Here is a 281,837-nt window from a genome sequence, read left to right as displayed (position 1 = left end):
AACTAACAAAAGCATCTAATATAGCTTAAGTTCTGGAACAGCTTAAAGGATTGATTGATTTGTACAATATTTTTTTCTTTTGCAACGACGGCCTAGGACTCGAAACTTCATATATAATCATAATTTTAAGACATTATTTTATTTACAAATTATTAAAACAACTTTAACTTCTAAAGATTTATCTTCATATCACCAAATAGTCTTTCGATTAAAATAAGCTAAGAAGATATTTGTATTGTCTTTAGGAATATGGAAAATGGAATCAAAAAGAAACTATTTTCTCTTTTTAATTCTAAAAACTCTTGAATGTGATAATATTACCATTTCTTAAGTATAAGATATTTTCCTTTGTGCACGTTAGACACCATTTTCCGCTTAGAAACTTTTGCCTGCCACATTGCTTGTCAAACTTCCGCATTTCGCTGAAGTCTGCATTCGACATAGTTGCAGAGAATCGCTTGTCAACTTTCGAACAAGCCCGTGCAGCGTTTTATAACGTAACTTTTGGGGCTTTAAGTTTGCCCAGGTTGTCCGGCAATTTGCATTGGAATGAAAGCAGAAAGTTGAGTACGTAAAATTAGTTACAATTTGTGTCGTCGCAGCAGAAATTAGCCGCCGCCCGAGAGACTCGTCAAGTGGCAAGTGGGTGGTGAATTGAAAGCATTTTCGCCGAGTTTCCTGGATTCCTAGCATCCAACCTCAAAGCCAGATTATGTGCACTCAACTGAGCGTAAGCAAAGAAGGAGTGTGTGTGTGTGTGTGTGTGTGTTGGTTTGACTACATACACGTACGTAGTACACACACATGTCACGAGTCAAAGGAGCGTGTTGGTCCTGGCCAACTAAGAGCTTTCCCTTTGTCCAGGAGCATCTTGCTTCCAGTTAACAGCTTGAAGTTCAGGCGGAGCACTTGACCCGTTTTCGCCCAACTTATTTGATTTGTGGCCTGCTGGTGACGCTGCTTATGCAGTTGCCTTCGCATTCAATTAAACCCCAGGGCTTTCGATGTGTGTAAGCCAGTTGGGTGTGGGCGGGCGATTGCCCGGAGAAGTGTGCTTCATAAATTGGTTTTTATGAGGGTCCCATGTGTGCGTTTGCGGCCTACGCTCTCGAAATAGCAGGCAAATTATTTCAAATTTATTGCACATACTCTTGATACAATAAAAATATTGATCAATTTGGTTTTCGATACTCAGGAGCTCAGACGACTGGGCTTAAATTAAAATAAATCAAAGACTTGAGTTGGAAAATATCTATATGCACTTGCCAAACAACTGGGCAATAAGCTTTGGCATATTGATTGGAAATCGGCATACGAAATGCATGCAAATTAAGGCACTATTTGTGCTGAGCAAAATAATTTGAACAGACTTGATTACACTAACCACAACCCATTGAATGTGCCATAATGTCGATGTCTGCCCTGAGGTTGTGTGCCCGCACTCAATGACAATTGACATTGGCAGTGACAGTGGCGAACGGCAGAAATTCAATGAAAATTAATAAGTTGAATTAACAGATTCACGCCGCGGGCAGCCATTGAAATCCAATCCACCGCACTCGCCAAGTGGGAATTTAATGGCTCATTGCCCGGTAAAGTGAGTGACTGGTCATCCTGTTCGTTGTGACAGCGGTTATTAAGGTCCTGATTTGAACTTACAGCTCAGCTTGGATGTCGGCATTAAATTTGCAAATGCAACTGTGTGACTCATAACCCGATGACTAACACCCCCGGCATTCGTTTTAAGAATACAAAAAAAGTAACAAAGTAACCAATACATACATACAAATTTTAAAAACTTATTTTCAAAAAATGACCTATTTAATATTTTTTAAGTAAAAAAATCAATTGGCTATTATTGTAAACCATTAAGATTAATTAACAAACTTAAAAACCTTATATATTGAAGAATATACTTGGTCTTAAATAAAAATTTTTTAGACCATCAAAAACTAATTTCAAATTAGTTGAAACATTTATAAGTAGATATTGGTTATAATATTCATAGATAATAAAGGCAGATATATCTTTTGTTTTATTATTTGTTGTAGATCTAGAGTTGTCTGAAAATGAGTACAAGTACAAATTATGATCCTTTTGTGAGCCTTTTTTATTTTTCAAACATCTGAATATTCTTCAGAAGTATACTATAAAATGTTTCAAAGTTGGTAGCTTTTAAGTCTGAAACAATGCTTTTTTTCTGAGCGCCAACCCATTTGCACTTGCTTTTAGCCCTAATTTCCTGCATGACTCGATGGGTTCGCCTCCTTTTTCAACCAGGAAACTTCGATGGAGCCGTTGGAACGTGTGTGAGCAACGCAAATTACAATTTTTGCAAGGGCCTTTACTCCAGAAAAAGGGGAGCCACATAAACCATCTCCGCCCCTGTTGTTTGCCAACCGCTTTGCCTGCAATCTGCAATCGCATGATCCCCCCACCCCCTCCGCCAGCCACAAACTGACAGCAATCAGCTTTGCTGTGGATAAAGTTTTATGCCGAGAAACTCATTTAGTTTGCAATTAATTAGTGGCAGCCGTCAGAGTAAAGTTGAATTTGTGTTTTTAATTTGACTAAATAGATGCAGCTACCAAACGGCGAGAGTGTGTACGTACAACTATAGCACAACGGACGAGGAGTGTTAGAAGGGGGCGTGGCATAGTTCTGGCCGAGTATTTTCGCTAGGCGCGAAATGTAAATGCTTGACCCAATTGGCAGGGGGGGCGAAGAGGGGGATCAGGAAGAAAAACAGGAAAAATGGAAGAAAACAACCAAAACACCAACAACAAAATCATTTAAAATGTTTTTCTGGGGGTGCCGTAAAACTTTTCCCACGGGGGTTTTGCGAAGACAACTTGAACACAATTTGATAACCTACATTTGGGGGTCTTGGCAACATTAAAAATTTACACATGACGAACTGTGGGGCGATGGGCGTGGTATGGGATGGGATGGGATGGGGTGCGGGTGCGGTCTGGTGCGGTGGCCCCAGTGCAAAAGTGGAACGGAGTGTTTCCTCGGCGTCCTTGAGCTCTTGTTTTTATTTGGTATTAAGAGCATGTCAAGTGAGTCTGGCTAAAAAGAGAGGCTGAGTCAGCCTGCTAAGTGAGTTTTCGTTGTTGTAACTTGGGACAGGAAAAGGATGTGTGTGTGTGTGTTGGAGAAGGGAGAAAAGAAAGGCGGGGGAAGACTAGCAAAAGTCTTTAAGTCTTTTGCCTTAATAGCTTTCAGTTTGCGACTTTCCTGGTCACAAGCCGGCCTTATTTCGATGCGTTACCCCTTCTTTGGGCCCAAACACCCCCTTTCCGCTCTACAACCCCCCTTCCTGTGCGTCGTGAGTTATTGTCGTGCGATTTATTAAGCGTCGCACTGTTTGGCAGCCTTTGGGGGGCCCACATGGCGTATGCGTAACGTATAGTCGTGGTAAAAACTCACGTAATGTGCAGCATTTACCCCACGCTGTTTGTTGCCAGCCCCTTTTGATTTATTCAGCCAGGTGGCATACTTTTGACCCATAAGACTGTGATTCCTTGGAAAACTCGAAACCCAGCCCATGCAATTTAAGAATAATTTCAATACACCGCGCTCAATACTCTCATTCAAATTTATGTGGCTTAAGTACATGTTTTCATATTGTAAAGAGTACTTGGGTTTTGCGAGAAAAATATATTTTTTATTATGTTTTAAATGTTTTACATATACAAAAGATAAGCAAAAATAAGTTTAATTTATTTTATGATTAAATAGACCTTGTTTTCTTGACATAAAAAATAACTTCCTACACCGACCGTCTGTTAATGAAATAAATATTTTACAACTATATTTTACTACTATCAAAATTGTTAATGATACTTTCTGTTTTTCTCTGTGTTGTTAAATGGCTGTCGTGTCGGCTGTTAATTACTGGTGTTGTCATTAGTAAAAACACCACTCGGAAATTAATAAAGATTTGCAAAGGCGCAAATTGGTTTAAAAATATGTGCAAACGCTTTGATTATTCATTCACAAAACCCAAGAGACCCGAAATTCCCAATGAGATAGTGCGTAATTCGTGACTGACATAGATTTTTCCTATACGCTTTTCCGTTGATTTTCCTCTATTTTTTGCGCACACAAACAACAACAACAGCGGTCAGTGCGGCAGCATAGAAATGCCAACAATTTCCCTGTTTCACGCGCATTTGCACAAATATTGACCGAATTTCACTCGCATTGGTTTTCCCCCAGAAAATTCGATTGTTTTTCGCACTGTTGTTGTTTGGTGCGATGCTGTGTCTTCTGTTTGTTTTGGGCAAATGTACCTCGGGTTCTGAGTGGAAAAACCAGCAGGGCAAACCACGTGGCCAAGTTGAAGTCAATGTCGGTTTTTCCAATTTTTTTTTTTTTTTCGGGCTTTCTAATTTGTTGAACACGCTCTGGTTCAAACTTTTTTGGCTATACTCTTGTTGATTTTATTGACACACACACACGCGAATGCTCACGCACACACTCTCTGCAGGGAGAGTAAGAGGTAAAATTTAGAGAAAAAGAGACAAATATATGGCAAATAATTCGGGCGCTTGGAACGTCTCACTAGGCGAAATTCTCGATTGGCACTGAGCTGGAGTCCTTGGCATTTGGCTCGAGTGCCGTTTTGGCGGCGTCCCTGTGACGTCACAAAAAGCTCTTACAAAAAAAAAGGATAAAAGAGTGCGCAGGAGAGACAATGCGGCTGCGCAGTCGAAAAAAGCTCACAAACACTAAGGATTTAACCACCGACACAAACTCTCGAAAACCCGACCTAGCCTTGGACAAGTGTTTGTTTACGTTTTCGGTCCGAGCATCCTGCTAGAATCCTTTTGAATCCTTGTTGCTCCGCTTGCCAAAGCGAAGGTCAAAGTCTGAATTTACAAAATTGCAACGACATCCACCTTAGAACCACCACCGTTTCCCATTAATCAGCAAAGTAAATCGTACTTCGCCCAAGAACCACAAAACATTTTCTCCCCAATTTCACATTGCTAAAACAATTTTCAGACTTTGTAGTTTATGCCACAAAGCCTTAATTTCTAACGAAATAGTTGAAGACCTGGAATTTTAGTGGTTACAAAGGTTTACGCAAAGGCAAGTGCCAATTATTTCCAAATATGAGAGAGCCTCGAATTTCTTGCGGAAAATACACTCATTCACGTTGCGAGCGACGACTGCAGACTGCATGCTTTTCCTTTATATTGTAATTCAATCTGCCGACATTATTATTGTTTGCAGCAAACAGTGACAAAGACTTTACAATAATGTTGAGACAACATACATACAATGCAATGGTTAAATTTTTAATATGATCCTAGCTGAAAGGTTTACTGAATGTTTGTCGACAATAGGGAAATGTTTTCTTCAATACAGTCACTTACAAAATGTCTTATATTTAAAATGACTGTTTTTAAAAATCTAAATGTCTTATGCTACAAAATAATTTCTCTGAATTTCTGTTACATTATTATTTTTATTTTTTTTGAATTCCCACAAAGTAATAACTGAAAATTTAGAATTCGATTTTGGGAGCCTGAAATGTATTTATGCACTTCAATTGCTTTTCGTTTGACTGTGTATTTATTCCTTAGACATTTGATAACCTGGCAGAACAAACGTATTTCCCTGTAATACCACCACCACTCTTCAAATGGGAACTTCAAAGCGATTTCAATTGCCATATCAGCTTGCAGGGCGGAGTAATCCCAACGAGTGCCATTGCAGCGAATTATCCTGTGTGCAGGACTCGAACATAGTAAATCCCCTTACCGCTCAATACTGAATATTACCCAGCAGTGTGGAGTGTCATTCATAAATACGAGTGGCAGACGTGACTAGCCGCAGCCACGTATACAGGGCTTTGCACCTGACAGAATCGCTCCGATATATCCTTCCCGCAAACTAATGGACACGGCCACTGTTTGTATTCATTGTGACTGACAATCATTGTAGTTGCCATCTGTCAGCCTGTGCCTGCGGAGATGTGAAGTGCAGCCATGAGATAACCGCCGACTGATGCTAATAAAATGTTATCAAATGAACGTCAAGCCACTGGGTCGGGCCTATTCTGCTGCCTTTTCTGGCTTATCCTGGCAGACGCCATCGGTGCCGGAATATATGTATCTGATATCCTCGACAATGGAGACAGCACACGCACACATGAGGGCACATCGATTGCGGGGGAGTTCGTTCAACTCGCTCCGTAGGCCTACGACACGACAGCTCCCCCCCCCCCCCATCTTCATCTGTAAAACCAAGACAGAGGGCTTCCCGCCGAGAAAAGACAGCAGGGCAGCACTATCTGCCACAGGTGACGCGTGAAAAATTCCAAAAGCGTTTGGGAGCCGAAGGAAGTGCTTCTGCCATGCAATTCTTCGCTTTGTCGTAACTCAACTGCCATTGACAGTAGCCTCCCCATCTCCCATCTCCCGTCTCGCAATCCTCGTTTTTCCCATTTCCCCCCAGCCCAGTGGAGCGCTTTCCACTTTGCCGCCCTGCCGCCTGCAGAGTCCCGGAAAATCAACGACTACGACCTCAACCCTACGAATTTAACAATTGTAGTGCAGAGTACGAAGAAAAGGATGATTTTATGTGGAGGGAAGATCATATCATTTCAATGAATTTTTTATGAATGTGATGAAAGTTTTAGATTTTTATCAAATTTTAGTGAGCCACCTGGTAGTTTTTAAGAGCCCTGACAACTTTAAATGATGTGGGGATGGTAGTTTAAGGCATTGTATGGACAATGCTATATACCTATCTTCAGTTTGAAGTTTGGCTTTAATATATAATTTTTTCCCACAAATAAATTGTTCCTGTTTGAGCAGTATAACTGTTTTAAATCGCAATCTACTGACTTGATTTAAATGTTCCTCAATACAACAACAATAGTGATAATCTTTTTACAATTCCATCAGCGTTATTATTAGATATTTTACCTTGACCACAATACTTTTATATTGCATAAATATTGCAGAAAAATCCCATATGAACACATACTTTATTTAAAGAAAGATATGTATAACAAGCAATTGCAGTACCTAAAATTCCCCTGAGAACTTCGTTCCACAAAAGTTGAGTTAAATTACAATTGATATTCTCTTACAGTGTATTATATTTCCCGGCCAGTTGTACGTGGGCCAGTCGTTTTGTCAAGACAACCAATTGTGGGCACGGCATAGCTATTGTCGTTGGCTGACATTTACTTCATCCGTACCTCAGAAGCGGAATAAAAAGGGAGGAGGAAATGGAGTTGGAGTGGCGGTACCGCGGAGAATGGGGATGTTTATCAATGCTTTACGCTTATCGCCGACAGCCGCCGCAGTCAGACAAGTGGAAAACTATACACGCCCAGTAAACGAGGAAAAAAAAAAAAAGGAAAAAACCAGCCGGATGCGTTGGCTTGACAACTTATTTCAACATCTTGTTGTAGCTGTTCGTTGTGCGCTTCCTATTTTCATTTATCGTAGTAAACTTTTCCGCAGATGGCACTGCAAAAAAGTTAAGTGAAGGAAATGGGAGGAAGTGGGCGATGTGCCGTCGCCAAAGTTTTGCCAATACTTTCTGATGCCTTTGTTGCTGCTCGCCTATTGTGTGTGCGTATGAGTAAATATCCTTTTGCAAAATATTTGCGTATACTTCTTGTTATTAAACTCGATTGGAGTTCAAGAAATGCCAGCTGCAAAATTGAAAATGTAAAGCAAACTGTGACAGCTGCATTGAAATTTAAGCTGCTTTGGGGCCAAAGAAAGCACTCGAACTAAATCCGCTTACAGATGCATTGATTACCTCAATTAGGATCCCAGCCAGGGGCACGTAATGAATTGAATTAGTATGTAAATTTCCCGAGATAAAGACCAAGGATAGCAATTTCCCGGAGAGTGTGTTTTACACTATTTCCCCCTCTCTCTCCCCCCATGTCCTCCATATCTATCGCTCTCTGGATCCGGATGTTGCTAAACGGTTTATCGCACTTGCCACTGGAATCGGATGGGAAAGAGTCTGGAGCGGAAACGGCGATATATTATTAATGTCTATTATAAGGCAGAGGAAGCCAATGCGGCGTATGCGCATTTTTTATATCTTTTATTTCGTTTTATTCCCCCGTTTTTATTACGGTCCTGCCCCAAGGCAACGACACATTTCTGCCAAATGTTTCTCCATTTATCCTTTGGCCCGCCCATCCTCGTTTCGGCCCCTTTTTGGGTTTCCCCGGTTGTCGTCCGGGCTTTATGGCAAGTTGCGAGTCCTGCGTCCTCAGCATCGCTTAATAAGTTTTTATTGCCCCAACTCACGCCAAGTGGGTGGCAGACGGACGTGTTCGGGCAGCGGTCGACCAGATAATCAACGCCAGTTTCAATTTCAATTTCGAATGGCCACCTGGCCACGCCCACCAATTATCAGAGGCGAATTCCCCAAAATTCTCGCTGGATTTTTGGGTATAATTCCATTGCAGTCGATTTGCGTGCAGCGATGGCGTGCAATTATTCAACGTGAAATCGTTTTATGTTAACTTAGAACTGCGACACGCTTGAAAACGAACAAACATAAGTTGTTAAAACTTTAAAACAATTAGTTCGTGAAAAGCCCTTAACGATCTGATATATATTGAATATATTTATTTAATCATTTAATTATTTTTTTTTAATCAAATAGAATAGATATGATTATTTATTTATTTTTGAGTAATCATTTTTGGCAAGTCGATAACCATTTAAATTTGATATTTTTTGGTTTATTTGTGTGCATTTATATATATTTTTGATAGCAAAATATTATACAAGCAATAGCTAACTTGGCCTCAAATCAAATGGAATATCGTAAGCAAGCCACCTTCTTTTTGCAGTTTCCGTCTTTTTTATTCCTGCCAGAATATTTCGCTCATATTCGTATTTTTATGGCAAAGGGACGTGCTCCCTTGAACAGTTTTTGTATGAGTTGGCACGGCCATCGATAAATCTTCTTAGGAAGTAAAATACATAAAAAAAGAAAAAAACATGTTAAGCTACTTTTGTCATACTAGTCGAGGCAAAATAACTTCAAGGAGGAAAAACGAAGTTGGAAAAACACGGTTCGATGAAGAAAACAAATCGAAGGGAGATCAAGATGGAAAAACTAGTTGAATGATGGAGCAATTCAATGATGTTGGGTATTTACTTCAGCGAAATTTCTATTTTAATTGGAGTACCTTATACAACGAACTTAATTGCGTGGAGAACATTTTCAAAAAGCTGTTGGTTCAACTTCCTATAAGATTGATTGGTAGCTTACCAACTAAACAAGTACTATTTTCCTATTTTCAAAAGAATTTTAATTTTAAAGTTGTGGTTTTCTTTGAATAATTTAACTGTATTTACAGACTTCAAGCTAGAAAAATAAAACAAAAATTATATTGTACATTTTTAAAATTTGTTTGTTTAAAATGTGTTTTTATACCCTTGCAGAGGGTATTATAATTTCAGTCAGAAGTTTGCAACGCAGTGAAGGAGACGTTTCCGACCCTATAAAGTATATATATTCTTGATCAGCATCACTAGTAGAGTCGATCTAGCCATGTCCGTCTGTCCGTCCGTCTGTCCGTCTGTCCGTCCGTCTGTCCGTCCGTCTGTCCGTCTGTCCGTCCGTTTATATGCAAACTAGTCTCTCAGTTTTAAAGCTATCTGCATGAAACTTTCCCAAAAGTTGTCTTTCTATTGCAGGTAGTATATAAGTCGGAACGAGCCGGATCGGACGACTATAGCATATAGCTCCCATAGGAACAATCGGAAAAATAAATGAAAAAAAATTATAACTTTGCTGTTTTTTAATTTTTTGTTTAGTTCTTCGACATATATTAATGGTTAAATATTTCCGATTTACGGTTTAAATTTCATCAAAATCGGTCGACTATAGCATATAGCTCCCATAGGAACAATCGGAAAAATAAATGAAAAAAAATTATAACTTTGCTGTTTTTTAATTTTTTGTTTCGTTCTTCGAGATATAGTAATGGTTAAATATTTCAGAATTATGTTTTAAATTTCATCAAAATCGGACGACTATAGCATATAGCTCCCATAGGAACAATCGGAAAAATAAATGAAAAAAAATTATAACTTTTCTGTTTTTTAATTTGTTGTTTAGTTCTTCGACGTATAGCAATGTTTAATTATTTCAGAATTATGTTTTAAATTTTATCAAAACCGGACGTCTATAGCATATAGCTCCCATAGAAATAATAAAAATATATAAAATAACTATCTAATAATTGAGCTGCAAATCATCATAGTTTCAATGTTTTTCAGCATATACTCAAGTAAATCATAATTTAAATGTTTTCAAAAGTATTTAATTCATGCAATAGCTGCAAGGGTATATGAACTTCGGCTTGCCGAAGTTTGCTTTCTTTCTTGTTGTTTATCAAAGACCATTACCATTTTTTTGTTTTAATTTTTAATGAATTTAAAATTACCCAATTGCTAAGTTGTGGCTATAAAGCAAGCTTCAGTTGAAGAATTATTTTGTATGCGGTTACAATTTAATCAACATCTTACTATCTGCCGTAAAATTTTTATTCCCACTTCTTTCTGAACAATTTAAAACCATTTCACGCGTTCCTTTTGACCAAATAGGACCAACTAATCCAGAGCTTCCTCGGTTCCATCAGATCTTTATGAATACTTCGCTGTGCAGAATGTAACATTGTAAACTCCCCGCTGGCGTAAACTTCAAACAAGGGAGAATGGCACCACACAGCAGGGCAAGATTTCCGATGGCTTTGTCTTTGGCAAATTGCAGCCGTAAAAGCGGGTCCGGTAAGCGGTGGCTTAACATCAGCCGGATCCGGAAAAGCAGCGACCTGCAGCCATGTGCACTTAAGATGTCACACGAAACTGCAACAAAAGCCGCATGTGTGGTGCGTCCATTCCCCTCTATCCGTGTTCGTATCCGTATCAGTGTCCTGCGACATGCCCTTTTTCATTTTTTATATGCGGCCATAACTTTTCCCTGTTGTGGCCTTCTACCCCTTTTACGGTTGACCAGCGATTAGTTCTTTCTTCTAGCACTTTATGACCCAAAGTAAGAGGACGAACTGGGAATTGGGTAGGGCAAATTCGCTGTTATTGATCAAAGTTCAAGTTGGCATTTCCATATAGCCATCCCATCCACTTTCACTAAAAGCTTTCTCCTACAAAAGAAGTGCCAGCATTTACTAAGCACTTGACCAAGTATTTGTCAGCCCGCTTGAGCCAGTAACCCACATGTCGACATCCCCTCCCGAACCCTTTTTAAACGGTTTCCCCACGACTAAACGTGTCCAATAAACTTACCAGGCAGCAATAAGCATTCAATTAGTGACACTCTCTGCAATGAAATAATAAAAACAAACATGAGAAGGGCGTATTTTATGGCTGCAGAGAGAGAAATTGTTAAGAAAATATTGCAATTACTTAGTTCGACATATTGAGTCCAATTTTCTCATGAATGTTAAGTTAAGAGTAGGGTTTGTCCAGTCAATTTTTTTTTTTGAACGACAATACGGTCGTACTATCTTATATCTTATATAGAGCTTCGATTTAAATGAAAAAAGTTGTATAGCTTACGAAAAAGAGAAAATGGTACATAGCTACTATTAAAAAGTGTAAAGTTAATACTACAATGTGTTATATATGACCTAAAACTAAGTTTAAGGCCATAATGGACTTGGGTCTCGTTTTAGTTCATGTTTTCCTACATTTTTTATGAAAAGCACATATTTATGGCAATTATTTCTAAAATTAGGACATGTTTTCCTTCAATCAAAGAATCTATGTAGTTTTCTGAGTGAATAACTGTTCGAAAATGTATAAAACATTTAGTTTGAAAGTACTGCACTACACTTCCACTGATACTTATCTGTTTTTTCTTAGTGTGGTAATTTATTTCTATTTTGCCCATTTCAAAAATAAATTGCATACCCCAAGGAGCCTTCCCCAAACCAAACCAAGCCAAACCGAGCCAAACCAAACTAAATTCAAGTCGAGTTGTCTGAGCACAGCTGCCTGCATCGGGCAAAGAGATTAAACTTGTCGGGCCACAGCCCAGAAATTATTCGAGGCTGCCGACGCCTTTGTTGCGCTCTTGTTCCTGGGGTCTTGTCTGGTGCAGCCTTTTAATTGGGTTTTCTGCCATATTAGATTTCAGAGCCATACTTGCTTCGCCAGCAGATTCGCAGTGAAGTCAAATGCAAATCCTTAAAGAGATTGCTCGACGAGAGGGGGCTAGAAAACCTACAAAAAAGTTGGTCGGTAAAATTCAACCACAGTGCAGAATTGAAGTTAGAGTGGCTGTTCGTTATCAGACACTTTCAAACATGAAAACATTTATGAAATAAATCATTCGTTAAAGCAGACATGGCATAAACTTTCAGTTATTAAATAAGGAACATCATTTGGAAAGGCTTAGTACACATAGTTAAATTTGCTGCCTTTTCGTCCAAACCACTTGTACCTTTAATAGCATTTCCATTTGGAGCTCAATCAGATTTCGAGAAAAAGAAGATTAAACAAACATTCAATGTCTTGAGATTATTTATAGACCGAAATAAAACACAAGTCGGTTGTTCTCAAACTTGATGAGACTACGATGATCTGCCCACACAACTTAAACAACCGGCCAACAAAGAACCTGTTTTCCCCTTTTGTTTAAACAATTCACTTATGGAAGTATCTACATTTTCAAGCATCTAGCACTTAATTGAGGCCCTTGTTTAAATTTCCGTATATTCAAGCATTCCAGTTGAAAGCACTTCAGGCTTGAATAACAAACAAAAATCAGATGAATAAAAGTCTTTAAATTTTTGAACAAACAGCGAGGAAAACAATTCCCTCAATGCGAATTTCATGCAGTGGAAACTCAATCAAAGGCGAGACCATACAGCCATCACACACAGAGGATGTTTTTTCCGGGCTTTCAACGCCGAGATACTTCCCTTCCCAAATACGTATGCGTATTTCGTATGCCTGCTTAACCGCACACAAGATACACACGACGCAAAAATGCAGATACAGAATTATTCGTGTATTGGAATGCATATTTCGAGCACGCTTCCTTGGTTTTCCCCACATTCCATTTGCATTTCCCTCGGTCTGTTTTGGCTGACTCATTTTCCCTATAAGTTCCGTGCAGAAACTTTCAACCGTCTCTACCTGTTGGTATTTCGTATTCGTTGGGAGTGTTTGTGGCATATCTTTAATGAGTAGCATCAACATCATCGCCGTCATTAACTCATCGGGATCAGTTTTCGCCGTGTTCATCTCCGCCGTCTAATGCCACTTTGTAAGTGGTTATTTAGCGTAAGTAATGCAATAAGTCTGCTTCTCTTCTGTCCCCTTTATATATTTCCGGCATTGCCTGCACCTGGCTTTGCCTTTTCTTAGCTCCGTGTAATGCTCCTTCGTATAATCCTCCCCCACCGAAAAACGACTGGGAAAAGCGAAGGAAAACTATTTTCCACGGCTGGTGGAGATGGCATAAGTAACTACAGGAAGAAACTGCAAAGTGAATTAGTGCGACGCGAATGTGAATGCAGCCTGCACTCTAATTCATGCCATAGAATTTTAATTGGCTTCGTGCCGAACGCAAAGTTTAAACCGGAGTTAACTTTTTTCAGGTGTTTTTCAATTGTTGGTAACAAAGAGCAAATGTTTTCGCAGCTTGCGTTTTACCATTTTCCTTGAGCAACTTTTGAGGACACTTTTTTAAAACGAATGACGGAATTAAATGACAAACTTTTTCCCTCATCGCCATTCAAAATGCATGTGCAGCGGTTGTTAAAAGCAGCTGCAAATCGCTGGAACAGGTATAGTTTATTTTAAACCGAGTCTGTTTTTCTCCTCTCCATTTACAATTTAAATGCAGAATTTCTTAAGTGAGGACTTGATGGTCATTAGGCTCCTAATAATACGTTAGCAATTAAATGCAGCTGGGGATTTGTCAAGTTTTCCTTTACTCATACTAAGTATTTGTACTTACAAGAAAAAATGTTGAGGGTTTTATTTGGCTTCTTGCTTAATGCCTCTATCTAATTGGAAGTTAAATTCAAAAAGTATTATGGATTCATAAAAAAGAGCATTATTACGGATTAAGAGATGAAATATTTTTACCATATTTGTATTAAAGCACATAACAAATTTAATATTAATTTTCAAGCTTTTACGTGATGGCCCAAAATCCCGGAAAATACAAGGAGAAATTAATTTAAACAAAACCTTTTAATTTTAAAAAATATAAAAACTATGATAATGTTTATCTAATCATGTGTCCCAAGGGAAGTGTTTTATGTTTGATCACAATTTAATTCAAGTCACAAGAACTTTTCACTTCTTGGCCGCAAAACATTAAAGTGTATGATTATTAATAACTTAATAGACAGGCAAATTGTCACTTGAACCTTGCAAGTAAATATTGGCTTACTTCATATACTGCACTACGGCATTACCTAATTGATATTTAATATGCTTGCTCATTGATGTAATTAAAATGTTCCTTGCTTGCCATCAATTAAGTGACATAATTCTGCACAAAATTCGAATGAATGTAAACTAATTTTGGACAAGAAAACTTAACGTTACAACTGGCAGCAAAAGCGATTTAAATTCAATGGCCACACCCAGCGATAGTTAACAACCTTCGACGTTCGATTCTGGTCGTCGAGACAACTGTAAACGCTCTATATATGGATCCCAGTCCATAGAAATCGCTTGGCTAAAGGGGCGTATGAGCCATAAAGAGACACTGTGTACGTGACAATAAAATGAAATGTGTAATAGCCGCTGACGGCAAAAAGCTAACAAACTAGCGAACAGATGAAGCTCACGCTGCTCTTTTTTCGTGGCTTTCCGGGCTGAGGGAAAACTAGAGAATTGCGAATGCAACTGCAAGTTGACAAATTTATTTTCCATTGCGATGGCAGGCGGCAGAACGCGACTCGAGTGCAAATGAGCAGAAGGAAACACTACAAAACAAACATGGCCAGTGAAAGATGGAGAGGAACTCTGGAATTCACAGCTCGGAATTTGTCGCATTGTGGCAATATATACGACAAAAAAGGCACTGCAGAAAATTCAAGAAAAAGAAATATAATTTACAAATTTAATTTAACTATAATATATATGGAAAATATTCATTCCTATTTAGACAACCCTGAAGAAAAATTAGAAGCATTAATTAAACTATCTAAGTTTTCTAAATATTGTGCAATTCAACAATAATTATGAAGAATCATTTAAATAGTTGTAGAACAGATAAAGGTTTTTATGATAAGCAACTTAGCTGAATATTTAATTATACCCTTGAAGAGGGTATTATAATTTCAGTCAGAAGTTTGCAACGCAGTGAAGGAGACATCTCCGACCCTATAAAGTATATATATTCTTGATCAGCATCACTAGGCGAGTTGATCTAGCCATGTCCGTCCGTCTGTCCGTCCGTTTATACGCAAACTAGTCTCTCAGTTTTAAAGCTATCTGCATGAAACTTTCCCAAAAGTTGTCATTCTATTGCAGGTAGTATATAAGTCGGAACGAGCCGGATCGGACGACTATAGCATATAGCTCCCATAGGAACAATCGGAAAAATAAATGAAAAAAATTATAAGTTTGCTGTTTCTTAATTTTTTGTTTAGTTCTTCGACATATAGCAATGTTTAATTATTTCAGAATTATGGTTTAAATTTTATCAAAATCGGACGTCTATAGCAAATAGCTCCCATAGAAATAATAAATATATATAAAATAACTATCTAATAATTGAGCTGCAAATCATCATAGTTTCAATGCTTTTCAGCATATACTCAAGTAAATCATAATTTAAATGTTTTCAAAAATATTTAATTCATGCAATAGCTGCAAGGGTATATGAACTTCGGCTTGCCGAATTTTGCTTTCTTTCTTGTTTAAAATTGAATTGCTGAAATCTTTAAACAAGTTTTCTTTACTAGAAGTAGTAGTTAAATAATTACGGTAATAAGTAATTACGGTATTACTTGAGACTTATTTTTAGTGTTTTGTAAATAAATAATTTTTTATACAATAAAGAGTCAAACAAAATAGTATATCCCAAGTATTTTATTAAAATTAAAAAGTGAGTATATATATATATATATATGTTTATTAAGAATTTAAGAACATTTGTTTCCAGTCGAAACCAATTAATATTGCATTTGACCAAGACGCAACTAGGGCTATATTTCTTTCGCCTCCTTTCGCCACCACCCATTTCTGTCTGCTTGCCGTGTGTTTTTCCTCGAGACTACATGAAAAATGAATTGTGCCTGCAGCGGGGCGAAGGTTGGAGGGGAAAGCAGCCATCGCAAGCCGGTCCCACTGGCGGGAATAAGCTCCTGGCCGGAAGGACCCTATGACTTGGCCGACCAGACAGGCACGAATTTAATAAAACGAGAAGGGACTGAAGGCAGCAGGGATATGGAATATGGAAAGGTAGCAGGAAAATATGCGAAACATACGAGCGGAAGCCGGGAAAATATGCAACCCACTCGAGGTGTGTCCTCCAGCAGCGCCACCTGTTGCTCGCATGCCGCACTTCAATCCAATCGAAATTGCTTAGCGGAAGCTAGGGATACAGGATATCGGGGAAGCAGGATATAGCGTATAAGTATGAGGTTGCAAGGGGATGAGGGGGATGAGAGGCAGCCAGGAGACAGGAGACAGGAGTCAGGCGACAGGAAGCGTAGTGCCAGTGAAAATTTCATTTAAAATGTGCGCCATAAGTACGCATTACACACACTCAATTTCCTTTTCCATTTTGCGAGGACCAACTCCCCGTCCGCCTTCAAGCGGAAGCTTTTGGTCCACACATGCGGCGCTTTTTCAGCTGCCGTTGCTTATCAAATTCCCCATACCCACATTCCCAAGCCGCCACTCTCCCCTCCCTCCCCTCCCTCCACTCCGTGCTCCCCTTGAAACCCAACGACCAAGCGACTACGGTAATGTCGGCATTTTATGCGTTCCTGGCATTTTGCGGCTACCGCGGCTGCATCTGCATTTGCCACCCACACCCATCCCCACTTTACCGCCCCCCTGATGTGTGCTTAAATTCCTCACCAGGAGCAGTTGTCGCCAAGCTTTCGGAGGTGTACGTTTCACATTATCCTGACATTTTCCTGCTGCACGGAGAAAAAGTAACGTAAAAGTTGGGCTCTAATGCGATTTTATCAGAGTGAAACTTTCTCCAATGTGAGACAATATGGTATTTACTTCAAAAGAATCGTTTGAAATACCTTTTTACCAAGGTAACACATCATTTAATTATATTATATTCAATAAATGCAAAATACTTCATAACTATTATGATACAATTTTGATACGAAAGTTTATATTTAAAATTTTTTGTATTTACTTTGCATGGTTAAAAAACATTTTTTTTTAAAATTTATAACTACTGTACTATTTACAACATGGTAACAAGACACAAAAAGTTTTTTTACGAATTTAATTAATCTTGTCTTAGTTTTAGCATTTTAAAGTCAAAATATTATTTCAAGTCGGACTCGCCACAGAGAACGTCATAAATAATTCATAGAATTACAAAGAATAATAATCATTAAACACATATTTGGCATTTATTTTTTGTTTGAGATTATTTTAATTTCCAAAAGTTCAATTGCAGTACGTTATTATGTTAAACAATCATTTTGTTAATTATTTTGGTATATGGTTTTTGTTCTTTAATAGTTATTTGTGAATTTCTGTTGCTGACACAAGAAAAATGTAAAAGTTTGTTATTAATTGCGGCAAACTCTGCCCTACAGCATATTAATTATAAGATCAAACAATACACTTCCTTTGTTGCGATACAAATGGCGATCATCCCATTTACCCACTCCATCTATTAGACACAATTTCAGGCCTGTCCATTTGGCCACTGCACATTATGGTCCTGCAAATGGGATTGGGAATGAGAAATGGTACCCCTGGGGGCCTGGGAATCGCAGATAATAGGATTTCCTACCACTCCACAATATATTTCAATTAGAGAACACAATTTTGGTGGGTGCAGGTGCTGTGTGGTAGGAAGGATTAGGTGATTAGCCTGGCCAATCGGTTGGACGGCTGGGGTTATCCTCATCTTCAAAAAACTGCAACGAGCTGTGAAATTTTCCAAGCAATTTAAGCACACAAAAGCATACTAGAGACAGCTTTAAATTTTACAGCTCCAGAGACACAAAAAACCCGTCTGAAAGGAAGCTTTATAGTCAAAGCGAAAGAAAGGAGATGAAAAGTTGAATGAGAAAGCAGAAGATGACTTTATGACTTTTCAATCCACTTGTGCTTCCTGCTCCTTGTCTGGAACCCCCCATCAAATGACCCCCCTTTTCGACCGCAGATAACAGGAGCTAAAACCGCATCAAATCATTTCGTGCTAATGGAATTGCTCCAGTGCTGATGGAGTTTTTATGGTCCAACTGGGCTTAAGCCAGAAGGTTTTTCCGCACAACACAAATTTATAGCGGCACACCCCAACAGGAGCCCCAAAAAATATTTTTAAAATTTTTTACAGTTTTTCAGCTGCTTCCGTGTTGTTTATGGTTATTTGTCAATAATTTTAAATGAATGGATGAATGTTTGGGTTTGGGATTCCTTGTCGGGTAAACAATATTCTTTTTTTGATTGAATTCAATGGGCTTTGGATTCAGGCAGAAATAATATTCGCATCAAATGGGAATTGCATAAATCTGCATTTAAAACGTTTGGGCCAGATAAAAAGCCAATAACAATTTACGTTCGATGGCCAGTGTCAAGGTGGTCGAGAGTGTCGGGGTGATATTCGATTGCGATAAGGGTGGAAAACGGGGGAGGTGTCTGGGGTTAATACATCAAAAGAAATTAAAAACACAATCGACCCAGGGGGGAAGAACAAACAGTGGTGGAGCACCAAATAAAACTAGTAAAACGATGTTTTCGTAACACAAATCCAATGGCGAAACAAAGGCTGAAACTCTGTTTTATTTTCAAGGACTACCTTAAAAAAAACATTCCACTTTTTCATTCACATTTTTTCTTTTCAATCTTTTGTTCTAGTTTTCCGTGAAATCACTTTTTCTGTCTTTAATGAAATGGTAAAACTTAGTTAAATTGAAGTTTAAAACTTACCAAGTTTTTATGTTAAAAATGTGTAATTAATTAATGATTTATTTTGTTTTATTTTGGTACCATGAAAATTAATTTAATTCGCATTCAACCAATTCAATTTTACTTAAAATTTGCTTACTATGTATTTGTTTTATAAAATGGAATATTTGCAATTTTTCGCTTTATGCAATAAACAGTTGCAATTTCATGTTGTCTAACCTAGATAAGTTATGTTTGGAATGAATGACGTTTTCGTGACTTTGAACCACAGTGCCCCGAGCTCAAAATAATGAACAAACTCCCGACTGCGGCTAAGCCAAACCGAAAGGGGGGCGTATTTCATGGGTGGGGTGGAAGGGGTGAACACGTCGTCTGCCAACAGCACGTGTCGTCTGCCCTGCGGGAAAAAGGGGGTTACGAAAATGGTGCTAGGAGAGGGTGAAAGAGGGAAGGGGAAGGAAACGGGGAAGGAAGTCCGCCAACGTCAGCCAAAATGTCACTCGGCGATGAGCAAATAAAACTACCGAAAAATGAACATGAAACCAGAGTTGGGGAGCAGGGAACTAGAACATAAACGAAAACCTGACAACCCTGCCAAGTGGGCCATGTTTAGCAGACTGTTGCTTTTTCAATGTGTCCTTCGTTCTCTGTCTCTCAACCTTTTTATCCCCATCTCTGTCTTTATTTTGAAGCCACATTGTTGAAAAAATACTACGTATAATTACAGTCTCATACACAACAAGAAAAATATTCAAAGGGTGATAAAAACAAGAAGTCAAAAGCATTATATTTACTAAACACTTTGTAGGTTTTTGTTTTTTTAAATAATGCTTATTATTTTTATTGTCCTTTGATTATTTTCTGTTCAGGTAATTTTTAGAATGCATATCTATACAATATGGGTTGTATATTGTTTAACTTTATAGATATGCATTCTACTAATTAAGTTACTGATAATTTATGGTGTCAAAGTAAGACAAGAACTGCTGAAAGAAAGTACCTGGAAGTACTTATATACTATCCATCACTGTTTAGCTATTGCTTTTTTGCTGCTCAATTTAGTTCATTGGCTTCAGTTTTTGGGCCTAAGTGCGGACAATCACTCGTGGGTCCTGTTGCAAGGATAACCGGGGTTGAAAGTACATGACCCACAATGTACCTGGCCACCCCCTTCCCGGAATTGCACCACCCACCCATTGGCACTAACATGGATATACAGAGGTGAACCAAAATCGTTTTTGTGGTTAACTGGGTGGTTTATGGTTACACATTCGCCGCTTCTACCTTTTCGCTTTTGTCGGCCTCTCTTTCGCTCCGCAGGCCAACTAATAAATGAGGACGGGCCGTGGGCGTGGCCGCCCATTTGCTGACCGCGTTTAAAAAGCTGTGCCTCCATTTGGCCTCTTTTGTCTCCAATTAAAGCCTGGCAGTTCAAAGGAACTCAAACGAAGCTTACTACACCGAAACAAAATAAAGACGACTTACTTCTAGTTAATTGATTACACTAGTGTAAAGCCAAAAAATTAGCCTTTTAAACTATTTGTTTAAGCTAGTTTGGGCTGTTTTTCTAACACATAATTAGAGTATGAGCCAATTTTCACATTTATGACTTCGGGAGCCTATGACACCTATAACTACGAATTTTTTAAAATGCCAATTAATACTTTTATTACATTATAACAAATCCTAAGCACTAATATTTTAGGTGTTTTTTTATTACTTAAGATATGTGACACTCATTAAACAAAAAACATTTCCCGTGTAGCCTCAATCTGTAAGCTTTAGACATTTTTTTATAGCCAACAACATCCGCGTTGTCATGGGGGCTATGACAATTTCCCCACAGATGTCATCGAGATGGTATTTTAATTCATTTAATTAAAAGTTTAATTACATTTCTGTTTTGCGCCGGATTTGCCAGCCATGAACTCTGGTGACATCTGCCGGGCCCATTAGGGCTGTACGGATTTCATAATGCCATCCTGCGACAAGCGTACATTTTTTGACCACTAATTTCGCTTTGATTCGCATTTGGATTTTGACTTCGATTTGGATGCGCTCATTTTTACGCACAACAAAACAAGCGGTGACGATTTAATTAATTCAAGCTTTGAGTCCATCAAACAAAAGCCGGAATAATAGAAAGGGAATCCGGCGAAGCGCGAGTACAATGAAAATTTATTAGATTCAACTGCCACCACCCACCGTCAGTCACCCACTGGCCACTTGTGGGCCCGCCTGCACCACCCACATGCCCCACTCTATATATATGTATGTGTATGGATGTATGTCCGATGTCTGCTGACCCCGGGTTTATCATTCTGATCACGTAACTTGTGTGTGCCACCAGCACTTTTTCATTTTCATTCACTTAGGCTTGCTCTGCAAAACTTATATAGAGTCGGTTGCCCTATAATGAAATGATTTCTCTTGACGCTTCGTCGATTCGCGTGGGTTGTGATTTCTTGCTCTGGTTCCTCCGACTTCCAGCTGTGGCTGAAGCTGAAGCTGAATCTTAAGCTTTGGCTTCTGCCTTTTGCTTTCGTTTGCCCCGGTCGCGCATCATTAACCCACTGGCGACCAACGAACAACTGACATTGAACTCACGCGTGTGCGCTTGTGTGTTTGGGTGAGTGCCAAGGAATTCGAAAAGTTGTAATTCAATTAAAGTTTAATTGGTCCGCAGGCAAGTGGCGTAACTTAGGCAATGAATATTTTATAGCAGCTTGAGAAGCAAATTTATCGCAGATTTTCTTTGAAAGTACAAATCAGTGCACCGCTGCAAAGGTAAAAACCACAATCTTTGGTTTTTTGGTTTGAAATGTAACTTTGTATTTACAGACTTTAGAGGGAAAAATTGGTAAAATAAAAAGATTTTTGGTTAAATCACTTCCGATTAGAAACCTTCAACATTTTAAGGATGGTAACTAAAATGAATACCTGAATTTAATTTTGATTCTTCCATTTAATTTAAAGTAAATCACTCATAATGAATTTAATTAATGTTATTTAAAGTGAAACAAACCTGATGTTGCATTGTACCCAATTCCTCATGGAATATATATGCACTGGTTAAAAAAAGGTGATAAATAAATTATATTGTGTTCACTTAAAAATGTTCTCCCTTTGATTTTATTCATTGCGAATTTTAGTTATTTTCAACAAATCTATAATAAAATACTTAAAATTTGTTAAATATTTCATTTAATCTGATTTAAATATCTAAAAAATTGAATTTAGAATTAATCCATATTTAACTCAAATAAAATGCATTTAAGTAAATTAGGAACTATTTTAAGTCGAATATTAATATTATTCCACATTAATTTAAGTTTTTAATATTAAATCATGCATTCAGCATAATTATTTCATATTTAATTTTTATATTTAATGTAGATTTTTACTATTCCAATTTTTTTAGCAGTGTGGGTATTTGGCAGAATTTGAGAATTAAAACTTCAGCTCTATCCATGGATGCATTATAAGCTTATTTATGGCTTCAATCGGGGATTAAATAACAATTTATAACTGCAGTTTTATTTATTTTCGTTGTACTTTGAATATATCATAAATATATTTGCTTTTTAATCTGTGGAAAATGAAATAACGATAAAGGCTTCGTTTAAAAATCCATATTTAAAATTTCAATTGAATTCAATAAAGCATTGCGACTTGAGTTATTAACTTTCAAACTATTATTCTTTAAATGCAACTCAACTTGTTTCAAGTATTATTGCTTGTTTTTCGTTCTTATCAAATTAATGAGGCGTTGTGATTTTTCTTTTAGCTTTTCTCCTTTGATTTTTTCGAAACCAAGCGTGTTCAGGATAAAACTGATATATTATTCTTCGGAGTGTTTAACTTTTTCACTACTTTATTCTTCCCATTTTTCTTGATTATGTTGGCTTTGTCGGAACATTATTAATTTACAGCCATGAGATTACCAATCCGTGCATAAGTTTGAGCCAACTTTTAGAGGCGGGACTTGCAGTCTGATGTTAGGGGAATCACGCAACGCGGAAAATGTTTATAAATGGGAGCGGTTTGGTTGCCAAAGCTGTCGACAGAGCAGTTTGCACCTGCCGGCGCTTCGACCTCTGCCGCCTTTGTTACCGGTGCCACATGCTACACGCAATCTAATTTAGCTGGCGAAATACGTGCTAAGCGTGGAAATGTTTAAATGGAAAAGCTGAGAAATGGAAAAATGGGGCCAGGCCACGCCCGTTCGAGTGGTTCGAAGGGGTTATTTCACGCAGTGGTTATAATTCGCCTAATGTACTAAGCTGTCCAATCCGATAAAGGCAGCTTTAAGGTTTACGGCGGATCCGTTAAGTCTTTGCCGGGAAACTCGTGTCACAGTTCGGCGTTGAATTTCCATGCCAAGGGGTGCAGCTCAAAGCAATTATTTCGAGGACCGGAGCTCTTTGCCGGGATTTATGCTCGTTATTCCGTCAGTCGGAGGGAATATGGACATGCCTTCTTTGCAATGGCGCTCTGTGCATCTTCAAGATGCATTCTCCGGCTGAATTATTCATGCCTTTTGTCGCTTGTTGTTGCCGTGCCTTTGCGAGATGCGAATCCTGGCCCAAGGGTTGCAGCATCCTAGAGGGTTGGCCCGGGCAACAGGCACTGCCACCCTCCCGCCCATCTTGCCCATCTTGCCCATCTCGCCCACCCCCTCATCGCCCAAAACGAGGAACGTCTTTGGCTTTGTGCATTTACCAGTTTCGCATGCACTTAGAAAAGTTTTGCGAATTTTAGGAACACAATTTAGTACCCGCTCCAGAGCATTAAAATAAATTTGTGTAACTATTGTGTAATTTAAAAAAAATAATAAAGAATTCATTTATATTAAACCCCATTTTTAATGTGGAATAAGAATATCGAAGTTCATTTAATAATACCATGTATCATTTTCAATCAGATATTATCACTATGTTTTTGGGTTTCAATGGTGACTTAATTTATTTCCATTTTAATTACACTATCTCGCATTTTAAATCAAAAATAAAATAAAAGAAAACTATATTATATCAATTTGTCGCGGTGTGAAATCCGTAATCTGCCTTCCAGGAAGGCCCATTGTGACTGTTGCTAGCTGGCAAATCCGAAAGCAATTTCTGCAGCATTAATCATCCCCCCGAAACCCCTGAAACCAACTGACTTGCTTATCTGTCGTCCGGCCATTTCGGGTTAATGTTGACAAAACGCATTTTAAGCACTTCAGCATTCGCCTCGTAGTATTTTCTTTTGTTTAGCCGACAGCCGACACTTTAGCCCCCTCACATGTGTGGCTGTTTGATACTGATTTGAGTTTTCTACTGGGTAAAATTTGCATTGGAAATTTGTGCAGGGCGGACCTTCCTATCCTGGCATCGTGGCCAACAGGCTGGAAACCTTTTCCCAGCCCGAATGCAAGTGGCCATCAGCAGCTTTTGTCCAGTGGTCACTCCACAAGCATTGTTTATTCACCCCCTCAACCACGCTTTCCACTGACCCCAAGGCATATACATAGATGTAGCTTCTGTTTTCCCTGCGTGTGTGCCTAACCTTTTGAAAAAGGCTTTATGGCCCAGAACGAGCCCATATAATCGAAATCCGGGGGGAGTGGCTGAGTGGAAATTGGAAAGGCAGATTTGACTAGATTTCAAAAATTAAAGGACTGAAAAGGCTCAGAGTAGAACGTGTCGGCTTAAATCTCTTGCTAACAGACATTTCCAATTAAAATTGATCCAATTTGCTAAGACAATAGCCCACAGTTAAGAAAAATGTATAAATTAGCTTTGAAAACACCAATTAAGAGTACTGGGGAAAACTGAATTTTCGCATAAGCAAAAAATATATTATTTACCCTTTTCACAGTTTGTCGTTGAGCTTAACTGAAAAATGTGAAAATTGAGCTTAAAGTGCTGAAGCAAGTTTGTTTACAAAACTTGTTAAGTAATCTGAAAGTATTTATCAAAGGAATACATTTAAGCTGTGCATTCTCAGCTTAATTTATTTGTGCTATAGAATTTTAGTTTGGTACTTCCAGTACTAATTTAAAGTCAAAATTGGTATGTAATTAAAGTAAACTAATTTTCAATATAAAATCTGGGCCACAGCCTATTTTAAATTTTATACAATTTTCAAATTACTCGCCAAAACTCAACTACTAATTGCTGGAATTATTTGGGGTAATTTCCTAATTTGTATTCTCTGCAGACTGAGATATTTGGCAGCCATTCATTTCAGTCAGCAGCCACCGAACCCGGCCAATTAATATTCATTTGAGCAAAACTCACCCGCTCAACACATTCCAGCTGGATGGAAAATCCTTTATTAAGCGGGCAACTTTGAGCGCTTGTTTTTATTTTTCTTTTTCGTTTCGTGCTTTTTTCCGAGTTTAGTTTTTAGTTTTTCGGACGCGGGTTTTGTTATTCCCCAGTTAGCTGTTGACGTTGTTTCTCCAGCTGCAAATGCACGACAAATTAACACAGAAAGAGATAGCGAGGGTCTATCAGGAAGAGAGGGGTAAAACAAAGAGCCAACAGAAACTGAAAACAAAATGCCGTATCCTTCTAACACAAAAAAAAAAAAAGGAGGAGAAGCCACGCCCGCGGCTCGGCCGCAAAAAATATTGAAAAAGTGGGAAAATGCGGAAAACTAAAACTCTATCACTTGCTGCTCTGTGAGATTTGTTTTAACAACAAAAAAAACGCGGTCTTGTGAAGAAAGAGTTTATTCGAGCTGCATAAACCTGAACCACACGCAGCAAAACACGTTGGTTTTTTTTGCTGAAACATAATTAAATACAACCAAGACTATTTTTTAGAAACAATTTCAAAAAATTTAATTTTAAATTTTAATGGGCTGGTGATTAATTATGGCATAAAGACAATATAACTTTGTTGTACTTAAGTAGCTAAGACTCAAAGAACCTTAATTATATAATATAAGCTATTTACATTTACAACAATACCTAATAATAATAATAATGTTCCTTTCCGTAAGTGAATCGGAATTTAAAAGTGTAAGAATAATTTTTGAAATCGTAAAATTGTGAACTTTGAAATTTGATCGGATGCTTGAATAATTTAATAAAAAACATATTTGATATCATTCATATCAATATGACATTTAAGCATTTTTAAATAGTAAGAAAATACATTAATTTTAATATAAATTATTATTAACCAACTTGGCAGGTTTTCACTCTAATGAAGTGGACATTAACATAAAAGTACATTGTATTTTTTCTCTCTGCCTTTTTGAAAGTTTGGACCATTTTTGGTATGAATCTTCAAAATTAAATCGGAGTTTTTAACAGTGGATCCATTCTCTCCTTACCTTTTCTGTTATGTGCGGCTTGACGCTTAGCGGGCCATGTTTTTATTGAATTTTTCCTCTTGCTTTCTTTTTTATATTTTCGTGAGATTTTCGCACCACAGAAAAACTGAACCGACACACTCGGGCTAAATATTTTTTCTTTCTTTGGCTCTTAGCGTTTTGTATTTAATGGGCTTTTGGCTAGCAACCCCCGTCTGCACTTCACTTGAAAACACAACGGTACACTACACTACACTACACTACACTGTGCTATATGGACCGCCGATGGACCGTCTTTCGAGCTACCGTTTACCGTTATCCGCTACCACACTCGCGAGCATCTTTCGTTGAACTGGCGAAAAAAAAACTCCACGCTCACGCACACATCGAGATGAAAATTCACAATTGAACTTTGCTAGTTTTTACAGCAAGGTGAGCTGAGCTTTAATGGCCGCTCTCTCTCTCTCTCGCGGGAGTCGCTCTTTTCTCCCTCTCTCTCTCTTTTACCACTTTTGGCAAAACAGCCGGCGCAACTAAACGCAACGCCAACGCAACAGCGCCGCCGGCCAAGAGCTTCCAACCCAAAACTGGCAAAAACAAGGCAAAAAGTGGGACGGCGGCCATGGCCAACCCCCTTGGGCGTTCTTCGCTCCCTGTCGCTCTCTGGTGCCCGCTCTCTCGCTCCGCTGCGCATGACCCAAAGCTGAGCTTCAAAGCTCCGACCCTTATGGGGGTGGATCGTCGGGGGTTGGGTGGTAAGTGCTGAACTCAGCTACAGGGGTCGCTCTGTAAATACAGAATCTGCAGTTTAAGAAAGTAATGGAGAAAAAATGTTGTAAAGGGCTTTAAGAGCTAGTGGGTCTATAAATTGTTTGTGTACAAAGGCTTTAAGGGCTGAAATGTACAATAATACTCGCAAACGGTATATTTAAAGTTATCTCGATGTTTTAAAAAGGCTTTTCTCTAATATAAATTGCTTTGGATATTTCTGGGAAATTTAGTACGGTATTTGTCCTTGTGTTTTGTTTAATGTTTTTTAAAATCCCGAAAATCTTCTTGCTAAAATACTACATTTAAAAAATGTTAAATAGTAAGATTTTGAAAGAAAGTTAATTTGGTTTGTTATTAAAGCATCAAAATCAATTTAAAAATCTGCAGATATAACTTAATTATGGTTCGAAAATATTTTTATGCAAGAAAAAGTTATTTATAGCATTATTTTATAATTTTAAACTTCAAGCTATATATTGTATACTAATTAAAATTCTTGACATCAAGCATCTACTGTAAAAGAACATGGTTTTTTGGGGTGGGCGCTGGCTTGAGTGGGTTGTTTTTATGAGCTGACGCATTGCTGCTTTTTTTAGTTGTAATTGTTGTTGTTGCTGTTGAATGTGCACTTTGTTGAATGTGCAATGGTTTTCCTCATGCCGCTGTTATTGTTGCTACAACTGCTGCTGCTGTTGCTACTGCAAATTGCCTCGCAGCATTTAAGGCGAATTATGAAAGTCTGTATGTGGGTGCGTTTTTCACCCTCCGCCTCAAAAAAAAAATACCCTCCCCCACTCACCCCTTTCCACATTCATTCCCCCTGGCAGCCAGAACTCAGGGAAAACGCGCTCGAGGCACCCGGAATTCGCCTGCATTTTAATTAATATTGATTGTAAATTATTTTCTGTGGGGGCTGCAGGTGTTGCTTTAATTTAGTTTACTAAATAGTGTTTTTGCGTGGGCGCAAAACAAGCACATTCGCGGGTGAAAGCCTCATAACCCACTTACCAGTGTGCAGATATATGTACATATGTTTGTTTATTACAGGGTACACAAAGTCATCATGCCCGCGCCACATAGCGATATCATGCAAATTGAAGGGGGATGCCAAAATTTGCATTTCAATTCAACAGTCGCCATTCCGTTCCTTTGCACCCCCACCCTTCTGTTTACCTTGCTCGAACAGCTTCGCTTTATTTTTTCAACTCTGCTTTAAGTGTGATTCAGTGTTGCGCTCGACAGCGCGGCAAAATGTGCACGTGCTGCACCAGCCGCAAGGCATTTCCCATTTACCCCGGCGTGAATCCGGGAAAGTTGAAGGGAGAACGGAGGTCCTGTCCGAGCAGAAAAATTCCCGAAAGATGTTGGGCTCGAAATCGAATTGAACGGTTATTGACATGATATTGGGGAGGAGATTCAAAGAGTCTACCGGTCACAATTTTAAACTAAAGTAACATAAATAAATTCCTAATTTTTGTTAATGAAATGCATTACTTTTTTAACAATATTTATATTAAAAAAAGCGAAAGGCACTTACCTTTATAATGTCACTATCCGTTTTCGTATAAGTACCATTGTAATTTATAATAATTTAAAACACCAAAAAAATGCTTTTAAATCATAGTAGGACAAAATCTCCACAATATCATTTTCAAATTTCCTACCCCCAAAACATTCAGAAAATTAAAGGAAAACACATAAACATTTTGATTTTTTATCTATGGAAATAGTTAAAATCAGGCCACTTCTCATTCGTTGATTAATATGCGATTCGAGGCACTATTGTGTTTCAGACGTATTTTTTTTTTTCATATTTCGAGTCTATTATTTATATTTTGCTGTAGAAAATATGTAATGTAGGTATATGCTGAATTTTTGAAAACCATTTAATTGTTAAGCTACCGTTAACCAAAACTACTTCTTTTTTGATGCCAAGAAAAAGAAAAGCATTTAAATCAATTAAAATAATTTAAATTAAAATTAATATTGCAACTTAGTTATTATCATTGCTATTAAACTGTAAGCAAACACAAATATAATGGACCAGACAAAAGATCACTTAGATTCCTATGGGACAACAGGCTTGCAAAAGGTGGCTTGTCTATTTTGCTTTTATTTTTTGTTTCATTTCTTTATGACAAATTGTTCATTAAAACCGTTATCAAATCTGTATAGATTGTTAAAATAAAACTAATAAACAAGTGAATTTTGTTTTCTAAATGAAGATAAAGTGGAGTTTTAAGTTAATTCGTACCAAACGACTATATATTATAGCTTCCATTGAAATATGGTATAATTCATAATATTTAATCATTATTTTATTTCACGATTAAGTTTGCGAGAGTTTGCGTGGAAACGGACAGACAAATTAATAAATATTTAGTATTCGGGGTTTCACGTTACCTTTAAATTCAAACTGTTCCCACAAAAAGTGTTCCATGAAAATACCGTTGCCCAAATACTTGTGGCAGGTTTTCTCAATCAGCTGTTTTTCTTGTCTGTGCGCTCGATAGCTGCGTAGCCCTGTTCGATGCTAACTGCCATCCCTGGCACATCGATGGTTTGCTGCAAGAAAAGGCAAAACATCGATATATCGACTGCCAACTATCGCACTCATCTGCCATACCTAACGGCACGCACTACATTTTTTCGTACTTGTTTGGTTAAATTTTATTACCTACAGAAGGCCAGCAAATTGAACAGCAATGGGTAAACGGCGGACGCAATCCCTGATCGACTCCAATTCCAGTGATAGCGACAGCGAGTCGGAGACCAATCTGGAATCGGTGAGTGGAGAAAAATTAGGGTGAAACCTGGTCCGCGCCCCATTCTCCATATTGCGATGTAACGAAAATCAATGCGGATATGTGTCTAACATATATTATATATAATCCACAGGACCTGATGTCGTTGGCCAAGAAACGCAAGAAGCCCCAAACGGCGGCTAAATCAAGTTCACGCTCCGACTCCGATTCCGACTGGGCCAACAACAAAGCCGGAGCCCCCGCCTCCAAGAAGAAGAAGCGTCAGAAGGCGAGCAGGGACTCCAGCTCGTCGGAGTCAAATTGGGATGACGACAGCCAAGATGAGGAGCCGCAGGCGAGGCAAAGTCCTGCCCAGGCGCAAGCGGAGCAAAAGCCGCCTGCGGAGGCTGCCAAGCCCGCCCAACTCAGCGAGCATGAGGAGGGCGAGGTGTCCGACAGCGATTCCGACAAGTCCAAATCGAACTCCTCCTCTTCAGGGTCTGATTCCTCTAGCTCCTCGTCCTCCAGCTCCGATTCGGAGTTCGATGACGGCTTCGACGACGACCTAATGGGCGACGAAGAGGATCGAAGGCGACTCAATGGTCTGTCCGAAAAGGAGCGTGAAACGGAGATCTACAAGCGCATTGAGCAGCGCGAGATCATGCGCACGCGCTGGGAAATCGAGAGAAAACTAAAGTTGGCCAGGCGTGGCGAGAAGAACCAGGAGAAGTCCAAGAACAAGGGAGAACGGGCCAAGAAAAAGAAGGAGAAGCGCGAGAAAAGGGCAAAGAAGGCCAGGGAATCCCAAGCGCCTGCGCCACTACCAGCTTCGATATCCACGCTATCGGATGCGGAGACCAAACCCAGCATTGATGTGCGGTCCGCGAGTCCCTTGTCCTCGCCCGCTCTCAACAGAGATGTGGCTTCCACTTCGGCGGCGGTGGCCAGTATTCTGCCCGATGATCAGGCAGCTGCCGCTGGCGTATCCGATTACTTCGATCACAAGGAGCGATCCAAGGAGCGAAAGAAGAACGTGGAGGCCAACAAGACGGACGACAAGCGGAGCAATGCCATGGCCTTGTTAAAAGCCAAGCGTGAGGGCAAGGCCAAAAGGGGTGAGTAAATAATAAGGTTATACCATAGGATGCTAACATTTTTACTTTCCCAACTACCTTGCAGAGGAGGAAGAAGCCAAGCGCCTGGCTGAACGAGATCGTGATGACGATAAGGAAGAACTGGAGAGCGTCTCCGGCTGCAAATCGGCCGTGAAACTGAAAGCCTCTGAGATTTACTCGGACGACTCGGGCAGCAGCGATTGGGATGAAGATGAGAAGCCCACGGGAAAGCGGTCGCGTTCCAACAGCAGCAAGGCTTCCAGCGAGTCCGAGGACGACGAGAAGGTTCCCCAGAGACCTGTATTCATAACCACACGCGAGGATCTGAACAAGCTGCGACTGTCGCGCTACAAAATGGAGCGTTTTGTTAACTTGCCAATCTTTGAGAGCACCGTACTCAACTGCTTTGTGCGAATTAGCATTGGGAACAATGGACAGAAGCCCGTGTATAGGGTGGCAGAGATTGTGGGCGTGGTGGAGACGGGCAAGATCTACAGCCTGGGCACCACGCGTACCAACCGCGGACTGAGACTCAAGCACGGAACACAGGAGCGGGTGTTCCGGTTAGAGTTCATTTCGAACCAGGAGTTCACCGAGAACGAGTTCAACAAGTGGAACGAAGTGTGCCAGCAGTCGCAGGTTCAGATGCCCACAATCGACCTGATCGCCATTAAGCAAAGCGACATCAAGAAGGCGCTAAACTACGAGTTCAAGGACGAGGACGTGGACAAGATTGTGGAGGAGAAGAACCGCTTCCGCAACCGACCCACCAACTATGCGATGAAGAAGACCTGTCTGATGAAGGAGCGCGATGCGGCCATGCTGAGGGGTGACTACGACATTGCCCAGGATCTGGGCCAGCAGATCGACGAGCTGGAGAACCGTGCCTCTGAGCTGGACAAGAGGAGATCGCATACCCTCAATCTTATCTCCTACATAAACGATCGCAATCGGAAGAAAAACGTGGAGGATGCCGAGAAGGCGATTCTAGAGGAGGCTCGGGCAAACAAGGGCCTCAAGATCTCCGATCCCTTCACGCGTCGGATCACTCAGCCGCGCATGGGTTTCAAGGGTGCCAAGAAGGACGACGATGACATGCAGCTGGCACCACTGCCACCGCCGCCCCCAGGAAAAAAGAGGCCCAACGAAGCGGGTACTTCGAATGCCAGCGCTAAGCCCACGGACTCCAAGGATTACAGTCTGTACTCACTGCATGACTTTGACATCGACTTGGATGTGCCGCTACCGGGTAAGATTTCCGTCATTTCCACAGCCAAATTTATGGTGATTGTGAATTTTTATTTTCCCTTGCAGTTAGTACGAATTCTGTGCCCAAACCGGCAAACAAACCAGCTGAAACAGTCTCCAAGCGTTCGTTGAATTTGGAGGATTACAAGAAGAAGCGCGGCCTAATCTAGGAAATGTATTGACAAAGCCTCACATGTTAACGTCCTAGTTTAGTGTAGTGTCCAAATGACTACAGCAAACATTTGTTAATGCCACGACGACTCGCCCAACAAAAGGAGCATAAAGATGAATGGTTTACAGTTACAGTTCATAATTGTATTTTTAGGTTGACAAAGAATGTTTTGAATTAGATCAGGCATAGCGAAGGATTGTCTATATTTTATCAAAATTAAACTCTTCGAGTATACTTCCTTGTTTGTGTTTGTTCGGTAACACTTTTATGATTAAATTTTTAGTGAAATTATACAAGCAGCACAAACAACCGCGGCAGCAATATCGAACATTTATAATTCTTATGCAAATAAGGGACTCATTAAGTAATATTTATAGATTGATAAAGCTCTATTATAATATTAATAGAATTTAAGTTGAAAATTGTATTACGAAAATAGATTTCCAGCCCAACCCATCCCAATTATTCTCGACGAGATGTTTAATAAATTAACAACTAACATAATTTATACAGAATTAGTTTACAGCAAAAACTCAATTGTTTACTCAGGCAAATGGCAAGTGTGAAGGAGGAGATTCCAGGGAGAATTCCAGGCTGATTAAATGAAATATGAGCATAGAATGAGCGTGTATTCGTTGGTTGTAACCGTTCAATGCTGTATTAGCTTTAGGCGAAATTCATCAATTGTGGCAACAGCATTCATATACTTAATTATACACAAATAATAATTATTTATAATAAAGAAAACAACTATAAAGTGCATTTGTATTGTTAACTAAAATGGATTGGGCATAAAGGGAAGGCAAACGTGAATATGAAGATTACTTTGATAAGTATCTGTTTAGTAATAAATTCAAATTGAAAAAGAAAAATACAATTTTCAAACAAAATCATGCTAAATAAAATTTCTCAGTTAAGTTTAAACATTCAGTTTTGCAGACTGCCTTAAATTATCAGAATTCATTCTCTTGCTCTTAACGAACAAACATTGCTGGCTTGGCGCCTTTTCCAACTTAAACTTAAATTAAAAAGTAAACTTTTGGACTCCACTCTCGACCCAGTCGTTCTCTTGGGTTATGTTAAGTCCGCGGCATTTCGTTCGTTTTAATTGGTTTGCTGGCTGTTTGTGCAGCTGGCAGACTCCTTTCATGTTCTCACCAAATTAATTCAATTAATTCGATGAAATTGTCTTTTAATTGAAAGTGATCGCGTTTCGCGTTGTTTCGTCAGACAGAAAACGTTGTTAAGAGATCTGCAAATATTAAGAAATGTTTCCGTTCCAAAGAAATCTACATCTTACTCTGCTACAATACAGAATACATGGGATGTTAATTTGAAATAAACTTGAATTGATTGTTCTATAATGCACTTCCGCTTGGATATTTTCAAAGTTTGTTCCTTCTTTCTTTTTGGAAACCTGGCAGCCCCGAACATATTGTTCCCAAATGGTGAATACGACTGATCCGATCACAATGATGACGCTGGATTGAAGGGGAGCCATTGTGGTACAATGACATTTTATCTCGAAATATGCAACAGCAGCACGTTCTCTGAAGCGGAGAGTGTAATAGATCAGCGGCGGAATCTCGATTCTGAATCCGAAAACTACCGATGCGTGGCCCATGCAAATGTTCTTGCAACGGCATCGGTGTGGGTGCATCCCACAGATACTTATGTATCTAAGCTGCACCGGAAAAAAACTAAAGATTGATATATGTACATTTTATATTAGCAAGCCAAATGAAATGAAAAATTCTTGCAACGAATTAATGTCTTTTGTCCTTTAAGAAAGTTGTCAGTAACAAGAGCCCGAGTTTAAATGCTACACCAGGAAAATTATTAAATATTTGTATATAATTAAAACTACATAAATTAATAATAAGAAAGTCTGAAAATATAATTTTAGTAAATTTAATATTTAATGAAGAATATAGTTCAGAGGTTTCTATATCAAATGGAAATACTGAAATCATCGTCTCATGAACATTTTTCTCTCTGTGTGCCCATGTGGGAGAATCCCCTTGGCGGCGACTAATCAACCGGCATCGGCTTGCCTTATACACAAGTGCTGGGTGCTGGGTGCTGTCCGGCAGCGGCTTCTTCATCGTCGCCCCGGACTCGGGCATCTTCCATTGTCCGCCCCTCGGGGCTCCACTGTACGCATGTGTGTTCTGTGTATGTAGAATGTGCAGTATGTGCGGCTTAGGGTCGCTGGCAACGGCTTCGCGGACAGCTCAAGCGATCAGTTCAAAGTTGACTTCGTCGCGGACCAGAGCGGACCGTTCTAATTCGGACACGCGACCGTGAATTATAGAATTACCAAATCAGTGTTTAATTTAATTTAAAAGAATATAGCCAATAAAAAAGTGCAAGTAAAATGTTGCCACATAAGTGCTCGATTTTGAGGTGTTTGTTTGTGGGCTTGATCTTGATCCTTGGCAAAGTGCAAGCTGAACTGGATTTTAACAACGATCTTGAGAACAGCCAAAAGTTTAAGAGCATACCCACCACAGTGAAAACCTACGAGAACGACACAGTCCAGCTGCCTTGCACCTTAAATAGTAAGTGATTACTAAATGGAAGTTTATATTAGAGTAAGCTACAATTCTTAGTGCATATCGTGAGGATTATTGACGATTAGCCCCGCTTTGGAGCCTTGAAACGTCCACCAGTAGCAATTGACCATAACAATGGGACTTAATTCGATTGAAGAAATGAACACACAATGGCACAAATGGAGGTATTATCCGACAATAACACAGAGCCCTGGGGAAAAAGTCCAGAAACGGATTCTGTTAATTGAACGCCTAACACACTTAGCGGCGGATACAAGTCGCTGTGGAAGAACCCTCCCGAGACATATTGTTAATTGCCCAATTAAAGGATTATTGACAGATGCAATGAAGTTTTGAAAGGGTTACAAGATTACACATAAGTTATACAATTGGTTCCCAATGCAAAGACGTCGTCACCAGCATTTCATTAACTCAAATTACATACCAAAATTGAATGCAACTTTGACTTCAGACTATTAGATGGTTATTCACATAAATCAAATCAATTGAATATAATAATATATATTTGAAGGTCATATTTCATGATCTATATCTTTGTTTAAGTCGAAGTAACGGGTATACAAATAAAAATAAGTTTGGTTTTGTGCCTGATTAGTTTCTCATCACATTTTTTAATCTTTACTATTATTATAATTTAGAGTTTGCTTTGTTGTGCGACCTGTTTTCTGGATAGTGAAATATGTAACCTTAATAATCTTGAGTTAGAATCAATATTAGCTCATAAGCTAAAATCTAAAAATCAAAAAATGTCAGCATGGTTAAATTTAAATTTGAAAAATGAATAGCTCATTTGGCGCATTTTGATATAATAAACTTTTTTGTTGGAGACGGGATTTGTTTAGTATTAAAATCAGATCAAAAAGCAATTTTTGTCTGTCTATGTTCTTTTGGTTGAGTATTTTTGTTTATCTTGTTTATTTCGGTCCAAATGCGTTTGGAATACTTTGTGCCGTTCACACATGTTTTTACAGACATGATGTCATTATATGTATATTAAATAAATGCCCATTGCGAATTAATCTTTTTAAAAATCCATTTTGTCCATAAATGCTTTAGAAATGTATACCCTTGAAAGCATAACGAAAGTTGATGACTGCACTGCGCGAACATACATATGACAACCAAATGCAGTACATATTTATATGTTGGGCAAGATTTTTTAGCTTGATCAGTGTAAACATTCCTCAATTATTGCTGGTGGTGCTCACTTGATTGCGAACTTTATAAAATATTTTCGGAAAAATCTATTCTAATTTAAAAATTGTCGGACTAAAAGTTCCTTAGGTTTTTTCAATAGATAGCCAACAACAAGTTCGTCTTGGATGTATCAAAGTATCACCCATTATTGAATATTGCCCTATAATTTATATATTAACTAAGCTATAGGGACTTGTCAATCTTTTGGCATATTATACTTTTTTATATTTGTATACCAAATATTATATTTGGTGCCCTTTTTATTGACATTTGTAAAAATTTGTAAACTTTATATCCTTAGCTCCCTTTCGCTATGTCCGTTGGCATCGGGACGATGTGGCCCTGGTGGATTCCAGGCACCCGGAGATCCCAAAGTTGGATCGGATAACGCTCTGGCCCAATGGCAGCCTGCAGGTGGCCAACGTGCAGTCCAGTGACACCGGCGACTACTACTGCGAAATGAACTCGGACTCGGGTCATGTGGTGCAGCAGCACGCTATTGAAGTGCAAGTGGCTCCCCAAGTGTTCATTGAGCCCTCGGATCTCACGGAGCAGCGGATAGGAGCCACCGTTGAGGTGGTGTGCGAGGCCCAAGGAGTTCCCCAGCCGGTGATCACCTGGCGGTTGAACGGAAAGGTCCTGCAGCCGCATAGCAGTACGGGAAATCGGCAAAGTTTGGTCCTGGACATCAAGTCGAGGAACCAGGCGGGCCTCATTGAATGCGTGGCCAGCAATGGAGTGGGTGAGACTGCGGTGGCCAGTGTCTATCTACATGTGTTGTGTAAGTTATCTTCAAAATAATTATCTAGATTTAGGCTTAAGATATGCAAAGTAACCATATTTGATTTTTTTAAATATTACAAAACAATAATAATGCTTAAGCTACTATTATTTTTATGAGCTTTGCTGCTGTAATCAAATTTTATTCTCGGCGTGGTTGAGGGTGGGTGTAAAATTTGTATTTCTTCCGGCAAGGATGAGCGTGATAACCTCATTCAAGTAAATATGTTTAGCAAGATCGCGCAAAAAAATATGATCATCAAAGAAAACGTAATAAACGGTACTAATAAAAAAATGAAATATTAAATTTAAATATGTGAGTATTAAATATAACCATATTAAACTTAAATATATATTTAAAAAAAAAATATTTACCACTTGATATCTAATGTATTTAATATTATGATTTAATATTTCATTTAAATACTTTTATATTAAACACGTCAATTTAATATTCACATATTTACTTTTTATTGAATTTAAATACTTTTATAATAGACACGTCAATTTAATATTCACATATTTATTTAAAATATAACATTCTTTTATCATTGTATTTGTTTTTTATTCTATTCTCAATACAGCCACATATGCATGCATGTGCAGAATGCGTTAACCGCTTATTTTTTTTCAAAACTTAAAAAATTATTTAGTTTTCGTACTATAATTAAATATGACACATTCTTAATTTAACTATGTTTTTTTTTTATCTGAAAATTTTCAATTCTAATATGATAAAATTATAAACAAATTGCCCAATATTTAAACTCAATATTTACAACATTGATTTAAATATTTTAATATTAAATTAAGGAATTTAATATGTTTTGTATTTAATTTAAATGTTTTTATAGTTACTTTAAATAAGAAATATGCTTTTTATAATTCAATATGCATATATTTATTTTTACTATTCCATTTTTTTACCAGTGTTGAAATGCATACCAAAATCTCGTGTCACAGAATTGCTTATTTAGTTTCAATTTCAAAAAAAACAATAAACAATTTAAATCAATTATTTGACCTCTTTGCACTACATAGTTTCGCCCGAGGTAAGCATGACGCAACCGGTGGTGTACACCAAATTGGGTGCCCGTGCCCATCTGGAGTGCATTGTGGAGGCGGCACCTTCCGCCACGGTGAAGTGGTTCCACCATGGATTGCCGGTGGCCCTGGGAGCCCACTCCAGCAGTCACGAGTCGGAGCTGCAGGCGAACCGCTCGCTGGATCACTATGTGAACGCCGTGCGCCACACGCTGGTGGTGAAGAGCGTCCGGAATGCCGACATGGGGCAGTACGAGTGTCGGGCCAGCAACGCCATAGGGATCAAAAGCGGAAACGTCGAGCTGACCGGCCGCCCGATGCCCTGCCTCTTCAAGATCAACCCGGGCACCCAGAGCTCCACGTCGCATGTCCTCGTGTGGCAGACGGAGAGCCAGCTGCCCATCATGGAGTTCAAGCTCAAGTTCCGGCAGATTCCGTCGAACAATGTCACCCGCCAGATCAGAACCAACTGGACGGATCTCACGATTCCTGCACAGTCCACGAATGGTAAGGGTTTTGTTTATTTTAATTTAATTCTATGGTTGGTTTTAAAAAAAATGAACTTACTGGTAACACACCATTTTGGCGTTTATAATAATACTTTCGATCAAATCGTTAAAAACTGTTGAATTTATTACTTACATTTTTATTGTATTTGCTTCTATATTTTTTTTTATCTTTACCAATAATATTTAAGACAATCAACCTTATTTAACTTTGGTGTTTGCATTGTTTTTCTTTATTATTCAGTACAATTGTCAATTCTCTTAATTCCATTTAAATTCAATTCAACCGAAATTAGCATATCACATTTTCGAATAACTTTTAAGGTATTCCTTGTAAAGAGACCGCATGGTCACAGAATACTTGTTTAAGGCCTACTATTACGCCTTAAATTCCTACATAAATAAAAATTTAATTAGATCGAATACGATCCGGAAGTATATAAGTACAAATGGCGTTTTTTAAATTTTGAAAACAACTTTGACCAAGAGCAAGTTTTAATTTCGACAATTAATATTTAGTATTTATTATTTAATTATAATTGTTATTATTTTTAACCATAGGACTCATCTACATCACCACGTACACTCTACATGGCCTCCAACCAGCAAGCCTGTACGAAGTTTCCGTGCTGGCCAGAAATAGTTTTGGCTGGAGTGACAACAGCAAGATCGTTCGTTTTGCAACTGGTGGAGAAAGTAATGCAAATAAAATGACTTATTTAAACTCCTAGTTAATATAAATTTCTATCTGCAGTTGAACTACCAAATTATTCAACAGAATCGGAACTTCAGGAAGATTTAATCGATGAGGACTTTCACAACGAGATCACGCAAAGATCGGAGGTTCTATCGGCCAGCATGATGTTCAACTCGGGTTCAGTGGACAAAGTCAGTGGCTTAATCTATCCCATTTGTCTAATGAAACTATTACTATTATTTAGTTAGGTTTAACTATGACAAATTATGATTTTTTTTACTGAACTCGCTATCTACGCAACAGCAAATAAAAAAATGGTAATGAATTCGTGTGAAAGATGTCTTTAGTCTCAGGTGACTCATATTAAAATATAATCTATTGAATCATTCGGAAGCAGATAAAATTGTTTGGGCACTATATCATGAAAAACATATGAACAAAGCTTATCTGTGACTTAGGGACTATTTTTAACTCTGCCTGCATTTTATAAAACAAAGAAATTCAAAAAAACAAATGAAGTAAAAAAAATTCAAACAAGTAACTTAAAAAATTGTTGCTTTGAAAATATTTATTTATTTATTATTAATTTATTATTAAGCAACTAAGAATTTTCAACGTTATTCTTTGTTGTTTAAAATAATTTTTTAATAGCTTGACTATTTAACATTTGTAAAACGCTGTCAACATGTTATACAATTAGCAAAAAAAAAAGAATTATAAGCCTTATTCCACCCAATTTTTTCAAAAGAAACTGAAAATGCAATAGTGCATAGATGCTAAACGCATGCTGTGCAATTATTTAATTAATTCAAAGTAAAGCTCAATATGAACCAATAAACAAGTAAAACGGACAAAACCACAACTACTAAAAAATAAAAATTATAATATATGAGAAAATTATGAGTGTTAAAATTAAAATTTGCCAATTTCACATTGTGAACTTTTCAATTGGGCCACCAATTTAACTGTCAAACTAAACTTAAGTAACCTTCAGTGCGTATGAGTGATAATTTTCTCCGAATTCAAGACCCAAGTCTCCTGTCTGGCTAAACCCATAGGCCCCTGCAACTTTTTTCAGGGCATTACTTCGTTATAGGGCTTCCTCTTTGAAGTTCAATTGGTAGTGACATTGCGGGAAGTAAAGCATCGCATTTTTTTGGCCCAAAGACGCGCTCTCTATCTCTCTCTCTCTCTCTGTAACCCTGTGTTTTTCTGCAGGGAGAAATGGACTGTTATCTGCAGGCAGGCCCCAGTGCAATGGGAGCGTAAGACTATGTAAGTATATGTAATATGTGAGAGAGTAAGTTGGGGCCGGTGTTCCCAATTCCATTCGTTTCATCGTGCTTTTGGACTCCGCAGCACATTTTACTCTCAGTCGTCGTTTGAACAGCATCGCATTCGGTTCTCCACGAAGCTCCCGCGCAAAAACGAAAAGGTCTCCATCTAATATCTCCAACTGAACTCACTCCCCCGTAAAACCCTAGGCTTAAGGCACTTACCGACAGCTGTAAACGTTTGCATACGACCTGGCTAAAACGTGTAAAAGTCACCTAAAATGGCGTGCGGGCGAAAGTGTTAAACGTAATTCGTACGAAATCGGGAAAAACAAAAGAAAGAAGAGGAAACCACTTTTGTAACGCTTCAGCCGAAATTCATCTCGCGTCGGTATCTGGGGACCAAAGCAGCTAAGAAACCAGTTTTCTTCCTCTAGGCTCTCTGGGCAAAATAAATACGAAACAAAATAACAATCTTGAACGCTCCATTCGCATCCATTCTGTAACGCGCTGGCCCTGAGATGCCGAACTTAAAGACTTAGTGATTTCGGCTTCGGGCCAAGACGACAGGCGATGATTCATAATAATGGCCAGCCCAGCAGATGTGTTCTATATCTTCGCTTTTATCCTACTCCTTGGAGCCCATTTGGCAGATATTCAAATTCAGTTTCAGCTGCAATTCTTCTCTCTGCCTCCTCCTTCGTTTGGCAGCTTCTTCGCTGCACATTCTATAAATATGTGGAACTATGTAAATTGGCTGTCGTTGTGCCGGCAACAAAAATACACCAAACAACACAAGAAATGGCAAAGAAAAATGGTCAAATGAAAGCGAAAATGCAAGAGGATAGCGGGCAGGGCTGTTCAAAGCCGAGCGGAAAAGCGGAACAATCGGGGGACAGCTGCTCCAAACGGAAAAAAAGGGAAATGCAAACAAAAACGCTGAATGGAAAACAAATTTTCTATACTTGTTTTTATTTACAGTAGGCAAAAAACTGTGAAGAAAATAAGAGAAAAGTTTTCAATTCCATTTGGTATCCCCAAAAAAGCATTATATGGATAGAAGACAGCTGCATCCCACCCCCCGCCACCCACACTTTTACACAAGTGCACTGATTGTGTGTGCCTGTGTGTGTAAACTTGGAGCGCAATGTAAATAAACAAAGCGCCAAAGACAAAAACAACAACAATCAAGGCATTGATTTGAAGAGAACCCAACAGGCAGAAGATACGAGCTAACAAAAAACGAAACAAGAATTCTATCCCTACCAAACCGAAAAATGTATACCCTTAAAGTCATAGAATTCAAGGGTTCTCTAGACAGAATAGAAAAGATATAATCTTACAAAAAACAAAAACCAAAAAGTTAGCTTTAACAAGCCGAGATTTATAATCACTTGGATTTCTAAGACAAGTTTTTTATTCTTATATAAAAGTTACAAAAATTAACAATTTTATTGTTTACACATATACCCTTCGAATTGTGGTACAGATTTATTAGTCAGTTAATAATTATTCGTTGTTTATACTACTTAGTTTTTATCAATTATAATTTAATTTTCTATAAAATTTAATTATGTGTCATTAGTTACTAAGTTTTTATCGATTTCTTTTTTTTGTTCCTAAGCCAATCATTATATTTAATATTCCGTTCTGGGTAATTAATCTGCGAAAGTACAATTAAAACGACTTAAAACTTTTCATGTCGATGGCTTTTAAGATGAAGGGGTAGATCACATTGTCCCTGTCTAAATCAATGGTGTATTAATAACACTCTCTGCAAGAGTATGGAAGAAAAAGAACCCAGTTTGCACCTTCCCCCTTCCTTTGATTTTATAATTGATAAACAGAGGGTCGGAAAATTCAGTTTAGTGATAGTTAAACGTGGCTGGTAGACGTAGGTGTCAACGAGTGTTAGTACACATAGCTGGTCGTACTTCTCAGGTGTTGTCTTTTCAGATGACACCCCGCAATAAAGTGGCTGGGAAAAACGCGGTTACACAAGTGAGTGAGGAAATTGTGGCTCGTTAGGTAGCTTTTGTTCAGGGATGCTAAGTGAGGCAGGGAAAATGAAGGAATTTAAAAAACAAATACAAACAAAAGTATTTGCCAGGAACCTGCCTTTAATTTGCCGACAATAGACGATGCCTTTTTCCTGGATTGAAATACTTATTTTAAATTTATAAATTGTCTTTCTTCAAAGAGTTAGAGACCAGGAAATTGTTTTATCATTTTTTATTGCAGTTCAATAGGGGAGATATTTAACTAGCTCAAGAAAATTAAATAAAATCAAAGTATTTGCATCTTCCATTAATTATAGCTTAAAAAATCAATACTCCAAAGACCAATTTAGAATATTTTAGTTTTAAGCAGTCATATATAGGAATATCTTAAATTTTAAACAATTTTTTTAGTAAAAAATATTTTGGTTTCAAGTCAAAATCTTTCTCCAATGGTAGCCACCATATTTTTATTTATATTTACATTATATTAAATAACTTTAACAAGCCAAGAAATTCGCACTTTCAGAAAAAAATAGACTTCCACTTAATATACTTTTGCTCATCTGGGATTTATTTTAATAGAATCAAAAAATGTGTGAAATTGCTTCAGCAAACATAACAAGTACAGTGCTAAAAAGAGAATCACTCAGTCGACTACTGTTTGTATACCAAATGTTGCGAAATTTTCAAATTTTTTCGCAAATGCATCAGCGATGGATTATGATCATCAGGCATTACAAAATTGTTTGTTTTATGAGTCGAGCATATAAACAAATATGTGCATGTGAATATGCAAATCGTTGCGTATTAGTATGGGAGAGCTATGAACGCCATGTGCAAACGGCTTTTATATCAGCAACCCGAATTTTGTCGATCGGTGTGTTTGCGTACTCTTTTCTGTATCGACTTTTCGTGTTGTACAATTTTTCGCATTTGCACATTAATTTATTTATATGCATTAACATTTGCATGCTATTCGACTTGGCACACCCTGACCCAACAGAACCCCCCAAATCCCCCACTTCGACCCAGTTTACTGGCCGGCTGGCATTGAGTCAGCCCCAAAAGAGAAATATACAGTCAAACGTCCTTTAATTCAACTAGTCTATTAAATATCTTGGAATTGACGAGTTTAATGTTTATTGCAACATTAAAAAAGTCTAGTTTAAATGACGGCACTGACATTAAAATTATTGCTCGGAAATAAAAGTTTTTTTTTTCGTATTTATTTAAGGAACGATAACGTTGCAAAGCTGCCAAACGAGTAACACAAAGCATTCTAAAATGTCCAAAGCTTTTATGTATGAAATTCTAGATTTAATAGTTTTAAAGTTATATTCTTAAAGCTTATTGTCTAAATAAATTTCAAAAATAAAAGTTTCCACTGAAGAATAGGTACTGTACCGATTAAGAGGGCCTCAACTTGAGCTGCAAATTGGCCAGCAACAGCAGCCGTAGCAAAAACTAACAAATGGCGATTTTCGCATAGAGATCATAATATCTTCAAGATACAAAGTTATCGACGGAGAGCAAATTGCGACAAGATACGACACGTCTTGCATAACGCGGCCAAGCGAGTGAGCAATGTTTACAGGTCGGTCGAATATTTTTCCTTACCCAAGCCCCCGCTGCCATATGTATGTTTTTGCAAAAAAATTCGTTTGTAGTGCGCGCTTTTCCCTGCATTTTGTCGAAGCCAATTAGAAGTTTCCGGTCCGCGGCGCGACTGGCATACAAAACCCACAAAATAATTAAGAAATCATAAAACCGAAACATAAATTGTAAACGTTTTTCGGCGGTTTTTTGCGGCTCCCAATTGGGAGAAATACAATGGATCTAGCAAATTAATGAAGTACCAACCAACCATATTAATTGCAGTTAACGACCTACCTCCGACAGCTCCGAACCAAATTAAAGCCGATAAACAAACGCACAAAATCAAAGCAGAACAAAAGCAACAACCATCATGAACAAGGCGAAAAACTCGACTTGGCTGTTGCTCATTTGCCTGTTAATTGGACAACTCTACGGTAAGTCAAGGACTCCACCTAATGGACTATAAAATCAAAGAACCAATTCGAAACAACACGATCTGATTGCCACCGAAGTGGTTTTTGTCGAGAGCTTCGAAAGGGGGAATTCCGGGAAAATCTCGGTTGAAAGTTGGAGAGAGTTGTAATGAATGTGTAATATTTTTATGACTGCTTGTAAAGATAAGGAGATAGAAAGATTGGAAAGTGCAGCAGAAGAAGCAATTCCAGAGTCTTTAGATTCTTCATAAAACTTTGGTCTTTAAAGTAGGCTAAAACTCACTTGGGCATGTGATTATGGCAGAAGCAAACAATCCAATTAAACATTTAAGATAACTTAACAAAAAAAGACCCATTTTACATATAAACAAATTTTTTTTGTGCCTCTTTTTTTCAAAAACACTTAAATTTAAGTGAGCTTTAATTATTTCGTAATTTAATAGCATTTATTAAGAGTTATTTTTGAATAAAGTGCGTATTAATATTAAGCTATAACAGTATTCTGCAGTAATCAATTCTTAAAATTATCTGAATTCAAATAACCCTGTTACACGCTAAAAAAAAAAAAAATAATATATACATAAAAATGTATATATGATGTCAAAGTGACGACTTCTTTACGGCTCAATGAGTTTTACGTAATTTCCTTTTATTATGAATTACCGAATATCGGTCAAAAATAGGAATGAGCTACGGTAGCCCAGATATGAACTCTCACGTCCACATAGGAATACTCGTGCTCACACCGACGAGAAAGCTCCAGATACGCTCGGTTATAGGTAGGGGTTATCTTTTGCGTGAATTGAACTCATACTAGGGCAAAATGTAGGTGGCAGTGGAAAAAACAAGCATATCTTATCGTTGGGAGAGCGGCATACCCTTATCTCCGCTCGGAAAGTTAAGTTTCATTCGCTTTTGGAATTGTGGCGCAAATTGCTGATAACGGTTAACATTCCGATTCAGGTACCTCTGAACGTATGTGGAGTTGTCTCGGAAACCTTCCCACTCCCCAAACTTTTCCCGGGTGCCATGTGTTCTGGAATACGAAAAAAACGAGTTGAATAAATATTTGCCATCACGAACGCTGTGCAAAGAATGGCATTTTGATGTCGAATATTTGCTCGTAAACTTCTTCTATGTGTACGTGAAACGCCCCCAGAGTTTTAAGCTATCAGATGTCCCAGGGTACAGGCGATGTTGTTTATTCCAATATTTACATATATTTATTTGTGGGCTTTTAATTAAAAATGAATTTTATCCAATTTTAGCCATGAGATAAGGCCGCAAATAGCCAAGGGAAAAATTAAAAAAACTAACTAAAACGCAGACACATGTGGGGAATTCGAAGCTTTGCCTTCTCAAGTATCCATAGTCTAGCTGCTTAAAAATATCCAAATATGTTTGGCCTACAAAAGCAACTTGCCCCCAAGTCAATTTGTACAATATTTCATAATACTCTCAGCGAACATGAAAAATATTTGTTTTTCTGCCTCTAATTCTTGTTCACTTTTCAGTTGCAGAACTAAAGTTGATAAAGACTTCTCCCTAATGGAAATTCGGTTTATTTATTTGGAAAACAACGAGTCAAGGTCTTTTCAGGGTCTGATAAAAAGTGTTCCTGGAATTGGTGTTTGAGTGTTTGCTCTGACATACTCGTGCATATACATATGCATAATTGCTTGCCTGAACTTTAGGAGGTTTTATTTGGCATTTTCCGAAAACAGCCAAATGATCAAATTACGCATTCGCAAGTCAAGCGAACGTAATGTTCGATTTCCAAAAATAAAGATCGCATAATAAATCAATGATTGGATCAATCAATATGCTCCAGAGGGTGTGGAGAGATGGCGTGGCCCCACCCATGGGTTTCTAATGGCGGGAAGTCGATTTGCCATTTCAATTGGCTTCAATTTAATTTCCCATTTATTATGTGTTTTTCGGCGGCTGTTTTATTCGTATTCCGTTTATTTTGTGTCTCTATGCAAATTTTTCAAACGAAATTTGGTTTACAGTGAAACTAGAACACATTTGGTCTGCCCAAAAAATGCTTTGTAAATACTGCCTACACATAAATGTTTAATCGTTTTAAAAAATTTTGTATATACAAAAAAATTAAAACCATTGAAAATAATACATTAGTAAATAATAATACAATATAACATTAATCACTTTTTTTTATATATTTGATTTCCATAAATCAATAAGTAAATTTTATTAATGGATGCTAAAAGAAAACTGGTAGAGAAGCAATATTTTTATCAAATTTTTTATAGGGCACTACATTTAATTAAAAATTTGTTGAAATAATAAAACTATCCAGAATTTGAATTTATGTGGTTAATTCAAAAAAGGAAATCATTTTAGTTAGGTTATTTTACAATTTCTCATTAAAATTTTTTGAAATAAATTTAATTAATTTCTCAAAATGGGAAACAAAAAAATCCGATATAAAGAAATTTGCCTGTCAAGATTCCCCTGCCCACTGGAACTGACATTTGGAACTCACCCATTTCTGGGCACTTTTAAGACCTCCGTCACAATCTGACCTCTCCATCGACTTAGACATGACATGTCGATTAAAGAATGTTTCCCCTTTTCTGTCGATTCGGCAAAATCTGGCGGATATTTCGAAAATATTGTGCATTTTGGATTGGCAAGGGGCAAGAAGTTGCCGTCCGTCGTTTATTTATACACATTGCATTGAGTCAGCCGACTTGGCGAGGATTGCGATTTGGGCCACTATAGATTTGTTTACTTACTGACCCCATAACTCATCCGCGTCCGTCTGTATGCGATCTCTCATGCGACTACTGACCATATGGAGGACATGAGAACCAAAGTATCAGTGTGATCATGAAATGGCAATCAGTCTGCTTGCCATCGGAAATCTTGAACTGAATCTTGAATGGGAGTTATCAATGGTCGACCGAGACTACAGACCTGTGCGACCTTCCTGATACGAATGGAGTATGGCATATTCAACTGGCGCCTAACTGAGACTCTCATACTAAAGTTAAGAAAATATTTACTGGGAATCTGGGACAAAGTAATGAGCAAATATAATTGCACATCCAGGGAAATAAAATTCTATGTAAAGCTGGTAAAAACTCATTTAAAGCAGACTGTAAATAAGTAAAATATATTAAGGTACTTAACGGGTATACGCTCCAGTTGTTGTTTGTTTTTTGAATTAATTAATATGTTACACAGTTTAAAAATCCAGTTTTCTAGCTGGCACATTCAAACGCATTAAGCCCAATGCGCAATTATTTACACAGGGAATCCCAAAGGACTAAATGCCGCATTTAAAATAAATGCGATAAATAAATGCGATTAAAAATCACTTGCCCCGAACATTTTTAGAAAAAATTCCGGTCAATATGATTTTTAACGATATTTTGTTCGTGCCTGGATATAAAATATATTTTGTATAAACATGACTGACAACAAGAGCACACGCAGCAAATTGTGCTCACAGTACGACAATGCATTACTGCTGGATCTCTCTGGCTGAAAAATACTATCACATATACGGGGATCCTTGCACTTTTTAGAAACTTTGGTGGTCTCCTTTGCAAACCAGTCAAACAATAACATCAGCTCCCTTTCCTTGTCATCCAAGTGGGCAAATGCCGCGATCGCATTATGGATGTCCTGTTGGGCATTAAAGATATCCGTAAGCTCGCTCATATTCATGATTTTTAATTCACAAGTAAACCCAGATTAGCTGTTCGTGCCACTTACATGTCGGAGTAGCATTAGCTAAATGGAGTCAGGCACATTTAAAAAGTACACTAATGCGCCAATGGAATCATTAGATTAGATGTTAGGTATCAGATATCAGTAATTACTTATTCTTCTTGTAAGTTGTCATATATTTATTCCTTTTTAATTTTCTTTATGAATTGCTTTCAAATTAAAGGCAATACCAGCAACTAAGCAACAATTCAAACTAATAAATATGTTCAAAGACAACCAAACCGACCCCCGACAACTTGCGCTTTTTCCTTGATATTTGTGCATGACTTCATCTGCCAAGGAATGCAAAGTCATCAAAGTTGGCCAAAAGGAATTGAGTGGATTGCGACAAATTCCCGACGACACGACAATGCCAATGCAGGCCACAAATGGCCATTGTGTATAACATTGAACTCGAGTTTTAAAGACAAGGGAGTGGCAGGACGAGAGAGTCTGGAAGCGAAGCTGGCGCCACGACATCCTGACGCCATTGTTCCACTTAGAAATATTGCACTGGGACTGGCAAGGGGAGTGGGATTGGGGTGATGGTCTGACGGTCTGACGGTCTGAGCACATCATCCATACGGATGAACTCAAGCCGAGTGGTTGTTGATGTTGCCGGGGAGCACTGTTTTTTATTTGCAACCCCCGACATCGATCCAAGGACAAAACGCTCCAACCCAAGGGGGCTGGATGACGCACTTGGGCCAGCCCGTTTTTGGCTGGCTTTTGGTGCTGACCTAGTTGCAGACAACAATTGCGTGGAGTCGCCTCGCTCTCTGGACGCCTCGGTTTCCATGGACCATAACCTTGACACGGGCCACGGGCCGAAGATTGCAGTTGTCGGCCATGAAAAGCTTCCACATTTACCAAAACCAGATCGCCGAAGGTCCCCATCTCCAGCTGCTCTTGGCCAGCTTTTATTTTATTGCAAGTCTCGTCCAAGTGGCCAAGACCATAAAAGGGGCTGACTGACTGCGTGGCGGTGCGGATATACGGAGAGGCCATTGGATAAGATAACTGGCTCCGTCTTTGGATCGAGTGTCTGCCTTAAAAAGCTTTTATCGGCCATTGATAACGAGTTTAAGCGACTTGCGGCTTGCGGCTTGCGTAATCCCGACAATATCCATCATAACCTTATGCGACGGATGAAGTTGCTCATGAGTCATTCGGCAATTAGCCGTTAGATGGCAAGTGACTTATAGGCCACATATGGCATGCAAATTGTTATGGCTTATACATAAAAAAAAAAACTGCGGTTGTTAGAATTACTCATACGATTTGCATAAAGTCATACCTTTCGGTGAGAAGGAGTCATAATTCAAATAGAGAGAGTAATGAAGATTTCTATGACTTAACTCTTTGACTGTACCTGCTTTTATGGCCTGCGGTTGTTTACCTAGAGCTTAAGATATATCTTCTCATATCAAGTTTGTTTTGGTTCGAGATTATTTTTTGAGGTGATGGAAATGTTCTATGGAGAAATGGAAATTCTGCGAGGCATAATCTTAGGGGTTTCACGGATGGATTCTAGCAATTACTATAGCAGTAATAGTTGATCAAATTCGAGTATCTGCAAATATGCACTGCGGTATCTCCCCCTAGTTCCTGTTCGAAACTCATTTCCGTTTCAGAACTTTACTCTCATAAACGAGTTCTTTGTGCGACCCCTTGATTGGAAGCAGAAGTCGCTGAGGATGTTGTATGATTTTTATCAGTTCCAATTAAGTCTGGAACCATTCAGACACCATTCTGGTGACTCACTGATGCACCTTACCCATGCCGAATAAAATTACGTAATAATCATATAATTGTTATTGTGTTATTACTAAAAAAAATGGGCGTAAAAACCACATGTCAATCATTTTAATAGCTGAACAGTTACCAATTAAATATAATTATTCAGTTTTTAGTGGTATATGGTTTATGAATATGAAAAAAATCAAACGAACTTTAAGTTAAATAAATAATTAATTATTTTGTAAACTGTTATTGCAGTTTGCTGTAATGGATCGCCCATCGAACCGGGTGATAATGATTATCAGGGCGATGAATATGAATATGAAACTGGTGACGATGTCGATGATGATGCGGATACTGATTTAACAAAAGACTTTGATTCCAAATACGCACCGCCATATTTTGAGACGACCGACCTGAGGATCGATGCCAAGCCGGGTGACGATGTGGTCCTCAACTGCGATGCACGGAACTTCCAGCGTAAGTGATTCCTTGTCCATTGTCCAAAGAAACCGCACTTAACTGTTTAAAATCCATACAGTTAACAATGCGGTGATGTGGTACAAGAAGTCGGTAATCATCGCCAATGGCCAGAACCCCATTAGCCAGCGAGTGGAGGGCATGAAGAACAATTCGCTACTCCTGAGAAACGTGACGCCGGAGGACTCGGATGATTACTATTGCGAGATCCTGCCGCAGAAGGTTCAACAACATACGGCACTGCGGGTTGGCGCCCGGCTGTCGATCCTCTGCGACGGTCGCGAAGCTACGGACCGATCGCAGACGTTCAAGCAGGGCGACTCCCACAAGCTCGAGTGTCGAACCTATCTGCCCGGCAACATCACTATCAAGTGGTCCTTTAATGTATGTCTAATCGCAGATCCCCCATCTTGTCCGCTTACCACTCAGTTCCTATCCCCGGCATCCCCTCGTTTGCCCCCTTCCGAATTTCTTGCAGGACCTTAGCGGCCAGCCGTCCACAGTGGAACATGACAACGGGGTGATCCTTCTGGACGACGTGGACGAGAAGAACGCCGGAGATTACCAGTGCCTGGCCGACGACGGCAGTCGCCATCCACCACATGGCACGGTTCACATCGACGTCCGTTACAGTCCCATCGTCTCCACCCATCGGCACCATGTCAACACGGAAGCGAACGCCACGGCCGAGCTGTACTGCAACTACCGGGCCAAGCCCATCGGCCGGAGCTACTTCACCAAGGATGGCAAGACCCTGCAGATTTCCGAGAAGTACTCCATCAAGGATTCGGTGCACCACGACCACAACCGCACCACCCTCATCGTCAGGGAAGTGACGGACAGCGATCTGGGCGAGTATAAATGTGAAGTGAGGAACGCCATCGGGTCCAACGAAGTGAAGGTGCATGTCAGCTACGACCCGGAGATCCCGCAGTTCGAGGACGAGACCATTGACGGCAACAAGGTCACCCAGCACTGGTTGGTCAGGAGTCGACAGGCCCTCTCCGAGGCCATGTTGGACTATCAACTATTTGGGGTGAGTCTGCTCTAGTTACTGAAAACGTAATAGTTTTATATAACATATGCTGGAGTGTGTAGGCTTGTATGGATCAAAAAAAAAAAGAGTTATTAATCATAGGACGAAACGTAAACTGTAAAAAGAACTCGAAGCATTATTGTCAAGCAAAATGTGTCTAAGCCACGATTTCTGTGTGTTATTTTTTAAGTCGCGAGGATCTGTCACATCGAACTTAGACATGGTAGAGCTCAGTTATTGGGCGCTGTATGTAAAGCTGTTATTAGCATAACTTAAAATTTATAACATTTATTTGTTTGCTTTCTAAGTAGTTGTTCTTGGTTGTTTTGATTTGATTTTAGACACATAGTTTCTTTCGCAATATAAATTAGAAATGTCCTCAAATCACGTTCCGCCCGTACGACTTTTAGACACCCATATACACATATAGTTTGATAAAAAAATTACTTCCCATTTTTTCAAAAACAAAAATGTTTTTTAAAGAATCCAACTTAGTTTTATTCGCGTGTTATTTTGGTTCAGAAATGCTCAAAGAGTAGTCTTTTAAAGGGACTCAAAACGCAGGTAGAAATATTATAAAAGTTAACTTACATTAAAAAAAACAATTTGCGGTCAAATAACAAAATTTAATTGTAAGACCACTATTTGTTACACTGCCTACCAGTTTATGACAAACAAAGTTTCCGTATACAAAACTATGTTTTTTAAACTCGTTAGCACTAACATACGATTTTGTAAAGGTTTTGACAACTTTGTTAAACAATTTCAGAAAAGTATTTCGCTTAGGTAATCTTAAATTGTGTCTTTTTAATATCAACTTGAAATGTAATTTCTAACCATCCTAACGTTCTGAAGAAGCAGAAAGCTCACTTACATATTTTCTTTACCCTCAAAGCTAATCTAATTTTGTAAATTTCAGTCCGAAAGATGGAACACAGTGGCAATGCTGCAGACGCGTCGCCACAATAACACGGGTCACATCTGGAAGATCACGCATCAGATGGAACTCAATGCCGGAACGTGGAATGTTCGTGTGAGGACGAAGAACACCCATGGGTGGTCCCCCTTCTCGACGAAACACATCTTCGAAGTGCGTGATGGGTACACAAAGGATGCTTCATCCGGTAAGAGAGTGTTGGTTAAAGTCATAGTTCCTAAATCTCATACCCATGGCTTCCAACCAACAGAACCGGAACAGCCCAGCGATATGGATCTTCCGCCGGATCAAATCATGCAGGCTGGCATCGGTCCAGTGGGCCGAGGAGCTGCGTCAGCAATCCGGCAGCTGAATTGGATGTGGACCCTGCTGGCAGCGCTCCTCCTCCTGCTGCGAATCCGCCTCTAAGGGGTGCCATTTATATATTTATTCAGACCGAAAAGTGTACATACATACATACGTATTTCCGGATTACTCAGCTATCGATGGCATCGGGCGATAGCGAACCTAAAGTATTCTAACTATACAAATGCTAATGCGCGACCGCTAGCTTGGGTCAATGTTAATGTTAATGCTATAGTACACGCTGGAGCGATCACCACTGAAACATTTGTGCCAAGCAAGGGACTTTACTCCAATGGTTCATTGGAAGAAGGCCGAGGATTAAAGTTAATTTAGTTTAGTAACATGAAAAGAAGCGACACTGGACGAAGCGTTGATTAGGGCAGAGATAGAACGACGATCGGTTTAAAACCGCAAAAAAAAAAAACAGTAACATTTTGATTAACCTTAGCTTTAATATTTATTTGTTTTGTCTGTATGCACGTAAAAGTTGGCACTTTTGAGGAGGAACCCGAACGAAGAAGTCCGTCGCCCAGGGAAGAATGTCACACCGGGTCGATACACATACGCCCCATGGTGCATCAATTCTTCACCGGGCGATGACGTAGTGTAGCAAAAATGGGTAAGGATCTAGTGACTTTTAGGATTTGCAATGTGTACAATATTTTTGTATATCCAAGCGTACTTACGAACATATTTGTAGCCGAATCAGAGGGGCATCGGGTGGGATTAATCAAATGGCACGCTATATATTTTATAAACTAGACCAAAGCTTAGACATACATATGTGTACCTACCACACCATACATATGAAACTTATTTTTACGGATCAACGCCACATCAACTCAATGGAACAGAAGGATTCAAAATACTATACAAATCAAAAGTGAGAAGTGAGGAAGCGTGTGTACCTATGCTTAAGGCATACTGAACAAATCGAAGAGAGCTATATATATATATACATATATTGTGTACTGTTGATAATCGGGTTTGGCTTCAATTAACGTCCTTGATTCTGCTACAATACCTGAGGAATATCGCCATAACATGCTGACCGTGTACACTGTACGTATGTATATTTTATATATATTTTATTTAAGAATCATAATATTAGAGCTGATCAATAAACGTGCCAATCGACGCAATCAAGCAACGCTGATTGCTCACTAAATCAAATCAAAACGACACAAAACAGAAAGTTCCATAAATAAACAAAGTTTTGACGAGGACCTGATTTCAAATGCCGACCTTTAGCATATATGCACAGAATCATATATAAAGAGAAGAGTTCTTTAAAGCCAGTGTCTTAAATGAATATTGTAATTTTTGTTGAGTCCATGATAAGTGAATGAATAAAACTAAACTAAACGAATTGAAGTTGTGAGTCTTCCTCGAGAGATCGAGCAATCGAGCAATCGAGCAATCGCTTGTGGCTTAGTATACTTTGGTTCCTTTTTTATTTAATAAATAAAGTTGATTTTGTGTCTTTACAAATACAAAAATTTACAATCAACAAAGACTTCAAATGCTCATTTCCTGTGAGAAGAGTGGAGAGTGTAGAAGAGATGGCATCGATCTGCCAGCATAATACTAAGCTAAGCTAATGTTTGCCCATCCCCAAAAGCAATAAGACCGATCCGAGGAGCGTGTATCCCAGATAACTGCTCGAAGATCCCGCCGCTGAGGTCGAACTCTCCGGTGCGATGGCATCCAGGGAATGATCGGCAATGATTACTTTCGTGTTGACCACGGAACCGGAGGGCAGAACCTTGCAGATGTAAGTGCCGGCCACCTGGGAACTCGCCTTCAGAATGGTCAGGTCGTAGTTGGCGTCCAGTTTAAAGTTGGGCTGCACCAAGCTCTTGCCATTGGAGATGACATTCTGACCGAAATACCACAGAACCACGACATCTGTGGCTTGCACTGTAAACATATAAAACTTTTTAGGGGACTTATTCGGATAGAATAGCGAATATACTCACGATTGCTGCCCACATCGCACTTGAGCACCACATCCTCGCCTCGGATTCCCATCACCGTCAGGGTTCTGTTGACCTTTTCGCTGTTAACTGGATTGGTGGACTTCGTCTGCGGACTGGGCGCACTCTGGTCAACTCCTTCGTAATCAAACTCTTCATCGTTCTGCATTTGGTCTTCTTCGGCTGTGGATTGCGGGTAGGAGAGCACTGAAATGGAGAAAAATTCAGGTTATTATGGCACTTGGAAGTAAGTAGATTTTAGATAAATAATCTAATATATTTTAGGGAAATTGCATTAAAAACAAAATTCACGGTTTCTGATAATAAGCGAACGGATAAAAAGCTGAAACTTTTTTAACTTTTATTTCTTAACAATTTGACTACTTCAATAAAAGCTATATTTTCAACCTCAGAAGAAAGAAAGTCTAAAAGTTTTGCAATTAACAAAGTCAGAAATATTTAATAGGTACAATTTTTAATCAATTTTAAAGAATATATATATGATATAATATTATTAGACTTGGCGTTCTTTAAATTGGACTATCAAAATGTATGAAAAACAAAAAAAAAGAAAATGTGGCATATTTTGAAATTTGTTTTAAGTTGTCTGCAATATAATGGTCTTTTATACTGTTTTAGACTGTTTTATATGGTGGCTATAGAAGATCGGCTGTAATAATAGACCATTGGATTGTTTATAACGGATGCCCGCGGGAGGTCACATCAGCCACCACATTTAGTCGGTGGGTTAATTAAGGGAAATTAAATGGAAATCGAAACCAACGCATTCTGCTGCTGCTGTTTTTGTTGTTTTAGCAGTGTGCATTAGCCCATCATAACGGCATGTGTTTGTGTTTGTGTTTGTATTTATCATTTTCGCAGCTCAAATTCATCAGGGGGTTCTGAAAAGCGGGGGCTGCTGAGGGGACAGCTGCACCGATGATGGGTTAAATTAAAGGCTGGCAATTCGCATTCACGGTTTTCCTTTCGTTTTGTCGTTCCCCTACATAATTACCAACATACGCACAGTGGCGTGCGAGGGGCGCTTAAGTATTTAAGATACAGACAGATAAGTAATGTATTATTTTTCTATAAATTAAACGCTTTATAAATTAACTTTAGTTTAAGCGTACGTTTCATATATAGTTCAAAATGTGATAAAAAAAAATATATTTGACTTAAAAATTCAATTAAATACAATTAAACATAAAACATTTAATTACTTTAATCAGACCAAGTGCTATAAATATGAGCCCCTGATATCATCATCCCCCCCTGATGAAATCCTGTGTGCGCCACTGCATGTGCATGTGTACAAACACATTTGGTGGAAAACATTTTTGGTAAAATGGGGTCACATGAAAAACGAAAATTAAAATGAGCTAGTGGAAAGAGAAAACAACAGTGCCTAACCCAACACTCCCCCTCGCAATCGCATTGCCCTCTCTTTTCCGCCCCTCCCCCCTTTTTGGGCGATCGACGCACCCACATGTGACGTGCTGACGGAAAGCCAAAAACAACGACAACAACGACAACAACGACAACGGCTAGGAGAACGGCAGCATATCGAGCCACTTTTTGTTTTTCGGTGGTGTCGCCGATGGACACACCGAATTGAAAGCATTTCACAACATTGTCCATTTTCCATAGTGCCAACTGCAACACGCACACACCAACAAATAAAAATGCACTGAGAAAAATTCCTAGGAATGAATTTGTTAACTGACAATTGAATTCCAAAAGTGGCCAACAATATTTAATGGAAAATTGCACAAAACCTCCTTTCAGAATGGATCATGTGTTTTTTAATTTAAATAATGAATTATGCACACAAAACATCATCAAAACACCGTAATTATTTTAATTAGTGAACAGCTTAATGTAAAATCCACACATTATAAAAAATTATGTAACATAATATATAGAAAATTAAATAATAATGAATAAATTGAAATGGAAATTTATGTAACTTGATAAAAAACTTTTCCGGTATTAATTAATTGATGACACAATATTTGATGGAAAATATTTATAAATTTTATCGTTAAGATAAAATAGAGTTATTTTTTTAAATCATCATATCGTACAAATGTTTTACCCTGATGCCTTTTCCTCTTTTGTTTTTGTGTAAATAGTAATTGACACACCCTCGAAAAAAAAAAGGAACAGTCCGCTGGTCCGCTGATTGTGAAAAGTTTAAATTTACATTTTGTCCATTCGCTTTGGTCGCTTGTGTCTATTGGTGTTATGGCCAGTTTTTCATCGTTTGCCCAGCGATGCGTGCTAAAAATTTGGAAAACAAACAAGAATTCTCAATGGGTGTTCAACTAAACTTCGAATGCCTGCCAAAAACCGAATGCAATGAATTCGAGGCGATCTTTTTCCCTCTGTTTCATGAATTCCTCGTAACCTGCTCCTGCTGCCCCACTCCTGTGTTCCACAAAAAATGCACATTCACTCACGCATTCGCTCTGTGTCGTAAACTTAAGCCATAAAAGAAATTTATTCTCGTATTTACATTGAACGAAAAAGACACTGAAGCCATCTGAATTTATGTTGGACGCTTTCCGCCCCAAAAAAAACAGCCATTCAACCGGGAAGATAAGCGTCGAATAACGAACAATTGCAATGAAAGTTTATTTGCAGATTTTTTTCGAAGTTGATCTGAATCGAATTGTTATTTGGCTTCCGATAAACATAAACTGATAAGGAAGTCGTGTTAATGTTTTTTTTTTTTTGGAAATGGAAAGCAAAAGATTGTGTATTCTTTGAGTAACATTTTTTATGCTGAAGAAATTCTTGAAACCCCATGGGAAATAGTCCCAATGGAATCAATAGATAGTATTAATCTGTCTTTAAACAAAAAAGAAAACAAAAATATTTTGGCAGTTATTTGTTCCTTTTGAATTTATCGAAAAATTGTGTTTTCAAGGTTTTAAAATAAGTAACTTAAACCTTTAAGGGCAGCATTATGATTCCATTCCGCCTTCTAACCTTTATTTGGAGTTCCCATCTCCCCGAAATGATCTTAACCCGGGATTATGTTCATTTTCATGTTTTCCTATCTCCAGAGATAAAAGTTTCCCTAACTTTGGTTATCCCTCGCTTCCCGCCCGTTTTAATTGCTACTCAGAATTAGACCGACAACAATTTATCATAACCATGATTCCAAATATAAAAGGCAGGGAAAATGCATTTCAGCTAATAACCCAGAGCCGCGGGCCAAAGTTAAGTCAGCATTAGTGCCAGTCACTCCCCCTCCTTAAAAACTCTCCCCCTCTGGCCGGGAATCATTCAAGTGCAGCACTTTTGCTGTTGGTTTTACTACCTGTGATAAGGCCCCGAGGAAATTAAGAGCCAGTCGCGGAGGGAGCGAGCTCTCTGATCTTTGATCTCCTTTCCCGGTGTTCTCAGGTTTGTCCAGCCGGGTCTGTCCAAGTCCCTCCCCTCAATTCATTGTGCACTCAGCACAATTTGGTATCGGTTTCTTACCTAGAATCTTTTATTAGTAAATTTTAATACGAAGGAATTATCCCTTAGCTATTTTAATTTCTTGCAACTAATTCTGGCGAGTTTTAATGTAGCTTAGTAATATTGTGAATTATTTAAACATTTATATTTTGAAAACTGTGACTGCAGAAGAAGTTCCTAAAATGATGGAAGTAACTCAAAAGATTTATAATTCATTTTATGGCTTATGCTTTTTCAATTCGTTTATTAATAATATATTTTTTGAATTTATGTAATTCAAGTATGTGTCACCCAATAGATTAAAATCCAAGTAGCAATTTTTTAGTTTCTAAGACCATTTTTTTTGGATCAGTCCTTAAAAAATAAGTACGGTAAAATTAATTAAATTTATCAAACAAAATGTTATTTAAACAAAAAATCTATTACCAAGGAATGAAAACTAACTTATTTAAAATATTTTATTTTTAACTCTTTAAAAACGTTTAGACATTTTTCGAAGTGCAGTACGTGACTGACCAGACCCAGAAAGCAATAGGGAAAGACCTGGCCAAGGGACGGAGCTGCGTTATATGAGCCGAAAATGGTTTAGCCCTGTTCCTGGGCATTGTGTGTGTGTGTGTGGCAGAGTGGCAGATAGAGACATGATGCGAGGCGGATAATGATAATGGCAGTCGGGTTCTGTGAAAGCGATCAGGTTACGGCCACGAACCTAAAGGAGAGAGCCTCATAAAGCGACTACCTACGCACCGGGCACTTCGAAATTCCAAATTGGCCAGGAGCCGCATTATTCCCGAGGGGTGGGAGTATGGAAGTATGGGAGTATGGGACTATGGGACACAGATGCAGGAGCAGATGTGTAGAAGTGCAGCATTGACAGATGCCGAAAATAGCAAATTATTCGCAAGCGTGTGCCGGGCCAGAGAAAAGGGATTGTGGCTGGTCTAGTCTAAAATCCATTTGGCAGATTCCAAACTAATCGAGTACTTAAATGTTTTCTTTTCAAATGCTTAAAAAATATGCAAATATATGTACGCATGCTTCAATCATTTCGGCCTCCATTATCCAAATCGATTTATTTCAATTTCCATTTGTTTGATCCCCCAGATGAGCAGCCATAGCAATGGCATCAAGTGGCCGCAATAAATTTCGATTTTCTATGATCCAAACATCTAGATGCTCTGGAGGCACTTTCTTTATATGCATTTCCAAATAGAGAACATTGATTTCACTTAAACGATTTTACACAGCGCCCCCGATCATCGAACCCAAGTTTCTTTTCCCCCCCTCGAAGTACCGAGAAAAGCAATGTTTCCTAGTGGGTGCACGTGTCTGTGGCAAGTGCCTCGGATTTGGGTTCGATTTTTTTTTCGAAATTGTGCGGGCGCACTGCCAACAGAGGTTAGATGGCTATATAGAATATAGTCGAGGCGCGACTTCGGCTACGCCTAGCGCATACTAAATCGCTCTGGGGCAGGGCTCGTGTTTTCCAGTGCCATCCGAGTGGCTTCTAATTAATATGCGGCACTCCTTTCTTGTTCTTCCCTATATTCCCGTATTCCCCTCTATTTGGGTTCATTTCGATTTGGGTTATTTATTGCCATTTGGCTGGAGACAGCCATTTGGGCTTGGAGCCGCATTCAAAGCTTCAATTAAAATTTTAGCACGCGCAGAGTCGATTTTTTAAAATTCGTCACACCATAACTGAAGAATGTCGTTAGGTGCTTCTAACTACTTTTTGGCGGTGAAGAACAAAACCCACAAAAGAATATGTTTAATAAAGTGAAGACAATCTTAACATTTATAATTTGTAAGGCATGAATATTTTTTAAAATGTTGAGAACATTTTTGTACAAAAATTAAAGAGTCTTTTAGGATTCCAGTATGTTAAAGATAGTAAATGCGTGTTAAAGAAACTACTTAACTAAATACTAGATAAAATCGTCAAGTACAGTAAAATATTATACATTTAATAACCATTGGACTTTAAACACAATTCACAGTTATTTTTGCAAATTTGAAGACCCTTTTATAAATATTAAACCAAGAGATTAACTGTCGCCTACTTTGTTTGGGAGCATTTAAGATAAAAATTCAAAAGATTTATTCGGAATCCAGAAATTTCAGAGCTTCTATCCAAAATAGCTTACATAGCTAGTTCGGTTTCCCTCCAAGTACTTATACTCCCTGTATTATTGCCATCCACTTCTTCAGTATGGCTCGTAAATTCTGGAAAAATATTTCTACCAAGCCGCAGCATCTGTGGCTTTTCGGTTTTTCGCTTTTGACTTTGACTTCTGCAGTTGGGTTCTCCATTATCGTGCCGATCATCAGCGCTCTGTGTGTGCATTTGTCGGGGGTTATGCAGTTATGTACAAGTCTATATAATCGTGCCCCACTTGAGTGGTGCTGCATAAGCCCGACCCCACTCCACCTCAATTCCAGCGAGAAACCCGCACTCCGCGGACGACAACTCATTCGGCGTCAGGCAATTCGCCAGCAACGTTAAGTAAATTGATTCTTTAATTGTCGAGAATTGGTTACCAGTTGGTTTAACTCGCTTTTGCTCATGCATGCCGTACACCCCCGTCCACAAAGCCCCCATCTTGTGCAGTAAATGTGGCTATGGATGTGGCTATGGATGTGGCTATGGATGTGGCTATGGATGTGACTATGGATGTGGATGTGGATATCGATGTGAATGCAAGCAAAGGCGCAGAGTCGAGAATCGAGAATGAAAACGAGAATCGGGCATTGAGCATCGAGCATCGAGAATGAATACATGAATACCAGGCCATGGTGAACAGACAGCATCGGGTGAGTCAGCGGATCCAAAATAAATAGCCCCGGGCCTCCGTTGAGCAGGAATTTCTGCACAGACAAGGGCAGGGCCCTCACACCGGGCCACAGCCACGACCACTCCCACTTTCCCAGCCCCCGCGACTCCCTCACATTTCGAGCAAAACAAAATCTTTTTTTATGCTTCGCGCTTCTCGAAGCATTCGCGGTCATTTGATGCCTTCTTTTTTGTTTTTTCCCCGCCCAGGCATTTCAATTCCCACCAAGCAGGCTACACAAAATGCCATGAAATTCAATCCACAAAGCGACGAAAAAATGAAAAAGAACGCAGAGTTCTGCACAAGAAAAAACTTTACCCGAGTTTAGGAACCTCCACGAATTCTTGAGCAAAATAATATTTTGAAAAAGCGCTGAGTAGGCACATTTCTAAGGCAATTATTACAAATTCAGAAAACATGACACTTTCCAGGAGTTGTTTACATGTCTTGTGTAATTATAATTTGAATTGAAAAACTGGAATAACCCAAAAATCCAACAAATATATAATAAACATTCTGTAAAGTGAATAACTGACTTTACTTTAATTTGTCATTTCAAGACTTCTGAGACTTAAAATAGAATTCTAAATTTAAACATTAAATTGCTTACTTTTTGCAATGTTTCTCTTTTATCCCATTGATTGCCTTTTTTCTCTCAGTGATTTCAACGATCATCGGTTAGACTTGTTGTTAACCCATGTCAAGCCCCGTCGGACAACTATGGAATATTAAGTAAATATGGTAAATATGGACTGAGCAAACATAAATTCCTGGCGAAACATGTCAGCAGATCAGTCGGCGATCGCCGGAGAGGAAATGGCTTTCCTTGGCGCATACCTACATACATATGTATGTACATACATGCATACGATTTCGCAATCCAATCAATCTGATCATAATCGCATTGTCTATGGATTGGGGTAAGCAAACAACAGGAAAAAGGGTTCCAGGTGATCCAAACGGGGTGATCTCTGATCACACCACGACCAATAATGTTCTCACGCTTCTTCGACACGCTTCTTTAGGGAAATCGCTCCTACCTAGAATTGCGGTGAGTCGAGGGGCTAATTAATACAGGACCCCGGATCCGAATCCGATACCCCGATCACCCAACCTAACCCTCCTGCTGCTTGGGCCATCCTATTGATCATCGGATTGTTTTTGCTCATTTCCTGGGCCCCGGACAATGGCTGAAGTCTGGAATAATTAACAGCCGTAACCGATTCGGAATCACAAATGGCAAATCGCAAACAGCAAATGGCAATAGCAAATAGCACCGATCCCCTCTTCAGACACTTCCTACCGATCCAGTGAATGAGCGGGGAAAACTCGATTGCATTCAGGCGGCCGCCATTCATCGATCGTGATAAATAACTGAATTAATGTGACTGCCTTTGGACAATAAATTATTAAGCTTACTGTTCAACTCACTGTAAAATGTGCTAAAATTACGCAAGTAATAAAAACATTTGCGATGCACTATCTATAAAGAAAATCATTTGAATAATGCGGAACTCTCGCACATTTGCAAAATGTCAGCAGATGAAAGATCAGCGATGAATCATTGCGATAAGTCTGAATGGTTTAATGTGAATCCTCATCATATTTTTTTTATATCTGACTAGATGATGAACGAAAAAACAAGACATTTTTTCAAAAAAAAGATCACCAAAATTAGTCATTAATTTCAAAATTATTAGGAAAGATAAAACAGTCGAAAATCAACAAATCAAACTTTCCTTGCTCGAAATTTCTACATCTTGCACAAAACTACTAAACTATTTTATTAAATTTTTGTCTCTGTAAGTCAAATTTAACTCACACCATTATTTATGCTTCCGTTAGCCAAATTTTGCCATAAAAAGATTTTTTCGCAGGCCGTTAATAAAGAATTTATAAATTAATTTACGGTTATATGAATCAATAAGTCTTATTGACTTGTCAAGAATTCTTTTGCTAAATTGTACAATCGGTTTGTTAATACCAAAACGAAACGTTTGCAGAATTCATGCTCAGAATAATTATTACAAGTATTTTTTATTGCAAATTGTAATGTCAGTTTTAAATTTTGTCAATTGGATTCTTTAAAACTTAATAGTTAAGAGGCATTTGAAATTGAATTCTTTGCTGAGTTGTACAATATGTTTACTAATATCGAAACGACAAATTCTCAGAATTCCTTGCAATGTAATTTTTTGAAAAATTGTTTGAATTTTCAAATTTTGTAAACGGTTTGTTTTCAACAATTATTGTTGGAGGCATTGGAAACAAAATATTTGCACAATTTTGAAATTATGTACATCGAAATGTAAATACTTTGGAGGCCAAATCGTACGGCTATATTCAAAATTTCGTTCGGTGCATGATGATCGCTGGGACAAATGTAGGTCAGAATGTGACTGAAACATTCCGGCAACGGCATTATCATCTCAACCCGCTCACGCCCAACAATCACATCGATTTATAGTAAATTCCTGCACTTCAAATCCCAGTCCGAATCTGATGGATGCATTGCGATTAGTTGGAAGACGAGGCCTGGATTTTGGGGTCGCCCTTCCGTCTTTCGATTAGATTGTGGGACGGCGGCACCTCCGATTGCATCAGGTTAACCCCAGAGGCACTTACCCGCGGAGCTGCCCACGATCAGTAGGAGTCCGGCAATTAGTAGAGCTCGTCTGGACATCATTTTGATATTTCTTATAGAAGGTACGGCGGAGTGCACTCGCCGCCGATCGGTGCTCAAATAGATTTGTATCCAATGGGTTGCGATTTCGGTTTTTGTTCGATCGGAGATCTGTGTCACTCGGGCCAATTGTTTTGTGGTGATCTTTTTGGTTTTGGTTTTTTTTTTTTTTTTTTTAAATTATTGCCGCGTAATTATGTTGACGTTTAAGCGTTCCAGTTTCCGGCTAGCACAGTCAGCACTTTCCTTTATTTATTTTTTCTTTTGATTCTTCAACTCGCTCACACACAAGACAAATGGTTTTTGGCTCTGATATATTTCAGATTTTTCTTTTTGTACTTTAAATTTTCAAAATTCCGTTAACCGTCCGTTCGGATCAACAGAAAAACGAGAAATGGGCAGCGGTTTTTGGTTGTTTGGCATGTCGGCTTGTCTGGTTGCCTCCACCACCTTCGAAAGAGATAGCCAAAGAGAGTGTGGCTGGCCTGAAGAGAGGGCGTTAAGAGAGCGTAGATTATGTGGCGCGAAATAATTTTATTTAAAAACATGCTTTTCGAAGGGGTTGTATTTATAGAAGAAAGCATTTCCTGGCCATAAATATGAATTAACGGATGTGGACCGTTGAAAGTGTGGATTGTGCATAAAAAGCTAAAAAAAATATATGTATATGTTGAACCCTTTGAACAAGCCCCAATTAAGTTAAAATGAAGTAGCGAAATACAACTTCATTATGCCACATGCTCGGGCTAAATTCCATTAATTGCTGAAACAGCACATGTCTTTCTCTCACCCTTTCTCAAGTTGCAGTCCAAGATTCGCGGAAATTTATTTGCATCCCCCGGAGACAATTCGCTTGATGCAATTGCGGCATTTTCTCAGGCCGCCAATAAAGTCTGAATCGGCCTGGGAAGTCGTGATTTCCTTGATTTCCAAGGCGCACTGGTAATAGTACCATAGTATCCCCATGTTCCCGGAGTTTCTCCATTACTCTTTCTGCTTTTCTGCCTTTTTGCCTGCGTCTGACGTGATGACGCCTACATCGGCTGAGATACAGATACTTGGATACTCGGATACTCGGATACTTGGATACTGGGATACTTGGCGCAACAGATGCAGATACGATTTATGAGTGCGACAGCGACCGCATTAAATGTAGATACATGCAACATTTGCACTGTACAAACAAACAAACAAACAATTAAAATTAATCTACGAGCATAAAACAAAGTGCATTGCATTATGGATCTTGCACAGATAGATCTCTTTGAGTCTGTGTGTGCGATGCACTGGGCGACAACAAGGTAAGGATCTTGATCTATTACAGATAAAGCATAATTTTCATAACTAATTTGGATTGAATTTGAAAGTTAATTTTATACTTTATCAATTGTCCCTTTTATTTTAGAAAACCAATGCTATTTAAATATTGATTGCTTTATTTAATAAGCACGATTTTAATAGGATTTCATTATTGGCTTTTGACATGTCGCATTAGTCAGCACGTTTTGCTAAAAATGAAATTTAGCAGACTTTATAAGCCTCGAAAAAATTAATCCAACCTATTATTGCACTGGTTCAAAATTGCAAGCAAACTGTTTGGGTGATAAAGTCAAGCTCACAAAGTATTTTTTATTACCTGCTTTGATTTTCAACTAATTTCAGTGTCTTATAATTCTAAGAATGTTTTGTGTTCAGTGTGAGCGCTGCAATGTTTGCGTTGTCGTCTTTTTTGGGTGCCAAGCTTGTAAACATCCGCAAATTTAGAACAATTCCTAGGGGCTTCAGATTTGGATTCTGTGCGGTGAAAAAAGGGAATGGGAATAAAAAGGGGATGATTGAATGGGCGTGGATATTAATCAAATATTTATATTTACACACACCAGTGTGTTGGCACTGGAATGCATTCGTAGAATTTCCGAGAATTCGTTTCTTTTGAAAACAAATTAATCAAACAACAAGGGCGACAACAACAAAGTTAAAAGCCAGCAGAAGACTGGAAGAATAGAATGCTGACAGCATGAAAATGTGAGACTTCTAATGCAATCGCTTGGGAAATTGAAATGTTCCAAGAGCCGCGCAGACTCCCTGATCCATAAGCTTAAGAGAAGGTTGTGAGAGTTTCCACTCTCTTAGGCAGTTGGCAACGCGGAAAATCGTTGTGGGTGGGAGTGGGATAGGTAGATTGCACCAACTGCAAGGGAATGCTGGAAAGTGGAATTGACCTAGGCTCTCTCTTTCGCCTTCGGTCCTGTCCTGCCTAGTTGCAAATTGGAATTTCATAGTTCAGCTATTGCGACGCATTTCAGGATTTCCAATTGGGCACTCCTGCGACTGTGCAACATGAGTCATCTGCTCTCCGCCGCGCCTTCGGGCATTTAGTTATTCGGATATTATGCTCACTCTCTTCCTCCTTTTCGTCCATTCTAGAGCACAAGCAAGTACAGCGGAGCTTCCATAACTGGCACATCGGTTTTCGAAAAATTAAACCAAACCAAAAAATATTTGGCGTTCCAAAACCTCTTTTAAGATGTTCAAAATTGGGTCGTTCCATTCTTTATTCCAGGGTGGTGAGTATTAAAAAGCCTAAAGAATTTCCTTTCATTTATTTTATATATCGTTTAAAACTTGAAATTTTTTATAACAAATTTTAACTATCTAATACAAACTAGAGTTATTAAGTAATTAACTTTTAATTAAACTATTCTTTATTTATCATTCTTACAATGTTATTTAACAATATTGGTAAACTTATGGTTTGCTTATTTTATATCTTAAATTACATAAAATTAGTCTTAGATATTCTTTTTGGAAAATTGTTTTTTCAAGTTGTCAATACAATTGTTGGGTTGTTTTTTTTTAATCAACAATCAAGAATATCAAATATCTTTTTCAAACATTTCATATTTTGCTAACTTAAAACCTTTGATGTAGTTTATTTAAATATTTGAATACATAGGTTCAATACATATTTTTTGATTTTGAATAGCACAAAAAATGAAACAACAGTGCCGGAGTCAAACACTTACTGTTTACTTTCAACCCACTTTTATATCATATTAGCTCAGTTTTAAGCATGTGCTGTAAGAGCATAAGGTTTCGTTAAGATGTACCACTGTACCTGGAATCCCTCCGTCGGCATTCGCAATCGCACTACATATTTCCCACTGACAGTCCTCGACGAACAACAGAATCGAAAACGACAGCCCACGCAAAGGGGCAGCAAACACACACAAAAAGCCTTAGCGACAAAAACAAAGTTCAGTGTCTCGGTCGCCGTTTATCCTCGAAGTTGGCAAAAAGCGAACGGGTTCTGCAACCGCTGAAATACAGAAACACCGAAAGGCGAAAAGGATTTCAAGGAGTGGAGATTGGCACACCATACCTTACTCCCCTTTTAATCATAAACAAGCGATCGAAATGAGGCATCTCTGGCTGCTGCTCCTTATCGCCTGTGGATCTGTCCAGTTTCCAGGTAAAAATCGGTTGCATCTCTCACATCTTTTGCCGCATGTTTTGAGATCCATTAAAACAGACAAATTAATTTTCGACTCAATTTGTAATCTTTATGTGCAGTGGATTTTTTTTAGGAAACATATGCGGGTTCCATGTAAGAAATAGAGGCCCCTCAATGGCTTAATTTTCTCAAGGCGCACAAAGAAATACTTATAAATTTCTTGTTTGCTTGCTGTTTCGTTTAACCCACTCATGAACGCTAATTTGCATAATCTAGAGATTATAATCCTGGGGAAAATGTCTGCGGCACTTGTGTTGGTGTATGAGTTGCAGGCGCTCAAATAATCGATGGATTACATTGCACTTACCCCCGTTTTTTTCCGCTGACCCAAAAAGCAGAATCTTCACATAGCGGGGAACGCCAGCTCATTTAAATTATTCACAACTCTCTCCTTAAATAATTGCAAGGAAAAGAATTTCAATGCATCATTGCGGTTAACAATAATATATTCAACTATTAAGTATCCGTTAAAGAATATGATTCAGCGAAAAAAATAGGAATAAATTATTGAATATTAATATTCCCGAAATTCCCAAACATTAAATGATTCATAGATATCGTTTCAATAGGTATATACAAAAAAAGAAAGAATAAAAATTAGTCATATTAATTTATAAAAAACATAAGAAATTTCATACACTCGTAATACACACATATCATTGTATACTAGCTAAATGGTTAGGTATTCAGCAGAGGTTGCATTTTCGCCATCCCCACATGGAACCGGCTCCAAACTCCATAAAACACTTGTCTGCCACCAAAAACTATCAAAGCAAAAGTGCTTCATAGGGTCGCCACGTTTATGGCAAAGTTTTCCTTAAACGCTCACTGGGAGTTATTAAAGGGGGCGGGTATGAAGTGGGCAAATTGGGGAAGGGCCAGGGGGAGGGGCCGGTTGGTGGAAGAACGTGTGTCATTCATTGAATTGACGACAATTTGGGAACCACTTGTAAGCAGGGCATGTCTTGAAGATGAAGATGGTACACAGCGCGAAAACATGGAATCATCAGCTATAATTGCTTTTGTATAAAATATTTTTATCAGGTTTATCGATCATAAAATATCTTATTTATTTTATGATCTTTGATCTTATTAATTTCTCTCAAATTTCGTCAAAATCTGATTTACTTAAAGTGTAAGTAAGCTAATTTGTTAACGATAAAACAACATTTTTCAGACCGGAAATATGTTTCAGGAGTAAGCATCCTTAAAATAACCGTGGTCTGTAAGAAACAACATTATTTAATATTATTGATGAGTAAATAGTAAAATGCATTTTTCTGTGCGTGTACGAGCGTTGTGTAGTGCTTCCAAATAGAGAAATTAGTGGAACAGTAAATGAAAAGGGTGGCTGGGGTATGGGGAGAAATGAGCACATTGTTAAAAATATCAACATGATTAAAGTGGCTCTTGAATAATTAAGCAACTGGGAGTGGGTCTGTGGAGCTGTGGTAGATGAGCTGTCAAAGGGAACAGAATACGCGAGGTAATTGTCGTATCATGCGTGCGTTCCAGGGTTATTTGTGCGGCTTATCGATATTAATTATAATACGGAGAGGACAACAGAAGCGTGGGATTGAATGGGTCTGTCATATGAATGGACAGTTTCCCTTAAACGACTGTGCCTTAACTTTCTACAAACACTTAAGGCGCTTGACCCTGAAAAGTTTATAAAAGTTTCGGGCAGTAAAACATACAAATTTAATTTTAGGTTGGTCTTGACCTTTTATAATAATATATATATTTTTTAAATTTATAATATGGTTTGAAAGTTCGTTTTTTTTTTTATTTTGAAGTAAATATGGTTAATGTAATAAAAAATAGTTTTGACACTTGTTATATTTATCTGAATATTTATATTAAACTATTATAGTTGTTTATTTTCTGGTTAAAGAGTGAGAGCCCAAAAATACATTTAAAGCTTTAGATATGATAAATTCAGGGGGCGTATTCATGATGAGCAATATTTATGAAAACAAAAATAAAAATTTTATTTTGATTAAATTTAAGTTTTCAAATGGGATGCGAAAAGTTTCCAAGTTCTTACTTATCTTTTGGGTACGCCCCTATATCTTGACTTTTCTGCAATTTTAATGACCGCTTTAATATTGGTACACTCTTTTGTGGCATACTTTTGGGCTATGAAACTCCCCTGGGTTCACACTGAGCTACAAGTAATAAATTAAACATGATCCGTATTGTTTTTATGATTCAGAACGATAAAATCATCCCCATTTCCCGATGACCCCATTCGTATTTTCACGAAAAACACAAGGTGGTAACTACGCCAAGGCTAAGAAAGGTGTCCCGACATATCTGCCGATGTCTTTTCATTTTTCCTAACGAGAGTGTAAACAAAACTAATAACTTTGGCACACACACACACACACACACACCTACACCCGCCTCACATAAACCCACGAATATCTGGTAAATTGGCAATTTTCGCAGCCATTAAGCAATGCGCTAAACGTGCAAATGACGCAACCAAAGTGATGTACATATATCCTTGAGCCAAATCCAGATACATATATGTATATATTCGCTGAAATATCGAGTGTGTGCCTTGCATATGCTGAGTACTCCCGAAAAGAATTTCATTCCGTGACCTGACCTCCAGCAGGAGTTGTAACCATCATATCACTCCAGAATGGGCGTTGACACGCTCCCTGGGAAAATATAAAAAAGGGGCTTGGCTTGGCGGCATAATCCGTATTCCGTTAATGGTTTTATGTTGCCTTCCGCCGTCTTTGGGGCTTAGGCTGGCTTCGAAACTATAGCCAAACACGGAAATCTGGCCCAGTACCTTCTCGAGTGCTTTTCAATGCATACACGGCAACAAAATTGATATGATATGCTAATCGTTTTCATGGTTACTCACAAAATTGTCATTTTAAAAAATAATTAAAATCAAACTTTAATTAAACAATTTTAAGATGACAGTTTTTTGGTTTAAAGCAACAGAACAGAACCAATTTAACTCCCTTGGTTTATTTATTTTGTACAAAATACGAAAACAAAGCTTTTGTTGGGGGCATTGAAACATTCTCGTTTTGCTAATTTTTGTTGTCCTACATTTTTACTCACCTTGCAAACAGAAGCTCGATTGATATATCAAAAAAGAATATATCAATTAGATCAAATATTTTAATAGAGCCCCTTACTATACGTAGCACTACCAGTATAAAAAAATAAAAGAAGAACAATTAAAAAGAAATATAAGAAAAATAAAAAACAAAAAAAATTTTTTGTTAAATTTATATTGAGTTTTTTTTTTAGCTGTGCAGCATTAGGTGCGTGTGTGTGGAGCCAAAACTAATTAAAATCTATTCCAGGTGTGCTGACCTTGCCGGAGGCACTCCCAGCCAAATCTTCAACAACCGCTGGAGGCGGCAATGGGGGAGGAGCTGGAGGAGGAGCCACTGCCACATCAGCTGGAGACACCGACTACAGTGAGTACGATGAGGAGGAGCAGCAGCGGGCTCCAGGAAATCTGGCCAAAACCACGGCAGGTCCCAAAATCCCCGATCCCTACTTCGAGCAGACAGACGTTAACTTCTATGTGCCGATAAACACGACCAGTGTGAAGCTGGACTGCCCTGTGAAGAACTACAACGGTAGGTTTGACAAATAACACAATTATTAAAAAAAATGGCTTAAAAACGAAGTCCAAAATTGCCCACAAATCGGATCTTTTTTTTTTTGTTAATTTAATATGTATTGTTCTGAGTAGGTTTTCTAGGTTTTTAAACCAAATTTAACTTATTTGGTAAAAGAGTGTACTTATTAAGTTGTTGTCTGCATTTAGGATTTTTGACTCTATTAACATAAGGTATTTTTTTGGTAAAAGTTAATAATTTATTATACTACAAAAGTTTTCTAAATGATATAAATATGAACATGTCTCAGAACATTTTTTTTTTGCTGAAAATTTGCAAACAAAATATTGATTTTTGTCGTTTATTAAAGCACAACATCACGTGATTCTCTGGTACAAGGAAAAAGTGCTCGTCTCCAGCGGTCGAAACATATTCAACAAGATCTACAGTCTGGACAGCCATTTCGCCCTGACCGTGCCCCTGGCGTCCAATGCCACGGAGGAGCGGTACGAGTGCAGCGTACTCCCCAATGCGCGACGCCAGGTGACCATTCGCTTTGGACCGGAGCCAAGCACCCCGGCTCCGGCTTCAGTTCCGGCCTCGGCGGATACCTCCTCGACCGGCAAGGATGCGGCGCCTCACGGACGGGACATTAGCCTCTGGCTGCTCAGCCTGCTCTTGGCCGCTCTCCAACTGGCAGTGTCCTTCCGTTTCTGAAGCGGGCCAAGTTCAAGAGCGCTCTAAAAATCTGCACCACCGGCATTACGTTTGGAGATGCGCACCGCAACAGATGAGCTTGACATTGGAATGTGTCCCCGGGGTCACAGACGATTGCGATCCGAGGCAATCGATGGCTTGGCAAATTTAGTTAGGTGTTGCTTTGTTACTGTATTATATAGGAAATCGAACTTTTGGGGGAAGCGAACTTCCTCAAGCTATAGATTGTTTGAATTACACTTCCAATTCTGCTTCCCTTACTTCCAATATCGATGTTTTTTGGACTCCTTTGAAATATTATATTATTGTTTGTAAACCAGAAAATTGAATTTAGAAACGCTGTCTATAGTATCGAATTAGCCTAGTGTGATTGCTTTAGTCTTGCGCTTAATGAGTCGAGAGATTAGAACATAGTTGATTTTAACTTAGCGGAACAAAATGCGATACCAAGTGGCTTAACGAATCATTGTGAAGGATACTATATATACATAATATATATAAAAACAGATTATGAAACCATAAGAACGATGTATGCAATTTTGTCGGATGTAAAACTGAAATAAACTAGAGCTGCTATAGACCCAGCTGAATCCATTCAACGAAATCCACCCCTATATGATGGCCGACAGGATTTTTGGTAGTGGGAGGGGGTAAAACACACGCGCGACAAGGACAACAAAGCGCTGAGGTCCTTACAATGCAGCTGCATTTCGGTGGAGGAGGAATTCCGCAATGTGCGCAGGGCCTGGCGGCCATATGGTGGCTCCTAAGGGTGGTGCTAACGGTGGTGGTGGTGGCACAAGCCTCAAGCGAGAACTTTAGTTTCCGGCTCAGTCTTCAACTGCAAAGCGGCCGGGACACACAGCTAGTCAGCGGAATAAATCAGCGCCTTTACGAACAGCAAAGGTAAGTTCCGTCGATTAGTTTTATTGAAGAAAATCACAGTAAGTTCCCCATCCTTCAGATGATACCGCAAAACGAGAATCCCGCTATCATCCTGGATGATACTTACGTTGAGGAACACCAGTTCTCTGATCATTGTGGCCAGAGTCTTTGTGGCCAGGCACAAACTGCTTTTGAGGTCTACCAAAGAATCCTGCATCGATTACAAAATCATCCACACGAGAACCCCACAAAAGCTAGTGAAAGCGATCTGATGAAGCAAATTTGGCTTGCCAGCTTTACGGGAAGGCCAATACAATATAATTGTTAGTTCGAGAAGCCCACCAATTGCAATAACTTTGTTACATATATAAAAATAAATTAAAATCCTAGAAAACCGTATCCAAAATACCCAAAAGTGGATCTTTAATATTTACAATCCCTACAAGTAAATAACAAAAGAAGATTTTCATTTTTAAACCTTTATTTATTTGTCCTTAATTTAAACTCAATATCACTAAAATGTTAAACTACTTACCCATCGGTTGATGTAAATCAAAATTGTGTTAGGAAAAAATGTGAAATATTTTAGTTATGCAGCAACTTTTATTGTTTATTCAATTTTCTTTTTTTTTTGTTTATAAATTCATAATGGTTTATTAACTTATTTTCAAGCGCCTTTTGATATCTTGATACCCAAAATGGATTGTGATCTGCACTTATTTTCTTTTTATAGAACAATGAGATTTTTCATTCCGTTTTTATTAATTCACTAATTTATTTGAATGTACTGCTAGTGACATATGTGTCTAAATACGTATGCATATATTGATTGTAAAGGGGAGGATCGGGTAATTCAATCGGTTCGATTATAGTTGGATCTGTTGGAACAGTATTTATTAAATTTATTGATTGCGTTTTATTTTATTACACATATTGAGAATCAGAAAATTTCGAACTCAGGAAATCATTTATTTAACATAATAGTATATATTGGGCTTATGTGATCTGTTGACATGGTTCAGAAGTCTCGCCTAGGCCTGAAGACTTTGTCCTGCACGCCAACAGTTCGAACATGTAGGTTTATGCGATTTTAAATTAAGATTAATATTATGTTCTTGGGAATTGATAGCGCAAGTGCGCGTTTTTATAAATATTATTTGTTAATAGCATCATTTTAAATGCTGCTTTCTTCTTGTTAGACCAAGAACAATTTCAATTTTAAGTATATTCATTGTGTACCCATTATGGGTTTTATAACATAAACATCGTCCTTAGTTATCATTTATAGCGGTGTGTGGCGCAGCTCGGTACTATTATTTATATTTTTTGAGTATGGTATACGGATTGGGCTTATAGGACTTGATGGGCGGTTCGCGCATACGTTTCATGTCAGTCGGATATGGACGTTTATATGCCGCTGCGTTTGTTGGTATTATTGATGGACGTGCTATAAAATTGGTTCATTATTATTTTTAGTAAGTTACGTTGCGTGTATCAATCATTACTATATAAAAAAGTTGTTTGTTATTTTAAATAAATCATTACAAAGTATTACATACTTTTGCATTAATAAGTTCTTGTTCATTTATTGGTATTGGTAATGATACTCTACAAGCTTGCCCAAGGAATCCCAACCAAAGTGCAACCCACAAGACTTGGGGAGTGCGTGGAAGGTAAGAGTCGATTTTATATAATAGACCCCGGCTCTACGAATCTACGGCTGAAAGAATTAGAAAGGCATGCAAGGGCTCCACTTACGTTTGCTGTACTCATAGCCCGTGGGTGCACGCTTGGGGGGCATACGGTGCTCATACTCGTAGGCCACCTCCTCCGCCTCATCGACTCTATAAGGAATAACAATGTTAGTTGGCATATCAACGCACGTTGGCTAGGGTTCAAGGCACTAATCAGACGCGGGGACGCTTTGGTCCTTTGTTCCTGGTGGGGTCATTAAATGATACAAAATTATACTTTACAAGTAACTTACTCGGGCGGATTTTCCGCAGCGCGCTTGATCAGATTTATGTATTTGGGGGCCCCGTTGCTGCTGCCTCCAAGCTTCTTGTCGAAGACAGATCTGTAATTTACATTTTAACTTAGATACCTGTTCCCTATCTGAAGCCTCTGTATACCATCTACTCTACTTTTAGAAAAGTCTTTGTTTCTAGATTAAATTATTAGCCGAGTATTTAATAAACAGTTTATTTAGTTTTCAACTTTGCCTTTTTTAATAATGTCTATACTCAAATTTGAGTTATATTAATGAATAACAATTCCAGGTGCATTTAGGACCAGGATAAGTAAGGCACTTCGGTATACAGAGGTTAATTAGAATGTCCTCTTACCTGTAGGCCTCCAGGTTGGGCCCATGTATGCTCTTGGCCAACTCGGGATCCATTTTGATCAGCTCGCGCATCTGGTCGTGTGAAACCTCGTCGTTCTTGTCTGGAATTAGATACTTACGGATCTCGGCCAAGGCGTAGGCTATACGGGCGTAGCACTCCGCCGGCGTGGCCACCGTGCTGACCTCCAGGAAGAGGTCCTTCTGCAGATGGGCATACCTCGGATCGCCCGAGCTGCGCAGCTGCTCCTCTTTATTTCGATCCCGGATCGAACTGCGTCCCTTGATGGCTATCTTACATTGGGTCTCCTCTTGAAGACGACGCAGTGAATTGCCCTTGGGTCCCAGAATCTTGCCAGTGAAGTTGAACTGTGAGGAGGTGTTAGGGATTAACACTTGGGACTTGGGAGCACCCATATATTGACCCACCTTCGGATACTGCTTGACGGGCACGAACACCTTTTGGGTTATCTTCATCGGCTTCTGTTTGTACACATCTGCGTAGAACTCCTTGCCGGGAATGCGACCAGTGCAGTAGACTCGGTCCACAGCTGCAAAGTGCGGATTGTTACATTATTGTGCACTTTTATGCTGCCAAATGGATTTTACCCTCGTCGATCAGCAGCGCGCATAGTGGGAACTCTGCGGACAAACGCTGGCGCTCCTCGTCCAAGTCGGCCAGAAACTTTTGGGCCACCTCATTCAGACGCGGCTGATGGTCATGAGTTGCGGGCTTCTCAGTAAATTCGCTTGGAGGTTCCATTTTTATCATTCAAATATTAAAGGAACTTTTCTCAACCGAAACACACACAGTCTGAAAAACTGTATCTATAACAGTGCTCAAAATGGCCGCAGGGCTGTCAAACGTTTCGAATTTCAGGGCTGTCGAGCTTTTCAGACCGATACTTATTTAGTGACAATATGATAAAGCCAAAATATATAAAATATAAATAATATTTAAAGCTTGTAAACCAGCTTATTCAAACAATATAAAAAAAAATGTCAATAAAATTTAATATATATTATTTTTATATTAGCGCAAACTTTAAAATTATTAAGAACTAGCTATTTGGAACATTTTAAGTTTTCGTCTGTTTTTCAATTTATTTGAATAGCCGAACAAAAATAAAGAATCTATAAATGCAATGCTGGAGCGCTGGAGCCCTCGCAGTTTGTTCTTAGGAAAACTGGGAAAACTAGCTATAAAAAAGCTAAGACCGCCAGGATTTCAGAGTTGCCAGCCTTTCACTATCGATATTTTTGGCGGTTAATGTGTTGCTCATCCCTAAAATTGTAGCTCGTATTATTTTTTTGTGATAAACAATGGCCAGCGAAGACTTATTTGCGCACGAATTCTCGGAAGAACACGATCTCGAACTGGAACAGGCCATGGAGACGGAGGCAGACGAACCAGGGGAAACCGAGGAACCCCCCGAAGTTGTAGACGAAACACCAGACAGTCCTCCAGAGGAAACGACCACAGAACCCCATGCAGACAAGCCGGGTAAATAATAAACACCCAAAAAATAGTATAATGCCTCAATAGTTGATCTATCAGTAACAGTAACGAATGGCCACAAACCTTCTGTCGATCACGAGGCCAAGATGACACAACTTCCCTTGGCCAGGATACGGAACATAATGAAACTGGATCCAGATTTGCAAGTGGCCACAAATGAAGCTGTGTTTACGGTGGCCAAAGCCGTGGAATTGTTCATCGCCTCACTGTCCCGCGAATCTTATACGTATACCGCTCAGTCCAAGAAGAAAACCATTCAAAAGAGGGACGTGGAAATGGCCATATCAGCTGTGGACAGCCTGATGTTCCTAGATGGTGCCATGAACTTTTGAACTCTCTGTTGGGAAACGCCAAAGATATAACCCAAGCAATGTCTAACTAATGAAACAGGATTCGTCGATTATTATTTTCTTTATTTTTGGGATATTTTTGCGGCAAACACATTTAGTTCTAATCGGCCTATTGGTTAAATGTTAAAAATAATATTTAAGTTATAAAACAATTGTTGATTCGCAAGAACAAACAAAATAAAGAGAAATCATAATCATAAACGACAACGTTGAACGTTTCACAATACTCGTTTCTCGTGGGAATTTATAACGAAGCCGGCATTAGGTTAATTTTTGTACTGCTGCTATTTGTTGTTAATTCGTCTGACCGCAAAAAATACTTACTTTGTCGTTGGGCATATATCTGGGGTTTATTTGCTGCTTTTATTGCTGGTTTTATCTCCATAATCTTATGAAACAATATTTCCAAAGCTTAGTCTAACATTACGGATTGATTAATTAATTGTTTTGGGGATTTTTGTTTGTGTTTTGTTCTCTTTTTTTTTGTATTCGCTTTAACTAGCTTTCATTGGTTTTAAGTTTTTGTTTTATTTTAACAATGTTTTCGAGGATAAAATTTGTTGCATTGATGATTTCATTTTTAACACAATTCAAATATTGGACAACAATTGCAATAAAAAGTTACGTTTTTCATTTGATTTTTGTTTAGATAGTATATTTAATAGGTGTGCATAGTTGGATTGTTGACTTTAAACATTTTTGATAATTTGTTTGGAATATATTTTATACTTTGCTTAACTTTGTTTAGTTGTGGTTGTAGTTGTTGTTGTTGGGGTTGTTGTTGTTGTTGGTTTCTTGGGATTTTGGTAAATCGATGGGTTAACGTATTTTGGGATATGGAGCCGAGCGATAACGCACGCTTTCACGAGATCGGGATCCAGTTTCGTAGTGAGCAGATGAATGTGATCCCGAGCCCGAGGTTGTTGGTCGATATGACGATGATGAACGACCATTGCTTGGTTTTGCTATTTTGGAAAGAATTTTATTTGTTGTTTAGATTTTAAATTGTTTTTGTCTCTGTGGTGCTGTTTTTTGGTTTTGTTTTTTGTTTGCTTAACATATATACATTGTAAAAAAAGAAAAATAAGTTGTTTAACCGGTTTTGAATGCACTACACCCTACGAAAAGTTCTTCTATTGATTGAAATGCATTTTCCACGTTAAAAAAAAATGTTTTTCACAAACCTTCCAGTTTGGAATTTATTTAAAAACATGTTTTACGAATATTTATTGCGTTTTGTGGCATGAAGTTTTATGAATTTGTTTTCAAAGTGTGAATTTAAGTAATTTGGTTGTTTAGTCGATATTGTTTTATTTGTTGCTCTCGCTTCTTGTGAGTATGTTAGTAGTCGTCCAATTAATGAAGATGATTAAATTGTCGCTGTACGCTTTAGTTGAGCTCGCCTCTGTTCAGGCATAGTGCATTTAAAATCTTGTTAAAATGGGATGGGTTGCCGTTTATCATAATTTTGGTACGCGGTTTGGTGACGATTTCTGTATTTTGCGTTTTCAATTTTCGTCGCTTAGTTTGGATATTTTTTGTTTTGCGTTCGAGTTTTTTCTTTGATTTGCGCGTTTTGAGTTTAAACGATTACATTGCTATTTGTCGCTTTCTTTTTCTTTTTCTTCTTTTTTTTTTCTTTTTTCATTTTGTTTATTTTTACATGCCTGCTGAGGGAAGAGATTAATAGGTCTAGATCGCTAGATATCTTACCTGGATAGGCCGCCGCGTAGGAAGAAGAGGACGAGTGGGGGTGATACTCACGCCGGTAGTCGCGCTCGTAGGAGCTGCTGTCATACTGGGCGTGGTGGGTCGAGTGCTTGGATGTCTGGGGCGGCGGTGTGGCATAGCGATCGTATTCCCCGTGGTGGTCGTAAAGCTCATGGTCCCTGGATCTACTGCAAATAGTACAGCATTAAAAGAAAGGTCCTGAACCTTTACATAGTATTGCAGAGAAATGATAGTCTATTGCCTGGGAACCTATTTTATTACTTAATAAAAATCTGCCTATTTTAGTTCGTCTCTAAAAATCCAGCACTGCCAAATGGTTCTAGTCGATAAGCCATCCGATTATGTATGATTTAAGAAAATAAAATCATTCAATCTTATTTGTACTGAACAAACCAATGAGAGCTAAACGATTTAATAAACTGATATAAAACACACTTTCTATAAATATTTAATGACTTTTGAAGCTGTTTGCTTATAACGTTAAGGTCGGATGATTCCAATGAATTTTGTATGGTAATCCTCTCGATATTATCTCATTAATGGGGCTTGATCAAAATGAGAGGCTAGTTGGATTCAGCTGGTGATCCTGACCATGAATATAAAGTCTAATAGCGTTTGGATCTGCCCCCTCTGTAACGGCCTCTAAATGGATTATTAACTTGATTTAACTTATCCAACCTGTGTGTCTTGACAATGCCATAGTTGGGATCGTCCATCACGTATCGTGCCTTCTCCAGAATCGAGTAAACTTTGGGCTTGGAGGAAGCAGGAGGTGGAGTGCTGTGACGAGACGAAATCCTCAGTATCCGATTTAAAACAAGAACAAAGAGCATAAGAGCTTACCGAGAACTGTAGGCTCCATGATCGCCGTACGACTTGGAATAGTGATGAGATTTCTTGTACATGCGCTCCTTGCCGTCCATCTCGCGCAGTTGCTCCAGCCGAATGTCGTCGTTGGCATCGGGTATCATGAATTTCCGGATCTCGCCCAGCGCGTAGCTGATCCTGTGATAGGCCTCCGCCGGAGGGGCCACCGTGGATATCTCCACGTGCAGATCCCTGCTAAGATGGGCGTACTTTGGGTTACCGGAGCTGCGCAGCTCCTCCTCCTTTCCATGGTCGCGCATCGAGTTACGTCCCATCACAACCATCTTGCACATGGTCTCCTCCTGCAGCTGGCGCAGCGTGTTGCCCTTAGGGCCAAGGATCTTGCCAACAAAATTGAACTTGGGATACTCCTTGATCGGGAATAGCACCTTTTGGGCCACGCGGATCGGCTTTTCGCTGTACACGTTGGCATATATCTCGGGCTTGGGTATGCGGCCGCTGACTAAGATCTTCTCCACCTCTGCGGGGTCGTGAAAAATCGATTAGCTCCGCTTAAGTAGGTCTTACGTGTCCCAGGTTCAAACTTACCGTCGTCGAGCAGCCGCTTGGTGATGATGTGCTTCTTTTCGAGCGTCTTCTTCTCCAGCAAGCACTCCTGCAGGTAGGCGTTCGTCTTCTCGTTCAACTGGGGTGTGTCTCGGAGCGCGGCGTGGCTGGTGGTGTGTCCGCCGCCGTCCGCCTCCGGAGTCTCCGGAGCACCGGTCGCCGCTGGCTCCTCGTCGCGTCGCTTCCGCTTATAGTCGGCGGCGTCCTCGTTGTAGTCCCTGTCGTAGTCGCGCGGCATTCCGGCTTAGGCAATTTCTGGCCTGGTGGAAGTGTAAGTTCAATGAATACCACTAGGTGGAAAAAATTCTACTCCTGCAGAATTTGTTGGCTGAAAAAATATGTATGTGGTAGCACGGTTTCGATAGCACCGCGGTTTGGTAGTGATGGGAGACGGGCTATCGATTACATTCGATAGACAAATACTTAATCGAGCTGCGGTTGTAGCTAAAAATGTATGTATTATAGCCTGATTCCATTGCCGCATTAGTGGACTTTTTAAATGTGCCTGATTCCATTGCCGCATTAGCATTTATTTAATGCTACTCCGACATGTGAGTGGCACGAACAGCTGATCTGGGCTTGTTTACTTTTGAATTTTGCCAAATCCAAAAGAAATTATTTAAAATTAATGAACTTGAGTGAATTTACTAAACTCTGTAATGCTCAGCAGGACATCCATATTGCGACCGAGCCATTTGCCAACTTGGACGACAATGAAGAGAAGCTGATTGCGTTGTTATGACGGGTTTGCAATGGAGACCACCACAGTTTCTAAAAGGGCAAGGATCCCTGTATATGTGGGAGTTATTCTATGCCAGAGATTCAGCAGTAATTCATTGTGGTACTGCGAGCAGAATTTGCAGCGTGCGCTCTAGGTTTCAGTCATTTTTATACAAAATAGATTTTATATTCAAAAGACATCAAAAATTGCGCCAACCTTGCTTATAGAAAACAGCTGTTTTAGTGGTGGCACGAACAAAATATCGTTAAACATCGGTATTTTCCGGTATTTATTCTAAAAACGTTCGGGGCGAATGGTTTTTAATCGCATTTAAAAATCGCATTTAATTTAAATGCGGCATTTAGCCTTATGGGATTCCCTGTGTAAATAAATGCGCATTTGGCTAAATGCGTTTTAATGCGGCAATGGAATCAGGCTATTAGATATTTAAAAAAAAATTAAATTTTTCAACAAATAACTAGTCTTAAAATTTAAATATAATTATTTTGATATTGTTATACGTACCAGAAAGGAAGTAAACTTCGCAAGCCGATGTTTATATACCCTTGCTGTTTTTGCATAAATTTAATATTTTTTAAATCATATAAATCTAATAGCCTGATTCCATTGCCGCATTAAAACGCATTTAGCCAAATGCGCATTTATTTACACAGGGAATCCCATAAGGCTAAATGCCGCATTTAAAATAAATGCGATTTTTAAATGCGATTAAAAACCATTCGCCCCGAAAGTTTTTAGAAAAATACTGGAAAATACCGATGTTTAACGATATTTTGTTCGTGCCACCACTACAACAGCTGTTTTTATAAGCAAGGTTGGCGCAATTTTTGATTTTTTTTTAATATAAAATCTATTCCGTATAAAAATGACTGAAACCTAGAGCGCACGCTGCAAATTCTGCTCGCAGTACCACAATGCATTACTGCTGGATCTCTGGAATAAAATTACTCCCACATATACGGGGATCCTTGCCTTTTTAGAAACTGTGGTGGCCTTCATTGCAAACCCGTCATAACAACGCAATCAGCTTCTCTTCTTTGTCGTTCAAGTTGGCAAATGTCTCGGTCGCAATATGGATGTCCTGCTGAGCATTACAGAGTTTAGTAAACTCACTCATGTTCATTAATTTTAATTAATTTCTTTTGGATTTGCCAAAATTCAAAAGTAAACAAGCCCAGATCAGCTGTTCGTGCCACTCACATGTCGGAGTAGCATTAACTAAATGCTAATGCGCCAATGGAATCAGGCACATTTAAAAAGTCCACTAATGCGGCAATGGAATCAGGCTATAACACATTTAAAACATCAAAGCTATGATGATTTTCACCTTAATTATTCGATCGTTCGTATGGTAGCTATATGATATCGTTTTCCGAGCTAAATAAAATTAAATGTGTAAATCGAAACTATTATAACATTACTATGTCCAACAAAATTTAGAACAAAATTTTAAGTTACAATTTTATTTTTCATTTTTATTTTAAACTTGAATTGTTTTTATATAATAAAGTTGTCAAATGTTGATCAAATTTTAAATGTAAGTTCGATATAATAAAATATGACTAAATATCAGAGAATTTTAAAACATTAAAAATAATTAAAGTTATAATTTTTTTAATTTTATTTCCCAATGTCTCCTTCACTGCGTTGCAAACTTCTAACTGAAATTATAATACCCTCTGCAAAGGTATAAAAACCATTTTCTAATTTGCAGTATCAGTTAATAATGTATTTTTGCTTTTTCTGTTGTACAAATACAAATTTACTTATGGCATGGAAACCTTCCCAATCCGAATGACTTGTAGTTTATATTTTCGAAGGAAAAGTCTACTTGGTATAGTTTCTTACAATTTTTGATTCAATCGGATTTGTATCCAGACAAACAATAGTTAGAGACTTCTTATAAATTTAAGTATTTAAACGCAGGAAGTAAGTTATATTTTTTCATCAGAAATAAAATATTATTTGTCAAACTGAAATTAAAAGTCACACCCTTTTTGTCTATATAGCTGAAAATAAAATTTTTTTAGAAGTAAATTAAAAGCATATAAAATAATTGTTAAAATTTCATAAAGAAATAAAAAATCCATAAATAATCGCTTTAAAATAGTTTTTAATATTAATGCTGGCAATAATAACACGTTTTAAACCATTTTTTGTGGGATACAAGCAACAACCTTCAAATAAATTTCAAAGACTACCTCTCATACACAAATGAAAAATTTTATATTTTATTTTTATAATTATTTTATAGTTATATTCGCAATTTAAAACCTTGGCAAAGCCATTCTAGTTGGTTGCTTAGCCTGATATTTTTTCAAGGCATTTGCGATCAACTCAGTTTGTCTCATAACATTTGTAAGAATGTGGCACCCATTATATGAATAGCTTACCAAACCAAATAAAACGAACCGTTCTTTTTCCGAAATCATAACCCTTTGTCCCAATATGTCGCCAGGCTTTAAAAATGTATGGCTCATTCCAGAAGGAGTTTTCGCACAAATTTCATTCGTATTGATTGTCCTCAATGGACACTCAAGGGGATTAACAAATTCAACGTTAACAGCGGAAATTCGCACGTTGTCTAATACAAAAAGGGCCGAATTAGGTTCGCCATTACGTTGGAGTTGTATGTTTGAAAGCATACAGATTGGTTTTATTCCATCTGCGAAAGACAAAGTTTTGAAATCGGTTGGAGAAACCATAACAAAAAGGTTACCTGGTGGCGTCACAGGTCGATTAAGTTTTAGCAAAGCTATATCGTCTATGCTGTGCTTAAGGACTGAGTCAACTCTGTATTCACCATAGGACCGTCCTTTTCCGACTACATCAACTTCTCTGTGGAATAATTTTAAAAAACATTTCAAATTTCTTAAATGAATATATATCCTAAATCGATATCAACTTATCAAGCTATTGAAATCACTTACAGCGCAGCAGCGTTTTCCTGTAAGTCTCTGACAACTGTTATGACAAAACCTAAAAATGAACAGAGACTATTTAACCAAAAGCTTAAAAATTAAAAAAAAAATAATAATAAAATGTACTTCTACGGTCTGAATTTGTATACCCTTGCATCGGACGATTATATCATATAGCTCCCATACCAACAAAAAAAAATTGTTAAATGTAACTTTTCTATTTTCTATTTATTTTTTTTAATTCTTTTTGACTTGTTTATAATTTGACCGTTCAAATTTACACTTTTAATTTGATTAAAATCGGATAACTATATCATATAGCTGCCATAGGAACTATCGAATAATTAGCTTCATGTTTTTTTCACACATACGCAAGTAAATCATAATTTTAATGTTTTCAAGAATATATAGATTTTTGCTACAGCTGCAAGGGTAATGAACTTCGGCTTGCCGAAGTTTGCTTCCTATATTGTTAGTCTTACTTTAAACTTAAGACTTCGATATTAAATTAAAAATTGTTTAGATTAGTTTTTAATGTATAGATACGTACGGTCTGTGATCAGCACTCCCTGGGCCCTAAAAGTAAGTCCAAAAATTTCGGCCCGTAAAATTGATGCCATGGTTTCGCCCCCGCAGTCCCCATGCAACCACATGTCTTGAATTATTGCAGGCGGAAATTGATGTGGGTTTGTGAGCTGTGGCTTATTAGAATCATCATGGGCGTTTATGTTTTCCTGTATCCAGTCCACATAACTAGCCACATTGGTATACACTCCCGGTCCATTGCAAGTGTTTAGGCCAAAGCTTACGATACCGACCTGAGTTTCGCGGCCTATGCCATCAACGACCAGAGTGGTACTTAATGGACCTCCGGAATCGCCTTTGCAGGTGTCGCTGTTATAGGTAGCTGCACATATCTGGTCCGAACTGAGAGTCACACCCAAGCGACTTTTGCACTTGGTTTCATTTAAATGGTTAAGTGTGATTGTTTGAAGTATATCCGAATCCATGCCGTCACTTGTTACTCCCCAGCCAAAGGTTTTAAACCTTGCCGGAAGAGAACTCCTATTCTTATCCACAATTATACAGATCGGAAGAACACTGGCTGCAGAGAAATGCATTTTATAATGATAATGTTAATTAATAATAATATGTCAAAGATTTCACTTACCTTTGTACTCGACACTTTCTGATAATTTCAGCAAGCATATATCATGCTGATACTTGTGTATGGACCACAAACGGTGTACTATTGCAGCAGTGACTTCGTACTTAAGGAGAGGATCACTTTTGTTGTATGCTCCCAAACTTACAAATCTGTTTTCAATTCAAGTAATATTTTTATTTGATGGCTTTAAATATTTGCACTTACTAGTATGCGTACAAAGAGAAGTCAAATGTTAAACCGAAAAGAGCACGTACACAGAATTCAGAATTATTTCTACTCTCGACTGTTTAAATTTTAAAATCTTTAAATTACTTACAAATTTTCTTGTTTGTGCGTGCAATGGGCGGCAGTTAAAACAAAACCTAAAAAAAAACAGTGGCTTTTATAAATTATATCTGATGTTTTTGTATAAATATACGAACGATTGTGAATCAGCGTGCCTCCGCAAAGAAATTCGGTCTCATTTCTTATAGCTGTCATCCAAGCAGCGTATTCTTGATTTGCATTCTGTCCATTGACAACTTTGCCTACATTTAAATACCCACAATGATTATCCAAAAACAGTGAAGTTCCCAGATAGCAAGGAAAGCAAGTGAACAAAAATATGCAAGCTAAATAAGTCTGCATTTTAGAAGATTCAGGAAGGAAATGACTAAGAATTAGTGACTAGCTTTCAGCTTCGCACTCTCTTATCAGCTATTATTTTAATCTAATTTCACATTCCACAAATTTATATTTTTTTGTTGTAGCTATGTTGTGGTGTATGAAATTTTTTTAAATAAATGATTTATTTTCTATGTATGTAAGTTTATGACCATTTTAGTTTGTTCTAGTCGGAATATCCAATCGGCTTTAAAAGCGTTGTAACATATTTTATATTTTTGAGCGGTGTTTTCCAAAATTGATGTTTAAGAAATTTTAATTAAATTTTTTTTAAATTGATGCAAGATTATATGCAAAATACATACATATGTCGACAATATGCCAAGCTTGCTGTAAATAGATATATATTAATTTATGTATTTTATTTATCATAGTCGATATCAAGTGAGTTTAGGCTGTCTAATTGAAGCTTTTCCAAAAGTCTTCTTTCTGTTGCAGTTATTAAATAAGCCGGATCCGACGAATATATCATATATGAACGTATGCCGGATCAGATGAAAATATCTTTGTGGAACATAAAGTACTATTCTTTACTTTTCTTTATAAAAAGAGAAGAGTTAAAATAAATAGTTTTTGAGGAGTTGTAAAAATTCCATGACTTCAGATTATAAAGAAAATAACTCAAACCACAAAAAAAAAATTTAAGTCAGAATTCGTCAATCGGTCCGTTTAAAATCGTCAAAAATTTTAAAATCGGATGTAACAAGTTTAGGCTGATGTACTCGGCTGTAGGAACGATCGACTCATTATTAAGAATAATCTGTCCGAAAGAGCATTGCTTGATTGTTTTTGAATATAAATCGATTTATTCAATAAAATCTTTACAAAATTGAGCAATTTATACCAATATGTGTAATTTATACTAATCTTAAAAACAAAAATATTAGTGGATTGCGTCGAACAGTGGCTTAAAAATAGCTGTGCCCGCGCCACTCCGGCATCACTAGAAAAACCTATCGACTTGCAGGCCATTCGCTTACAGTTTCGATAACAACGATTCGCGTCTAACAGCACCACCGATTGGCGGCCAACAGCACGCTGCAGAAGCACGAGAGTCAGCCCAAGAGACCGGAGTTGCCGGACCGCGCCGCTAACATAGTAAATGTCCGAATAAAATACACACTTGGAAAAAGAGAGAAAAATTAGGGCCACTGGGAAGGCTGAAGTGTGCACACTTGGCAAGCAAATCGAAACGACAGCAAAAGCGACCGCCCACAATCCGCGCACGGAAAACCCGAGACTCGGCGACTTTGCAGGACGACAGAGGCAGAGACGATCCCGAAGGCAGGACAAATGGCGGAGAACGGACTGCGTGTGCCAGGGCCATCCGCGGTGGCTTCCTCGGTGGCTTCCACGGCGGCCGGTTCGGGGGCGGTTCGGCATCCGGATCCGCGGCCGGCGCCGGAGTGGTGGCCACCGGCAGCAGCGGCGGAACGAGCAACGGGGAGCACGAGAACGAACATAACGCCAATGCGGACAGCGAGAAGGCCCAGCCGGCGCCGGCGGTCCAGAAGTACATGCAGGAGCTCATGACGGAGCGGTCGCGCATGGAGAATCACTTCCCCCTGGCGGTGAAGCTGATCGACGAAGGTAATTGATTTGTCCGGGTCACTTCATGGCAATTATCACTACCACATTTCCCCCCTTTTGCGGCCTGCAGCTCTGGAGCGTGTGCAGCTGAACGGACGCATCCCAACGAGAGACCAGTACGCCGATGTCTACCAGCAGCGCACCATCAAGTTGTCCCAAAAGGTGCACGTGCCCATCAAGGACAAGAAGTTCAACTATGTGGGCAAGCTGCTCGGCCCTAAGGGCAACTCGCTGCGCCGCCTGCAGGAGGAGACGCAGTGCAAGATCGTCATACTTGGCCGCTTTTCGATGAAGGACCGCGCCCGCGAGGAGGAGCTGCGCAACTCTGCGGACGCCAAGTACGCCCACCTGAATCTTCCGCTGCATGTCGAGGTGTCCACCATAGCTCCGCCCGCCGAGGCGTACGCCCGTGTGGCCTACGCCCTGGCCGAGATTCGGCGATACCTCACGCCGGACAAGCACGACGACATACGCCAGGAGCAGTACCGCGAGCTCATGGAGGACCCTGAAGCGGCCAAAAAGCTGACGCTTCGCCAGCTGCAGCAGCAATCTAATGCAGCGGCCAGTGGTGGTGGCGGCGGAGGAGGAGGAGGCGGTGGTGGCGGCGGTGGAGGCGGTGTTGGTGGTGGTGGTGGAGGAAACGGAAATGGCGGAGCAGCTGGATCCGGCAGCAATAATGGCAATGGTAACCAGCGCTCTGGCGGCAATTACAGGTGGGTTGTGCAGTTGGACGTCCTCTATATGTCAAGCTAAATACCCCTTCCTTCGACAGACAAAAGTTTCAGCAACAATCACACTATCGCCACAACGAGGAGACTGTCTACTTTCGCTCACACAACAATGCGTACCACCAGCCAAAACCCTATGTGCCAGGTGAGTCCGGATGCACTGGGCCTATTATACCGAGCTTCGATACCATTCCCGTTCTTACAGCAGCCCAGCGGGGCAATGCCATGCACACCACCTTGCCACCACAGGCGATTGTGCGAGCCTCGCCACCCGGAATGGTCGTCAGTGCGGCCAGCTTCAATGGGCGGAATGCCGGGCTGGGCAATGCCGGCGGTGGCGGGATCATGGCCAATAGCATCGTGGCCACCACTGGCGGTGGTATCGGCGGCGCTGTGCCGCCCAATATGCGCTACCGTCCCGCTGCCCCCTATCAGTTTGTCAAGAAATAATACAGATGGGAGGATGCACCACCCGCTGCCGTTCGCTGTTTGTTCAACTATTCCTCACCATCATTAGCGCCTCATCAGGAAGTATTCACGCCCATCCGTCATGCCCATCCAAACACCCACAACCACAATCACATTAACATCCACATCCACACACTGCTCCAAAGGTAGATGTAGTAACTATGAGAACATTGGATACTTGTCATGCATTGATTTCACCAAGATTTCGGCAGGGTGGAAACCCAAACCAAAACGAAACGAATGAGTAAATGTATGTTTAAGAAAACTAGCATAAGTAGACGAATGCTCCGAGGATCAGACGAACACCCCCCCAACATGAACAACACCACCCAAGCAAACCAAACCAATCAACCGACCAGACAAACACCCACCACCCCACCACACACACACGCACGCAAGCACTCCTCGAGGATTGGGTTTTATAGGATCACGAGTGTCTGCGATCTGGGACTTCGGAATCCGTGTGTTGGGCCCCTGCGAGCATTTGGAACAGAGAGATCGAGAATAAAGAGAGAGAGAGAGAGAGGGAGACATGGAGAGAGGAGGAAAAGAACGCCTCGATGTTGGATCGGGCCGAATCGAATGGATTCATTCAGGGATGATCCCAGTCGAGCCAGATGTCCTTGTTTTGTTTTTTTCGTATATTATCATCAAGTTTATTTTACCACTGACGCATGCAAAGATTTCATCAATTTCTAATTTATATCAATGAATATATATATCTCCTTTATGTTTACACTTATACGTATTCGCCCCGCCGTCGCTTAATCCATTTGCTTTACCAACTCTGCGCTTAAGTTTATCCTATATATTGTTTTAATGCATTTTGTATTATGTTAACGTTTAGAAGAGGAGGCTTTTTATTTTTATTTGTTACGTCGCCAGGACAGAAAAACCAACTGCAAGAGATCATGAATAATATATAACAAGTACATATATACAAGCGATATGATTTATAACACATAGTGCATACGCAACAAACACACGATCACACGCGCGTACGTATATTCAAAGCATCAGCATATTCACGTAAAACTTTAAGGTTTAAACCAAATGAAGATTAGAAACGCAAACGAGAATCTACATACAACATAGATCGGCGCAGAAGCCCGATTTCGCCTACGATAATGCAACGGACATAGCAACCACATCCGATCAGAGAAGAATAAGCAAACACATGCAAACATAAACATACATAATTGTTATTGTTGTTAAAAGCAACTAAAATTGTAATAGAAATTATGCAAATATACATACGAATATGACGACAAATGTTAATTGCAGCCTAGTTATTATTTGTTTATCCACCCCACACCGGAACGAAACCTAAGATATATATATATATCGTATATTTAAAGAGTGCTGCCTGCATATCCGCATGCCCCACTGAGTTAGCCTTTGTTGACGATGCTTCTGAAGCCACAAAACACCCGATTTTGTATTGATTTCGAACATTGAAAACTGCATGTAAACCCCATTAACATATACATATGTGAAAGTACGAAACTATATATTTTACAGTGCATTATTATGTATTGCTGATTATCGTTAAATAAATTTCCAATTTGAATTAGCCATGTTTTCAAGTGCGCAAAGGAATAGAAAATCAACTGGGTAAATTTTAAATGAGATTTGTGGTAATTTCCTTACAAAGCTTAACAATCTTTTAATCAGTTAGAATCATCAGCTACTTATCATTTTGCGTTTGCAAGAATTTCAACCGTTTTGTGTTTAACAAATGAATTAACTTTATTGTCTAACGAATACAGGATATTCCACGCCCTACAAGGCCCTCACCAGTTGCATTAACGAGTAGGGATTCTTGTTGCTCATGAACTTCAGCTGCTCCTCAAATCCCTGCGGCGTCTTATTGATCCAGTGGCGGTCGAGATAGTAGTTGATGTAGCTGTGGAACTCCTTGTCCGTGTAGTTCTCCACGTGGACGGGCACGAAGGGATCCAGGTGCTCGAAGCCCGCCTGGCCGAGCAGATAGCGCGGCATATAGGAGTCCATGTGGCCCTCGGTCATGGCGATCTTGTCCACGGACAGGATGCACACTCCGTTCGTCCAGTCGTAGTTGGTGATGTCGAGGAAGGGCTGGGTGAGCGTGATCCGATCCGGAGTCACGCGCTGCTTGTTGTCGGAGAAAATGCGGGTCACCGGGTGGAAGAAGGCATTGAAGCCATCGATGGCCACCATCACCTTGCACTGGCCAGCGGTGGAGAGCTGTTTGAGTTCCGCAATGAGCGCCGCCGTGGTCTCTGAGGCGTACTTAATGCGTGCTATCCCGTGCTCCACCAGCTCGATGAGCGTGGAGCCGGCCGGTGTGCTCTCGCGTTTGCTCCACACGTACTCCTTGCTGGTCTTCAGCTGCAGTCGCTGGAGCAACTGGCCGTTCTGGGCCTTGAAGTGCACCAACCAGGCGGCGGCGTCGAAGGGCAGGTCAATCATACCCTCCTGGCCGGCCGCGTTAGAAGACTCCTTGGGTCGCTTCATCCAGTTCGGGGCCCAGGGCACATGGACCAGCAGGAAGTCGTTGAGGGCTCCGTAGTGCAGCACATGGGCCATTGTAAGGGTTTTGCCAGTGCCATTTTCTCCGTACAGCACATACCGCACCACTGGCTTGCTCAGGTCGCTGGCCTTAATGTACTGCAGCAGCTCCAGGGCAGGATTCCGGACCATCAGACAGGCCTCCGTGAAGGTCTTGATCTGCTGCTCGTACTGCTTGGGCAGGCCGCCGCCGGCAAAGATCTGCTTCTTCTGCTCTGCAGGAATGGTGTAGAATTTGGCCACCTGCAGTGCTGAGTGCTCGCCGGGATCGGTGACTGCTGTCCGGAACTCATTGATGACTGCTCCCTCCTCCGGAGCAGCGGCGGCATTCGTGGACATCATCTGGACATGACGCTGCAACTGGGCGGAGACGCGCGACAAGTTGCCAAAGCGATTTCGGATCATTTTCATTGAGAAATCCTCGAATACTTGTTAAATAAGACCTGCAGCTGAGAGCTGAGAACATATGGCGGGTATCGACACTCGGTGGATATCGATAATGAACCAGGGGTGGCAAAGCCAAAAAATAATCGATAAGCTCGCCACTGAAAATGGTCAATTAAATTAACAGTTGCTTAATTCAAAGTTTAAAACATTGCTTCTGCTATTGAATAAAAATCAGAACAAATAACCAGAAATAAAAAGAGAATTAAAACGTCTTGGGTGTCGTTATCGAAAAAAAATTGAAAAATGATTTTAATATATTGATAAAGAAGATTGAAATCAAATATAATTAATACCATCTTTATGTAGGCTTCTTTTTAATTTTATTATTAAACAAATTATTATTATTATTAGGAAACAATTCAAAACAGTAGCTAAAAACTTTATGTTTATACCCTCGCAGAGGGTATTAGTACATATTTCAGTCAAAAGTTTGCAACGCAGTGAAGGAGACATTTCCGAACCTATTGAGTAAATAAATTCTTGATCAGCATCACTAGGAGACGGTACGAAAACTAAGACATTTTAATCAAATTATAAATATTTATTAGTGACTCTCTTTTTCCTGTTATTTTTTTTAACTGTCATAATGAACTAGAAATTAGTTTATTCTGATGGTCTGATCTTTTGGCCAGAGTTATCGCTGCTGAGACTATCGGCATCCAGCTCGGCGGGTACTTCCTGCCTATAACTCTGTCGGATTAACCTGTTCAGCTCGTCCCTCTTGGTGCGCTTAAAGAATCCAAGCTAAAGGTTACATGGTATTAATAAAATTAGAAATCCTTCTCTGATGTTCCTTATACGAACCTTGTAAAGAGCATAGGTTATAACCGATAGGAGCAGCAGACCACCAATTAGGGATAAACTTATATTCCAGACAGGCAGCTCCGGCTCCAGATGCTTGAAAATCTCATTTGGTTTGAACTTCCGGTTAATCACAAACGTACTGGATGCGGGATCGCCCTTTTTAAGCAGCTGCAGATCGGTTAGGATGACAAAGTACTCCTCGGCTCTTTTAACTTCACTAAGGTCCACGTCGAAGCTTATGTTCAGGGAAATAGGTTTATCCGGCCTAAATTGGACGCTCAAATCGGCTCGAAGGCAGATCGTCATATTAGTATCCTGGCAGTTGAATACAATGGTGCGATTCACCGGCAGATCGATTTGTTCTTGGTCGGAGGTCAATCCATTGAGATCTCTACGATGTCGGATCGTGACAGGGTCATAGTCCTGTTCACTCTGGGTGGAGTTTTCCATGGAGAACCCTTTGTGGTCGAAAAGTTTGATGGGCCACAGTCGGGAATCGTAGGTGGCCTGAATGTTCAGGCTGCTCTTGTTAATGATGGGTACAACTGCTGTGGAGTCAACCGCCTTATAGGCTACAGGAATATAAAAGGACAGCGTCAATTGTTCAATAACACTCGGACCGCGACTTTTGATCTCGTAATGGTTGATGATTTCCGCCGAGTAAGGGAAATGCTTGAGAACAACTTGATCGTTAATCTGACCTCTGGGAAATAGCAAGGATTTAAGTCGGATTTGCCGGTTGCTACTACAGTTACTTTTATTGAATCTTACCCGCTGGCATCGATCTCGGTGAACTCCTTAAGTCCGATCACGTTGGTCTGTTTGTTGTCCGTGAGATTACGCTCGTTTCCGGCACTGAACACTTCTGCATCGATGGTCAGCGACTCTCCACTGAGTTGGCTCACATCGAAGCTGATGGTGACGGAGTCGCTGTCACCTTTGGCCAGCGGTCCTCCTCGATTCAGATCGCACACCATAACTGCATTAGAAACCCTGCAGTTTCCAGGAACCTGAGCGAAGGGCAATTGGGGTGTGCTGGACACGTTGAATTGGGGCAGGTAGGCGGTCTCTCCGTTGTTGGTAATCTCGTAGTCCAGATGAAGGCTAGCGTCACTGCCCAAAACATAAGTGGGCCTGGGGAAATCGAAACAAGAATCAGTTATAGCTCTCATAAAAATCAAATGATAAAAATAAATGCTAACAGTGATTGAAAGGAGCTGAAGCTCGTAGGATATACCAGATATGTGGTTTAATATTTTGGGGTTTTTTTTACATATGTAAATAAATATATATATATTATTCTTTTGATTTTATTTGACTTATGTAAGAAATCAGGAATAATTTAAATATAATTTTCCGTGGGAACAAATGAAAAGTGGATAGGTTTGAGGATGATTTGAAGGATGCTGTGCTGTGTGAGGTAAGGGCACAACAAGAGCTAATGATGTGTTGGCCAACTTGGTTTGACCAAGTCCTTATCTATTTATTAATACCTGAATTCATATATTTATGTTGGGTTTTGGTAGAAGTGGTAAGGGATCTTATTAGGGGGATGATTATTCAAGAAGGTATTTGAGTTGATTTCTTAAATACTGTTTAGATTCGTGGGTGATATCTTTGAAGATGTTGTTAGGGTTGTAAATAAAGGGTGATTTAAGTGATAGTTTGGAAAATGAGTCAGCAGTTTCGTTTCCTTTGATAGTAATTCAGAATAATTTAATGGGAAGTGTTTGGCTAAAAGGTTTATGAAAGGTTTATATAATATGAGTTTTTATTGTAGTTGGTATGGAAGCCAAGGGAGGAGAGGGAGTTGGAGCTGATCACGTGTTTATCGCTTGTTTGTAATACATATTAGTCATATATGTACTGATATATTACTGTGACATACTTCACATTCTTGCTCCTTATCTGGAGATCAGCGACACAAACATCGGAGGCACAGTCCGTGCTAATGGTTATCCTCTCCGTGGAAACCTTTGAGTCCGCCGGATCAACCACAGCACAGGTTTTACAGAACTCTGTTGAACGAGCTGTTTAATAATTTATGTATTAAAAACTTAAATTTCCATCTCACCCCCAGAAACGGGAACCTTCTTGGCCAGTTCGTAGTGCATCTGCAGATCAATGGACGTATACATTTCACCGCCGTAGCGCACATTAATGTCGAAATGCTGGCAGCTCTCTTCGAGACCTGCATTCACCTTCAAGATCATCCTATTGCTCTGCGTTCGGGCAAACTTAACCCACTTCAGTTGCGTTTCGATCGATATCCGGATGTCCAGTTGCTGCTGCTCCACATCCTTTGCCTCTGCCGAAGTGCTCAGTCTGTAGCAGGCGGTTATCTTGACCTCTTCCTGCTCCGATTTTATCTCTCGAGATTCCGACTTTATTGTCGCATGTACTTTCACGACGGGATAGGCGCGATAAAGATATAATGCCTCGGCATTGGGAGCTCCTATGGCGAAGTCGTTGAATCCATTGCCATCTATGTCCGATCCGCGGGAGAGGCCGTGACCGAACATGTGTGCTCCGTACTGGGAAGGTTGTTCGTTAGGAGCATCCAGTCGTTGGCTCGGCTTATCCCTTAATCCATGGGCGCTGCCCAAGTATATGAACACCGATCCATTCCCGGCAAAGGGAGCTCCAACGGCCACGTCTAAAAAAATGAGGACAGTATTAATGGTCTCTCATGAAAATATTTAAAAAGCAACTCAAGAAGTCAAAGTATGGGTTATCAAGTTCCGTTTTTGTTTGCAAATTTCAAAATGTGTTATCAACCCCCAGTCATAAAATAACCCACCATTATATCCATCCTTATTGATATCGCCCAAACGCGAAAGAGTAGTTCCGAACCGGGCCTTGCTGCCCAGTGGTGGCCGCACAATCGTAGGCTCTGAGTTGAACTTCAATGCAATGATAAGGAGAAATTTAAAATATATTTAGTTCTGCTTGGGAACTCCATTACTCACTAAGCCGTTGTTGATAAACATATAGATGGCACCAGTGTCGTAGGAATGTTCAAAGGCGTGCAGCGGCGCTGAGACTATCAAGTCCGTTTTTCCATCTCCATTGAGATCTTCCGCCAGAAGGGAGTAGCCGAAGTACTCGCCAAACTGCTTACCCCGCAACCTTCGCAACGTGCGGATGATCCTTCCTCGAAAATCGAAGATATATGCCTCGCCGGATAGATGGTTGGCCCTGGGAGCCGAGGCCACGTAGAGCAGGGTGGATGGGTTAGCGCTGTCAAAATATCCGGAGGCAACGGCATAGCCAAAGTACGTGTTATCCCTTTGACGCCAGGGCTCGAAGATCTGGGCGTCTTGCTGGTAGAAGATGACCGATCCCTTCCAATTACGAACACCTGGGGCTCCGATTAGGAACTTGGAGCTATTATTATCATCCGCCACATGAGCACTGTGCCCCAACTCGCCCGCATAGTATCGCTGCGCATTGGTATCGCTGTTCACCTGCTTAGATTTTAGGCGGAATGGAGAAATGCGGGTCACGTTCTCGGGGGATTCGGCCACAGTGTTCGGTACCCATAAACAGACTCCGTGCAGGAGGTAATTGTTGGGAGTGGGAGTGTAGAATCGGGGGGCACACACGAGGAGCTTGTCCGTATCCCGGGTGCCACCGTCCATCGATCCACCTAGCCACTGGAAATCCTTACGGTCCGAGTCCCATGTGATTCCTTGGTCAGATGCATTGAAATTTCCTCGAGGATCCAGGACATAAGGAGTGCAGGAACCGCTTGACAGGGAGCATCTGTATATCGCCCCCGTCTCGTTGATCGTCTTCTGCGACTCCAAGACGGATTGAGCCCGGGGAGCTCCGACTATGATGCTGCGATGAGGAAAAATATATAGATAAGAACTTGTAAATTACGTATCACTTACTGCTACCCATAGTAACCTACACTACGACTTTTTCATACCCTCTTCAAAATTATGCCTGAGGACAGCAAATGAATGGCAGTGACTAAGAAAGTCAAAGTTATTGCATTGGCTGATCAAAACGTTTCTTTGCGTAAACTATATTTAATGATATCCATGAGCTATGATTAACTAGTTTTACAAATATAGCAGCTAGAATTTGTTCTGGTTAATTTAAAAAAAGCACAAAAATAAAATCCAATGAAAGGATTTTATATGCAGATAATCCGAAATCCAAAAATGTTCCATCACATCCCAGTTTTTAGGAAATCGTAAAGTATAAAAATTTGTCTTCCAGAACCTTTTTAAGGCTTAATTACCCAGGCCCAGAGCTGTAGTTTAGTTTAAACCATACTTTTTTGTCACTGTGTGGCTAAAGGCGATAAAAAGTTCATGTTTTTTCGACCTGTGTTGTTAAACTTACCTGGTGGGACGGATGACGAGCGAGTATCCAAAGTAGGAGCTTCGCGTTTGGTTTAAGTGGGTTTTCAAATGTTTTGGAAAATTTATCACCAGGTTCGGATAAGGCGAAAAATTAAAAGCTTCACTTTGGTATTTCAATGCAAGAAAAACGACCAAAAATATGCGACTCATTTTTTAATTAACTTTAAATATGAAAAGATTAAAGGTCCGCGCCGGACTGAGGTTCTCACAACAACTCGAATGGAAATAAAATGAAATTCGATGTTGGAGAGCTCTTCGCATGTCTGGACTTTGTGATGCATTTATTCCAGATTAAATGTGTTGTATATATTTTTCTTTTATGTACATCCGACATGCCAAATAATTTCGACAACCATTGAGAAAGAATTTTAAATTTGATAAATTTACCAAAAAACCATGAAGATAACATTATTGTATTATTGTTTTCATGTGAAAATATGGAGCAATGTACATTTTATATTGTATATTAAAGATAATTCATCGCTAAAAAGCAAAAGATTAAAGTACAGGAAATTAAAAACGAAATGAAACATCCGAAACGCCTATTATGAGCTGAAATTCATTCAGGAGTTTGGCCAACGTTGTCCGGCATTGGAACATTATCCAGTCCCATGTTTAGAAGATGAAGATCAACCGGCTGATACCGCAGAAATGACATTGACCAGGTTAAAGTAGAAGAACCAAGTACCAGTCCAACTTTGTGTTTATTATTATGATGCACTCCTGGTACTTTAATGCCTGGTAATTGGCCAAAATTACCAGCTGCAAAAAGAACTTCCGCAACGATAGTTTCAAATCGGTTATACAGAAAGTAGTCGGTGCATCAAAGGTTTTAAAACATTAATAATACGAATCAATTTTGTTATCGATCTATGTATGTAGTCATCAAATCAATTAGAGAAATAGGCATTTGGCCGCACAGGTGTCGTTTCATACAATGATTGGTTTAGTCTTCAGAAACGTGCAATATGTGTAGATCGTGGCTGCTGCCAATTTTCCTGTCTGTCCAAGTTATATGCTATTCCATTCAATTTGGCATAATGCACTCTCTATCAGTTCCTATTTATGAAATTGAAATACCCTCGAATAAGTGTGGTGACTATGTAGATGTGGAGTACAAACAAAAGGTATTTTTAAAATAAATGATATAATTTTTATATTCTAAGGTATTTACAAGTATGCAGGCTAACCTGGTATTCCATATAAACCTAATTTTGGTCATCGATGAAAGTCAAATTGAGTGGAAGGGCCAGGCATACATTCTTAGTGGCGGCATCGGCTACAACTTCACCACCTTAAGATTAAAATATATCCAGCCAGAGGTAGCGAAAGTCAATGTGCTCATCTACGGGATACCCAGGTTGGAGCTTTAGTCACTAATATACCTATATATTCTAAACACTAATCAGTCTTTGTCTTTGCTGTTCTTAGTGGCACTCCAGTGGTATCCGTCATCCGGCAGATCGCTGCGAATCAGTGGAGATAGCCAGGCTATATGCATGCGGTCTCCAAAGACACTTCTCAGATTTTGGTAGACTCCTCTGTTGTACTTTTGCTTGCGTTCTGGTGTGCGATCGGCGGAAACCCCGCCTCTCAAGACGATGGGCACGTGGTAGCCCAGGAGGAGGACCCCATAAGCCAGGGCTAAGACATTCAAGCTGTAGAAGAGCAAGTACATGTTGCTCCAGAAACTGCCCGTCACCAGGAGCAGCATGGGGCAGGTCAGCTTGAGCAGCGTTAGCCAGTTGCAGTAGATGTGGCCCTGGATGATCCACATGTAAATGGAATTGTAGACCAGGGCGTAAACCGCTCCCACAAATAGGTAGAATATGAAGCCCATGAAGAAGCGATGGTTCCTCAGTCCAATGCAGCAGCCCGTGTAGAGGCAGTGGTGATCCCGCTTCAGAACGCAAACCTTGCAGATCTTACAGTGCCATGATCTGGGTGGAGCCAGCCGCTGGCACTCGCTGCACTCCCGCCAATCCAGATGATCCGGCGGTGGTTCCACCTTTTTCACTACAGCGGGGTAATGCACTTTATTGGATTTATCTTTACATCATTTACTCACCCTCAACACTGGTATCGATCATCATGCAGGCAATCATGTTTCCCTTGATATTGAACACCAGGAACATGGCCATCAGGAACGTGAAAGTGTGGAAGAAGCCGCCGGGCTCATGGAAAGCGGGCAGCACCACCACAATCTCGAAGAGGAACACCACCGGCAGAAAGACTGCAATAATCAGAAAGCACAAGACATCCACCAGCCGGCGGGGCAGTGGGTTGCTGCGGATTCTCATGATCCCCGATCTGTGTGTCTAAGGTAAACAAATGCCGTCCGATCGCCGAGATGCGAGAAAGAGAAATAAAGTAGCACATACTAAGTAACCGGTTCGCTGTGACATCACGTGCGGTTGAGCTTTCGTTTCGCAAGCTTTTGGGGGGGAAAAGCTAACAAAGCCACGGCGAAAAGCTTACGAATTCGATTGTTGCGGCGAAAAGTTTAAACTGCACTCGATTAAGTGGTTTTTTTATAGCCCTCCTCTCCCCTACCTTCAGTTCAATATAATTTGATAAATTCTGAAGCCAAGCGAGTTCAATATAATTTGATAAACTCTAAAGCTAACCGAGTTAAAGTTTGATATCAGACGCTTGGTGGCGTAAAACGGTGCCAACACACTTATCTTATCAACCCCGGGCCACATGTCGTATGCTTGATGGCATGTAACATACATATGTTGTATTGTACATATAGGAGTATAAATGCCAACGGCAGGGGCCACATTGAGAATTTAATTAACTTGAAAGGATTGCCTCCGTCACAAATCACAGTAATCAAGGTAAAGCCTTAATTACATGGGTCTTTAATACGTGCGCTGACATCTGATTGATTGCATTATCAAGTATTTATGGTGGTGTCAAGGGTCATTAAGTAAACAGTTGAAAATGGAACTCGCGGTGCCAGGCAGACCGGACAGGCAGGGATCCTCGGTATTTCTTTTCAAGAGCTTTGTCAGGAGTCTGCGGCAGTTCCTCAACGAGACGGGTCTGCATGGTCTTAAATTTGTGGGGGACAGCAATCTCAGCAGTTGGGAGAGGTAACAATCTCTGGAGAAAGTAATAAGACCAGCACAGATATTAAATATCAAATAGTTAAAAAAAAACAACTAACATTTTAGAACCGAAAACTTATTCTTTCCGAATTAACTTCCACGTTTCAGATCGTTTTTCTTTGGCTCCTTTGTAACTGCTCTCATAATCACAGTTCACCTTATATCGAACATCTATGTCAAGTGGAATAGCACTCCGGTGATAATTGGCATCAGCCCACAAGCCACCTCCATTTTAAAGGTACCCTTTCCGGCTATAACCATATGCAATATGAACCAAGTGCTAAGGAGTCGAGTGGCCAATTACAGAGAGTGAGTCCTTTTTTTTCTATTCATAAAAGTATCAATCAATCCATCATATTGAAATGAAATTAATTTTCCAGAGGGTCCAATGAGAGCGCCCTTTTAAAGTTCTTGTGTGACTCCGAAGGCTGGCAGTCCCAAGAGCTTGATGTAGAGCCTTCCGCTTCAAATTTCGCCAGGAACGACTTGAAAATGTCCGACTTTGTCTTAAATCATTCGCAGTCCTGCGAGAGAATGTTGCTCTTTTGCAAATTCAGTGCCATACAGCGAAATTGTTCGCATCTGTTTCAGCCGATCCTGACGGATGAGGGCCTGTGCTGCGTCTTTAACTTTCAGCCGCTTGAAAATCTCGTCAAGCCTTAGTAAATACAAAATTTGGCTTTAACAACAAAAACATTTTAAGCTATCCACTTGTTTTGTTTAAACAGTACCAATCGCCGTAGAAATTTGACGACAGAAGATGGTTTTGAAAGTGTCAAGTGGGATCCAGAAGCAGGCTATCCCGAAACATTACCCCACAAATTTTATCCATCCACATCAAGTGGTAGGCAAACGAATGATCTGTTTGTGGATGGGAAGCAAGAGAAACTTGTTTATAATATATTGCAGGAACTGGTATTAGTTTGGGATTTACTGCTGTACTAGATGCTGAAATGAACGAATACTACTGCTCATCAACTAATGGACCGGGTTTCAAGGCAAGTGTGCTATCGCGATTTATATAAAATTGTGATAATCATTGGCGCCACGGAAATTGCTAATTTTGACTTTGACTTGGAAAAAAGTGTCTTAGAGTATGCATCAATATATTTTGTGTTCAAAAGTCAATGCGATTAAATTCAAAAGACGTAGTTCTTTTTTCATTGCATACTTTTAGACCCCATTTTAAATCACTTTGAAACCCGAGTAAAACCTTAACTATGTCTGTAGTTCTGATAAGTTTTTTGAAACAATTAAAATTACCTCCAACTTGTTATGAAATCGATATGTTTTCGTTTTCAGGTTTACTTTCACAATCCCGTTGAGGTGCCCATGGTGAAGGAGGCGGGACTGATCACAGCCATTGGCTACGAGACCAATTACCGCATTGAGATGGTTCGAGCCGAGGCAGTGCCTGCCATTCGTTCGATTTCCCGCGATGGCCGGCAGTGTCTGTTCAAGAACGAAAAGGAGCTGATCTACTACAGAATCTACACGCGGCTCAACTGTGAGAACGAGTGCGTGGCCGCCTATCTGTACGAGACCTGTTCCTGCATCCCGTTCGAGTATCCGCAGATCTACAGCAATGCCACCACCTGCAGCATGCGGGACACCATCTGCGTGCGGCGGGCTCAAAGGGCGGAAAACCGGCCAAGTTGGGTCAAGTGCCGCCAACAGTGCCTGCCCAGTTGTTTCGACCTAAACTATCTGGCCAGTGGCTTCTCCTTCCCGCTGGCCTCCAACAACTTCCAGCTGGCCAACGCGCTGGTCGAGGGCATCAACAAGTCCTATCTGAGCGAGAATATAGCCGTGATTAATGTCTATTATCGGGAGTCCGTCTACCACGGAAACACCAAGAATGCCTATGTGGGATTGACCGAGTTTCTATGTGAGTAAATCAGCTCTACTTCTCAGGGAAACTAATGTTTAACATTTGTATTTTTCTATTCCAGCCAATGTGGGTGGTGTAATGGGCCTGTTTATGGGTTTCAGCGTCATCTCTTTGGCAGAAATCTTCTATTTTTTGATCTTAAAACCGCTGGCAGAGCTGTTCGTTTGGAAAAGGTCTTCCGATGTAGACTCGGAAAACAGCCTTAAACATAATGCATTTGGCATAGACAAACCTAAGACTTCAGATCATCAAATAGTATGGCACACAAGAGAACTGTATCCCAAGGGAGTAACATTGAAGGCAACCGAAAGGGTTAGAAAAACGAGAAGCAGTAAAATTATAAGCAATTCCCTTAAACATTAAATGGCACAGACAAGAAATTATTTATATGGAATCACAAAGTATGAACACACATGTAATCCGCCATGTCATGCAAATCATTGGCTGACCAGTAATAAAATAAAAGGGGAAAACATTATGAGTGGAAACCCACTTTGTGGGTTTGCCTTTCAGTTTATCAGGCCATGCAAAGAAAAACAGCAGAATAATTGATTTAAAGCATGAACTGAACTGAAGCAATGCATATTTAAATAATACATTTTAAATAAAAATGGTTTCTATGGTAGCTGGTTTTAAATGTAATACAATTTAAATCACGCTTTGCTTTTGTTTAACAATATTAAAATCCGTTTGCTTTATTATTCAATTGGTTCATGTAAAGCAATAAATAAATAATTATGCTTATGACTTGTTTAATATTCAATTACAAATATAATACTAAAACAAATAATTTTTAATTACAAATATATCCCAATAGCATTTATTGTTCGAAAATTGAAATAACTTTAACTGCCAAAGAAGAGGCTTCAAATATGAAAGTGAGTTATCGTGCCGTGTTAATAGCCCCATTAAATTTGAAGAGAAAGGTAAACTTCTTGACTCTGTTAAACGGTCTTCAACTGCAAAGTTGGATATATACACATCCATACGCACTCCTTCACTGCCCCATCAGCTTTTCCCCTGTGAATTTGCCAGAGGAACTCTCGCATCTGGAACAGATGTGCCCGAATGAAGGTCGGTAATAGAACACTCCAGCGCCTAATGCAATTAACGAAGTTTTCCGGTTAAAGGGGCTGCCCTTACGTTAGTTTTGTGTTGGCGGACCTATTTCTGTGATATATTTTATGTCAATAAGAGCATTTTGGCCAAAATTACTTTTGGCCAAGCCATGAAGGACCGTGCTTAACTGCGAGTATTTATGTACGCACTACATTGTATGTGTACTCCGGGCAGGCAGTAAAACAAGAACAGCTTTTGGCTCACCCCCAGCCTCACCCTCAGCCTGGCTTTTGAAGATGGCACATTTCTGAGTCGCCTTGCACTTCTGACGGAAATTCCTTTGCCCGGTACATGCTCCGGTTTCTGGGCGTTAATTGCTGACCTCAACCTGCACATAAAGCGACTAATTTTCGCACAGCCCTGCTACTGCTCGTCCTGCATAGCTGCATGAATTCTGCGGCACAGTTTCTGCTCCTTGGCAGCATCCACATCTCCACATCTGGGTAGGATTTCTTAAACAGGCCAACAAAAGGACGAAGGAGGTAAGATGCTGCCTAAGCAGCAGGAGCGGCAGCAACGGAATGAAATGCATTCGCACAGTTGAAGACAATTTGCGAAATTGCATCGCTCTTGATGTTTTCACGTGCATTCCATCTGGGGTTTTTACGACAAGTCAACAATGCGCTGCTGGTCCGGCACAGTGCGTGCCATGGCCATAAGTCGACCGACCGACCGACTTGTTGATGCCTGGAATAAAAATAAGGTTTAATAAATTCCAAAATCCGTTACTCACTGGCATCCAATTGAATTCAAACAGAATCAAACAGAAGCTGTTTGCCTTCTGAATTGTTGTTTATCTACGTCAGCTTATGAGATTATATTTTCCCCCACATTTATTTGCTCACAAAGGTCGCACAATTTCGAAATGCACTGTAGGGTAATGGCAGGGAGTGTAAGGGGTGTGTGGATTGGGGTTGCCATCTAAAACTGAGTACAAAAAGCTTTGCGCTCGACCATCTTTCAAGCGATAAGACAACTGGTGCAAATGATTACGACGTGTTTCCCTGGCACACTGTATATCCCTATATCTGTATATCCCTATATCTGAGTAGGAGATCCCAAAGGCTGGGGAGGGTCTTGTCGGAGATGTAACACAGGACAGACCCAGCCAGGAGCTTCGTAAATGTCAAGAGCAGAACTAGATTCAATTCTTTATGGCCGTGTTAACGAGCCAATTCTCCCCCGGATGCTGGGGAACTTTGGCACTGAATGAAAAATTATGCCATTAAAATGGTGAAATCCGAAGCACAAATAATCCTTAAAGTCATCGCTGGTTAGTTAGTTGGTATTTGGGGCGAAAGTTGCCCGAAATTGAGGGTTGAGCACTCTGCACACGAGTAATTAACAGCAAATTTTCTGCCAAAGTTAGCAAGTTGACAATAAAGTTCTCCCACTAACTCTATCTTTCCTCGAGGCGCAGCCACCTGATTAAGGTATAAATATTTGATTCTAGTGTGGGCAAAAGGGTTCCCAGTAAGTGCGACAGCTCCCAAGCATTGTCAACTTTATGGGCTTCCGTTTCCCGTCGCACCCAACTCAGTTATGCATGAAGTGTATTCATCAAAATGAAGTCTCGAAAACGTCTGCGTAAATGCTGCACGTGCGTCAAGTTGCCAAGTTGCCACGGGATGGCCATACTATACTATATACCACACTATATTGTTGGCTGCAGGCTGGGGTTTGGAGATGGGGGGGAAACAATTCGATCGAATGCCGAGGAAGCTCTGCAAAATTACACACACGCACACCAACACACACACACACACACCCCAGAGAGAAGTTGCATGCGGAAAAGCAATTAAAACTTCTTGTCAGTGTCTCGGAAGTGTTTGTTCATATTTTATGATGTTTTCGTGTAGAAAGCTGGATTATGAATGTGTCACCAAGAAGTGTTGTCGCCGCTGATTCGGCTTGCAGCTTTCTTCCTTTTCCCGTTATCCTTTTCAGTGCATGCAACAAGCCGTCATTGAGGTTGAAAGAGTTATGTATAAAATATCACACATCCGCCCCATTGGACGGGCAACACTCACAGGGAGAGTGAAAGAGAATACTGAAGGCCAAACTATGGCTAGTTCATTGTAAAACGGAAATTGTAACCAAATCTTTAGGTCCGGAGACTGACCTTTACATGTTCGGCAGTATTTGATTGCATAATTTATGGCATGTTAAATTGGGTCTGGGAATGGAATACGGCATCTTGCTTAAGTGCATCGATATGTTCAGCCTTTTGACGTCTGGCACTTTGGCAGCCACAACGGCAGCTCTGCTATAATATTTCGGCTAATGCTACCCGCCAGCGATGGCTGCTGCTGCTGCTGCTGCCATAATGGCAATCACCCACCCAAGTGCATCCCATATCACACTGCTCATATTTGACGGTCTGCCGGCGGCAGACCTAAAAACTCGTTGCAAATATGCAAATTTCCACCTTGCTCCTGCACCACCTACACCATCTGCACCACCTGCACCAATTGCATCACCTACACCACCTGCCTAATGCACCGAAATGCATTTGGAATTGGGTAATTTTACACATGCAGCGCCACAGGCGACACTCTGGGCTTAAAAATGCATTTTGGCTTTTGGATTGGTCAGATAGAATTCATGGCAACAAACAGTTTTGCTGGCTGCGTGGTTCTGGTGCCGAATGTTTGAATGTTTGAATGTCTGAATGCCTGAATGTTTGAATGTTTGAGTGGGTCGAGAAGGGATAAGCCCGACAGGCTGAATAATCAGGACCATCAATCAGGACTCCGAGCCCTGCACACCTCATTAGGCTAATCGTACAATTGCGCACGGCCGGACACACACAAAAACATGTTCCAAGGCGGCGGGGGCGTGGCTCGGGAGTTGGGGGCCGGGGGGCGTTGCTGGTGTGGGTTTTAACCGCACCGCAATTTGCCCTCGTGCGCTAAGCAATATTTCATTTTAAAGAGTTGACTTTTCACGCTTGCCGACAGGAGGCTTAACATTTTAAATCCATTGTGGCGTCGCCGCAAGGACTTTTCGACTTTGTCTGCTCTTTGGTATATTTGTGCAAATAGGGCTTTTTGAATATTTAATGGGCGGCATGAGCATCCGTACTTTTTGATTTGATTTTATCCAAAAATATGGAATGTGAGTTTTCGGAAAGAACTGAAGTCGCTTCCCGAAAACAGCCAGCAAAGCATTTGTTATTCAAGTGTTTTGTTTTGAGTCCGAAGTGTTCCCAGTATTTGTGGAGCAGCCAGTGCGCAGAATCCCCGGAAAGGGGGACAGCATCCACATTTAAGCCAACATCAACATTAGTCCTCCACAGATGGTCGGCAATAACAGATGAGCTGCGGCCCCTTTTTTGTGGGCGCCAGTCCTAATAGCCGAAACAAAAATAACGAAAATATGAAAATTTCAAATTAGTCCTAATGCCAGCACACAAAGAGCTATTGCAACAACATCTTTCAATTATTTATTTCAAATGCTCTCCACACATGTCGCCCATACGCCCTGCAGTATGAATGGCGAATAAAAGGTTTTAAATTACTGCCACAATTGGACTTAATTGATCTATGAGTTTCCATTTAAAAAACATTTTATTTAAAATGTCTAACATGAAACACTCAGAAAAATCTCACAAACTCAGCTTATAATTTTGTATTTTCACAGATACTCAAAATGTTTATGCTTATTTAAATTTAAATAACTATAATTTAAATGCAATATTTATATTTATTTATTAACATACTTCCAAGCATAAATATGGTATAAAAACATATAAAAATATCCAATAAACTTTTAATTTGCTAAGGAATCCGTTCCAATATGATTGGATTAAGATTAAAACGATAAAAAAGAATTGACATGCATAAATTGCAAATGACAATAAAAGGTTTTTATTCGCTCAGTGCAGCTGTTATCAAACAAAAACGAAAACTCTCGGTGGAGTTGCAATAAAACTCGTTCGCCTGTCGAATGTTCGTGACAGTGCGCAAATTGATAAATTTTCATTTTATTTTATTTAATAACTGAATTGATGAGCTAGGCCCACACCAAAGTGCGGACATGTGGACCTTCTAATATGCATTTAATTTTTGCATTAATGTCGAATTTGATCCAACTAAGAGCTAATTAAACGTCAGCGTAAAACACATAAAACTGAGCTGCAAATAAATCGTTGGCCATTCATTTTGCCTTTTTTGTCCTGTTCTGATTTTGGTTCTGTTCTGTTCTGTTCTGCAGAAGTCAATGCGATCGTCGGGGAGTGAGAATCGCAGCTTTTCGTAATCCCTCGGCCTTATCCTGCGTAATAATAACTACTTTCAGGGGCTTTTCTTTAAGGACTCGTCCTGCTATCTCCGCTCGCTTGCTTTGTTCTACCCTCTTTTAGTGTTTTCTGCTTTTTTTCTCTGTTTCCTTTGCGTGACAGCTCATGTCTTGTTTATCTAAATCATCCGACTGTGTAAATGCCAGGCCTGTCTTCCTGCCGGATCCGGATCCGGCCCATGCCCATTCCCATCGCCATCCCATCGCCATCCCATCGTGGCACTCGAGGAGTGAGCGAGGATGTCGTGTCATCACATGGCAATGAGTGAATGACTTTGTCGACTAAACTGTTTTCCACAGCCCCGGTCTGCTATGCAAAAATCCACATTCACCCACTTCCAGTCGGGCAACAATGGCATGTGCGAGTGCTTCAGTTAGTTGGGTAATTACGGCATCGTTGCACATTTGAGACCCCGATTTCCGTCCCACCGGAATTGTCACAGCTCCTGCTCCCTTATTTCTCTATTTCTCTAGTTTTGTATTTCAGTATTTTAGTGATTCTGCTGGGTTTTCACATTCGACTTGACTGGTAATCCGAAATTGATCGCCGGCGTTTGACTCCCTTTCTCTGTAGTAAATGCTGGCTGGCATTGTGGGAAAAATGGTTACATCATGCGATTGCACTTTTTGTGTGTGGTCCGCATCTGTCGGAAATTGGCCAAGACATCGACGCCAGGGCATCATACTATATATAACATATAGCAGATTCTGCTCTGCCCTCTGGCCACTTAGTACATTACTTATATCCGCTGTATGTGCATGTTTGCCAACTTTTCCATTTTTCCTCCTCTTTTTGTTTTTTTTTTTTGCCTATTTGTTTTTGGTTTGAGCGATTGCACGTGTTCATGTCAGGTTTTTTTTTTTTTTGTTACCCCACCAGACGCCACCAACTTTACGCATCGAATAAAAAAGGCGATGGCAACTGGGAAATGGCGCTAATGTTGACAGCTGTCTGCGGATGATAGCCGTGTCGGTATCCGTAATAGGATATTGGAAATTGCTAAATTATTTTTTAAGTGCTGCTATCGAGTTATCTGCAGAGGATGCTCTTGGCTTTCGCCGTGCATCTGGGAAATTGCAATGCTTTAAATTCACTGGCATGTGCAGAACAACCGACAATATTTTGCGAATGAAAAATTGCTTTTTTTCCGATTCTGAATTGTGTCTGCGAACTATATTTGAGCTTTCTTTGCTTCAGCAATTTATTTTTGATTTATAATCACGCTTTCCCCTTAGTATTTATACATGGTACTCGTATTTGTATAAAAGATAATATTTCAAAAGTATAAGGTACTTATAATTAAGTACAATCGAAATCCTGGCAAAACGACCACACTATTAAACATTTCTGTTTTGTTTGTTACCTAACCACAGGACCAGTTATTGTTGTGGTCGCAATAGGATAAACAATTTGTCTTTCGAATGTTTTCTCTACACAGAACTAACTTTTGTTTAATCCCTCCGGTTGAATTTTCGAAATTATGCATGTCTAAGAGCTTGACCCCATCTAATTTATATTGATATTTTAGAACTGCTCTGCTTAAAGACTTTAAAACTAGTCTTTGGTTAAATTAATGTATTTTGCGTTTTCCGCCTTTTAAGGAAACTTGTGCTTTGGTTAAGTTATGTCTTTAAGCCTTCCCTGCCTGCGGTAAACAATTTGATTTTCTCGAGCCTCCAAGGTCTGCTGCAGAGCCATTTCCCCGCGATTCTTTTGGCCCTGCTTTGTTTTTTTGGTAATACCTCCCTTGTGCCTTTTTGGATGTTTCGGTTCGCTTGTTGTTTCTGCCACAGTTGCTGTTTCTCCAGCCACCAAAGCAAATAACGGGTACCGTTTAACCCTGCGGCACAGCATCCTGGGAAAGTGGGTTGCCTCTTTTTTTTGGTGTTTTTTTTTTGTACCTGGCTGGCGGCAGCTCAGGTGTGAAGTGCTGTGAAGAGGCCACGGAGACGGAGGGCCATAAAATAGGTATAAAAAAAAAACCTAGACATGCCTTCAGTTATGATTTGTTACTTGATTACGATTTGCATTTCAATCGCCTTTCAACAAATTGGTTTGTTGAGCTGTCGGAAGCGGTTAAATAATTGCGATTTGGCAGGGAAAAGTCCAAAAGCATGTGAACACTAGTGCAAGCGAATAGTTCTCTTTGCTTTCGGGATTGCCTGATTAGCATAGCACACAACCGAGCATTCAGCTCATCTGTATGCCCCCCAGAAAGTCCTTTCAGTCTTTTATGCGCTCTGGTGTCAGGGGAGCGATAAAAAACAAAGAACTGTGTGAAATGTGTGCATATTAAAATGCTTGGCTTGGCTACCATGGGGCCCCTTGAGTCCCTCCACCGCACCAAGCATTTCTATCATCACTCACGTCGCAGCTTTCATCGCTTAAATGCCACATATCAAGTATACGGCATTTAAAGCGGGCCAGGTGAATAAGCCACGCACGATAAACAATCAAAATGGAAGTCGAACAAAAAAGCAAAATATATTTTCGAGTAAATAAACAAGGCTCAGAGGCCAGCGTCAGTTGTCTTTCGTTGTGTCCGGCCAAATGATAGATGACATCTGTAGGCAACACAAAAAATTGCCTCAGACAGCCGACAGATGTGGATAAGAAATTGATTGATATACGGACATCGACGAATACTGCTCCCCAATCCATCCCAAGCATTCAGTTTAAAGAGACAGAGCCCGTCATTATTGTACAAAATTTGTTTGAAATTTTTCCATTTTCTATTTGGAGTGCTGAAACGTTTCATATGTTTCAATTTAAGGCCCCAACAAGGCGCCCGCCTGCCAGCCACTTTTCCCAACGGCTTCATTCTGTCGTCAAATAATGGCAATCAGCATGTTAGAGTCCGCATTCAAATGCCGAGCCAAAATTTAATAACAAAAATAAATCATTTCGCTGACAGCTCGAGCACGACCGCCAGCAGCTTTGTGTCCGCAGCCCCGCACCATCCCCCCCCGAATCCGGATCCGTTTGTGTCCCACACCGGGGATGGTCGGTCCTCCATTCACACCTCAAGTGATACTGCGGTGGCAAAGTGAAAGTGGACCAGGATGGGCAAGGGACGGGAGGGAAGGGTAGGGGAGGGGAACTTCCTGAGTGGCGGAAGTGGAGACGCACTAATGGCAGAGTCGCCGAATAGAAGGACCATTGCTCATCCTCCCACTCTTTTGTGGGTCCTGCTATACGTCCTTGGGCCCACCACCATTTCCACTGTCTGTCGTGTTAATTTTTTATCACTTTGAAATTAAAGAACAACACTTGGGCGTGGTCCCCGTTGTCCAACCGATTTTTGCCCCTCCGTCCGGGCAACGAGGTCCCGGCCGGCTCGTGTCTGGCCGGGCATAAATAATTAACTTAATGCCATGTTGCCCATAAATTAGGCATGCTCTTCTCCTGTCCTCCAACATTTGTTAAGTGCCTTTCACTTACCTCGGGTGCTGGGCCGGGACTTCAGCCACTCTTTGATTAACAAGGATGCCGCCGAGGGTCCTTCGTACACCACCACCACCTCCTCCTCCTCCTGCTCCTCCTCCTGCTCCTCCTCCTGCTCCTCCTCCTCGTCCTCGGGGAACCAAAGCGACCTATTTGCCAATGCAATGCCAAATGCAATTCCGAGCAAATCAATTGAAAACACAATTGCCTTTCACCGAGAAGTGCTCTCGTGCCGCTTTTCCGATTTTCCTACTTCCCCCCGAACCCAAAAACCAACCAGTACCCCCACCCCCCTCCATTTTCCACCACCTCGCCTTCACAACATGTTTGCCCAGCCAAGCAATGGAGTTGAGATTTGTTTTGCATTGACCGCAAATTTCAATACAGTTTTGCGGTCGTCGCCCAATTGCTATACACCTCTCATTCGCTCCTTTTCAATTGCTCTTCTGAGCACAGTGGCGCCAAAATATGGAAAATTATAAAACAAATTATAAGGTCCAACAAATATTTAATCAGCTTCAATTTATATATTACTAATTTAACACTCACTTTGTTGGACAATGGATAGCCAGAATCGTAATTAAAATCTGATTCGCACATGGCAGTTCTTAAATGAACTTTTATTATTACATAATTAGGTTTTTAGCTGCGTGAAAGGCTGCACAGTGGGTCACGTTCGGCAAGCCGAACGTAGTAGTAATAGCAAAATTAAATATTCTTTAAAACATATAAATTTGAAGTTATATTAGTTTACGTTTAAAAACATTGAAGCTATGATGATTTTCAACTCAATTATATTCAAGTTCCTATCGGTTTTCATTTTGTATAAAATTAAAAGCGGAATGCTAATACCAAACAAAATTTTAAAAAAAAATTGAATTTTGAGAAATTACAGTTTTTTTCACTTATTTTATATCAAATAATAATGTTTATTGTTTGAAATAATTATAAACAATAAAAAAAGATCTTAAGCTGCTTAAATATTACATTTCACTGCTCATTGAAAGTAAAATATTAGGCTTTGTTAAAAATAAAATGTATAAATTATAGATTTATAAACTAACGAATATACAAAATGCTTTTTATCAGTTCAAAATAATATACAAAAAATTTCAAGAAAATTAATGAAATACTTAGAGATATTTTGGAGTTCATTTATTTTATAAAAGTATAGATTTAGTTTTATGAATTGGAGTTATTTCAATTTTTATTTATTATCGAACTTTACTAAACTTTCTTTCAGTGCCCAATTACTGAAATTGTATTTGGTAATTGGTTCTGTTAGTTAAATTGTTAGATCGTTTCCCAGCCACTGTGCCACTGCCATCTGCGGTGGAATCGGCATTAAAGATTTGTGTTGCGGCTTTCTGCTCTTGTGGTTCGCAGTTCGTGTTCCTGGCGTTCGTTGTTTTGCCCGGTGTTGCAGCTGCAGTGGGTGACTGGATGGGTGTTTGCTCAGCTGAACGTCAATTAACTGCAGTCGGCGACCTAAATGCGTTGACGCCATTTGTTTAATCAAAATTTAGCGACCCCGTTCCGGGGCCACTAATTGAAAACACAAATTCGGCTTATTGCACTTCATTAAGTCACCTAATGAGCATGAAATGTTCATAGCCAGCTAAGTGAAGATGAGCTGATTCTATCCGCAAGCCAGTGCCCCAACCTCGAGATGATCCCTCGGTGGTGGAGGTGTGACATCGAGGTGACAGCTTGGTTGACGATGACTTGGCCCTGACCCACTTTACCATTTCGGGGATTGCGGGATGGGGGATAGGGGATGGGGGACGGGGGATTGCTGAGAAATTATATTTTAATGAGATGCAGTTGGTAATTTTGGAGGAGCCCTGGCTAACCCAAGATCTAGCCAGCTCCAAGTATGTCGTTGCAGTTGCTGTTCCAGTGCCCCACCGGCATTGCCTGCGGTTTTTGCTCTAATTTGATTACTCTGGCTGACTGGGCGGATGAATATTTATGCTCGCATAAATACATTACAGTATCTGGCATGCAAATTACGTGCCAACTCCGGCTCCATCATCACAGCATCCCAGCATCCCAGTATCTCCCGCCCATCTCGCACTTCACATCCCAGTGACCTCGTAATAAACCCTTGACATGCCTGCCGAGAACGTAAAGTTCTTCAGCTGCCTTCTGTCGCCCGGGTGACTTTGCATATGATTACATGAAATTTGCATCGCATTATTTTGCGTCTGGTCCATCCTGGTCCTGCTCCTGGTCCTGGTACTGGTCCTGGTCCTGGTCCATCCAGTCACGTTGCCCGGCATTCAAATTGCACCTGCAATATTTATCGCGCAACTTCATCAACCCGAGGCGCAAAAGTATTTTCCAGCATATATATTTGCCAACTATCTGCAGCGATCCACTCGCCAAATTGATGAACTCCACGTACTCGCAGTATTTTTATACTACCCATGAAGTCTATGCAAATGAGCAGCCGCTTTTCTATCTTTGTTCCTGAATCAACAAAATTATTACCTTTCCCCATCTCAAGTCGTAGAATGTAGGCAGTGTAAATTGACTTTGCTGTGGGAAGAGTGTAAACAGCGCTCTTTTCCGAATCGATGAATACTAAATCGGTTGATCAATAAGGACCAAATGGCTCGTTGAAATAGTGCTTTCGAAGTACAGTGGGTAACGCTCTAGGTGACTTTTCAATTTTCTGTTTAAATTTTATCATTCGAATGAAAACTATGCCTGATACATATTTGCTTTTCATCACACCAAACTCTAGTTCAGCGCGTAAGCAAATGCAATTTAAATTTAAAGTAAATTCTTTTATACATTTTATTCATTTATTTTAATTGATACTATTTTCTGGGATAGTGAGCTATCTAATTAGTTTGTACAGTTGCAAAAAATAGTTTTTTCCTGGGGGAGACTGCCAAATGCTGTTGTCAATATTTATTTAAATAACTTCCAAAAATTCAAGAAATTAAATGCATTTATATCTCTATGGATACAGGAAAATCTTGTGTTGAAAAAGTGTAGCACACTTTTTTGGCCGTTGATATATTAGTTTCAATACAACAGATGTCGGTATAAAGTGAGGCGAAAAACGTTGTTGATTTATTTGCACCGACCATAGTTTGTGTGGCACATCTAGCCAGAAGTTGTGTGTGAGTCCCCAGCAACTGAGGGTAGAAAAGCCGGCCCAAAACCTCTGGGGCACGTGGCAAAGTTAACACCGCTGCAGGCCAATAAACACGCTGCGGGGGGTCGGTGAAATGGGCGTACTGCAGTCCGTTTACTTTGTGTTGCCATCGATTTTTGGGCAATTCTCGGGGCCAAATGGACGATGGACCCCTTTAATGTTGCACCATCTGCAGCTGGAGTTTTCGAGGGGCTGCAGAATGCAGAATGCAAAATGCAAAATGCAAAATATGGAATACACTCGCAGCACTCCCCTCTTAATTCATGCAGGCTCTTCGCCGCTCCACTTGCACCCGGTGCTGCTACTACTCCAGTCAAGGATACTTCACACCCGGCTCCTCCTTTCTGGGCCACTTGTGTGGATGGATTTATTGCCGTTTTCGGCTTCAGCTTTGAAATTGAAAAGCAAACAAGCCGCTAACAAGGTGAAGCTCTTGCCTCTCTCCTTGCGCCATTCTCCATTCGCCAGTCGCCATTTTTTCTAAGCCCCAGTCCCCCACATTTTCCTGCCTTGGTGCACACACTTCAATCTAAATTTGAAGTTGCTCGATTCGTTTCCTTTCCTTTTCTTTCCTTTCGATTCGGTGCGATTCGATTTTTCGTACGTGCTCGATAATCCCGCCATCCTGTTGCCAGTAGCAATTCCATATCCAGGTTGAGTTCCCTTGTAAATGCTCAACATTTTTGATTTCTCACGTATATACAGCCGTGCCTTTTGTGTGCGCTCCTCGAATTTGTGTGTTGTGTTTGAATTGAGCACCATTAAATGGCCAAGTGGCATGCAACATTTCTTCCCACTGTGGTCGTGTCCTGATGGATATGCACAGCCATACGCACAGTCGCTTGGTTATTCAATTTCTTATTTCTTATTTTGGCTAAACACATCTTATTTGGTGATGAGGCAAGCGGTTTCGCTTGGCAATGGCAAACTGTCAGGAAATGCGAGATTGTTGAAGGAATAACTTTGCTGACGAAGGTCTGGATGCGACTCTTGATTATTATAATTAATTCAGCAAGCAGATCTAAATGAAATAAATAGGTTTGCCTAATACAGTCAAATTCTCGTATTCATAAAGATTTTGGTATAAAGATATTTTGTTTGTGACTTTAACAAATTTGCTTTAAATAAAAACATTAGTGAAATATTTACCGTATGATTTAAAAAACGTATTAATTTTCATTAATAAAAAAAATTTGATACATTTTTGCGTAACCCTTTAAAAAAGTGGAAGTCAAGAAATGAATGAGATGGCAGCGAAATAAGAATAAATGACTTCAAATACCGTTTTGATTATTCAAATGAATTCAGTTAGCAGCTGTATTCTATGCATATTTTGTAAGATAAAGGCGTTCATTTTGGCCAATACAAATCTAAAATTCATGGCCTCAAACAGTTTTGCTTAAGCTTTGTAAACTGTTTTGTACATTAAAGCATACTATTTTTTTTTAATTTTGGGTTGAAAACTAAATTATCGCTGATTAGGTTTAGTAAAGTTTATTTTTCAATCAATAAATTATGACATGATTTAATCAATGAAAATTAATGGTTTAAAATAATTTGTGAATTTATTGTTTTTACAATTGAATTTGTTTATTTAAAATTTAATTACAAAACTAACGATTTTTTGTTATGTATTTTTACTCTTTCAGTTTGCGGAAAACATATTTTTCCGAAAGTAAAATGTTTTCGTTGTTCAATTAGACACTGGAATTAATTAAGTCTTGAAGTTTAAGCTGCAAGATTTATTCATGTTTTTTTTTTCACTTAAAGCGTGCATTTTAAGAGTGCATTAGTTTGGCACTCTTAGTGACACTTTGCAAGGTCGCTGAAAAGAAAGTTTAAGTAGAGCATCACTGACACATTTCCCTATCTCCCTGGGCGAAATGCACCGAAGTTTTCCTTTTCGTTTTTCAAAATCTCTGTTATTTATGGAGTTGTTTTCGGAGGCAAACATGAAATCCAATGAAAACAAGTTACGTAATTGGGCACTTTCCGGCCAGATAAATCGCAGAAGCTTCTGCACATATGCCTGCTGAAAAGAGTGCATTAGGTGGAATCGAACAATGAATAATGTGCGGCCATTTGATGGACGTTAACAGGGCTCCGTCCTGCCAAAATTAGGAGCAATAAAATTGATATTTATGAGAGCAGAAAGCCGAGCCTAGCCTCGTATAGACGAAATAAAAGGCTTATCCCCACAAATCTCACATGCTATATAGGTGGGGAGGGGGGAGGGGCGGAAAAAGGAACACAATAAATTGGCAGTGCCACCATCAAGTTTGCCTCTATTAAAACACACAAAACAAATGCAAAAGTTACACACAAAGGGAAACTTTTCTGGGTGCTTTTTACCAAGGGGTTGTTGTCGAGGTTCCGTTGTTCTCTGCTGACTGTGTTATTTTAGAAAAACTTGCGCCCACGTCTTGGTTCTGGTTATGGCTCCGGCTCCGGCTCTGGCTATGGCTCGGGCCCCGCCCCCATTTTCCGCCCACGTCCTGCCAGCCAGTCAAGCGGAAACTCCATAAGTTGAAATTATTTGGGAAAAGGTTCAAAGCCAAATTCAGCTAGCAATTCATTATAATGACATCAACGTTTGCCCCTTTTCAGGTCGGCCTAATTGAGATTTAATGGATGCCTAGCTCTTCATTTTCCACCCATCTGCGGGTCCATTGGCGTACATCTATCGCCGAACGGTGGCGAGCTGCAAATTTAGTTGAATCCAATTATTTTTTATGCTGTCCTTGCATGCATGGTGGGCAACGAAGAAAAGCGCTGGCGGAAAATTGAAAATTGTGCAAAAACGGGTGGAGGGGCAGTGAATGGAAGTGGTGGTCTCAACATGCCGGCACATTGTGGAATAGTTAAGTTAATTGTCCCATCCAGAAGGCGATGCAATCTCGGGCAAAGAGTACCGCAGCTGGACAATTCGCTGGAAGCCAAATTTGCAGGTGACAGGAGGAGCTCTTTGAGGATCGCCAGAGCGTGACAAATGGACAAACGAACGCTTTGTTAATTGTCCTTGGATAATCCAGCCGGAGGGGCTTCCCAATAGCTAAGTGCCACTTTGGTGGGCAAATAGTGTTCCAGTGAAGACTGTGGCCGAAGTTTGGTGTGAAAATACAAAGGATAACGACTTAATAAGATATTTTCCATATTACCTACAATTATTTACAATTCTTCGAATTACATAGAAAAACATTTTAAAAATAAGTCATCTGATTTGTAATTACTTCCTTAAATAGAAACACTGCCAATTCAGCACGCCTTAAAAAAACAATTTCTGGTCTTTAATGAAAAGGCGGTGACTGACAGATTTCATATACAACATAAGCATCGTTACGTGTGCTGCTAATTAATTTTTTGTCCCCTTCTCTTCTTTTCTGAACTGAAATTCACTTCTGATATCTATGAACTTATTAACAATTTTAAAAAAATCTATTTTATTTTCTAACAAAGCTTAGACTTTCAAAAATGTGATCTTAAAAGAATTTTTCAAAATTCGTATTCTATACCAGAAATTAATTCAAGAGATAAAGGACTCGATGTAAAATTGAATTTCAATAACTTTAAGCCATCCTCAGATTTCTCTTTGATAAGGTAATTTAATTTGTGCTTTTTTAATCAATTAATCAATTTTTTTAGCCACGCAAAGGGAATGTTGACTCTGTCTAGATTTAAACCATGGCCCGTAAATAGACTGTGTAGGTGAATAAATATTTTCATGTAATTATTATGCACATGCTGGCATAATCCTTGGCTCGAGAGTCGCGTTATTGCGTACACAATAAGCCCCGGTTTCGGCCTGGCCCACAACATCCCCCTTTGGGGGTGGGGCCATCCACCATCCAGCATCCAGAATCCAACAGGGCGGGCAAATAAAAACATTTAATTAAACTTTACCAACACATACATGAATAATTAAAATTTAATTTCGGCAATATATATTACACAGACAGGATGAGGGATGGGAGTTAGGAGATGGGGCGTGGCAGGTGGCTACTGGGCTACTAAGCAACAGCTCGGAGACAGGCAACTTGTCACCTGGAAAGCGGCGAAAAATGCGAGAGAAAAACGGAGCAGAAGCAATTTGGCTGACGAAGCCCACAAAAGCCTTCGCCGAAAGGTGAGGCCAAACAAAGGAAATACATAAAATATTGCCGACAGGTGGGCAACCTGTCCATCCATCCATTCCCTGTGTGCAGTCGTGTGTCAGCTTTGTGTACCTTTGTATTGTTATAATTGCTGTTTTAGCTTCATTAAAAAATAAGTCGCAAAATCGCTTACAGGAATTCCTCGTAAAATTTCCATCGTTTCCTGCTCTCACTTGTTGAAAGGGCAAACATAACTCATAAAAAATGCACCACAATGGACCGAGATAATGGCGGTCGTCCGGGGAGAAAGTGCGGGAAAGTGAGTTTTCTCTCAGGAACGACTTCGAATTCATACAACTGAGTGGTGGCCAGGGGAAAACGATGAAAGAAAACCCATTCCGCAAATTGCATTCACAAGGAAATTGATTCGAAAGTTAATCAAAAGCGAAACAGAGGAATCCATTGTGAGGGAACTACTACAATTTCTGATAAATGTAGAGCACTGGATTGAGTATGGATTAAAGCATTTCTTAAATATGAATTAAATGTTCGCTTACTACAAAATAAGGGGATGAGAATAATGCAAATTTATTATATAAATACTGGTAAAATATGGGACTCTAAGAAAATATTATGACCAAATGTGTGTAATAAAAATATTAATTTTGCAGATATTAAATCCAGATGATGGCAATTTAGATGCATGAAAAATGTTCTGGGACACTCTCGATAAAAGTATCGACCATTATTGTTTAATATCGACACAATCAATTCATTTTGACACCGCTTGCGCCGAGGTCAGGCAAATAAAAAACTTTAAAGCCAATAACGACAATTTCCGTACACTAAATTTCCTACCCTGAAATATGTACTGCGCAACATTTTAATAAATATGCAAATGAGCAGACGAATAAAAAGGCAAAAATAAATAATTTAATTGTTTTCATTAAACGAAGCGGATGGCATCTGCCAGTAGGTGGCATCATCATGCTCATCATCGTATCGATTGCCGAAAGTCTGAGGGCCCCTCCTCCGGTTCATAATTTCGAGTTTGCTTTGGAAATTGTCGCCAAGTGCTGCCGCAGCACCTTGAAGGCGGCGGAAGCTGCAGATTTTGTCAGCATTTTGCCATCCCTCGCCCCCCTTCCCCCCATAAATGTCCCCAAAGGACTCCGCTTCGGTGACAGCTGGCAGCGACGGTAGCTAACGAGATAAATTTCAGTTTGATGGCAGGCGTTGGGCGAATGCAAATAATTCGAAATGAAGCATCAGGTAATATGGCAAATGGCAATTTCGAAAATTCCCATCCTGATGACCTGCCGTCCATCCGTCTGTCCGTCTGTCCGCCCGTCCGTCCGTCCGAATCAGAAAGCCATAACATCGTTTGGGGGGATTTATTCGCTGTATTTCTGTAATTAGAATTGCCGAACAAAGTCCATAAGCTTGCGTCGGTCGGCTGGTAATTTAAATTACAAATTGCAGATCGCGGGGATTTGTCTTGGGGTCTTATATTTTTATTTTACCCCGTCAGACTCAGCGATTTTTTTGCCCTGTGCAACGATGCGTATACGTTACGTTCGCGTTCCCTTTCGCTTTCGCTTTCACTTTGGTTTTGCTTTGCTCGCTGACTTGAAAGGCTCACATACGCCAAAGTATATGTTTAAATGTATACGCCAGCTTGTCATGTGTCGACATCATATGTCATTTCAGGATTCAGGATCCCCAGCTCCCCCTTCCTAAACAAATGCTTAAATGCTTTTTGTAGAGCGAAATTTATGCAAATGCCAGTTGCAGAGGTGGTTGGATTTGGTAATGCTTGCTTTTTAGAAGAAAGGGAGAAGGGGAGAAGGGGAGCTGGGGAGTTTTGACTTCATCCACGGATGCATATTACCCCCAATACGCCGCAGCCACCCGTTGACCCCATTCGACCTCGGTCGTTTCTTGCCATTCTAAGCGCACCCCACCCACACAAATGCCAGCATATTTCCTCCAACTTCCCATCAATTGTCTGAGGTGTCGTAAAAAGTGCAAATAACATTTTGCAACTCAAACATACAATTAAACAACGGATGTTTAACAATTAAAACCTTAAAACGAATGCCCAATACTGTTGAAGTATTTCTTAAAGAGGTAGTATTTCATAAGTCTTTAAAAGTAAATATATTAGTTACTTAAAAAAATATAAATAAAAATATACAAAATAGGATCTTGTCCTTCGATTTCGGGTTAGGCTTTAATATATTTTGAATAGTAATCACAAGAAGATAAACGTTAAACGTTACCCTTCGCTTGCAGGTTAATTTAATAAATTGTAAGCATTAAAAGTTCCTACTCAGTCTTTAGTAATCTTAATTTACTTAGAATAGTAATCCGATGATAAATTAATCTTCTTCTCAAGTGGCATTTGAATAAATGATAAAATATTTTGTTAATTTAATACGGGTATTTAACAAAGTTTCCCAAACAGTGAGGGTATTTGGAAACAATGAAATCCTAAATGCTCGTTGCCATAGATTGCAAATCCACCACGGATACGCCCATCATCCGGTTGATCACCCTTTCCCCCAAAAACGAGTTGCGTGTCGAGTAACGAGGTCAAATGGAAATCGCCGCGTTGGCATTAACTTTTGACACCGCCATCAGAAGAGGGTTGGGGCGGGAATTCGGGAGTGGGATATGGTATATGGTATATGGAATATGGGATAGGGCATTGGGAATGGGGAATGGGGGAATGGGGGAACTATGGGTAACTCCCGACAGTTCGTGCTGCTGCCACACGATTAAACAGTCAACCTATTGAAAGTCTCACGCAACCGAGCGAACAAAGACTTTTCCGGCAATGGAAAAGCCAGCGAGACTGAGTGGGAGGCACTTCCTCCCACGCCCCCTTTTTCGCAGCTGAATTTTCCTTGTTAAATGCAGCAACATTGAGCATTCGTGTTTCCCTTCATCCTATTCATTCGATTCCTCATTCATTCGATTGTCGTTGGCTTCAATCGCCTTTCATCAGGCAGCTGCCGGGGGAGTAGTTCGGTTTCCACTTTCCCACAATCAATTCAATTGCATTAAAAAGTCACTTCACAATGGCAGCCATCAATGGCGCACTTTTTCTCCACCGTTCACCTGCAACCTTCCACTTCCACCACGATGTCAGTAATCGTTAAGTGTTAAGCCATGATTTAGTTGGCAAAGAGAACAAACTTTGTAAAAAAACCAGAAAAGTTGCTCAGTTTGTTTGGAGCCCCTCAATTGGCTTGGCTAATTGATGCAAGCAATTCGGTTTATTTTCTAAATTTTGGCAAGCCAATTTCTGCGGTAATCCAGGATAAAGTTCTCCGTTTGGCAGGAGCGCCAACGAGCTATTTCAATAATTTAATTTCGCATTTTCCAAAGCGAAACGTGCAAACATAAATTCAAATAAAGCTGTACAAACTGAAACGTTATTGAAGCCGTCTCTTGGATGCCATTTGTTGCTGAAACTTAAGTTGTTATTAAGCGCAAAATATAAATGTTCTTATATAACTAACATTTTATTTTTCTGTAATCTGGCAGAGCATAGATTAAAGTAAATGCTATCAATTTACGTATGCTTCATCTCAGTTTTATTAAATCACTGAAATTTTTTTGCAAGCTGCTTATGTAAAATGTAAATATAATAATTCAAACTATTTATTTATGCAAAATGGGCTTAATTACTTTTCAGTTTATAGTTTATATGAAATTTTTAAAAGTTTGTTTTACTAGCTTTAAACAGATGATTTTCTGGTGCAACGAGACAAAAGCCAACCTTAAATTCTTCGCTTTAAAGTTATCTCCTTTCTGGCTAGAATTGTGGATTTCATTTTGTAAGCTAGTATAATTTAATTTTTTAACTAAGCATAAAGCTCATTAAACTAACCTACTTTTATTGGCAACTTTATTCAAAGAAGTACTTATGTTGATTTATTATGTTATCCTTTCAAATAAGTTTTTTTTTTCCAGCAAACGGATTTTAATGATGCCAAAGTTTTTGGTACTCATCAAACTTTATGCATCAAAACATGTTTTCCCCCAATTTTTAAATTTATTTTTTTTAGTTATATCCTACGTTTTAGTTGATAGTGTTTCAAACAAACTTTCCATTCATGTTCTATTTTAATTACCGAATCAAACACAAATATAAATTATATTAAGCCAATAAAATGTTTTATCAATATGTTTTCTAACGAGCGTTTTATTATTATTCATTTGCATTTTTTCTGCCACTTAAATCACCGACATGTTTTCAGAGCAAATGTTTACTTTATTCGCTGCTCTATAGACCTAATTAATCGTCAGGCAAATATAAATGTTATACAGCTGCATAATGAGCCGCCAGTCAATATTTAACTCGTATTAATGACTTTTTTCGATGACCCATCGCCAAATCGAACACCTCAAACCGCAATCATCGTCGGACATGTCAGATGCACTCTGACCCCTTTGACCCCGCATGGTGACCACAAACCGCCGCTTCGAGTGTGAAAATGCTTGAATTATTGATGAATGGCAAACAGAATGAGTGCGAGCGGGAGGAAAGGGGAGCGGAAAAGAGATAGCGAGACCTCCTGCCAGGCCGCAATTACATATGCACATTCATGCGAATGCCACTTGATGTTGCTGCTGCTTCTGCTTCTGCCGTTGGATGTTGTTGCTGTTGTTGCAACATCTGCCGCCTGCTGCTGCTGCTGCTGCTGCTGCTGCTGTACACGCCCCTTTTTCGGGGCGTCGACAAAACACTGGAGCGTGGTTTGAGTGACACTTGAGTTTGCCACAATTTTAATTGACATCCGCAGCGCGAATGGCGCTGTGGGAGTTCCAGCTGAGGGAATTTGTAATGTTAACTTCAGCACAATATTGATGAATGGCTGCTGTGGAAATTAATGAGCCAAGGCAATCGATGCGGTGAGCCCAAAAGGGACTAGCAGTCTGGTAATTGATTAGATTGCATTCGACATTAGTGTCCCAGACATCACATGAAGCTTTTAAGCTCTAGCTTCTCAATTTACACTGGCCATCGGTCAACGTTGCGTATGCGCAATATCTTATTATGCATTATTAATTCAGGCTGTAGTGCATCGATGGCTACTCCCAGTGGACACAATGTCTCTGCCAATTTAATTAGTTTAATTACTGTTCTGCTTCGCTTAGGGAAAAGCGAATGCTACATTTGTTCTATTTAATTTGCAAATACATTTTATGTCCATTGCAGTTCAATGGGTTTGCCACTCGGAAACGGAAAAAAAGTCAATCCATTTGACAGGACTAAACCTGCTTATTCAGGCCTTTCGCCTGTCAAGTGCTTTATTATTTCCGATTTAAAGTCAGCCATTGAATAAATGCCGGACAATGCGCAAAAAAATTGGCCACTGCTCTTTTGTGCTTCGTTTCCCTATTTATCTCACTTTCTTTTGTTTGATATTTTAAATTTCCCTTGAATGAAAGCCTCAGAGGTTCGCTTATGTATATAAAGACCAGCGTTGTATAGTTATCTGAATAAAAACAGAGCGAAAGGGACAGAAAGTATGAATATTTCGCTGAAAATATACGTTAACATAGCGAAAGCAAATACCAGGGGAAAACAAGAGGAAAACACATAATCGATGCAAACACAAGCAAATACTCTGCAAAAAAAACTGAAAAATCGTTGAAAGCAACAAGTTGGGTTTATTTACACAGGGAAATAATATTTAATTCATACAAACTTAATATTATCATTTGATAATACAGTAAAATATTAATTTTTAAAGAAAACATAACATTAAATTTTGTAATGTGTAGTAGACTGCTCACTTTTAAACTCAGGGGAAAAGCCTATATATCTACCCGGAAATGGGGTTAGCCACCGAAAATATTGAAATACCCAAACTGAAGCTAGGGCAGTTCGCCTGGCAAAACAATCATAAAAGCGGAACAATCATAATAAATGTGGGAAATCCTTTGGCTGTAGCGCCAGAGTTGAATTGAAAATTGAGGCTTTGCGGTAACAATTGTTAGGGAAAGCCGAAATGGGGGAAAAAGGGTTTCCACACGGATATTTAAGGGCAATTCCGGCCCATTAGCTAATGAACAGCACTGATCCGATCTTTTTTTATGACTGAGCACAACTTTGATAAACAAACCCTCACAAAGAACGTTGCCACCTTTTGTGGCATTTAATTAATAAAAAATAACGGAGAAAGAAAGGAAGTCAAGGAAAACCACTTTCGCCCGGTCCATTGAGCACAGAACCCAGCCAAAGTACAGCTCCTGATTCTGTGGGATCTGCTCCTGGCCAGCTGGGAATGCATTCCAATTTAACATTCCCCATAAATTTCCTGCCACCACGGCGCACTGAGTTAATCAAGGCTTCGGTAATTTGGAGAAGAGTGTGAAGTGTTTTTGGCCCGGACTCAATGGAGTGTATTATTCGCGCTGGCCACCGCCACCACTGCCACCACCGCCAGAGCACTTCATCAATGGCCACCCACTAAGCCACCCAACCACCCAACCGCCCACATCCCACATCCCACCCACCCTTATCACTGCACTCCTGCCTTCGTTCCGTTAAGTGTTTTACAGCGCTCTCCACAAAGCGCACATCATTCATGTCCGAGGCAGGATGTAATATTTGCCCAAGGCCGAAACGGCACGGCCCAAGGCCCATCCTTTATTTTTTGCTGCCAGCCTTTCATCCAGCCACGTACACACATCAATGGGTGAATACCAGCCAATGCACTCAGAGAAATCATGTCGGCAAAGAGATATGTTCAGTGTGATATATTTACACCTAATGGTTTTAAGCTTTTAAAATAATTCCCAAATATACTTAGTAAGTATAATTGAATGTTAGGTTGTTTATAAATTAAAACATATTTCACTAGAATCATAAAATTGATTGTGCAAATCTATATAGTCTGAAAATTAAATATAATGATGAACTTTAAATAAATATAAGAGGCATTTTAGTAGTTTTTGGCTCTAAACAAATTATTTTCTTGTACTGATTTGAAATACTTAAAAAAATTATCTAAAAATAAGAATTTTATTTCAGAAAATCGTTTCCTTACGTTTAACTTATACACTAAGCAACCAAGAGTTAGTTTTACAAGAGAGACATTTTTTCCTTTTATCAAAAAGCGTAAAGCAAATGAAATTTAGTCAAGATTGGATGTATTACAAGTTTTTTGTGGTTAAGATAATGTGTTCGGTCATTTTAATAGCATTATTTTATGTTTATATTTTAAGTAACATGTTTTTGTAAAAAATTATGACAACCATTGTTTTTAACTTAACTTTAACTTTTTTTTAACTTTTTCAGTTTTATCTTGAAATTATTGTATAATAAAATGGCTATTATTGTGGACTACTAATCGTCGTAAAAGTTCAAAACACTTTCAAAAAACTTTTAAAATTAACGTGTACTAATACCCGAAAACTTCTAAGTAAATATTTACAATTATTCCAAACTTACTTATTTATGGTTAAAGTCTATATTTGTCTTAAATTGTTTTCTTGAAGTGTGCGTGTGCGGTAGGGCGGGAATGTGTGTAAAACTGTGTGTGAATGTGAATGTGAAGGTCTGTCGGACAGTTGGCAGTGGCAGGCTTTCAATGCATATGAATCAAGTAAAGGTAATTGAAAATCAAAGCCACTGAGTTTTGAAGGCGGGCTGGAACTCCGGAGTGTTGGGAGTGTCCGGAGTGTTGGGAGTACTCTCCTGGCCTGGCTTAGTGGCCATTGTCGGGGCCTCCGTTCAAAGGCTCCGATTTGTAGCTCGGCTGGCCGAGAAATGCGGTCTTTGAGTTGGCAACTTTGGACTCTGGAGTGGTCAATCGAGTGGCCTGGCCTGGTCAGTCCTGGCCTGGTCTGGTCTGTTTTCGATAAGTTTGATTAGTCAAAAGTGCTGTTCGAAGAAGGGCGTTTGGTGAAGAGTCCTGGTCTGCTACCATGTCGAATTAGCCCTCAGAGAATGGGTGCTGGCATGTGGCATGTGGCACGTGTCAGGAGCTGGAACTTCCAACTGGTTGACTAGTTGACTGGGTGACTACCTGTCCGCACACTTTTCGTGTGCACTGTGACACTTAGCAGACAATTAAGCTGCTGACCCCCAAAAACAATGGGCTGCATGTTTTCCCCCTGTTTGCCCCACTTTTTGGTCCTGCGGGGGTGGGAATTTTCATAATTAATCCAACAACTGCCGCCAGCATTTCCCAGCGCTTATGGCACCCGGCTTGTGGTGTGCGGCCGACTGGCGGAAAAGCATTTTCACCATTTTCCAAGACAATTTGCGAAATTGCAGCACTGCCTGCCTGCCAGGCACTTTCAGCTTTTCGTTTCTGTTTCAGCTTTCTGTTTTCTGTTTTTGCTTTCTGTTTTTTTCCCGCAATCCCGAATTGAAAATTCGCTGCTTTTGTTGTTTTCTCCTGCCTTGCCATTCTCATTTTCATCCTCGTTCGCCGTGCAAAACGTGGGAAAATGGGAAAATGGACGCTGCAGCAATTGCTCCAAAATCTCCAGCGCTTTGGCAAAAGGGAAATGCAGTTTGGACGCACCGATGAAAAAACAGTCGCCCGACCACCTTCCGGTTTTCAATTTCACGTGGGAAAACTCTGGGGACAAACTTTGAACATTGTTTTGCCTTCGGGTGGTCAGGTGAGTTAGAATTTCCTGGGTATCTACCTGGATAATTCAATTTAATTCACTGACTTTGTACATTTTATGTGATACAAACTCCTGCTCGGGTTTCCTTTTTTGTGGCTATCGTGTTTTGACAATAAAAAAGGGTTAAGCCTAGGTCACAAAATCAAAAGGGTAATGGAAAACCATTTATATAATGAGTTGGGCTTACATAAAGATTATTTGTAACCTTTTGAAGCAACACAGAAACATCATATTCTTTACAATTCTTAAAATACCTATATATGTAAAAATTACAGCAATATACATTTTTCGTTGTTTTCATTCTTGTATTTTCTATGCCATTTTGATCAAGAAAGAGACTATGAACCTGTAAGGTTTAATCCAATCCACTTTAAATATAAGCTGTGGTAGTATCTAAGATCCCATATAACGATCCAAATCAAATGCACTTAATTAGAGTTAAACTAGTTAATAAAAGGACACCATCGACTGGATCCAAGGAGCTGCTGCTGCTGCCGATGACAGTTTTGCCGCCAATCTAAGTTCTCTTCCCCAAAGTGAAGCAAATTTCCGAACGAAAGCGAACTCGGGAAGTGTCCCGCTCTGCGGAGTTTGTCTCGGGGCCACTTGCCTAATCCGCTTTGCCATGTCTGGGGCGCGGATGTCAAATTTGCAGGCAACTCCTTGCCCTTTGCTTCCTTGCTTCCCTGCTTCATGCTCCCTGCTCCTTGGTGCTTGGTGCTTGGTTCCTTGATCCTTTCGGGCATAAAAAAAGTTTACCGAAGCGCGGCATGTTCTGTGGCAAGTAGCGCCATTGTAGGAAACTTTAATCCCGCTTAAATTATAAATGGCACATTTGGCTTTCCCAGCAGTTGCAACCGGATGCCGATGACGGCGCCGATGCCATCTTGGTGTGCCTACTCTATGCCTACTTCGTCAGCTATTCGCTTTCTCCGGTTCCTGCCCCTGCTCCTGCTCCTGCTCCTTCGCCCATGTCCCATATCCTTTAGTCCCATATTCCATTTGGGGGAGCAACTCGAGTTGCTTGCCAAAAGTTTATGTGTGATGTCACAATCTTCCTGGCGAACGCCACCAAAGTGTGGCTGGGGCAAACTGCGATGGCAAACACAAAACACTTTGTAGCCTTTTATTTGGCAAGTGGAATGCACTGCACTAAAGCCAAAGTTTACGGCTGGCATTTAGTTGGTCCGCCAGCCCCAAAAGCGGAAACTTCTAAGCCCAAAACATGGACTAAAGTGAACCGAACCGACTTTGCAGTTGCAGTCCCCCAGCTCGGGCATAAAATTGTTGCCGACATGTTTGCTCCGCTCCCATTCGCCTGTTGAATTATGATTTTATGCCTGGCCTGGCAAAGTGTCTCCATCTCGGTGTCCCGGAATCGGTTTCTCCAGGCCAGGAAATCAATTAAAACTTTGCATCTAGTCTGGGGACCTCAAGCAACTCTGACTCTGACTTCAATCCCTGGGCATGTTTTCATGTGTGTTCCCGGCACATCAAACAAATGTCATCACATGTTCAACATCCGACAGTTAACTGCAATTAAACGTCATGGAATGCACAATTAATGCGCAACGACGGTCGAGTAATGGATTTAAATTATGCACTTCAATGGGCTTGATCTTCGGATGGTACTAGTGATGAGAACAAATAGCATGGGTTGCGAATTTCACCCATATTGTTTAATGTTATAATACCCAATGTTAGAAAACAAGTTGAGATGGTCTTTGTCCAGTTTTAAATTTAATATAACCATTTATTTGCTAAAGCTGAAGTTAAAATTAATTTTTTAATACATTTTAAATATGTTTTGGATTTGAAACATTTTTTTTTATATTTATAAAGCGCTCAAAATCTTTTATCTACAAAGTTTTAAAAATTTTAGGTTTCAGTGTGAACGACTTTTAATGCATCTTGCTGAATTTACAAGCTCTGTTCTAGTTTTGATCAAGAACATGTAAACCTCAAAAGCGAAATTGCTTAATGCACATACACAAAAGCTGGTATAGTTACAGGGAAGTATTGTAAGAAGATGTTTTGTATGCTATACCAGAATCTGATTATGAAAATTAATTAATTAAAAAAAAAAAACAAATTTCTTTATCGAACAAAGGGCGCACCTCTAATTTAAACCATCCATCTCTTTTGCCATCCCAACGAATTTCCAGCTCATTCAGGCATTACGAGTACAAATCGCTTGGGGCATGAGTTTATTAAATTTTCTCGAGCCCTCGGACATTGTTTAGTTTCCGTTCGTGTTTAGCATTTTTTCAGCACATTTTTTTTTCGAAACTCGGCTTATTTTTTGTGTTTCTGTTCGGCTGTAACCTCGTAAAACAGTTAGCAAGCATTGCAGTTGGGCCGGCGGCACAAATTTTAATTAGAGTGCGCCACGCAAACATATCCTCCCATGTAGCCTATACAGTCGCCACCAAGGATGCGATACTTTGTTCATGTTTGTTTGTCATACATGGGAAAAGTCCCTGGTGCATTGAACGGTATCCAAATAGGACCCTAAAGCGTTTTGTATTCGGTTAAATTGGAGGCGGGCAAGGGGGATGGAGGTGGGGGTGGAGGTGCAGGACACTCTGGCCACGATAAACAAGGGAAATGCCGTTGTGGCCACGGTTCCTTCAATATACTATATGCTATGCTGAACATATATAGCATGTAGTTCCAGTAGTAGTTCTTCTTTCTCTCTGCCATTCGTTTTTGCTTTCTGTTTTTTCCTGTGGTTGGAAAACGCTGCCGAAAACTTGAATGTAAATTTGCTTTGGCTTCGGTCTAAGGCCGCCACCGAGCACAATGTAAACCGCCCATTTCCCGCTAGCAGATCGATCGATTCGGTCGGAATGAGATTCTTGCATGAGGTCGGAACGTTTCTTTTTCGGGGGTTATGCAACTCGTTTGCCGAAGCATTTGTTACCATAAAAATTCATCGCGTTTCTGTAGCAGAGGATGCTTTGCAATTCATGCTGTGGGTTCATTGAGTTCTTTGCTGGCACCAAAGAATATAGGAATACATTTTGTGTTTTACATTAAACTAAAAATAATTAAAATATATTTAAAAATAAATTTAACAAAACTTAAAGATTTTTATTTTGTTTTTTATAATAAATGGTACGAAAGTGAATGTAAACATTTTTAGCAAAAGAAAATAGAAAATAGAAATTCAAAATATTTATTAAATTCGAAAGGATCTGGTCCTGATTCTTAAAGTAAGATTCGATCATTTTCAAGCGGTAATTTCCAAAAGCCAACAAAAAAATATTTTAAAATGATGTGCTCCTAAAATTTTGAGGATTCTTTAATCCCAAAGTACAAGCAGCTTCACGAGAACCTTTACCTCAACGGAGTGAATTAAAATTTAAGACCTCCGTCACTCCAGCCGGAATAATCAGGAAATGCATCCAAGATTCCAAAAACGAGGGAAGCCAATCCGGAGCAGGGCAGCTATCCACTTGGCTAATCGCAGGGCCAAGCCGAAAGTAATTATGGCCGTGTGCATTTTAAAGTATAACGGAAATGCCGACGCACAGGACATCTGGCCTGCATTATCGTGCCACTGTTCCCAGTATGGGATGGATTTGGTTGGATGTAGATGCCATCGGGGGATGGGGACTGCGCAGAATCAGCATCCACAGTTGTCAGTTTCGGGGTCTCCAGCAAGCTGGCCACATTCAGCTCCCATCAGTTGCGCGTCGGGCTCTTAACGGAACGGTTCACCAACTCCGGAATGCGGTTCCCTCCGAGATCGTAGTGCTAGAGTGATAGAGTGCTAGAGGACCCACACCAATCCTACCTGCAGGTGTTTGGCGCCAAGTTGCCCAAGAGAGACAAATTGTTTATCTTGTGTCAAGTGCTGCATGGCCACCCACTTTAGCTCCAGTGAAAGTTTGTTGTCGCCATCGCCATCGCCATCACTAACGCCATAGCCGTTGCCACTCCGGTGGCGTTTTGTGGCTGCCGTCTGTGGAAAGTGCCTAACCGAAAAGAGTTGGATCCGTGCGGTTTCGGGGAGCCGAAATCGGATGACATTATCTCCCAAGAGCCGCGGGTCTGGTTCTACTGGGTCTGGTGGTCGTCGGAGCCGAGTGGAGGTGAAGTGGCATGCGGCCGGGCGACTCGACTCGGAATTAAAAGCAGCGGAACAAGGCGTCGCACCTTAGGCATGCATCTTTAATCAGGCCCCAATGAATTTCCGCGCGAAATGTTTACGGCCTATGAATAAGCAATGAAATAAGCGCTCCCAGGCATTTGTCATTTGGCAAAGTGAAAATTGAAGTGACTGTGAATATAGCGACAAATAGCGACAAATTGCGACAAATGTGCTCCAGCACCTCGGATTAAAGCAAGTCTAGGCAATCTAGGCATAATTTCTTCTTAACTAGGTAAATATTGGGTCACGTTCGACAGTGTATGAAATGTGGGGGTGGCTCTTTCACACCTGTTACGACTTAATTACGGTTGGGCTAAGTAACTTAATTATTCACCTGGAATGCGGCTTGGCTGGAGTGGCTCGATGGCAGTATATTTGCCAAAGCAGAAGTACAAATAGCCAGCGGGGAAAATGTGTGTGTCCAAGGGCCCTGAAGTCCGGAATACGGAGTCCAAATACCAAAGTCCAGAGTCCTCAGTCCTCAGTTCTCGGACTAATTCCCCTCGAGGCTGGTCAAATCGGAATCTTTGGGCGGGGCAGTCATATAAACGAGAATGAATGAATGTAATTGCTTTTGATTTATCTCACTCTCATCGCCGGCAGAGGCAGTGGGCGGGTACTAGAGTGGAAAGCCATTTATTTGGTGATTTCCGCTCCGACCTGGCAAAATATAACTAATTCTGATAAATTATTACACAGATGATTATTGATGAACACCAATTTATTAAGTCGGCGGTGCGGTTGGGGGCTGTACGAGTATGTAGGTGAATCGAGGTCCATAAACCTCAACCTCAACGTCGACTTTAACCTGAACCTCAAAAACCTTTCTTTGGTAGAACACAAAAAAAGGGAGTGGAAGTGGAATTTGGAATCATGAAATTATTTATGAAGGAATGCCTACGAGGGAGAAAAGACCTTTGGCATTGCCATTTTTTGGGTTTGCGGCCAACTTATTCGAGAATAAAGGGAAAAGTTTTACTTTTTGTGGCTGAATTATACATTTGGTTGCATATTTGCTGGCCGAATTACAAGAAGGACACGTCTATGAATTTGTTTTCGCCCAGCTTTAAAAAGCCAACTTTCCTGGGTCAGGGGTCAGGGGTCAGGACACCCAAAAATTCCCACAGGGGACGTGGCCAGCGAGTAACTATTTTGTGCTTCATTACAAAAGGGGAAAAAGTCATGAATACCAGATTAGGTATATGATTAATGGTGAAAACTGACTTGTTCTAGTTCGGCAGATTTAAAATGCACCCGCCCATAAATCAATTTCTGAAATGCATTAGCACAGTGCAGCACTGCGGGATTTTCGATTTTGCGGCTTTGATAGCCACATCGATTAATCAACGGCACTACAATGGCTCTCCGCGAATCTGGAATGTGAAATCGGTGAATAAAATCAGGTCCGAGGACAGTGCTTTTGATTGAGTATTTCGTACAGTCGATTGAATAAACAAATTCTTCGGGTCTATGCGGCCTTCTTCACTCTCCACGGTTTTTCTAGTTAAAAATACATTTCTATACTTTCATGCACTCGAAGAACGAAATGGATTTCGCAAATGACTTTTAATTAAGAAGCGAATTTAACATTGAAAGCTATTGAAATAATTTCTACTTTTATTGTTTATTATTATGATATTATACTCACGATTAGTAAAGCAGTTTCATAAAATAAATAATTTTTTTTTATTTTACATTTTTTTTGAGGAATTATAAGTTATTCTAAACCGCATATTGCGGTTGGAAAAAGCACTTTAAGAATAGTATTGTGTTGTATGGTAATTTTGCGTACGTCAGGGATGTACTATTAAAAATGCAATAGTTTAATAGTTTTTTTTTATCGTTAACGTTTTTGTTTATCCATCAAAGGAGTTCTGCAATATGCAACAATCGAATCAAAGCCATTTCATGCTTTTTTCCAGTGCAAGAGGGCAGAAAAAATTGTTCCATTATTTTTTGAAATTAATTGGCCAACGCTTGTGAAACAATTTCCGGTCAGGAATTCCTCTAGCAGTTAGCAGGCAAACACGGTCGAAAGGGGTTGCGTTAACTGGTGGATAGTGGATCGGTGGGTTTGATGGGTTTGCTGGGTAAGGACCGGGAATTTTCCGTTTTCCGTTCTCCGCCCTAAGGCATTTTGAATATTTCATTTTCGCATTTCCATATTGACCAACTGGTCAAATAAATTCGAGGAAAACAAATAATAGCAACAAGAAACGGGCAGAGGGCGTAAAGACTTTTCAGATGGCAGATGAAAGGGCATTGTGTCGCCCCCAATTTCTGGTGCCCTGCACTTGATCCGCTATGCATCGTCCGTTCGGGATTTATGAATGCTGGAATGTTGACACAATGCCCAAATAATTCAAATGTTGTGCGAATCTGCTGAAATATGTTATACATTCATTTACATGCAGATGCGAGCCCTTCGGCTTTTAGACGGATTTGACACGTAGCTGGGAAAATGCAGATACAGAATTCAAGTGGGCCCGTTTCGCAGGATGAGCAATGGCTGCAGGATGGGTGTATATGAGTGGGTATGGAAGGTGGATGTAGATATGGATGTGGATATAGATGTGGACGTAGACGTGGGTGACGGGCTTGTGGAGTTTACTGCCTTGCCATGCATGTGCGAGTTTGTTTGTGTTGTGTGTATTTGCATTTCCATTTGAGTTTTTATTTTTCAATTTTTCTGATGTTACTGTGACTGCAATATTCGCTTGAATAAATTATCCAGGTGAACATTGCTCTGCATACTAAAAGGCGGCATATGCCAGAACTGACTTTAAATCAAAAGGATATGTTTTTTGTTAACTTAATTATCTTCAATTGCAGCAGTTTGACAATTGCCTTGTGTTGGGAATATATTAATTTCCGTATGGCAAAACGGGGCGGGGGCGGGGGCGGGGGCGGGGATCTTCCTGCAAGATAACGCCATTAATTTGGATTACAATTTCATGTTTCATGAAGTGGCGCTCGGTAATCACGACTATCGCCGAAATCCCCTTCATTGTATTCAAATTTCTTTATCCCCTTATAATGTCCGTCCCAGTTTCCATAATGTCCCTGGGCTTACTCTCCCCTATATCTCTATTCTCGTCCACCCTACTCCCCCTCAACCCCTCAACCCCTCGTAGCCAGCCACTGTCGCCTTCTTCGTTCGCTTTATGGTTCATGTTCATGTCTTCTTTATCTAAATCATCCAACTGTGTAAATATTTGCCTCGCTTCCTGCATTCCATCCTCGTTATCCTTAAATCGTGCGTGCCGAGCTATACAAAGACAAGCGAGTGGGAGCGAGAGGGGCTGCAAGGTGGGAGCGAGAGGGGAGGCGGCAGGAACTCGAGGAGCGGGAATGAATAAAGCAAACCAGCCAAGCGCCCAAGCCATCAGCCCACCGATCCGAAGTCCCACCGACCGACCGACCGACTGAGTGAACCGACCTACTCTACACTGGGTTAAATTTTGCATAAGAAACACAAGGCGGTCGCTGTTTTTGCACAGTGGAAAAAGCAACAAAAAACTGCAAATGTAGAGTAGGTAAGTGAGGGAAAGGAAACTTTTAAAATCACATCTGCAATTTCAAGTGAATATCAAATTAAAATATTGCTTTTTCATTCGCTTTAACGGCAGGTACAACTTTTTTCATAACCCTTTTTTCCTTTATTGGTGATATGATTTAAATAGTATAATTTAATCCTATTTAATCCTACCATATTGTTGTTTTATTACAACAATATTTAGCTTTTAATCAAAAATAAGCAGAAAAGAATAGCATTGAATGCATTGCAAAATTCTTCACATTTCACATTGTAATATTTTACGATTAAATACATAAAGAAAATCTGACCCTAAAAGTTCACGTACAAAAATAGAATGAAAACATTTTTAATAGTTAGCAAAATATTTAAAAAAGTTAAGGCAAAAAAGCCTTAAAATGTTAAAAAGTTTTGAACCTGCTTTTGAACCTTAAACATTTACTAGTTCCTCTATGTAAGGTTTTAAGTCTTTCTAATAATTTAAAAATCCTGCAAATCTAGTGAAACAGTTACTTTATGAATAAATGGTTTTTATTTTAGTAGTGTACATTTTAAAAATTTTATCTATGTTTATTTTTTGACAAAAGCGGGAAAGTAGACCCCACTGCACCCATCCATTACATTTGTTTAGGCAAGACAAATATAACCCCTTTTTGTCCCACTGTGCGTAATTCCAACGGTAAACAATAATCGCAGCATTAATCTGAAACTGTGCACAAATCCGTCAAACTTAGTTGCGCAAGCTGGGAAAACGCCAGAGACCCAGAAAAGAAAAGCGAAGGAGACAAGCACGACAACAACAACGAAAACAAGGAGAAGAACACAAACATTGGCGGAGATTTTTGGGCGCTTGAGCTGTCATTAATTTTAAGAACTTTAACCCACTTCCGCTCGTTATCGGCCGTCCATCAATTTTCCAGGTGCCTTGGCTTAAAACTCAAAAAAAGGGGGAGAGATATTGCCAAACAAATAGTTGAAATCATTGTGAAAGGCAATTAAGCAGCGTGACAGAGTGTTTTATGGCACTGAAAATTATACGACTTCTTAGAGTTTTATGATGTTATGCCCGGGCGGAGATTCTCAATCGGGAATGGATGCTATACAGAATTTAATGGGGCGCACTGGCCAATTATCCCTAAGCACAAGGAATCGGGGTCACCGATTACGCTCCAACCGACACTGAAGTGTACATCTATAGTACGTTCTTCTCGGGAAACGATATGAGATGAGTTGAGTTTTATTTCAAATACGGGGTCCCTCTTTCATGTCAGCCATATTTGCTGACTGGGGAAACCGATACTCGACACTCGAAATGGGGCAAATGTTTGGTTTCCACAGATGGATGAATGGCTGGATGGAGGGCACAGGATGAGAGTCAATCGCTGACGGCACTGAAACCCAATCCGCAAACGGCTAAAAGGAAAAGGGCCAGGGATCACCGGCAGCTGCAATCAATATTCATAAAGATTCGGCAAAGTTCACTCCACGGGGTTAGACAAACTTTCGATTGTCTTTGGGGATATGCGTAGAAATCGCTACCAACTTTGCCCGGGCTTATTTCATTATGGAACTTATCAACAGATTTGAAATAAAATCCCCCGCCGCCCCCGCAACTTTCTTAAGTATTTACAATGTTGGGGCGTTTTTGTCAGCTGCATTATGATAAAAATTTTCCAAAGTTTTCCTTAAGCTTTTTACACGGGCTTACCGCAAGATGTCGACTGAAGGGCCGATCAGGGGCGGGGCTCTTGAGGGCGGTAGAGGGGGTGGGGATGCTATGGCTTAGCTGAAAACTTGAAAGGGACGAAATCCCTTTGGCCTCAAACTATTATTACATGCTCATATAGATTATTCACATTCTTTCACTTTGCAGTCACCGTCACCGCAACAAAAGCAACAAAGGATGGATGCCAAAGCTGGCTTAAGTGCGCTGGAGGAGAGGTCCCTGAAAGGTTCAGGTATGTGGATTATATAATTGGCGACAACTGCCGAGAATTCGGCAAAGTCGTTCACACAAACTGACTGAGGCGTACAGTGTGGTTTTGAGTTTTAGTAGGGCTTATTGAGTTTTGGAAAGCGCTCCATCCATGAAGATTTTAATTAAATCGTATTTACCAGTAGGTGCACAATTAAATACATGTAATCTTATTACTACAATAAATTACACATGTCTTTAAAGGAATTAACTATTTTGCCCAAATATGTTTATGGTTTTTAAAACCTAAATATCTAACAACTAAAATAGAGTGAAGTTTAAGTTTGCAAAAATATATATCATTTATATGTTAAATTAATATTTAAATTTTTAATTTGTATTTCGTTTAAAATTGTTGAATTAAAATTATTAGTTTATTATAAAAAAGTAATTTTCAAATTGATATTATCAAAAAAAAAAATTAAATCCTTAAAATATATAAAAGAAAATGTTGGAGGGCAAGTTTTCTTAGATCAAAAGGAATTCTACTAATGCCTACTTTACCTACCCTTTTTGAACTTAGTTTAAATTTGTCTGAACTATCTTATCTGATAGTTTCTATAATATCAATCTCCGTTAAGGAAAACAGATTTGTAGAATTCCCAGAAATGTCAGTCATCGATTGGGTTAAGCTTATCGCTGAATCAAAGTTACGATTGAATCTACTTTCTTTTTCTTTGACCAAATGGCCCGAATGTCCCCTGAACTGTGTTATAGTTCCGAATGACAGTGTATATCCCCGTATAAGTAGGAATCGAATCTGGTGGAGATGGCAGGGGGGTGGAAGCTAAGGAAAGACAAACAGAGCTCAGAGTAGACGAAGAAGAAGCCACCACCGTTCTGTTTAACCAACCACCCACACCACCACCACCAACACCACCACCACCTTCATATATGCTCTGAGGGCATTTAGAAAGACCCACACTCACATCCACACTCTTCATCTGAATTTTCCGGCTCCACTGGATGGAGAAAATGTGAATTTTTTCTGCTATTCCACCTTTTCGACTTTCGACTTGTTTACGCAAAAGTTAAGGAAGGACATAAAAGCGAGCGGGCATCCTGGCATCCGTCGTAAAAACTGTCGCCGTCACACTGGCTGATACCGATAGCGAGGAGCGCCCATTTCTAGAAAAACCTGCTTGGCTGGGGGTAAATTTAATCATAAACACACAGCAGTCGATTACGTCATGTGCGAAAACAAAACTATTTGCCGACTTTGCCTTTGCCTTTCATTTGAACTCAAAACTCGCTCGATTCAATCCGGGCACGAGCAGTTAAGCTTTAAAGAAATTGAAAGAAATACAAAGAAATCAAAATAGAAAAAAAAAATAAAGGAAAGCGGAAAAGGACGAGAAGCGTTGGGATATATCCATCAAAGCTGACTTTTTGTAGCCGCTCCCTTTCGAGTTGAGTCTAATCCGAGCAATACTGGAAATTTAAACAAAAAATGGCTACATTGGATTACAGATTGTCGCCGGGGCGAAAGTGGGGCGGCGTGGAGAGAAATGAGCATAAAAAGGGGATATAATAAACAAGCGGAGACATAGCAGTAGCGGATGCTTAGACCCCGACCACCGACGACATGTAAGCTGCTGGGCAAAAGTTGACTTTTTTTTTGTCCTGCTGCCGCCCCGGTTGTGTTTCTCTTTTATGATTATTTTTACTTTTGTTTTGGGCTAACGAGACGCATTCCGTGGTAATCCGTCCCCGGGGAAATGTTAAACCAAAGGGAGCCGCCGGCAAAGGTATCAGCGGTGTCCTGTCGAAAATCGCTTAAATGGACCATCAATGGTTCGGCCACGAGCCGAGAAATTGCCAAAGACATTAACACTGACGAAATGTTGATTAAACTGGCAGGCCCTTTGGGCCATCTTGAAATGGTCAACGGTCAATGGTCAACGGACAACGGACAACGGACAGCGGACAATGCGGGACGAAGGGAAATCTCTCGCTGTGAAATTGAATAATTTGCGAATACACATTCATACACTTGACTCCCAAGTGACCTTTGTCTAAGTTTACTCAGAGCAAAAATGTGCCTGAAATTGGTGAGATTAAAGGAAAGACAGTTCAATTATTATATTGATTTAAAGTTTTCACTCTTAATAAACCAATTGCCTAAATCTAAGAAAAACTTATTATTCCAAACTCAAAAGTAACTTTTTAAGAGCTTTCTTTTAGCATTTTACTCTCTGCCGATAAAATATACTTTTGAAGTATGACTTGACCTTTTCAAGTTCTTTATACATGAAATATTTATACCACACAGTTTCTGATATAAGTTTCTTATAAGTATTTTGAAGGGAAATTTCGAATGGAACAAACACTTAAGTTTGAACTCATCTTTGCACTCCAATTTTAGTTAGTCCTTTTGGAACAGATATGGACCCCTAGGTAAATCTCTATAACAGCAGATAGTTTTAAATGGAGTCTTAGATGTCATAGCTAGAAAATCTCAGCGGACTTCTGTCCCAGAAGTTCCTTGATTGCTTAATTCGGTTTTTCTCCGTGCAGGCAGGTGCCAGAGGTGGGGAAAATAAAAGGCTTATATATCATGCCCAAGACAGCGTCATCGCCCTGAAGAGGGTTTTCCCAGGCATTTTCCAGGGGTCAGGGGTCGGGGGCTGAGTGTGTTGGCTCAAGTGCCTGCCCCCAGGGCAGTGAATGAGGAAAACGGAGGACTTGGAGGACATGGTCGAAGGACTGCGGACTCTGGACCACTGACTCCGCCGTAGTAGGCAGCAGCAGCAGCCCAGGACAGTGTTTTCCGCTTTTCCGGACGAGCAAATGACCCGGAAAGGCCAACAGAAGGCGGCGCGCAAAAGGAAAATGTGGAAAATATGGCATCGGCCGGGTGGGCGGCGGCAAACAAAACTCACGGAGTAGGCAACAAAAAGTGGCAACGGAAACAATTGCAGTGACTGAGCAAATGTTTAGCAACCTGCCCCGAGGGAGAAATGGCGGAAAAGCCAAGGAAATGCCGAGGAAAAACAATGGGGGAAGAGAAGGCGGGGGCGCAGGAAAATGCTATAGTTTCTAAAGTCTGTGGCTGCGGCAAGTTGATATTTAAATCTGATTTACACCATCAAGTGTTTAGTCAAGTGCTTGCCATTCAGGACCTGAATCGCTGCCAGGACTCGCACTGCATTCTGGCTGCAAAATGACGGCGGGGAATGACGGGGTCACCTGGTGGCCTGAAATGCATACCTAATTACGTTAATGGCCGTGCCGGCCATAAATTAGTGGAGATTAGGCGGCGGCGGCCAAATTCGCCCGCACCTTCTGGCCAGGACCGAAACTTTTGCCAAATTGAACTGAAACTGGGCAGAAAGTTTCGAGCGATGCGGGCGCAGGATGACATAGTTATTGCCATGCGATGGCAGTGAGCGAAAAGTAATTATTATTATTATTATTGCTCTTTCGAGCAGCGCCGGTAAATCAATAAATTTACATAATCATTGTGTAAAAGACCAATTAATGGTGCTTTAAATACCAGATGGGCAAAGGTATTTTTCCACACATTACGCTGCCTGCCCTGAAAATATCGTTTAATTAAAACAAATATGCATAGATTACTTTAAACAAAGGCGGGCGTAAAAAGTTATTTCAGGCGAATTTAATTGCCGTTGAAACGTCGCTAATTGAAAAGTCCGAGCCGAGGGAAAACAACACAACTTTCGTTTTCCCCTCGAATAAGCATGACACGCAATGTTGAATGAAATGGAAATTAATCTAATTTTTGCGGGACAAGCGGCCACAAGGAGAACACGGATATCCTTTTAGGATATTCCGCCTCGGGCTGATGAACGTAATTAATCAAGCCGAAGTATGAATACTGATTTCCCAGGTCGAGAATGGCATTCTGTTTTGTTTTCGAGGCAGCATAAATATTATGATGCTGGGGTCCGCAATGCCAAACAATTAACACAGATCTTTGCTTTCACCTACTTGCAATTCTGCCACCGCCTGAAATAGCACCTGCCCCGCCCTCGCCCCCCTCACCCGTCACCTTCCACCACCCACCACCCACCGCCCACCTGGCTGAGGCCCATCAGAGTGCACTTCGCTGACAACTGCCAGCTACTTATGCATGTTGCTGCCACTGACAAGAAATTGCAGGAGAGACAGAAAGGCCGTCTGCAAGAAGGTTGTGGGTGGTGGGTGGTGGTTGGTTGGAGGTCGGTGGCGGAAAGTGCGCGGTAAGCAGGTAAAAAGATACGGGGGCTCCCAGTGATGTCAGATGCAGATTGCCAAACGGAAAGCCTTTGAGTAATGCGAGTTTCATTTAAATATTTTGAATTTTAAAATTGTTGCCAACCGTACTTTTATGCACTGTAAACAATTTTCTTTTTCAAATTTTTAATGACTAAACTTCTTAATATTAGGTTATTTTCAAAATGTTATATAGGTTTAGTCAATTGAAATATTTGATTAAAAATGTTAGTCAAACTCTTACCTTGTTATTTATTAATGATATAAGCCTCCTTTAAAAAATTGACACCAACATTTCGCATTTGATTAAAACTATAATTAAATGTTAACAAAATTTAGGGTCATCTCCCGAAAATAACAATAAATAACCATATTTTAGCAGTGTTTTTGCATATTTTAAAACTCCAGGTTGTCGCAAGCTCTAAGCTTGCAATACTAGTTATTTTGGTCTAGTACACAAACACTTGCCAAGGAATAGTATTAGCATAGAAAATGCGAGTATTCAAAAAGAATTGCAATCATCAGTCATCAGTTACGAATACCAATTAAGCTATAAAACCGCTAAGGTGACAGCACTGTTGCAGGCAAATGTTGCATTCCATGCAAAAGGCAACGACAAAAGGTGTTAAGAAAGCCATTTCGCCTGCTAATGAGTGACGATGCCTCTGAGTGTGTGTGCGAGTGTGTGTTTCCCAAGGTGTGAGTCTGTGTTTGCTCCCCTTCGCTCTCCACCATCCCCTCTCGCTCTTTCCAGCGGGTGTTTTTGTTTGTGTGTACCCGTGAGTCCTTGCCAGGACTTGAGCCCGAGCTGAAGAGCAAACAAAAATGTTTTCATGTTTGGGCCTGTCAACAGATTTATCCAGCCTGCCCAGCCCTGCCCCTCTTTTTCGGGTTTGTATCTGTTTGGGTGTGTGTGCAGAAGCATTTTGCTTAATTAGTTACAAACAGCTGAAACTGAGAGAAAGCCCCGAAGAACGAGAGGCAAAGAAAGGACTCACACCTATATATATATATATATATAGTCGTCTTTAAGGCTCCGCCAAATGTTTACAAATGTCGCAGCGTCTGCTGCGGGCAGCTATAGATAAAGATATTAGATTGGAGATACTAGTTACAAGAAGGATGCCAAGATGCGGATGCGAGTGCGGATGTGTGGGCAGGTGACACAAGTCAGCTCGAGATAATCCGATGAACTTGCCGTTTGTAGCATACTTATGGGGGCAACTGATGGTGTGAACAGTGCGCAATATATACATACGCACATTTATTCACACGGCAGCGTTCAGAAAATGAATGGAGTAATCTAGAAGTCCTTCCACACCATTTCAATGGACGTAATGTCACAACTTAATTAACTTCTAATAAATACGTCTAAATAAAATTAAACGTCCCCAAGTTGCGCTTGAAAAAATAATTCATAATTTTCGAACATATTTGTAATGTATTTTGAAAAAGATTTAAATTAAAAAACAATTTAATACTTATTGAGTTAATTTTTTAAAACTATTTGTTTGTATTAACTTATATTTGTTATTGATTAATTTTGAATTTTCGAGCAAAAATACTAGTTTTCACTAAACTTCGCGGCGCTTTATATTTTTTATTTTATAAGTTCATATATGTTATATATTCATTACACAATTTTTATACAAATATAATTTTGTTCATTTGATTGCTTAAACTTTCCACATTTACAAGATTTTGTCATTTGACCCAATTCATGTTAAATTAAATTAAACTGACATGTACATACCATTTTATTGTAAAACTGAGTTACATGACCCATAAATTTCCTCAATAAGACTGTTAGATAATTAAGTTTAAAAACGAGTATAAGTAAGCTAACCCAATTAATGAACTTGATGACTGAAGTTTAGGAACTGTTTATTACCTTTTTTCCCCCTCTTTTACTGCACGAAAGTAATGAAATATGAAAGGGTGGATACTTAATACTTTCAATTTTCGTTCGCTAAAGTAACGAGATTTTCATTTCTTTAATTACTGTTGTTCAAACTTAACGTGAAGGGATTCAGCACTAAGTTTAATTACTCGTTAACATTTGGGAAATAATAGAGAAATATAATCTTTATTTTCTACTTTTAATGCTTCTGAAGCATGGAATATATTTCATAAACTTGATACTTTTGTGGTATTCTTTTTTTCCGGTGGGCGCAGGGCATTAAACATTTTATTTCTTACATCCTTTGGCCATATAATGCGCCACCATAAAGTTAAATTGCACGTTTAATTACACGCTCATTACGCTGAATGCATTTTCCCGTTTTCCCTTTTCCATTTCCAAACCGCAGAGAAACTTAAAATGCTGGACATCACTCGCGACAAGCCGGTCAAGGTGGCCGTCAAAGTGGCGGTTCCTGTGCGGGATCACCCAAAGGTAGGTTGAAAAGGAGGCAGGGATGAGAAGGACCCTGGTGTGGAAACCAGTTAACGGAGGGTAAACATTTTCATTGCATCTTTGCATCCTTTGACCGGCCGCAACAGTTCAATTTCGTGGGCAAGCTGCTCGGACCCAAGGGCAACTCGATGAAGCGCCTGCAGGAGGACACGATGTGCAAGATGGCCGTCCTGGGACGCGGCTCGATGCGGGACCGCCGGAAGGAGGAGGAGCTGAGGGGCAGCGGCGACAGTCGCTACGCCCACCTCTTCGAGGACCTGCACGTGGAGATCTCGACCTTTGCGGCTCCGGCGGAGGCACACGCCCGGATCGCCTACGCGCTGGCGGAAGTGCGCCGCTTTCTGGTTCCGGTGAGTAGAGTCCACTCCAGTCCAGTTCACTCCAGTTGAGTGCCGTTGAGCTGGGCAGAGCGACCGTATTTGGGGCACCCCTCTCGGCATTGTTTGTGTTTAATACCCATTAATGATTTACTTTTCGTCCGCTCCACGAGCAGGCAAATGAGCATCTTAAAGTTTGCCGCGACACGGGGCTTAAAGTTATGCCAACGGGTAGTGCACTCGGAAAAAAGTGTACTCGAGCTTGGAAATACATTCGAAGAATATGCAAGCACTCAGCAAAAATGGTTGTCTTTGAGTCAATAATATATTAACATTTTTGATATATATTTTGGTCTTTAGCGCATATTAAAAACAAAAACATATCAATTTTCAAAACTCAAGGGTTAGAGTTGGTCGCAGTTCCCTAAATACGTTTCTTACTTTTTGTAAAACGGACCCCAAAAAATAAATTTTAAATTTTAATGTCAATATGTTAATCATATCAAAAATTTACTAAATAGAAAGCTAAGACCTAATTGCGGAATGCTTTTACTTTTAGAATAAGAGTTTAGTTTATACAAAATGTTAAATATATTTTATTTAATTCAGTTTTATAAATTATAAATAAGAGCGTTGGTTTTTCATAAACAAATTAGACTTCCATAAATTAATTTCATATATCTCAAAATTTCTATATTCAACTTTTGTAGTTAGTGGTGGTTTGCTCGCTTTTAGGATATATTTTCGAGAAAGTCACGTTTGATGAGCACCTTTTCTTTCAACTTAGGAAACTGTGTTTTGCTTGTACGAAAGTTGTCCGAACTCGCTGACGACTTTAATTAAAGTCAAATTTGTGAAAGTCATGGCAAATAGTTTTGAGAGTGTAGGTTGGTCTGGAGCTGCGCGGACTCCTCCAAGGTTGGGCTCGTTATCGACTTCAGCTTCCGTGTTCGCGTGGCATGCAGCAAGTTTCCTGCTCTCCGCGCTCGCTGACTAAATTGCATTGTGCTGTAATTACATTTGCCACCCCCTCGGCACTCGAGAGGTGGGCGTGGCTCGCCCACTTCGTCCTGCTTGGCCCTGGAAATGGGAACTTCTGGCTGGCATCCTCCTTTGGCCATTGTGCGGCGCTCGACACGCCATCGTCGTCACCATTGCCATCGCCAGATCGCCATATCGCCATAACGCCATGGCCAACACTGCCAGCTTGTGGAGCCATGGTGTGCGAAAGGGGATTTCCCTTTGCACCCCTGGAAACTCACCCCTCCACTTGAGACACAAATGTTAACCGTTTACTATCTGCAGCCTGCAGACAGGGATACAGGGATACAGGGATAGAGGGATACGGGCGGATTGGGAGTCCTGCAGGCGGCAAGTCCTGGGCATCATCCTCACTCGCCCGGCGCCGGCATACTTTATTTATATATCTTCTTTAAGATGCAGGCAGAAACGTGGGGTGTGCGCATGGAGCAATTTAAACGGAATGCCGGGTCATCTATCTGGGGTATCCGGCCATTGCAGTGCCCGTATCCGAGAGATGGGGCGAATTACAAATGAGCGCCGTACATCCTGCTTATTGCAAATTATACCTTGAGACCCCATGCTTTGATCTATAATTTCCCACAAAATTCAATTCGCACCGCCCTCCCATTGTTTTGAAGTCGGGGCTTAAGCAGCCCTTCCTTCACATCATCCACATCCACATCCACATCCACATCATCGTCTGCAGCAGCAGTTCCAGTTCAAGAGGATCCGGATGAGCTCGAAGCTGGGGTCGGGTAACCTAATATATTGACATCCTGCCCGACCTTTGACTGGCAGCTGTTGGCAACATTGAAACTGTGTGTGCTCTGGTCCCATCCAGATTCTCGCCCTGTGAGTTATTCCGATCTGATTACACACGACGAAAATTTGCATAGAAATTATTTGATATCACAAACGCAGGGCGGCGACGAAAGGCGATGAAAGCAGAAACTGTTTCAATTTAGATAAATTGCTGGGGTTACTTTGTGTGTGTGTGTGTGGTTGTGTGAAGGTTTTTTTTTATTTTGGCTGTGAAGTCTGTGCGATTCTGATCTGCGACATATTTAAACCTCACCCACCTGGCGGGAAATTGTTTATGGCATCTGCAATCACGATTTATGTGTTCGCCAGCGAGTGCCATAAAAACGTCGTCTTGTGTGACAGTTTTAAGGATACTTAAAACCTAGGAAATGGGAGTGCCGCATACATATGTTGAATGCGATTCAGAGATTTTCATAAACAAGTTAGTTGGTTAATGGGGTTGATGAAATGTGTATCTACCGGGTTGGAGTTTTCAGCGTGCGTGTATCCATCGCATCCAGGCCCACCGCCATACCGCCACCCACATAATTGCATTAAGCACTCACAGATACCCAGATACACACACTCATGTACCCAAGTGTGTGTGTGTGTGTGTGTGTGTGTATCCCGGGGCCAGAAATGGAATCCGCTCAAAGGGTGTTCCGCCGGCGACACATGAAACGTGGCTGCGCACAAACTTTTAATTGACATCCAATAAAATTCGCATTTATTGCCAGCGACGTCGGCGAGGGAAACGTGAATTAAATTTAATTGTCCGACTGAGGTGTTCCAGTGGCATCACCACTAATCCCCCAAGCGATGGACAGTATCATTCTTGCCCCGGAATTGCTTTACGCCGGAAGGGGCTTGGATAAACTTGTGCCAGAAAAAGATACTCTAACTATACTCAGTGAAGAAAATGTAGGTCTTTAATCAGGGGCAAACTTTGGCAAAACCTCTCTGAGTTTAACAATACTTTATGCAAGTAAGCTAATTCTTCATTGAAGAGCCATATTTCTAATTGTCACATAATTGACTGTAGTGTGCTTCAGGAATTACTTATTATATTATTAAAATATAGGAATTTAGGAAACATATTTAAAGAGTAATATTAGTAGAATATAATAACACGGATAAAATAAACTCTAGTCATACGATAGCTATATGCTATTATTAATTTGCCATAATTAATTAGTTTTAATCTCATGAACTTAAGAATTAAACTTAAACAAGATATAACGAATGTTATTTGCATACCCAATCACATTTCCAACTGGGTTTGGTTGTGGGTTTTCATCTTAACACTTTCTAAGCTACCTATGGGACCTAAAGTCCAATCCAATCTCATCACTGAATCGCTCATCTCTTGAACGCAGGACTACCACGATGACATCCGCCAGGAGCAGATGTGGGAGATGCAGGCGCTGACGTCCACGCCCGCACTGGGTGCCCACTCGCTGGAGGACTCGCAGAGTCCCACCATCAATACCAGCAACCAGGTGGGCGGTGGCGCCACCACCTCCTCCTCCAGCGGGGCCAGTGGGCGTGGCCTGGGCGGCGGACTGGCCGACATGGACACGTCCAACGATGACAAATCGGACGATGCCAGCGGCATGGAGTGCCTGTCCGCAGTCGACAAGCTCGACTGCTCGTCCAGCTGCGCCAGCCTGGGAATCAGCGGAATCACGACCATCAGCACGACCAGCTCCGAGCATCCGCATCCGCACCAGCACCAGCACCACACCCACCTGCACCCCGCACACGCCCACGGAAACCAGCAGCAGCAGCAGCAGCAGCAGCAGCAACAGCAGCAGGTGCACCACCACCAGCAGCAGCACCACCATAGCCATAGTCACAGTCATAGCCACCAGGCGCACTTCCACCAGCTGCTGCAGCAGGCCCACGGCGGAGCAAGTGCCGCGGCGGCGGCTGCCTGCGGGGAGCATCTCTCCGGACAGGCGACTCCTACGACGGCGGCAGCACGTAAGTGGACTCCGGCCGCAGTGGGCTCGACTCTTAATTGGAAATTACTGCTCAGCTGCCTTTGATGCAGTGCATGACAGAGCCAATGAACACAATCCAGCTACAGTCGAGAGTCGAGTCCATTCAAGCTGTAATACTCTTTCAGGGGATGATATGCACTTAAGCGGGACTTTACCTCACTATATTATTTACGAATTTACATATTTAAAGGTGGCGTTTTAATGCCACATCTTAAGTGGCGACTTTCACACGAACGTTGTTGCATGAAATTCAGAAATAATTTCCCACAGAAAAGTTCAATCATATTAAAAAAAAATGTTTTTATTTTAAAATAAATGTACTTACAGCCAGTCCTTTCAGATCTTATATCTCTTAAGTAAAAGGAGATTCAATACATTTTGTTTTTGGTTAAAATTAAGACAGTACCAGCTAGTACACAAATTTTAAACTACACTCAGTAAACAAAATTAATTGATTTTAGAAAAAATTGACTTAATTTGAGTATTAGTTGCTTAAAAGTCATATGGAAGGCTTAAATTTATTTCCTAAATTTAAGTCCTTTTTCCCTAAAATCAAAGAATTTTGTTATCTGAGTGAACCACTCCCAACAATTATAATTTAAAGCATACCAAAATACATTTGTTGGAAAAAAGTTTAAAGTGTAGAACTCATAAGTACTGATTACTGTCATTGAATACCTTATTTTTCTTTAATTAGCATTACGCTTTTAATTGATTTCGAATAGGAACCCCCTTTGGACCTTCTTGCAATGTCAAAAACTTGAAACAGAATTAATTGGCTTTCGAATTAGTTTGTTGCAGACCAAAATTACAGTTTTGTTTTGAGCACCCTAACGGTTGAACTTAATTGTGATACAAAACACAAAGGAATCTCTCCAGAAGAGCATTCTGAGCTTCGGTTACCAAAGCCAGTCTCCTACTCCCTTTGTTTAAAGTAATCCTCCAGCTGCCACTCATCCGGTTCCCGTTCTCTGACCAACAGTGCACACCACAGCCATGGCAGTGGCACTCCAGCATCAGTTGACAGCCGCAGGAATCGGTGGACTCCTGAAGCCGGCCACCGGGGTGGGGGCCACCATGGCCGGCCTGCCCACCACCCAGGCGGGAGTGGGAGTGGGCGTGGGCGTGGGTGCCGCCGCCCTGCAGTTGTCCGGCGACGGGGAGTCATCCGGATCGACGCTCACGCTGCTGGAGCCACCGGGCACCGCCCTTCTGCATCCCGCTCTGCGCAACGTCAAGACCATCAACATAGGTGAGTCCTGGCAGCTGAAGCTTCGCTTCCTCAGCTAATCTCGATAAGTGCGCAAGGAAAAGTCAAAGGCAATTAAGCTGTCGTTCAAAACATAGTAGAAATGGTTTTAGCTCTTTAAGAAATCATAGAAAATGGCAAGTTTAGAAAGAATTTCATATTTAATTTAAGAACCTTTCAATTTTGTATACAACTTTTTAAGGAAACATAAATTTGAACAACAGTCCAGTAATTTGACAATTGTGAAATCGATAAATATAACATTTTAAATATCCAGAATATCATGTTCTCTTTTCTATAATTGCAACAGCTTGAATAATGACAGTTTGTAAACAATTTAGTTTGGTACACATATTAGTATTTTTCCTAAACAACTTTGTCTATGATGTGGAATACTTATTATTTGAACATAGTTTGATCAAAAGATATTAAAATCTACAGTTTAATACCGATATATTTTGTATTTATGGGTGCTAAAGAAATCTTTAGGTTTTTCAAATCACTAATAAGGTTTTTTTTACAATATTTATATACTTTGAAGGTCCAATAGATTCATTTTGAGTTCATTGCATAGTTTCAGAGAACTCAATAAATTATTTCTATAGCAACCCATTAATTTAATGTAAAAAAGGCACTAGCAATAACAGAATGTTGGTGATATTTTTATTCTGTGCATTAGGTGGCGGATTGGGAAGGAAGCGCCCGCTGTTGGGAGTTCCCCGCTCCGGAATGAACCCCACCAAGCGGACGGTGATGAGTCTGCTGGCCAGGGCCAAGAATTCGCAGGCGCTGCACTCGGTCCGCCAGCCGATGGTGACGGCCACCAGTTTCGCTGAGTGAGTTGCCCCCTAACGGAGAGGAGCCAGCACGTACTCCGATTGCGAAGAGTTAACGGGGAGCGGGGAACTTATTTCAATTGACTTTGTTCTTAGACCCTTGCAGATGCTGGCCTCGCCCTTCATCATTCCGCACCAGGCGGTGGACCAGCCGATCCTGGCGCTATCGAAGGAGGGCCTCGCCCAGGGCGTCTAACCCAGTGACCTGCTCCACTTGCGGCTGCCCAGATAGACCAATCTGACCGAATACCACCTGCCCCGCCTCCCAGCAAGAATCTCGAGGGGATTACCCAATATTACTAAGCGATGTTGGCGCAGCTGATGCGCACTTTCCACGTAGTAAGGCTATACCGATCTTTAGGGACTAACTGTGAACTTATCCGAGCGAAATCTCGAGCTCGTGCTACACGATTTTATTTTTTACAGAGAATAAACGGAGCGTCTATTTGCAATGCGATGTTTTATTTCCACAGATGCAAGCCTAGGCCAATAACAAAAAAAAAAAACAAAGTCGAAACGTTCGATGTAATGGAACAGAGTTTAAACGTTAAACTAAAGAAATTGAAACCTAAAATTAGTGTCAAATTAAAATGAGAGCAACTTCAATAGAAATAAATGTAAACGCAATTACTTTAAACAAATTACTTTAAATAAATATACACACAAATACGAATGCGAATGCAAAAACCGAACACGAGTACCATAAAAGATATATATACAAGACATACGAACACGTATACAAGCATATACCAATATAAATATGTGTGTACTTAAATCTATATTAACTTAAGATTAAACCAAACCAAACCAAACAAAACTACTAAATTAATGAGATAATACAATAATTTTAATGTATTTTAACAGCCACAAAACGAGGACAAAGTCAAGCCGAAAATAAAAGAGAAGAAAGGAAATGGAAATGGAAAGAAATGCAAAGAAAGGAAAGTAGAAGGATATAGAAAGTTGAGGTAGAACCCCCGATCAGAGAGATCCCACCGCCTTCAGCTTGCGTTGCCTGATTGATTCCACTTTGAGTCCCCTCAGATCCAAAGCTACAGCTGATAGATATGATAGTTCGGTTTCAGTTTTAGAACGGAAAGTTTCAGAACATCGAAAGCAGCGATCGCCTATAGAGTTATATTTTTTGTTCAGATTATATATACACGCACTCACGGATAGAGTATGGAAAGGTCTATGATCTGAGTCTAGCTAGATGTTACATCCCCTCCACTTCACTGCGATGCTTCGATTTACTCAAATGTATGTTTATGTATGATATTGAGACTATAGGAATTTGATCTCACAGTTATATGGCGAGTACTTTGTGAGCCACTGTACCGAGTACTCCAGCAGATAATTCCGATTTCACGTCGAGAGTTCACTTTAGCTAACCAGTTACTTTGTTAACTGTGCACAACCCACATAGTACATAAATAGTACTTAAATAGCGTTAACCGATATACAATAAAATAACAAACATTACTCAATAAATGTTCACAGAAAGTTTAATCAAAAAACAAAACGAATATTTACAGCGTAAAGTAAAAGTAGAGTTAAAGCAAAATATTGATGTTCAAAGAAAGCAAATCCGTGAAAGGTCCTACTCATGTCATTAATGTAGATGTCAAATATGCAAAACGAATTAAATAATTAAACCAGTCTTAAATGTGAAAAAATTTCAGCAAAATTCCACCACAACCACCAAATACCACACAAACCGCCACCACTACCACCACCACCACAAACAACAACACAGCTTCGAGCTATTCACAAATAAAATGCAATATTTTAAAAATAAAAGTTAAAGAGTTTTACTACCTCTTTTTGATGGCAGGTAACAAGGTAACGTCAGTTCTTTTTAACTTAGTGCTTGCTGGCTTAATAAAAAGTGATACTGAAATGCACTCTCAGGAGACTTTGTTCCTTTTGACTATTAGTTCCGGAGATCCAGTTTTATCCAGCAGGTTTTTCTCTGTGGCTGAGTTTTATGTGCCCCCTTTATACCTTCCACAAAATAGCTCAGGTGAGAAAGATATAAGCAGATGGATGGAGAAGAAATGAAAAGTTTAATGCAGCTTCAAGGTAAGGCACGTTCTTGTACAGATAAAAATATAATATAATTTTTCTTTTAAAACACATTTAAACTTCCTTTGCTGGTGCTTTGTAAAGTAGAATTATGATTTAGAAAAAGAGGATAAACACTTTGAAACTCTATGTGACTAACGAACTAAAGAAAAACTTCAAAACTAATAGCGTTAAATGGCCCTTAAAATAAATAAAAATATTATTTAATTTAAATGCATTAATAGTAACAGTTATAGCTTTAATGACATTTATGCTTTTACTATAATAAGATAATTTTGTTCTTTAAGAACCCAAACAAGTGTTTTGTAGAATAAACTAAAGTCATTGTTTAATCTTTGAGAAAATTCCTCGATCTGATTTTCTCTTCAGCGACTTGAATCAATTCCAAACAAATTTTACATTTCTTTTCTGCGTGTACATTTGTTTTTATGCTCAATACATAGTCGCCAGCTCGAGCCAACTGTCCGGAAAAAGCCGTAGGAAGTATTTGCGCGTGGATTCGAGGAAGACCAGGAGGGCAACGAACGGGCAGATGGTCCAAAGAAAACGGCCAAAGCTGAAACAATGAGGAACCAATGTCAAGATGTCAAGCTGCCGGATGTCATGCTGCCGGAAAAAACCCACTTCAGTTCGTTGGTCACCTCCAGTCGCAGGCAAACAGTGGCGTCCAAACGGGAGATCCCCACGCAGAGGCAAATCAAACAGACGACTGCCGCAGTTAGCCGCCAGTTGTCGAAGCCATGGGTGAGCAGGTTGGCACGTCCCGTCTTGGTCAACACCAGGTTGGTGCACTGCATCGTGATCAGGCTCATCAGGCAGAGGGCGGACGCCTGGCACTCCAGTCTTTGCCGAGCTGCACTGTTCTGCGGGAGAATCGGAGTTGCGTTTAGTTGACTGCCCCGGTCAAGTTAGCTGTTTCTACCCATTCCTGGCCAAATGCGTCGGTGATGACGGTGGCCTCCTTGTCGTGCCACATGATGTGATGACCCACCAATGTCCTGGGCACAAATCCCTTGTCAGCCATGTACACAAAGTAGGTAATGAAAACAGCAGCGGCTTCGATGGTTCCCACAAGGATGTGGGACACTAAAAGTAGTCTGCAATATGTTTCGGAGAAATATGAGAACGTTATCAATTTATATTAGAAATAAATATTTAAATTGTTACTAAATTTGTAAAGCCTATGTTATGTGTTTAAAAAACTATCCATTAATTTTTGCAATCAATTTTGGTCTTTAAAAATATAGATTTTTTAATGAAATGTTATTCTTTTTCTTAATAATCAAACAAACTCTTCAAGAGTTAAAAAATTCGTGACGATCGCACCTTTAGCATACAAAATATGTGATATAAAATTGTGTGACGAAAGTTGAATAAGCATTCAATTTAATAAATGCACTTTTTAAATGTTTCCATGTACTGTTGTCCATAGTGATTCGAAAAAAAAATTGATAACTCCAAAAACAGTGCTAAACCTGATACAGATTTAAACATTTTCCAGACTACGCCATTAAAATTAAACTCGTCCTTTCCGGAAATTCAGACCTTTAAGCTAAACGACCCCCAGTCCCAAGAATCCCAAATTATCGTATGTCGAAAATACTCAAATGTATAAGAACCACAAAATACAAAATACAAATTAGAAAGACAAGCCAAATCGAATTCCTAAAACTGTAAAATTTGAGCAAATGTTGCCGGCAAACACCTCAAAGAATTAATATGGTGGCAAATCTTAATTCATGTTGTGTTTTTCCTAAGGGATCGATATGCAGTTAGTATAGGATTATCATAAAAGTAAAACTTTTGCCAATGCCTTGATTTAATGACAAATTTTATAAGTTATTAATTTAATGTACAGAAAGCATAGTTATTGTCGTATTATTTTGTGAGTACAAACATACCGACTATTAAGCAGAAAATCATCGTAGATTTTGGGCATCTGCTGCATCAGTTTCTCCTCTGGGGGCTCATAAATTAGAGTCATGGCAGGTAGCTAAGGGAAATTTTCGTTTTGCTGCAGTACAGGAGAACAGGAGAACCAAATTTTATGGGACCCCGACCACGAGTCCACTTACCAAATTCACGAAGAAGGCCAGGATGAGCTCAGGCATGATGTGGATGTGAAAGGGGACGCGGAGCAGGAAGAAGGCGGTGTACACCAGAATGGAGGTGGTGTTGGTGGCCAAGCAGTAGGCCAGAGCCTTCTTGAGGTTCTCGAACAACAGACGACTATCGGCCACGACACTAACCAAAGTGGCAAAGGAGCTGTCCAGCAGAATGAGATCGGCACTGGCCTCGCACATGACGGCATACCCGAACTTGGCCACGCCCACATGGCCGCTCCTTATGGCGGGTGTGTCATGGAGGGAACTTCCGATGACGGACACGACTGCTCCCAGTCGGCGACAGGCGTCCACGATCCAGTGGAGTTGATCCGAGCTCGTGTCGGCACACACCAAGTCGCGGCGATCCAGAAGCAGCTGTTCGATTTGCCAGCGCTGGTGGTGCGGCTTCTGGTCGGCTAACTTGGACATGTCCACTATGTCGGTGTTAACCAGAGACCCTCTGGCCTGAAACGCCTCCCAGGGTGCCGCCAGGATGCCCACATCTACGGCCAGCGCCTTGGCCAATCTGCGTTTGCGGCGCGTTACCAGGATCAACTTAATTCCCGCCGATCGGCAGCGAACCACTGCCCGGGGAATGGTGCTCCTCGCCGGATTGTGTGTGGCAATTATGCCAAGAAACCTCAGCGCGAAGGTGTCCACGGCCAGGTAGTCCCGGTACTTGTGCTCCCCGTCCTCCAAGCCCGTGCTGGTGCTCACCTGCGAGAAGCGTCGCAGCTCCAGCTCATTGCTCAGCTCCTTGTAGGCAAAGGCGCGAACGTGGCGTCCCGCCTCCAAGAGCCCGTCCGCCAGGTTGAGGACGATGTCCTGCAGCTGGCTGTCCAGCGGCAGCTCCTCGCCACGGAGGCCGAAGGTGGAGCAGCGACGCACCACCACGCTGCAGTGACCCTTCATCAGCAGGATGAGCTTCGGCTGGCCGTCTTCGCCGCGAGTCCTGTGCACCGTGACCTGCATCTTGTCCGCACTGGTGTAGTACTTGTTGGCCACCTTCTCGTGGTCGCGACGCAGCTGGTCGATGTTGGGCAGCACCAGCAGGCCGAACTTGAGCAGAGCTATGTCGAGGATATTGCCGTACATGTCCTTCTGCATCTTGGGCACTCCGATGTTTCCCGGGCAGATGACCGCATCGTTGCAGAGAACCGAGGCCCGGACGAGCTCAATGAAACGCGCACTTTGGGCATTCAAATCTAAGTTTTCGGCGCTCAACAGTTCCATGTCCACGAAGATCTCGGATACCCGCATCCGGCGCTTGGACATCGTGCCCACCAAATCGCTAACGATCACCGTGCTGAGGCCCACTGTGGTGGTGCTGCGCAGGTTCCTCGCATAGCACTGCTTCTTGTTCATCTGTTTCTTTGTCCTCCGCATGCCCCAGTAGACGATGAAGGGCAGGTAGAAGGGTGTCAGGGCAATCAGGAGTGAGAGATTGACTTCGTACAACATTTTACCTCTCTCCAGTCCGGTGGTCCAGAGCAGCAGGATGAACACTATTGCGGTTATCACGAGCGTATAATAACCAATCTGGAAGGGTCAAGCCGTTAAGGGTAGTCTTCTCGACTCACGAACATTACGTACTTGCGTCTGGTGCCTTTCCATTCGACTTGGAGGACGCTCCCGGAAGCTGAGTGCCGTCATCGTTCCCACATCGGTGTCCTTGCCACAAGCAATGGCCACGCCGAAGCCATAGCCCTTCATCGCATGACTGCATGCGAAGCCCACGTTGTTGGAGCCCCATTTCGTCACAGGTTTGGTACTCATGCCGAAGTAGGTTTAATTCTAAAACTGGCACATTAGGAAAGGATATCTATGATTTTTAGAAATATGTGATAGATAGTGCGACCCAAGACGAGCCTGCTTGATTAATCTAACCACCGAGACTTCGAGGAGTGTATTAGCAATAAATTGATTCGGCCTATTGGGACTTTGAGATTGGGAAGATTCAGTCTTGGATGTTTTTATGCATTTTTAAAAACTAGAACTCCGAACTTGTATCCCTTGTTTAAATATAATGTATTCTCATACCAGTTTAATAAGTTAAGCCCCTAAACAGAATTAAAATGTTAATGTTAGTTTAAAAGTCCCCTATGTATTCCACTCTGGAGAATCGATGCCGTCCCTCGTTCGACAACGGAATGATGTTCACGGGCTTCGAGTATCCTGTCAGAGCCACGTTGTCAACCTCCAGACCCGAGGAGCTGAAGAATCGCAGATCGGCAGGAATCCGTTGGCCGTATCTGATGGGCACAATATCGCCAATGACAACGTCCTCAGTGAGGATGACCACCTTTTTCCCGCCCCTTAACACAGTGCAGTACATGGGCATTAGCTCATCGAATGCCATGACCATATCCTCGTTATTGTCATCTTGCAGATAGAGCACAAGTCCTGAGAGAAAGAAACAGAAGAGCAGGACGATTCCGGCTACTAAAAACTCTGGATCGATTTTTCCTTTGACTTTTGAGTCAGTTTCGAATGTGAAGTATATGGCAAAACAGGCAAAGGAGCACAGCAGAATGAAGATGCCCAAGGTGCTGAAGCAGTCCTTTAGGTATTTCCAAAAGTGCACATCCTGTTTGAGGGGAAGCGGCAGGACATTCTTGCCGTTTCGGGCTAGCTTTTCGGCCGCCGCCTTTGCCGTTAGGCCCTGTAAATGGTTCCTAGGTTAGATATCTACTGATTGGTCTCGTGATTATTACCATCTCACCTGACGGACATTCGTCTCCAATCTGGAGCAGAGCTCTTCAAATGGCCAGATGTGCAGATATGGGCCGTAGATCTCCTGCCACAATTCATTCTCCGTCTTACGCACTTCCTCCTTATCCCGCTTCCTGCCTTTGCGACTCCAACACCTACACCTACGTCTACACCTCCCTTTCCATTTCGAGATCTGTTTCCGCCAGAGCACCATGTCTACGGAAAACTCCAAGCAATTTGTGGAGCCTTGTTTTCGGCATGTAGAGTTGGGAAAATGGCTCGTAAAACTGCCATCAATGTTGTCACATAAACCAGCCGTGCGACTCCCAATGTCACCCAGTTGGCCCCGGGTCAGGGGTCAGGGGTCACGGGTATTGGGGGGAGGGGGGTCATAACGGTGGCGAGGAACTCAACTGCTCCACTGGGAGTGGCAATCGAAATCGCAAATCGACTCGAATTGATACGCCGCCTCCTCGCAAACAATTGCGCCCAAAGGCCGATGCCGTGATATTGACACTGGCTTGCTGACATGTTCCACGCCGTATTTACAAGCGGACGGAATGCGCTCTTTATGGCCTCGTTTAATAAGTCATCAAATTTCATTGCTGCGAAGTAAAAAACAGATAAAACATGCATTTGCATATATTTATGGGATGCGGGGCCCCATCAATGGAAACGAGAAATTTCTGCGTTTGCGCTCAATAAGTTCGAATTGGAACAAACTACCCTGGCGAATCGGATGATATGTGGCATTGTTGGCGGTCAATGGGTTTGTTTGTGGCAGGATAAAAACGGCATTAAATTCAGACAAATCGTATTGTATTTTTAATTAGGCAGCTATGACTTTTTAATTTGCATTCAAATGACTAATGCATACGTTTGTTCCAAAGATGTCAAGTGGGAAAAAAATTTTTGAAAATGTAGCTTTTCTTCGCTAACACGACTTTTAATTTTAACTTTCGTTTAAAAAGATATAAAATAAATATGCTTATTGTTTACTTAACGTCAAATTTATAAAGGTACAACAAATACCGTTCAGGATGCTTACCAATCGAAAAAAGTTTTAGAAACGAAAAAATTATTGAATATGAGAAAATTTAACCTTTGATGCAGATCAAAGTGAACAATGTGGATCAATAAAGATAATGCCAAAGACCTCTGATTTTGAATACGGCTTAGTTAGATATCTAACAGTTATGGACTCAAAAAAGTTATAATTGGAAATATTTCATGATAACTGGGTTAATTCAATATATATTAATTTACATAATTCCTTTTCCAGTCTTGTTTAAAATTTTTAACAATTTTTATCCCAAATCGAGCCACCCCAGTTCAGATGTATCTTAAACTTTTAATATTCGCAGTGCATGGTGTTCTCTACTAAACAATAAAAGCTTTGCTTTCTCTCATTCTTAACCAGCTGATCACGAGCGAAAAGAGCTTTTTCAGAGCTTTCAAGAGAGGAGAGATCGGAACATATACTGTATATCGACCACCTGTATATATACGGCATGTGGCACTTGCCGTCCGCTCAGTCTTAATTTTCCACTCTCCGCGAAACACAAAACAGAAAAAAACATAATGTCCGGCAACAAATACTGCTTCGCCATCGATCGCGGCGGCACCTTCACGGACGTAATGTGCATCTGTCCCGGCGGAACAGTACGCACCATGAAGCTGCTCTCCGAGGATCCGGAGCGCTACAGCGATGCACCTCGCGAAGGCATCCGGCGGATCCTCAAAGAGGAGACCGGAGAGGATCTGGCAGCCAGTGGCTTGGTGGACACCTCGAAAATTGGTTGGGTTCGCATGGGCACCACGGTTGCCACCAATGCTTTGCTGGAGCGCAAAGGAGATCCCGTGGTTTTAGTGGTCAACAGTGGCTTCCGGGACCTCTTGTACATTGGCAACCAGGCGAGACCGAAGATATTCGACCTCCACATCCGAAAGCCAGCGAATCTATATAAATCTGTGGTCGAGGTGGACTGCCGCATAGTTCCCCAGCAGGCGGATCGCTGTGAGCTGAGTAAGTGAAGATGCTCCATAAATTATACCAATCTCAAGTGCTAAATACATATATATTATAAAAAAAACAGATCACAGCTGGAAGGTGCTGGAGGGTGTGGCCGGCACCAAGTATCTGGAGGTGCGACCAGTTGATGAGGTGGCTATCCGACAATCCCTCTCAGTTGCCCGGGATCAGGGTGTCTCCTCCGTGTCCGTGGTGCTGGCCCACAGCTACGCCTGTCCGGAGCACGAGCTCCAGGTGGGAGCCATCGCCCGGGAGCTGGGCTTCAGCCATGTGACGCTGTCCCACCAGGCCATGCCCATGTGCCGGGTGGTGGCCCGAGGCTATACGGCCTGTGCGGAGGCCTACCTGACGCCCCATGTGGATCGCTACCTGGCCAGGTGAGTACATCTAATCTCCGGCTTGTAAATTTGCCGAATGACCCAGCTCTTTTCGGGCCCAAACATGTTTTTAGCTGCAATGGGGAGAGTGGCCATAAAGATAAGCCCGTAGTCAGTCTAAAAGTAGAATAAAACCCATCCGAGCAAACATCAAAAGCTGAGATCCCTCATAGGGTTACGTAAAGTAAACAAATAGAGAATATCAAGCGGCACGGCTTCGTTAAGGGTTCCGACTCTAGAATACCTCGTAATGGGGTAAAAAACTGAAAAAAGTCCTGGAAATCAATAAAATGGTTCCTCAATTGTGAATATGGGAAATTGTTAAACTTAAGATTGCAATATTTGTATTAAGTGTTTTACTCTATAAACATTCAGTAAGGTGTTCAATGGAATTAGAACTTGGGCAATCTTAAAGATCTTTATTTAGCTTTCAAATATAAACTTAGGGAAAATGATTATTTATTTAAAGTTTTTTATATGAATTTATTTACTGTATAAAGTTTTTTACCGTAGAAACATTCACTTAAGAATTCAACTGATATGTTTTTCTACTGTCTTTATATATTTAGCATATCTTATCTTATCACGATATACCCAAGTTTCAGGAGGGTATAAAAACAAAACAGTGAGAACTGCGTTGTTATTATAGACCGGTGGTTAAAATATGGGATCAAAATCAGATTTTTTTTTCAATATAAATGGTGTTTTCTATAGTTTCAATTCAGGCTTCGACCAGCAGTTTGGGGTGGTGTTCAGAATAAAGAAGACATCTTTCTTCATTATTAATTAAAACTCCAATCTAATGGTGATTTCTTATCCTATAGCTTCAAATCTGGCTTCGACAAGCAGTTGGAGGGCGTGGATGTGCTGTTCATGCAATCGGACGGAGGCCTGACCAACATGGAGAACTTCCGTGGGGCTCGAGCCATTCTCAGCGGTCCAGCGGGAGGCGTTGTGGGCTATGCTCTGACGGGAGCCCGGGAAACGGAGCTTCCGCTTATCGGCTTCGACATGGGCGGTACCTCAACGGACGTGTCCCGCTATGCGGGAACCTATGAGCACGTGATCGAAAGCACCACGGCAGGGGTAACCATCCAGGCTCCTCAGTTGGACATCAATACCGTGGCTGCAGGCGGCGGATCGCGGCTTTTCTTCCGATCTGGCATATTTGTAGTGGGTCCAGAATCGGCCGGATCCCATCCCGGACCTGCTTGCTACAAGAAGGGAGGTCCTCTGACAGTCACGGATGCCAATCTCATTCTGGGTCGCATTCTGCCGCAGTATTTCCCCAAGATCTTCGGTCCCAAGGAGAACGAACCACTGGATCATGAGATCGCCAGAAGTAAGTTCGTCGATTTGCAGACGGAAATCAATGAGTACTTGAGGGCTTCTGGCGATAATCGTGTTCTGAGCGTTGAGGAGGTGGCCCTCGGTTTCATTCGGGTGGCCAACGAAACCATGTGCCGTCCCATTCGAGCATTGACCCAATCCCGAGGACTGGACACGGCCAACCATGTACTCTCCTGCTTTGGAGGAGCTGGTGGTCAGCACGCCTGCGCTATCGCGCGTAATCTGGGAATAGCCAAGGTGGGTAAAAACTATTTTATATGATTTAAACACACATTAAATTTTATATAATTTTAAGAAATATACTGTTCAAAAGTTACTCCTCTTATTGATTTTAGTCAAACTTTTTAAAACTATTATAATTTTGTGTCAGACAAAAAATTTCTCTTGAAAGGTAAGAAGTTTAATTTTTAATTGATATGAAATAATTTAAAGATTGTTTTGGATGGTCAATAACCATTTTTAACTTTTGTAACTTTTTTTTTTATCAGGTTGTGGTCCACAAATACGCCGGAATACTATCGGCCTATGGAATGGCTCTGGCCGACGTGGTCCAGGAGGTTCAGGAGCCGAATGGCCTGGAGTTCAGCGATGCAAATGCGAAGCAGCTGAAGGAGCGATTAGATGCGTTGTCGAAGCAATGTCATGATAAGTTAGCTGAGCAGGGATTCAAAAGGATTGAGCTTGAGCCCTTCCTCCATTTGCGATACGAAGGCACCGATGGCGCCTTAATGGTTGCTCCGGCATCTAGAAAGCAGTCTTCGGCTACAAATCCCTTGCTGGTGGCCTACGGCGACTTCAATGCCACTTTCCTGGAGCGGTATCGCACGGAATTCGGATTCGTATTGCAAAACAGACGCATCATTGTGGATGATATTCGCATTCGAGGATTGGGCAAGAACGAGACACCACCGGAGTCGGAAATTCCAAATGCCTCCGAATTGACGCCCCCTGCCGAATCGGGTTCACGTTGTCGCCTTCACTTTGATCAGGGCGCCTTCGATGCTCCGATTTACCTGACCAAGAACCTCTTGGCCGGACACAAGATCGCCGGACCCGCGGTGCTCATAGATCAGCTCTCGACCATTGTGGTGGAGCCGGAGTGTGGTGTCCAAGTTACCCAGTTCGGAGACCTCATCATGGACGTGAAGACGGGTGGCAAGCATGGCATCAACGCGGACTTGGACCCAGTGCATCTGAGCATCTTCAGCCACCGCTTCATGAGCATCGCCGAGCAGATGGGCAGGGTCCTCCAGCGCACTTCTATTTCAACCAACATCAAGGAGCGTCTGGACTTTTCGTGTGCTCTTTTCGGGCCGGACGGTGGATTGGTGAGCAATGCTCCCCACATTCCAGTCCATCTGGGCGCCATGCAGGAGACGGTCCAATATCAGCTAAGAGTGCGCGGGGAGACCCTGAAGAACGGCGATGTCATCCTGGCCAACCATCCCTCGGCAGGAGGATCCCACCTCCCCGATTTGACGGTCATTACGCCGGTGTTTTATGAGTGAGTAATCTAGCATTTTAGTTGAAAGAGACTTAAAATTGAAAAAATAGGTGTTACCATAAGAAATTTATTTTATTTGAACGTTTGTGTTTACTTTTGCCCAGTTCAAAAACCCGACTAAATACTTGGTAAAAGCACTAACCATACAACATACAACATGTTGTATGGTTAGTGGTAATAGTATATATGAAAAAATGGTACTCATAATATTTAATAATAACTAGTACTGAATTAATCTTAAATCGAGTTTAGATTTTTTTATTATAATAATATGGAAATCTGTATCTAAATCTTCTACTCCTCCTTTTGTGAACGACATAAAAAAAACTGGCAAGCATAGAAATTGGAAAAGATTTGCTTGCCCCGAACTCATACTGGCTTACGTGCCGTATGAGTAATTTTTATGGAAACTTTGAGATTTAATTTAAAATGGCTTGCATTTTAAAATGGTAAAATTCCTTATAAAAGACCGCTTTATTGGACATACATGTAGCTGTTAAAAATTTAATCTATATCAATATTTCAAATAATTTTGGGGTGCTACAGAAATCTTTGCATGGCGGTTTGAATCAATTGTGATTGAAAGACAACTTTTGGACTACCCCCAATTAACTTAATTAAATTAATCTAAATATATTTGAGTACTGAGATATTACATTATCTTTTTGAAAATGATTCTTTGCAGTATTTTAATCTATGTTAATCTTTCCAGGAATCACCCGCGACCGGTCTTCTTTGTGGCCTCGCGAGGTCACCATGCGGACATCGGAGGCATTACTCCGGGCTCAATGCCGCCGCACTCCACCTCGTTGGCCCAGGAGGGAGCCGCCTTCAAGTCCTTCCTGATCGTGGAGAATGGCCTGTTCCAGGAGCAGCAGATAATCGAGCAGCTGACCACGCCCACGGCCGCAAAGGGGGCGGTGGGCACTCGCAACCTGAGCGACAATCTGTCGGATCTGAAGGCCCAGATCGCGGCCAACCACAAGGGAATCCAGCTGGTGGCGGAGCTGATCGACAGCTATGGCTTGGATGTGGTGCAGGCCTACATGTCGCACATCCAGAAGAACGCTGAACTGGCGGTTCGTGACATGCTGCGGCAAATTGGCCGGGACACGCTGGACCGGACGGGATCCACGGTGCTGGAGGCGAAGGAGTTCATGGACGACGGTTCGCCCATCGCCCTCAAGGTGACCATCGATGCGGAGCAGGGATCGGCTCTGTGCGACTTCACCGGATCGGGGGTGGAGGTGTGGGGCAACTGCAATGCCCCACGGGCAATCACCTTGTCGGCCCTGATCTACTGCCTGCGCTGCATGGTGGGCCACGATGTGCCCCTCAACCAGGGCTGCCTGGCGCCCATCCAGGTGATCATTCCGAAGAACTCCATACTGGACCCCTCGGAGGGAGCCGCCGTGGTTGGTGGAAATGTGCAGACCTCGCAGCGCATCGTGGACACCGTGCTGAAGGCTTTTGGAGTCTGTGCCGCCTCGCAGGGATGCATGAACAACATAACCATCGGGGACGAGACCTGGGGCTACTACGAGACGGTGGCCGGAGGAGCAGGCGCCGGACCCGGCTGGCATGGAGCCGGCGGGGTGCATACGCACATGACCAACACCCGCATCACTGATCCGGAAATCCTGGAGCTGCGCTATCCCATGATCTTGAAGCGGTTCTGTCTGCGCACCGATGGCTCCGGCGGACGAGGCCAGTTCCACGGGGGCGAGGGAGTGGAGCGGGATCTGCTTTTCCGTAAACCAGTGACTCTTTCCGTTTTAACGGAGCGACGAACCCTGCAACCCTATGGCCTTGCTGGCGGAGAACCGGGAAAAAGTGGACGTAACTTGGTGGTCAAAAGGGATGGTCGAGTGATCGCCTTGGCGGGAAAGACTTGCATCGATGTGGAGGCTGGGGTATGTTGTGATATAAGTTCAAATTACGATTTCGGGTATTAATCGATCTATTTCAGGACACCTTTGCCATGAAAACTCCCGGCGGTGGCGGATTTGGACCGATTGAAGATTTTTCTAAAACCGGAGAAGGGGTGAATCAGGAAAACAGCAAGCGATACGTGGAGCGAGGCACTGTTTTCAACTACCTCCAATCCCAGGAATCTGCTTAATATTGTCTTTTATCTATGTTTATACGTGCCATATTGAATAAAGTCTCTCAATGTTTTCTGTTAAAATCAGGTGGAATGCAAAATATAAAAATAAATTTGCATTGTTTTAATACAAATATAACTAAAACCAAAGAAGTAACTCAGCTTTTAATATATTTTAAAACGAACCCCGATTTAAAATCAAACCGATAGTAATATTTTGATTTATCGTAATCAATTTAAAAAGTGCGCCAAAGTAAAACCGATAGCCGATACTATCGATATCTACGCTCGACCATATGTTTTCAGTAACTGCAATCGCCGACAGTCTATCGATAGTTGTGCGTAAATATGTTTTGCACGTGTTGCATTTGAAAGAATAGTGTCCGTAAACAAAAGTGTTTTCTCCTCAAATTAATTTAGCTGAGCGCAAATGAAGTGAATGGTTATTGAGTGCAAACTGTGACAAAATGGCATCGTTAGCGGAAAAGACGAAAGACACCAACACATTTCGGGTGAGTGTCCACAGAAGTCTCACGTTTTTGGGTGCCCCGCCGACTCACACATTTTTCTGGTGTAGTTCAAATCTTTTGGGGATCGGGTGAATGAGATTGACCTGCGGCACTTGGCCCTCTACCACATCGGCCACCGGAACGAGGAGCTCGACGAGGAGGAGAACGCCACCTACTTCCAGCAGACGATCCAGAAATGGAACGTGCTCAATCTCACCGAGGAGTACAACCACTTTAGCAAGCGATGCCGCAAGATAGTCACCCTGCCGCAGCTGCTGCACCAGAAGGACTTTGTGGTGGACCTGCTGCTGGAGCGCCTGGCCACCGCCACCAATCTGTCTCAGCAGCCGTTGCTAGAGCTGCTCTACGTCCTGGCCAGGGATCTGCGCGAGGAGTTCTACCCCTACTTCCAGCGCGTCCTGGATCGGCTGATCTGTCTGCTCAACACCCAGGATGCGGAGCAGCTGGAATGGACCCTCATCTGCCTGGCTCACCTCTTCAAGACCCTCAAGCCATATCTAAAGCGCAACATTGGCGTGGTCTTCAACGCCATTCTGCCGCTCCTCGATGAGCAGCACTATGCCGAACATGTGACCAACTTTGCCGTGGAATGTTTCGCTTACATAGCCCGCGATGTGCGGGACTTCCCGCGCTTCCTCACCTTCGTGCTGCAGACCGTGCTGCGGGAGCAGGTGGAGAGTGTTCACGGGTGTGGTCGGCTCATCTACGAAATCCTACGCGGCGTCAACGGACAGCTGCACAACTCGGCGGCCGAGATCTTCGCCCATGTGCTGGAAGTGCTGGCCAACAAGACCTCAGCGCACACAGTGGCGCAGACCGAGCTCTTGGGCGACATTGTGGAGTATTCCTTGGGACTTTTGCTCAACTTCCTGCGCTCAGATCAAAGCAACGTGCTATGGCAGAAGCTCTGCTCGGCTGCCAGCAGTGAAGGTGCAGATGTACTGCGGCTGATCAATCTAATGCTGCCCCTGGTCACCCACAAGGACGGGCGCTATGTCGCCGAGCTTCCGCTGGTGGTCTCCACTCTGCTGAAACTGCTGGAGCGCGAAGTGGATCCCCTGCAGCCGTTGACCACCTTGGTCACCAGTCTGCTGAAGGCCCAGCACACTCAGCTCAGCCAACTGGATGCCAGTCGCCTGCTGCAAAAGCTTCTGAGCACAAGTCGCAAACATGTGTCGGTGTACGAGGACTCCATTCTGCAGCTACTGGACTATCCGCAATTTGAGATCCTGGTACTGCCCAATGCAATTGGACACTACGAAGAGCAGAGACACACCAGAGCGCTGGAGCTACTGGCTCGCATTGTCCAGCACAAGAGGCCCCTGCAAGTGGATGGCAGTTCGTTGGCCCAATGGGTGGTCTATCCCGTGCAGCTGAAGCAGAAGGAGGCCATTAAGATGGTGGAGCAAGAGCTACTCAATTTGGACCTGGACAGGGAGGATCATCTACATCTGCTCATCTTGGCGCCCCATTTGAGGGGATTTAGCAAGCAGCCTTTGGAGCAAAGATTGCAATCAGTCATCCAGAAACTGCTAAAGGATGGCGAACGGGATTTCACCCAGCTCCTTTTGCTGCTACAAACACATGCCTTGCTCAAGTTTAATCTGCCCCAGAAACTACGAGCTATCGTTAGCGGCTACTTGATCCCAGAACTGGGAAAAGACCTTCGAGCTTTGGCCTGCTTGCAGCTGGTTCTTCTGGAAACCCCCAAGAACGAACTCTCCGCCTCGGAGGAATTACTTTCGGCCATTTCGAGTCTTCTAAGCCAACCTCTGTCGCAATACAGACGCATTGCTGCCCACTGCTTAGATGTGCTGAACTCGTCGAGCAAAACCAATCCGTACTCCTACTTTTATGCCGCCACCTGCATCGAACCCACTGTCCACAACTACCGCGACTTGCTGCTCCAGTTGCAACAGCTGGAACCGGCGGCTGCTCAGTTCAAGCAGTTCTCCCAGTTGCCACACTTCAAGGAGCACGCCGTTAGCCTCCTGCTCGGCCTGCTCTACAATAATTTCAAGTTTGTGTGGGCTCCGGTCCAGCAGCTCCTGGCTGCCTACGCCAAAACGATGACAGCAGACGAGTTCTGGAATCCGTTCAGGGCCAAGTTGCTGGACACTGTCGCCTGCATAGACTACAGACGGGAGGTGACCACGTTGCAAGAGCCATTTCAAAGGAACTATCAATCGGCGGCACTGACAATGCTCCTGCCCCTGGCCGCAGAACCCCAGTTGACGCTGCAACAGGCCCTCAACTACCGCCAGCTCCTGTGGCAAAGCCTTCCCAAGTTGGGCACACTCGCCGAGGTGAAGAACGCTGATTTGGTGCGGATGTTTTTGCAGTTTTTGGAGCACGAGTATCGCGCTCAGTTGGAGAAATCGGAGCACACGTGGAACGTAAACGAGGCTACAGGTGAGCTAACCACAATTTATTGCCAACATTGAGTCTCATACCCATTTGATTCCCCTTAGCTGCTGATCTAGAGGCAGATGACGATGATGAGCATGAAACAAAGCCGGAGCAACGAGGCCGCCAGAAGAGGAGAACGCACAATGCCCACACCAAGTTCATACTGCAAACGCTGCAGCTGAAACTGGCCTGTTTCGTCTCGCAGCCCAATCCCAAGGCTCTGCATCGGCAGGCCGAGATGCACGACTTCTATCTGGAACTGCTGGCCGGCCCGAATGCCCAGTTGCAACAATTGGCACTGGACTGCCTGGCGGCCTACAAGCAGCCAGCGGCTCTGGTTCAACAAAAAGGCCAACTGTCGGGTCTGATCGATGAGGAGAAGTTCAAGACAACGCTCAGTGGCTTCGAAGTGGCCAGCATGCCGGCCCAGCAGAGGTCGGAACTGATGCCCTTCATGCTGCGTGTGCTGTATGGCAAAATGCTGACCAAGGGTGTCCAGAAACAACTGAGTGCACAGCTGCGAAAGACGCTGATCCTGCGATTCCTGGGCCAACTGGAGGAGTCGGAGATTATGGATTTTCTGAGAATGGCCTTTGGCAGGTTCACTGTCTACACTGACAAGTCAGTGGACGAGGTGGCCAAGTACGTACGCGACACGTACGATCCGTCGGCTGTGATTGCAGCCAAGCAGTTGCAGAGGATCGTCAATCTTCTAGAGCTCATTCGAAAGGAGTTCGCCGGCAAGCTGTCGTCAGATTTCCAATGCTACGTACTGAAATTGCTGCTGCTTGTGGGCAGCGTCGCCCAGGAAGTCATCAAGGGAGAGGGAAAACTAGTGGCTGCCTACAAGAATGTGAAGCACTCGGGTCTGCAGACACTAGTCAACTACTTTGGTCAACTGGTGGACATGGAGGAGCTGTGGCAGGAGCCCGAGATGAACGCCATTTGTGAGGTCTACCTCTGGCCAGGTATCGCCCGCCTCTCGCAGGACTCTATTCACACGCCCACACCGATGCTGAAGTTGCTGCTTTTGTGGGGCGCAGAACCGCGCTACCAGAAATGGTTAAACCGGAGTCCTCCTTCCGATGAACTTCCCATCATGCACCATTTGATGGCACTGCTACTGAACGAGAGAGCCAAGACCAATGTGAAGCGATCGCTTTTGCAGTTGGTGGAGCAACTCCTGGAGGCGGCGGCCACCGAGGAGTACAGCGTCGAGGCCCTCGCCATTGTGCATCCCCATATTCCGGCCATCCTGCAGCAGCTGCAGAGCAGTTGGCGCCACAAGAAGGCCGGCCGGCAGACGCTCGACAAGCGGGAACTCAACATTCTAACGCTTATAACCACGCATGTGGAGGAGCCAGCCACGTGCGAGCTGCTGCTGGAGGTGGTCCTGCCCATATTCACCAAGCAGGCGGCTTCAGCTGGCCCGGAGACAGTTGTCCAGCTGGTGACCACGTTGTCCAACCTGTTGAAACGTGTGGCCAGGCCGCAGGACTATGTCCGTCCACTGGCTCCGCTTTTCGAGCTGGTCAATGTGCTGCCTGCCAGGAAGCTACTCTGCGAACTACTGGCGGACATGGTCAAACGGTTGCACAAGGAGGCGAAACACAACTCGGCATTGGCCACCACTGCCGCTTCCCTGCGGGAGTGGGTGCGGTTTGTGCTGCTGCTGAATGCCTGGGACAAGAGGTGGCTGGAGCAGCCGGACTACGACCGACGTTTGGAGGGTCTCTCGGAGCTCAAGCAGTTGGTGGAGCGGAAGGACAGAAAGATGGACTTGCAGCTGGCTGTCCTGGTGGTCTACAACTGCTTCCATATGCTGCGCCACGACTCGGACCTGGGCATGCGAGTCAACATAGGGGAACTGCTGAAACCCCTACTCCCGTTGATCACCCTGCAACTGGAGGTGAAGGAGGATAGGCACTTCTGGCTGGAGGAGACGGTGCTGCCCCTGTTGCAGCGCTCTATGCGGGATGAGAAGCACGAGCATGCAAGGAGCGAGGCCATTGGCTTGCTGGGTGAACTGGCGCGTCAATGTCCAGCTGCACACGAGATCCTGAGGGATCTCTCGCCACTGGCGGATAAGCACGACCTGGAGGTGGATTTCTTTGAAAACATGCTTCACCTGCAGACCCAGCGACACGGTCGCGCCCTCCAGCGCCTGGTTAACATCTCCGCCGGCAGCTGGAGACAGACGCCGCCATGTGCCCGCACCCTCACCCAGTTCCTCCTGCCGCTGGCCACTCGCTATCTGATGAGCGAAAAGCACGCCGGCAAGCACACGCTGGTGGATGCCGCCATCGAGGCCGTGGGTGTGATGGCCGAACTGCTGCCCTGGTCACAGTACCAGGCCGTACTCCGCTACTACCTCCAGAAACTGCGACATACCCAGGGCCAGCAGAAGCAGTGCGTCCGACTGGTGGTTCGCATCCTGGACGCCTTTCACTTTGACCTAACCCAGGCGCAAACGGATCTCGCCACGCTGGCCAAGCTCAAGGAAAGGCTGGCCGAGGAAACGAAGGAAACCGCTGAATCGTCAAAGGAAAACAAAACGGAAGAGGATGACGATGACGATGTCGATGGCGATGGCGAAGAGAAACCCTTGAAAAAGGAGGAGGAGGATCAGTCGGAGTTTATTGATTTCGAGGAAGAGGAGGCTAGTGAACCGGTGGTGGAGCAACAGCGCACTCAACTGCTAGCTCCCAATGCGGCCAAGAAGGTGATGGCCACCATTACGACGGTGTTGCTGCCAACTCTGAACCGCTCCATCACCGAAAAGACCAACTACGACACCAAGCACAAGGTGAACCGTCGACGACTGAGCTACGAGCGCGAAGAGGAGGAAATCCAGCGGGTGCCCATTGCCCTGGCCATGGTGAAGCTGCTGCAGAAGCTTCCTCTAGAGCTACTGGAGAACAGTCTACCTGGTATGTAAACTATCCTGAACTATAACGAATAGATTAACTTATATCGAATGTATTATCTGTAGGAATCTTCATGAAGGTCTGCACTTTCTTGCGATCTCCTTTGAAATCCGTTCGAATGCTGACCCGTGACATTCTCAAGAAGATCATGATCACGTTGGGTGGCAACTACTTGGGCATGCTGCTGGAGCAGCTGCAATCCCTGCTCACGAGGGGATTTCAGGTGCACGTGCTCTCTGTGACCCTACATGGCGTCTTGGATGCCCTGAGGGGCAGCCTCCAACCGGAGCACATTGAGAAGTGCATGCAGAACCTGCTGGAAGTGGCCCTCAACGACATATTCGGCGATGTGAGCGCCGAGAAGGAGGTGGACAAAATCGTGGCCCACACGCCAGAGGCCAAGCCAAGTGCGAAGAGTTACCTCACCCTTCAGATAGCCGCTCGTCACATTCGGGACAATTGCCTGCTGGATCTGCTGCTGCCCTTCAAGGAGCATTTGGCTCGATCGCACTCACGCAAGGTGACTCAAAAGATTCAGGAGTGCTTTGCCAAAATCGTGGGTGGCCTGGTGGAGAACACACACATCGCCAGGGAGAGTCTCCTGATCTTCATCTACGGCACAATGTCGGAGAGCATCAGTGACCTGTTGCCAGGCACTCAGAAGCGCCAGCTCACCGATAAGGAGCAGGCACTGATGAAGAGAACGCGTCCCGACTGCCTGATCCTTCAACCGGCGCCGGGCAGACGCAGTGTGGCCACCGGCAACAAGCAGGTGAAGTCGAATGCCCAGGCCAATGCCCACATACTGGTTGAATTCGGGCTGGAGCTCCTCCATTTCGTTCTGAAGCGCAAGAAGCTAACGGATCTGGACTATCAGCCCTTCCTGCAGCCCCTGCTGCCACTCCTGAAGGACTCGTTGAGCAGCAATCACGCCAGGACGACCACCTATGCCCTTAAGTGCTACACGGCCATCTGGTTGGGAGAGTACGAGCTCTCCGAACTGAACACCGAGGCCCTGCAGCCGGTGGTTAGACGCATGTTCGAGATCCTCAAGAACTTCTCCACTTTCGGAGCCACGCGGCAGGAGGAGAACGCCCAGCTGGTCAGGGCGAGCTTCAAGGCGGTGGTGGCCCTGCTGCGCAAGTGCCAGGATTACCAGCTGAGCAACGAGCAGATCGAACAGCTGCTGCTGCACATCGAGCAGGAGCTGCAGGAGGGCGAGTGCAGCAGCCAAACCATGGTGTTCACGCTGCTCAAGGCGCTGGTGGGTCGCCAGGTGGACAGCCGTTCCCTACACGATCTGATGAAGCGTCTGGGTGACCTCGCCATCGTCTCACCCTCGGACTATGTGCGTGACGAGTGCCGCGGCATCCTGCTCACCTACATGATGGAGTACACGCTGCGCCAGAAGGTGGACCAATTGGTCAAGTTCATGTCGGTGCAGTTGTGCTACAGCCAGACCGCTGGTCGCCAGTCGGCCATCCAGTTCATGCACTCCGTCATCAACAAGTTCCCCCAGCTGATGCTGGCCAAACAATCCGAGTTCCTGTACCTTTCCCTCGGCACTCGACTGGTCAACGATGAGGATCCCGCCTGTCGGCGCAGTGTGGCCGCCGCCCTGGAAGCGCTGATCGGACGGCTGACCAAACTGGAGCGGAAGCCACTGCTGGATCTCACGCTGCTGTTCTTCACCTCGCCACAGGCCAGCCAGAAGCCAGGAGTCCGCGAAATGGCCGCTGCTCTGCTCTCCAGATTTGTCCAGGCGGAGAAGGCTGGCTTTGCGGAGCGATTGCCACTGGTGCTGCCCACGCTGGTGAATGTCCTCACATTGGGTGACGCGGAGGCGGGCGGCAGATTTGTGCGGGCTCCGGGAAAACTGTCTTCGGCGGTGGATGAAACCGATGTGCATAAAAGGAAAAAGCGAAAGGTGAGCGACAATGTTTATGTGCAAGTAAATTCAATATTTTAACACGTTTTATTATTTATTTTTTTGTAGAAATTCGAAACCACGCTCGATGAAGAACTCCTGCTCGGTGGCCTCGACAACGAATCGCGTTTGGAGCAGCAGCAGCGCAAAGTTGACCATCAGGTCATCCAACTGCAGTACTGTCTGCTCAAGATCTTCGAGCATTGCGGTGAGTCCATACTCAGCAATCCGGAACTATGCGACACCATTGATGAACTGGCCTACGGCTGTCAGCGTCTGCTGGGACACGAGCACAACTGGGTTCGCTGCAATGCAGCCAAACTACTGACCCACATCCTGGCCCACTACGATTACACCTATGTGGGCCAACAGCTGTCCGGAATCAAGAGGGAAGAAGGCGCTGAGCAGAGCCTGTACTTCATTTATGCCCAGCCTGCCGAGGATATAAAATCTCTGGTGCTAGATCTGTGTGCCCAGGTCACGCCGGGTGAAACTGCCCAGGAAATGGTGGACGAACTGTCGAAGATTCTGTTGTACATTGGACACATGCTGCGGGATGTTCCGTTTAGCCTGAAGCAGGAGAAGGATGCTGATGTAGGTGAGGGTGAGGAGCAAGAGCCGGTCAACAAAATAAATCTTAACTGGCTGCTGCGGAACATACGTTTCCTGATCAACAAAGAAGTGGCCAAGGCGCCCCACGACACCAGCATAGTACGTTTGACCCTTTAAAAAATCGAAGAGTAGTAACTAATATAAACATTTTTTGTTTTACCATAGCGAACGGCCATGTTCACACTAATCGAGGCTCTGTCCACGCTGCTCAGCGTGGAGTCCGTGACCCGATTGGCGCCTTCGCTTCTCCAGGCCTTGGTTCGCGAAATGTCCGAGGAGGATCAGAATGTGGATGCGGATTTGCGCCAGCAAGCTCTCCGTGTGGGCAGTCGCCTGAGGAAGCGCATCGGAGCCGATATCTACGACAAACTAAGGAATTCGGTGCAGACCAAGCTGATGGTCCGCCGTGCCGAGCGTCGCAAGGTTGTGGCCCAGGAGAAGATCCATGATCCGGAGCGGGCGGCCAAGCGAAAGGCTGGCGTCCAGGAGCGCAAGAAGGCAGCGAAGCGTCTGAAGGCAGCCGTCGTCCGTGGCAAAGCGCCGGACACTAAGCAGAAGCTTAAGAAACGGAAACGAAAAGCAGAAATGGATGGATTCTAATTAGTTAGTCGGTTGTTTATTGAACTAAGTTGTTTTCTAAGTAAAAACGGATATATACCGGAAATTGTAGTCAGCCTAAGCAAATTGTGGAAAATATACATGCCGTTAATGCAATAATTCTTTAAATTCAGTGACAATTTATTAAGATTTTAAACTTGGAAGAATGTTGCCCTTAAAGAAGAAGTGTGTCCTTAACAATCATTTTTAACGTTATAAAGAGCCTAAAGTTGTTAGCACAAGAGAAACATGTCAAGCATTGGGAAAACACAAATTTATTAAATTTAAGGGGGCAGATGGAGTTAGACATATTTAAAATATCTCAACAACGTTGTTTTCTAATCGGAGCAAGTACTTTCAAAGTAGGTCCCTCATAATTTCAAAACTACTGCACATATTTAGTAAACAACGGGGGAGCGTTTGTTACATTTTAAAAATACATTTACATTTTCATTTTACTAAATCAAAGTATTTTGTTTTTTCGCCAAAACGCAGTGTTCCCTAAAAGTGTAAAAAAAAATTGAACACAATTATGCCTTTTTATTTTGGATGATCTAGCTCAGATTTATGAAAAGCTATTTTTGTTGCGCTATTTCTAAATATTTCCTTATATAAATAAAACAGAAAGATATCTAATTGTTTCATCAAAAAAATTTTCATGTGTTTTCCACGACTTTAAACTCAATAATATAACTATTGCATTAATGACGGTTAATAGTTTAATTTAAATTTGGCGCTCACCGATAAATGCCTTTTGGATCCCTTCTATCGATACAAAAATGGAAAATATCGATAACATAGCTCGCATGTGTTGTGCAATTCCAGTTGTTGTTATTGTTTATCATTTCGAAAATGCAGCAGCTGCGAACCGCCGTGATCCACGGCCTGGCCAGAAGGATCCATCTTCCAACGCGGACTAATCACAGTACCAGTGCCGAGATCTACGACGTAGTGGTCATCGGAGGCGGACATGCCGGCACAGAGGCCTCGGCGGCAGCCGCCCGCTTGGGATCCCGCACCCTGCTGCTCACCCACAAACTGGAGACCATCGGCGAGATGTCCTGCAATCCCTCGTTCGGCGGCATTGGCAAGGGCCACCTGATGCGCGAAGTGGACGCCTTGGACGGGGTGTGCGCCCGCTGCTGCGATGTATCCGGCGTCCACTACAAGGTGCTCAACAGGCGACGCGGACCGGCGGTTTGGGGACCCAGGGCGCAGATCGATCGCCAGCTGTACAAGAAGGCCGTGCAGCGGGAACTGCACAGCACTCGCAATCTGGAGATCCGAGCGGCTGCCGTGGACAACCTCCTGATCGAGGATGAGCAGGATTCCCAGGCGCGGCGTTGTGCCGGAGTCCTGCTGGCCAACGGCGAAGTGGTGCGCAGTCGATCCGTGGTGCTCACAACGGGCACTTTCCTGCGGGCACACATAAACATCGGACTGGAGGTCCGTCCAGCCGGACGGATCGGAGATGCCCCAGCCAAAGCACTGGGTGAAGCCATCGATAGGTTAGGTTTCCGCATGGGCCGACTGAAGACAGGAACTCCGCCGAGGATAGCAAAGAGCAGTGTGGATTTTACACAGCTTCAAAGGCACGACGGCGATGATCCTCCCATGCCGTTCTCCTTCCTCAACCGAGAAGTGTGGATACCGGCCAAGGAGCAGCTGCCCTGCCATCTTACCTACACCACACCAAAGGTCAGCGACATTGTGCGCAATAATCTCCACGTGAATCGCCATGTCACCGAGGAGATAACCGGCCCACGCTACTGTCCTTCGATTGAGTCGAAAATCCTGCGGTTCGGCGACAAGGTACATCAGGTCTGGCTGGAGCCGGAGGGTCTGGACAGTCCGCTGGTGTATCCTCAGGGAATCTCGTGCACGCTGCCCCACGAACAGCAGGTGGAGCTGGTCCATGCCATTCAGGGTCTGGAGAAGGCGGAGGTGGTTCAGCCCGGCTACGGGGTGGAGTACGATTTCATAGATCCCCGCGAGCTGTATCCCACGCTGGAAACGAAACGAGTGCCCGGACTCTTCTTTGCTGGCCAGATAAATGGAACCACGGGCTACGAGGAGGCGGCCGCCCAGGGAATCATAGCTGGTGCGAATGCGGCCGGAAAAACTCGCCATGGCGACGGAAGGCAACTAACCATTAGCCGAACAGAGGGCTACATAGGCGTGCTGATCGATGACCTCACATCTCTGGGCACCAACGAACCCTACCGTATGTTCACCAGCCGAGCAGAGTTCCGCCTTTCACTTCGTCCGGACAATGCGGACATGAGGCTCACCCAAAAGGGCTATGACTTTGGTCTGGTGTCGCCACATCGGTATCAACATTTTCAGCAAACCGAAGAGCGGTTACAATCGGCCATTGAATCCTTGAGAGGATTGCGCAAGCACACCCACTATTGGCGCCAGGCGCTCGATCTGCCCAAGGCCAAAGCCTCGGTGGAGAAAACTGCCTTCGATATGCTGGGCATACCGGCGGACAACATCACTGTGGATCAGCTAATCCAACTCCATGCCAGCGAACTGAGCTGGCTAAGCGGTGAGCGGAACTTGGCTGAAAGGCTAAAAATCGAGGCTCTGTACTCGTTCTTTGTGGACGAACAGCAGCGGGATGTGGAGGATGTGCGGCGGGAGGAGCGCCTCTCGATCCCCGCCGACATTGACTACTTCTCCAAGTCCCTGAGTTTGTCCAACGAGGAGCGACAGAAGCTGACGCTCATCCAGCCGCAGACGATTGCAGCGGCCAGTAGAATTCAAGGAGTAACTCCTTCCACAATTGTGCGGATAATGAAGTATGTCAAAAAGGCGGAGGTAGCGAAAACGTAGTTAGGAAATATATATCTTGTATATATAGAATTTAATTAAACAATATATGAAGGTGCGACTTTTATAAATTGAATAATTGATAATCTACATTTATAAAATATGAACTACTTTTTTCCCTATGTACCTATGTACGTACCGAGGTACCATTTTTCGATACCTTATGCATTACCTAGGTACAGATTTGTATTGATCGTTAAAATCTGATAAGTAAGATAATTTACTGAAATATTTGTACTTATTTTGTTTAAAAACTAGCTTGATACCACTAAATCAAATTGTGTATAATTTTCGCCAATATGCTGATAAAAATAGAAAATTTAAATGTAACTTAAGGAAGATAAGATGTTTCTTTTTACATGTTTATACAACCAGCCTTTATTGCCAGAGCGTATACACAATATCACAATCCATTTGCAACTTCGCAAAATGATTAAATTTTAAATAATTTGTTTTTTAACCTTTTTTGTACCTTTTAATTCACCTAGATACTTGACAAATTGTATACCTTTTACCTTTCTAGGTACTTATTTTCTCAAATACCTTGTATCTTACCTAGATCCAAAAAACTAGTACCGTTCCCAACACTGTGTTGTATATATACAATCTGATTAAATAATATTTGGAAATACGATTTTTATACATCACCGCCGTTCCCAGAACATGAACTTTCTTTTCCAATACATCCATCCAAAAAAAGAGGTTTATAGCTTATCCTTAAGTAGAGTTTATTTCATAAAATCATAAATGCCTTATGTAAAGTTGCACAATATTGTTTAAATGTTTGTTTCGCATATCGTTTGCCACATGGTTGAACATTCGTACATATTTGTTTTTCTGCGAGATTGTGTTGGCTCAAGTGAGTTGATATATACCCAACTATTTGCTGTGGTCGTGTGAAGATCTGTGAGAGAAGCGCCCGTCTGTCCGTCTGAATTTCCCATCTAATGCACCCGATCAGAACTTTAGATCCTTTTCCGGACAGACTTGAGCGCTCCATCTTATGGCTATTGCTAGTGTTGCGGTAGCTTTTGTATTTGGGTACTTTTGTATTTGGTTTTCGGATTCGATTGCGTTTCGGTTAGCTTACAGTTTAATGTTTTACACTTTGTATTCTGTTTACACACACAACGAAGATTGAGGGGGAGTTACAGTACATTTAATTTACGATCGATTTCATTTGTTAAGGTTGTATTTGAAACTATTTTGCAGTAGTTGATTAGCTATCGCATGGCATTTGTGGTTACGTAACTAGATGCGCGCCAATCGATGTCAGTTATCTGTGTGTCATTCAAGAATCTATTACGATTAGTTATTAAAATATATTCATTTTCAGTTTTACTGGTACATACACATAGTTTTTGTCAAAAGGAAAAGTCGACTTGCATATGGCGGAATTTTCACGGAATTATCGAAGCGTCTTGGTGTTCTTCATATTTACCTATTCAACAGGGACACCTGAACTTTGTGGGATATATGTACATATCCTGCTTCGAAAACGAGTTGCATTTTTGTAGTATAGGGTCTCAAATGGCCATAGCTTGAGGCTTTTTACGCAATGATTTTTTGAGTTTTGGTTTGGTTTTTAATTTTTCTTTATAATATCACAGATTGCTCGAGATTTATGCATTAAAATATATATAAACCGTTACTTCACGTATCATCAAAAGTTAGGCAATCTCAAACACAAAAAAAAAAAAGTCTGGGAGGCAAGATATAGGGGCAAAGACTGGAAACGGGAGTGAGAACTAGATCTATATCTTTGAGAGTTTGCTTGGTTTTTGGGGTATTGACTACTTACTATAAACATCAATTATAGTGTGAATACAGAGTACTTTCTCCATTTGCTAGCTTGTGTTTGGTTGGTTGGGTTTGTCTTAAGATTCTGGCGAATGCGTTTCCCGATTTCTGCACTCTAAGTTTGCGTCTAATCATATTTTAAATCACAAGAAAAAAAAAGAGATATTGTTAAGGGCCAAAGGGTGGCTTAAAGAAGTTGATCAATTTCGAAAAATAATTTCGGCCTTTCGCTCTTCACTACTTATCCATTCCAGAATATCTCTCTAGGTTTTTGATTTGATTTGTTATCTAAATTTCAGTTCCGTTTTCCCCACTTTGTATTCGAGTTACATTTTCATACGTTCTCCGTTTTTATTCGTACTCTCCAAATCACAATTATTAGCAATTAGCAATTTAAGAATAAAATATAGCTACCCAGTATGTTTTGTATAATTTCTGTTTCTGTTGTGTATATATAAATTTCTTATCAGAATTTTAGTCTAACTTTACAACTAGAAATATTTTTTGCTCGGACCATGAAACGTTTTCCACACGAAAACCACATTCAGAGTTCTATGCAAGTATATACCTAAAATTCTTACGAATAACGCTTCTTTCGAGAGTAATTATTTTTACTTGGAATATTTCACAATATTTTACATTTTATGCATATACGATTTTTACACCAATTCAAAATGTCTAATTGTGTTAGGTAGAATTGTATTCAACTGGTTTGGGTAAACGTTAGATTGTAACACCGAGAACAAACAAATATCTGATATCTGTTATAAAATGTACATTGTATTGTGGTTTTGGTTTATTGCGGCTCTAAATGGTGATTTCTTGGCCAGCTTTTTTTCTTAATTTCCGGACAACAAGGGATTCCTTCCACCTAGAGTTTTAGGAACTCGTCGAGCATCCGCTTGCGCTGCTGGTGAAGAGCCCGCTCCGACAGCAAGTACATCCCAATGTCACTGTAGTTTTTCATTAGTTAGTTATTGGAATTACTGAAGAGTTGGTGTCATAAGGCTGTGGCCTCCTCCGCACTGTTGCTGCGCCCCAATCCACCCAACTGCGGTTTACTGTCATCTGAAACGAGCACCGAGGTTAACTGCTTTAGTGGGGAAGTTTCAATGGCAAAGGCGCCCCATTTTTTTGGGGGATGACAAAACCAAAGCGAAATAATAAGTGTAAAAGACAAATAATTGTAAACAAATAAATCATTTATTCAGGCCATTTCTAAAAGTAAACGCTTCACAATTTTAAATACGGAAATAATAATAGTAACTAAGGATTAAAACATTAAGAATTGGATCTAAAGCGGCGCTGGCAATACATTACATTACAAGTTCTTGTATAAATAAAGATGCTTGACTAACAACTAAATTATCGCCTAGTTAAATGTTACTGAAGGTAGATGTTAACTAGTTCCGATCCGAGGCGACTTTGCAGAACTTAAGCCTAAGCGACCGACCGACCGACCGACCGACCGACCGACCGAACACCCACTCCCGCCAGGGGATCATCATCATCATTATCATTATCATTGTTATCGTTATCATCTATCATCTGGTGGGCTCGGCAGTGGGCGTGGCGGCACTGGTGGACACCTCGTCGCTGGTCAGCGCCGTGCTGGCACTGCTGGTGCTGCTGCTGACCACCGGCGGCGGGGTGGTGCCACTGGTCGTGGAGGTCACCCCGCCGGAGGTGGACACAGTGTCTGGGGAGGCGGCGGCGGCGACGGCCATGCTCTTGGGAGCAACTGGTGCAGGTGCCGGCGCCGGCGACACCGACAAGCGTTGCTTCTCCTCCTCAATGTCTGTCTTGGTTGCTGCCGTGGCAGTCGTGTCCGTGTCTAGAATCTTTGGGGGCTCCTCTTTGCATTTACCTGATGCTGCTGCTGCTGCAGCTGCTGCTGCTGCGGCACCGAGCGCCGGCAGCGAGTTGTTGGTCTCCGACTGCGGACTGGCACTGCGCCGCGATGAGTTCTCCGGCGAGCTGTCCGGATGGATTTGCTTCTCTGCAGCGGCATTCGGCGTGGCTGGCTTCTTGTCCAGCGCCACTGGCGGCGGCGGCGAACTCTTCAGAGAATCCTCCTTGAGGGCAGCCACCTGCTCCTTGATCTCGCCCTGCGAGGCTCCATTGGATTCGCCCCCGTTCACTTCGTGACTGGTCGGCTGGCCACTGCTGGCGTTCGATGGAGCCTGGTTGCTGGAGTTCGAATTCGATCCGGTCAGATCCAAGGTGGCCGGTTCATGCGTCACCGGGGTAACGGCCTTATCGATCAGCGCCGATTGCTGGGCAGCAGCCGCCACGGCCGCAGCAATGTGGTGCCTCATGGCATGGGGGCTACCGCCTGCTCGGCCGCCGTTCGCCGACGCAGAGGGAGTGATGGGGGGCGTGATCTTGGGCGAGCTGGGCAGCGAAAGGGGCTGCTGTTGGTGGGCAGCCGTCGGAGTCATTCCGCTGGCCGCCGCCGCAGCTGCATGCATGGCCGCCAGATGGCCGTGATGATAGTAGTGGCCCATGTTGGGAATGTGCGAGCTGGAGGTGGTGGGCGGCATACCGCTGCCGCTGACACCGCCGCTGGGCGTCGAGGTGGGCACCTGGTCGGCGCTCAGCTTCACGGCGGCCGTCAGGTTCAAGCTGGTGTGCGCTGAAGATGCAGATAGACTGGAACTGGCCGTCACTGGAATGGAGTTGCTCATCGCTCCGCCGCCGCCGGCCGTGGAGGTATGCGGCGGCAACTGGTGGGCCAGCGAGGCGGGATGGTGCGGCGACATGTGCGGGTGACTGAGGTTCAGGCTGTGCGGATGGGCACTGAGGCCGAGGGCAGCGGCCGAGAAGCCGGGATGCGTGAGGCCAGCGGCACCCGGATGGGCCAACCCCATGGCCGCCTGCTGCAGGTGGTGCTGCAGATTGGGCCCGTGGCCGCCCAGTGGAGGAACGCCGACGCCTGGCAGCCCGGCCATGCCCAGATTGAGGCCCATGGCCCCGTGGGGACTCTGCCGCTGGGCATTGGCCGCCGCTGCATGGTAGTGCGACATGCCGGGCAGCCCGTGAAGTGCTCCTGGTGGTCCGCGCAAGCTCATGTTGAGATGTGGGATCATGGAGCCCAGCAGGTTTCGGTTCAGCGGGGAGTACAACTGATTGGAGTAGTGATGCGAGGCATTCAGCAGCTGTTGGCGTTCCCGCTCCCGCTCGCGCTCCTCGTCCCGCAGTTTGCGTTCCCGGGCCTCCCGTTCGCGCTGCTCCTTCTCGCGCTCGCGCTGCTCCTTCTCCCGTTGCTCCTTCTCGCGCTGCTCCTTCTCACGCTGCTCCTTTTCGCGCTGCTCGCGCAGCTCACGCTCCTTCTCGCGCTGCATCTCCCGCTCACGTTCCTCCTCCCGCGCCAGCCGCGCCCTGTGCTCCTCCTCCAGCTTCATCCGGTCGTGCATCGCCGGCGAGATGCCCAGCGCTGCGCCGGGCATCATCGAGTAGAGGTGCGAGTAGGGCGAGGCCATTTGGGGGTACAGTGCGGCCGCATGCGGATGCGAGGGATGGGCGCCGGCGGCGCGGAACAGTTGGTAGCGGTGCTCCAGGTACAGCTGCTCCGTGTACGGCAGTCCAGCGGGATTCAGAAAAGCTGGAATCAATTAGGTGATTAGCACTTACTCTGAATTTATAGGTAGAGTTAGAATAATAGCAATGTATTTAGAATGTATCTATCTTTGATAGAGTCATCTTTTAAAATTGTATCAAAATATTTTATGGGAACTTTAATTTTTGTTAAAACTTTCCATGGAAAGAAAAGGTAAATCATTTAGCTCTTCAAATCTACTTTTGATTTTTAATTATGTATATTATTTAATATAAGTAAAATTTTGTTTTTCTGTAATTCTCTTTAGTGGATAAAAAGTTTTTATCATTTTATGGAAAAATAGATTTTGTTATTTTTATATAGGATTCAAAAAATTAGGTAAATTAAACTCATAATTAAATATTGATTTTAAAAGCCAAAAGATGCACAAAACTGAATTTAATTTAATTTTAAAGAGTGATAAAAGTAAAAGTTTCTAAATATTAGATGGGTAAATAAGTAATATTAAGGTTTCATGAGAAATAAAACATTGATTACTGGTTTATTACTCAATTTACCTTATTCATATTATATATACAAATAAAATAAAGCCATAGTGATGTTTTAGTCAATTAAAGCTTAAATTTAAAGACCCAGCTTACCTCCTGGTGGAATCCCAGGCAGACCCGCAAAGTGGGAGTAGGCCTCCAGGGGAAAGGCGCCCGCCGGATGCATCAGCCGCTCGTCCGATCTGTACGGCTGGAATCCGCTCCTGGCCAAGAGTTCCGGCTGCAGCGAGGCTGTTTGCGGTGTGTGACTCAGTCGGGCGATCTTCTCCGGCGGCTGTGGCGAGGGCGGTGAGCGCTTCTTGTTGCTCGCCACTCGATCCTCACCGGAGCGCTCGGATCCCACACGTCCGGCGCCCGAGTTCAGCGGTCCGGACGCCGACGTTGGCGGCCCGCCGGCTCCCGACGTGGGCACATTCCTGTCCCCGCCCACATCTTCCTCCTTGATGTCGGCCTGCTTGGCCAGCGTTCGCAGGGCGGCGGCAAAGGAGCCTCGACTACTGGCCGATGCGGCACCAATGGCTCCTGGTGGCAAACCCACTCCTGCGGCCAGTTGTTGCTGCACTGCAGCCGCCACCGCCTGCTGTTGGGCCTGATGTTGCTGCTGTTGCTGCTGTTGCTGCTGCTGTTGCTGCTGTTGGTGTTGCTGTTGGTGTTGCTGTTGGTGCTGCTGATGTTGCTGCGGCGACGGAGTGCCGATGTGGTTGCTGGGCAGGGCGTGGTTCAGCAGGGCGTTGCCACCGGCGGACGATGGCACCGGGCTGTTGGCCACCGAAGATCCCGGCAAGCCGCCACCGCCGCCGCCAGGTGGTGTCTGCAGGTGGTGCGGCACGGGAATGTGCGGTGCGGGGCTGGTGGCCGGCCGCTTTTGTCCAGCCTTCGGCGGCACTGCAATGGAGCAAAAACAAATTGGGTAAGTCAGAGATGGTTGGAAATTAATATATTTTTAAGCAAGTTCTTCTTTAGACAATTCAAGCATTGATTAAATTTAAAATCATATTCATACTTTATATTCGTATTTTGGGATTATTTTAATCAACGCTAACGACAATATGGGTCAATGTATCCATAAATTTATATTATTCAAACAAATTTTTCAATTTAAACGATTTGCCTAAAAAGGTTTTTTTAGCAAGTAAGTTTAACTTCATTTCTTTACGAAGTCTAGTTAATCAGTAAGCGTTTTTGTAAATAATAAATTGAAGAGTTCCAAAGTATTGATAATTTTTGTTTTAAAGACTTTTGCATTAAAAGAGCTCATGCAACACATCTCTTTTTTTTCAAGACTTTATGAAAAATTCTCTTTGCCAAATAGACTTTGCATGAACTCAGTGAGGGAGTTCAGATTATTCGGAACTGTGTCCCTGTAATTCGACACAACACCAGACTCGCTGGGGATGAGGGCAGATGGTTGTTGGACTCGTCCGCTCGTTCGTATTTCCTCTGCTAATATCTGATTGATGTCCGCGAGTTGTGTGACGGGCAAAAATTGCGCATACGCCTCGTTGCATTTGCGGCAATTTGCATAGGCAGGCGACAAGGTGGATCCCCCAGGTGTATAGTGTATGAGTATGAGTGCCCACCATGGCCATCGCCATCAGGAGGAGCAGAAGCCAGAACAAGAGGAGTCACTCGATGGCCAACAGCAGGTTGACGCTGGTTGAATGCAAATGGCGAAGGCCTGAAACTTGAATTTCGGACATGGTCCACTCAGGCATGCGAGTCGAATGGGATGAGGGATGAGGGCTGAGGGTGGCAGAGCTGTTCCAGCTTCAGCTTCAGCACTGTATATGTCCTCCACCTACGGTGCCCACTTTTCCTTTGAGGCTCCGGCTCCTCGGCGCACGGCGCAAATTGCACGCCCAACGAATTTATCGATTCTTGTTACTCGTTTTCGGGTTGCCCGCTTCGAAATTGCTTTCAGATATGACAGCCACACCCCCGAGTCCGCCCCTTTCAGGTCGCCGAGCCAGTAGAGAACTGCTGGCTAGTCCGGCTGCTGCTCCTCCTGCAGCACCATCTCCGCATCCCCGCATCTCTGCATCTCCGCTCGCATTCAATGCCGAATGGAATTTGCAACGACATCGAGGAGAACGATGTTATGAGGCCGGCATGGCATGTATTTTGAAAACCATTTCGCTGGCTGGCTGGCTGGCTGGTCCTTTGTGAACCTTAAAGCTGCTCGGTCTCAAATGGAAACACATCGCATTGCAAGTGGTTTTTCCGAGGGGAATTGGTTGGTGGGGGATAACTACTACTACTACTTCTACTACTCGAAACTGTTTCGCTTCGAAAGAGAGCTGCACATATTTTGGATTTTTGTGAAAATCAACAATTCAACAAAAATACTTCTGTGGTTGGGTAAATATTATCACCTCTCGGTAGGTAGCCTTAGTTTTGCCTTCGACTTTATTTATTTACTTGGAATGGCTTTGCATCCAAGTGGAATCTGGCAGGCAGGCAGTGCTTCGAGAGCTTTCATTAAATGAAGGAAAAATGCAACGAAGAATGCAGCTGCATCACTGGCTTCATCATCATCTTCATCATTATCATTGTAGACGTCATCATCAACAGTTTCCCCTCAGTAGAACGTCATGATAACGTCTGCTGCATAAGCTCATGGTTTAGAGCGTTTTGTGTCGTTTATGAAAACGGGGTGCTGTGGAGGTTGGGCTATGCGATCTGGGATCTGGGCTATGTATGTATGTAGATGGCCTGGACATGGAAATGGGAATGGAAATGGGAGTGGAAATGTGTACATGTGCATGTGCATGTGCTGGCAGCCTGCTGCTGCTGCTACTGCTGCTGCATGTGTATTTACCAAACTAAACCGAAATAATGCCCGAAACTGCAGTACCAACATCGATGTCGACGAGTAGAACAATAAAATGCCGACGACTGCGAATGCGAATGAGTTTAGAGCGGGGTTGGCTTGGGAAAAACCCCACAACTACACACTACACACTGCACACTACACACTGCACCTAAAACCCGGAACCCAGCCCTCTGGACAAACCAAACAAAGCTCCTCGATGCCGATGCCGATGTCGATGCCAATGCCGATGACGATGATGCCAACGTTGACGTGGCTGGCCGTATTTGCCAGTTTGCCCAACTCAGCCTGTGGGCTCATGCCAAACGGAGGGCAGATGTGAGGTATGGAAATGTAGTGCCGGGGAAAACTAGAGTCGAGTCCCTCGGCCTCTACCCTTTCCGCAGTCAAAAATCCCCTCCATCCCTGCTTTTGTTTGCCATGAAATGCCTGTTTGTTTGCCTGGGTTTTGTGTACTTCAACATGGTCCCATACCCCAGGCCCCCGGAACCCCAGAACCCCAGATCCCAGACCCCGGAACCCAGATCCCAACCCCAAAACCCAGAACCCAGATCCTAACCTGACTCAGATGCCACACCCTGCAGCCAGCACCCGCACACACACTCGCATGCGGAGTGATATAGAGAGACTGCTTTCGCATTGAGCGGCGATTTGCAGGCATCAGCGATATTTGCCGAATTTAATCAGCGCACTGACACGAGAGCACCGCAAGTCTCGACTCCCGTTTCCATCTAAAGTGTTCATATATGGCATGGCAAAGCTATGTTTTTTTTGTTTTTGCCATGATAGTGCTCCTTAAAGCGCCTGGAATTTGCAATAGTCTGCCAGACGGAATTTGAACTCTAAGCTGGAACTGAAAGTGTAACTTTACCAGCAGAGAAAAAAGGGAGAACCGTTTCGGGGTTTTAGTCATTTGAGCAATTGGAAAACCTGAAAGATCTTTTGAAAAATTTAAAATTTGCTACACCCAAATTACAAAGTTAGTAACAGAGTTGTCAATATGTACTGGCATTTAGAGACAAAGACCTAAAAAATGAGCGTAGACCATATACTTTTGTAAAAATTACATAACAAATGAACGTAGTTTGATTTAGGTTATATTTCCCAAATTAAGAGAATTTTGAAAATTTTCTAGAATAATATTTAATTTAGATGTTAGAAATAATGTTTCCATTTCACCATTGAAAATAAAAAACAACCAACAAATCCTATAATAAAAACAAAATATAAATTTCAAAGATAAAGAATAAAAATATATAGAGAATAAAACTTTGACCAACCATAAATAACACTCAAAATTAAAATAAATTGGTAATTTTGGTTAAAATGAAGTCAAGGATAAAGGCACAAACATTAAGACTCCGCTGCTATTTAAATTTCTACTTCTGTATTACTCATAAACTGCATATTTCCTATGCCGAAACAAACTATTTTCCAAAACATAACCCGAAAGCTCATATCTAATCGTTATATTAATAAGCCCTTCAGTATATAATCCCCTGCATCGAGAATCCATGCACAGAATAGAGTTCAAACCTCTTTCACAAGGGATACAAGCAATGCATTGATTTATAACTCATTTATTAGCTACAATCAGAGGGCGGGGATGGAAATGTGAGAGGGGTGCTTATTCATTTCAGTTAATTTGGTCAAATGCAAATGCAATTTTGTAAAGTCAATTAAGTGAACCTCAGACTGCCGTCCGGCCCTTTGGATGCCGTCCAGCCCGAAAAGCTCTTGACAGCCACATAATGCAACTCATAACTGCCAATAAATAAATGTTGAATAAATTATGCACAGAAACAATGCTGCTTGCTCGCCACTGCTGTTGCTGTTGCTGCTGCTGCTGCTGCTGCTGTGGCATTTGTCACATTTTGCATTTTGGTTCATTGCAACAAAATTGGTTTTCTCGCTTGGGTAAATTAAAATGTCACCGATTCCGAGAAAGGCCAAAATGCAAGCACCACCAACTGTCCACCAACCAGGCCGACCACAAGTGGTGCCCCGCCCACTTTGTCCGCAGCCCCATTATTGTACACATAAACACATGTTTCCAGCCATTTCCATCCCCGCCCGCACTACCGTATTATTATGGTAAATTCGTAGGGACTCAGACTCATTCCGAATTTATGCCATTGCCACCGCCCACAGATCGCAGTCCTTTGACCCCCACTTCCTCATTCCGGACACACCATACCGAATCACACACTCACAAACATACACAAACACACGGAAAGTGGAGTGGACTACCGAAACCACCGAACATTCCTTGCCACAGAGAAATGTCGCCGGTCGCATGCGATTATTCCACCACAACTAATTACAGTGGCAAACGGAACACAGGACCTTCCTTTCGACCACTCCCTCATCCTCCATTCACCATTCTCCATCGTCCACTTTCCGCCTCCACATCCTGCTGTGCACCGGTGACGGCGCTCCTGCGGCCGGGACATGTTTAGGTCAGCCACAGCACATTCACATGGCGAAGTGCACTCACCCTGGCCATGAATAATTTATTTAATAAATACATTCACAATTAAATCAAATGCGAAAATTGCGGCTTCCCCCTCGATTTGCCTTTTACTCGTGCATTTTGTTGAATTTTCGATGGAGCCATGGAAGAAGCGAGAATAATGAGAGAGTTGGGTACCTATTGGAGTACCAAATGATAGATAATTCATGTTATGGGTGGTCGGAGAAGGTGGTTCTTCTTTTTTAAACCGACACTAGAGTTAAGTCTGTAAAGTACCTACAAATTGTACGGCTTATTTTACTAAATGAACCGAAATGTTTGGATCTTGTTTTCTAAGTGCTGTTAAGTGGGGTATTTTAAAATTTCTAGGGATTTATGGTTTACATTTTTCGTTGATTTTGGCATTAAAATTATTTCAAGCCTTCAGATATTTTTATTTAGTCCTTGAAAATAAGATTTCAACTTTTGCTTTTGTCGTTTTGGTAAATAAAAATTGGGTTTCATGCAGGTAAAATCTGTTTTAAATGGGGTAATAGGTATTTTCAATCCAAATAAGTGGAAATTCCAATTAGTTCCAGCATAGTGCATAATAGCAGCTCTAACATTTCGATTTTCAAGCTTAAATAGCATTAGTTTCCTTTCTCAGCATGCCGGACGGGTTCAAAGGTCTATTCACCTAAGGCTATTGAAATCCCAGCTACAATCGTGCATCCTTTAGAAAATCGGAATCTTCGGGCTTAATTTACTTTCGCAATTTACTCACGACGGCACTGGGGCTCAACGTGTGGCGCACAAATGAATTATAAATTAAGTTTGATTCCATTTCAGTCGCTTCGCCCCATCCCAAAGCCTGAATCTCGAGCAGGTCTCACTGCCGTGCTGTGCATATCCTGCGGCTGCTGTCCTGCCATCCTGCTGGCGCACTGCCGCAGTGGAGGCCGTCAACTGCTCCTGCGGTTTCATATGCAATTATTTGACGTTGCTCCTCGACAGCTCCTGGATCCGGGGACTCGTCCCTTTTCCCGGGGCCACAATGAAAAGCGGATGGTCAGGCGGCTCCGGCTTCCAACTCAAGCCGTAGAAGTGGCCGGAAACTGGAGGAGGGTTTAGGGAACAGGAGGATATGTCCGGTGCCTGCGAGTTTAGTTAGTTGGCAGCCGGTAGCCTGGCAGCCTGGCAGTTGTAGCAGCAGCAACAGCAGCTCATGCATTAATTATTGCTGGTCTGTTGCGGTCGGAGTTTCCCAGCGGGGGTCCAGCCACAAAAGCCTAGCCTGGACACCATGGATACACAGGCAAAGGAGCTCGGTTTCAGGCTGGATGGGGCGGGTGGGGATTTATTGGGAGATGGTGGTAATGCCCACCCAAAAACGGAGAGCGTTGTAAATGGCTGCGGTCACGCCTCCATTAAACCGACCAAAACTACCAGGAATTGCGCCCATCGAGGCGGGCGGGCGCGTGTAATATGATTTGGGCGGAAACGAGACGAAACAAGCCAAAACTCGATGCTGATGATGGTGGTGAGGCGAGTGTACTGGACAAACAATATTATTAAGCAAACAAAGCAACAATAAATATGCATAATAATTCCATGCATCATCGGGCAGTTGCAGTTCCTGTTTGGACAGCACTGAGATGTGGATGTGCATATCCAAATATCCTGCATATATCCTGCTGACGGGGAATGTATGTGAATGTCGAAGAATCGAATTTCAATTCGCAAATTGGCAGCCGGCCATACATAATTATAGCTTGACTGCCTCACTGGCTAACAAGTTGATATTAAAACCCCGAGTTCAAGTTTCCCAATTATTGTAGCGTATCTAAAACTTCCGATAATTACACATTTTTAAACTTCTTAACGAACAGTGAATAAAATCTGCCCACCTTTTTATGGTTTGTTCCTCGATTGAGGGGTAATTACAAGATAAGCATAGCGTGTCCCATTTGTTTTCCTATGAAGTCGTAAAATTAATTTCATGGAATTAAACATCGATTTGAGTCGGCTCGCTATCCGTGTCCTCCTTTTCTCTCGGTGTACCCAGCCCTGAGCTCATTTTAATTAATTGGAAAAGCAAAAGCATTTCAGCAATTTTGTCTACAAGACGGCAAATATCGCCTCACAGCATTCCGGCACGCACAGCGAAGTGGTAGCTGGATGCCAGGATGCCAGGATCCCAGGATGCCTTGATGGCAGGACGTGGTGGAGGTAAATGGCCGGGGCGGAGGCACCGGAACCGGATCCGGATACGGCGCAGGATGCAGGAGCCTGCACCGGGCAAGAAAAATGTTTGCAAACTTTTCGGTTCGCATTCGTACACAATTTAAATAGTTCGCAGTCACATTCCGGCCCGAAAGCACACACAGCAGCAGCAGCTCCCTTATGCGAACAATAAACAAGTGCCGGGAATCACGAACACAAAGGAGAATGCCAGCAGCACTCCCCCCTCCTCCCCTCCCCCCACATACACACACTGCAAGAAATTGTCCTGCCCTTCGGTTGGTCTCGTCTCCAGTTGCCAGGAGCCAGAAGACAAGAGCCAAACGGCAGCACAATGTCTGAAGGCATGGCCAGAATGAAGGAATTCCACACTGGAAATTCCCAGCACGCGCGCAAGAAATGCACAACTCCATAGCATTCCAAGTGCAGAACGCATTCAAGGCGGTCATAAATGGAATTTCATCCACACTCCAAGCGGGCGGCAGGCGAAACGGGACACGCAGGCAAATTCACCAGGTGCAGATTCACAGATCCCACACATTTAGTTACTCTTCATGAGGCGGGGATTATCTTTTAACCAGAAATCGCCAAGATTCTGCGGAAAAAAAACCATGCACACACACACACCCCTTGAAAAGCATTTCCAATTAAATCTCTAAAATCATTCTGGAAATGAGGGGAGGGGAATCGGGAGAGACAGACAGCTCAAGTGCCAGAAATGGCAGCCATATGCCGAGGACACTGCCAAGAAAGGGGCCAGGAAATGAATAAGGATGCATCTACATATGTCCACAAGCAAGTGTGTGCGTGTCTGTGGAAAGGACATGCCCCAAAGGAGCCAGAGCAAAGACACTTGACTGCGAATGCGAGTGCTAGTGCGAGTGCGAGTGATACACATATCCATGTGCCAAGTCAACTCATTCGAGTTGAGGCCACCTCACGTCCTGGCAAGTCCTTTTTCATGGGGGTGTCTCGTACGAGTATCTCTCGCAACTCAAAGACACAAGTGTCGGGCGAACTGGTGTACAGACCCCAATTAGTCCTTTGGCAGCTTGCGGCACGGATAATACTTACAGTAAACGACATTTGGTCAATGCTAGCTAAGTAATCGGAGTGCAAATGAAATTGTTCGGTAAACTCACCTGCAAGAAACAATAGAGAGAATAACGAATTAGTTGAGTATAGGATTGCATAAGCTAATTAAGATAAATACATGACCGCCCAACTCGGTAAAGATATTTCATTTGTTTAGGACTGTATTTGAATATATACTTTATCTGCTTCAAGCTATATTACATAATAATGTGATGGATAAAAGATGGTAAGCTGCCGTGTCAAGTGTTAATAAAATGGCCCTAACATTTTACTTAAAAAACCGTTGTAATTTGATTGAAGAAGTTCTTTGAAAGCAAACTATATTATTTTTAAATATATATGAGTAATATAAATATAATTAATGATTAAATTACCCAAATTTATGCAAAAAAGAGCTAAAATTGTATTTGTTTTAGCAAATAAAATTTTGCTTAAGTATTCACAAGAGTCACAAAAAAAAACACTGGTAAATCTATAGAATGAATAATATCTGCCTGGATGAAAAATACAAACCAAGTTAGATTATCCCCGTTTACATCTTATTAAATATTGCCTAGAAAAATAATTTGATATGCGCTCAATTTAAGTTGTTCCTGATAAATCTGGGAAGCGTAACTGATGGATTTGCATCATCATCATCATAAAAGAGAATTCACTCTGATTAAGTCCCGTAACTAATTCCGCTAAGACCTGGCAACTGTTTCACAGGATTTCCGACGACTTCAATTGGTTTCCCTTTTCATGGCCACACTCATTCCATTTCCATTCCCATTCCCCTATTCAACCGCATTCCCACACCAGCCAGCAATCTTTTGTGATGCATTGAAATGCCTAATTTCGGTCGTAAGCGATATGAAGAGGGTTGCAGGGTAGCAAAGCCAGCCCAAACAATCCGGGCAATCCCATTCAGACCGGCAAAGGCGACAACTGACGACGAGCACTTTGTTAATCCCGTATTTATGCGCAATTACGTATTTTTCGCATTAGTCAGCCAAGCAGTCAGCTTTTGGGTGAGTCGAGACGTCGAGGATAGCGGACGGATTTTGGGATTCAGACTGAGTCTGATTCTGAGTCTGAGTTCGAGGCTGAGTTTGAGGTTCGGTTTGAGTCCCAGTCTTTTGGACTAAGGGATGTTGTCCGTTTGTTGCCTTTGTGGGTTCTTGTCCTTTATGGGCCAACCCCCCGCATTTTGCACGCCCCGCCCTTTTGCACCCTTTGCCCTTGCAGTTGATCCTTTTATTTCGCATTTTCCCTTTTTTCACAGCGTGTTTTGTATTGCTGCCATAGAGCAACCATGTTGTGGCCGCCTTTTCTTGGCTTAGCTGTGTCGTCCGCCTTTGTGTTGCTCCTTGCTCCCTGCTCCTTGCTCCTTGCTCCCGGCTTCTGTCTTCTGTTTCGGTTTTCTGTTTTCTGTCCTCGGTCTTCATTCTCCTCGCTCGTGTTCCTCACGGAAAGGCGTTGCTCGGTCTCGCCTCCGCCAGCTGTCCCTCGTACCGCCCATCCTCTTCTGCCTTCTGTGTGACCCCCCGTTGGCCTCTCAACCCCCTCCTCCCGCCCCCCGCCCACTTGGCCACCGCCTCTTTTATCCTCCGTCCGCCGTCTTGAGTCATTTACTTTTTACTGCCGCATAATATTGTCCCGATTAGCACAAACACAACGTTTTACCACAAAATCATCATCATTAGTGACGCTAACGCAAATGCTACGGCTCAGCCGCAGGATCTGGCCCTCGGAGCCTTGTTTTCGGCACAGTGGAGCAGGTAGGCAAGCAATTTGTAGGTATATTTTCAGAAATGTTTTGCAGCAACTGCAGAAAATGGTTAAAGCATGTAAAAATATAAACGTTTTTTTTGGAAATTAAATAAATATTAAAATGACCTCAATGAAAAAAGTTTACAGCTAAAAAAAATAGAATTTTTTTTTTTAACACAATACTTTTTTTCTTTATATGCTTATTAGATATTTGATATATCAAACAATAACTATCTGTTAACCAAATCGGACAACTGTTTATTATTTAAATAATGCGCAATTTCAATTCATTTAGTCTCAGTAAATTGGAGCTTTTATAAATAAGTCCATATTTTATAAAAGCTCCTTTTTCCCCTAGTCCCACCAAATGTATCTTATGCAACAGTGGTTAGTAAGTTGCAGTTTGCTTAGAACACCTGGAATAACATCTTGTTTTCATTTTTGTTTTGCTATAATCATACACACAAAATTCAAAATCCTGCCCACTGTGCCGAGGCGCAACAAAGCAGAAACACGGCAGGAACGGAATGGCCAAGGACGTCGGCAAAAGAGGATAGGAAGGCGGTCGGAAAAAGGGGGCGGGACCGAAGGCAGCCGTAAAATAAGCAGCAGGCAGAATGGCTGGCAAGGCGTCTATTATGCGAAGGCATCATTTAAGGGGATTATTTTATTTGGGCTCTAAACAATAAAGTGGGTTTATTAAAGGCACGCTCCCCACGCCCGCATGCCTGCAGAGGAGTCTCCCCCGATCCCCTCCAGCTCCTCCTGCTCTCAGTCTGCTTTTATGTGCGAGCTCAGACCAAGGATGTGTGGGATTGGGAGGTGGCGAAGGAGGAAGGATGAAGGACGAAGGACGAAGCACGAAGGATGTCTGTGCACAAAAGATGTTGCGCTATAAAAGTGCAAAAATGTGTTTTTCGCTCTTCACACACACACACAGTGCCTCGCCCCACAGCTCGTGCAATCCGCCCACTTCTGCTCCTAGCTCCTTGCTCCATGCTCCTTCATTATTTCCGCTGCTGTTTGTACAGTTGCGCGAAGCGGGCGACGCCTTGCAGCCAGTTCGCCTTGGCTTGGCTTTATCCCTTTCTTTTAGCCAGCTTTTGCCCGTTTTTGTATTCGCCATGGCCCGCGGAGCCTTTTTGTGTGTGGCATGGATTTTAAATTAAGTTTTAATATTCATACTGAGCCGGCGTAAGTCCGCTCTTTTTAAACTCCCTCTCACAGCCTGTTCTTTTCTCAGGCAAACACTGCAGGACCGCAAACAGCTTCAATTATACACGAGTTTGAGCAGTCAGCAGTGAACAGTGAGCGGTAAGTTACTGTTCAACACATTAGCTACGGCTTAGCCGCAGGATGAGCAGGACCAAAAAGCGAAACGGAGACGAAATGAAGTGCAAGCTCAGCTGAGCTCAGCGCCTGAAAATCGCATTATCTTATGAAAAGCTGATTAGTCAAAAGAAGACTCGCTGGCAATCTGGTTGTTTAGAATATACCTTCTAACAGAAATTAATTTCTAACAATGTAAGCGAAGCGCCATTAATGATTATGGAAAAAAATGAATTCTCATTCATAAAGGAAAAATAAAATACTTTTAAATTGTGTGTATACGCCGTTGATTGTAATTTTAATAATTTGAAATTGTTTTGTAGTTTAATACAGTTAATACTCTCAACTTTTCACTTTCTAAAGATTGTGCTGCAAGTGTTTATAACAAGAAGTAGAAAATAGTGTATATGAGTAGCCAATTTATCAAAAAATAAATAATATTTTGTAGTTTTCACAGCTCCTTTTATTTAAAACTTAAAAAGTGATCCCCAAAAACAAATAAGGAACAATTCCTTACATCAGACATTTTCAACAAACCTTTTGATTAAAATATTATTTTAAAAATTTATATTGGAAACCTTAAAAGTCTTATGTGATAAATTCAAGTAGGCTAAAACCATTTTAATTACGACATTACCTTATTTATTGGAAACCTTAAAAGTCATAAGTAATAAATTCAAATATCCTAAAACCATTTTATTTACGACATTACCCTCATACTCCTCATACGTTAATTTTCCGGCAATCAAGAAATATTTCAATTCAAATATATTAACTTCTTGTCAAGATTATGAAACTTCTTCTTAGTGTGTAATTAATCAGAGGATAATTACACATGCTTGCCTGATTTTTCGAAATTATTCCCAAGGACACAATCTAAAACTCCTCACAAATTAGATAAGATTGCTTTTAACCAAGAGGAAGGCAAATAATAGCAGACTATTGAAAACTCCTTGGCATCAACTTCCTTTAACACCAGAGCAACCGAAAACTTTCAAAGGAGATTGTGAAGTGAGGCGAAGAAAAGTTTGTGGCGACATATTCTTGGCAGGATGAATGTGGCCGCTTTCGCCCCGGGGCGGAGCAGAAAGGTTAAGCGAAACGAACTTGCTCTGATGGGCGGCAGACAGGGGTTAAGAGGTTACGGGTCAATGGGGGCGTGCCTGCAGGCCACAAAATGAAAAGTTTCTCGAAAAACTTTACCAGAGAGGAGACACTGGGCGATGGAAATCTCCATAAGCAAACAAATGATTTTTGGAAAAATACTTTTGCCGTATTAAAATTTGTGCTTCATGACATCCCTTCGGCCGCCACATGCATTTCCGAGTGTGTGAGTTGTGTGGTTAAGTGTGCTTCTTGAACACAAACACGTCCTGTGGTTGTCCTGGTGGGCGTGTCCGCATGCGGCTGGCTTTTTAGTGTCAAAAGCTGTCGCCCTCCCGTGTCTCCATGCCACACAAGTTGCCCGGGGCACCAACCGAGGAGTTATAGGGGAGGACGTAACCAAAAAAGGTGCAGATGTCGTCCTAAATGCTGCCAAACGACAACAGCATGTTAATGACTCTGACCCCTTTGGACGAGAGAACCGAGACCCGAGACCCGAGAACAGGAGCAGCAGCAATGGGATCCGGATCCTCTGGGTGCGTCTGGTCACTTCATGTCTTGTCTTGTCTGAGCTGCTTAAGTAATTGGCATACAAATTTACCCAGTCGCACACTCAACTCGATTCAACTCAGCTCAGCTCAGAACCGCCTCCCTCTAAATTCCCCGAGGTGGCTCGTTAATGTCTTTCCTTCGTAGGATTGCCTTGTCATTTAGCTACTCTCGCCGGAGTTTGTACATTAATTTCCAATCCCCCGAAAATCCATGTTGCAACACTCAAACGCACAGCTGCCGGGCTGACATTTTAATTGAATGTCTGTGCGTGTGAGCAAGAGATACTTTTATGTGCGGGTTGACTGTCAGATACAGATACAGATACAGATACAAATTGCCCAAGTGTTTGGTTAATGCTCGAAGTGCGAAGAGTTTATTGTAATCGCTACTTAGTCTGGGGCCCTCCTCTAATTCAGACATTTACTTGCCCTGTAAAAAGAGCCAGCCGAGCAACTCAGTGTTTGTTTGTTATTTTAATTTTATGGTCTTTACTGAGCATTTCTTCGGTGGCGAAGAGTTGCTTTCAAAAGTGAAACACACATGTTCCGGCCAGTGTTTACACAAATTATTATCATTCCAATGCGATTTTCAATGCGTTTATTGTCATTGCTGAGCAAATATTGATTTTGGCCCCGAACAAGACACAAAACAGACACAGAAACTAAGGGATTCGAGACCAACAATTCATTTCAACGATTGACATTTAACCAACAAGTCAATTGTATATTATTTTTGGGAATTAATAATGCGTTTGACAACGTCTATTTGTTCGCTTCTAATTCAATTTGCCACAAAAATAGCACAAAAATAACTGCAAAATTAATTATGTGTTTGGCCATTGGCATCTCTCATGCGGCTTATTTACACTGACGGACAAATGAATTACAAAATTTGTGTATTTGACACAACGAGGGGGCGGTGCGGCTGAGGAAAATCAACTGCATGCAGCTTATTCAATGTTTAATTGACTCTGTTAAGGCTAAGTCCATAATTAAATGAATATTTATGCAAATGCTATTTCCTGGTAGAATGCATAGATTTTCCTCCTCTTCGCCCGATTTTCTTTACACCTCTCCATGTTGTAACACATCGAATCCCGAATACGTGTTGTGTTGAGTTCTCGTTTCTCGGTGTGTGGGATTTGTTGTTCGTGAAAGACAATTTACAAGGTGATAATTTTTCCATGGCAGCGTTAAACTAACGCCGAAGATCGTTGGAAAAATAAACAGAGGCGGCGATCCGATCGCCTGAAACAGCTGCCGTGGCAGCCAAAACAAATAACTTTGATCTGACATTTCCACCATCAGCCATCAGCTGTGCGTGTCGGCAAATTAATCAATTCCGATCGCTTCGTGTTTATGTTTGTTTTCCCGGCCCTAAGTGACGCGATCCCATTTCCATTTCCTCCCCAGCGGTAATCCCCTGAAAAGATAATTCCTCTATGAGTCTCTGGGGACTCGGTTGTGCGTGTTGACATTTAATTGTCGGCCTAGAGTCTCGATGTCAAAATAAATAGATGAAAATTAAACGAACTTATTGGTTGGGCAACCTCCATCTCCTTCCATCTTTAACTATTTTTATGGTATTCTATATTGGTGGCTAGATGGGGAGGATGAGATATTTTCGGAAACACGCACTATTCGAATAGCAGAGGCAATTAATGCCAAAGCACTTTTGACGCTGAAATTCAAATTTTATTGTTGTTCAAGGTGGCGGGGGATTAGGGTGAAGGGGGGTGAGAATTTGAGGGGTTTCGAGGGTCGGAGAGGCGCAGACCAATTTAATTGTTTGACAACAGTTTTAGTTGATAACTGTTGAAAGTTATTTATTGCAGTGCGGTGTTTATGTTAAATTGAATATTAATAAACGTCTGGGGTCATTGTACATTTTTTTAATTGCATGCCAAAAATATTTTTGTATTTATTTATACCGTCTATCAACCATAAACAATATTTTAAAGCGTAATAACAAAAAACCTAACAGTTTTTAATGGTAAGTGAAGTTTCAATCGTTTGGCACCAGAGTATTAAGAAATGTGCCCAATAATTCCCAATGGGTTCTAAACACGCAATCGAGGTTTAAGTTGTTACTGATGATAGTCGATTACAACTGTTTTAAAACAGCTGTTAAACAGCAGTAAAACAGTTATATATTGAAACTAATCTTTTTGATTGGTATCTATAAAATTTCATTTAAGAGGATTAAAACATTATAAAACATTAAAAAAAAAACACCTTTTTCAGAACTTAGCACAAAGCCCTTGCTATGAGCCACTGTAAAACGATCCTCAGCGAGTAACTGAATCCAAATCTCATAAAGGACGGCTACTTTTTGGAAGGACTTTACCAAGGACTCACCACAAATCGGTATCGGAGCATGGATGCTGGGTAATCCTCTTGGTAGCCATTCCATCATTTATTATGGGCTATAATCCGGAAAATGTGCCACTGGCTGTCTCTCTCTCGCACACTCCCACGCTCTCTTTCTTTCGGTGAGTGTGTGTATTGGGCTGCACTGGATTGCACTATGCGTACGCGTAATCCTGGCTCCAGGATCTGAGTAAGGATCCTTTTGTTTTCCCCCACTTGTACTTCGATTTCTGTTTTTTATTTTCTACTCGCTTTCCTTTTTGTTTTTTTTTTTGTTGAAGCAGCCAACGTCGCGGGACAACAAATTGAGTTAATCCAAGGAAACGGAATAATAAAACAGGGAGTGGGGTCTATATAAACGATGCCCCGACCTGCGTGCAAAAGGTTGAGATTTTCGCAAGTAAAGCATTAATGAAAGGAGCGCGAAGAAGGGGAACAAGACGAAGGATGCAAGCGGAAGTTGTTTTCTCTACCCGCCGACGCGTTCTCCTAGCTGCTTTCTCCACCTTTCTCTTCCGCTCGCTGCACTCCACTTCACTTCCTTCCTGCTCCTGGCTGGGTTTTTCTTTTTCTTTTGTTGCACTGCACCGAAAATTCGTCGTCGCCGTCGCCTTCGCTTGTTTTTCTTTTCTTTTTGTGTTATTTCTTTTTTCGCTTTCTTAATTTAATATTTACTTTGCACTTTGTTTAACTTTTACTCGAGCGCTTTTCTTTTCATTTTACTTTTCCAATTTAAATTCCACGCCAAAAACTTTTGCCTTTCGACTGAGGGGGGGCAGAAAGCAAACTTTGGCCGCTTTTCGTTTTATTTCGGGTTCAGAGGGGTTAGCTTAGCACTTGCTAGCTGCACTGCCGCCAAGAAATGCAAATGGACGAGGGGTTTGGGTTTTGGGTTTAGGTTTGGGCCTTGGTTAGACAGCCGAATTCTGCGGGCGCCCACACAATTCTCACGCCTCAAGTGGCGACCATAATTACTGCAATCGTAATCGTAATCGCAACTGTAATTGTAATTCAATTCGCTCGGCCACCTCCTCACTCACAAACGCTGAATCACTTAAACTCCCACACTCAATAACGCACTGGCAATCACAATCACAATCACAATCACAATCGCAAGCACGAGACTCGAGCACCACGCGCCTTAATTGGCAGCCGCTAATCGCGCAATCCAGTAATGTGCGAATTGGCCAGAAGAGAGAGCAGCGGGCCAGCAAGCCGAGAAACCAAAGACCGAAGACACGGCACTGGCGACGTTTGAGAAAGGACTAAACGCGGACGGTCGCTCCACTCCGAAGCGGGTAAGACGTCCACGTTCGCCGCACACTCAGACGCCATCGCCATCGCACTCACACTCGCACTCGCGCCATCGGCCCGCTCTCTCAGAGAGGCCTACCAGAGCGAGGGCGAGAGAGTGTACACTGAGGAAAAAAAAACACTTTGTGTGAACTTATCTTTTTTCTTTCCTCTGAAAAATTACAATCACAATACATATTACGAGTTTCAGTTTCATTTCATTCAGTTTCAGTTTTGCAAAAATATTTCAGTGTTTCATAGTGAGCCCGCTTCCTCCAAGCGAATTGAATTACAATTGCAGTTGCGATTACGATTGTTGTGATATCTAAGAACGTCATTCTTTCGAATAAAATAATGGATCTTCTGGATCTCATGCTTTTCATAAGATATTTTACAATTTAGTTAATTATTGACATTATTTAGAGAAATTTATCTTCTGAATTAAATAAAAGTCATTCATTTTCTATCACTTCTACTAAGATCCAATTTTAAAAATTGCGTAGACCTGCATTATTTTTTTAAGTGTACACCCGCTGCTTAGAAATGGTGAGTGAAAACTGCGACAGTCGGCGTCGGCGTGTGAGTGAGTGAGCGAGCGGCGGAGAGAGTGAGCAAGAGAGAGAGCGGGCGAGGCAGAGAGTCGGGGAAAGTACGTCGAGTGCACACGTAGTAGTTTGTGTGTGGAGCAATTTCGATTCGTGTGCACTCTGAACTGCTGAACTGCTCCACCACCACACCCCCAACTCCCATTCCCGCTCATTCTGGTGCACTTTTTCGGGGTGGAATTGATATGTTCCTGTTACAGTTTGGGGGCAAGAGCGGCGGGGAAAGAGAGAAAGCAGCAGAGAGAACCGGTGAAGACGCAAAATGGTGGCCACCGCAACAACAAAAATAACAACGACATCGTTGAGGTCTGCCTCTCTGGTTGTTTTTGTTGTTAGCTCTTTGTTGCTGCAACACCAAAAACAACACCACAACAACAATAACAACAACAACAGCAACAACAACAATAAGTGAGCGCTGTAAACAAAACCTGCGGTTCGTGTGTTCAACACCTTGGCAGAACTGCAGTTGCAGCGCAGTCGCTAGCCAACAGAAGCATCCTGGAGTCCAGTTATTTCTAAAGGGGTGCAAAAGTGGGTGGGTGATGGTCCTTCTGCTGCTGCTGCAGAAATATTGTTGCATACCTTTTGGGGTGGCGACGATGAGAGCTTAAGTTGAGTTAATTATTGCAAAACACAAACAAACACGTCTCCGCATAAAAGTCGACTGTGGGTTGTAAAGTGCAAAACCACAGAGCGGTGGGACGTCTAATTGGTGGTGCAGACTCTAGAGTAGGTGGGGCCAGCAATGGGCTAAGCGGTCCAAAAGATTATATTTTGATGGCTGGGGAGTGTGTTAACCAGTTCGGTGGGTTGTTCTCAAAGGGATTTGGGGATAAATTTCTGGTTATGGTATATATTCTAAACCAATTGTACTGAAAGAGCAACACACTGTTAAAAAATATTGCAACCAATTTTGAGTCTGAAAGTGAAAAATAAAGATTTAAATATTTTTCATCTTAAGTATAAAATCTTATCTGAAGCGTTTTCCTTAAACCTCTAAGGATTAAACTGTTTCTGCTAAATTTGGAAACAAAAAAGGGTACATCGCAAAATTAATTGAAATTGTTACTGCTGGTAAATCCCTGCGTGTATGATCCCCTTCAAAACCCTAATTAAAGGATCGTTTTAAGCGGGTTGTCGTCCCGTATTCCCTTAAACCGAATTGATTGCAAATAAATTGAGCATAAATTGAGCGTCAAGGGTTGAAAAGATAGGATCTGCGATCTTCAGGTTCAAATGATATTACCTAAGCTCAAGGAACAAAGAGGTGCCAAAAATTCGGGTACATAAAAAAGGACTCTCACTGACAGTCTGAAGGACATGTGTGTGAGTTTGAGTGCTGGAACAAAGGAAGCCTTCATGATATCCTCGGATGAGCATTTGGCTGGTATGCAGCTTCGTTCTCAGCACCACTGCTTTTGATGCTTCTTCTTCCTCAACCTACTTCTGGTTGTCGTTGTTGTTGTTATTTCAGGCTCTGTTTATGTGCACACACACTTGCACACGAAGCAACGATTACGATAACGACGTCGCTGAGACGATGGCAGCGCAGCAGGCGGCATCATCGACAGCGGAACAACTGTGTGAGCACATTGGCACATTTAACAATGCCTTATATATACAGTGGAGGTCAGCAATATATTGTCGAAAAAATTAATCGTAGCAGACTTTAAAAAAATGCATTTAAATTTTCGAGGCTTTTTCTTTAGTTATTTGATACATATTATTGGTTTGTTATTTTACGGTTACGGTTTTAGTTTAATTAAAACCAGACGACTATATCGAAAAAAAATCATACAGTAATAATCGAAATATTAAAAAAAATTACAAAAAAAATTTTAACGTTTTAATTTTTAATCATCATAACTTTAATGGTTTTAAAATATATACGCACATAATTCTAAATGTTTTTGAGTTAGATGTTTTTAGATGTTGTCGCAATAGCTGCGTATTTGCTTCCTTCTTTGTTAAATGTAATTTTACTTTTCGTCTGAAAAATCAATGTTGCGATTGTAATTATCTAGGCTGCGTTTCTGCTTTATATATAATACACCAGCAAGAAAATAAATTATTTCAATACTGTAGTACTTAAATTGATGATAACAATGTTATAGTATTTTATTTAATCTGGGTTTTTAATGAACTATTTTACTCTGTACGTACAAATACATTGCATCGATTGATAAGAGCGTAAATGGCGTTCCATTGGTTTTCCCACCAATGGTTAATTAATTTAGTTAGTTTGTTGAGCTCAAAATGCGCGCTTCGCAGTTTCTGGCGTTTTGGATCGTACTCCTGATGATTCTAGAACAATTCATCGTGTTGCCGCAGGAGCTTAACACCACGTCTTCTGAAGAATTTGAGCAGCATTCCGGAATGCCACCCAACTACGGCTACAGGTCTCTTCACATTAAATACTCCCAACCTTCTGTGTGGAAAGATAGAGCAAGAAAAAAGACTAATACGCATAATATAACAACGGAACAATCAAAGCTGGCAAGAAGTAACCGAACGCGTTCAGACAGAATGCATAATATGCATAATATAACATTGGCATTATCACCAAATTGGTAATGAAACCAAATTCAGAGAACAAGAAATACTAATGTTGCTTTCAGTAAATATATCGACTTTTTTGCAAATTTTGTACATGTTAGCAGCTTTCAGTTTAAAATGAGGTGATAAGAATATTTGTGAATTAAAATGATGATTATTATCGCCAAATGTTTATTGTTTTAATGGTCCGAACGTCGCAAGAGAAGATATATTCTTCCGCTCATGGTTTCAACGACACATATCCTGACATTACCTAATGCAAATTGGCTGCTATTAAGATGACCGCTGCTGTACATGTCTATGTGTGGCAGGCAGGCAGGCAGGCGCACAGGCGGATAGGCGAAGCCGGCGGCAGTCGAGCGGTGTAGTGAGGCGAGGAGGCCAACTCAGCAGGCGATGCGTGTAAAAAGGATAATTTGTCAATATGTTCGTTCGTTCCGGATTTGCACGGCCTTTGCCGGCAGTTGCCAGTCGCCCATTGCCATCATCATTGGGCCGACGTAAATCGTTTGGAGTGGGACCGGGCTTCGTGTCCTGGCTTCTGGGTGCTGCCTTTGGGCCCAGTTTACTGCCCCGTTCCGCTCCGAAATCGTCCTCGAATTCTTTGTGCGCCTCTGCCGCTTATTCAATTGCTCGCTCAGTCAACGCAATCCTGCCACGCCCCCCACACTCCCACTTTTCCCGTTTTGCCCTCTGCCACATCCTGCCCCCTTTTCAGTTGGCTGCCTGCACCATTCGGTTAGCAATGGTTAATAGGGCTTAGGAGCAGAAATTATTGCCTTGTTCAGTGTGAAGCAGGCCAAATCGGATGAGTATGACCAGGATATTGCCTGCTCTTTGCGGAAGGATGAGGGGGTATTTTGGTATGGTGAAGAGGATGGAACGATAAACGTTCGATGATTGGGATGCATTGGATGCATTCGAGAACCCAGTGAATTAAGTGGTTACACTGGTCAGCAGAATTAGTTCAAGGGCCTTGAATGGCCTAATTAGGTGATTAGAGATATAAGCTAAAGATAACAAAAGCTTATGATCGTTTTCATATCATTTTGAAACAGAGCTTTATTTAATTTCTCGATTAGTGTTACCATATTTGCACATATAGCTACATTTTGGAAATAAATATGTATAATTCTTATATATGTACTTCTTTAGAACTGATCTCTCGTTTATTTTTTATTCCCTGCCACCCAACGAAGTTTGTCCAAACTGTCCAAAAATATGGGAACTTGTTCAAAACCAATTACAGTTCAAATCTCTAGTGGCGAACACATTCCGAAAGGACGATAAGTAAGCCAGGGTAGAGGAAATGGACGACAGGGAAAGGGAAGCAACAATCAGCAACGCCAAAGCAAAGCAAAGTCATCGCCAAAACCAATAACACAATAGACTGCCAGCCGCATGAAACTCGACCGAAAACCACCCACCTCGCACCATCATGGTGACTTCCCCTGGAGAAGGGGAGAACCGCAGAAGCCCTTTGCACTCCCTGAACTCCACTCTACCTACCATCATCCCATCCTCCGCTTTCCAATCCCTGTGGGCAGCCTCGAGACACTTCTGCCATCGTCGAGGACAAAACGCTGGCGATGAGATTTTAAAAGCCATTTAGAAAAACACCCTCAGACACAAAACAAATCCACAAAAATACCGACACGGATACCAGAGGATGCACCAATACTAGGGCCAAATTACACACACACACACACACACACACAACACACAGATACACACATTCAGAACTCGAAAGCAGAGTAGAATAAACGCAAAGCTTACACAAAAGTGGCGTTAAAAATGATGCGGAAACACGATGTTCGTCAGTGGGAAAAAGGGCACGAAGTGGGGCAAGGAGGCAATGAGAGAGTACGGATGGGGCAATATGGGCAACAGGGGGTTAAGAGCAGGCCGAGGACGACGTCGACAATGAGCCTTCGAGCGAAAACCGCTGCTAAAACTTCACGCTTAAATATTTTTCACACCACATAGCGACAAGTTTGTGAAGACAGGCAAACAGCGAAAGAGACAGACTCACCGCAGGAAAGAGACGGCACGACCGAGTGCGATAGAGAAGGCAAGCAGCTGTGGGCAAAGCGGAAGGGGGACTTCAGGCACGAAAACCCCACGGAAGTGCGAGGAATTCGCGGACTGAAAAAGCTCCAAGGCAAATGCCAGCAGTAAAGGGAAAATGTGAGAGGACAGGACGAGGCTAAGTAGACGGCAAATGTCTAAATACCCTTTTGCCAGTGCCAAATGCCCGGCATTCCGACAGGCGACCGCAGATGACTTGATGAGTGAGCGGTTTTCGGAAGGCAATTGGTGGATCTGTTACTTGAACACCGAAAGCAAATTACGGCCCCGTTGCTCCATGACGACAATTTTTAATGGACAAGTAACGGCTGTCCAAAAGAGGAATGCAAATCGGCAATCCAAAAAGCCCACTAATAAACTATCAAAGAAAAACCACAGCCTTAATAAGAAATTTTACTTACGATTACATCTTTCAAAAAAATGTTTTAATGGACTTTTGAATTTCAAGGCTTGGTTTCTTTAAATCCATTTAATTTTACTATAAGTTTTTAAACAAGAAGTTGTCCTTGAAAATTTATTTAAAATGTAATTTTTTATAAAGTTCATAAACTAGATTTTATTAATGAATTTATCAAATAACAATAATAACAAGGAAAACTAATTTGAATTTCAAGCAGAATATAATTTAAATATAAAAAAGATATACATATCTATCTCATCTAAAAAAAAAGTTCATCAAAGGAAATAAATCCTTACATTATTTGATTTCTCACAATTCAAAAAACGTTTGAACTTATAATGCATTCTAAAACTGGCAATTAATACTTAACTAAATTCCAGCCAACTAACGAACTGTACTTAAAAGTTCGAAATGCAGTGAATGCAAAAATAATTGCCATTGTCCCATTCAATTACAGTTTGCAGTGAACCAATTCTATGTAGTATTCCCAAGAAATCAATATGCCCACTTCTTTGGTTCGTAGGGCAACCGAGTCAAGAGACCGCAAAAGGAGGAGAAAGGAAAGCGAGAACCCAAATCTAAACCGAAACACAATTGTTAGAAATTAAAAGGAAAACTTTAATCATACCCGCGGGCAGTCGCAGCAGCCGAGCTTGAAAGGGGAAATGCGGGTTGGGAAGGTCTGTTTGCAACTGTCTGAGAATACAACGAAACTTTTCCAAGTTTCCGGTCGTGTGTACAATTTTCCGTGCTCATTTCCGCAGCCATTTCCTTCGGCACACACACACACACACCCACGCACACTTCCATACAGTAGCACAAAAGCTGTCCAAAAGGAAGCAGCAGTCGCCAGTGGAGGAAAACTCGCCAAGTCGCCTTGCCTCGCACAATTGTTGTTCTAAGAAAAGGAAAAAGGACTTGCAGGCAAACTTCCACTTGAGGTCAGCGGGTGGGCGGATGGGCGGATGGGTGGGCATGGAAAAGTGGCTGGATGCACAGCATACACATGTAGCGATTACTTCTCTCACTTGCTATGTAAAAAAAAAAAAAAAAAAACAGCCACCAAGCAAGTTAGGCTAGTCACTGAACCTCTCTCTTTCTCTCTGCTCTTACAGTGCAACTTCGTTAACTCGAACTTTGAAAAAAAAGCATGGTTCATAAAGACCTTTTCAAACCATTTCAACTTAACTCAAAATATTTTAACCACAGTGAAGTCTAAGCGTATTTTTATTTCCATTGATAGCATATTCCAAGTAGGCAAATTTCAATTTCTAAGTTTTCTATTCTTATCCATTAGAGGTGAATGAACTTAGGCAGCCATTGGGATATTTTTGTACTTTCTTAGATGTAACTACCTTTGAAATAAACAAAAATTCTTTACAAATAATTTATAGATTTTTATGAAATTCTTATTTAAGCAAATGCCTTTATTTATTTAAGGGAGTGTGACTATAGTTGCCCCGACTGCCTAACTATTCGGATAACTTTTTTTTATCTACTTCCTCTGCCGCTGACAGACGTGAGGGGTCCAAGGGTATGGGTTTTGAGTGAGATGAGATGGAGGGCAGAATTTTTGCATGCTAGCAGGATGCTGCGGTGTGCTGTCCTGTGTGCACAGTCAGTCAATCAATACGTCAGTTGGGCTCATCAAAAATTCCAATCACAAATTGGCAGAGAGTCGAGAGTCGACCGACTCCTCCACCATTTTCCCCCTTCCGATATTCCTCCCCACTTTCCTCGCTTGATTTCCCGCACTTCCTGCGAGATTGCGAGTCTGTGAGGCTACGAGGTGGTCGCAAGTCAAGCGCAGGCCCAAGAGCAGGACCTCCACTCACTTGACTGACCTCCGGGTGGACAAGGGGGGCGGGGGAGAGGAGAGGGGGTGGTTGTCTGGGGGCGTAGGCAATAATGGCATTTAAATGCAGGGTCACGTATCAATTTACTTGGTTATTAGTTACGAGCCCTCGCTTCGGACGACTTGGCCACTGGTCAAAAGCAGTCCCTCTCTCTCACTCACCCGCCACCTGTCTCTATCTGCCACTCTAGATAGCTGTGTGTGTGTGTGTGTTGTGTCTATAAGTGTGTGTGTGCCACCTCTTTTGCACCTCACTTGCCCTTTTGAACCGACGAGCAAATCCGGGCTGAGCGCTCAGTTTGTTGCTCTTTCCGCCCGCTCATAACGGATATGGCTTTGTGCTAAACTGACAGCACAAGCTCCGCACCTGACCCGCAGTCACCGCTTCGGGAACCACCCACTAAGTCACCCATTGAAACACCCACTAAGCCACCCATTGCACCATGCCACTTCCCAACCAAAGAGCAGCCACAGTCAAAAGTTTTTCACTTTTCAAGTTCTCGCTCTCGGTTCTCAGTGGTTGGGTCTCCTGCTCTCGTTGGATGCACCACATTCACATCCACATCCACATCACATTCAAACCAGCACCACCATAGCATTACCATAGCACCACCCCATCACCACAGTCCCAACCAGGCCCCGTTTTGGTTGCAGTTTCGGGCTCAAGGAGCAACTGGCAGGCCATCTTCCAGCCGAGCCAAACACACACGAATGGTGCGGCCAGGATACGATGCCTTCGTATCCTTCAGCTGAGAGCAACAGAGGCAGATAGAGCGTGTGGGCATATGAGGGAGAGAGACAGCAGGAGAGCGAGTGCTATAGCTATGTGGCTAGGTGCCATGCCACAGCGGCAACATGCAATGTGCAACAGCAACAGCAACAGCAAGAGCAAACAGCAGCAGCAACGGCTGCAATGCAAGCGAAGCAATCTGCGATACACAGATAATTGCACTGCGAGAAATTGAATGCAATAATTTTGTTGTTGTTCTATCCGCTGCATTTTTTAATGAAATTTATACATTTATTGGAATTTGTATACAAAGTGTTTTAAAATTATAATTTTTAATTTACCTCACAAAACATATTCAGTGTCTTTAATTTGTTATTCTCAAAAACAGAAATTTTTAGCACGATAAAATTATTTTAGTCAAATCAGTTTTCTGTAGGACGTATAACTATTTTCGTTAACATCTTTAGCTTTAAAATCGGTTAGTAAACATTATTTTAACTCTTTGAGAAGCTTCTTTTAACCCTTTACCTACAATCTCATAAATATCTACACAAAAATGAAATATACAAATTTTTGTCAGTTCTCTTCATGCATGCGAAAAAAAAAAACATTTTCTGAATTCGGCTTTCCATCGATACCTTGACACAGGCGTCAGAGCTTTGGGAGCTGGTGGACTCACCCACGCAGAGGTACCTCTCTTCACGAGTTGAAAAAAAAATATTTGCACGAGAGGGGCCAGAACCATTTAGGGTGAGCAAGTGTACGGTGGCTGCCACAACAAATCCCTAAACAAGCAACAACAACCGGCGCACAACACAACTTCCGACGTCGACACCCAGCGTCAATATTCCTAGAATGGCGGAACGCAGCCTAGTCCTCGTCCTCGTCCTCGTCCTCGAATTCTCCTCGTTTTCGTCCTTGTGGGTGGGCTGAGCCACCCCCCTCCCCCTCCCACTCCCCATCCCAACGAGTCCTGCCGTTTCTAGTGCTGCATTCTGCATGTAGAGCGGAATTTCCGGTCTAACCTCACAGCGCCCAAGCGGAAATACAAGCGGATTAGCTTTTAGATTTATATACTAACAAACACCGATTAGACAGGTGGCCAGGGTGGCGAGTCCTGATCCCAGAGAGAAAGCGAGAGACCGATAGAGAGGGAAATACGCTGAGCATGGGGTTCCCGGAGAGAAACCGAGAGCAATTTGCTCTATTCTAGAATTAGAGAGAGAGTGTGAGAGAAAGAGGTTTCTCTTTTTGGGAGACAAATGGGGGTAAGCACTCTCTGCACTTCTCTAGTCGATTGGTAACATTTTTTTTGTTGCTGCTGTCGCTTTTGGCATTGCATTTTAGTGTTTCCTGCTCGAAGTTCAAATGTGAGACTATTTTCGAATTTTCTTTCTCCATCTCTCTCTTTTTTATATACCTGTCCCATTTCTTCCCCTTTCTAGCTTTGGTGTTAATTTTTCAAATGCCAGTCAATTTTTTTTTATTTGCCAACAACTAAAAATTGAACTGAGAAACTCAAGTTAAAACTATTTTACGAACATTTTTTTTTCTGCTTCCCGAAGTCTAATATTGCACTGCTTGTGAAAGTCTAATTTAAAAAACCAAATAAAATTCTAGATAAAGGAGGTATTTTATTTTATTTAATGTACTATTTAAACATTTTATTGTTATTTCGAAACAGAAATAAAGATTTATTTAGTATTAGATTATACATTTTTGCAAATGATTTTAATAATACTAGTTTTAGTTTTATAAGTAAATCATTCAAGCAGAAATCCTCAAATAGTTGTCTAGCTATGTTGGCCAAATTAAGCAAAATATTTAGAAATGTTAAAACTTCTCCCATCAGCTGTTAAACAATTCATGTTAACCTATCCTTCTTTTTTGTTGCATCACAATTTTTCGTTATGATTAAACATTCAGTACCCATGAGCAAAGGAGCAACTTTGAACTGCCATGCTGCACAAATCACAACTTTCAGACTATTAGTCCGTAAATGTATGAAGATATAGATATAAACCATTTTTTGTGCGCTACTTGGGTTTGTTTGGCGCTCGAAGGAAATGGTTTGCCACCTTAAAAATTGCAATGAAAGTCGTCGTCAAATTGTCATAAAAATGCGATAACTCTGCTTTGTGTTGTTCTTATTGGTCTTTTTTTGTTGTTCTGGGGTGTGGTTGTTATTGTTTTTGGTTTTTTATTTTTTTTTTTTGCATGGAATTCTTCTTGTGTCTGTGGTTGGGGTGCTGTTGTTTTGACAACTACGAGAGCATGATAAATTTTTACGATGTTGCCATAACAATAAACCGAGCTTCGGCTGGCTCCGGCATTCCAGCGGCATGTGAAAAGCGCGCGCGGAAAATGCAGAACGTGAAAAACTAATAAAAATCTGCTGCTACTGCTGCTACTGCTGTTGGCAAGCTGCGAAACTTTTATGGCCAAACTACGCGCTCCATCAAAACGCAACGCAAAAGGGGTACGAACGGGTGAAAGGGGTTGTGCGTTCGGTGCAAATGTGAAAAGTGCAAAAATAGCTCAGGTGCAGGGCCGGATAAGCGAGCAAGTCGTCAAAAGGGCTGATGCAGGGGGATAATTCCAGAACCCCCAGCATAGACGACTTTTGTGTCATCCAGAGCACCCCCATGGCAACGCCATTCTATCCACTTCCGCCATTCTGAAAACTTTTTAAAGCCCAAGAAAAAAGTGGAAAACAACATTCTGTATGACAATGAACGATTATTTTTCATAAAAGTGTGCACTTTGATTGACAGAATCTGGGAGGCAAGGAGATAAACTGCCATTTAAATATTTTCTCTAGAAAAACATCAAGCATGTTTAATATAGGAACCGTTTTTGATATAAATATTTTATGTAGGACGATGTAGTATAAAAACTCTGCTTTTAAATGTCTCTTGTAGCCACACATTTTATAAAGTTTATTATACGTATATCATTGCTTGAACGAGATTATTCGTATTCTTATCAAAATTCTGACAGAAATATATGAAAATGTTAGATTTAAAAAAAATCTTCTTTTCTTTTGGTTTTGAAAACAATTTCTCTAAATGTTCTTACATTTTCCTACCAAAAAATAACACCTAGATACCTTTCACAGAACCCTAGCATACATTTCAGAGCAGTTTGTGATTGAGCTACCCAATTCGATTCCTCTCCGTTTGGAGATCAATCATCCAAGTCACGAGCTCAGTGCCCATTCTACATAAACTTTTTTCGGTTTAAAAACGGGGCAAGTAACTACATGCATATATAAGAGTGTGTGATGTCACCAAACCATGAAAATAGGCCTTTTTAAGGACGAGGTTTGGTCGAGAGGAAGAGGGCAAAGGTGGAGGTAAGCTCCTTGTTTGGCTTTGGGATATTTTTGGATTTTGGTTTTGCAAATGGATTTATAACCCCTTGTGTGATTTTATAGGCCCTTAAGCCATTGTTCAAATAACCCGGCGTGCCAAACCACCAACTCCTCCTGCCACACCCGCTGTCAATCTGTCCTCTGTCCACCCCCTCCCACATTGTTGACTGACTTGCAATCCTGGATTCATGGGAGGCGTATGCGTATCCTTCTAATGATATTTGAGGAACGGATGTGTATGTAAAACCAATAATAAGACGACCGCACGGAGCAGGGGTGGTGGTTGCAAATGGCTAGAAGGATGAATGGACGGTTGGATAGCAGGATATCTGCTGGGATACATAGATGGGTGGATGATTAGTGACTGGGTGGTTCGTTCAGACCGAAATGGTTAACAAGTGGTGCGTGTATCAATTCAATTGAATTTGCAAATGTTGTTGTTGCCCACTGATGCATGAAGGGCCCATGAATGCCCAGGAGCAGGATCCGCATTATTATCATCATCATCATCAGCTAACTGAAGTATTTTATGATGTATCCCAATGCCACTTGATGTTTGTCTTTCGATTTCGGGGGCAAGGGAAGGGATTGAAGCAAAAGCGGATTTACGCAGTTCGAGATACAACTTTGGGGGATGGAATACTTGCCAACGAAGGCTGAAAAAATGAAAAAAAATACGCAGCAGAATACGTAACTTGCAATACGCTCAGAAATTCAAAAGTCTTTCAAGAGTTTGTTACATTACATTTTTAATACCTTCTCTTTATTGATTTTTGAAAAGTTTAAGACAAAATGCATTTTACCACTCATGCGTAAAAGATGAAATATATTCATATATTCAGACAAAATACATTTTACCACTCATGCGTTAAAGATCAACTATATTCATTATAAGTTGATTTTTTATATCATTGATAACTTACACATCATTAATTTTTCTAGAATACCTAAAGGATTGAAGATATGTAAATCTAGAATATCTTATCAAAGATAATTATAGTTTACTCTGTACTCTCCCCTGCCCCGAAATAATGTTAACACTTTTTCGCTTAACCAGATCAGCGTTAATTAAAAAATCGTGAGGCGACGCAACGCAGCACAAAAGAAAAGTAAAGGAAGCGATAATAAATACCATACAGAAACAACCAACAAAAGCAACAACAACAATCGGAAACAACGTGAGCGGGCAAAGCAATGGCAACAATTCAATTAAAATGCCAAAGGGGCCTGAATGGCATGCAAAGTGCTCAGGGGAGCGAAATTAACCCCTATAAACTCGTAATATGCTCAAAATGATGCACTTAAAAATACATTAATCACATCGACAATTATGCCGGACGCATGCAGGCATTTGTGTGCGTAAGCGAAAGAGGAGAAAAACGGTACTAACAGATAGAGTGGGTGAGTGAAGAAAAGAAGCCGACACGTGCTTAAAAATAAACGGGGCTTCCCCCAACCTTTGGCTGGGCGATGTAAAAAAAAGGGGAAAATTAACAAGAAAACCAACCACCGTGGATATACAGAATTTCCAGCCCATACTCATAAACATTTAAAGAATTTATAAATGTACATAATTATATGTGGAATACTTTTAAATTTAAATTTAATCTTTACAAAGAGCACAATAGATAAAAACAAAAACAGAAAAATGGGAAACTGTCAAAAATCCTTATATCAAATTGTATTTTATTTATTTATCTAAATAAATGATTATTATTTATTTTGGACTATATAGAAAGTCAGTCACTTATTAAATATTCCATGCCCCTTATTAAGCTCTGCTCATCACCAATGTGGTTTTTCTCAGTGGAGACCAACTGGACCCCATTGCACACAGAATTCAAAGCATAAAAGCTTTCGTGTCGTCATTAAAAACTGTTTTTGCTAATTAAGTGCTCAATTGAGCATTCAATTTCACACACACACAAAGCGGGGATGAGGTGGCGAGAACGGGGGGAGTACACAAGCAAATAACAGCGAAACAGGGTAAATACCCACCGAAGCAGAACAAAAGCCCAGAAACAGAAACCAAAGCAGAAGCAGAAATATCAACAGCAAACAAGGTCCATAGCTTTAGATCCCTCTACCTCCAGTTCCTCCCCTGAGATTCCCCCTTTCCACCCCCTTCCCACCTTTTTCCCCATCCATTCTTCACCTACGGCCAAGGCAAACGAAATGAAATGAACGAAAGTATAACAAAGTTGGTTTATTTGCTCTGTTAATGCAAAATGATTCCCCCGGGGAGAGGTGAGGAGTCAGCAGTGCAACCACAGTGGAGATTGTCTAATGGGAAACACAGTGTTGCGTAGCTCTTAAAGAAAACAATAGTGTGTTTATATAAATAAAAAAATAAACTCGTGTATATAGAAAAACTCAAATAAGTAAAGATCATTTTAAAAGACATCTAAAAATCAACCTATAGAAAACATAAAAAAAAATGTAATTAATGCAATCTACCTGGCCCATACACATCAGAACACTTCTCTTAAAATCCATGGGAAAGGCTCAAGTTTAAGGTAATTTAAAGTTCAAATTTAATTAATTTTCTTCTCTGAATGTTAAACAGGTGGTATTTATTAAAATTAACAAAACATTTATATGTTTTAATTGCTTAGCTGAAAAATTTAATTTAAAAAATGTTGGGAACAAACTTAGAAATAATTTTCTATTATAAAAAATGAATACATTTAAATTAAATTACATATATGATATGTCGTGCGTTGTAAAACAACATTAAACGCAGAAAATTTATTTTTATTGAGAATATCTTAACAATTTCCCCATTTATTTAAAGAATATGTACAATATACAAACTGAAAAATCGTATAGAAACCAAAAATCTTGTTTGTAAAAGGAAACAAAATGTTTTTTTTTTATCTTAAAGAAATTTAACAAAATTTGTTACTTGCGACTGATTTCCCAAAATATTAAAATCGTAATATCGAAAAACTAACACTTGTTTCCGTGTACCAAAACAACCCAAAAAGAACCAAAGAGCAAAGGGGCGGGTAATAAAAATGAGTAAAGGAAAACACAAACAAAACCCGAGTCGACATAAGGGTAAACACGATTCAATAAAATTACGCTGAAAAGTATGCAACAGAAACAAGCAAACAAAGTGAAAGGGGACGAAAAAGGGGGTGCCGTGAGGGACGGCAAAAGCTGGTCTGAGCTCATAAAGCAAACAGTTACTAGGCGCTGACGAAGAACTGAATAAACTGGGAATGAATGCCAAAGCAAACGTGGCAAAAAAAAGTGCAAAGCAACCGGCACGAAGAAATACAAAACCGAAACCGAAAAAAAAACCAAAGTACGCCAAAGGAAACGAAGAGAAAAAGTACTTAAAAAGCTCACAAGCAAATATTTATAACAGTAAATCACTTTGGCGCTAGCACACATACACAAACAGACAGCGAAAGGAGATGGAGCGAGGGAGGATCAAGTGAAAAGTGCAATAAAAGAAGCAACAATGGTGCACTTAAAAATAAAAGTTATTTTCAAGCCAGATGGGAGTAAGGTTATATGTTATTTTCTAAAGGCTTAACTGTTAAAAAATTATTTTGAAATAGGAAATTGTTTTTAATTTCAAAAACATTTAGTTGGTTTTAAAAAATTCTTTCCCCATCTTTTTTTAATAGTTTTCGAATTCGTTTTGGTTTTTATTTTGGCGATATATACATATATATATATAAAAAAGCAAAAACCGCGGTCCTAGAAATATTCAATGTTTTTTCCTGTGCATCAGCACGAGCGAAATTTGTGCCATACAAAATGTTGTTGTACCTCTGTTTCTGTTCCTCAGCAAGGAGCAACTGGCAAATATTTAAATTCGTGCGCTAAAGCACACAATAAAAATGTAAACAAATACAAAGTAAATATGGCGGCGACAGAAGCAACAACAAGAGCCAAAATAAAAGGAGAAGAAAATCGCGCAGTTCGTGTCTTGGGGCTTTCACCTCCTTTTCCCATTCTTTTTCACAGTTGCACTTTGAGGGTTGATAAAACTCCAAGTCTGTCTGTGTAATATGTGAGTCCTTAGTTGTTGTCAAGTTTTTAATTAAATTTGGGACTGCAATTTTTGCCAACAAAAAAGTAACGAAGAAAAACCAAAAAGTTGCTGCAGCAACAATAAGGTTATCTTTCGGCAAAAACTTTTTGCCAGCCAACGAAGATCTCATAAGCCTGGGATAACAGAAATCTCTCACAATTAATACGACAGCAAAGGATGTAATTTGAACATGAAAACTTTGTGCTTATAAATGCAATACAATTTCTTTTGGGGCAGACGAAATGCAAATATTTTTACTGAACTGTGTCTGCAATTGTCGGAAACAAATTGATGCCTTCAAATTGAATTGGTAAATACAGAAATTGTTACGACCAACTCTATGTTCCGTTCAAAATTGAACAAAATAAAAACACAGTCGGTGCCGAAGGGATTGAACTACCGGCCACTACCCTCAAATAAATATGTTTAACCAAATTGCTAACCAACAACAGCCCTCTTGGAGGGAAAAAAGGACGAGTCAGGCGTAACATATTTATTGACATTGCGGTTGCCGGACTCAGAACCCAGGATTGAAAGCCCGAAACCCGAACCCAAACCCAAACCCAAACCCAAGCCTGTATCCGGGCACACATTGGATTTCAGTTAGCAGTTAGCTGCCAAGCAACCACCACCACTAACCACTGACACCAGGGCCACAATCCCCACGATACCTCGGATACTCCAGCCCTATCCCCAACCCCAATGCCTGCCCCCAGCTGCCCGGAACCCCGATCCCCAGAAACCACCGAATGAGTGGCACTTGCAAGTGTGGTGTTTATGTTCCATACATCAAGGGTTTATGGGCTAAACGTTTATGTGTCTGGCAACAACAAGCTTTTAAAGGGTTTCCATACACTCGCCCTCAGATATACAGCAGAACTTCTCTAACCTGAACTTCTATACCTCCTGCAATTGTCACTAGTTTTTTTTTTATCTCAAAATAATTTTTCAAAATGTTTGCAACTCGTACATTACTAAGCAGAGGTTTTTCTTCATCCTTCAAAAGATGTACATACATACATTCATAAACAATTAAAAGTTTTATGCTCTGTAAATAAATCGGACCACAGTTTCAAAAACTCTCAGAAACTCAATTAAGGAGGTTCCACTGTACCCACAAGCATATGTGCAGGGTGGCGCACTAAGAGTCAATGCCGAAGTTTGCCTTGGTAGCGCCACTTGAAATTTCACTTACACCCACACGGAATGCCTTTTTGTGCGCCTGTGTGTGTGCGAGTTGACGTTGCACACTTCGTTGACTCCCAAAAGACGCCCACACTCAAACGGTTGACCTCAGACGTCCCAGATAAAGGAGGGGTCGATGTGGTGGTGGGCTAACGTATTACAAAATGTATTTTATCTTCATCGATTGGCAGAATTTATATGTTTTTTCATGCCACATCAGCGCTTTATGTGTGCACTGAGAAGGAGAAGAAATGGCAGGGGGCGAGGGGAGGGATTCGAAAGCGAAGGGGAATCCCTTGTAAGTGAGTTGAGGTTATGTGCTGACAACCACGAGCACCACCATATGCATATATTTTAGCTGTGGGTGTGTGGGATAAATCAGCTGCTGCTAACAGATGATGATGATTACAAAGGGATGAAGTTGTAAGACTGCGATACCAACGAAGATGTAAAGCGTGTTGCTCGGAATGGAAAATGTCCTGTCGAAATGGGCAAGACAATAAACCGTTTTAGCATGTGAATCAATTGGCGAAATTTGTAACATTTAAACGCGTGTATGTGAAAATTGCACTTAACCATTTATAGCAATGTAGAATGTTTATTTTACGGTAAATTGTAAATTAAAAGGGGCAATAAAAACTTATCTTAATTAAAAAGTTTATTTTTATAGACTAAATTAAAATGTTGCCCTATAAAAATTATTAAGAGTAAACATTTGTAGAAAAATTTATTTTCAAATTCGCAACATTTCCGCGTAGTTCACGACAAAAAAAAAACAGCCACCGTTTATTAAATATTCACGGGTAAAGAAAATCACCATAATCTATGGCTAGAAGTCAATTTTATTTTGCATAATTCCCCTTGAATATACATCATGCACAAACTCCTCTGTCTGCAATCATGTTTGCCAATTATGCAAATGGCGATGCGACCCACTGTGCGTGCAGACGGCACCACCGTGGGCCACAGCCGAGTAAATACTCTCCAAACACTTGGCTTCGTGTTTACCACAATTTACTGCGACTCGAGTCAGCCGAGCTCTAGCAAGTATAAATGCAATGCACATTTTTTGCCCACAATTTCCTAGAAGTTCAAAAAATGGAGGTGTGCAAAAGGGGGTCGAGCACAATAAACTGAAATAGCGATGGAAAAGAGGTCGGTTAGAGGGGGTTACGTCGTAGCTTGCCACAAGCCAAATATGTCTGTGTCTGGGCCTCGGTTTTCACCCCCTACCCCAAGCACTTTCCACGAACTACGCCCCTGCCCGCAATCGCTGTCTCGTTCACACTTTTCTTTCAGTCTCGTCCTGGCATTCGTGTCTGGAAAGTGTGGCAATAAAAAGGATAATGTAACTGTTATTCTACGCAAAACGGAAACAAAGGGGGAAGGGGGCGGGGAGGGGGGCGGTGGTTTGGGGTGGTGAGTGCTTGAAATATTTTTGTGGCAAAGGTGGCAACTTGGGCAACAACAAGATGTGGCAAAAGTAAAAAGCACAACCAAAGGCGGCAAAAACAGAATTGTGGTTGTGGAGGGGTTGGATGTTGGGTCCTTGCTGAGTGACTGACTGAACAAGTGGCAACGAGGAAACGGCTGTCAGTCAAAAAGAGGGGAAAGCGGTTGGGGTTTCCTTGCGGGATGGGGTGGTGGTGGTGGTGGTGGGGGAGAAAAATCCAACTTGGTGGTGCAAAAAACCATTCCGAGAGCAAACGAAACGAAAAGAGACGAAACGAAAAGTAACGAAACGAAACGAAACAAGACGAGACGAGCCAAAGTGGCAAAGAGCGAAGCCGGAAAATTGTGTGGAAATTTGAGCTTCTTTTGAAATTGAGGCCGGAAATGACACCCACACAACCCACTGTGCAGAGAGAGAGAGAGATAGCGGTATTGAATGTGCAAACGAGAAAGAATGATAGACAGAAAGGGAGTCACAACGACGACGCCTGTTGTTGTGTTAAACAAAATGTTTGCGGGTGCAATAAGCGTAAATTCAGTGGTTTTATGTTTACTTATTCAACTACTCAACCACCCAACCCCATAGAGCATAACTTCATTTTATTGGCAGCACGGGAGGGGGCAAAGTTCCCCTCTTTCCGGGTGGTAATATACTTTTTGCAAATCGATGCCAACTCCTTAAACGGTGGGTGCAATGGTGATGGGTGATGGGTGGTGGGTGATGGGTGGTGGGTGGTGGGTGGTGGGGTCTCGGTTTCCCCCGGGGGAACTACAGTGAGCTACAGTGGGTGTACACGGGACAGGAAGTGTGTGGCATGTTGAATGGTCTTGAGTGTTTTCGTATGGTTGACAGGATAACACGGAGTAATTCAATTCGAAATACTTTATGCTGTTGCTTTTATTATTTGTGCTTGCTCGGTCGGTCGTTCGTTCTCGTTCTCGTTCTCCTTTCGTTGGGGGATTTCTGTTGTCGGAAGTAGCATTTGTAGGTGGTTTTTGAGTGGGTGGTTCGTTCGTTCGTTCGATGTGCTGTTCTGGGTGGGCTGCATAAAAATTCGTGTGCAAAGTTATACACACACTTATACATAGAGGGAGCGCGTCTGTGTGCTTGTGGTTTCTCTTGTTTATTTATTTTTATGATGTTTCCTTTTTGGCATTTTATTGAAGAAGTTTACCGACGCCATTGCTGCTGCATAAATAAGCAAGGAAAGAGGGCGCAAACACTCACTGCCACCCCCAGCCCCATTGCAATTCATAAAAAATCAATATTTATTTCAACAGCTAGTACATGAAACCCTCCTTGTGGTCTTAGCTTGTTATTGGGCATTTAATCAGTTGATTTCTTATTCAGGTTGAAGTTTTTCCTCTGCATTCGTATTGGGTAAATGCAATTAGAGAAGCTTTTGCAGAGATTTTTCAGAGTACATGGTGGGTATTCATGTGGGATTAAGGACTCTTGAGTGCCAGTTGTAGAAACATGATATAGGTATACCAAAAATTTAATTTGAGGAATAGACAAATGAGTAATCATGAATCTGTTTGAAAAATTAGTTTGCTATTTTCAATTTAATTCCAAAACATAAGAGACCTGACTTGTATCCACAATATTATTCTACATATCAGCTACTATTATTTTACGATTCAATAGATGTGTTTGTTAATTTGAAATAAGTATTAAAAATGTACTTAATAAAAATTCCTCCTTATGTTTTAATTACATTTTTGTAAATAACCAAATCAATAAGTTCAATGGCAATGATATATATCTCAACCCTTATATTTTTTTCAGAATATTAAAGTTTGTCACCACACAAAATACTTTGATTAAGTTAGTATCGAAGTTGGGAGTTTTAAAATCTCGCCAAAGCACCGTTTTAAACCCATTTGCATGTGCATAATACTGTTCAACCCATTTAAAAAATAAATAGACAGGCAGGGGAACGGATTCCTAACAAATGCTTAACTCTTTTTGTGGTAAAATGCAAAATAGTCTGCAAAGCCATCTACTTTTGCCACCCAAACCAGTGAAAGCTAAACGAGCCGAGCTAAGGCTATTATTGAACTGCCCGAGCAAAGCGGCCAACGCCGAACACTCAAAGTTAAGTGAAACCAATTGAAATTTATTGACGCGAATTGGGTTTCACTTGAACCCGCTAACCCCGGGGCGCAGGCTTGTCGTTTCGCATTACCAAAAGTCGGGCGGAATCATATCGGTTTTCCCCGCCAGCAGAGAACAGAGTCACTTACCTTCTTTTGACTTGTCGTACTGCTTCGGCGACGTGGTCTTCTTCCCTGGCACGGGCCTCAAGGCACTGCTGATGAGCTGGGGGCGAGTTTTGGCACATGGACACGGGTCAGGTTGCATTGCCCAGCTACTGGAAGTTGAATAAATACTTACAATGCGATCGGAGCGCTCGCCGCAGGGCAAACGGGCCACTGCGGATTCGGGACTGTCCTCCGGTGGAGGTGGTTGAGGTACCCAGTTGTAGGCCCGCCTGGAAATGGGCACCCCGAAGCGATCGTGTTGCGAGGCTTGTTGTCTACACAAATGAAAAAAATATTAATTAGTAATACCAATACCATACCATATCAAGAACAGACGGTGGTCGTTTTCACTTTCATGCGCACAAAAAAGGCAATGAACTTCTTATCAGTGATGCAAACCAGTACTGACCGAACATAACTGTTTTTTTCGCTACTAACATGAACCACAAATTAAGCAACTATGCCCTAAAAACGTTTTAGTCAAACTTAAAAACTCAAAATACTACGTAATATATACATTAAATAAGACAGTCGATTTCGATTTTGGGGAATAGAAATTTATGACACTACATTTATCTGAAAATAGGTAATATTGTGTTGTATAAGCCCTGCGAATTAGTTATCAGTTCGGATTCCATAAATTTTGATCGAGATAGTAAGAGGATTTAAATGATGGCGGCCAGTTATAACTTGTTTGGATCGAATTCCAATCCAAGCCTTATATATCTCAAAAAATATTTGTCCAGTAGTGAATCTGGCTTTACTAAACACCCCACAATTCTTTAGGGTCTTGGAAAACATTTGAAATAACATATTTTATAAAGCCTGTTTGGGTAGTGTTCATTAGGGATATAAAAAAATAGGTTTATCTAATTATATTTATCTAAACAAACTGAAGAAGTAATATATTTAACAACTCTAAATTAAATTTATAGAACAGCACGTTAGGAACAGAGAATCTTTCAATTTCTATAAACACTTTCATGAACTGGATAAAAAAACATTCTGAATCATGTTGTATCGTTTGCATTTCTGATTTGGTTGTATTAATGCAAAATCTGGCAGTTTCTTTAAACTAATAATCAGATCAATATTCTTTGCTTAGCTTCACACCTTAAACTCTCGTAGCAGTCCAGACAGACCACCGCATATTCTCCGTTCTCTAGCAGTAGGCCATCGTCGCTTTTCTGGTGCTTCACGAAGGGAAACTCGTTGACGGGGAGCGCCCGTACTCTTTTCCGGTAAGTCGTAATGCCGCACAGGTGACAGTTGTAGTCGTGCCAATTATATTTACGATCCGCTGGATTCACGTTGGGACTCTGCGCCTCGTACCTGCAAGACAGGGGAAATCCCATCAATGAGTATTTGAACATCTGAGATTAAAGGCAGTTTACTTACTTGCGCCACTGGTTCAACATGGAATGGTAACAAAAGGTGCAAACTAGGGCCGAATTGTTCCTTAACTGCTCAGCATTGGGAAGTGAATTGTGTTTCAGTAACAGTGGAAAATACGGCCGCGATCCCTGGTGAAAAACAGAAAATAAATGTTGTTATTGTAGTTAAATCTTTAATAGATTTAGTTATTTCTTTTTGATCAAATCATATAGTTAGCTACATTCACAAACTCGCAAATTAGATAAAAAAAATCGTTATTGTGTTGACATTATTTCTAAAAACAAATTACAATTTTACATGTTTATGTAAAACTATAATAATAGAATTTTATATCGCTTTTAAAACATAGTAAGTAGAATCTTCCAAAATATGAACAAAATTTGTTGCAAAGTCTTTCCCGCACTATTCTTCTCATTGCTAAATTAAACTAATTAATGCACAACATAAAAAAGATAACATTATTTGATATCTACGCCGAATGTAATTCAGTGCGAACGCTATCTAAAACAATCGGCACACATATTGTGTAACAACGTATTTACCCAGAAATGGGTATCAATATTGATTGAGCGCAGTCATTGCCTTCATTGAGCAACAGGAAAATAACTAAGCTTATCAGCAAATTACATGTTTGGCAAGCGATCACAATATTATGCCATACACAAACGCATTTATACAAATAAGTCAAATAAGTCAAGGTCTTGCAAGTTGAGCTAAAACAGAAACTAATCTCTTAATACCTAAAAGTCTTTTTCCTACTTAAGCCCAACAATCACTCATTATCGTTTTAAAAGTGTGCCTTAATGGTATTTGATGTGTAATTTCTTGCTTAATGGTGAGATAGTTTTTTTTTTGCTTGATTGCTTTTCCACAAATTTAGTATTAGTTCTTAGCTTTTAAAAAAATGTGCGTTTACTTTATATAAGGTGCTCATATTGTTTGAACCAATTTTTACTTTTTTGCCGAACTTCATTTTCAGATTTTAAGTATTATTGTCCCTTTTTAATTTTTCAGTAATTTTTATGTTTTAGTTTGATAAATTTTGTCTGAATAACGTGTTTTTGTTAATATTTGGCTACACTGTGTTAGGACATAATTTTAGGAAAAAAATTATTCCTTCTTCCTAATATTGCTAGATCACAATCAATTTTTTTAAACCAATTCTCGGTTAGAAATAAATCTACGAATCTCCTATACAATATAAAATGTAATTTAAAGATATATTATAGCGTTAGTCGGCACACATAACATAAAATGCTCGCCCTTTTTTGTGCGAGTAATTTGCATGGCTAAACTTGTCAGTGTGTGTGTGCCGACTGCGGTTTTATGAGATAGGGTAGTGGCAGTATAACTTTTTGCAATGTATATCGATAAATACTTTAAAACAGCGTTCGGCACACACTCATACAATGTAAAATATCATGTTGGCCTCCATTTGTTTAATTAATTAATTTGCGCTATGCGTGTGTCGACAGAGTATTTTTCTGTTTCCGCGAGATAGGGACTGCTGCCTTACGACAACGAACGCATCACTGTTTTGCCTAACTAATAATTTGATAGCACGTTGTGTGTTCCTTCTTGGCCTGTTACTATAACTATATCTGCCCCTTTGAAGACTCTACCTCTTTGCTGGCATAGAGAACTCTGGCTAAGGTTAGGTCCGAGTGCAATCCGCATAGATAGCAGTAGATGGACGTGCTGGCAGGCGTCGAGGATGATATGGATGGCGTGGAGGGCGGAGTGTTGATGCTCATGGCGCCGTGCCGAGATCCATTTGGTGAGCTGGAGGTCAGCATGGGCGAGGGAATGTTGTATCTGCAAGGAAACGACAGATTAGATCCGTTCAGGTTATGAAATATATGGAATTTTAATGAAGAACCTTCTATGCTCGAGGGGAACCCGTTCCGCATCCATTGACTCCCACTGGCTGGCCAGGTAATCCTTGCAGTCCTTGCAGGCCAGCACGCGATTGCTGTTTAGCTCGTTGTTGTTGTTGTTATTGTTGTTGTTGTTATTGGTATTACTATTATTGTTATTATTGCTGGTTACGGCACTGGCCTTGAGACAGGGAAAGTGCATGGCATGGGAGTTCATGTGCTCGGCACTTGTGGACAGCCAATCCATTTTGTTCGATGGGCAAAGCACTTTGCAAATGGAGCAACTGTAAAATGCAAATTGAGACACATTAGTTACAAGTACCGAGAGGATAACTGCCGGATATTTCACTTACGGATACTGTCCGTGCCCATTTTCAATGGCTCCTTGGCTGGAACTCGGCGAATTTGGGCGCGAATCGCTGCGACGAATTTGTTTCAGGTCACGTGCCGTGTTTGAGTTGGAATTGTTCGAGTTCGTCTCGTAGGGCTATCAATAATGGAATGAAAATGAAAACATTCAGATTGTATAAGCTAATTGTGTATTAGTTCTAAGAATATCACGCACACGCCGCCTTCACAGAATGACTACTGCCTCGACGATCCCCAAAAGACTCACTTTGAAGCTATCTAATCAGCGAGCGAGCAAATCGACACAAAATAAAGTCCACCAAATTTTATTAAATATTTTATACATTTGATTTGCTATTCAAGGAGTAGGCACTCGACTATGACTGGCGTTCGACTGGGTTCGCTTTCGGCTTCTGCCGCAAAACCGATTCCATCCGGTTCGAACAGTGTGCGGTTCACTTATCTCCCTTCGATTTGCGACTTATATTTCGAGGGCGAGAGCGAATGCCTCTCCAAAACCATAAGCTCCTTATCGCGGTCCGTTTAGGACTAATTAGATGGTTTGGGGTTACGACAGCTGATATCAATCATGGCTTGAGTTCAAAGTTGAATACAGCTAATTTTCGGTCTATTTGTTCACTCTTTTACATCATGACTTAACTGAATTTGGTTGAAGTATGTCAACAAGGTCTATATTTGAAAATAATTTAATTTTCAAGGGTCATTCAAGTCAAACGTGGAATTCTTTTCTTATTCTTTTTCGAAAATTACAAACTCATTGTGGTCAATTGAATTTATTGCGAGTAGAGCTACAAACAAAGAAGCTAAGGAGGCGGTTATATCTATTTGTCAGATCTGATTCAATGGTTTTATTTCCGACAAATTTATTGGAATTATTACCAAACTATTTGCTTTTTCAGCATTTATCAGCACTTAGTACGATTTACGACTCAAGAAAGTTGAACGACTTGGCTCAGTGCGAAAGCAGGTGTTTGCTTTATACATTTACAGACTTTTATAATGCGTTATCTGGGGGAAGGACGGATATGATAGTCAGCAGATATGGATCATACTTCTATCAAGTGTTGCCAAGCCAAACATTTGCAATTCAAAGCCCTGAGACCGTAATGCAAATACTCGAGAGCGGCATGAAAATGAAAACAGAAATCAACAAATAAGACAATGCAAATGTAAACAATTCGGAAAGAATTGTTTAAATATTGAGTTACAGTTGTTGTTATTGTCGCTGGCGTATTGATAAATATTTGCATTTATCTATATTTAATTTCGTATTTTGTGGCTCAGTTTACTGTTTCTTTATGCAAGAAAACGAGTTTCGAAAACACTGCCCGATTGTGCAATGACCTGAATAAACACTGAGTACACGCAAGCTTCTATATACGCACATTGTACTCATATCAACAGATATATAGAAAATAGAGCAAATTGTAGGCACCTGTTTAAAGATAATTTTTGTTTGAATTTCGTCTTCTTTTCGACCCACACGCTTCGCAAACGGATGACTTCTGTTTAATCAAAGCCAACACAAATGTCAAACAGTTCAAACAACTAAAAAACAAACATTTCGCAATTACAAAGAAAGCAAGAAAATAATTTGTGAAATTTAATTGTGTTCGAGTCACTCAACTCTGTCAAGGCTGCCTAAAAAAATGTATAATTTTAGCTGTATTTGACACGAAGCTGTTTAACCAATATAAATAAAGTCTAAAGGCCACACAGGAAACAGTATCACAAAACTAAAACCAGCAAAACGAAACAGTAAATCAACCAAAAACAGAAAGAGAAAAGACTTTAAGACAAATTAAGCTATACAAATAGTCAACAAACATTGGCAGAGATTAAACAAAAGTATTCACTATATTCAAATGTATAAAATCAACATAAATCTAAGCATATTCGTATGCGAATATGAAGAGTAAACCAAAGGAGATTGTAATAATTTATTTGCGAGGCGACGACAAGTCTTTCAATTGTCTCGGGCGAAACGCTCAAAGATTTCAAATTAGAAACGAAGGGAAAAAAAGAATGCCAAAACAAAACTAAAAGCAAAATAAACAATATAAACAAAACTGAGGCGCTGAGACGACAGCAACAAGAACAACAGCCGGCTATAAATAAAAAGCGTTTAAGTAGAATTAAGCAAAAAGCAGACAACTAAACCGGTTCGAAGCAGATGCCTTAAACTGACAGAAAAAAAAAAGGTGACTCTGACTCGACCAAGTTTACCCAGTTTTTTATTGCCCCCGCATATGTGTGTTGTCTTGTTTATACGATAATTTCATTTGGTTTCCCTCCTCATTTACCACTCGCATTTGCTCTATATTTATTTGCTCTTCCCCCCCAAAAAAAGGAGAACATGCGGAGTTGCCGTGAGTTCCGGCTATCTAATCTCGACATTTGTTGACTCAAATTGGTTAACATGCTGACGATCGAATTTATTCTGGCATAACTCCCACTCCCAACGCTGATTAGCTGGCTCTGTCTCTGTCTCTATCCTTCTCTTTCTTCGACGGCCTTCTGGTTGCAAATGAATTACTCAACAATTTGAGGTCGTGAACCATCCTCTGCCATCTATCTGCCGACTATAGGCCCACTCCCAGACGCCTGGCACTTTAATGGGGCCCGGTTCAGTTGGGTTATCGGTTTTTCGCGGCGGGGGCAAGTGAGTGCGGCTAATCGCTGGAAATGTGAGCAATGTTATCATCGCTACTTCGAGTGCCACTGCTACTGACCCAGGCGATCCCATCCCATTCCATCCCATCCGATCCTCTCAGTCTCTTAGTCTCTTAGTCTCCCAGCAGTTGCTGTAATAAAAGCAATCATTGTTTTTTTCTATATTCGTACACCATAACTATTATCTCCCGCGCACTCCCTAGTAAATTTCCATGTTTGCGCACTTAACTGATACTCTGTGAATATACCCATATATATTATATATATATATAATGGATTATTTATGATGCAGGCAAATGAGAATCGCATTCGAGTACACCTCACAAATTGTTATTGACAATCGATTCATTCAACTGCGTCATCTATGAAATAACCAATTTCTTCAGCGTAAACTAGCAAGATTTGGTTTTATGAAACAAAGCATTTCCCATTATAACCAATACGAACGGGTTTGAGTCGGTAGCATGCTTAAAATCGTATTATTTTTTATAGATTTTTGTTAATTGTCAAGCCTTCAAAAGAGCCAACTGGCTCCGGTTGGAGCCAGTTTTCTTAAGAAATCAACAATTATTTTCATGGTACAACTTTCCTTTAAAGCAGAATCCTAATGGATTTTTACATTTTGTTTTCATCTACGAATACTAATTATGTGGCTGTGGTAACCAAATTTATTTTGGCAATACCAATGCTAACGGGTATGTTACAGTGATCTCTTTTACATGAATTTTTATGTAACTACATAGCTTCAAGAAACATGGTGAGTCATAGTTATAAGCTAGGCTTCTGATATAAAACAAAATATTGTAAAACTCTATTAAATTCTATATTCTATAAGCTTTTTGAAAAATTAAACTTCCTAGTTTTATCAATTTTCCTTGGAATTTTTCATATTTTTTGCCAAACCCCTATATCCAGAGAGTTTTTGAAGAGAACTTGTTAGTTCAGTTCAGTTTGTAGTATCTGAGTTAAAGCGTGTTGCTAAGATCCTAAGTGACCTATTTATACTTCCATTTATGGATGAGTTCCTTACCCTAAACCGCACATTACTCGTGGAGTCCGAATTGGCCAGGGACTTTTCCGATGGTGAGTTACGACCTCCAAATTGGACCCCACTATTTCCGGCTATCCCTCCGCTGGCACTATACATGGCCGAGTTCGATTCCAGCGAGTGTCCAGCGCTTGGAGAAGCTCCACCCACAGCTGAGTGGGTGCTGGAGGCAGCTGGAGGTGGACCACCCATCTCCAAGCCAGTGTGCTTCTCGTTGCAAGTGGAACAGACCTGAACCATGCCTGAAAGTCGGGAGATAATTGCGTTAGATGAGATGACAAAACTGGTACTCAACGCACTTACCTTGCGGACTAATTGGACTAGCGTTTTTGAAGACTGTAATGGTCTTGATAAATGGATAATAGGGTTCCCTTTCAGCATTTGGACAGCAGTAGACAAGGCGCAGTTGCGAAGAGGGCGTATCCGATCCACAGGTGTAGCAAACGAAAGTGGTTCTTTCGGCCACGAACGTCGAACGTTTTCGCAGCTGATAGGACCGCTCCGATTCAGGTTTATGGATTGCCTAAAGAAAAATTTGTATTAAATATGTAAATTAGTCATTGTCTTGAGGCACGCGAAATATAAATACTAAAGCTGATCCGGAAATTTGCAGATTCATTTAGCACAATATAAGAGATGATTACACTTCTCCATAGAAACCACATCAGAAGGTGTGAAAAATACAAACATGGTTCTATTTAAAATCGATTAACAAAGCTGAGATTTTTAGCAAACATCTGTTAAGTAGCATTCGCAGTAATGACCTCTACGCCATGTGAATAAATGCCAGCAAACAAAGATCAACAACGCCGTTTAGTGTGTAAACCCCAAAATAGAAATCTTACATTTATTTTTCCAACGAATGCGGGACTTTAATTGGCTATAGCTAAATATTGTTGCTGGATTTAAGTTTTTAAACACCTTTAGATCGCAAACAAGCTGTGGTGCTTATAATTGTTCAAGATGCTGACATAGAAACGACATTGATAAATTACTCTTATGTTGATTGACAGAATGACACGCATGAATAAAACATTTCATGATGCAACCAGCTATAGCATTATACAAAAACAAAAACTAAATGTATTCAAAAGCTTAAAATTGTTCTGTGTTTAGTCTTTAAGATAAGCTAAGAATTATTCAAAGCATTATAAAAGTGATTACAAAATGCTGAAATATCCCTGACCCCAACTTAAATATTTGTATTCCAAAAGTCAGTCATTAGACTGATTTAAAGAGTTAAACACTGAAATATGACTTAGAAATTTACTTGTTAACTGTATTATAAATCAGTTAAAATTTAATGTATGAGGGCTAGTTAAAAAATTTGCATTCATCCATTAATTAAATAGCATTATGACATCTCCACACAACAATTTTCCGCTTCCTTGCTGTCATAAACATACGTATGTTACGTATACGACCTGTGAAACCCCCACACTCAAACCCACGGGAACCCGTAACCCGACGTCATCTGTGTTTATACAAATTAATATACGCACGTGGAGACACCCTCATGCAACACTGTAACGCCCCAAAAAAAAAAACATAACAGCTCGTCAACAGGAATGACAAGTGGCATATTACGTATACGACCAAGTAGATTCTCTCATTTTATTTGATAATTTTCATGTATTTTTTGATTATGCCTGCTAGTCTTTTATTCCGACCGCCAGAATTTATGTATCTATGCATCTACATCGCCGTTGTATCTGGGCAGCTGTCCACTCAGATTAGAAAAGCGTGGCGAGACGGGGTAAAGAGCATTAATTTATTTTATTTAGGCACTAAGCAAATTTAATTGTTTGTTTACTTTCCGTATTTCATTGTGTCAGATTTTCTGACATTGATAGGCGCGCATTTTGATTGCACAACGGCCAGCAAGCGGCATGGGTAACTTTTAGATACAAAAGTATCCATACCTACAGGGAGAATTTATGCGCGAGTGTTTCTCTTTCTCTTTCTGTTCCTTTTTCTGTTTCGGTTTCTGTTTAAGTTTCTGTTTCCCATTTTGTTTGTTTGCTTTGTCATGCGGCTCGCATACACATCACATCAATCTGGACAGTGCCATGTCATCTATATTTATTGATCCAGTGGCTCGGTGGCGTCTCCACCTTCCGTTCCATGCCCCGCCCCCAGTTACGCCCACTTACAGGCCGACGTCTGACAGTTGGCTTTTTGTGGAAGAAACAAGTTCGTCATATTTTTTTTTATAGATGTTCGTTCTGTTGTTCATTTTTTATGTTCGCTTTCCATGCTCGCTCGTTGACTTTATTTCCCTCTACCCCAAAAAAAAAAAACAAAAAAAAAACTCTTTTAGACCTCATTCTTGGTTGTTTGTTTGTGCTTTTCATGCTGCTGATAAGCATTTCGAAAATGGGGGTCATGACCGTTTAATAACTTTTTATGGGCAACTTTTTTCTGTTCTTTCATAACTTTTGTAGCGTTTGTTCTGTTAATTATCAAACAAAGTGGGAGGAGATCTGGGATTGCGGTTGAAAACACTTTTTTTTACAACTTTTGTTTTACAACTTTTTAGCCACTTTTTAGGTAGATATAAATAAGTATTTAGTTTAGAGGCAGTATTTTTTATTAATTAATGGTATTTTTTCTCTTGTTAGTAGGGATTATAAAATAGTTGGAATCGTGTCAGCTTACTTCTTTATCTATAGGTTTTACTAATAATTATTTGTTTAGTTTATAATTTGGGTCAATATTGATTGATTGCTTGGGGATATTTAATACCTCGACGAACGATTTCTAAAACGAACGATTGGCATTGCTATCGGTATAGATATAGTATAATCGAAGTTATATTGGGTAATGCAATAAAGGGGTGTCAAAACTCACAATCGGTAGTTGTGAAAACGTTTTTATTCTAAATCAGCCATTTCCACGTCAAATTTTTAAAAAAGATAAAAATTTTTAAAAGATATTTTAGACAGTTATATCGATAGGGTCAATGCCCCCCTTTTATCAAGATTGCTTCGCCAGCAATGTTACCTTTTCACTTTGCTGATCCTTTAGAATGAGATATGTTTTCAATTTCTTGTAATCCTTCCAGCCATTCGTATCCTTCGGCTTGAAGTTAACTGATGTGTTGCTGCTATTGTTGTTTTCATTGCTGCTGGTTGTACCATTGTTGCTGTTGTTGCTGTCGCCCACCAGCATGGTCAAGTTTTGAGCCATTTTGAGCTGGGGGAAATCACTTGTTCACTGAGCACTCAAATACTTTGTATTTCTTTATTGCATAAATGTAGATCATTTTTTCACAGCATTTCAATTGCTCAATTGTTTTCAATTGAGATTGAATGAATCACTTCTTATTAGCCCAGCGGCAGTTGTTGTTGTTGTTGTTGTTGTTGTTGTTGTTTTGTGTGTTTGGTCTGGCAGATTAATTAGAGATTTCTCGGCGTCTGATCTGAGTGTAAGTGTGAGTGTGTTCGGCACCTTAATTACAACACGATACAAATTAAATTTAATTGAAACCGATATAAACGTTCTTGCTCTCCTTCTGTTTATGTTTGCGGTGTGCAGTTGGGCGTGGATAAAACGCGAACGCGAACGCGAACGCGAACGCGACGACGGATGACGCTCACGATGATGATAATGATGATGACGAGGATAATGATGCATCCGTATCCGTTCCCGGGGGTGCTGCAAAATTCCGCAAACACACGCGATCACCCGCCAAGGGGACGCGGTCGATTAAGAGGTAACTAATTATGCATTACATGCAACATGCCAGGCCTAATGGAAGTGCAGCTCCGGCGTTCACCAAACCGTACACAAGATAATATTTTTATTTGGATATATATTTTTGTGTTAATTTTAATTTTATTAACTTGTCCTGATTCACAGTTGTTGAAATTCTTTCACTTTAAACTTTTTTTTACTTTTTGCACCTTTAATAGTATTTAATTTCAAAACTGTTATAGTAAAATGCATTAGGATCTTAGGAACTGTTAAACATTTACAGAATGGCTTTGGTATAAAGAAGTATTTTTATCAGAACTTAAAAACACCTGTTGCTCTCCATAAGCTAAACACAGGTCACAAGCCACAAATGCTCAACACAATGGAAATGTAATTAGTGTGAATTCGAATACTAGCACCTCTCACACCACCCCCTCATCACTCACTCTCCCTTCTCCCCCCACAGACAATCAATTGAAGCTCGTGCGAAAGGCGTTGAAAGTTGATAACCATAACAACAGACAGTGGGGGTGCAAAAACTGTTTTGCACAAGTTGGATAATAAGCCTCGCACTTGAGTGAAAGTAAATGCAAAGCATAAGCAATGAAAAAGGTTCAAGGAATTCCCCAGAGTTGATAAACTTTTGATTAAGTTTTGATTTAAATATTCTAAGATCCTTAAGCTATTCAAAGTTACTTTTTGTGAAGAACAAAACTAAACTAACTAAGCCTGAATATTTAAAACTAAACTTAAGCATTTGAATTACAGTTAAATACAACCTATTTAACCTATAACTCCCTAGAACAACAAATCAATTATTTAAAGAAGGTAAAAACTTTTCACCCTAAACATGATTGATTTTAACTATTAATGAGAATAGCTAGTGAAAACTTGTAGACATTAAATATTCAAGAAGTTAACACGGGCTTGTTTAGATCCTTAATTTAATGTTCACTTCGAAATTGATTGGATTTGTCTGTAAACAAAACTCAATTGTGAATTGTGAGTGGCGTCGTGAGGTAATTGTGAATCGGTAATGGGAGTAAAAAGCTTGGCCTTGGCCAAAACAGAAACAAAACCAAGCTCGAGCTCGTGCCACGCCCACCCAAGTGGGTCAATGTGGGAGGACAAGGACAAACAGTAAGTTAACTGTTTTGTGTGTGTGTGTGTGTGGGGAGTAGCTTGGATGGAGAGACGGGCAAAGGGGCGTGCCAATTATTTTTTGACCCACTTCAGTGCCCGTGTGCGTGATAAACCATGGTAGTTGATATTGTTGTTATAGTTTTGACTGTTCCTCGCTTCGAGCGATATAAATCAACATTCGCTTACAAATAAATCACATTAAATAACCGATAACAAATACACGAGCTGGCGAACAGCAATCTTTTTCTATCCGTCAGGAAGAAGTTGAAAAAGATGTGGAAGAAGTCGTTGAGGTATGTATGTATGTATGTACAAACATACATATGTATGTCTGTATGTATCAACAGGGGAAGGGGAGACTGCACATGAAACGGTTGCTTTATTTTTAGAACGGTACACGCAAACAAACGCGCGGAAAACGGCAAAAATGCGCGTGTTTGAAAATGCGCTAAGTGAAACGGTAGTTGTTGTTCTTGACTTGCGCCGCCTCACTTGTTTAAGTCGCGTACTTGTACTTGTACTTCAACTGAAGGCACACAGATACGCGCACACACACACAGCGGCAAACTTAATGGCCCTGCCACCTCGCTGACAGGTTAAGATACACTGAACAATAAACAAAAAAAAACTTGACCCGCTTGGCCTTAGGGATGGAATTTCCTTAAATAATAATATATCAAAAATCACTAAATAAAAACAAGTTCGATAAATAATTTCTAACAATCTTTATATCAAAAGTTTTTAGGAAACAGTTTAAATAATTATTTTCTTGTTAAGTTTGACAGGGTGGTACGATGATGAATTTATCTTTAGTAAATTGGTATACTTAAAAAATCGTTATTTAAAATTTGTTTTTATTTTCATGCTTTCACCTATTTGTTTGTTTAGCCACATTCCAACCTCTTTTAATAGTGTTTTATTATGCTTCCTTCATATAATTTTTAAATAACTTCCTATATTTCCATAATTTTCTATTAGTTTATTTTATTGTCACTTATAACGGCATATGAAGTGAACAGCTTTAACTGCTTTAAATTGAATTAATTACTGCAATTGCTGGTGGTTGTTGTTTGGTTTATTAGTTCCCGTATGGAAATCATTGAACTGCCGTCAAGCAATGCGATTAACAAATACACTGAGCCAAACGGTGACTCATCGATGAATTAAATTAAAATCACGCGCACATCACTAACGTCTGACACCTTTCATTTAACCCTTGAAGATGATAGCCGGCGATTAACTAACTGGAAAAGGGCACAAAGTTGGACGTTAAGTTTTGTTTTACTTTATTTTTTGTTGAACAGAAGCAGCGTCGTTAAGTTGGCGGTTATAACTTTTTTTTTATTTTATTTTTAAAACCAGTTTTGGGGCACTGCCACCGTTACCGGCTACTACAGACATTGAACTTTTGTTTGCCTTTATTATTAACACAATCGTTTAAGCTGCTGCTGCTGTTTTTTTTGTTGTTTTTGCTGTTGCTGATGTTGTTGTTGTTGTTGTTGTCACACTTAATATTGTGCATTTATCAATTTTGATTTGGCACACATACATGGCATTTTTGTTGATAACACACACACCTACACGTTTTTGAGCAATAAACAATTGCGAATTGAGATTGAAAATCGCGCAACGATGGAACGGTAGTATAATGATGCCAGCGACGGCCGACGACGACTGACGACTGCGACTGCGGCGGCAAGAACGGATCGAGCGGCCGCAGCCGACGTCGACGCTGGCAGTGACGCTAGCCGCGACGTCGCCGTCGACTTTGCTGATAGAGCCCTGCGCTTCATTGTTGTTGTTGTTGTTGGGTGCTCGTGGTTCTTGTGCCCGCAAGAAAAACAAAGCGAAAGGCAAAAGGCAAAAAGCAAAAGGCAGGCAGAAAAGCAGCTAAAACAAACGCAAACAAACAAAACAAACAACGCAATCGTAGCGACGTCGACAGCGGCTTCATGGGGAGCTCACACATACACCCCCCCACTTACACCCACACAACCACACATCGCACGGTCTACGAATCGAAAAGCCAAAACGGAGCAACAACAACGATGTGAACCACATTCGCATTCAATTGGAGCGGCGAATGGGGAACGTAAACACAGCTAAAAGATAAAGAACGATTGCTGAGAAATCGAGGAACTAGTTCGGTAGCCAGTAATATTTAAAATTATTTCATATCGAAGGTATTTAAATAAGCAGTAATTTTTGAACTTCATGGTTCGTCAATAAGAAACATTTATTATAGAAATTGGTTTGTTAGTCAAATTACAGAAACCATAATTGGACACATTTTGTAGTCCTCAAATTTTTAGTGGTCCATTAACAGCAGAAACTAAATTTCACATTTATAAAGAACACTAGCTCGGTAACAAACAACTCGTAGTTCGCAAAATTTACTAGTCACATTAATTGCACTTATACATATTTACTTAAGAAATAACAAGTCGGTCATTAGTCACAGTTAAAAAATTAACAAGTTTTCTAATAGTTAGATAATCAGTATTTCCAACTACTGGAGAGCAAGCAAAATGATCGTATCTAAAAGTACTTCTAGTCAATTAAAGACATTAATATTTTGCTAATTTACTGATGAAATAGTTTCAGTGATCATGAGAAATCGGTTACAAATAAAGCAAAATATATTTAAAACCAGTTGGCAGGAACTACTCAAATTGTTAAACCAATTTTTAAAATGCATAATAACATTTGAATTTGAATTTTCCACCAATTTTGCATGCATATATTTTCTTTATTTTATCTAAATTCTTTTCACGCTACAAATAAGCTAATAAAATAAAACATCATCATAATAGAAAAAAACTACAAAAAATATTTTCACGTGAACCAAATTAAAGCACAGAAAAAGAGTGTAGTCTAGTTGAATGCTTCATTTAGTGCTCTTGGCATGATAAACAAAATTGATTGATTTTGTTTTGGTTTTCGGATTTTAGCAAACATACTATTCTAATTGAATCGAATTCCAAATTGACCCCACACAACGGTATTCTGAATTAAGTTTTATGGCTGAAAAATTCTCTGATGACGGCAACCCTGAAATATGGATAGTGGCAAAAACCAGCAAAATCAAGAAGGAACTAAAAAAAAATTGTAGAGGAAAAAACATTAGGGCAAAAACAAAAAAGAAAAGTGATGAGGAAAAACAGTAGCAAAAAGAGAGAAGTGGAACAAGGCGAGGGGCAATGGGTCGAGAGTCGTCACCTCTGGCAAGTAGGCGCTGCCAACTTCATGTAAACACTACTATAAAGAGAAGAAGACGATGAAGATGCAGGGGAAAGCGGGGAGACAAAATGGATGAGGGGCCAAAGTAGACGCAGGCACTTGGAGGTCGTCATGCCAAGAGCGAATAACTCATGCATGGTGCGCACATATAGATACAGTCCAACTTCGGTATCTCCAACTTTTTAAAGACTATTTTTTTGCAAGTCAAACTAAGTCAAGTAATAACACTTGAGACCAAAACTTTTTCAACTTTTACTACCTCTATAACTTAAAAAGCTTGAATATCTAAATTCAAGGGGACCAAAACGGCACCAAACAGTCATAATAATTAAAAAAAATGCAAATTTCTCAAAGTTTAAGTCTTGTCAAAACAAAATAAATCTAACAATAATTATGCAAAGTATATAAAATACTATCAAAAAGCCCACAGCTGAGATAAGTCTGTTCAGGCTAGAGAATTATCACTATAGATGGATATAGACAAATGCGTAGCTTGTGTGCAATTGCAATGGCGCCGAGCTGAAAAGCGGAGCAAATAAGAAAACAGCAACACAGCCAAACAAACGCTCTCCAACATAGATTGCAATGTTTATTTATTTAGTCGATGGCAACACCAACAGCACAGCACGGAATCTGCACAATGTGGGTATTTTGAGGGACGTTTGGCGGGAATGGCGAGAATGTGGGGGAGATGCACTCAGACACACTTAGAGACCCAATAATCCACCTGGCAACAGCAAAAACGGAAACAATGTAGGCGAAATAGCAAATAAAATTGAATTGAACTGAAAGACTAAAAGAAGGGGTTGAATGAGCCAAGATTAAATTAAATTCGCAGACAAAATACTTAAGGGCTTTAAGAAATGCAATTTGATTTAGCACTCGAGCTCAAAAAAGGATTTAAATTGCTTGCAATTATTAAAATTCACAAATTTATGTTAAAAACTTAAGCAAACTAATACGATTTCAGTTAAGTTTTATAAGTTTGTAGAATAGTGTTTGGAAAAGCCAGTAATTAAGTGTCAACTCAACAAGCTAACTGCTTTATAACTATTCGAGCGGGTACAGCATGGAAAATAGTTTTTAATCTATGTAAAAAAATATTATATTAGGATAGTATGATTTTAATTATACTACATTTTAAAATTGTAATTAGTTTCATCAAAAGAATTCACAAATTTTAAAACAGTAAGATAAAAAATTCCTCTAATTCTGTTGACCATTATTATGAATGTCTTTAATAATATTTAACATGTCCGAAAGTGGTTAGGATTAAAATATTCCCCTGTACAAAGACTAGAGACAAATGCAAGAGTAAGACAAGAACCCAAACGCAGTCAGAGTGATAAGAAAAGTTAAGTAAACGCACACAACGCACACTGGTCCAAACAAACAAATGATACAGGGTAAACAAAAGAAGGCAAACGAACTAAACCGGGGAGGGGAAGAGGCGATGCTAAGCCCGTTGGGAGTGGGAGTTGGGCTAAATTAAATGTTAGTTCAAAGCAGACGAAGTGTGAAATAATCACATTAACTAATGCACAAACAACGTCAAAGAACAGGAGGCGAGGCCAAGGCGACTAGACAGACGAGAGGGGACTAAAGCCGCAGGAGACACTCGTTCAGAATTGTGCTCGTTACCAAGGCAACCGCCCACCACACCCACCATTCACCCAGCCACCCAACCACCCACTCAGCCTCTTAAGTCATCGCCTACGTCATCGTTGTTTGGCGCAAATGTAAAGAGTGAATTGCCGAGGCAAAAGCTGCCAACACAAGTAAAGGCAGACTCTGAGGAGCATTGTAATGCTTAATTAATGACAGCCACGTTTTGTCTTTGCTTCTTCACCCACTCAGTACAATTAAATTCTATGCTTTGCAGCTGTTTAAAGACCGCACAACCAGGACCAGATACTTATAGGTTTATTTGGGTAAGCAAGTGTCAAGCCTGAGCATTAAGTAATAAACTTTGGAAAGTGCTTCCCTTTTTTTTAAATATCATTCAGCTTACCTGAATAAATTACAAGACTATTCACGAAAATATTAATAATGACTTTTTTGAAATGTGGAAAAATGTTCACAATATGTTTAATATCTAAATGAGTAATTTCAACCTTTATATTATTAGCTTCCAGTTTATTTATTATAACCTGTTTCGGTTTAGCTTGACGTTTGAACTCAGTATTTATATAATTATAATATAAAACTAACATTAACCCCTTTAGCCTCACTTGTAAATCTCTGTGTAGCTGTATTAACCATAAATTTTGATTTCCAGACAATCTACCACTCGAGTCTTATCATCTTTGGTACCAAAATATAGCTCTGTACGAACTCAATTAGGGATTGTCCAGCGGTACAACGTATCATATTGCTATCAACTAATCCACATATGGACGAAACTGGAATGAAACAGCGGTAATTATTATGGTCGCCCCATTGGCCTCCCCACTCGAGGGCGCGCCGACTATCTAAACAATTTTATCATCAACTGGAGCAGCGAGAACCATTTTCAGTCTCTGCCTGGCGTTCGAGCGTGTTGGAAGTGTCGGAGAAGATTGCGGCCAAAGTAGAGTATATTCTGAATACATCTATTTATTTAGTACAGTAATTGTGAGTAGGCAGAAATGGATTTGCGTGTGGGGTTCACTGACAAGCTGAAATTGGGCGCCAAGTGAGTACAAAGTTTGCAAACGAACGCGGGTGCGATGAGTCATCATAACTTGACATCTTTTTTTGCAGGATAATCGCCCATAAGGTTGTGCAGTATAAGTTGGGCACGGGTCAGACCAAAGAATTGACCACCAAATATGGTCAGGTAAAGGGTCAGCTGCGCAAAACGGTCTACGATGGCGAAATCTACTACTCTTTTGAAGGCATTCCCTTTGCCGAGCCGCCAGTGGGAGAGCTGCGTTTTCGCGCCCCACAACCACCGAAATCCTGGCAGGGAGTAAGGGATTGCACCTTTGCCAGGGCAAAACCGATGCAGAGGAACCCAATTATTAAAATTACCGAAGGATCCGAGGATTGCCTTTACCTCAATGTTTACGCGAAGAAACTGGAGACGCCAAAACCTCTGCCCGTGATGGTTTGGATTTTCGGCGGTGGTTTTCAGATAGGTGAAGCCTCCCGATATCTCTACGGACCGGATTACTTTATGAAACACGATGTCCTACTGGTCACCCTCAACTATCGCGTTGGTGTCTTGGGTTTTTTGAGTCTGAAAGACAAGACGCTCAAGGTACCAGGCAATGCGGGCCTGAAGGACCAAATCCAGGCACTTCGCTGGGTCAAGGACAACATAGCCAGTTTCAATGGTGATCCCGAGAATATAACCGTCATGGGTGAGTCAGCTGGCGGTAGTTCCACCCACATCCTTATGCAATCGGAGCAGGCTAGGGGGCTCTTCCATCGCGCCATCGTGCAATCTAGCTCGGCTTTATGTGCCTGGGCCACGCATCCGGATCGAAAGTGGCCCCAACGTTTGGGCAAGCAATTCGGCTACACCGGTGACTTGGAAAGCGAAAAGCAACTGTTGGACTTTTTCCAGCAGATACCAGCTGATAAGCTGACTCTGCACTGCAATGCGATTATGACGCAGGAGGAGCAGCGCGACTATGAGATCTTGGCATTTGCCCCGGTCATCGAACCATACGTGGGCGAGGATTGTGTGGTTCCGAAATCCCAGCATGAACAGTTGCCCACCGCCTGGGGCAATCAGATTCCAATGATCATTGGCGGCACCTCGTTCGAGGGACTCTTCTCGTATCAGTCCACTTTGCAGGATCCGCTTTACATGTTGAGTGCCTTTGAGGCCATAATTCCAAGGAAGGTCCGTGATGCCGTCGATAAGGATGAGCTGGCGGAGATGGTGAGGCGGCTAAAGAAATCCTATTTCGATGATCCTGAACGATCCAGCATGGAGCTGTACGAATGTCTGCACATTCTGAGCGTCAAGAACTTCTGGCATGACATTCATCGCACTTTGCTCGCCAGATTGACCTATGCGGCCAACTCATCCACGTATCTATACCGATTCGATATGGATTCACCGCACTATAATCACTACAGGATCTTGAAGTGCGGCAAGAAGGTGAGGGGTGTGTGCCATGCAGACGACATCTCCTACATGTTCTACGGAATACTCTCCAGCAAATTGGACAGGAATACACCTGAATATCGCACCATTGAGCGGTTGATTGGCATGTGGACATCGTTTGCCACCACTGGAGATCCCAATTGCGATATTATCGCACCCGTGAAATGGGATCCATTGCGACCAGGTGGTCCGGAACACTGCCTCAACATCGCCGATGGTCTGGAGTTCATGCCATTGCCGGAAAGCAAACAGTTTGTTGTATGGGATAGTTTCTATACCAGGGAGAGTCTCTACTGACGACGTTAAACTACATAACCAAATAATTTCAGGAAAATTAAAAAGCTTTATATGGTGTCCTTATTTCAAATTTGCTTCTTCGTTCATAATGGGCGATATAACTACGACTTAAGAATGAATCTTGTATTTCCGAATTCGTTTTACATAATTTTTTGTTGATGTATTTTTATAGTCTTTGTAACTTTCACTTTTATATTAAGGTCTTTAGATGCTTTTGATACTTTTCAATTTATTAGCTTTAAACCCAGTTTTTGTACAATTTTTGTATGCCAAACTTTAAACTAAATAAACCGAAAGAGAAAACACAACAAATCTTTGTGTTGGTCAGTGTCAAAATCAATAAATGCGAAGAAAGAATTTTATCAAGGTCTGATAAAGGGTAAGCCAAACGTTTTAATACGACACAAGAAATAACCCATAAACCGAAGACGACTGTTCCAATTATCCCACTCCAAAAATGATTCGCTTAATGTATTCTCTTGGGTTTTATTCCATTTTTATAATGGCAAAGTTTTCGGTCGGAATTGATTTCGCAGCCAGTTTTATCCGGATCTAGTGTCTGGGTCGTGTTTGCGCTTCTTTTATTGATTTTTGGGCAGGCTGCCAGAAAATTCTTGGGAGCCAAGGAAATACCGCAGGTCATTGTTGTCAATCTCATAATATGTTCTTCTTTTACTGGTTTGCTCTGCATTCCCCATCCATTCACAAGCTTATAAATTTATGAAATGTTTAAACAACAATTAATCTTCGATTTTGGGGAATCAGGCCTTGCGATTTTGAAATTTTGTTTAATGACTTTCACAGGAAAAAAAGAACTTTTATGGAGAATTTTATAATGCCATTGCAAACATAAACTTGATTTATAATGGAGGGTATTTTTAGACAAACGAGAAACAAGTTGGGTTTATTTGCATATCAACTTGTCTGCAACAAAGTCGGGATTACCCTTTAAAATGTCTTTAAATGTACATAAACTTAAGGGGGTTAATACTTTGTATTATGATTTTGTAAAAATTAAATAAAATAATAACATATGTATGTATAAAAATTCTAAAGAATATTATTTTTTTTAAATCTTGCTTAAATATGTACAAAAATCATTTAGCAAAGTTGATGGTTAAATCAATGTAATACAATTTTCTACTGCACATTTCAGAGGGTATCTTAAGCGATTTGTTAATACAATTGTTTATAACATGCCTCGATATAGTTTATGGCTTTCGTTTATTTCGGTTCTGGCATCGAGCCAGACCAACGGATCGATTTAAATTTTCTTACTATTTTCATGATTTGATTTTGTTTGCTCGCACTCGGTTTGCTTTAAATAAAATTTGAGCATAAATATTTAAATTGTTTTTCGCACATTTCGTTGAATGGAAAATGGGTGCGCGTCATTGGGGGAGGAAAACGCGCTGGTTGGTCTGTAGGTAGGCCCGGTTTGGTTGCTTTTCTGGCAGCCGGCCAAAAGAGAATTTCCATGGTTTACTGGGTTAAATTTAATTAATTTGTCTCGTCGCCTCAGCCCAGCGCCCAGTCGCTATGATTTTCCCAGTTTGATTATTTATTCATCCTGCATTTTCCTGAATAGGCTTGTGGACACTCCGCACCTCTCACCTCTCACCTCTCACCCCTCACGCCCTTTTCTGCATTGCAGCATTTGCCATTTTATTTGTCTTTATTTATTTATTTATTATTTCGTGAGCGCACTCATTTTTTTCCACCGCTTATTTTTGTTTGGGCTTTACTTTTTCCTGCGAAATTTACACAATTCCAATTAATGGCATTTAATTATTTATCCGGCATTTTACACATTGCATTCCCGAGTTTCGAGAGGCGACTGTGAGCTGCGGCAGCGACGCAGGCAGCGTCTCACCAGCTGTGAGTTTTGCATTTTTATGGCATGTTGGAAATTTCTGCGCTGAATTTAAAATTCAAATTGTTTTGGTTTCGTTGCGGTGGGTGGCGATGGGTGACTATGGGGGGTGAGCCCCTACAAATTAATTTACATTTGCGGGCTTTGTTGCGTGCGAACGAGTGGGTGGCGATTGGGGTGTTCTCAAAAGTTTCGAGGCCCAAACTTATATGAAATTAATGTATTTATAATTTTTTTTCTATTTATAATATAATTTCTGAAATTTATTTAACCGTTGAAAATACGGCAAAAAAATGTTCTTTTACATCGACTGAAACTAAATATTTTCTGAACTATTAAAAAAAGGAAATATGTTATTTTATAGTGGATATCTGAGGGGCCTCAACCGACGCACAGATTCATTTATGTTTTTCAATACTTTTTTTTTCGTTTATTTTAAAATAATGTTTTTCCTGTTCAATCAAAAGATAAAAATTTTCCCAAATCCAATTAGCAGTTTATATAAAACTAATGAAGTAAGTACGAGTTAAAGAATAGACACAGTATTTCATGTTTCTCTACTACTTAAATGACATTATATATGAGTTTTTTAAGTTGTTTTAGACTCGGCTTTTCCGTTCGTATTGTAAGCTAAAAGTATGAGAAAACTTATGGAATTTTGCAGCTTAAAACATATATAACATTTAGAGACCGGGAAAAACAAAATTCCCACGAGTTATTAACCAAAATACCTAAACAAAAAATTAACCTGTAAGAAAACTATCTAATTTCTTTATTTAATTTAGCCATAAAAACTGTCATGGGTTTTCCATTTTCATAACATAGTTTCCCTTGGGAAAGGAAACTTTCATTGAGGCGAATAACACGTGAATCATTCAAGAAATACTAAGCACACTGAAACCAAATTTCGTGCCCCACTCCCCGAGACAAGCTATACAACCACTATCAATGAGCGAAACCAGGGCGATGTCTCAAATTTATAAATACATTTTCGCATTCAGAAATAAAATCGAAAGACAAAAAAAAAAAAAAAAAAAGGAAAATGCGAAACAAAACGAAAGAAGCGAAATAATCGCGGAAAGCTATTAAAATTTAATCAGAAACACAAGCGACCCTGCGGTCAAAATTCCCACAACATTCGCCGCCTTTACGAGGTCTCCTCCCGCGTGACCCCTCCTTGATCCACAGATCCACAGTGGTGTGGATTGTTGGTGGATGATGATAATTCCCTCTGCGCGGCGGGACAGGGGGGGGGGGGGGTGTACAATATATACTATACTAAAGTACTAAAGTATATGTGGAGGCTGACGACGATGGCAACGACAACGAAAGCGACGACGACGACGACGACCCCACTGATTAATCGTTCGCACAGTGGAGTGCCTTACGCCCGGGTCAATCTCCATGGCGCCAACATCATCATGATCATCACCATCGCCATGGCACAGCCTCATCGTTATGGTCATCATCATCCGCACATTGGGTGCTGTGGCCATATTTTTGTTTATTTTGATTCGTGCGACGCGAAACACTGCTCTCGTAAATTTGTTTCTGCGTTTTGTTTTATTTGGTTTGGTTGCCAAGGTTTGTTTTTACCATTTGCCATTTTCCATTTTCCATTTTGCATTTTGCATTTCCTCTTCATTTTTTCGACGCAGCGTGTGCTCCCCCTATTTTAACCGCCCCCTAACCATTTTTATTGAATTCCATTATTTATGCGAGAGTGCACAATATTGAAATTTTCACAAAATATTTGGAAAAACGATGGTTTGTATGCTGCTAGCATCTATAAACATTTCTATTTGCATATTCATACATTTTATGTGGATATGTGCGTATAGAGTGGGGGGTTTAACTTAAAGCGAACCCCCCTTTTGGTTATTTTGCGGAGATGAATGTTTAAGTTTCGAGAGTTCGCAGGAATTCATTTTGATGACATAGCTAAAACAAGTATATCAGATTTTTCAGATTGCTTAATTGAAAACCATCTGACTTATAGTTCTTTTTAAGTTTATATAAGGAAGGTGAAATATTATTATTTTTTGACTTATGTAAACTGAAATACGAAGACTTTTCTTCTCTGCAAAATAAAATACTTTTCCCAAGTTTACCATAAGAACAAAGAAATCAGACCCAAGTGCCAAAAATTCAACTGAAAACCTCGACACCATTTCTGATCGAGATGTGAATGAAAAAAAAATCGCTAGCGAGGCCGGATGAATCTGCTCCATATGCATATATGCCAATGAGAGAACCCCGTATTTGAATTGCAAACTCACCTGGTGGGCGTTCCATTGCTGTATGAGGTCCTCGTAACAGGGCAGACAAGCCTGGATCATGCCGCGCGGATCCTTGGGACGTGAGCGTGCTGGCCGCGGATGCTGTTCGTTGAACAGGGGGAAATACGCCACAGCTTGCCCTGGTCTTCCGGTTTCCCTTGGCTTCACCGTACTCAGCTCGATGAGGCTTCCCCTGCGCTGTTCATCGCCGCACACGTAGCACACCTCGGTGATGGAATTCTTGTCCGGCATGGAGAGGTCCAGGATTCCCACTTCTGGTTGCGGTTGACTGGTCGGCGCCACCGAACTGATGATCGATCCATGACGAGGCGTTGGTGGAGCACTGGAACTCGAGGAGTTCCGTAAGTCCAGCACGGTGGCATTGTCATCTTCGAAAGTGGACGGCGCCGGAGGTCCCAGTGGGGCACTGCCGGGCGAGGGCAACGCACTGTAGGGATTGCCCTTGTAGTGGGCCGACTCGGCTGCTCCGCCGCCAGCGTTCACCTGCTGCTGCAGCAGATGATAGGCGGCCGTCTGCTGCTGCAGCTGTTGATACTGGGCGGGATGATACGGCGCCTGGCCCTGATAGCCAGCCGGTGGTGGTGCCGGACTTAGCTTGAACTTCTGCTGGGCATAGCCGGCGGATTTCATGGCCGGCGGCTCGCTGGGCGGTCGCGATGAGGGCGAGGCCACGGGCATGTCCCGTGATTGTGGCCTGCTCAGGTATCTGTTGTGGCTGCTCGACGGCGTCGAGTTCCTGGGATAAAAGTCCCCACCACCACCACCACCACCACCACCGCCGCCACCGCCACCGCCGGCAGCACTGGGATTCGGCGAGGGTGAGGCATTCCTTGAGGTACTGTGGTGGTGGTGGTGGTGATGCGACTGCTGCAACTGCGGCGAGTAGTGGCGTGCCAAGGCATAGGGATCACCGTGGCCCTCCACCAGGCCATTCTGGGTGAGATGCTCAGCACTCAAACCCAAAACCTGGGCGGCATACTCGCTTTGTGTGGCCACATCGGCTCCAATGTAGCCCTTTCCGTCCACCCGTTTCATGTGGTAGATGCGCTGCAGCAGGGGTTTCTTTTGCCGCTCGTAGGCATCCCATTGCTCGTTCAGGGATCGAAAGCAGAGCATACAGGCCCACACGTAATCCTGGCCAGGCGTCACTCCCGTCAATCCGTTCGGCGGGTCGTGACGCTCCAAAAAGGGAAAATAAGATTCAGCGGGACGCTCGGCATTGTGACGAATGCGCAGCGGTTGCGGCTCATAGCCACCATGTCCGCCACACACAAAACAAATGGTCATGGGCACATGATGGTGATCTGGCGGCGCTGAAGCTCTTCCCGTCGACTTGACCCCGGCATAGTAGTGCTGAGCGGCATGTGGCTGAGAGCCCAAGTGATATTGCTCGCCGGGAGTCCGGCTGCTGCGATGAGCCGCTGCACCGGGTGAGGGCATCAGCTCCACGGGCGCGTAAGGCTGCTTGGTCGCTTGGAGCGTTCCAGTCGAGGCCGGCGAGGTCGGGTTCGGTGTGGTTGCTGGCTCGGAAAGCTGGCTGCCACCGCGAAGTTCATTTTTGATATACGCCTTCGCTTTTTCCATAATATCAGCAGCTGCAATGAAAGAAATAGAAGTCAAAGACGTTAGAAATTGCTTAAATTAATCTCACTAAACTTAAACCGAACATTTGTATGTTTTCTCAGTTAAATCAATCTTACTCAGCTAACCAATTTCCAAAGAAATATAAGCACAGAAAACAATTAGATTCTAAGTGGCGACATCTGCCGGAGTGCAGCGCCAACACTACACCCCTGCTAACAGGTGTTTCGTTCTATCGCGCTCTTTTATGACGTTATAATATAACTTAATTGCAAATTACTTCTATAATAAAAGTTCGATTTGGAAAATTGTGGGTCTGTCGTAGATATTGACCGAATAAATAAATACTGCCCAATAACTAGCCTCTACCATGCTCAGATTGACATGACAGAATTTCGCGATTTGTGGGCTTTAAGATGGGCGTGGCCAAATTTTGATTTACAATTGCGCTGCGTGTTTAAAACTAGAACCTGCATGTTGATTGCCAACAAGTTTACGAGTTATCGACGTTTATACGGACAGCCAGACAGACATGGCTAAATCAAATCGGCTAGTAATTGTGACCAAGAATATATATCCGTTGTAGAGTGGTAAACGCTTTCCTCTGACTGTAACATACTTTTCAACGAATATAGTACTCTACGAGTAAAGGGTAGGGTACGTCTTCATTAAGACCCTTCAAGTTTTAAGACACGTAAACCCTCAAATTTAAATTTTCAAATAATTGAGTTTTCATCAAAAGTTATTTATTTTGTTCATCAATGGTGTTTAAATAACATAATATAATAAACAAAAGTATAAACAATAAACCTGTTGATTTTAATCTAAAAGTCAAAACTCTGTCACAAGTAAAAAGTTAAAAATATGTTGATGATTTCTTTGAAAAATAATAACATATTTTGAACTTTTTAAGAGGCCATTTGACTCCCAAATTCTGCGAATTAAGTCATAAACCAGGAACAGATTGTATTTTATTCTCCATGATCCCCGTTCTGGCGACCAGCCTCCAGCGCAGTTGGCAGCGTTTGTGATCACAAAATCGATGCACGTTAATCGAACGATCACCGATGGCGATAACCTATTTCAGTGCGGGTCTCGCGATAACCCGCATCACTCAGCGATCATGATCTCTGAGCTCTGGGCATCAATGTGGGAAGTATACAAAAAAAAGCGATGGAAAGAAAAGAAAAAAAATATTTGCATGTTTAAGTGATTCGACGATTTGTCGGACGTTGCTTCTTGTTTCTGAATCGATGTGATTTTATTTGATTTGATTTACTTCGCTTCTCGTTTTTCGTGCGACGCGCATTTGTTTTCATTAATATGTATAACAATTTCAGACATGTGACGCAAGTCGGACACTCGAAAGAGCAACTGAATATGGAGCTAATAACGAGCGAAACGGGAAAGAAAAAGTCAGCGGAGAGGAAAGCCCCTCGAATATGAAATCAGATGTACGAAGATTTTAGCATATATCTCGCACTCTAGAGTTCCAGATAAATCCGGTCGGACGCCTGGCTAAATATATCGGTGTGATTTGTTTATAGCACGGACCACATCCGAATGGTGCTAATTCGCTTTATCAAGTACATACTATATGAGTCAAATCAGGCTGCTGCCCCACAGCAAATTCGCTAAACAATTTTGTGCTGCCCTCGATTAGCGATTCTCATCATAACGGAAACAACAATTGAACAATGGGTACGCTGTTTTTGAATTGCTTTATTTCTAATTCAACATTATGCAATCATAGTATTTGCTTCAACTAATTAAATGTTTCATTATTTATTTACAAAAATTGTTAACAATTTTCCAGCAGTCATTTTAGTGGCCATAATAAAGTTGTTTAATGTAAGCAAAAGCATGCAAAAAGGAAGTTTTTCATATTGCAATTATTTTTAATTTATTTATGCGCATTTTTATTGATTTTTTGTTTGGGTTGGTGGCTTTTAAAGAGGTGGGCAAGCAATTGTTTTTGCTTTTTGGCCAGCTGCAGGTGGAAAATGTAGTTTCGAGCGCCCATATTTTGTATTTTCCCCTTATTTTTCTGGTTCAAGCTTTTAAGAGTTGTTTACAGTTTTTTTTTTGTTTTAGTGTGTTGCCTATACAGTTAGGGTTAAGTTAAAGGTATTTCCTATTTGAATTTATCATGTAAGAGATATTAATTTTTATTTTTGATATAATCATACAAATATTCTTTTAGATTTAGTAAAGTTTATTTACCTTACTACAATTCTAGGCATCGACACTTTTCACTTAATTGTTTGAGTTGGCAAAGGTCAAGGGCCTTTTGCAAAAAATTCTTGCTTTCTGTACTTAACCTTCTTTATAATCAATTTAAAATCAATTTCATTATACACAATAGGGGAAAATTTTTTTCGAATTTTTTTATTTGGAAATAGTTATTTGTCAAATGTCAACATCTCTTTTGCTGACCGCAACTGTGAGTATAGTATGTTTTCAGAGTTTTTGCCTGTGAATGCACTTGAATATTGTTGCTTTTGTTGCCGCCCACCTGCCCCTGTCTACACCCCCCTTGCAGTTGTTTTAAAAAGTTTTTGTTTTTTTTTTCCCAGCAGCTCGCAGGAACATTTTTACGGCTTTCATGTCCTTGTTTTTGTTTTTGAGGGCGTGGCATAACCAGAACAAGTGAAATAGAAAACCCAGCGAACCATTGCTTAAAGTTTTCTTCCACCAAAAAAAAAAAAAAAAGTTTAGCTTTAACCATTGAACTCGCGCTTATCGTCGATGTTCTTGGCTTTGTTTTTTCTATAGTTACAGTTATAGCTGTAGCGGAAGTTGCATACAATAACAATAACAACGGGGGCTGAAGCATTGTACAACTTTTCAGGACAAAAAAGAAAAAGTTGCGTTGCTCGAAAAAGTTTTTAGCGTTGTTGGAAATTCTTTTCTTTCGCTCTCTTTTCGATTATATGTTGAGTTTTTTTTTCGAGTTCTTGCTCTAGACTCTACAGTGTGGAGCTAGCAAAGTGAGTTAAGGTGCTTAAGTTTTGCCATCTTCATTGTTCGTCGCTTTTTATCTATTCTTTTATTTTTGTGCCAGTTTGCTGGAAAGAAACTAAACGCCGCGGGAAGTGAGATGCATTTGGGGAAAAATTGGGGAAAAATGTAATAATAAATCTCGCAGTGAAATATGAATTCGTAGCGAGCCAAAAAAGGATGTTTTCTACGGATGTTCATATTTCATATTTCCAAGCTTTTGGCTAGCCTTTGAGGCAATTGAAGTTACGAGCGAAATTGAATTTTAAAATTTGCATTGGCCAAACAAGATGGAGAGCGGAAACAAGACCAGCAAAAGCAAGAACTGAATGGACAGATAAATCCCGAACGAGATGCAACAACGAAAACATGGCGATATGACAGCCAGCGGGGAGTGGGAGTCGAAAATGGAATTTATTAAATAGCATTCCGCGCAATAAACTCTCGCAAAAAACACAAACAGCAAAAATCCGCACCCACACACACACACGCGCATAATCAAATAAAACAACATGGACATGCAATTTTATAGCAGGACATCGGTTTCCTTCTGTACACCCCTACGCCCTCCGCAATTTTTATAAAACTCCAACCTCACAGTCTCCCTCCTCACGCAACATCAACAGACACAAAAACAATCAAAAACAAGAATGGAAAGATAGGGATCGAAATTGAGAGCGTCCATTTCGGTCCATTATTCATTCGGTATTTCAGAAATTTTGTATATTTTTTAAGATCAATTTTAATAAACGTATTTATTAGCTATTGATATTAATTATTATACGACAAAAAATGATAATACATTTTGCTATTTGTGGGATGTGGCAGTGTATCATAATCAATAGCTTTTTTTCATAGTTTTTTTTTAGAATCTGTCCAGGTAGCACAATCACTAAATTTAATAATATCAATAGCCAATAAATTAATTATAAAGATTATTAATATTATTATTATCAATTAATTTATTATTAAGAGAGAAATGCATTTAATTAAAGCATTAAATTAAGTAAATTAAACAAAAGCTACCAAAGCTTAATGTAAATTTAAGATTAAGTAAGTCGGAGAGACATCCTTTATAGCGTTACGAACTTTTAAATACAATTTTTTTTTTTTAAATTATAATACCCCCTGGAAGGGTATACAAAAAAGGAACAAATAAAAGCAGTAAAACAAAGACCGCTCAACATTTTTTCCATTAAGAGCACGAAAAAACTGGACCTTTAAAAGGGGCGCAGGGATATGGAGAGAAGGCTCCATTGTGCATTCAGATTCAGGTTTTCGGACCTGATAATAAAAAGAGACCAAATAAAAAGGTTAAATTAATAACCGTGGTCGCTCTTTAAAGTTAAAACCAAATGCGACAAATAAAGAACCGATATGTGTATGTATGTTTGTACTACAGACGAAATGCATATTTAATTATTGTATAAATCATCCGTTTTATTTTGATTTTCATTTTATTTATCATGGAGTTGGTTTTTTCTGGAAAAAGCGTCTGCCTCATTAAATTGCCATTTTAATGATTATTTCGTTTCCTCGATTTCACAAATAAAATAATTTGAGATTTAATTAAATCGGTTGGTTGAACTAAAAGTTTGTTATTAAGCTAATTGATAAAAATAATGTTTAAGTAATTATAATTAGGTATCTCTAATTTTAAATCACTGATGTGCATCCATCAAATTTTTGTCATATTTGACAATAGTATTAAAATAATTATAACGCTAGACATAACCGTACCACTTGCGATTGCTCGTTTGCCTGGACTTACGCAATTTTTAATTGCAGTTTTATGAAAAAGTTGAGTTCGAGGCGGACACATGTGATTGAAACCAAATGAAACCAAACCGTCAACTTGCAATTGATTAAAATTAATTGAATTTTCAATTTTGTCTTTCGCCGGCTTGCGAACCCAACCGGTAACCGGTAACCGGTTTCAACCGATTCAAGGCGAACCATTCAATTGAGCAAACGGTATTTTAATATTTTAACTGATTGATGGCAGTTAATATGGCCTGATTGTTCCGATACTGACCTGTGCTCCGGTGTGCTTCGGCCTATTCCAGTTGACTCCTATTAATCCAACTCATGTGCTTGTTTTTGTTGGGGAATTATTGCGACGCTTAAAGGTGGAAGCAGGTGAAAAAAGGGCTTTACGGGAATTAAAGCCAGATAAGGGGATTGAAGGGATTTAACATCAGGAAAAACACATTTGGTTGTAGGCACTTTTCTCGACTTTCCTTTGGGGTTTCTATGTTTTTTTATTTTTACTAACACTCTTGGTTATATTTCTTCACTTGCTTTTGAAGCTATTAAGAGCACTAGTGAAATTTCGGATATTTGAATTGAGCAATTTAGGTAATAAAGGTGATTTAAATACCCATTATTTTCTGTGTTTACAGTGTCATGTCATTTAGAATGAACCGGTAAGGTTTTTATTAATTTTAGACAGGGCGGAATCTAAAATGGGTATTATAAAAATTTTTAAAAATTTTGTATTGCTTATACAAACGATTTTATATATTAATATGTTTATTTTTATATCACTAACGGAATTAAACAAATTGAATAAAAATAAAAGGAACTAAAGTGTCTTTACGAAAAAACATTTTAGACCTTTTTCCTTTGAGACAGTTTGTAATAGTTGTTTTTAGTTTTGGCCACAGCATTTCCGCTGTTTTTGATGTTTTTTTTTATTATTTTTGTTTTAAAATTGTATTTGATATAATTATTGTTTAATTTATTGATTTTAAAGTATGCATGCCTGAAATCTAATGACTACTACTTGGTTTTCAACAGTGCATTTAATGCTGTTGATAGCAAATATCGACTTATTAAATATTTACTATGGTATTAGGCTTGTATTTCATCTTTTGTGCTTTAACGGGTAATAGATTAATGTTTTGCTTCGATATCTTGCCGTGTATTTCGATAGCATTGTATATATTGTACTTTAAGCATAAGATATCGACTTGATCTATTTATTAAAAAGGTTTTTTTTTTTATTGGTTATTTCCGATTTCTGTCAGTGTTAATTTCTGTTAAAAGAATTCCGGTAGTGTATTTAAATCCTTTAAGAGAAGATATTGATTTGTTTATTTAATAAAATGGCACTGGTGTTTTCTTATATTCAGCTGTTTTTATGTAACTATTTTTCTTTGGTTAATTTTTAACGTTGTTTACTTTCGATTTCTGTTAGTGTATGTTGTTCGCATTGTAAACATTTTTACAGAATTCAGAACAAATTTCGTTTCATGGCCACTGCGGTGGTCTCTCTGCGCTGACGCCGGCAGCGACGCTGGCCACGACGTCGGCGTCGTCAGCGAAAGGCGACACCATTTCACCGGCGACACATGCGAAATGAGTGCGACAGAGACGGATGATCGCGATCACACACAACGCACACACAATCTCGCTGCAACTGTTGCAGCAGCAGCAAAAACAACAACAATACAGTTAAATAGTCGCTGTTTTTTTTTTGTTTTTCAGCGCTGTGACCTTGGAACCGTTAACTTTTCAAGCTGAACTCTTGGACTTGTTAAGTTACCCGTAGTTATAACACCTAAAAAGCGCTTATCCAATTGTTTGCCTTTTGCTTTTGTTGCTTGTTGCTGCCTCTGCCGCAGTCGCTGCCTCTGCCGGCGTCAGCTGCTCACGTACGTGAGTGTTTCTGTGTGTTATGCCGTTTGTTTTTATAACCCTTTTATTTGGCACATTTTTCGCCACCGTGCAATTGCAATATTTACGGAATATTCGCGGTTGTTGAGGCTTTTTGGCAATTTTAGCGCGGAGGTGGATCGGCGGAGACGACGGAACAGCGATATATAATTGCAGCATTGGCAAGAAGAAGAGCCGACCAGCAGTGGCGACCAGTGTGTACACACCGCGGCGAAATTGCCACCTGGCCGACAGAGTGGCCACATTGATGGAATTCATTGCATTTTATTCTTGTTCACTGCACTTAACTTAATTACTTTTTCTACTTGCTTTAATCTACTTGGCTCACTTGATTTTATTTACCACAAATTTAAATGATTCTACGCGTAACATTCAAAAAATAAAGAAGAAGCAGGCCATCAGCTGTTGCTCATTTGCTGCTCATATTGAGTTTGGTGCTAACGCGTTTTTGCCACTTATTGGCGCCACCTTTAAAACAGATGATAGATTTCAAAAGACGCGGATATCAAATTAAATATTAATAAGAATATAGTTCAACGTATATTAAACGTAAGGATTACGATTTTACGATTACGATTCAGTCACAATTAATAATACAAATATTATTCAGAAAATGTTTAATCAACTGTAACCAAATAAATAGGCTTGACGTCCCTCAAATAAACAAATAAATAGAAAACCTTAATAGGTTTAAATTATTTGATAACTTCTTAAAAAATATTATTTTCGTTTAATGCAAATTCTATAAAAGATCTTACAAATATATGTTTAAGCAACATACCATTCCAAATCTAATAAGATTTTATATTTTAATCTTTAAGAGAAGACATAATTTTTGCTAATTTCATAAAATGATACTAGTATTTACTTATGTTCAGCTGTTTTATATAACTTTTTTATATTTGGTTATTATTTAACGTTGTTAAATAAGTTCTAATCATTAGCTCCTAGATTCCAAATATCTTGAATAATTTTTAGCTTGAACTATAATTAATATAGTTACTAAATTTATTGCAATTTTTAAATTTAATAGTTACATAGTTTTTGCAGATGGCTTTTTGACAATTGTCAAAAAAAGTTTGTGTTTCCAAAACCTTAATTCGAACTACATATGTATAACTTACCAAGCAGTACACGAAAGCCTTATACTTCAACCTCAAATCCACTGTAATAATAATCAGAAACTACAGGGTGGGCCCAAATAACTGTCGCACTTAATTTTTGAAATAAAAAACAAACCATGAGATATTTTAAGTAACAAATATTATTTATTTAATATATATTAATATAGCTTACATTACTAAGACTTAAGTTCTAATCTTTCCCCTTTGTATTTTCGGGCGAGCTTCAAACGTTTCTTAAAACTATTGCAAGCGGCACGCACCACATCATCAGGAATTTCATTCCAAATTTTTGTCAAGTGTCGCTTAAACTTTTCCAAATTCATCTTTTTTAAATCCTTTAGTCTATCCAGCATGTAACCCCATATGCAGAAGTCTAAAGGATTTAGATCTGGTGACGATGGAGGCCACTCATCAACAGCCATGAAACATGGAATGTTATCTTTGCACCAGTGCTGAACAGTTTTGGCCTTATGAGCCGGAGCAGAGTCTTGCTGGAAGCAAAATGGCTTATTCCCGAACAGCTTTGATGCATGGGGATAAAAATGGCCCACAAGCACTTCATCCAAATAATATTTGGCATTGATTTTCACGCCTTTATCGATAAAAAGAAGGGGTAACTTACCTTTTTCAGATATGGCCCCCAAACCATGACAGACGTTGTGTTTTGGAATCTCTCAACAGCAATTTTTCTGTTGAAATATCCTCCATACTTGCTGCATACACCCGATCATTCTGCGGGTTCAGGCTTTTTGCAATATGAACAACTTTTCATCAGAAAACACAGTATTGCAACCTGCGTGCCGCCGAAGTAACTGCCCACTTCTTTCCTGTCGCATTTTTTTTTGACGTTCTGTCAGACCATGAATTCTTTTTTTTTGTAAGGTTTCAGTCCCAAGTCATCTTTTATGATGTTTCTAATTGTTTTGCGGCTCACATTCAGCTCATTGGCTAGTTTTCGAGCTGACCTCGCACAATTTCGCCTAATTCTTTCACGCACATTCTTTATTATTTTAGGGGTTCTAACACTTCTTTTCCGACCAGTTTTTTTGGCTATATCAACACTTCCAGTTGCCTTCAATCGAGCCACAGTGCGCTGAACAAATCGCCTATTCACATTGAGATTTTTTAGCAACTTCACAATTTCACTTGTTTTTTTCCTTGCAAATGCAAGTTTTGCACTAGCTCCCGTTTTGCTTCCATCGTCGCCAAAATTCTAACTTGCACTGATCTTATCAGCAATAAACCCCGTTAGTTACGAAATAAGATAAAGAAAGAAGAAATGAAAAAACAAAAGAATAGAAGCACTTGTTTAAGAGTGCCGAAGCTTTGAAAAAGTGCGACAGTTATTTGGGCCCACGCTGTAATACATCATCAAAATGAACTCAAAACTGATTTTTATTATTCCACTCGCCTTGAGTAAGTTTTTCGACAGCATAACAGCGATTCTTATAAACTATATCCAAGATAGGTTTAAGCTTCTTGCCCGAAGTTGGCGGAGTACCTGTAGAAAACGATCTTCCAGGTGAAATAGCATTGGCCAATAACTCGATTGCTATACAAAATTCCACTAGCTGGGCAACAACCTTGCTGGAAATGCGGCATCCAATTTGGGGTCGTGTATATAGGATTCCACAATATCTAAGACGTCTTAAGGGCGAAATGGAAACGGAATTGCGGGGTAAGATTGTACCCAAATTTCCAAAGTGGCCACTTTTTTTCAAGGTTACAGTGGAGCCAACCAAACCCGTTGATATGGTCAATTTAGAGAACCACATTGGGGAGGTCGAACCACATCAAAATGTAGGAAGTTTGAAGTTAATGCGCATGCTGATCGAACATGTTTGTAGGTTCATAGACTCAATTCCTAGGTTATCTATAAACAATACACTCCTTTTTCCCATCAGGGAGGGATGCCAAGGCCCTTATAAAGAAGGACATGAAAGGAAAAGTCGATGGGGTTTAGATGATTTCAAATGAGTGGAAATTGATGAACATTTTTTGAGAAAACAGTTTTATTTCGAATTCAGTTTTGGACGATGGACAAGTCAAGATAAGAAGAGAAAAAGAAGTATCCAAACTATTAAATGAAAATGAAAATTTGTAGAGGAAGCCGGAAGAAAATAAAGATTAACGTGAGCACATTGTCCAGATTAAATAAAATATTCCAACATAAAAGAGCTATAAAAGAAGTTTGCACTTCCCAAATAATAAACAACAACAGATAAGGTACATTTAAGATTTTTTCATTGGTTTTCTTTTATATGTATATATATATATATATGTATATATAGTATAACATTGTTAACATTTATTATTGACTATGTAATATCCACTGCAGAGATACTTTTCGTGTTTCGTGTTCTGTTTCCGTTTCTGTTTGTTTTGCAGGTACTTAGTACTACTTTGCTCCTTGGGTTTGCGATTATTGTACGCTTGTCCTATATACACACGCTAACATATATATATATATAAGTATCAATAGGGTATATATATGAGAATTGGGGGGGTTTATTGGTTTCTTAGTTTCTTAGTTTCTTGGGTTCTTGGGTATTTGGGGGAGGGGTGGAATACTAAAGAGTTTAGGCGTTAATAAATACATCTCGAGTTTAGTTGGTAAAATTGCTAACATTTAGTAAGTAACTATGTTGTACATTCAAGGGCTATATCGTATAAGGTATCGCTGATCTATAACGATCGTAAATATATCTATGTGTATACAGTGTTGTATATGAATATGAAACAATCTGCAGTTATAGATTCTAGGCATAGGCTATGCAGTGAAGTCTTAGACGAGTTTAAATAGCACTTTCTCGAAGTCCGTACATCTATAAATGGTAAATATCGTGTATATCGCTAGTATCTAACTAGATTACAGTTACAGTTACAGTTACAATTAGAGTTAGAGTTAGTGTTAAAGTTACAGTTAAAGTTTCAGTTGCTTATATCGGTAAAATACTTGAGTAAAGATAGAGCTAAGATTGTTGACAGACTGACTACTCGCTTCTCACTTCTAATCCATTCGAAACCCACAGCGGGCTCTCTATCAAATTCCCTATGCTTGTTGCACGTTGCACGTTGCACGTTGCATGTTGCACGTTGCTAGTTGCTCGTTTGTTAGTTGATTTGTTCCCCATTTAGGTTGTGGTCATAGAATATTATTAGTGGATCATGTTGGTTCTCAGACAATCGGCACGCACACCCATTCCATCAGCCGGAACAGCAGCGAGCACAACCAATTCTAGGCGGCCGTCGTGACCTTTGGCTGACCGCCAGGTCCGGTTGCTCCTGCTCCTGCTCCAGCTCCTGCTACCGCCTCCGTGGATGCGGGTGCCACTGAGATCTCCTCCAGCTGATGCAGTTGCTCCTCCACCGGACCATCGCCACCGCTGCCACTGCCACTGCCACTGCTGCTGCTGCCGCTGCTGGTTATTGTGGCGCCGCTGCCGGTTTGGCTGGTGCGCAGCTCCGGCGGCAGATAGATTTTGACCACGCTGGTTATCTTCACCCGACAGTTGGGACAGTTGCTGCATCTGCAAGAGAGGATTTGCGAGGTCAATACAGATTCGAAATTGGGTACGAAATTATGCAAAATACATCTCCAAAATCATGATAGTCGCCCCTTACTATAAAAATCTGATCAACTTTTCGAAAAGGAATCTAAAATATAACTATTAATTTTCAATTAATTATGAGTTGAAAATATTAATTGCACCATTATACAATGCTGATATTTTATTGAATTTAATTGGAACTATTCAAGTAATGACAGTGCTTTATAAGATGTAATTATCGGATTATTTTAAACTAATTAAATTAGTGATTTTTCAAAACAAAACTCAAGCTCGAATTTAATAAAAAAAATCCTATTTTCTTTCACATCTAAGCCTTTGGTTTTAAATTAAATTTTGTTTTGGTTTTTTTAAAGCTCTTAAAAATTTGTATACAAATTATTCTGTTAATTTTTTTTTTCACTTTAAGGCCTTTTAACGCACTCTAATTTCATATTTAAGATTTTGACATTTTAGATCTATATAAATTGTATATAAACTAAATACCTATATAAAAAATATATAAAATATATAAAATAATATAATCACAAAACCATATAGGTGCTAAATACCTCTTTGCAAATATCAAACCAAATGATTATGAGAATGTGTTAAAAAACTTTTAGCTATGAAAATGATCTACGTTCAGGTGCTTAGTGCTTAAGCAAATAAAATTTTATTTTCTATAAGTTCCATTGAACTAAAGGCGACTCTCCCAATTTCAGTAGGGACCCATTTCATAAAGGTAAAACTCACCTTGCAGCGCACTGGGCACAGGCGATGACGTGACAGCACGGATTGAACACTGTGTTGATGGCGCGGTCCATGCAGATCTTGCACTGCATGGCCTCCGAGATGCGCGTGTCCACGCAGCGCTCAATCGCCGCCTCACGCGCCTCCTTCTCGCGAATGGCCAAATCTATCTTGCCGGCCATGGAGCCGCCGGCACCAGTCGTCGACAGGGCCAGTGCCATTGCGCTGACCCCGGCCACTGCGTCCAGGGGATCGCCGCCGGCAGAGGCGCCCAATGCTCCAGCGGCGGCGGCAGAATAGCCTTCGGCGCCCTCGGCCACCAGGTCGCCACCGCGCTCGTGAAGGGTCCTGCGGGCCTGGTCGTGCACCTCGCGACAGGTGTGCTGAATGTCGAAGACATAGCGCTTGCCCAGCTCCGTGTTCTCCATGAACATAGAGGCGATGGTGCCCTTGAGGTCCCGCGTGAACTGATTGGTCACCACACCGCGCACCTTGTCGCACACGTAGAAGGCATGGCGTTCGGTGATGGAGCGGTACAGACCCGCGGCGATCGGCTGCTTGGGCAGCTTGATCTCCAGCTCCTTGCGATCGTTGTGGTCGTCCACGTACTCCAATTTGAAAGTGCGACGCAGCGACTTGGCCGCAGCAATGGCGCCAAAGGGGATGCTAAATAAGACGGAATAAAACTAAGTTAGTTGAGAAATATTTTATAAATATATATTAGGGTTCTGTAACTCGAATCTAGCAAGTCTCTAAATGTTTTAAAAAATATACAAAAATAATTTACTTTTTAAAATCACTTTTAAAGGTGTCTAAAAGTATGCAACAAAATATTTTACAGCATACTTTTATGCACCTTCTTAAGTAAGATTTTACTCTTTGTAGCACTTCCAAAGAAAAATCTAACCCTGTTTGCAATTATATTTGTAACTGGGTCTTTAAAGCGATCGTTAGGCCACATCATTAAGGTTTATAACGCAGAAAGTGGGGTTCTATTAAAAAGTCCCACCTTTGACAGTAATTTTGCGCTACATAAACCAAAAGCCGAAATCATTTCGTGAAACAATGTCCAAAAAATGACTATAAAAAAGCCATTTAATTATCCAGGTTAATGCACCACCTACTTTTAAGAATGCTGTTCTCGTTCTGAGCAACTTTTTTCGCTATATTGTTTTTGAGGTTTCACCTTGACTTTTGTTTTATGAATTCATTAAAGATAAGTCATTTTTGGTTTTAAATAATAAAAAGAACAAGGTGAAAGTAGTGCATCCGGAATAGAGGTAAACAGAAAATACATTTTTTGTTGAATCGATTTAATGACTTGAATTATATGAGTTTTATTAGAAATAATCATCATTAAGCTTCAATTTTCTGTAGTAAAAACTTAATGGCTAGCTAAAAGTGTCTCGTTTCTTTTCTCCGAGTTACAGAAAACGATTAAGAGTTAAGAGAGGATCGTTTTTGTCCTGGAACTCACCTCTGTTTCTCGCCCCCCCGGCAGACGGTGATGCCATGGGCGCCCACCGCAATGTCACAGCGCGTGGCACTCTCGTTGGTGGTCACTCCGCTGAAGAGCTCCTCGCCGTAGCCCTCGAGATCCTGGATGGACTGCAGCAGCCAGTACTTGGCCGACTTGAGGCTCATCTGCAGCTTGGCCAGTTTGCCGTGCTCCATGGCTATTTGGCGGAGATAGTCCGCCGGTGGCTCGCCCTCGGAGCTGGGTTGGATCAGGTACTCCTCGTACATGCGCAGTGGATTGCTGGCCAGTCGCTCGTCCAATCCCGTTTGACTGCTGCTATTGCTCGGACTGCTAGAGCTGCTGTTCGAGTGGGTTTGCGAGCAGGCGGATGTTGAGACGGATGCGGATGCGGATGCTGAGGCAGATGCTGAAGCTGAAGCGGAGGCGGATGGCGAGGGCTGGAGACTGCAACTGGTGGCATTGGCCGTTGTTGGCAGCGTACTACAGATTTCGATGTGCTCCATGGACTTTTGCTTGGACAGGCGACGCTTCTTGAAACTGAGTACGTGCTCCTTCTCCTTGCGCTGCTGCTCCAAACGCTGTTGCTGCGCCTGCTGTTGCTGTTGCTGCTGCTGGGCCAACTCGCGCCTCATCCGCATCGGGCACTCTGCCCGCAGAGACGACTCGTTGAAGCGCAGTCCATCCGCCTGGCAGAGCAGCGCCGCCAGCTTGGCCGCTCCACTCCAATCGGGAGCGGTTAGGCGACCCTCGAGCAAGTCCCGCCTGGCCTGCATGTAGAACAGATTCCTCACACTCTCCTGCAGGATGAAGTGCACCGGCACCCAGAACTTGACCCTCAGGGCCAGCATTAACTGAATGCCACTGCCACTGCTTCCACTGTCGCCGGACAAACGGTTGCGCAGATTGATCCACTGACGCGTCTGCGACTCCTTCTGGTTGGGCGTCCAGTGCTCCAGGCCGAAGTACTCCATCTCGCAGATGATGTTCAATGCACGACAGACCTGAAAACAAAAGGGAACATGGGTTTAGTTTGACTGTCATTTATATTTATTATAAAAGTTATTTAATTTCAGCGCTGTTCGCCTTGATTTTTTGTGCTAAAGAATTCGCGTTTACTCTAATTGTTAAATATTAAGCAAAACCAAGGTAATTGTATTACCAATGATTTATTAGTCAATTAAACTGAATGCCTAGTGTTCTTCGGGCCATAAATAAATTTCCTTTGTCTCGCAGCGGCGATTTAAAGTTGAATTCAAATGTTTTCCAATCTATTCTGGATCAGCGACTTATCAATTCAGCTTGACAGAGCCTGTCAGCGACATGCGGCCTCCTCCAGCAGAGAAGCGGCCAAAAGCATGTCCTGTCGCCTATCTACCAACATTTCGCCATGACAGCGGCAACATCCGCAGCACCAGCAGCAACAACTGCCACCAGCAACAAGGAGAGCGGATGGATTGGGAAATGCGAGTGAAGTGGGGCGGAAAGTGGGTGGTTCCCTCCACTGGCGCTGTGGTTTCCAGAAATATTTGCTTATGCAACGAGCGTGTCATCATTCCGAATGGAATGAGTTCAAATGCTGGCAGCAGCAGCAGCAACAGCAGCAACAGCAGCAACATCCTTATGTGGTCCATAATGCTGTCTGTTTGTCTGTCTGTCTGTCTGTCGGTTGGATTTAACAAGGCAAAACACCAACCCATTTGCTTGCATCCACTTTCCCAGCCAATTCCCCAAAAGCCAAGTTGCATTGGCTGCCGCCAAAATGAAATTTCGAAATGTCAAAACAAAATACAAAATGAGAAATGAGAAATACAAGGGAAGCATGTTTGTTTGAACATTGAGCCGCGAGGCCCACCTTTAAATACTGCCATCCCATGGCATCCCATTATATCCCATTCCATCCCCCCACGGATATTTCCTTCCCGCCGCAGCACTTTGCATAATGAGATACATGTGAATTTGCGAGTGTCTGGTTGAGGGTGAGCCAAGGCAACAAGTTGCTCACGCATCAACGCCTTTGCACATTTTTCCCCCATTTTCAATTAGGCGAAGCCGCAAAAAACCCAGGGAAAAATAAAACAAATGTTGGGTTGGGCGGTGTTTAAATTTATGTGCGAAATTATTAGCCATTAAAGTGAAATTTGAGACAATTTGTTCTAGTTTCCTTTTTTGTTTCACTTTTCTGGTAAGGTTTTGGGTTGGGGTCTGTAAATGAGCTTGGTAATGAGCTTGTTTATGTCTAAACAGTCTTTGAATATTTTAAAGGACAATATAAGTAATCTTCAAGTAAAATAGAGAATATCTTATTGACCATTCTAAAGTAAAATAAAAAAATTTAACGTTTACAATTGCTGTTAGCTAATTATACATAAAATAAAGACACCTTAATGAATATTTTTGATTACGTTCGAAATTTTAATAAAAAACTCCACCTTTTTAAAATGGATCAATGTATGTATATAATAGAGGCGTTTTCAAAAATAATTGAAAAATATGTAAATATATGTCTTAAACAATGATAGCATCTGAATGTCTAAAAATTGTCCCTTAATTATGAAATTGCAAGAATTTGCGCAAAAAAAAAAAACCCTTTTTTCACCTACAAGTTTTCACCTTGAACAAAGGACATCTTTCGCCCAGACGAAGAACAATGAAATCGGGCTCACAAAGCGAATCCACTCGAGTAACACGTTGGACTAATTAAGACGACAGATGCTGTCGGCAGTTGCGGTTTGCAGTTTTCCAACCGCTCCAAGTCGAACGCAATTAATTAATCAAGTACGCAGATCAATTTACATGCCACTTCAATCCGGGGGCGACACTGGCAGCAGGGGGCGTGGCAGCTTAGTAACGGTTGTTAGACAGCCGACAGAGAATTTGATGTTCTTCTGGCCCTTGAAATCATGGCAGAAACAAGGGGGTTGGGATTGGGATTGGGATTGGCATGGGTTTGCATCGAAAGTGGGTGGGGTCCTGAGATGGTGGAAATGTCGTGTGTTGCCGTTGACAGCCGGAGAGCGAATCTAATGAAGCCTCTCGAGAGCTTTTCCCGGCGTAATAGCTGAAATCTCATGCTACGCATTTGCCGCCAGCGAAATGTTTAACTGAATTTTCGGGAATGACGAACAGTTCGAAGTGGGAAATGAAAATTGAATAACAGATGGCGCAGAAATCTTTCGTAACTCAATGCCATTTTGCCCAACTAATTACATTTCGTAATGAAGTCAATTCCAAACGTAGAAATATTTCGGAAATTTTTTAAACATTTCAGGGTCAATAATCGCATAAAGTTTCCAAACGAAAATACGCATTAAATAAACAACTGTAAAGAATTCGACTTTAAATTGTTTCAAGTTTATTTGTGACTTTTTATAAATCAAAGAATAATTTATATATATTTTTTTAGCCTTAAAGCAAATATTATTTCTGCCCATGAATTAAAATCATTTTATTTTTATTACTAAGTTGGTGTTTTATATATTTTATAAGGCCTCTTGACAAGGCAAAATATGAGTGTTCTCGACAATGTTTAACCATATTTAAAACCCGTTTTTCATGCTAACCACAAAATTAGAAATGCTTGGCGAAATAATGTAACCATTTTTTTTTTACCAATTAGGCAACACATTCATTTCAACAAGTTGTGCTCATAGAAATAATTCTGAACATTTTTGCTTTTCGATTTATTTCGGGTTGGAAAGCAAAACGTGGCAACAGGCGGAACAAAAACAAAATACATGTCCGTACATATGAACATTCATTCACCGCAGAAATAACAAAAAATATACAGAAAATACAGAAAATCGTCGCTCGCGTCGCCGCTGTCAAGTGCAAAGTCCACTTTTGTGGATTTCGCTAAAATTAAATAAAACACGAAAGCGATTCGCTGCTGCCTGCTAAATGCGAAACGTGAACTTATTTTCAGCGCCACAATAGCAGCAATAACAAATAAGCCGGGAACTCAAGCTCCACCGAGCCTCACATAACCGAATCTTTCGCAATTCCCCTGCAAATATGCGAATTAACTTCGCAAATCTCCACCCTCCACCCCCAAAAGTAAAAGATGACAAAAGTACCCTTCTTGATTATATACACACACCCTAATGCATTTCGTAATATCGCGAGCGAAATATGTAATATGGCTTATTTGTCGTTATTGCTGGCCATTTTTGGGTTTTTACTGTACCTCGTAAATTCGGCCAGCAACAAGCGGGTTAAAAAACAACATCCACCATTTTTGCACGTGCTGTTGTTTTACTTTTTATTAAGAGTGTTAAAAGATTTTGATATGTTCACCTCAAGAAATGAAATGGGGAAAAGTTTATTTATAGTTAAATGTGCTACATTTCTGGTGTAATTTCATTGAATTTATATACATTTATTACTTGTAAGTTTATTAGCAGTCGTAAAATCTGAAGAAAAACAGCTTTAGTGTACTTTTCATAGGACTAGTACTTAAAAACTTCAGTTTTAGTTACTTTTTACTGTTTTGAAAATAATCTATTTTTCGCTTCTTTATTTTATTATCTTAGGCTTTAACACTTGCAAAATTACAAGCCCATCTACACCTGTTCTTTACATTACCTTTTTCTTAAGAGTCTTAAGGCGCTAGTTAAGAGCGAGCTTAAGGGAGCTGTCTCTCCAAAGGTAAACAAAGTGGAGCCGTGAGAAAAAGTGTAAATGCCAGATGGGTAGAGAGCCAAAGAGCACATATCTCTCTTCTTTCGGTACAGACAACAATTGTAAATGAGAGAGGGGGGCTCTTCGCGGGGGGGCTATGACTGGCTGGGAGCAGAAAACCCGACTGAATTGGACTTTGGACCCGAGTCTTCAAAATGCCAATTGGACTTTGGACTGGCACTCGCCTAGTGAGTGTTGTTTTGTTATTTTCTTGTTGCTGTGTGCTTTTGTTGCGTCTCTTGCTCTCCGTTGTTTGCTATACAAACATATGGACATGCATATATATATATATATATACCACCGATCGCTGTTGTGTTTTGTGTTTGCTTAGTTTAATGGCCAGGCCAGCCGAAAACCGAAACTGTAACTGTAATTGAAACTGAAGACATGACGTCAGTGGAGCGCCGACTTGTGTACTTTGAACCCAAAGAGAGTAGCGAAATCAGTGGGAGCACAGCAGTTAATTAGAGGCGATTAAATGCAATTCGAGCGACTCACGTACAAAAAAGAGAAATGAGTGGGCGAGAGAAAAAGCGATTGATCAAGGCTGATGCTGTCTAACTCTCTTTCCTTGATAATCGAGATAAACAAAGACAGATAGAAATTCGCGCTCCATAAACGGTTAGAACTTGTACACTTTTTTTGCGCTCTTTTTTGCAGGTCATGCGCTTATGGAGTGATCACCAATTCCCCACTCTCCCGCATCCCTCTCTGTCACTAACAGATGAGACCCAAAGGGGAGGGTGGTAAAAAAGGGGGCAACAGCTGCACCCCTATTTGCACTGTAAAAAATATAAAGACATTTGAAAAACATATTGTCATCTTAATTTATTCACATTGTTCCTTTGCATTTTAAATAATTGTGTTAAACTTAATTAAATCCCTAAAAAAAAAAAAAAAATATTCCCTTTTTTTGTTTTGTCACTTAGTCAAGAAATTTTTTTCATGTATCTTTCTCTCCGTGCTATTGAGAATTGAAGTGCACTGAAACAGGTTCGATGCAGGGAAATTGGTCATAAATTGCACTTAATTACCTATGCGAAAAGAGGATGGGGAAATTCACGTGCTCGCCATGTGCGCCACCTTATAAGTCAGACCCGTCTGAATCCGTCTGCCCCGCCCCCCCCCATTGCGCCCATAACTGTTTCACGTTCGGCCGCTGCCTTTTAATTGCTGACGTGAGAAGCGGCTGGGTAAATTTATCTGACAAATGGCAAAAATGGAAATATACACTCGATATATGGCAAATGAAATATGAAAAGCGAAAAGCGATTGCAAGTGCAAATTAATTGAGGAAAAGTCTGGACCACCGGGCACAGCAATTAGCGAAGGCTAAGGATCGAAATGTCAAGGTGAGAACACATTTAAGCCACTGATGCAACTTTTAATTGGAACAACTCAAAGCGATGACGAAGCTCGTTTTCTTTTGTAAGAACATTTCAAAAGCTCGGTATTCCCAATCGAATTGCTCACCAAGCAACTCAAATATTGGCCAAATGGCGATATATGCTTAGAAGGCAAATAATAATATGACAATGCACAGACGGAATCAAGTGGTTTTGAACGGAAAAAAAAATAAAGAGAAGAGAATGTCTAGAAACTTTCTTATCTCTCTTTGTATCTGTTAATTAATTAAGTTATTAATAAAACTTGACAACCGTCTGTATCATTTAAAAAAGTGTAATATAAGCGAGCTCCTATTATTCACCCATAAATCGAAGATCAGTAAATCATAATTGGATTAAAAAGATAGAGGACGAAAAGGTTGCAGTTAAAATGTGCAATACCGTTATCAGTGGCAATCTGTCGATTTCTAATTGGAAATGCAAACTATCAACAAGTTCGAAAAGTGTTTCAATTTCAACCTTCAGTTTCAACCTTCGGCACTGCAATCACAAAGTTGTGCCTTTTTTTTGTAGAATTTCCCTTTCAATATGGTAACGCAACGTAATTGGGAAGCGCCACTGCTGTTACTAATCAAGTTTTATTGCATGCCTAATCCATATAATCTGGCCCCCTGGCATTTTGTCTTTTCCGTTCAATATAAATGGGATTGAACTGAAAATAAATCTCTTCTTCGTTTTTATTAGAATGTTAGCACGTGTGCCGTCTCCCTCGATCTGTCTCTCTTTACGCTCAAGTGAGTGAGAGGGAGAGCGAATGCATTTCAGTTTTGCAGCAGTGCAGCAAAGCCGGCAGAGGCAGCGACGTCGGCAAAGGCAGAGGCAGCGACCGACTGAACGTTGGACTTTGATCGTTGGCCATAAATTTCATAGCGAAAACGAAACAAATGCTAGAAGAACTAAAAGCTAAAAACAAGAAACAACAAAAAAAGGCTGCACTCAAAGTGCACACTAAAAATGCAATAAGACCAAGAATAAAAGAACAAAAATAAAGGAAAAAAAATGCAACTAACAGTGCGAGTGGTTTAATTTCAAGCCATTTCATAAGTGCAATTAAAAATCGAATAGAAATGGAGAAGTTGCATGTCCTTGCGCATTAATGTTAACTGCTCAGTAAAAACCACCCAGAAGAAAGTGCTATAAAGTCAGAAAAAATTCACAATTTTTATTACAAATTCTTAATTTTAAAATCTGTTTTTATAATTAAGAATATTCAAATGACTTAAATATTTGTAGGACTGTTTTATCAGTAAACTTTTTAAAATGTTATAAATTATTTTGAAAGTTTATAAAAAAGTTTATATACAGGCATTTTAAATGGAAATTAAGAAGTTAAACAAGTATTCATTTGTTTTAATATCTTTTTTTTTAAAAAATTCATTATTTGATAATTTGTTATTGATTTTAATTTTATTCATGATATAAAGAAACTGTATAACTGACATCGAAAATAAAAATTTTTGTTTTGTTCCTTATGGTTTCCACTAGAGATTTACTCACAATTTTTGTAAAACCAAAAATCAAATTCAACTCAGAAATCGAAATTAAATTCAATAAGCTCACTATTTCATTGAGAATAACATAGTTCAGTGCAGATAGCCAGAAAGAACACGTTATTGTTACCAGTGCATCGCTTGTCCTTGCAGTGATCTCATATTGTCGCACTCCCGAAGTGAAAACACGCTGTTTGTCTGCCCAGTTGTTGACATTTCAAATGGAGTCGGGCAAAGAGACAAGTTTATGGAGCCAGGGCCATAAAACTCTCATTCCTCTCATTCCTCGTATTTCCTTTTTTTATTTTTGGGCAATTATATGGGTGGTGGCCCCAATTCCTTGAGTGATCCAGTAGTGTGTCGGTCGGTCGTCTTCCTGCATTTTTAATGAAAATGTTGTTTTGCGAGAGACGCCGTTCTTTTGACTGTTTTTAGCTGTTTTGGCCAGTATGCCAGCTACGTGACTCTTGGCACAGCACTCGGCCAAAACGGTTGCGTCAACGGCTAAAGGCAACGTCAATTGCAAACGGCGGAGGCTGCTGCTGCTGCAGTGGTCTTAAATAAAAATCATGCTGATGTTGTGTTGGGTGGTATTGTGTGTGTGTGTGTGTGTGTGTACCAGAAACAGAAAATCAGGGCGGCAGCCAAATGAAAATATATGTGTCCTGTGCATATTTATGCAGAAATGTGTGTTCGTCCTGGCAGTTGCCATAATTTTGCTCGTCCTCCTCGCGTCTTTTTTTTCAGCGCATTTCAGTTGACTTTTTTTTTTTTTTTATCCGCCTCTGTTGTTTTGGTTTCGTTAAGTATGCGTCATTTTCAGTGGCTGCCACTTTTTGCGTGCGTTGCGCGAAAATGCGGAAAAGCCGCAGGGCTCCCTGGCAACATCCCCTTCCTTCCTCCTCTTTATTTTCTTTTCCCTCCGGAGTTGGCTGTGCAGTGCAAACAAGTCCTTTACAACAACAGCAGACCAGACCAGACCAAACCAAACCAAACCAAACAAGCAAGCAATTGCATTACATTGTAAGAGCACCAGCTCCTGAAATTATGCGAGCGGGAAAAACGGAGGGGGGAGGGGGTTTTCCCGACCCTAATTAGCATAGCATGGCATGGCATTCCCAATTGCTGCGACGTGATGCCAGATTATTGTTGGCTTAACTCTGTGGCCAACTTTTAAGAGTTGGAAATATTAGAGCCCTATATAATGAGTTTAAGTGCCTTTTACACATTTGCAGCACATTGGAGTTCTATGAAGTTTTTAAATTACATTTTGAGCTCTGCTACTGGATCAAGAGCCAAATAGAGTTTATATTTGCTTAGTTTTGCAACAAAAAAAACTTAAAAAAAAAAATTAACTTTTTGGAAATAACTCATTATTGGGATTTTATGAATTAAAATACATAAAAAATTATTGCTCTAAATTCCCAAAACGGCAATGAAATGAAGACACTGAAAACAAAAAAAAAAAAGCTATGAAGCATTAATATTACTCACATTGTTGTTACAATAGTATCCTCTTTAACATTTAAAAACCTTTAAATAGAAAACAATCCTTACTAAACTAATAACAGACTCTAGCATCAGTGCATATTCAATTTAAAAGCCCGAAAAACTGAAAGTTTTTCATCACAACAAAGTTGGCATAGAAACTGGGAATCCTTTAGTGATCACTCCACTCGTACTTAAACCAAACAAGAAATACTTTTTGCACAAACACATTCATTTGATTTCCATACCATTTTCTGAGCTCAGAATCACATTTGCAACTTGATAAATTACATTTTGCCCAAATGAAATGTCTGCGGGAAGAGGCGAAACTTTTTCCGGCCAACAAAGCAGGGAAAACTTGGGCAAAAAAATGTCAAGTGCACATACGACAGTCTGAAATGGAAATGTTGAAGAATCCCAAGATGACGAAATGTTTGCCATAGATGCATTCTACCAAAAATGAGCGGGCGATATATGGCCAAAGGTCAGGGTCTTCCGCCTCGACCGCAAGACTTGAGCAATTGTCGAATGTTTAAGATGCCAAGCCAAGCAAAAAAAAAAAAAAAAATAAGGGACATAATAATAAAAAGAAATTTCTTCCGCCTTGCGGATTTTGTGTGTGTGTGTTGGAAAGGGATGCATAATAAGGCAACATTATGCGGCAAGTTGTGTGGGGGGGTGTGGTGTGTAATGTGGACTGCACGATGGCACAGTTCCAAAATATAATAACAGAGATATCAGCAAATCGGTTTTCGGCTTTCGGGGCCTGCGAAAGTTTACACAAAGCGAACACGAACGGCTTCCCTTTAAGGACCTCGTGCTGCAGCTGCTTTGATGATTTATCCGCCGCTGCCACGCCCACACCGCCCACACCGCCCACACCGCCCACACCGCCCACACCGCCCACTTTTATAACCCTGGCTATGAACTTGTTTACCCATAAATCCACAAGGCGGGCTTACAAGTTTACCTTACTCGCCTCTCGCTTTGGCCGCTCTCCAATGTATTTCAATTAAGTTATCAAATACCCTCCCCCCCCTCCAACATACTCGTACAATACCCAGCTAGCCGGTTTGTATCTGTCAGTAACCAAAAAATGTATATTTTTTTTTTTTTTTTTATATACGAGTATATGCTGGAGTATGTATATTCCAGCTGCCTGTTGCCAGGTGCCAGGCTGGTTGGCTCGGCTCTTGTCTGCCCCGTATTGATTTTCTTTTTGGCCAAAGTCTTCTTCCGCCCGCCCCCCGGAGCAATTCCATGTTTGCACTTGATAATTCTGTCCGGGCCGAGAATTTGCCATGCAAATGGGTCCGCTGCCAAAGCACATAATGATATATCATTCAAAGTTATTCGCTAGCTTGAAAAACTGTGTCCGCCCGGCCAGTGTCCTGCGAGTTTCCGTGCCTAGGCTCATTTATTCTAATTGTAAATTGCATTCGACCTTGGGCCCTTTTTCAGTTTCGGTTTCGCCTCGAGCATCAAGCGGTATCGGAAATCGCGCGTGACAAGCTTAGCCTAACCAAATAGAACGATGGTCTTCAAAAGCACCCCCCTTTCAACCGCTGACCTCTTATGCACTGCAAGAAAACTGGCTGGAAAATATACTAAAGCCATTCTTAAGCCAATGTTATAAGAAAAAAAACTCCTGTAATATCTTCATTTAACTTTTCTGATTAAAAAACTCTATTATTGACAATTTTTAGTAATGCATTAAGTTTATTATTTATCAATGTCACGCTGCCTCGGTTTCCAATAAAGCAAATTGATATTTGATTAGATCAACAATAATATTCCCATATCTTTATTTTTCTTTAATTGGCAATAGAATATTTTTGCATTTAAAACTTAAATTTATGCCAGATTGTATTAGATGAAACCAATTTATTGTTAAAGTGTAAATGTATTAAAAAACTTTTTAACAGAGCAATTTGCAACTTTAGTTAAAACTTTGGATGACATTTTTTTCCCCAACTGTATCGTGCTCCCATTCAAATGACTTTAGTCATTGCAGTTAATGATGCCTGGCTTTGGGCCCCACTCTGCCCATGCTTTGGCCAAGTTCGGAAGCTTTGATGGACATTTAATGGCGAGTTGCGAGTGGCCACCTAACTCCACACCCACCATATGGCAAATGGCAATTTTCACTTCGTTAAAATTGTAGAATTTTCTTTTCAAGCAATTTAGTAGCGGAAAATGCTTTTGATGGCGGCACAAGAAAAGCTCGGGTAGCGGATACAGGCTAAGTGGATGACGGAGGCCTCAGGAAAAAGTGTGGGACTCGGCACCTGGCCGAGTAGACTGCAGGTCGACTTACACTCTGATTAGAAATGATTAGGGGGTCGACCTGATTTGATTATTCCACAACTCTACACTCACTCTACGTGCAATTTGCAAAAAAAGAAAAATGCAAATTAAAAATGTAGTAATACACCCGGTTATTCCCGCAATTATCATTTCGTGACCCCGGGCAATTTCGCATTGCCATATGAATATGTACATTTCTAATGAGAGCTCAATCATCTGCCCCCATAGTATGGTTTCTAAATGCAATTACACTAAAATAAATAAATCCCATGCCAGTGCAGTTTCCATTAAATCGCAATTAATATACTGGGCGAAATTTCTGTTTTCTTACAGAGCTCGACTTAATTAATTTTTTGTCCAGCTAATGAAAATTTCGCTTTAAGAGGCTCAATTAAAATGGCATTATCCTGGTGCTGATTGTGGTTTTCGTGGGGCGACAAAAAACAGACGACGGTGGTGGGGGGGTAAGGCTTCGAACAATGCAAACAGGACATGCCTGCCGCAGGACAATGTACTTCTTTTGGCAGTAAAATAAAAATAAAAGCATTTAATTAAGACTGCCGAAGGACGAATTATTTCGCGCAGAGTGGGAACATTTTATGCGCTTATTGAAATGGGGAAAATTACAAATGAAAAGGCCGACGTCGCTGTATACAAATAAATTGCAGTTTAATTTGATTCCGAATTTAAAATTGGGATCGGGCGATAGGGCGAGAGGACAAAAAACTCGAACACAGAAAACATTTTTTTTCACAAGAATATTGTTAAAATATTACATAGAAACACAATGAATATGAGGATCAATAGATCATTTTTATAGTTGGTCTCTGAAGGATAAATTATACCGATATGATATGATCTCTGTGCCGTGTAAATTATAATTTGATCCGTTTGCTGATCGGATTTTTTGAGCGAATTCAATTCCCATCATACTTTTATGTGGTTTTATTGGCCCTCTTTGTTTTACAAGGTCCTCTGTCATACACTCTCTGGAAAATCGTGAAAGGAGGAGAAAAGCCAAAGAAAATAATAGTGAAAGCCACACAGGACTCGCTTCAGTTCGGTTCGGGGCAATAAAAGTAAAGCAAAATAAAATAAGAAAGGGCGAAACAAAAGCCTTGCCATTAGAGACACATCAAAATGGCACTCAGCATGACGCTAGGTGGATAGCAATGGGATGGAGGGGGTGGGGTGGTTTGAACAACCCCCGCCAAAGGAGGTGTAAAAGGAGAGGGGGTTGCTTGTCGGCTTTTACAGAAAACTATATTCGAATACAATGGGAAAAGCATTCAATGCATTCCCCTGTTTCTGCGGTTTGTTTTGCGGTTTGCATTTATTTTTTTCGGTTGCATTTTCACGCAATTTATTGTTCTTGCTCTCTGCCCAATACCCCGCTTTTACTCGCTTCCTCCAGTTTCCTGTTGAAATTCCCCATTTTTTTTTATTGTTTAATATTGTTCTAAGCTATGTATGCTGGCTTGGCCTAGTGTAAGCTTTATTTTCAGGTGGTGGTGGATAAAAGAAGAGGGGGTAAAAAAAAGGAGCGGAAAGAAGGGGGTTCACTTGGCCATATTTCCGCTTAGTTGTTGTGCATTCAGGTTTCTATGGTTTTGCCTGCCTTTATACCCACTTTTGCCGCCAACCTTTGGCGAAACGGGCGAAAGCAGTTCAAGGATAATATGCAAAAACCATGGAAACAATAGATAGCACTAGACCCCTAAGAGGTTTTTGTGCTGCAAAAATGTGGAGGCGCCTGCTTACCAAATGACATTATCATTTGCCGCCAACATTGATTTTGCTTAAATTTCGTCATTGTCATGTGCAGGCACGATTTCTGCATCATCGTTAAAGTGCTCAACGAGCACTGCAAAAAATCAAGGAGCTAAGGCTACAAAATGTTCAAGTAGTTTGCTTTTAGATTCAGATTCTCGTGAACCAGCATTAGATGCTTCATAAAGAAAGCGCAGCGTGACCTTCATTTTTCCTAAAACTAGAGTGACAGTTTGCCATGCAAATTTAATGCTTTTAAATTCACTTTGGGCACTCTAATTAGATCTTTAAGTTATTTTAGGTTAGGTTTTTAGTTATGGGAACTTTTGTCTTATATTTTCTTGTCTTTAATACGACATGGTGCTTGAATATTGAAATCAATTTTATACTGCTCTTTAAAATCAGGCTTTCAGTGCTTGGTGCCAAAAGACAAATGCCCCTGAATAGGCAAGCGGTAATTGCATTAAATGGGGCTTAAAAGCAGTCGACCCTCATTCACCCACTCTTCCCGATTCTTGGTCGCTTTTAGTGTTTTCCCCTCGCAGCCTTGTCATTGTCGCTGGATTAGTGTAAGACCTCACCGAACTGCCCACTACCCACCCACTACACTGCCCACTTGTTTTCACGTAGAGCTGCTTCCAATTAGCCGGAGAATGGCCAAGACTACTACTACTACTACTACTAGTACAACCACTCCCGCAATATGCTACGACTTTAACCATTAAATCGATATATGCGAAGAGTTTTCGCCACAAGAGTGGCGAATCAAGTCGAGTTCACATTGCACGTGACGCCCGCTGACTTCATTTGATTCGACGTGCCTCCACCTTCCCCATTGAAATGCACCCACTCAGTTTCGGTATACAGTTGATTTTCCATTTATAGAACCAGTATCTGACAACTTTACTAAATTCAAGTTCAGAAATATTACACACGTCCACAGTTGAAGAGTCAGCATTTATCTTTTATCGGGGGCAACTATAGATTGGGATTTCTTAAATGTATCAGTAAAATACGGATTGGATTCCATTTTGATACTCAAGACATTTTTACTTCGAAGTTAGATAGTATTAAATGAATTCGTGATTATTTTTCAAGTCGTATAATTTACTTTGAGTTTACGTGCTTGTATTATTAAGAGTCAATTTGGGGAACCAAAGTTTTCTTATAAAAGCACTGATTTACGCAAGTCATTTCTTCTTGTTTCATTCGAGTTAAGTTAAGTAAGAGTTACAGAATTTCGACTGTAGTTAGCTGGCTTCTCTGTGTTTTTCTCTTCCTTTTGTGCCTTGTATAGTATTGTGTGCCTTGGCACGCGAATATAATTTCCATTTGATTGGGCGCGCCTCGGCTCGACTTCATTCGGCGGCTAGCTGGGAGCAATTTTCCAGATAGATTTGCGGGCGCACTGCCAGCACACGGTGTAAACATAAATTGCGCTGGCAAGGACACGCACACAAACACACATATAACGCAGGGGGAGGGGGGTAGGAAGTGCGGAGTGCGGAGTGCGGAGTGGGAGTGGGAGGAGTTGGGTGGACTGGAGCAAGGACGCAGACAGGATGGCGCGCACGCACCACGAAGCCTTCGTCGTGTGACCCTCACAGCTCCAAACTCCAGGACTCGTTGGCAAAGAAACCACACACATGATGTATGCTCGCCAGGGTTGTCGACTCGCCCAAAGTCAAGACATCAGGAAGTTAATAAGCAGTCCGTCCCCTCCACCTCTACTTAAGTTTTCTTGTTCCTGGAAATTACTCGCGGCCTTTCCTCCTCTAAAACTTTTATTTTAACAAGAATACCAAAGTCATTAATTACGAAATAGTAATTCTGGGGGACTCTCTAAATTTCCTGGAATCTTTTAAAGGTTAATACTTTAATTTCTAAAACTTGGTAACTTGTTTTCCCCAAGCTAAAGTTTCTTATTGTGAGTAAAATGCATTGGCAATAGTTTAGCAAATTACTCGAGGCTTTTCCTCCTCTAAAACTTTTTTTTTTAACAAGAATACCAAACTCATTAATTACGAAACATTAATTCAGGGGGACTCCCTAAATTTCCTGGAATCTATTAAAGGTTAATACTTTAGTTTCTAAAACTTGGTAACTTGTTTTACCCAAGCTAAAGTTTCTTATTGTGAGTAAAATGCATTGGCAATAGTTAAGCAACTAGATTATTAAAAAAGTTTTCAAAGTCTACAACTCCCAAGACAATTTCTTTATTTCGATTAATTTAAAAGTTTTTCTAAGCTGTTTGTTTTTTAATATACACAGTTTCTTAACAGTTTCTGCTTTTTCTCAGAGTTTACAGATAAAACAAAATGAGAGGCTTTAGTTAAAAGACTATTGGAAGGATAATGGCATTAAGTCGTAAATTAGCCTGGCAACCCTGCATGCGGGGGCTGCCCCAGGTTGAGCATCGCCTGCGGTGCATTTTGCATTTTCGGACACAAACCCAAATGTCCAGCGAACATGATAAACGCCCTGCTGCACCCGAAGCGACATAAAAGTGATGGCGTTTGGTCGGCAGCAAAATGGGAAAATGGGCGAAAATGCATTGCGTTCGGGGTTGGGTTTTGTGTTCTGGGCCTCGGTTTCCGGCAGTGGCAATTAATTCCGAAATTGGCCAACGACAGTGGGGTGGCGCCTCCGTTTGAACTTAATTGTTTGGAAAATTAATTTTTGCTTTGACCAATTTCCCAGATATAGCAGTAGCCGTATTAGACAGAAATCATTTGCATAGAGAATGCATAAATAAATAAATTCCTGGCAGATTATCGTTCTGACCAAGCGTTGGCCCGAATATTTATTGATAGAGCATAATAAACATATATCATATGCATATAGTTTATGACCAATGCATTTGAGCAAGGCAATCAATGCAAATGCGAATGCAAATATGCGTTTTGTTTGCAAACGTTCTTGGGTAGTTTTTACCATCCCCCCATGATGAGTGGTATTTCTGTTTTCGATGTTTCAGTTAACTTCTGGTTCCAGGGCTTTACTAATTAAGCGGTAAACAACCATTAAACAATATCGTCGGCCACTGAATATGTATGTCTTTGATTTAAACAACTTTTTTCCGCTGCCTCTTTTTTCTGAACTTTAAACTGTTGTGTGTAAAAACCCGGACCCATTCGAATAGTGGGGGAAAAATAAATTATATACAGCTATACAGTATTCACATTGTGTGATATACGTGCAAAAAGCCAACTCGGTTGCTTGTGCGGACCTCAAAAATGTATGGCAATATTTGGTTGTGGTCGAAAAAGAATCAAATTCGAGATACACTAACAAAAGATAAATCTCATAAATTTTCTCTTTTTTTAGAGATGCACATATTATATTTATGGTTTAAATAAATGAAAAACTTTTCCAAGTATAATGAAACTGAAAACATAAATCAACTCTTTCTCTTGATTAAATAATTTTAATTTCAAAAGTTTAACTTTTGTTTGGAAGCTTAATTAATGTAGTAGTCAAATTTCTAAATAAACAAAGTTATCAAAAGAAATTTCGTTTCAATTAAAAAGTTTTGCTAAACAAGCAACAAGAAATATATGTATATTGCTTGGCTTGTTTGAAAAGGTTCAGCGCATCTAAAAATAAACAAGTTTACTGTTTAAATAAAGAAATTTAATTTTAATTACATTAGTTACCCAATTTAAATAAACCCTATTGCGTTGTATTTCGGCGGGGCCAAACAAAGAGATAAATTGGCACAGAGCGGAAAAGCAATTCGCTCTCAGAGGTGCCAAATGGATCCGAACGCTCGGGGGACCCGCCTTAAATGTATATTTGTATTTATCTTGGGTTGTTTGTTTAAATTGTTAATAACTGTCGACTGCAACAAATAAAAACTACGCGAACCAGAGCAAAAAGCAAAGCGACGAAATAAAATAACAAATTTACATACAAATGCAGATACAAACATACATATTATATATACGAATGGCGAAAAATGAAACTTGACAAAAATACGAAAATAGGTAAATCTCGTTTGTGCCTTCTGCGTTTTACATTTATATTTTTCGCATGGGCTTGGCTCGACACCAACAAAATCAGCGAAGACAACCTAAAACGGAGACAAAAACACAAATACAAGTCGAAAACGACCTCAAGATACTTTGGATACTTTTGCTTATAAGTTATTCTTTTTGGAAAGCACGTGTGTGTGCTTTTCTTCCCATAAAGAACTTCCTGCTGTTTAGGGCCAAAAACCGCATTTGGGCCAAGGGTGAAAGGCCACCAAACAGGGCGTATGCTTAATATTAATCACTTAACGTTACTCTAAGTAAATGGATAAACAAAATAAATGTGTGATGTGGGGAAATTTCACGTTCAATTAAACATCTGTTGAAGCCAAACAAATGGAACAAAAAAAAAAAAACGCGCAAAAAGCTCGGAAATTGCGTTTTAAAGAAACAGTGGAGAACGAAATTATTAATGCTTATTTATCATTTACGCCTTGATTGCTCTGATATCTTGACTTGGTTGCTTCTACCTGTCCCCGTTTTCTTCATGCCCCTTTTTATCTTTATCAACTTCTGCGTTGTTGACAACGAGTATTAATATAAGAAATTTTCAAGCTTATCAGAAGAAGGTGATAAAAAGAGAGACACAAAAACGATGGGTATATTTTCTGTGCTTTTTGACATTTGTTTTTCGTTAATTATGTACATATATATACACAAAATAAATATATATGCAGACGTCTGGATAGATCGCTTATATGCCACACGCAAATGTGATTTTGGGAGCAGATTTTATACGATTGCTTTTATCTTTTCTCCTACTGAAATAATATTAATAATATTGAATAGTTACTTAAATCAGTACTCATTTCGATAAAGCTCTTATTAGGTGTCTATATTAAAATCTTAAGGTACAAATCTATTTTTTAATATATCAAACGAATCTTCTTTAATTAGTACAATGAAGTTCTTTCTAGCAGCTATAAATAGGTATTTATAAAATTTCTGTTGAGTCCTTTGAATATGGTATGAATGTCTGCTTTGTGTTCAAATTTCACAGCTTGAATTGGCCTTTTGTCGTGACACGAGAGACAAGCAAATTGGCCAGCGGCTGCTGCACTTGACCCGCCTCCATGGCCCCTCTGCCACTTGAGCTGCCTCATCAAATCTTGCCTGGAAACTTGCCTCGTTGCACATCTTTCAATTGTTGCAAGTCGCACACTCGAGCTACGCCCATCCGCCCATCGACCATCCGCCCACCGACCATCCGCCCACCGACTATCCGCCCACTATTGCCACACCCATCTGGTGGTAATCCCACACTTCAAGGGTGTTGAAAGAACTCATCATCCAGCTGCCTTCTAATCCTCCATTCCCATTTCGAAACTGGGGAAAGCTTTCACAAAGGGGAAGCAACAGCAGCGTTCGTAAATATAATTACACCTAGAAAATAGATGTCGTGTCGACGGAGCAGAAAGATCTGATTAGCGCAGCCTGTTGACAGGCAATCCGATAAGGATTCCAAATCAATGGAAGGACACAGTGGGCGAGAAGTCATTGCAAAATATTAATAAAATAACTTGAAGTCCTTGGAACAAACAAAACATTCAAAGATTTAATATCTCGTTAGGTGGGCATAGAAAACTGATGATATCGGTTGGCTATCTACTAAAATATTATTTTTAGTTCACATTTAATTTGTTATACTTTAATCTTACTATACTAATGAAAGACTTTAGGATAGCTTTGATTTCCCTACAGAAAATACAACCTAGATAATATCGACATAAGGGAATACAAGTGCATTACCCTTACTCCATAGGTCAGAAGATCTATCATTCAGTCTCCTACTCCGATTTCATCAAACGTTCGATCAAAATGGCACCTATGATTTATCAGCTTTCCACTATCGTGACTCTGCAAACGTGGCTTGTTTTCCATTTCCCGATTGTGGACTTTGTCATGTAACAGCAGGCCTTCGGAACATGCTCGAAATGTCAATCCCGTGAAGGGCCCACTCGATCCATGTGGAGAACCCAAGCAAGCAATCAAAAACAACTCAAATGGGCACTCAAAACTTAGCTTTGACGACAAACGAGCAACGAAAATGGCAGTTTTAGCTGCATTAACAAGTAGCTGTAATTGCAAGTAACTATTATCGAGCATAAAACTGTTGCACATGGCCCACAGTGAGGACGCCCTTAAAAACGGAGGTCCTTAAGCGATGCCGAGAAATGGGATTTTTGGGCAGTTGGAAATGGGAAATGGGAAATTGCCTGACTGACTCACTGGGCAGACACACCCAAAATGAGCGGCAGCTTATTTGCATGCATATGTGTATGGTTGTAAGGCCCAAGTATGATTGTTAAATCGAGGTAACAAAAATGTAATTCTCCTTTGACATGCAAACTCGTCGAAAGCGTCGGCCCACTGACGTCAAGGAGAAACTTTTTCGGATTGCGATTGTACGAGAGCGAAAACTTTTGTTGCTCCTGTTCGAGTCAGCAAGGCAGACGGTAATTAAAATGTGCAACTGGCCCCCCTTTCGCCTCTACTCTCGGTAATAGCCCAAGAACCCAGGGTTCATTAGCCACAGAGATAAGGCCCCCTGCTCAAAGTTATGTAAACTCTGCTATCAGCAGGCTTATCGCTAAGCCTTGATTAAGAATCGCTTGGTTCCCTCGTCAATCCCCCTTTGGAAATCACTCAAGGTTCTCCGCCTGTCCGGTGACATTCAAGAGCTCTTTGAATCATCGTCCCTGCAAATTTAATTTATTAATTTTCCACCACTCTTGATTAATAGTCGGCATTTTTTATTGTCATGCCCACTATGTCGATGACGAATGTGTAACATTTGGACACTCCTTATCGCCGGTTACAAGCTGCGCGTCATTCTTTTGTTAATGATAAGCTCTGCAGCCATAAGTTGGTATTGGTAATCATAGATTAAGCTGACGCACAGCTTAAAAATAAATCACAGTGCGGAAAAATATTAATTCGATTAATTCGATGACGAACCAGATGGTGACACCCAACCCCCCTTTGGGGCTACCAATAAAATATGAGCTGGACTTTATATATTTTTAAAACGGCTGCCAGATGCTTGCCCAGATCAACAGATACGCTCTATCTGTTGAACATTGGACAGCGCAGCATATACATTCGTTTCTATACCGAAACATGTGGAAATGATAAGGCACTGATTCGGATTCAATGTCATTGGGGGATAATGCAACTGTTACAGCGACAAGAAAGAACCGATTATCATGACTTAACAAAGAGGACAAAGGCCGGGCATTTTCTATATGCAAAGACTCGAATTAAAGCTGTTCAATAAACTCGTTTGCCAGTCTTTCTCATTACTTAATTATATTACCTTTTAAACAGTAAATTCTATATAAAATGTATTATCTTCGAGTCTGAGAACAACAAAGTGTCTTTGATTTATAAAACTGGTTATGAGCAGTTGTGCCCTGCTCATAAATAGACTTCAATTAGTAATTAATAATAGCGCACTAACTGAAGTCGCAACGATTCGTAACCTTTGTAACGATTAGTGCTAAGCCCCCCATTAAAACCATCTACGTTCTGCCCCAATTCGACTTGATGGTGTTGTATACGATGTTAACTTTAGTTCAGAGCAGTAAATGTTTATAGCAAATGAGCCCCTCTGATAGGGATAGGCGTTTGATAAGATAAAAACAAGTTGAAGAAGCATATATTTTTGCTTGTCTTGCTGTTTTCTTGAGGCTTGTTTTCCAAAGAAGATAATAAACTTGGCAACGAATCGGGACTGAAACGGGACTGGGACTGGGACTGGGACATATTCACCTGAATATTAATACAACTGTGTGCGCGAGCCCGTTTACCTGATAAGTTTGCCTGATTAGATTGCACAAACACTAAAGCATGGGTCGCAAATGAGCCAAAGACTTAATTAGCCTCACAAACAAGGCGAATTGCCGAATTGACTTTAATCTTTGGGGTTCTGTGAAAAGGGGCTTTGGTCTATAATGTGAGCGGGGATGCATAATTGTATGTATATCGCTCGTAGTAACAGAGCTCAGACGAACAGAAGCAGAATGGTCAAGTGTTTGCACTGAAAGCCTCAAGTGGCAACCACTTGGACATTGAACCCACTCGTGAAATACTACACAGAAAGAAAGTACTCCAATCTGGATTGTTGATCGTTTATCGAAACAATTCGATCTTCTTAACTATTAATTCATAATAAATTAAACATGAACAATTTTAAGAATAGCGATCCTTATGTAATATGTCAATACATATTATATTTAAGTTTAATTTATATCATATAGCCGATACCCTGCTTATTCTTGCTACTTGACTTCTACACACCTTGGGGTTCTATAAAACTTTTGCGGGGGGCCGCTCGAGTCAAGGGTATTTGGCATTTAAAATGAATTAGCGCAAAAGTAGTAAACAAGAAAACATTGAAATTGGACATGGCCCCCCCGAGTTGATAACGGAATGCGAATCTAAATTTGAAAATAAAAAACAACACAATCACTTCTGCCACTGATAAGCGTTGAACGAATTTCTGGCAGCTGGACCCCCACATAAAATATTAATTGAAATTGAATCAAGTGCTTCATTTCCGAATGCATGGCGAGTGCCTCTAAATGAAGATTATTTTATAACTTTTTTTTATAGTAATCCGCTCAGGTATTAACCGTAACGAAACTCCCCGTGAAAAAGGCCGCCATTAAAATGTAATGAGAACATTTTTTTGGGTATGACGTCGTGAACAACTTTGCACGTTGGTCATAAAAATGTAATCATTTTTAAGTTATTTATTTTCAAAGATAAAAAACAAGTGATTTGAAGGGCCTTTAGTATTACACCGTCCCCTTATAAAGGGATACGTAATTAAAGAAAAATATCATACTATCATACACATGTGGGAATATTAAGTAATCTTAAGTTGAAGATCGATAAGCTATGAAGCAATTTAAAGGCGAACATGTAATCGGGAGCGCGTTTGATGGATAATGTGGTTACCTCTGTGAAGTGGAGGTGATGACTTTCCCCAGACTTCTATCACCTTTAAGGAGGGACTTGTTTACTTGTAGTAATGCGTTGTAATATGGAACTAACTATTTTTAAGGAGCGATAAGCCTTGTTTTTGGAATAAAGAGTATGGGAACTACTTGAACAGGGTCTGCGGTTTATAAATAGCTCAACAACATGGCCACTACTGAATTTATAACATGTGCGATACAGTATGAGAATTTATTTTTAGGATCAGGTAAACCTTGACCTTGACAACTCCTGGGAGACGGTTTTTAAATTCTAATTTTATCAAGGGGCTCATAATGTGGTGCAAGAAAGAGTATGTGTGATATAATTAACCGACAGTACGAATACTTTTAACTTCAAAGTTTTAAGGGAACTACAGTAATGGATTTTATGGACATCATTTCAACTGCAAGTGATCACATTCCCTACCTGGAGTTTATTTTAGCAAGGAATTGCTAATTTAAATAGAGAAACAATTTTTTACTACATTAAGAAACTTATGAGCACAAGGGAAATGCATTGAATTAAATTACCATAAACTAACCATATTTGAGTGGAGTAAAGCCTTAACATACCCTTTCTCGAAATGCTTGGCAAGATAAAAATAAATTAGCGATTTCAATCTATTAAGTATTATATAAATGTTAAAGTTTTATCAAACATTATGTGGGCGAATAAATACGATCGATAATAAGACGAAGCGAGCTATAAAGACGAATTCTTGATCGGAGGCTATTAGAGTTAACTTTCGCCCAGCTGCTAATGAGCGGATTGTATGGAAAATTACCACCTAGGGTAGTGCATTCTATGTATAGCCGCGATGAACTCACCTTCTCCAGACACTCCTGCCCATTGGCTTTGGGATCCCACTTGACGGCTTGTTGGGTGCCGTTGGGCAAGTTGACAATGCACCACATGTTGTTGCTTTGCTGCTGCTGCTGCTGCCGCCGTTTGATTTGTTGTCTAACAGGTAAAAGCTCTGCTCAGCTGTGGCTCAAAACAATTGCATTGGGGATTGGCTTCCGGCTTGCTCGCACAAAAGCCGAATTCAAAATCAAAGCCGAAGCCCGAGCTACAGGTTGCAAATTTACTCTTTTGCGCACCAAATTCAATTAGGTTCGCGTATTTTGGTTTCAGTCTGGGGACTGTTAGCCAACTTCTGCTTTGCTTTTATTCTACTTTATTTTATTTGGTTTGATTTGTTTGTTTCACTTTTGAAATTTTGTACACATTTTTGTTAAGCGGCAACAAACGCACGCACTCTTTTCGTAATAACTTTTGATTGTTGCTACAGTTGTTGGTTATTCCTAAGTTATTTTAGTTTGTTTATTGCTGTCTTGTGAAACGCATTTAATTTTATACCGTTGTTTTTCTCAAGAATCAAAATATCATTCGTGATATTTTCCCGGCGACTTTACGGATATATATTGTGGTTTTTTGTATTGTGATATTTTTGTGTTAAACACAGCTGCCGAAAGTCGAATGAAAAAAAATGAGCGCTGCGTGCTGCTTAAATAGATTTTTGTTCGCTCGCTCTCCCTCAAACTCTCGCAATCTCAATCAGTTCGACTGCGCTTCGAACAATGACGGCCGACGAAATTCTCTTTCGAAAGAGAAACGTGCACTCAGAAATAAGTTTTATTAATATTTGAACAAATTTTGTTTTCTCTAAATAACATTTAATAAAATGTTAAGTGAGGAAATTAAACAACAATTTTAAAAGTTACCTTTGAAATATAAACTCAAGAGTACGTATTTCATTCTTCTGTATTATTAAAGGCTTTTATAATTGTTATTTGTTTTATTGCAAATATTTTTTATGATACAACATTAACATACATTCAATTTTTTTTTAGGTAAATTTTTGTGTTAGAAAGTTTTGTACTTATTTTGTTTCAGTGCAGTAAGAGAACTGCATGTTGTGGGTGATTCATTGCGGGGGCGAGAAGAGTGTTACAGGCAGCTGTTACTGTCTGTTTCATTCAACTTCTCTGCCGCCCAGCTGTTGCTGTTGTTTTTGTTTTCAGCCACTGGGCTTTTGTTATCAGATTTTCTGCTCGCCGCATTGAAATTGTAATGCAGGTAAATTGGTGATCGAATGCGATGGGCGCATGTGCAGATCTCTTTTCTTTTCAGTGCAATGCAGCTGTTTCTGGTTTTTCAGCATCTTCTCTTCTGGCTTACTGCCTTATCTGCACTTGAGTTGTTTGTATTTATTTCAGGCGACCTGCACAATATGAAGACTAATG

At 41.0% G+C, this 281,837-nt stretch overlaps 28 protein-coding genes across 54 annotated transcripts in view; 16 read left to right on the top strand and 12 right to left on the bottom strand.

The window, feature by feature from the left end:
- LOC108149088 overlaps positions 1 to 47 on the top strand; it is a 610-nt gene extending 563 nt beyond the window's left edge. Inside the window, exon 1 of the mRNA XM_017276483.2 lies at positions 1 to 47. This exon is cut by the window's left edge and continues 563 nt beyond it. Coding sequence (XP_017131972.1) covers position 1 — 1 coding nt within the window. The 3' untranslated portion in view covers positions 2 to 47.
- The window catches only part of LOC108149087 (kazrin), a 46,744-nt gene extending 19,956 nt beyond the window's left edge, over positions 1 to 26,788 (bottom strand). For 3 of the 9 annotated variants that reach the window (XM_041709847.1, XM_041709845.1, XM_041709849.1), the window contains exons 1-3: positions 26,445 to 26,787; positions 25,400 to 25,567; positions 11,316 to 11,349 (exon numbers count right to left, since the gene is read on the bottom strand). The gene's annotated coding sequence lies outside the window, so the exon portion shown is untranslated. Of the gene's footprint in view, positions 1 to 4,298; positions 4,580 to 11,315; positions 11,350 to 25,399; positions 25,568 to 26,444 lie in introns of those variants that run through there. The other 6 variants (XM_041709851.1, XM_041709846.1, XM_041709852.1 and 3 more) reach the window with 6 other exon arrangements.
- Positions 26,789 to 29,798: 3,010 nt separating this feature from the next.
- LOC108134642 (RNA polymerase-associated protein Rtf1) lies at positions 29,799 to 33,235 on the top strand. The gene is made up of 4 exons (XM_017255031.2): positions 29,799 to 29,980; positions 30,093 to 31,053; positions 31,118 to 32,302; positions 32,368 to 33,235. Exons 1-4 carry the CDS (start codon positions 29,900 to 29,902, stop codon positions 32,469 to 32,471), a joined length of 2,331 nt encoding a protein of 776 aa, XP_017110520.1. The 5' UTR covers positions 29,799 to 29,899; the 3' UTR covers positions 32,472 to 33,235.
- Positions 33,236 to 34,717: 1,482 nt separating this feature from the next.
- LOC108134623 (hemicentin-2) lies at positions 34,718 to 39,598 on the top strand. The gene is made up of 5 exons (XM_017255008.2): positions 34,718 to 35,034; positions 36,548 to 37,027; positions 38,068 to 38,577; positions 39,138 to 39,272; positions 39,331 to 39,598. The coding sequence occupies exons 1-5, from the start codon at positions 34,851 to 34,853 to the stop codon at positions 39,519 to 39,521; spliced, it is 1,500 nt and encodes a 499-aa protein (XP_017110497.1). The 5' UTR covers positions 34,718 to 34,850; the 3' UTR covers positions 39,522 to 39,598.
- A 1,047-nt stretch (positions 39,599 to 40,645) lies between these two features.
- On the top strand, positions 40,646 to 54,222 carry LOC108134631 (protein turtle homolog A). Of its 2 annotated transcripts, none has more exons than XM_017255017.2 (7): positions 40,646 to 40,708; positions 44,426 to 44,577; positions 50,314 to 50,535; positions 50,597 to 50,919; positions 51,014 to 51,571; positions 52,491 to 52,695; positions 52,759 to 54,222. In XM_017255017.2, exons 2-7 carry the CDS (start codon positions 44,514 to 44,516, stop codon positions 52,914 to 52,916), a joined length of 1,530 nt encoding a protein of 509 aa, XP_017110506.1. In that variant the 5' UTR covers positions 40,646 to 40,708; positions 44,426 to 44,513; the 3' UTR covers positions 52,917 to 54,222. The 2 variants fall into 2 exon arrangements, with proteins under 2 accessions (XP_017110506.1, XP_017110507.1); XM_017255018.2 differs by having other exon boundaries at positions 40,672 to 40,708; positions 44,447 to 44,577.
- A 62-nt stretch (positions 54,223 to 54,284) lies between these two features.
- On the bottom strand, positions 54,285 to 64,222 carry LOC108134632. Its single transcript, XM_017255019.2, has 3 exons — positions 63,760 to 64,222; positions 54,833 to 55,036; positions 54,285 to 54,773 (listed from the first exon to the last, which is right to left on the bottom strand). Exons 1-3 carry the CDS (start codon positions 63,818 to 63,820, stop codon positions 54,451 to 54,453), a joined length of 588 nt encoding a protein of 195 aa, XP_017110508.1. The 5' UTR covers positions 63,821 to 64,222; the 3' UTR covers positions 54,285 to 54,450.
- Positions 64,223 to 66,976: 2,754 nt separating this feature from the next.
- On the top strand, positions 66,977 to 72,251 carry LOC108134640. The gene is made up of 3 exons (XM_017255029.2): positions 66,977 to 67,289; positions 70,667 to 70,948; positions 71,301 to 72,251. Exons 1-3 carry the CDS (start codon positions 67,235 to 67,237, stop codon positions 71,645 to 71,647), a joined length of 684 nt encoding a protein of 227 aa, XP_017110518.1. The 5' UTR covers positions 66,977 to 67,234; the 3' UTR covers positions 71,648 to 72,251.
- Positions 72,252 to 72,464: 213 nt separating this feature from the next.
- Positions 72,465 to 72,945, top strand: LOC108134641 (ventrally expressed gene D protein). Its single transcript, XM_017255030.2, has 2 exons — positions 72,465 to 72,553; positions 72,612 to 72,945. Exon 2 carries the CDS (start codon positions 72,612 to 72,614, stop codon positions 72,858 to 72,860), a length of 249 nt encoding a protein of 82 aa, XP_017110519.1. The 5' UTR covers positions 72,465 to 72,553; the 3' UTR covers positions 72,861 to 72,945.
- A 342-nt stretch (positions 72,946 to 73,287) lies between these two features.
- On the bottom strand, positions 73,288 to 75,717 carry LOC108134639 (KH domain-containing, RNA-binding, signal transduction-associated protein 2). Of its 2 annotated transcripts, none has more exons than XM_017255027.2 (6): positions 75,483 to 75,716; positions 75,303 to 75,424; positions 74,878 to 75,242; positions 74,520 to 74,609; positions 74,291 to 74,376; positions 73,288 to 73,979 (listed from the first exon to the last, which is right to left on the bottom strand). In XM_017255027.2, exons 1-6 carry the CDS (start codon positions 75,643 to 75,645, stop codon positions 73,846 to 73,848), a joined length of 960 nt encoding a protein of 319 aa, XP_017110516.1. In that variant the 5' UTR covers positions 75,646 to 75,716; the 3' UTR covers positions 73,288 to 73,845. The 2 variants fall into 2 exon arrangements, with proteins under 2 accessions (XP_017110516.1, XP_017110517.1); XM_017255028.2 differs by lacking the exon at positions 73,288 to 73,979 and adding an exon at positions 74,092 to 74,246 and having other exon boundaries at positions 74,302 to 74,376; positions 75,483 to 75,717.
- Positions 75,718 to 76,181: 464 nt separating this feature from the next.
- Positions 76,182 to 76,943, top strand: LOC108134645 (DNA polymerase epsilon subunit 4). Of its 3 annotated transcripts, none has more exons than XM_041709903.1 (2): positions 76,182 to 76,377; positions 76,438 to 76,943. In XM_041709903.1, exons 1-2 carry the CDS (start codon positions 76,197 to 76,199, stop codon positions 76,722 to 76,724), a joined length of 468 nt encoding a protein of 155 aa, XP_041565837.1. In that variant the 5' UTR covers positions 76,182 to 76,196; the 3' UTR covers positions 76,725 to 76,943. The 3 variants fall into 3 exon arrangements, with proteins under 3 accessions (XP_041565837.1, XP_017110527.1, XP_017110526.1); XM_017255038.2 differs by having other exon boundaries at positions 76,432 to 76,943; XM_017255037.2 differs by having other exon boundaries at positions 76,420 to 76,943.
- Positions 76,789 to 80,280, bottom strand: LOC108134644 (KH domain-containing, RNA-binding, signal transduction-associated protein 2). 2 transcript variants are annotated; one of them, XM_017255036.2, is made up of 5 exons: positions 79,890 to 80,280; positions 79,317 to 79,821; positions 79,152 to 79,253; positions 78,456 to 78,637; positions 76,789 to 77,707 (listed from the first exon to the last, which is right to left on the bottom strand). In XM_017255036.2, the coding sequence occupies exons 1-5, from the start codon at positions 80,143 to 80,145 to the stop codon at positions 77,562 to 77,564; spliced, it is 1,191 nt and encodes a 396-aa protein (XP_017110525.1). In that variant the 5' UTR covers positions 80,146 to 80,280; the 3' UTR covers positions 76,789 to 77,561. The 2 variants fall into 2 exon arrangements, with proteins under 2 accessions (XP_017110525.1, XP_017110524.1); XM_017255035.2 differs by having other exon boundaries at positions 78,456 to 78,640; positions 79,890 to 80,279.
- Positions 80,281 to 82,782: 2,502 nt separating this feature from the next.
- Positions 82,783 to 85,387, bottom strand: LOC108134628 (chymotrypsinogen A-like). Of its 3 annotated transcripts, none has more exons than XM_041709864.1 (7): positions 85,161 to 85,387; positions 85,055 to 85,100; positions 84,742 to 84,878; positions 84,121 to 84,675; positions 83,580 to 83,628; positions 83,369 to 83,487; positions 82,783 to 83,314 (listed from the first exon to the last, which is right to left on the bottom strand). In XM_041709864.1, exons 1-7 carry the CDS (start codon positions 85,363 to 85,365, stop codon positions 82,917 to 82,919), a joined length of 1,509 nt encoding a protein of 502 aa, XP_041565798.1. In that variant the 5' UTR covers positions 85,366 to 85,387; the 3' UTR covers positions 82,783 to 82,916. The 3 variants fall into 3 exon arrangements, with proteins under 3 accessions (XP_041565798.1, XP_017110502.2, XP_041565799.1); XM_017255013.2 differs by having other exon boundaries at positions 82,784 to 83,314; positions 84,742 to 84,887; XM_041709865.1 differs by lacking the exons at positions 82,783 to 83,314; positions 83,580 to 83,628 and having other exon boundaries at positions 83,375 to 83,487; positions 84,742 to 84,887.
- A 1,061-nt stretch (positions 85,388 to 86,448) lies between these two features.
- On the top strand, positions 86,449 to 89,465 carry LOC108134636 (KH domain-containing, RNA-binding, signal transduction-associated protein 1). Its single transcript, XM_017255021.2, is given in 5 exon segments — positions 86,449 to 86,764; positions 86,767 to 86,991; positions 87,062 to 87,704; positions 87,764 to 87,864; positions 87,925 to 89,465. Coding segments are annotated over 5 exon segments (1,284 nt in total). The 5' UTR covers positions 86,449 to 86,694; the 3' UTR covers positions 88,170 to 89,465.
- Positions 89,466 to 89,788: 323 nt separating this feature from the next.
- LOC108134637 (28S ribosomal protein S29, mitochondrial) lies at positions 89,789 to 91,217 on the bottom strand. The gene has a single exon (XM_017255024.2). The coding sequence runs from the start codon at positions 91,146 to 91,148 to the stop codon at positions 89,970 to 89,972; it is 1,179 nt and encodes a 392-aa protein (XP_017110513.1). The 5' UTR covers positions 91,149 to 91,217; the 3' UTR covers positions 89,789 to 89,969.
- A 500-nt stretch (positions 91,218 to 91,717) lies between these two features.
- Positions 91,718 to 96,589, bottom strand: LOC108134622 (integrin alpha-PS3-like). The gene is made up of 8 exons (XM_017255007.2): positions 96,345 to 96,589; positions 94,958 to 95,831; positions 94,789 to 94,891; positions 94,063 to 94,644; positions 93,877 to 94,006; positions 92,760 to 93,122; positions 91,989 to 92,691; positions 91,718 to 91,928 (listed from the first exon to the last, which is right to left on the bottom strand). The coding sequence occupies exons 1-8, from the start codon at positions 96,512 to 96,514 to the stop codon at positions 91,788 to 91,790; spliced, it is 3,066 nt and encodes a 1,021-aa protein (XP_017110496.1). The 5' UTR covers positions 96,515 to 96,589; the 3' UTR covers positions 91,718 to 91,787.
- Positions 96,590 to 97,061: 472 nt separating this feature from the next.
- Positions 97,062 to 97,737, top strand: LOC121467696. The gene is made up of 2 exons (XM_041709883.1): positions 97,062 to 97,491; positions 97,549 to 97,737. Exons 1-2 carry the CDS (start codon positions 97,333 to 97,335, stop codon positions 97,735 to 97,737), a joined length of 348 nt encoding a protein of 115 aa, XP_041565817.1. The 5' UTR covers positions 97,062 to 97,332.
- On the bottom strand, positions 97,495 to 98,737 carry LOC108134625 (probable palmitoyltransferase ZDHHC24). The gene is made up of 2 exons (XM_017255009.2): positions 98,433 to 98,737; positions 97,495 to 98,380 (listed from the first exon to the last, which is right to left on the bottom strand). Exons 1-2 carry the CDS (start codon positions 98,662 to 98,664, stop codon positions 97,770 to 97,772), a joined length of 843 nt encoding a protein of 280 aa, XP_017110498.1. The 5' UTR covers positions 98,665 to 98,737; the 3' UTR covers positions 97,495 to 97,769.
- A 573-nt stretch (positions 98,738 to 99,310) lies between these two features.
- LOC108134621 (pickpocket protein 28) lies at positions 99,311 to 101,804 on the top strand. Its single transcript, XM_017255006.2, has 7 exons — positions 99,311 to 99,462; positions 99,586 to 99,786; positions 99,858 to 100,139; positions 100,206 to 100,321; positions 100,387 to 100,475; positions 100,780 to 101,365; positions 101,430 to 101,804. The coding sequence occupies exons 1-7, from the start codon at positions 99,311 to 99,313 to the stop codon at positions 101,729 to 101,731; spliced, it is 1,728 nt and encodes a 575-aa protein (XP_017110495.2). The 3' UTR covers positions 101,732 to 101,804.
- A 28,051-nt stretch (positions 101,805 to 129,855) lies between these two features.
- Positions 129,856 to 149,130, top strand: LOC108134643 (RNA-binding protein asd-2). 2 transcript variants are annotated; one of them, XR_001773830.2, is made up of 9 exons: positions 129,856 to 130,540; positions 135,717 to 135,801; positions 142,343 to 142,428; positions 142,536 to 142,799; positions 145,967 to 146,573; positions 147,576 to 147,845; positions 148,522 to 148,678; positions 148,775 to 149,017; positions 149,105 to 149,130. XR_001773830.2 is itself a non-coding variant. In XM_017255032.2 (8 exons), exons 2-8 carry the CDS (start codon positions 135,747 to 135,749, stop codon positions 148,872 to 148,874), a joined length of 1,539 nt encoding a protein of 512 aa, XP_017110521.1. In that variant the 5' UTR covers positions 129,856 to 130,540; positions 135,717 to 135,746; the 3' UTR covers positions 148,875 to 149,130. The 2 variants fall into 2 exon arrangements, 1 of the variants encoding a protein (XP_017110521.1); XM_017255032.2 differs by having other exon boundaries at positions 148,775 to 149,130.
- Positions 149,131 to 151,000: 1,870 nt separating this feature from the next.
- On the bottom strand, positions 151,001 to 154,703 carry LOC108134626 (sodium/potassium-transporting ATPase subunit alpha). 4 transcript variants are annotated; one of them, XM_041709931.1, is made up of 6 exons: positions 154,462 to 154,701; positions 152,839 to 154,407; positions 152,665 to 152,756; positions 151,686 to 151,860; positions 151,388 to 151,621; positions 151,001 to 151,319 (listed from the first exon to the last, which is right to left on the bottom strand). In XM_041709931.1, the coding sequence occupies exons 1-6, from the start codon at positions 154,642 to 154,644 to the stop codon at positions 151,092 to 151,094; spliced, it is 2,481 nt and encodes an 826-aa protein (XP_041565865.1). In that variant the 5' UTR covers positions 154,645 to 154,701; the 3' UTR covers positions 151,001 to 151,091. The 4 variants fall into 4 exon arrangements, with proteins under 4 accessions (XP_041565865.1, XP_017110499.1, XP_041565866.1 ...); XM_017255010.2 differs by having other exon boundaries at positions 151,388 to 151,626; positions 154,462 to 154,700; XM_041709932.1 differs by having other exon boundaries at positions 151,001 to 151,621; positions 154,462 to 154,702.
- A 205-nt stretch (positions 154,704 to 154,908) lies between these two features.
- Positions 154,909 to 155,862, bottom strand: LOC108134627 (sodium/potassium-transporting ATPase subunit alpha-A). Its single transcript, XM_017255011.2, has 2 exons — positions 155,591 to 155,862; positions 154,909 to 155,530 (listed from the first exon to the last, which is right to left on the bottom strand). Exons 1-2 carry the CDS (start codon positions 155,792 to 155,794, stop codon positions 154,958 to 154,960), a joined length of 777 nt encoding a protein of 258 aa, XP_017110500.1. The 5' UTR covers positions 155,795 to 155,862; the 3' UTR covers positions 154,909 to 154,957.
- A 1,245-nt stretch (positions 155,863 to 157,107) lies between these two features.
- On the top strand, positions 157,108 to 163,031 carry LOC108134638 (5-oxoprolinase). The gene is made up of 6 exons (XM_017255026.2): positions 157,108 to 157,606; positions 157,677 to 157,989; positions 158,814 to 159,576; positions 159,828 to 160,843; positions 161,556 to 162,756; positions 162,813 to 163,031. The coding sequence occupies exons 1-6, from the start codon at positions 157,162 to 157,164 to the stop codon at positions 162,963 to 162,965; spliced, it is 3,891 nt and encodes a 1,296-aa protein (XP_017110515.1). The 5' UTR covers positions 157,108 to 157,161; the 3' UTR covers positions 162,966 to 163,031.
- A 249-nt stretch (positions 163,032 to 163,280) lies between these two features.
- LOC108134633 (small subunit processome component 20 homolog) lies at positions 163,281 to 172,069 on the top strand. The gene is made up of 6 exons (XM_017255020.2): positions 163,281 to 163,459; positions 163,525 to 165,889; positions 165,949 to 168,816; positions 168,879 to 170,740; positions 170,810 to 171,451; positions 171,518 to 172,069. The coding sequence occupies exons 1-6, from the start codon at positions 163,415 to 163,417 to the stop codon at positions 171,950 to 171,952; spliced, it is 8,217 nt and encodes a 2,738-aa protein (XP_017110509.1). The 5' UTR covers positions 163,281 to 163,414; the 3' UTR covers positions 171,953 to 172,069.
- Positions 172,070 to 172,766: 697 nt separating this feature from the next.
- On the top strand, positions 172,767 to 175,413 carry LOC108134630 (protein MTO1 homolog, mitochondrial). The gene has a single exon (XM_017255016.2). It carries the CDS (start codon positions 172,802 to 172,804, stop codon positions 174,785 to 174,787), a length of 1,986 nt encoding a protein of 661 aa, XP_017110505.1. The 5' UTR covers positions 172,767 to 172,801; the 3' UTR covers positions 174,788 to 175,413.
- A 2,355-nt stretch (positions 175,414 to 177,768) lies between these two features.
- On the bottom strand, positions 177,769 to 250,706 carry LOC108134629 (centrosomal and chromosomal factor). 7 transcript variants are annotated; one of them, XM_041709830.1, is made up of 14 exons: positions 250,603 to 250,706; positions 248,892 to 249,177; positions 242,255 to 243,870; positions 225,931 to 226,150; positions 225,610 to 225,869; positions 221,891 to 222,024; positions 221,540 to 221,821; positions 221,283 to 221,475; positions 219,664 to 219,788; positions 219,379 to 219,597; positions 218,399 to 218,540; positions 218,248 to 218,323; positions 180,785 to 181,576; positions 177,769 to 180,188 (listed from the first exon to the last, which is right to left on the bottom strand). In XM_041709830.1, the coding sequence occupies exons 3-14, from the start codon at positions 243,857 to 243,859 to the stop codon at positions 178,129 to 178,131; spliced, it is 6,108 nt and encodes a 2,035-aa protein (XP_041565764.1). In that variant the 5' UTR covers positions 243,860 to 243,870; positions 248,892 to 249,177; positions 250,603 to 250,706; the 3' UTR covers positions 177,769 to 178,128. The 7 variants fall into 7 exon arrangements, with proteins under 7 accessions (XP_041565764.1, XP_041565763.1, XP_041565765.1 ...); XM_041709829.1 differs by having other exon boundaries at positions 248,892 to 249,316; positions 250,603 to 250,693; XM_041709831.1 differs by lacking the exons at positions 242,255 to 243,870; positions 248,892 to 249,177; positions 250,603 to 250,706 and adding exons at positions 228,631 to 229,077; positions 232,016 to 232,143.
- On the top strand, positions 236,212 to 238,446 carry LOC108137536 (esterase B1). The gene is made up of 2 exons (XM_017259259.1): positions 236,212 to 236,380; positions 236,449 to 238,446. Exons 1-2 carry the CDS (start codon positions 236,334 to 236,336, stop codon positions 238,100 to 238,102), a joined length of 1,701 nt encoding a protein of 566 aa, XP_017114748.1. The 5' UTR covers positions 236,212 to 236,333; the 3' UTR covers positions 238,103 to 238,446.
- A 922-nt stretch (positions 250,707 to 251,628) lies between the features above and the next one.
- Positions 251,629 to 253,887, top strand: LOC108137535. Of its 2 annotated transcripts, XM_041709796.1 has the most exons (4): positions 251,629 to 251,719; positions 253,020 to 253,074; positions 253,127 to 253,501; positions 253,563 to 253,887. In XM_041709796.1, the coding sequence occupies exons 2-4, from the start codon at positions 253,035 to 253,037 to the stop codon at positions 253,619 to 253,621; spliced, it is 474 nt and encodes a 157-aa protein (XP_041565730.1). In that variant the 5' UTR covers positions 251,629 to 251,719; positions 253,020 to 253,034; the 3' UTR covers positions 253,622 to 253,887. The 2 variants fall into 2 exon arrangements, with proteins under 2 accessions (XP_041565730.1, XP_017114747.1); XM_017259258.2 differs by lacking the exon at positions 251,629 to 251,719 and having other exon boundaries at positions 253,035 to 253,074; positions 253,123 to 253,501.
- Positions 253,888 to 254,484: 597 nt separating this feature from the next.
- LOC108137534 (E3 ubiquitin-protein ligase MYLIP) lies at positions 254,485 to 281,064 on the bottom strand. Its single transcript, XM_017259255.2, has 4 exons — positions 280,419 to 281,064; positions 257,437 to 258,440; positions 255,963 to 256,625; positions 254,485 to 255,188 (listed from the first exon to the last, which is right to left on the bottom strand). Exons 1-4 carry the CDS (start codon positions 280,503 to 280,505, stop codon positions 254,897 to 254,899), a joined length of 2,046 nt encoding a protein of 681 aa, XP_017114744.1. The 5' UTR covers positions 280,506 to 281,064; the 3' UTR covers positions 254,485 to 254,896.
- Positions 281,065 to 281,837: the final 773 nt, after the last annotated feature.

Source organism: Drosophila elegans, unplaced genomic scaffold, assembly GCF_018152505.1.
Source record: "Drosophila elegans isolate 14027-0461.03 unplaced genomic scaffold, ASM1815250v1 contig_520, whole genome shotgun sequence".
NCBI lineage: Eukaryota > Metazoa > Arthropoda > Insecta > Diptera > Drosophilidae > Drosophila > Drosophila elegans.
Note: the sequence above shows the minus strand (reverse complement) of the source record. Positions and strands in the feature narration are given on the sequence as shown.

Bases quoted from the DNA above. Each gene is read 5' to 3' on its own strand.
- LOC108134642 (XM_017255031.2), top strand. From the start codon at position 29,900: ATGGGTAAACGGCGGACGCAATCCCTGATCGACTCCAATTCCAGTGAT. The intron at 29,981-30,092 runs GTGAGTGGAGAA...TATAATCCACAG, and splicing joins CGGAGACCAATCTGGAATCG to GACCTGATGTCGTTGGCCAA. The intron at 31,054-31,117 runs GTGAGTAAATAA...ACTACCTTGCAG, and splicing joins TGAGGGCAAGGCCAAAAGGG to AGGAGGAAGAAGCCAAGCGC.
- LOC108134623 (XM_017255008.2), top strand. From the start codon at position 34,851: ATGTTGCCACATAAGTGCTCGATTTTGAGGTGTTTGTTTGTGGGCTTG. The intron at 37,028-38,067 runs GTAAGTTATCTT...TGCACTACATAG, and splicing joins TGTCTATCTACATGTGTTGT to TTTCGCCCGAGGTAAGCATG. The intron at 39,273-39,330 runs GTAATGCAAATA...TTCTATCTGCAG, and splicing joins TTTTGCAACTGGTGGAGAAA to TTGAACTACCAAATTATTCA.
- LOC108134631 (XM_017255017.2), top strand. From the start codon at position 44,514: ATGAACAAGGCGAAAAACTCGACTTGGCTGTTGCTCATTTGCCTGTTA. The intron at 44,578-50,313 runs GTAAGTCAAGGA...CTGTTATTGCAG, and splicing joins GTTAATTGGACAACTCTACG to TTTGCTGTAATGGATCGCCC. The intron at 52,696-52,758 runs GTAAGAGAGTGT...TCCAACCAACAG, and splicing joins CACAAAGGATGCTTCATCCG to AACCGGAACAGCCCAGCGAT.
- LOC108134632 (XM_017255019.2), bottom strand. From the start codon at position 63,820: ATGATGTCCAGACGAGCTCTACTAATTGCCGGACTCCTACTGATCGTG. The intron at 55,037-63,759 runs GTAAGTGCCTCT...TCTCCATTTCAG, and splicing joins GATCGTGGGCAGCTCCGCGG to TGCTCTCCTACCCGCAATCC. The intron at 54,774-54,832 runs GTGAGTATATTC...ATATGTTTACAG, and splicing joins GTGCGATGTGGGCAGCAATC to TGCAAGCCACAGATGTCGTG.
- LOC108134640 (XM_017255029.2), top strand. From the start codon at position 67,235: ATGAGGCATCTCTGGCTGCTGCTCCTTATCGCCTGTGGATCTGTCCAG. The intron at 67,290-70,666 runs GTAAAAATCGGT...AATCTATTCCAG, and splicing joins TGGATCTGTCCAGTTTCCAG to GTGTGCTGACCTTGCCGGAG. The intron at 70,949-71,300 runs GTAGGTTTGACA...CGTTTATTAAAG, and splicing joins CCCTGTGAAGAACTACAACG to CACAACATCACGTGATTCTC.
- LOC108134641 (XM_017255030.2), top strand. From the start codon at position 72,612: ATGATACCGCAAAACGAGAATCCCGCTATCATCCTGGATGATACTTAC.
- LOC108134639 (XM_017255027.2), bottom strand. From the start codon at position 75,645: ATGATAAAAATGGAACCTCCAAGCGAATTTACTGAGAAGCCCGCAACT. The intron at 75,425-75,482 runs GTAAAATCCATT...CGCACTTTGCAG, and splicing joins CGCGCTGCTGATCGACGAGG to CTGTGGACCGAGTCTACTGC. The intron at 73,980-74,290 runs GTAAGTGGAGCC...CCAATTTTATAG, and splicing joins GGGCTATGAGTACAGCAAAC to CACGTCCATCAATAATACCA.
- LOC108134645 (XM_017255037.2), top strand. From the start codon at position 76,197: ATGGCCAGCGAAGACTTATTTGCGCACGAATTCTCGGAAGAACACGAT. The intron at 76,378-76,419 runs GTAAATAATAAA...ATGCCTCAATAG, and splicing joins ACCCCATGCAGACAAGCCGG to TTGATCTATCAGTAACAGTA.
- LOC108134644 (XM_017255035.2), bottom strand. From the start codon at position 80,145: ATGCCGCGCGACTACGACAGGGACTACAACGAGGACGCCGCCGACTAT. The intron at 79,254-79,316 runs GTAAGCTCTTAT...GTCTCGTCACAG, and splicing joins CATGGAGCCTACAGTTCTCG to CACTCCACCTCCTGCTTCCT. The intron at 78,641-79,151 runs GTTGGATAAGTT...TACTATTTGCAG, and splicing joins GGCATTGTCAAGACACACAG to TAGATCCAGGGACCATGAGC.
- LOC108134628 (XM_017255013.2), bottom strand. From the start codon at position 85,365: ATGCAGACTTATTTAGCTTGCATATTTTTGTTCACTTGCTTTCCTTGC. The intron at 85,101-85,160 runs GTTCGTATATTT...GTTTTTTTTTAG, and splicing joins AGGCACGCTGATTCACAATC to GTTTTGTTTTAACTGCCGCC. The intron at 83,315-83,368 runs GTAACCTTTTTG...TGTCTTTCGCAG, and splicing joins TCGACCTGTGACGCCACCAG to ATGGAATAAAACCAATCTGT.
- LOC108134637 (XM_017255024.2), bottom strand. From the start codon at position 91,148: ATGAAAATGATCCGAAATCGCTTTGGCAACTTGTCGCGCGTCTCCGCC.
- LOC108134622 (XM_017255007.2), bottom strand. From the start codon at position 96,514: ATGAGTCGCATATTTTTGGTCGTTTTTCTTGCATTGAAATACCAAAGT. The intron at 94,892-94,957 runs GTGAGTAATGGA...ATTGCATTGAAG, and splicing joins TGTTTATCAACAACGGCTTA to TTCAACTCAGAGCCTACGAT. The intron at 92,692-92,759 runs GTAAGATTCAAT...GCTATTTCCCAG, and splicing joins ACCGAGATCGATGCCAGCGG to AGGTCAGATTAACGATCAAG.
- LOC121467696 (XM_041709883.1), top strand. From the start codon at position 97,333: ATGTGTAGATCGTGGCTGCTGCCAATTTTCCTGTCTGTCCAAGTTATA. The intron at 97,492-97,548 runs GTATTTTTAAAA...ACAAGTATGCAG, and splicing joins ATGTGGAGTACAAACAAAAG to GCTAACCTGGTATTCCATAT.
- LOC108134625 (XM_017255009.2), bottom strand. From the start codon at position 98,664: ATGAGAATCCGCAGCAACCCACTGCCCCGCCGGCTGGTGGATGTCTTG. The intron at 98,381-98,432 runs GTGAGTAAATGA...ACCCCGCTGTAG, and splicing joins GATCGATACCAGTGTTGAGG to TGAAAAAGGTGGAACCACCG.
- LOC108134621 (XM_017255006.2), top strand. From the start codon at position 99,311: ATGGAACTCGCGGTGCCAGGCAGACCGGACAGGCAGGGATCCTCGGTA. The intron at 99,463-99,585 runs GTAACAATCTCT...TCCACGTTTCAG, and splicing joins AATCTCAGCAGTTGGGAGAG to ATCGTTTTTCTTTGGCTCCT. The intron at 99,787-99,857 runs GTGAGTCCTTTT...TTAATTTTCCAG, and splicing joins CGAGTGGCCAATTACAGAGA to AGGGTCCAATGAGAGCGCCC.
- LOC108134643 (XM_017255032.2), top strand. From the start codon at position 135,747: ATGGATGCCAAAGCTGGCTTAAGTGCGCTGGAGGAGAGGTCCCTGAAA. The intron at 146,574-147,575 runs GTAAGTGGACTC...TCTGACCAACAG, and splicing joins TCCTACGACGGCGGCAGCAC to TGCACACCACAGCCATGGCA. The intron at 147,846-148,521 runs GTGAGTCCTGGC...TCTGTGCATTAG, and splicing joins CGTCAAGACCATCAACATAG to GTGGCGGATTGGGAAGGAAG.
- LOC108134626 (XM_041709931.1), bottom strand. From the start codon at position 154,644: ATGAGTACCAAACCTGTGACGAAATGGGGCTCCAACAACGTGGGCTTC. The intron at 151,622-151,685 runs GTAGAAACAGCT...CCCGCAGAACAG, and splicing joins ACGCATTTGGCCAGGAATGG to TGCAGCTCGGCAAAGACTGG. The intron at 151,320-151,387 runs GTGGGTTTTTTC...TCATTGTTTCAG, and splicing joins GAGGTGACCAACGAACTGAA to CTTTGGCCGTTTTCTTTGGA.
- LOC108134627 (XM_017255011.2), bottom strand. From the start codon at position 155,794: ATGGTGCTCTGGCGGAAACAGATCTCGAAATGGAAAGGGAGGTGTAGA. The intron at 155,531-155,590 runs GTGAGATGGTAA...AACCATTTACAG, and splicing joins TGGAGACGAATGTCCGTCAG to GGCCTAACGGCAAAGGCGGC.
- LOC108134638 (XM_017255026.2), top strand. From the start codon at position 157,162: ATGTCCGGCAACAAATACTGCTTCGCCATCGATCGCGGCGGCACCTTC. The intron at 159,577-159,827 runs GTGGGTAAAAAC...TTTTTTTATCAG, and splicing joins GTAATCTGGGAATAGCCAAG to GTTGTGGTCCACAAATACGC. The intron at 162,757-162,812 runs GTATGTTGTGAT...GATCTATTTCAG, and splicing joins GCATCGATGTGGAGGCTGGG to GACACCTTTGCCATGAAAAC.
- LOC108134633 (XM_017255020.2), top strand. From the start codon at position 163,415: ATGGCATCGTTAGCGGAAAAGACGAAAGACACCAACACATTTCGG. The intron at 163,460-163,524 runs GTGAGTGTCCAC...TTTCTGGTGTAG, and splicing joins AAGACACCAACACATTTCGG to TTCAAATCTTTTGGGGATCG. The intron at 165,890-165,948 runs GTGAGCTAACCA...GATTCCCCTTAG, and splicing joins GAACGTAAACGAGGCTACAG to CTGCTGATCTAGAGGCAGAT.
- LOC108134630 (XM_017255016.2), top strand. From the start codon at position 172,802: ATGCAGCAGCTGCGAACCGCCGTGATCCACGGCCTGGCCAGAAGGATC.
- LOC108137536 (XM_017259259.1), top strand. From the start codon at position 236,334: ATGGATTTGCGTGTGGGGTTCACTGACAAGCTGAAATTGGGCGCCAA. The intron at 236,381-236,448 runs GTGAGTACAAAG...CTTTTTTTGCAG, and splicing joins AAGCTGAAATTGGGCGCCAA to GATAATCGCCCATAAGGTTG.
- LOC108134629 (XM_041709830.1), bottom strand. From the start codon at position 243,859: ATGGAAAAAGCGAAGGCGTATATCAAAAATGAACTTCGCGGTGGCAGC. The intron at 218,324-218,398 runs GTAAGTATTTAT...ACTCGCCCCCAG, and splicing joins GCGAGCGCTCCGATCGCATT to CTCATCAGCAGTGCCTTGAG. The intron at 181,577-218,247 runs GTAAGTGACTCT...GCTCCATTGCAG, and splicing joins GTACGACAAGTCAAAAGAAG to TGCCGCCGAAGGCTGGACAA.
- LOC108137535 (XM_041709796.1), top strand. From the start codon at position 253,035: ATGAACTCAAAACTGATTTTTATTATTCCACTCGCCTTGA. The intron at 253,075-253,126 runs GTAAGTTTTTCG...TATCCAAGATAG, and splicing joins TATTATTCCACTCGCCTTGA to GTTTAAGCTTCTTGCCCGAA. The intron at 253,502-253,562 runs GTAGGTTCATAG...TTTTCCCATCAG, and splicing joins CATGCTGATCGAACATGTTT to GGAGGGATGCCAAGGCCCTT.
- LOC108137534 (XM_017259255.2), bottom strand. From the start codon at position 280,505: ATGTGGTGCATTGTCAACTTGCCCAACGGCACCCAACAAGCCGTCAAG. The intron at 258,441-280,418 runs GTGAGTTCATCG...TTTTGTTTTCAG, and splicing joins GGCAGGAGTGTCTGGAGAAG to GTCTGTCGTGCATTGAACAT. The intron at 256,626-257,436 runs GTGAGTTCCAGG...CGTCTTATTTAG, and splicing joins CGGGGGGGCGAGAAACAGAG to CATCCCCTTTGGCGCCATTG.